The sequence below is a fragment of the Aquarana catesbeiana genome, linkage group LG13 (genome assembly GCF_042186555.1).
Source record: "Aquarana catesbeiana isolate 2022-GZ linkage group LG13, ASM4218655v1, whole genome shotgun sequence".
Classification (NCBI taxonomy): Eukaryota; Metazoa; Chordata; class Amphibia; order Anura; family Ranidae; genus Aquarana; species Aquarana catesbeiana.
Window position 1 is genome coordinate 119039715 of NC_133336.1, and position 288358 is coordinate 119328072.

At 44.0% G+C, this 288358-nt stretch overlaps 2 protein-coding genes across 3 annotated transcripts; one reads left to right on the top strand and one right to left on the bottom strand.

Annotated features, from left to right (window-relative positions):
• Nucleotides 1–594: 594 nt before the first annotated feature.
• On the bottom strand, nucleotides 595–24264 carry DTD2 (D-aminoacyl-tRNA deacylase 2). Of its 2 annotated transcripts, none has more exons than XM_073609892.1 (4): nucleotides 23967–24264; nucleotides 5817–5927; nucleotides 2713–2782; nucleotides 595–1136 (listed from the first exon to the last, which is right to left on the bottom strand). In XM_073609892.1, the coding sequence occupies exons 2-4, from the start codon at nucleotides 5925–5927 to the stop codon at nucleotides 811–813; spliced, it is 507 nt and encodes a 168-aa protein (XP_073465993.1). In that variant the 5' UTR covers nucleotides 23967–24264; the 3' UTR covers nucleotides 595–810. The 2 variants fall into 2 exon arrangements, with proteins under 2 accessions (XP_073465993.1, XP_073465992.1); XM_073609891.1 differs by having other exon boundaries at nucleotides 602–1136; nucleotides 24020–24224.
• Nucleotides 24057–130085, top strand: NUBPL (NUBP iron-sulfur cluster assembly factor, mitochondrial). Its single transcript, XM_073609890.1, has 11 exons — nucleotides 24057–24265; nucleotides 60803–60950; nucleotides 63658–63692; nucleotides 72057–72147; nucleotides 72265–72304; nucleotides 100914–101004; nucleotides 101100–101193; nucleotides 107191–107276; nucleotides 122897–123017; nucleotides 125141–125223; nucleotides 128459–130085. The coding sequence occupies exons 1-11, from the start codon at nucleotides 24161–24163 to the stop codon at nucleotides 128507–128509; spliced, it is 945 nt and encodes a 314-aa protein (XP_073465991.1). The 5' UTR covers nucleotides 24057–24160; the 3' UTR covers nucleotides 128510–130085.
• The last annotated feature ends 158273 nt before the right edge of the window (nucleotides 130086–288358 follow it).

Below are 288358 nucleotides of genomic sequence, written 5' to 3' on the forward strand. Positions count from 1 at the left end.
TATTTTTGTTTGCCCTTTAATATATCTATTTTCGTCTTTTTTTTCTTTCTGGATGAATTTTATTACATAATGGTGCAAGGTGCACTTTATAAACATATCAAGAGTTTTACTAAATCTCAGATGTTTCTTCTGTGAGCTACAGACAGAAATTAGAGCCACTTGGAGGTTCATACTTGTTACAAGAGCATCCAGACTGGGAGAGGGAGGATAAGCTCTAGATACCAACCATGAGCTGGAAAAAAATATACTCACAGGAAGAAGAGCAGAGAGAATGGCAGGAGCTCCTATAGTTCTGCTGGTGCTGTGCCTTCACCTGTCCAGTTACAAGCTGGCGGAAAGAATCAGGATATGGAAGCAAATCAATTTTACATGTACACAGCATCAAAAGAGTTTAGTAGTTGTAGGTAATTTCCTATGATGCATTCATATTAAATGATATAATACAATAGAGTGCTCGTTTGTACTGAGTCAAATGTCCCAGTCACATCAATGCCCACCATGCACCCTGTTTAACATTGGGTCATTTGTACTGTATTTACACGTATGACCCTTAGCAAATCATATATTAGAGTTGTCAAGATCTGGAAGTATGAAAGGTAAATTAGTGCTTTGTTATTAACCACTGTAAATCCAGGAATTGGAGCTTAGTGAGTATCACAGATAAATGTGCATGTTTGCTTATTGTACCAGATAATAAACTCAGAGAAAGTATTTTTTTTTTTTATAAATATATTTACTTTTACACTTAACACATGAGGTAATCAGAAGGAGGACTGCAACCCTTTTCCCAATTTAAGAAGCCAGAAGAGTTCAGAATTCCAGTAAGTGTGTGTAAGGTCCATTAGTGTCGAGCTGCAAAACTTGTCTGTTTCCGTATGTTCCGTGACACATCACGGCACCAGCTTCCACCCACCTAGGGTGAGATTCCAATTCTTGCTGACACTGAGAAATGAACTGTGCGTATAATTCCATACCAAGCTCCTTGTCTGCATTTGAATGGTACTGCATGCAACGGCCCTTTGACTTTCCTCCAAGAGTTGCCTGTGGGACAATCAGAATGTCTCCTGGAAGTTCAATGACTGATACACGCTTCCCAGTATCCGTTTCACTCAATCTTACATTCAGCACCGAGTTCACTGAAAAACAGACAAGTCTTAAACTTTACTAAAAAAATAAACATTTTTCATATACAAAACAATGTACATGGTTCCACTCCTCAAATACCTGAGGGGATCTTGGTTTTACCTTTGGCATATGTGACATGAGAGGTAGCATCAATTTGTCTTAAAGTAACATGATCAGTTTAAGGCTATGCTATGTCATTTGTATATAAAAGGGACACTGATGGAAGCAGCTATTGCCAAACTCATGTACCAAATACTATGTATTGCAAGTGTCTCTTCACTTCCTCAAAATTAACATGCGCCATCAGCCAGTATATGGCTGCTTCCTTTTGAGGCTTATCACATAGGTAATTTGCTGTTAGACAAGATCTCTTTAATTAAAAGTAGCCACACAGAAGCAAGCTATCTACAAATGAAAAAGGGAAATATGTCATAATTAGTTCAACCAAATATCCTAGCAGTGGAGTGGCCTCACTTGGTATATGAGGCTGTATGGAAGCTGAGCTCCATTATTACCCAGTGACCTCAAAGGATCCTGCTATACCCTATACTGACTGCGCCATGGTTTGCCATAGATGTGCTGACTAGATCCGAATGCCTCTGGCATATACAGCATGTTAGCCACCAGTCCCTAAATACAAATGGTCCGATCGTACAACTGTTCGTGTTTAGGCTATGTAGAAAGGTGGATGGAATGCTCTGCACATATTGCCAGCATTGGTCTACTGAGGGAGGGGAGGCCTTTAGTATCCAGACATGGTTTTCCAACCTCAACACTACCCCTACTTTGGCTGGTAAAATCTGAAGATGCCTTATATACATTAAATTGTATGTATAGCCAATTTTTTTTGTCTTAGATAAAATAGGAAATGATTAATACATGTCAGTCTCTTTTTTGTTGTCCACAACCCATTGGGAAGATTTCCCCTTCGCTTCCCGTCCAACAAGTGACTCTAACAATTGTCCCTGTTGCATACCTCCCAACTTTTTGAGATGGAACTGAGGGACACCTATCAGCAAAAGTATGCAGGCATAGGACACACCCCTTTCCACGCCCCCTTAAAGGAGAATTGTACAAAAAAAGATTGGTTAAACTCACAAGTGCTTTTTTTACCACTACTACTTCTTTATACTGGCTTTTGGAATTTACAAATGCAGCAATTTAGAAATCGGATGAAAGGCTTAGCACTGGGAAACACTTTTTGCTAGATAAAAAGTGCATTTTTTTTATACAGCTATATAGATCAGACCAAAATGAGAGACAAATGAGGAGGAATGAGGGACAGAGGGACATTGTTCCAAATCAGGGACAGTCCCTCGAAATCAGGGACAGTTGGGAGCTATGCCGTTGGAAGCTTTCCTCTTTGTTTCTGTTCCGGTGAAAACTCAAAACTTTAGATATTCTCTCACTTATAGTCCTTGTGACAATAGTGACTCTAACTAATTGAAAGTGTGACTATTCCCAACAGGGACAAAAACAGTAATAGAAACATGAAAAGTTAATTTAGAACTATATAGAAACTAAAACGGGTCAACAAAAAAATCTTTTTTTTTTGCTCCTAAATAAAACAACTCTGGGTTTACATACCTATTTTTGGAATGACATCTTTGCTTGATCCTTTAAAAAAGCATAGGTAGATTACCATACCCCTTTGAATCTGCAAAAGATACAAGTAGAGGTTTTCTAATAATTAGCTATGCAGTCTAGCCTCATTAAAGTGGAACTACAAGCATGAATACTCACCTATGCTCCAATGGTTCGGTGCTTGCAAGGTCCCTCCCCAGCGACCGCATCTTCTCCCTGTCAGTCTTTGGCCGTCTTGATTGGCTGGTGCAGGATGATGTTATTTATCACGGCAAACTGCCGCTGTGCCAGATATATAAACAGAGCTGTATATGCACAGCTCAGTGTACATTCTGCAGAGAACTAAGAAAAAACGGGCATGTTTATTTTATTGCAGAAGAGACATTTCATGTCTTTTCTGCAATAAAGAGCATGCCTGTTGACAAATTTGTAATTTTTGCATTAAGTTCTGCTTTAAAGACAAAAGTAATTTTAAAATATTTCAAAATCTGCAGCTTTAAAAAAATATTATGTGATCCTACCATGAAGGTACTTGTTCAACCACTTCGTGTCATAGAATGACAACACTCAGTCCCTGTTTTTTTGCAATTGCTCTCCTGCATTGTCACCCTGTCAAAGGCACTTTCAGTGGAGACTATAAGAAGCCATGTCGATGTTCAACATTCCACTATTGGGAACTTTGACCTGGGCGATTTCATGCATCTAATACTGGAGTAGGCACATATACAAAGTAACTAGCTGCAAAAAGGCCACAGGAGATCAGCAGCGCTATGATCTAAAATTATGGTGAAAACAATATAACTAAAAATAGTTCATGGTACACAGCACTTTAGCAAACAGTAAGGATTTATATATACTTAAATTCAAGAGAGACTCAGATCCCCTGCTGTTATCAGTAACACTTCTTTTTCTTTCCTACAGTTTTGATAAACAATCTCCATAGTGATAACTGTAAGCTAAAATCAACTTTCTAGTTGTTTAGTGTGAAATAATGTAACTATTAAACAATACACACACACACCAGTATGCTCTAGGGTACAGAAAGTTCTGCATTAGATAACAGAAATGGACTTTCTACTCTTCCTGTACAATTGGGAACTATGCAATTATTTTTAAAGCGTAACCGAAGTAAAAAAATTAAAAAATTACATACTGTAGTGGCTTCAAGTTTCGATTCTCATTAATTTCATGCTGTTTCTTTAACATTCTGTGTATTATTAAAAAGGAGAAGTATGGCCAAAGCTTTTTTGGCTATACTTCTCCTAAGGATCACAGATGTGCAGTTCATTCTGCACTCCTGTGACCCATCTTCAGCCAACAAAAGGCTAATGCACACTGCCAGCTGATCGGTCAGGATCCACCCAGATGCCTGGACCAGCAGCTGGCTCAGCCTCTCAGTGAGACGCTGAGAGTCTGAGCCAGCTGCTCCCACCCCTCCACAGCCTAGCACTCCAGTGAGAGCTGGAGGGGCCGAGCAGAGAGCCATTGACTTATAGTCACCATCTCTCTGCAGCCTGGAGTCAGAGAGCTGAGGCAACAGCAGGTTTTGATCGCTCAGTTCTTGGTCTTAGAGCTGGTGGGGGACTGATGCTGCATCCACCTAGGTTAGTATAAATTCCATTTTTGTGAAACTCATACTTTCCTTTAAATCCCCATAAATACCTTAGAATCATTTCAGAGATCCCCATCTGCATTTATTTTCTTTATGCCAGTGTCTACATTTTATTTTGCTCACTTAGGCGTGGTTCACACCCACTGAAGCCTATGGAACCAAAAACCAGAATAAAGTCCCTGACCCTTTCCATAAAATGCACAGATGTGAACTACATCCATAAGAAACCATGTTAAATGGACTGTAGTGTGTTTCTGCAAAACTGAAAATGCACTAAAAAATGCATAGGAGCGAACCAGACCTTAAAGCAGAACCTAAATCCTTATAACAACATTTTTTCTTTTTTTGTCCTCCCCATCTCTCTTCCAAAAATGTTAAAGAAATGTATTAAAATGTGTACTGTCAGGTGTTTTTTTTTGTGCTGCACTTCCCGCTTTCTGGCCTAGGCCAGGCCCCACTGCCTCCTGGGATCGCCAAGTCCCTGCATTTTCTGCGTATGTGTACAAGTGATTCTGGTAAATAAAGTGCCCATACAATAGAACTGATTTCGCTACCTGCATGCACAGATGCGTCGGTCTTTGTCAGGTATTTGGCCTGCCAGAGACCAGCAGCGTATCTGCCCATGCAACCGAACTTTCAAGATGAAGGTGCAGAAGAGAGATGGGGGAGGGAATGGATACGTCTGTGAAGTTCTGATTTAATATCTATAAGTGAGCATGTTCCTCCCTGCTGGCCACTTGATGCTTCAAGATTTAGTTGCAGATCAGATGCTTGATTGCTGTACCAGAAACAGGTCTAATAGAATGTAATCAAGCAATTGATGGACAGACTGCATAGCTAAACATTCCAATATCCTGTGGCCAGCTCCCTCGCTGGAACATACATGTCTAAAGGGTGTGCAGCGATCTGCTCTTTCACTTTTGCAATCATCAGGAAGCTAATGCATTGCTCCCCCTGCTGCCTGTTATGAAAAGCAGGACATACTAAAAAAAAAAAGCTACTGTAGCTACAGGGATGGTCTGAGGATGTGTACACATTTTCAAAGTAAGAAAAAAAAACATTTCAAGTATACTAATGCAGTGTTTTGAGTAAGTGATTAATGCTCTTTATTCCAATATGATGTAATTAACGTGAATTAAGTACTCTTATTGATTCAAGTGTTGCTGTCGTTTTCTATTGGAGTTAACTTGACATCATCCTAATTGTAAAATATATATTAAAAAGACAGGTTTGTAGGAAGGGGTGATTCTGCAGCTGGTGACCGCCTTCCAAGACAATGTTTTTGTAATCTTGAGAAAACTTCAATGTCAGGATTTTATTTCATTCTGTGACCTTTTTGGAAAGATTTTCCCTCTCTTCTCCCGTTTTTAGGGAAATCTCCCAAACATGGACACAGATGACAATAAAAACCCAACAGAGGCTATAACCCCTTACTGCTCCTAAACTAAGACATTTTATTTTGAGCTGGGCTTTAATACATACACAGGCTTCTTACCTCTGCCCATTCTGCTTCAGAGTCTTTATCTGGAGGTTTAACCTGCAGCTTAGCATGTAAACACTGTTGGAGGACAACACGAGCAGTTACCTCCCTGTCGATCGTTGCCATCTGCAACAAAACAACACATTGAAATTAGATAAAATACACTGGGCTCAATTCACAAAGCTTTGAAGTATAGATGAAGCCATTACGAATCATCTAGATAATTTATATTCCATTTCTTAGAATAGGTCCACCTTTTTTATTTCTTTTTCATTTTGAAGTGTGCAAATATTTTTTTGAAGAGATTAATGTAGAGCAATCATGTGAAGTAACGGTTTCATAGTATCTATGCTAAAATGAGCAGGGGGTGGGTCCGTTCTGCAGAATGTGGCCAAGTGCAAATGCCGTAATTGTCTTGATGTTTACCACGAGGTCCCATCACCCCTTACAAGCTCTGCAAACAATCTCACATTGAAATAAACTTGTATGTGGACTTAAATATTACAGTATGGAGCTTCAAATGAAAATTTACTTGTACCCATTACAACCCAAGGTGATTGTGGAAGCCCTCCATTGTGCAGAAGTTGTCAGCCCAATTCTCTACAATCACACTACTGCCATATTGTTTGAGGACTACGATAATATAAAAATAAAATCTAAAGAAATCCCAAGGTGCCAGCGCACCCCCATCCACCTTCCCAAAGATCACCCCCTATCCTTGTCCTTCTGTTCATGTCTATCCTCGCTAAAGCAGGCCTGAAGCTCAGAGAAGTATGGCCAGTAAAGAAGAGGAAAGAGGGCAGAACTCTAGAGACTGGCAAGTTTGAGGTTGATTTTTTGTTGGCAGCCACATTAGATAAAACACACATACAGTATCTCACAAACATGAGTACACCCCACACATTTTTGCAAATATTATATCTTTTCATGTGACAACACTGAAGAAATTACACTTTGCTACAATGTAAAGTAGTGAGTGTACAGCTTGTATAACAGTGTAAATTTGCTGTCCCCTCAAAATAACTCAACACACAGCCATTAATGTCTAAACTGCTGGCAACAAAATGAGTACACCCCTAAGTGAAAATGCCCAAATTGGGCCAAATTAGCCATTTGCCCTCCCTGGTGTCATGTGATTTATCAGTGTTACAAGGTCTCAGATGTGAATGGGGAGCAAGTGTGTTAAATTTGGTGTTATCGCTCTTACCCTCTCATACTGGTCACTGGAAGTTCAACATGGCACCTCATGGAAAAGAACTCTCAAAGGATCTTAAAAAAAGAATTGTTGCTCTACATAAAGATGGCCTAGGCTATAAGAAGATTGCTAAGACCCTGAAACTGAGCTGCAGCACGGTGGCCAAGACCATACAGTGGTTTAACAGAACAGGTTCCACTCAGAATAGGCCTCGCCATGGTCAACCAAAGAAGTTGAGTGCACATGTTCAGCATCATATCCAGATGTTGTCTTTGGGAAATAGACGTATGAGTGCTGCCAGCATTGCTGCAGAGGTTGAAGGGGTGGGGGATCAGCCTGTCAGTGGTCAGACCATACGCCGCACACTGCATCAAATTGGTCTGCATGGCTGTCGTCCCAGAAGGAAGCCTCTTCTAAAGATGATGCTCAAGAAAGCCTGCAAACAGTTTGCTCAAGCAGACTAAGGACATGGATTACTGGAACCATGTCCTGTGGTCTGATGAGACCAAGATAAACTTATTTGGTTCAGATGGTGTTAAGCATGTGTGGTGGCAGCCAGGTAAGGAGTACAAAGACAAGTGTGTCTTGCCTACAGTCAAGCATGGTGGTGGGAGTGTCATGGTCTGGCTGCATGAGTGCTGCCAGGACTGGAGAGCTACAGTTCATTGAGGGACCCATGAATGCCAACATGTACTGTGATATACTGAAGCAGAGCATGATCCCCTCCCTTCGGAGACTGGGCCGCAGGGCAGTATTCCAACATGATAACGACCCCAAACACACCTCCAAGACTACCACTTCCTTGCTAAAGAAGCTGAGGGTAAAGGTGATGGACTGGCCAAGCATGTCTCCAGACCTAAACCCTATTGAACATCTGTGGGGCATCCTCAAGTGGAAGGTGGAGAACAAGGTCTCTAACATCCACCAGCTCTGTGATATTGTCATGGAGGAGTGGAAGAGCACTCCAGTGGCAACCTGTGAAGCTCTGGTGAACTCCATGCTCAAGAGGGTTAAGGCAGTGCTGGAAAATAATGGTGGCCACACAAAATATTGACACTTTGGGGTTGATTTACTCAAACTGGAAAGTGCACATTCTGGTGCAGCTCTGCATTGAAACCAATCAGCTTCCAGGTTTTATTGTCAAAGCTTAATTGAACAAGCTGAAGTTAGAAGCTGATTGGCTACCATGCAAAGCTGCACCAGATTTTGCACTTTCCAATTTTAGTAAATCAACCCCACTGGGCCCAATATGGACATTTTCACTTAGGGGTGTGCTAATTTTTTGTTGCCAGCGGTTTAGACATTAATGGCTGTGTGTTGAGTTATTTTGATTGGACAGCAAATGTACACTGTTATACAAGCTGTACACTCACTACTTTACATTGTAGCAAAGTGTCATTTCTTCAGTGTTGTCACATGAAAGGATATACGGTAATAAAATATTTACAAAAATGTGAGGGGTGTACTCACTTTTGTGAGATACTGTATAATTAAGAATGAATAAGATGAGAAAGGAGTTAACAATTCATTTATTATTATTATACAGAATTTATATAGTGCCGACAGCTTGCACAGTGCTTTACAATGTAGAGGGGGGGACAGAACATTTCAATACAGAAGGGACAGGAGGGCCCTGCTCGTGGAGCTTACAATCTAAATCTAAAGGGGAGGTGGTACAAGAGGTAATAGCTGCGGGGGATGATCTGATGGAGGTGGCTCGGGTTCAGTTCTTAGGTGGATGTGGGATAGGCTTCCCTGAATAAATTCGTTTTCAGGGATCGCCTAAAGGCAGACAGGGTAGCTGTTAACCAGACATACTGGGGCAGGGAGTTCCAGAGGATGGGAGTGGCTCTGGAGAAGTCCTGGAGGAGAGCATGGGAGGAGGTAACAAGGGAGCTAGAGAGCAGGAGGTCTTGGGAGGAGCAGAGAGGATGATTTGGGCGATATATGCAGATGAGATTGGTGATGTAGCTGGGGGCGATGTTGTAGGTGGCCTTGTATGAGTGGTTAGTATTTTGAAGTTTATACGGTGGGGTAGTGGAAGCCAGTGAAGGGATTGGCAGAAAGGGGCAGCAGTCACGGATTGGTTAGTAAGGTGTATGAGTCTAGCAGCAGCATTCATAATAGACTGAAGGAGGGATAACCTTTGTAAAGGTAGGCCGGTGAGGAGAGAGTTGCAATAGTCGAGGTGGGAAATAACCAAGGAGTGAAAAGGTTGTTTTGTGGTGTCGTTAGTCAGGAAGGGGCGAATTCTGGAAATGTTGCAGAGTTTAAGGCGGCGAGATGTAGCCAGCGATTGGATGTGGGGGCTGAAGGAGAGGTCAGAGTTGTGCCGTTGATCTTAATGGTAAAGTCACGGGGAGGGGATCAGGGAGGGGGAAATATTACAAGCTCAGTTTTAGAAAGATTGAGTTTGAGGAAGTGGAGTGACATCCATACTATGTCATTCAGCAAGTTTTTGATACGTGAGGAGATCGAGGGGGTGAGTTGACGAGTGGAGAGATAGATCTGGGTGTCATCAGCATGGAGGTGGTATTGGAATCCATGGGAGGTTATCAATTGGCCCAGGCAAAAGGTATAGGGAGAGAATAGGAGGGGCCCAAGGATGGAGCCTTGGGGTACCCAACAGAAAGAGGAAGAGGAGCGGAGGAGATGGTGTTGTATGTGACACTGAAAGTGTGCTGAGAGGTAGGAGGAGAACCAGGAAAAAGCAGAATTACAGAGGCCAAGAGAGTGGAGATTGTTGAGAAGGAGCAGGTCAGCTATGTCGAAGGCAGCAGAATGGTCAGAGAGTATGAGTATGAAGTATAGATTTAATTTGAAATTTATGTAAAAAATTTAAGTGTGTCCAGACAGGCATTTTATTGCAGAAGAATGTCCCCTCTGCAATAAATATTTTTTGCCTGCCTGTTCGCATGCACAGTTCAGGACACAATTTATGAATACCCATGCATGCTCAAGAGTTATATAATCTCGGCACAACAAACCAAGGTGGCTGAAGATCCCAAACCAAGAAGAAGAGGTTAGCGCTGACAAGGGAGCCTGCATCAACGGAGGGGAGGAGAGTATAGTTCTGCTCTAAGTTTCCGATAAGATTCCGATAAGCTCCCCGCCCGCAGATCCCGGCAACCAACGGCCAGGGTTGTCGGGAAGAGGCCCTTGTCCTCATCAACATGGGGACAAGGTGCTTTGTGGTGGTGGTGGTGGGGGGGGGGAGCGCAGGGCCACCCTGCCTCCAAACCCTCATGTTGATGGCATGCGGCCTGGTACGGTTCAAGAGGGGGGGTTTGGTCGTCCCCACCCCCTTTCCTGACCTGCTGGGCTGTGTGCTCGGATGACGGTCTGGTATGGATTTTGGGGGGGGGGGACTCATGCCGTTTTTTTTTTTTTTAATTTGGCGTGGAGTTCCCCTTCAAGATCATCAGAGCACAAATCTCATGCCAAAGTCAGATAAGTTAGGACAGCGATCTGACTTTGGTCTGACTTCAGTTATATTCAATGGGCTAAAGTAGGATCAAAGTCGGACCAAAAGTAGTGCAGGGAGCATTTTCAAAGTCGGACCGACATGTGTCGGACCAGTTAGGACGGCTCCCATAGGGAAACATTGATTTTCACATGTAATGCGACATGAGCTCCCAATGTCGGAGTGTTTGTCGTACCAGTGTGAACCCGGCCTAAGGCACTGCCTCATCCTGCTCTGCACAGCCTAAGATGTCCTGTATTCTGGGCATTGTGCCAATAATCAGTGAGTCACCAGAGGCCAAAAGGCTAACAGCATTAAAGGGTGACTCCGCTTTTGCTGAGAAAAAAATATTCCCCTCTGGGTAATCTATATACATTGCAAAAATTTTAACAAACTTTTATGCAAATTCCTACCTTTTGTTAGGCCCTATACGCACATGTTCAGATCAGGTCCGCCTGTCAGTTTTTCAGGGGAACCTTCTCGGAAGGTCTATTCATCCCTATAAAATGGTGGGTGTAAGACGACCTGTGTCCTTTTACACCCGCCTACCTCTAGGTCCAATCAGGTCAACTAAAAAAAAAAAAAATGAGGACGGAGGCAGCCATGTGTAAATGGACAGCAGAGTCCATTAACTCCTGGCTGCCCAAAAAGCAGAGTGGTCTCTGACCTTGTCCACTCTGCAGAAAGTGAGCATGCCTACACAGATGTGTCATCTGCTTTGATCAGCAGGGGATCAGCTCACAGATCCCTGCTGATCACCTGTGTGAAAGGGGCCTTATTCTAAAGGAATAACTTTGTTTGTCTGTATCCACATGCAAAAGGAATGTGAATGGGAGTAATTTTATAATTATCAATCAGCTGCTGCACGGGAGTATTCTAAATGAGAAAAGTGGCAGGATCTGCGTCCCTTTAACCACTTAAGGACCAGCCTCGTTTTGGATTTTAGGTGTTTACATGTTTAAAACAGGTTTTTTGGCTAGAAAATTACTTAGAACCCCCAAACATTATATATGTTTTTTTTCTAACACCCTAGAGAATAAAATGGCGGTCGTTGCAATACTTTTTTTGCACCATATTTGCGCAGAGGTCTTATAAGCGCACTTTTTTTTGGAAAAAATTCACTTTTTTGAATAAAAAAATAAGACAACAGTAAAGTTAGCCCAATTTTTTTTTTTATATTGTGAAATATAATGTTACGCCAAGTAAATTGATACCCAACATGTCACGCTTCAAAATTGCGCCCGCTCGTGGAATGGCGTCAAACTTTTACTCTCAAAAATCTGCATAGGCGACGTTTAAAAAATTCTACAGGTTGCATGTTTTGCGTTATAGAGGAGGTCTAGGGCTAGAATGATTGCTCTCGCTCTACCGGTCGCGGCGATACCTCACGTGTGGTTTGACCACCGTTTTCATATGCGGGCGCTACGCGCGAGCTCGTCGGGACGGGGGGGTTTTTAAGAGAAATTTTTTTATTTTATTTATTTTTACACTGTTTAAAGCGGGGGTCCACCTATCTATCATTTTTTTTTTTTTTAGTTCATTCACAAACTTTTCTTCTCAGCATTACATACTCACATATTGTGTGTAATATGTCCGCCTGTGTCAGATTTCGTCGGAAAGAATAACTTATATTATTCACTGCAGGCGGTTTCCATCTTCATTGTGGGCATTTGAAGCCCACAAGCATTTATTTCCTGGATGTGGTGAATGCTGTGCTCCCAGCATTCAGTGCTCGTTCCCGCACATGCTCAGTGGCATCCTGGGAAGCCTGAGACTAGCTCCCAGGAGTCTGGGAGAGGCTAGAAACACGCCTACTCCCATGGGAGGAGAACCAGGAAGTGCAAAGAAGAATAGAAAAATAAAAGGTAATTACGGCGATTTAAATTTTTTTAACCGGCATGTCAGCATCTAGGCAAGGAAGAGAATACATACAGATATTGTTCAAAATTTAGGTGGAACCCCACTTTAAAAAAAAAAAAAGAGTCACTTTTATTCCTATTACAAGGATTGTAAACATCCCTTGTAATAGAAAAAAGCATGACAGGACCTCTTAAATATGAAATCTGGGGTCAAAAAGACCTCAGATCTCATATTTGCACTAAAATGCAATAAAAAAAAAAAAAAAAAAAAAGTAATTTAAAAAAAATGACATTGAAAAAAATATGCCTTTAACCACTTCAGCCCCAGAAGGATTTACCCCCTTCCTGACCAGAGCACTTTTTACAATTTGGCACTGCGTCGCTTTAACTGCTAATTGCGCGGTCATGCAATGCTGTACCCAAACGAAATTTTCGTCCTTTTCTTCCCACAAATAGAGCTTTCTTTTGATGGTATTTGATCACCTCTGCCGTTTTTATTTTTTGCGCTATAAACGGAAAAAGACCGAAAATTTTGAAAAAAAAATGATATTTTCTACTTTTTTGACACAAGTTGCGGGAAAGTGACAAATTTTTTTTTTTTATTGCACAAAGTTGTCACTAAATGATATATTGCTCACACAGGCCATGGGCATATGTGGAATTGCACCCCAAAATACATTTAGCTGCTTCTCCTGAGTATGGGGATACCACATGTGTGGGACTTTTTGGGAGGCTAGCCGTGTACGGGGCCCCGAAAACCAATCTCTGCCTTCAGGATTTCTAAGGGTGTAAATTTTTGATTTCACTCTTCACTGCCTATCAGTTTCGGAGACCATGGAATGCCCAGGTGGCACAAACCCCCCCCAAATGACCCCATTTTGTAAAGTAGACACCCCAAGCTATTTGCTGAGAGGCATGGTGAGTATTTTGCAGCTCTCATTTGTTTTTGAAAATGAAGAAAGACAAGAAAAAACTTTTTTTTTTTCTTTTTTCAATTTTCAAAACTTTGTGACAAAAAGTGAGGTTTGCAAAATACTCACTATACCTCTCAGCAAATAGCTTGGGGTGTCTACTTTCCAAAATAGGGTCATTTGGGGGGGTTTTGTGCCACCTGGGCATTCCATTGCCTCCGAAACTGTGATAGGCAGTGAAGAGTGAAATCAAAAATTTACGCCTTTAGAAAGCCTGAAGGCGGTGCTTGGTTTTCAGGGTCCCGTACGCGGCTAGGCTCCCAAAAAGTCTCACACATGTGGTATCCCCGTACTCAGGAGAAGCAGCAGAATGTATTTTGGGGTGTAATTTCACATATTCCCATGGCATGTCTGAGCAATATATCATTTAGTGACAACTTTGTGCAAAAAAAAAAAAAAAAAAAAAAGTGTCTCTTTCCCGCAACTTGTGTCACAATATAAAATATTCCATGGACTCGACATGACTCTCAGCAGATAGCTTGGTGTGTCTACTTTCCAAAATGGGGTCATTTGGGGGGGGTTTGAACTGTCCTGGCATTTTATGCACAACATTTAGAAGCTTATGTCACACATCACCCACTCTTCTAACCACTTGAAGACAAAGCCCTTTCTGACACTTTTTGTTCACATGAAAAAATTATTTTTTTTGCAAGAAAATTACTTTGAACCCCCAAACATTATATATTTTTTTAAATCAAATGCCCTACAGATTAAAATGGTGGGTGTTTCATTTTTTTTTCACACAGTATTTGCGCAGCGATTTTTCAAACGCATTTTTTGGGGAAAAAACACACTTTTTTAAATTTTAATGCACTAAAACACACTATATTGCCCAAATGTTTGATTAAATAAAAAAGATGATCTTAGGCCGAGTATATAGATACCAAACATCACATGCTATAAAATTGCGCACAAACGTGCAGTGGCAACAAAATAAATACATTTTTAAAAGCCTTTAAAAGCCTTTACAGGTTACCACTTTAGATTTACAGAGGAGGTCTACTGCTAAAATTACTGCCCTCCATCTGACCTTCGCGGTGATACCTCACATGCATGGTACAATTGCTGTTTACATTTGACGCCAAACCAACGCTTGCGTTCGCCTTAGCGCGAGAGCAGGGGGGGACAGGGGTGCTTTTTTTTTTTTTTTTTTCTTTATTATTTTTTTGCTTTTTTATCTTATTTTTAAACTGTTCCTTTCATTTTTTTTTTTTTTAATCATTTTTATTGTTATCTCAGGGAATGTAAATATCCCCTATGATAGCAATAGGTAGTGACAGGTACTCTTTTTTGAAAAAATTGGGGTCTATTAGACCTTAGATCTCTCCTCTGCCCTCAAAGCATCTGACCACACCAAGATCGGTGTGATAAAATACTTTCCCAATTTCCCAATGGCGCTGTCTACATCCGGCGAAATCTAAGTCATGAAATGCTCGTAGCTTCCGGTTTCTTAGGCCATAGAGATGTTTGGAGCCACTCTGGTCTCTGATCAGCTCTATGGTCAGCTGGCTGAATCACCGGCTGCATTCTCAGGTTCCCTGTTGAGACAGGAGAGCCAGAGAAAAACACAGAAGACGGTTGGGGGGGGTATTCCCTCCCACTGCTTGTAAAAGCAGTCTAGAGGCTAATTAGCCGCTAGGATTGCTTTTACATGAAAGCCGACCACTGGCTGAAAAGAATGATACCAAGATGATACCTAAACCTGCAGGCATCATTCTGGTATAACCACTCAAAGTCGTGAATGCCGTACCTGAAGACAAAAAAATGGTTAACAATAAAACACAGTAAACGGTAAAGTATAAAAAATTGCATACCTGAAAAGCAAAAGTGATAAAACATAATAACAATAAAACATTGCAGAATAGAATACAGTAAAAAAGAGCAGAACAATAGAGAGAGAATAGAGAGAGAGAGAACAATAAAACGACAACTATTTTTTATTTTATATATATATATATATTTTTTTTACACTTTTTTTTGTAACTAACTTTTATAACTGTAACCGGTTCCAGGTTCGGGTCTCTCAAAATGCGATGGCATCTTGGGAGACCCTGTGAAAGTGTGCCTAGCTTGTGCAATGCTGTACCCTACGCTAATACTCAACTAGTGCATGGTAGCGTTCAAAACATTCACCAATGCAAAGACCAGGATGGTCAGGACAGGAGGGACAATAATAGCGGGTGTCACGCCTATATCCACGCTTGCTGCAGACACAACATCTTTTTTGGGGGGGTTCGTTGGGTAGGGGTACTCGGGAGGACATAAAGAAAATGCTTCTCATGCAGCCGACTGCATTTGGTTGGGGATGTGAATGGGGGAAGTACGGGCGCTGCAGAAGTGGTGGGTTCCCAATTAGGATTGGCGAATGCAGCAGGAAGGGCATTATGGGCACGACGGGCTTGTGTTTGTCTTCTTGGTGGCAGCGCGACACTACTTGTGCTTGCCACCTCACCAGCTTGAACTGCACTTATGGGACTTGCCACGTCACCAAGTGTTACTGCAGTGCTGGTTTGACTACGACCGGGGTGTACTAGGCCGCTGGTGCTTACCAGTTCACCAAAACGCTACCAAAAAAACTGTTAGCGATCGCAGGGATCAGGCCTGACTCTGCGAACGCTGCAGTTATGTGTTTAGTGTTTTGTAAGTGACAGTGATCGATCGATACTGCACTTGGGTGGGCTGGGCTGGGCCGGGCGGAGGGGCAAAACGCAGGTGCTAGCAGGTATCTGGGCTGATCCCGCTAACACTGCGTTTTTGGGAACCCTAAACTGCTAGGGATGCTAGTATAGATCTGATCGGATCAGATATTGATCCGATCAGATACTATACCACTAAGGGAGGTGTACGGTGCGTGCGTGGGTGTTAGCGGTACTGGCGCTAACCTGACGCTGCCTGGGGCTGGTGCTTGCCAGTTCACCAAAACGCTACCAGAAAAACTGTTAGCAATCGCAGGGATCAGGCCTGACTCTGCTAACGCTGCAGTTATGCGTTTAGTGTTTTGTAAGTGACAGTGATCGATCGATACTGCACTTGGGTGGGCTGGGCTGGGCGGAGGGGCAAAACGCAGGTGCTAGCAGGTATCTGGGCTGATCCCCCTAACACTGCATTTTTGGGAACCCTAAACTGCTGGGGACGCTAGTATAGATCTGATCGGATCAGATATTGATCTGTTCAGATACTATACCACTAAGGGAGGCGTATGCTGCGTGCGTGGGTGTTAGCGGTACTGGCGCTGCCTGGGGCGACGTATATCACCGCCGGGCGATCAGGGGGCTAAACCTTTATTCGGTAATAAACGGCGGGTTCCCTGACACTATAAAAAATAAACGAACTAACCAGCGTCACCCGTAACAGTTATACGGTGATCAGTGGTGAAAGGGTTAACTAGGGGGCAATCAAGGGGTTAAAACATTAGGTAGTATATGGGGGTCCCTGACAGCGAACCTAAATATTTACCTCCCTAACTAGCATCACCAGTGACACTAATACAGCAATCAGAAAAATGATCGCTTAGCGACACTGGTGACGGGAGGTGATCAAGGGGTTAAAACTTTATTAGGGGGGGTTAGGGGGGTACCCTAGACCTAAAGGGGGCTACCACTAACTGCCCTACCACAGTAACTTTCACAAACTGACACCATGCACTAATCAGAAAAAAAAAAAAACTGCTTGGTGTCAGTGACGGGGGGGGGGAGGGGGGGGGGGGGGGTGGGGGTGATTCGGGGGGGATCGGGGGTGTAATGTATGCCTGGCATGTTCTACTGTATGTGTGTGTGTTGTGCACTCACATTACAGTCTTCTCTCCTCGGAACGGAAAATGCCGAGCCGAGGAGAGATGACATCATTTCCTCTGCCTCTGTGTACAATACAGAGGCAGGGAAATGATCCCAATGGCTGGGAGCGATCGCAAGGGGGGGCCACGAATGGATGGCCTCCCCCTCACATCCGATCGCTGGGGAGGATTTGCCGACCGCCGCAGGCACCGGGGAGGGGGGACGTACCCCCCACCCACGGGCAGGCAAGGACGTACCTGTGCTCGGTCTGGTGCTCGGCCTGGGTGGGGATGCATGCGTTGTGGAGACTGGAGGGATGGATGGCGCTCGGCAAGGGTGTGGATGCGTGCGTTGTGGAGACTGGAGGGATGGATGGTGCTCTGTCTGGGTGGGGATGCGCGCGTTGTGGAGACTGGAGGGATAGATGGTGCTCAGTGTGGGTGGGGATGCGTGCGTTGTGGAGACTGGAGGGATGGATGGTGCTCGGTCTGGGTGGGGATGCGTGCGTTGTGGAGACTGGAGGGATGGATGGTGCTCGGTCTGGGTGGGGATGCGTGTGTTGTGGAGACTGGAGGGATGGATGGTGCTCGGTCTGGGTGGGGATGCGTGTGTTGTGGAGACTGGAGGGATGGATGGTGCTCGGTCTGGGTGGGGATGTGTTGTGGAGACTGGAGGAATGGATGATGCCTGGCGTGGGTGGGGATGTGTGCATTGTGGAGACTGGAGGGATGGATGGTGCTGGGCGTGGGTGGGGATGCATGCGTTGTGGAGACTGGAGGGATGGATGGTGCTCAGCGTGGGTGGGGATGCGTACGTTGTGGAGACTGGAGGGATGGATGGTGCTGGGCGTGGGGATGCGTGCGTTGTGGAGACTGGAGGGATGGATGGTGCTCGGTCTGGGTGGGGATGCGTGCGTTGTGGAGACTGGAGGGATGGATGGTGCTCGGCAAGGGTGGGGATGCGTGCGTTGTGGAGACTGGAGGGATGGATGGTGCTCGGTCTGGGTGGGAATGCGTGCGTTGTGGAGACTGGAGGGATGGATGGTGCTCAGTGTGGGTGGAGATGCGTGCGTTGTGGAGACTGGAGGGATGGATGGCACTCGGCAAGGGTGGGGATGCGTGCGTTGTGGAGACTGGAGGGATGGATGGTGCTCAGTCTGGGTGGGAATGCGTGCGTTGTGGAGACTGGAGGGATGGATGGTGCTCGGTCTGGGTGGGGATGCGTGCGTTGTGGAGACTGGAGGGATGGATGGTGCTCGGGCTGGGTGGGGATGCGTGCGTTGTGGAGACTGGAGGGATGGATGGTGCTCGGTCTGGGTGGGGATGCGTGCGTTGTGGAGACTGGAGGGATGGATGGTGCTCAGTCTGGGTGGGAATGCGTGCGTTGTGGAGACTGGAGGGATGGATGGTGCTCGGTCTGGGTGGGGATGCGTGCGTTGTGGAGACTGGAGGGATGGATGGTGCTTGGTGTGAGTGGGGGATGTGTTGTGGAGACTGGAGGGATGGAGTAGATGCTGGGTGCGGATAAAGATGTTTGAGTTGCATTGTAAAAATGGATGAGGATGACTGTGGATGGGGATGAGAGTTACATAGTGAAGATGCGGGCAGTGGGCTCTCCAAAATGTAACTTATTTGCACCCACAGAGTCATCCATTTTCACAATGCAAATCAATTATATGCAGCTATTCAGCCTCAGGGTGTCCCATCCAAGAAGAAGGAGATAAATAAAGTCCCACTAAAATGTACAGTCAGCAGCACACATTAAATATTTCTGACATACCCTCCATGCTGCACTCTCCAATCTGTTATTGGTGTCTGTGTCCATGATCACTGTCGACTAGCTGGCCACTCCCCCTGTCCTTGTCCTGCACAATCACAGTCCGAGCAAATCCTGCAGCAGCCACCAGGCTCTGCAGGAGTGCAGAGTGCACTGGCCATGGTGAAAGTGTCATCACTTCAAGTCCTCTCCTCCTGCAGCCAGCTGACAGGGGGGAGGGGGGGGGGTTGCTGGCAAAAAAGTGTCAGCCCTTCAGGCGATCTCCTCCTCTGTCCAGCAGCTGCTGATCGGGGGGGGGGGGGCAAGGATAGTGTCACTCTCCTCCTCTCACCAGCAACCAGCAACGCACTGATTATCAGGGGGGGGCGACAGCTGGGCCCCTGGGGACATGCAGGCCCCTTACAGGTGTAATGCCTGTACCACCCTGATGGCGGCCTTGGTCACAGGACAAACTTAGCTGTCAGGGAGACACAAAAGAGGTAAATTTAACTACTACTATGGTTGAATTTTATCTCCCTGATATTCTCTCCTTTCTCCCTGGGCAGTGGCAGCTATGAGCCTCAGCACTATAAAGCTTCTGTCAGCCTTTTTTCTCTAGCTGAGGGAAGACATAAAATCAAGGCTGTAAATGCACACATTTCAATTGCAGTAAGTGACATCGTTTTTGAGATGAAGGAAAAGGAGAGTTCTCACTAAGAAAGTGACTGCTCTTCAACAAAATGGCGTCCTCCAGCCAGATCAAACAGGATCGATGTTAGAGGCATTTTACAGCACACACTAATTTTGGTAGCATAATTATTAATGTGGAATGTATGTTCTTTGTTAAAGAACAATAATTCCCCATACACACGGTCGGACATTGATCGGGCATTCCAACAACAAAATCCATGAATTTTTTCCGACGGATGAGCCTCAAACTTGTCTTGCATACACACGGTCACACAAAGTTGTCGGAAAATCCGATCATTCTGAACGCGGTGACGTATGACACGTACGTCGGGACTATAAATGGGGCAGTAGCCAATAGCTTTCGTCTCTTAATTTTTTCTGAGCATGCGTGGCACTTTCTGCGTCGGAGTTGTGTACACACGATCGGAATTTCCGACAACGGATTTTGTTGTCAGAAAATTTTATAGCAAGCTTTCAAACTTTGTGTGTCGGAAATTCCTATGGAAAATGTGTGATGGAGCCTACACACGGTCGGAATTTCTGATAACAAGGTTCTATCACACATTTTCCATCGGAAAATCCTATTGTGTGTACAGGGCATTACTGTTACCAAACTGTTATGGGTAAAGATTTAAAGATTCTTTTTACATGGAATTTAACGTAGAACCAAGCCCATTGTTTGAACTGTTTCCGTAACAGATTCAATGCATGCTGTGAATGATATATGTCACAGTGTGTTCTCAACCGAACTGTGAAGCCATCAAACTGCAGGCACCAAACATAGTCTAAGATGGCAGCTTCCTTGGCTGTAAAGGATAGGAGGGTTTAGTTCTATTTAAAAGCAGTTTAAAATGATTTAACGCAGGGGTCTCAAACTGGCCGCCCTCCAGCTGTAGCAAAACAAGTCCCATGAGGCATTGCAAGGCTGACAGTTAAAAGCATGACTCCTACAAGCAGAGTCATGATGGGACTTGTAGTTTTGCAACAGCTGGAGGGCCGCCAGTTTGAGACCACTGATTTAACAGTTTTAGATAGCAGTAACATTCCCGGTATGCCGGGATTGGTAACGGTCACATTTGGTTGTGCTGTCAACCAAAATGTCAAACCGTCCAATGGCTGCTGTCATAAATGTTCACATGTGCAGCATCATTGCAGTTGAAGATTAAACAGAGGCCAAGATGGCAGCTTCCTTGGTTGAAAACGATAGGAGGGTTTACATCGACTGTAATGCCCTGTACACACGGTCGGATTTGTTCGGACATTCCAACAACAAAATCCTAGGATTTTTTCCAACGGATGTTGGCTCAAACTTGTCTTGCATACACACGGTCACACAAAGTTGTCGGAAAATCCGATTGTTCTGAACGCGGTGACGTAAAACACGAACGTTGGGACTATAAACGGGGCAGTGGCCAATAGCTTTCATCTCTTTATTTATTCTTAGCATGCGTGGCACTTTGTCCGTTGGATTTGTGTACACACGATCGGAATTTCCGACAACGGAATTTCCGACAACACGCTCCGATCGGACATTTTCCATCGGAAAATCCGACCGTGTGTACGGGGCATAAGTGTTAAAAAAACTGCAAACAGACAGGCTGTTTATCACAGACGAGACATTCTGTAGCTTTTCTGCAAAAAATAAACCTACCTCTCTGTTTATCCTCTTTACAATGTACACTGAACTGTGCGTACACATGTGCAGAGATAAATGACCTGCGTATTCCCACGCCCGCAAATCAAGACAGCTGAAAATCCAGCACCTGTTAGAAGCCAGGGAGAAAATACTGTAGCTGCTGACTTTTAATTTAAGGACACTTAACTGTACAGGGAGCCCGCGGTGTTGGCACCCGAAGCCGACCCATCCTCCGGTTTCGGGTGCAGGCGCCAGCATCCTTATTAAGGGAAACAGGAAGTGAAGCCTTGCGGCTTCACAGCTTGGTTCCTACTGCACGTGCGCGAGTCATGCTGTGCTTTCTGAATGGTCCTGCTGTCTTCTGGGACCTGTGTGTGTCTCCCAGAAGGCAGCGGGGGGGGGGGGGGGGGGGGGGGGGAGGAGGCCGTAAATGACGTGGATCGCTGCGGCGCAGATAAGCAGAGCTTCCACTTTTGGATGAATCTGTTTACTGAGCCTATTCTACTAAAAAAAGAAGAATTACTGAAAAACAGTTGGTTCATTTACACTTCGTTCACACTAGATGCATGGTTGTGCTTTTGCTGCATATTCCAACACAGTCCAAATATTAGGAAATAACAAAATGTATTGTTCCTGTTGGTGCCTAATGCTTTTTAACACCAGTGTGTTTCTCTCAAGTGTATTGGAAAAAAGTTCTATATGCTGATTGGGGTCTCTCAAGACTGCCTTGCTTCTGAAACACCAGGCAATGCACAATAATCCAAAGTACAAGTTTTCAAGTGCATTTACTGCGAACAAACCATGACAATACTTATACAGTACTTTGCAAAAGTCTTAGGCAGTGAAAAAAATGCTGCTAATTAAGAATGCTTTAAGAAATAGAAGTGTTAATAGATCATTTTTATTGATTAACAAAATGCAAAGTAAATGAACAGAGGATAAATCCAAATCAAATCAATATTTGGTGTGACCACCTTTTGCCTTCAAAACAGCATTAATTCTTCTAGATATTAGGGTTGCACCGATACTGGTATCGGTGCAGATACCGAGTATTTGCACAAGTATCGGTACTCGTGCAAATGCACCGATACTTTCAGGCTTGGTTCTTTGAGCTGTCAGTGGGTCTCCCCTGTGTTAAAGAAGTCCGGTAATTGGAGCTGTCAAAAAAAAAAAAAAAAAAAAAAGCAGCCGCAATGTTCATTACCAACATTGCTCAGCCCTGAAACACTAAAATAAAAAGAAACATTGTTTCTTTTTGTATATTTCTGTTTCTTCACCTGCAGATCAAAGGGATGAACAAATGTTCCTCTGTTTAACCCCTTAATAACCCTTAAAGGGGTTGTAAAGGTAAATTTTTTTTTTTTAAAAAATAACAAACATGTTATACTTACCTTCACTGTGCAGCTCGTTCTGCACAGAGTGGCCCCGAACCTGGTCTTCTGGGGTCCCTCGGCAGCTGTTTCAGCTCCTCCCCGCAAGCATTAACCACCTTAATGCGAGCTCCCTCGCATGGTGGTTAGTGCTTGCGGGCGCGCTCCCGTGATACAGCCGGCGGCTGTAGCCGCTCACTGTATCACTCGGCCCCGCCCCCCAGCGCGCCGCGTCATTGGATGTGATTGACAGCAGCGCGAGCCAATGGCTGCGCTGCTTCCAATCCATCCACTGTAGCCAACCAGCGGCCAGGGTGAGCGGAGGAATAGATGTCAGGAACGAGAAGCTGACTTTCGAGGCGTCAGGTAAGTAAAACGGGGGGGCTGGGGGGCGGCGATATTGTCAGAAGTTTTTTCACCTTAATGCATAGAATGCATTAAGGTGAAAAATTTTTTACCTTTACAACCCCTTTAATTTACTCTAATCAGCCTAAATTAACTCCCTATTCTCTTACATTTAATTATTATTTTCCTGATTTTTTTTCTTTTGTTCACGTCTATTTTATAAACGATAAACAATTAAAAGCCACAGCCCGGCGCCCACAGTTGCAATGCCGGCGCCGCTAAACAAAGGGGGAGACGAGCGGGGCTTCGATCCCCCGCATCGCTGGACCCTGGGACAGGTAAGTGTCCAATTTAAAATCAGCAGCTGCAGTATTTGTAGCTGCTGACTTTTAATTATTTTTTTTTTTTTTTTGACTAGACCTCGGGTGGAACTCCTCTTTAAGATGGTAATTAAACTCACTTGGTGCCTTATCTGCATTAAATTAGCCTTAGAACCTGTGTAATTCATATGTGTTCGGGTTTAAAGGGATGAGGCGGCAACTCTATCCCAATCTGATATCTTCATTCAGAGCCGTGCACCAACACAGATGTCAATATGGGAGCAGTATCTGTGCCGCCGCTGCATCCCATACAACATGAATGGGACTGCCTGCACAGGGGTGCACGAGCACGGATGTACGCTGTAGTATGTTCGTGTGAACAAGACCTAAGCATGTATAGAGAAACTGACACTTTTTCCCCCCTCCATGCGCCAATCTTTGTTAATCCCCCTGTCTACCTTCTATGGGCAATACACAATAATTTCCTCTGCCAATCTCAGTGAACAATTCACCATCTGTAGTTAAATCCCTGCTGCCCACTACCAGTCCTCCGATACAAGGCATGGACAGGAGGGCTCGCTCAGCACATAAACATGGATATTTGGCTGTAACAAGCCATCATGTTTATATCACAGAATCATTGCACAGCAGTCAGCTCTCTTCATATCAGTAAAACCTATAGGAGCCAAGTTCTGGACAATAGAAGTAATAATTATTACACATGTTATTTGGACTGCCCCTAGAATACATGCACATGCAGCCAATGGTGGTCCAGGTGTAATACAAACCCTCTCTATGTATAACACAGCTGTAGTATATTTACGTGTCTTCTGCTACTCACCGTCCATGCAAAGCTTGCCAGCGCTTCCACTCTCCGCCCCTCTGATTGGACAGGAAGGAAGGAGGCTTGGGACGCATACTTCCGTCATGTAAACTCAATGGAACGCTTAGTGCACTGCGAACACGTTGCTAAGAGACGGAAATGGCTGCTGTCAAAGGCCTGATACTGGGGACCGGCGCTTTGAGGTCCCGGAAGTTTCTGCAGCTAGGACGGTATGTGGCCGCCGGTGTGGCCTCCCTGTCCTCGGTAGGTAACATTCCAGCAGGCTTGTAATGGCGCCCCAGAGCTGAGCACGTTGCCAGCCGATCCTGATTGTGAAGGACAGAAGATCTGTCTGTGGAAATGTCCTCTTTTCTGTGCTGACCTGCATGACATTGTATGCATGCTGCACTGATATCCGCTAACATGTGATGTTCAACTAGAACTACAGGGAAAGTTTACTCTCTTTGTTTTGGATGGCATGATGATGAGCGGTAAAAAAGTAAAACTAAAGGCAAAGCTTTTTTTTTCTTTTTGGATAGTGTAAGGGAGGGTTATAACCCCTGTCAGATTTTTTTTTTTTTTTGCCCTCTGTCTCATTGCAGAGGTTTCCCTTCACTTCCTGCCCCATAGTCAAACAGGAAGTGAGAGGAAATCCCTGCAAATTAAGGGAATTCCTTGGGGCCCCCCAGATCACTAGAACTAGTGTCCTCATGGGAAGATAATACTTTTCTGGAGATAACCCAAAATTTGGGATTTTCTTTTACTTTCAGTGGTAAACAGATCAAACAGAGAAAGTGAATCTCCTTAAAGCAGAGTTCCACCCAAAAATGGAATTTCCGCTTATCTGCCCGGCAGCAGGGGAAGGAGGAAGAGAGGGCCAAACTTCTGATGTACCTGGCCGATGCAAGATCCGAGAGCAGTGGGGACAGGGTACCTGTTAAAAACAGATGTGGCACCAGACGGGGGAGCGGGTACCTGTTTTTGACAATACCCTGTCCCCACTACTCTCGGATCTCGCATTGGCAAGGTACGTCAGAAGTTTGGCCCCCTCTTCCTCCTTCCCCTGCTGCTGGGCCAGTAAGAGAGCACTGCATGCTTCGTGTATGCACAGTAGTGACCCGGCTGTGAAGCCACAACGCTTCACTGCCAGTTTCCCTTACCGGCAATGGCAGCGGCAGCACCCAAGAGCCGATGCAAATATCTTCTGTGGTGCCGACATCGCTGGATTCCAGGACAGGTAAATGTCCTAATACCGCCCCACGTACATTTACTGCAGCAGGGCGGCCCGGGTGTGAAAAATCACGTATCTGTACGTGATTTCGTGCACGTGGTTTAGGGGGCACATGCTCCGCTCCTGCTGTGCTTGAACACAACGGGAGCCAATCAGCGGGTCTGCCGGCTACAATGGCCGCTGCGACCCGCCTTTCGTTCACAGGAGAGACGGAGCAGCGGCGTGCCGATGTAAACAAAGCACACCACTGATCTGTCAGGTAGGAAAAGTGAGAGATTGTGTTTCAGCTAAGCTGAATCATGATATCTTTTTTACCTCTAGTGAATCTTGGATTTATTTGGATATACCGTATTTATCGGCATATAACACGCACCTTCACTTTAAGAGGGAAGTTTCAGGGAAAAACTTACATTTTAAAAAAAGAACTGTAAGGGTCAGTGTCCATGAATGCAGCCTCACCATTGCCATCGATGGCCATCTGCAGCCTCGGAGGGGACCGAGGGGAAGGGTGGGGGTGCAGGACGAGCTCCGACAGATTACATACAGGAGAATCTCCTGTTTACTTGGTGGCCTCTTTAATACAAAGTCCCACCTCCTATGATAGACAGAACAGTCATCCAATGCCAGCCCAGGAGACGGGACTTCCTATTACAGATGCCGCTGAGTAAACAGGAGATTCTCCTGTATGTAATCTGACGGCACTCGTCCCTCCGAGGCACCGATAAATACAGGTATATATCTTTTGTCGCCACCGCGGCACTCTGGGATTCGTTGGGGGGCCACAAAAGATATAAATATCCAAATTACCAGTGGGGTCGTTTGAAAGCGGAAAGGCGCGTGGGCCGGGCTTTGGACATGCCTGAGCTACAGCATGTGTAGCTGCTGACGTTTTAATTTTTGGAGGGGGAGGCCGGAACACCGCTTTAACAGGGCACAGACCGCATTAATTATGGACAGGGGTTCTAATCCCTCCCCACTCTATCCAAAACTAATAAAAAGTTTTGCCTTTAGTTATACTTTAACCACTTCCAGCCCAAGGACGTCATATGATGTCTTTGACTTTCAGTGGGAATATCTGAATGATGCCTGCAGCTACAGGCATCATTCAGATATCCTCGTCTCCAGCCGGTGATTCTGTGCACCATAAGAATGATCATAGCAGCAGTTCCGCCGCTTGATCGTTCTTACAGGCGACAGGAGGGGATATCCCCCCCTCCTGCCACCATCCGGTGCTTCTCCGGGCCCTCCCGTGCCATCGGGGACCCAGAGAAAGAATTGGCCACCGCTGGATGACGACCATAGAGATTTTTGGTGACCAGATGGTCACCAGTCATCTCTATGACCGTCGGGGGCCCAGGCGCGACGTTATAACGTCGCATCCAGGCCGCGGTTGTAAACAAAGTCGCTATCGTGGCTGGTAAGCATGAGATTGTGGATTTTTTTTTTCTTTTTTTTAGATCTCATGCTTTCCAGCCTGGAGGAGAGATGTGGGGTCTTATTAAACCTGCATCTCTCAATAAAGTTGACCTGTCACTTACCATTCCTATTACAAGGGATGTAAAAGAAAGTGTAAAAATAAAAAAAAAAAGTAAAAAAAAATACATTTTAAACGCCCCTGTCCCCAGTAGCTCGCGCTCAGAGGTGAACACACATGTAAGTCCCACCCACATATGTAAACGCCGTTCAAACCACACATGTGAGGTATTGCCGCGTGCGTTAGAGTGCAAGCAAAAATTCTAGCACTAGACCTCCTCTGTAACTCTAAACTGGTAACCTGTAAAAAAATTTAAAGCGTAGCCTATGCAGATTTTTGAGTACCGAGTTTGGCGCCATTCCATGAGTGTGCGCAGTTTTAAAGTGTGACATGTTGGGTATATATTTACTCGGCGTAACATCATCTTTCACATTATACAAAAAAATTGGGCTAACTTTTCTTTTTTATTATTTTTTAATTCATGAAACTGTTTTTTTCCACAAAAAAGCGTTAAAAAAATTGTTGCACAAATACCGTGCAACACAAAAAGTTTTAACGACCACTATTTTTTTCCCTAGGGTGTCTGCTAAAAAAAACATGTATAATGTTTGGGGGTTCTGAGTAATTTCCTAGCAAAAAAATGATGATTTTTACATGTAGGAGAGGAGTGCCAAATAGGCCTGGTATGGAAGTGGTTAAATCCTCTGTCAATTTTTATCACTGCCTGTGTCCACGTTAAGAAGATTCGTCCCCTCCTAAAGCTGCGTACACACGATCGGATTTTCTGACGGGAATTGTGTGATGACAGGCTGTTGGCGGAAAATCTGACCTGATCTGTACGCTCCATCGGACAATTGTTGTCAAATTTTCTGCGGACAAATGTTGGATGGCAGGCTTTAAAATTTTCCGCGGACAAATGTCTATTGTCGGATTTTCCGAGAATGTGTACACAAGTCCGTCGGACAAAATTCCAAAGTACAAACACGTATGCTTGGAAGCGAGGACGAGCCAGAAGCGGTCTGTCTTCTAAACTAGCATTCGTAATGGAGAATTAACATTTGTGACGTGGCAAATTATGAAATCTTGAAATGCAGCGCACATTCTCTTCTTGTTTAATGGGATAATAATGAAGCTGCTTTGCTGGTGATACTGATGGAGTTATTGCAAACAAATTTTTAAAAGGCTTTTATTTTCTAGTGATATCAAGAATAATATTATTATGCTTTTTTTTTTCTTTTTTTTTTTTTTTTTTTTTTTTTTACGAGCACACCATTATAGTTTTTAAGATCAAAGATACAACTATGTTGTTCTTCATTGTCAATTTTACATTGTATTTTTTTAAATGTAACTGCCTACTCCCAAACTGTCGTTTGAAGTAAAACACAGCCAAGTATTATTCTCCACAATTTTGTGATTGTGCATTAAAAAAGAAAACAAATAAAATTAGGCATGCTATCTGCCAATAGAAATTAACCAAAAAGTGCATTCTATGCATCCAAAAATATAGAAAATATACCAAATCAAATCATTATTCAACCAAAAAATAAAATAAAAGCCTCATGCATGTGTCCTGCTTCTTAACCACTTCAGCCCCGGACCATTTGGCTGCCTAAAGACCAGAGGACTTTTTACAATTTGGCACTGCGCTGCTTTAACTGGTAATTGCGCGGTCATGCAATGCTGTACCCAAATTAAATTTCCGTCCTTTTGTTTACACAAATAGACATTTCTTTTGATTGTATTTGATTAAAAATCCAATGAACTCAATTTTAGTCATACATTTAGGACAAAATGTATTCAGCCACATGTCTTTGGTAAAAAAAAAATATGTCAATAAGCGAATATTTATTGGTTTGAGCAAAAGTTATAGCGTCTACAAACTAGGGTACGTTTTCTGTAATTTACATAGCTTTTAGTTTATGACTGCCTATCTCATTTCTTGAGGTGCTAAAATGTCAGGGCAGTACACCCCCCCCCCAAATGACCCCATTTTGGAAAGTAGACACCCCAAGGAAATTGTTGAGAGGCATGTTGAGCCCATTGAATATTTTATTTTTTTGTCCCAAGTGATTGAATAATGACAAAAAAAAAATGTTTTTTACAAAAAGTTGTAACTAAATGATATATTGCTCACACATGCCATGGTTATATGTGGAATTGCACCCCAAAATACATTTTGCTGCTTCTCCTGAGTACGGGGATACCACATGTGTGGGACTTTTTGGGAGCCTAGCCGCGTACGGGGCCCCGAAAACCAAGTACCACCTTCAGGATTTCTAAGGACGTAAATTTTTGATTTCACTCCTCACTACTTATCACAGTTTTGAAGGCCATAAAATGCCAAGATGGCACAACCCCCCCCCCCCTCAAATGACCCCATTTTGGAAAGTAGACACCCCAAGCTATTTGCTGAAAGGCACGGTGAGTATTTTGCAGCTCTCATTTGTTTTTGAAAATGAAGGAAGAAAAGAAAAATGTATTTATTTATTTTTTTATTTTTTTCAATTTTCAAAACTTTATGACAAAAAGCGAGGTCTGCAAAATACTCACTATACCTCTCAGCAAATAGCTTGGGGTGTCCACTTTCCAAAATGGGGTCATTTGGGGGGTTTGTGCCATCTGGGCATTCCATGGCCTCCGAAACTGTGATAGGCAGTGAGGAGTGAAATCAAAAATTTACTCCCTTAGAAAGCCTGAAGGCGGTGCTTGGTTTTCGGGGGCCCGTACGCAGCTAGGCTCCCAAAAAGTCTCACACATGTGGTACCCCCGTACTCAGGGGAAACAATAGAATGTATTTTGGGGTGTAATTTCACATATGCCCATGGCACGTTTGAGCAATATATCATTTAGTGACAACTTTGTGCAAAAAAAAAAAAAAAATTGTCTTTTTCCTGCAACTTGTGTCAAAATATAAAATATTCCATGGACTTGACATGCCTCTCAGCATATAGCTTGGGGTACCTACTTTCCAAAATGGGGTTATTTGGAGGGTCCTGGCATTTTATGTACAACATTTAGACGCTTATGTCACACATCACCCATTCTTCTAACCACTTGAAGACAAAGCCCTTTCTGACACTTTTTGTTTACATGAAAAAACATTTTTTTACAAGAAAATTACTTTGAACCCCCAAACATTATATATTTTTTTAAAGCAAAGGCCCTACATATTAAAATGGTGGGTGTTTCATTTTTTTTTTCACACAGTATTTGCGCAGCGATTTTTCAAACACTTTTTTTTTCAGAAAAAAATTTTAATGCACTAAAACACACTATATTGCTCAAGTGTTTGATGAAATAAAAAAGATGATCTTAGGCCAAGCACATGGATACCAAACACGACATGCTTTAAAACGTGCATCGGCGACAAACTACATACATTTTTAAAAGCCTTTACACATTACCACTTTAGATTTACAGAGGAGGTCTACTGCTAAAATTACTGCCCTCGATCTGACCTTCGCGGTGATACCTCACATGCATGGTGCAATTGTTGTTTACATATGACGTCAGACTGATGCTTGCGTTCGCCTTTGCGCGAGAGCAGTGGGGGACAGGGTTGCTTTATTTTGCTTTTTTATTTTATTTTTAAACTGTTCCTTTCATTTTTAATTTATCATTTTTATTGTTATCTCAGGGAATGTAAATATCCCCTATAATAGCAATAGATAGTGACAGAAACTCTTTTTTTTAAATTGGGGTCTATTAGACCCTAGATCTCTCCTCTGCCCTCAAAGCATCTGACCACACCAAGATCAGTGTGATAAAATGCTTTCCCAATTTCCCAATGGCGCTTTTTACATCCGGCCCACCATTAGAATACCTCCCTTCATCCACCCACTTCTAATGATGGGCATACATGCACCATTTTGTTTTTAACTGTGGTGGTGAAATCACCTCCTACAGCGCTGGAGTCACAGCTTTATGTATCGTGGGAGCAAACACTGTTGCTGTCAAGATAAATAAATCCACGCTGCAACTGAATGGTGTACCTGAAAACAAAAAAATTGTCAACAATAAAACACAGTAAATAGTAAAGTGTAAAAAAATTATATACCTGAAAAGCAAACATGATAAAACATAATAACAATAAAACATTGCAGAATAGACTACAGTAAAAAAGAGCAGAACAATAGAGAGAGAACAATAAAACGACAACTATTTTTGCTGTAACGGTTGTAACTGTAACGGTTCCAGGTTCGGGTCTCTCAAAATGCGATGGCATCTTGGGAGACCATGTGAAAGTGTGTCCTACTTTGTGCAGTGCTGTACCCTACACTAAAACTCCACTAGTGTATGGTAGTGTTCAAAACATTCACCAATGCAAAGACCAGGATTGTCAGGACAGGAGGGACAATAATAGTGGGTGTCACGCCTATATCCGCGCTTGCTACAGACACAACATCTTCTTTGGGGAGCTCGTTGGGTGGGAGAACTCGGGAGGACATATGGAAAATGCCTCTCATGCAGCCTGCTTACTGCATTTGGATTGGGAAGGTGAGGTGGAGCACCGTCTGGAAACAGAAGGGCTCTGAAGATCTCTTCCTGGAATTTAAAGGGGTTGTAAAGGTAAACATTTTTTCACCTTAATGCATTCTATGCATTAAGGTGAAAAAACTTCTGACAATACCGCCGCCCCCAGCCCCCCCGTTTTACTTACCTGACGCCTCGAAAGTCAGCTTCGCGTTCCCGACATCTATTCCTCCGCTCACCCTGGCCGCTGATTGGCTACAGTGGATGGATTGGAAGCAGCGCAGCCATTGGCTCGCGCTGCTGTCAATCACATCCAATGACGCGGCGCGCTGGGGGGCGGGGCCGAGTGATACAGTGAGCGGCTATAGCCGCCGGCTGTATCACGGGAGCGCGCCCGCAAGCACTAACCACCATGCGAGGGAGCTCGCATTAAGGTGGTTAATGCTTGCGAGGAGGAGCTGAAACAGCCGCCGAGGGACCCCAGAAGACCAGGTTCGGGGCCACTCTGTGCAGAACGAGCTGCACAGTGAAGGTAAGTATAACATGTTTGTTATTTAAAAAAAAAAAAAATTTTACCTTTACAACCCCTTTAAGGAAGGATCCAGTCGATCCTGAAGCTCTGTATAACACATGAGTGTTCAGCAAAGCCAATTGAAATAAAAAACAGACACTTTTTTGTACCATCGCCTGGCCTTACGGGCAACTAGGTACGTCACCAACAACTGGTCGTTGAGGTCCACCCCTCCCATATTTTGGTTATATTCGTGGACACAGGGGGAGGGGTTTTTCCACAACACCAGTCGCCGTAGGAATTTGGAGTGTCGTGTCTGCATGAAGGGAGGAAAGAACAAAAACATTCTTATTATCCCTCCACTTCACAGCCAGCAAGTTATTACACTTCAAGCAGGCTCTCTCCCCCAGCCTAGGACGTGAATCTTCAAGCCGCTGGGGAAAGTCCCGGCGATTAGATCGCACGGTGCCACATGCGCCAATCTGATGATCAAACAAGTGACTAAAAAGTGGCACGATCGTGTAATAATTGTCCACATACAAATGGTACCCCTTTCCGAATAAGGGTGACACCAAGTCCCACGCAATCTTGCCAGCGCTCCCTATGTAATCTGGGCAGTTTGGCGGCTCTACGTGACTATCTCTTCCCTCGTAAACCATAAAACTATATGTATAGCCTGTGGCCCTGTCACAGAGCTTATACATCTTGACCCTGTATCTGGCACGCTTGCTGGGAAGATATTGTTTGAAAGACAAGTGGCCAGAAAACTTAATCAGGAACTCATCAATGCAGACAACTTGATGGGGAGTAAACAGGTCTACAAAACATTGGTTGAAGTGGTTTACGAGGGGCTGAATTTTGTAGAGCCGATTGTATCCAGGGTCTCCACGAGGACGACAGAGTTCTTTTGTTGTTGAAATGCATGAACCGCAAGATCTGGTCATGGGGGCAGAGAACACGGGCATATGGTAAATTGGGTCAGTGGACCAATATGACCGCAACATACTCATTTTAACTATGCCCATGTCGAGGGATAGGCCCAGAAAGGTCTTAAATTCGGAAACCGTTATTGGTTTCCAATCTCTGGTAAGGGAGGACTGGGGATTAGCGGCGATGAATTGACCAGCATACAAATTACTTTGGTCCACAATAGATCTATAGAGATCTTCGGTGAAAAACAGCGAATAAAAATCTAGTGACGTAAAATAAACTGTTTCCACCAGAATGCCGGGTTGGGGGGAGTACGGGTGCTTCAGAAGTGGTGGGCTCCCAATTAGGATTGGCAAATTCTGCAGGAAGGACACTATGGGCACGACAGCCTGTCTTTGTCGTCTTGGTGGCAGCGCGACACTACTTGTGCTGGCCACCTCGCCAGCTTGAATTGCACTTATGGGATTCACCACGTCACCACGTGTTACTGCAGTGCTGGTTTGACGACCAGGGTGTACTAGGCTGCTGGTGCTTGCCAGTTCACCAGAAGGATGAGCGTCACTAGTACTTCTCTGCTCCATACCAGAGCCCTGCTGTTCTTGCACCTCAACAGCAGAAGAAGACCGGGGTCTGGTACGCCTGACCCTGGCAGGGACCACAACTCTATCGTCAGAGCTATCTGTCATGGAGCTGCTGTCGTCTACAGGATCGTATTCTGAGCCTGAATCTGACAGATGAGTGACTTCCTCTTCACTATCTGTCATGCTCAGAAACGTGTAGGCCTCTTCACTAGTGTACCTTCGATTTGTCATTTTGGGCTCTAAATTTACTGGTACACTAGTGAAACTCACAGGTAAAAAAGCTCCTAGGCTGTCAGCAACTGTATCAAGCGCTACCAAAAAAACTGTTAGCGATCGCAGGGATTAGGCCTGATTCTGCGAACGCTGCAGTTATTTGTTTAGTGTTTTGTAAGTGACAGTGATCGATCGATACTGCACTTGGGTGGGCTGGGCGGAGGGGAAAAACACAGGTGCTAGCAGGTATCTGGGCTGATTTCGCTAACACTGCGTTTTTCGGAACCCTAAACTGCTGGGGACGCTAGTATAGATCTGATCAGATGAGATGTCGATCCATTCAGACACTATACCACTAAGGGAGGTGTATGCTGCGTGTGTGGGTGTTAGCGGTGCTGGCACTAATCTTAAGCTGTCTGGGACGACGCAGACCCTATCTGACCCTAAAACCTAACTGAGATCACCTGCCTGGTGATCAGGGGGTTAAACCTTTATTGGTAATAAACGGCGGGTATAAAAAAAACAAACTAACCAGCGTCACCCATAACACTTATACGGTGATCACTGGTGAAAGGGTTAACCAGGGGGTTAAAACCTTTTATTAGGTAGTATATGGGGGTACCTGATGCTATAAAAAGCTGATGGTGAACCTAAATAACTAACAGGCTAACTAGCGCCACCCATGACACTTATACGGCGATCAGAAAAATGATCGATTAGTGACACTGGCGACAGGGGGTGAAAGGGTTAACTGGGGGCGATCAATGAGTTAAACTTTTATTAGGGGAGTACCCTAGACCTAAAGGGGCCTACCTCTAACAGCCCTGACACTTATAACTTTTACAAAATGACACTAATGCAGTGATCAGTAAAAAAATAAAAACTACTATTGGTGTCACTGTGCTTATGTGTACTAGTGTTATGCCGCGTACACACGAGCGGACTTTCTATCCTACTTGGTCCGGCACACTTTCCGACGGACTTTGTCCGCCAGGTGCGCCGGACTTTAAAACGAACGGACTTGCCCACACACGCCGGGATTTTCCGGCGGGCTAAGTCCGCCCGTCTTTCCGACGGACTTTCGCCGGAGTTCCGGCGGACTTTCAGAATGAACGGACTTGCCCACACACGGACAAGTCCGTTCATTTTGAACGTGACTCAGGTGCGACGGGACTAGAAAAGGATGTCAATCTTGCCGCTTTTATCGGCTAGATTGACACCTTGCGAGCCCCGTCGCGGGGCATACCAGGCCCTTAGGTCTGGTATGGATTATAAAGGGGAACCCCGCTACGCCGAAAAAACGGCGTGGGGTCCCCCTAAAATCCATACCAGACCCCGATCCGAGCACGCAGCCTGGCCGGTCAGGAAAGGGGGTGGGGACGAGCGAGCGCCCCCCCCCCCTCCTGAACCGTACCAGGCCGCATGCCCTCAACATGGGGGGTGGGTGCTTTGGGGGACCCACGACCACGCCCCCTAAAACGTCACAGTCCCAGCATGCCCAGGGACTGTGACATCATATGGGGGCGGGGTCTCCGCCTATATAAGTCACAACGCAGCCCTCAGAAACCAGTCCAGCCGGAGAGAGCGTCGTGTCAACATCTGGGGGAAGAGAAGAGAAGAGAAGCCAAGCCAAGCCAAGAAGCCAAGAAGCCAAGAAGCCAAGAAGCCCAGAAGTCCGGACCTCCGCTCGCAATAGAGCTACATGAAGAGAGCGGAGGGGCCGGCCGAAGACCTGCGACACCGGGAGAAGAGGCCGGAGAGCGGAGAAGAACCAACCGGACGCCGGGAGAAGATGAAGCGGAGGGACCCCCGAAGCCGGAAGAAGACCCCCGAAGCCGGAGGAAGATCCCCCCCCCGGAGCTGTTTAATAAAATATTTTAAAAACCTGTGTAGTGTGTTTTATTACTTACACTTTTTTCCTAGGTAAATGGGTAGGGGTACCATGTACCCCATACTCATTTACATAGGGTGGGGGGCCGGGATCTGGGGGCCCCCTTATTAAAGGGGGCTCCCAGATTCCGATAAGCCCCCGCCCGCAGACCCCGACAACCAACGGCCAGGGTTGTCGGGAAGAGGCCCTTGTCCTCATCAACATGGGGACAAGGTGCTTTGGGGGGGGGGGCGCAGGGCGCCCCCCTCCCCCAAAGCACCCACCCCCCATGTTGAGGGCATGCGGCCTGGTACGGTTCAGGAGGGGGGGGGGCGCTCGCTCGTCCCCACCCCCTTTCCTGACCGGCCAGGCTGCGTGCTCGGATCGGGGTCTGGTATGGATTTTAGGGGGACCCCACGCCGTTTTTTCGGCGTAGCGGGGTTCCCCTTTATAATCCATACCAGACCTAAGGGCCTGGTATGCCCCGCGCTCGCCGCAATAGGAAGATTTGTTTTTCCTATTGCAGCGAGCGCGAGATGCAATACCATCCCCTCGTGTCGTATTTGGTCTGTCGGACCAGCCTACACACGAGCGGGCTTTCCGTCGGACCAGCACACACACGAGCGGACTTTCCGCCCGAAACTGAGTCCGACGGAAAGATTTCAAACATGTTTGAAATCTAGGTCCGGCGGGCTTTTGGGAAGAAGTCCGCCGGAAAAGTCCGCCGCCGCCCACACACGGGCGGATTGTCCGGCACACTCTGGTCCGCCGGACCAAGTATGCCGGAAAGTCCGACCGTGTGTACGCGGCATTAGTGTAGTGTTGGTGCAACACACATTGATGTCTTCTCTCCTCAGGAGCCGGAACGAAAAGGCTCCACGAGGAGAAATGACTTAACTTCCTCTGCTTCTGTTTACATTTCAGAAGCAGAGGAAGCTTCTCATTCGTCAGGAGCGATCGTGAGGGAGAGGCCATGAATCAGTGGCCTCCCCCTCAGGATGGATCGCTCCTGAAACGATGCCGACCGTCTCGGGCACCGGGGGGGGGGGGGGCGCAATCGTGCCCGCGGTAGGGGAGTAACATATGGGTACATTACCCTGCCTGCCCGTGCCATTCTGCCGACGTATATCGTTGTGAGGCGGTCGGCAAGTGGTTAATATAGGTGGTCAACAATGCCAAGAGTTGGTGACAGCAGGGAGATAATTCCGAAAATCATCTGGATTATTCTCCTGGAGCTCCCGCAGCAAAGGCATATGACATAATTGGTCACGATTAATAAAGCAACCAATTTTAGGTCCAAGAAATCCTCCTTCTCCTGTTTCTGGACTGGACTTGGGGTAAAAGCAGTAACTCCAAGGCCAATAATAAATAACAGGTTATCTCTTCCGATTCCGCAACATGTTTGTTTGACGAACGGCCTTTCAGAAACTAACTGAAAAGCACAAAATGAAAAGCGCGAATCAACACTCACCAAACTTCTACTAACACGAAATAAGCAGAAGGAACCCAAAGGGTGGCGCTAAAGAGCTGAAAAACCACTTAAGTCACTAAGTTTGTGTTTGTTGGCCGACAATTTCTTGCCTTTTGTATGTAAGAAAAAATCCACGCACACGCCTTCGGACAAAAGTTCCAGGTTTTGTCTGCGGAAAATCCCATTGTGTGTACGAGGCTTCTTTACACGTTTCCTCTGTGTCCTGTTATGTTAACGCATGTTACATGTCTTAGCACATTGCCATACACATGTCAATAAGTGATCATTTTCCTTTCTGATTGATCTCTTCTATAGTTGACAACCCATTAGATCGATCACCCATAAATCAATCAGTTGTTAAAATACAATCATGAGTATTACCCTTTAGTTCTGCGTTAAAATATCTTCTGCTTCTTTGTGCTTATTGTACTTCGTATGATCGCATCTCTATTTTTACCATGTAATCTCATAATTTGATCAAAATACCATCACATTCATGAACCAAATTTTCAGCGCTGTGATAGTTTGATTGACAATTACTTGGTCATGAAATAGTAAACCCAGATAAATTTTATATCATTTTTTGAGACAGAGCTTTGTTTTAGTGGTATTTAACCCCTTCATGATGACAAAGCTGAACACAGTTTTTGCAACTTTAACCTGTGTTAGTAAAACTGAACATATCATCACAACTACTTAGTGTATCCAGGTGGATTACCCCCCCCCCCCCCCCAAGACAAATCAGCCCTTAATTTGTTTGTAAATACTAGTAATAAATATCTCCAGATTTTTCTTATCAAAGGGAGACTTAGGCCTCTTTCACACGGGGCAGATCAGTCATGATCCGCCCCGTGAACACACGCTGGCTCAGCGGGGATCGCTCCGCCGATCCCCGCTGAGCAGGAAGATGACAGGTGCATCGCTGCACGCTGTGCAGCGACGGACCTGTCAGAGCGCCGCTCTCCCCTATGGGGGGATCGGATGATGACGGTCCGTAGTGTCCGTCGTCATCCGATCCGATCCGAAAACGGAGGGAAAAGTAGGTTTTTCCTCCGTTACACTTTTCGGATCGGAGCGGGGTCGGATGTCAGCGGACATGTCACCGCTGACATCCGACGCTCCATAGGGATGACTGTATGTCCGTTTTTCATCCGAAAACGGATGGATGAATAACGGACATACGGATCATCCGTGTGAAAGAGGCCTTACACAAAACCGTAAAAAAAAAACCTTTAGCTGCAGTAGGGCTCTGAGATAATAGTGCACATTTTGCTTTTTTATCCTACCTAAAACACCCTGACACTGATACTAACTTTAAAAAATGTTTTTTTTTTAATCCTACCTAAAATACTCTCTGACTGTGACCTGTGATCCTAACCTTGACACTAACCCTGACCCAGATCAAACCCAGGGGTGGGTTCTACAGTGACTGATTATTGTAATAGCCAATCAGGTGATTAGGAACTTGGCCTCCTGATTCCCGATCATTAGTATGGAACCCGGGGCTTTGGATGGGAGACTAATCTCTGTGCTGGGAGCACGCTGTGCCCCACAGATAAAAACCCACTTGCATGAGGCAGCATTTATGTGTACAGTCGGTGGGAACGGGGTTAATGACCACTGGGTTTGTTGTTTTTTTTTTACTATATAGAAGAAAAAGATGAACATTTTAGACGTTTCCTTTACTCTGTTATCTTACATAGCAAATAAAAATTCCAGAACAGTACAAACACCCCTGAAATGACACCTTTAATAAAATATAGACGATTCAAGTTGATTCTTTTTTGGAAATAAAGCAACATGCTGGAGTTGAGGTAGCTAAAACATGGACTTTGGTAATGTGCACTGGATGCTGCAGAATCATAGGTCATGCACAAAGGAGAAAGTGAAGGGGTTAATGTACAGGTCACATAACTGGGAGGAGGAAGGTAAAGGTTACTATGCAGAGGTTCACGATAAGGGAGTAAGAGTTTGATGTACAAGTCCCGTAAATGCAAAGCAGATGTATGGGGAAGGTGAAGGGGTTAAAACTAAAAAATCCCACAATCAAACCCCCTCCTACCCTGCATCTACTGCTGCTTGTGCCCTGGAACTAATTAATGATCCTCCATCCTTCCGTTGTAAGGGGAATGGATAGGCTCTCCAATGTAAACAGTGCACAGATTGCTGTGATTGGTTATCACATCAGTCATATAGTACAGAGCTGCTCAGATCAATTCTGTACCCTGTATCTGTGAAACGGGGAAGTTACAGGAAGGGGGGGTGGGGTGGGAAGGATACATACACTTGCCCTCTAATTCAGGGGTAGGCAACCCCCGGCACTGGTTCCGCAAGCGGCACTCAAAGCCTCTTTTGTCGACACTCAACTCCCTCCCCATCAGCAGGGAAGTGTCAGTGAGACACTAAGGCCGGGTTCAGACTGGTGTGACACGACAGCCGTCCTACTTTGGATCCGACTTTGCCCTGCAACTTGAAGCCGACATGCGTCCGACTTTCAATGAACGGGGATCCAACTTGGATCCCCGCCAATACCAGGCACTGTGTTTGGTATGAATCTTGAGGGGGAACTCCACGCCAAATTTTAAATAAAAAAAACTGTCATGGGTTCCCCCTCCAAGAGCATACCAGGCCCTTCGGTCTTCGGTATGGATCTTAAGGGGAACCTCCTACGCCAAAAAAATGGCGTGGGGGTCCCCCCAAAATCCATACCAGACCCTTATCCGAGTGCACAGCCTGGCCGGTCAGGAAAAGGGGTGGAGACGAGTGCCCCCCCTTCCTGAACCGTACCAGGCCGCATGCCCTCAACATGGAGGGGGTGGGTGCTTTGGGGCAGGGGGGTGCCCCCCCACCCCAAAGCACCTTGTCCCCATGTTGATGAGGACAAGGGCCTCTTCCCGACAACCCTGGCTGTTGGTTGTCAGGGTCTGCGGGCATGGGGCTTATCGGAATCCAGGAGCCCCCTTTAATAAGGGGGCCCCCAGATCCAGGCCCCCCACCCTATGTGAATGAGAATGGGGTACATCGTACCCCCACCCATTCACCTAGGAAAAAAGTGTCAATAAAAAACACACTAGACAGGTTTTTAAAATTAATTTATTAGGCAGCTCCAGGAGTGTTCTTCTAACTTCGGGGTCTCTTCCTTCTTCTCCGCACTCTCTTCCTCCTTCTCCGCACTCTCTTCCTCCTTCTCCGCACTCTCCGGTTCTTCTCCGGCTCTCTTCTGCCTGGCTCCTCCACTATCTTCTGCTCTTTTGCCGGCTATTTTGCTAGCGGTGGCCCGGTCTTCTCCGCCGTCTTCTTCCCTCTTCTCTTCTTCTACCGATGTTGACACGACGTTCTCTCCCACTGTAATGCCGTGTGCGTGGTCTGTGACAAGCACGGGAGGCTGTGAAGTGGAGGATATCATGTGGAGTCATAGCACCAATATGACATTCGGAAAATTTTTCTGACCGGACCCTGTGAATTTTAATTCAGTACCACTGATCTAGGGGATTGATGTTGTTATCCATAACTACATTCACTCCCTAAGTTGTTCCTTTTTATAATGTAATACAGTGCCTTGAAAAAGTATTCATATCCCTTGAAATTTTCCACATTTTGTCATGTTACAGCAAAAAACTTAAAGCGGAGGTCCGCCCACCACTGCAAAAATTAAGCCAGCCGACTTTTAATAATCGGACACTTGGCTGTCCTGGAGTCCAGCGATGATGGCACTGCATCGGGTGCTGCCGCCTCCATTGGGAGTAAGGGAACCCTACTGCTCATGCACGCAGGGAACATTGCACGCATTGTGAAACATGGTGGTGGCAGGGTCATGTTGTGGGGATGCTTTTCTTCAGCAGGGACAGGGAAGCTGGTCAGAGTTGATGGGAAGATGGATGGAGCCAAATACAGGGCAATCTTAGAAGAAAACCTGTTATGCCGCGTACATGCGATCGGAATTTCGGCCCGCAAAAGACCGATGAGAGTTTTTCGTCGGAAAATGTGACCTGAGTATGCTCCATTGGTCTTTTGCTGGCGAAATTCCAGCCAGCAAAAGATTGAGAGCATGCTCTCAATTTTTCGGTCGGGAAAAGTTCCTATCCGAAAATGCAGTCTGTGGCAATTCCGACGTGCAAAATCCCTACGTGTGCTCAGAAGCATTGAACTTCATTTTCTGGGCTTGTCATAGTGTTGTACGTCACCGTGTTCTTGACGGTTGTAATTTCAGCAAACTTTTGGGTGACCGTGTGTATGCAAGGCAAACTTGAGCGGAATCCCGTCGGTAAAGACTTCATATCTTTTTCCGACGAGAAATCGGCTCGTGTGTACGCATTAGAGTCTGCAAAAGGCTTGAGACTAGGGAGGAGGTTCACCTTCCAGCAGGACAACAAATCTAAAAAAACAGCCAGAGCTAAAAAATAGAATGGTTTAGATCAGGGATCCTCAAACTACGGCCTGCGGGCCGAATCCGGCCCTCCAGCGTTTTTTATCCGGCCCGCGGACTGCCCCTTTAACACTGCAGCACTCCCCCTGCCATCTGCTCCCTCCATCACACAGGACGGGAAACATGACAGGCCCGGACAAAGGACCTTCTGTGCTAAGAAGCAGGTGATTGGTTACTAGGCATCAGGGCAGTCCCAGGAACCAATCACCTGCCCCTCACTTCCAAAGTCCCGCCCTCCGTCCGGACCTACCATGCCTCGCGTCCTGCGTGATACAGGTAAGTGTTGAGTGGGAGTGCTGTGATATTATAGGGGGCGGCAGTGTAATATTGATATGGGGAGTCTGTGATATAGGGGGGAGTCTGTGATATAGGGGGGAGTCTGTGATATAGGGGGGAGTCTGTGATATAGGGGGGAGTCTGTGATATAGGGGGGAGTCTGTGATATAGGGGGGAGTCTGTGATATAGGGGGGAGTCTGTGATATGGTGGGATCTGTGATATGGGCAGGGATCTGTGATATGGGGGGATCTGTGATGGGGAGTCTGTTATGGGGGGATCTGTGATATGGGGAAGTCTGTTATGGGGGAGATCTGTGATATGGGGGGATCTGTGATATGGGAGATCTGTGATATGGGGGGGATCTGTGATGGGGAGTCTGTTATGGGGGGATCTGTGATGGCGGAGTCTGTTATGGGGGATCTGTGATATGGGGGGGATCTGGGATATGGGGGGGATCTGTGATATGGGGGGATCTGTGATATGGGGGAGTCTGTTATGGGGGATCTGTGATGGGGGGATCTGTGATGGCGGAGTCTGTTATGGGGGATCTGTGATGGCGGAGTCTGTTATGGGGGATCTGTGATGGGGGAGTCTGTGCTATGGGGGGGGGGGACTGATATGGGGGGATCTATTATGGGGGAGTCTGTTATGGGGGGATCTGTGATGGCGGAGTCTGTGATGGGGGAAGTATGTGATATGGGGTAGTCTGTTATGGGGGGAATCTGTTACGTGGGGCTTTGTGATGGAGAGTCTGTGAAATACTGATAAGTTCATATTGATTACAATTGTTCTTTATTTTAAATATTGTACTGTTTTTTTCCTGTGTGTTTTTTTTTTTTGCACTACAAATAAGATGTGTGCATAGGAATTAGTTCATATTTTTTTTAAACTATAGTGCGGCCCCCCAACAGTCTGAGGGACCGTGAACTGGCCCCCTGTCTAAAAAGTTTGAGGACCCCTGGTTTAGATGAAAGCATATTCATGTGTTAGAATGACCCAGACCTGAATCCAATTGAGAATCTGTGACAAGACTTGAAAATTGCTGTTTAGATGCTCTCCATACAATCTAACACAGCTTGAGCTATTTTGCAAAGAAGAATGGGCAGAAATGTCACTCTCTAGATGTGCAAAGCTGGTAGAGACATACCCAAAAAGACTTGCAGCTGTAATTGTAGTAAAGGTGGTTCTACAAAGTACTGACTCAGGAGGGCTGAATACAAATGCACGCCACACTTTTCACATATTTATTTGTAAGAAATTTTGATAACCATTTATCCTTGCACTTCACTACTGTTACCTTCCACTTCACAATTATGTGCCACTTTGTGTTGGTCTATTGCAGAGATTTGCAATTAGCGGACCTCCAGCTGTTGCAGAACTACAAGTCCCATGAGGCATAGCAAGACTCTGACAGCCACAAGCATGACACCCAGAGGCATGATGGGACTTTTGCAACAGCTGGAGGTCCGCTAATTGCATATCCCTGGTCTATTGCTTAAAAATCAGAATAAAATATATTTACGTTTTTGGTTGTAACATGACAAAATGTGGAAAATTTCAAGGGGTATGAATACTTTTTCAAGGCACTGTAGGATGTTGCCTTGATAATAAAGCATCAGTGCTTTCCAAAACCAAAGATTTTCTAGTGATTGCACATTTTAGGTTTTCAGTATTTTGTTTAGCTGAGCATAGTAACCAGTCTTAAATGATTTGCACTGTGCTGTGCTTCTTGTTGCTGAAGCTGGTAAAATGCCTTCAGTACAGGATTTATAGTAGATAGTTTGATGCATTATTAAAAATGTTTTGCAGAAGGATATATGGTATTCTGAATCTCCTGGCATTGTGCTTTGATGGTAGGGAACACAAGGGCCATTGTCCCTTTTATTGCTTATACTGTATACCGATCAGCCATAACTTTATGACCACTGACAAGTTAAAGTGGTTCTAAAGGCAAAAGGTTTTTTCTCTTGTTTTTTTTTTTAACCTTAAAGGATAAGTTCATCTTTGGGAACACGTTACATCATGTTCCACCCATTTTTAGGACGGAACATGTTCCCAATGCTACAGCCGCTACCCCCCCCCCCCCCCCCCTTTCCCTGTGGCAGCAGTATGGGAAGAAGTTTCCTGTACTAGCTGTCACTTTTTAAACTCGGGCTCCACCCACGTGGGCTCGTCATTCATTCACACAGCTCTGTGTGTGAATGAACTACAAGCCCAACATCCTTTGCGGTTGTTAACTTGTAGTTCTCAAGTTGGAACGCTATGGAGCGCCGTGGTAGTTTATTGATTTCTTCCTGTCAGTGTATCTGCCTTGATGTACGGGAACATAGACACACTGACAGATCTGAAGGAGACCTGCATGACACCAGCGATCTGCTGATCGCTGATGCTATGCTTTCCAGGCTCCAAAAGAAAAAATAATAAATTCGCATTTTTTTTACCAGCACAAAAAAATGTGCATTGATGATTTTTTTCTAAAAAGTGAACTTCATCCATTCAGATACGGAGCAGCGGCCTGGCCCGCCCCCTCTCTCTCCTCATTGGCTCACTTTGGTGCCAAAAAAAACAAATGGGTTATCCCGCGCTACCTAAAAATGGTGTACAATGCCAATAGCGCTTTGCTGCTGTCTCAGTCAATAAGACAGTCGAGTCTCTGGTGCAACACAACTGAATCTGAGGGAGCTCGGGTAAGTATTAGGGGGGCTGCTGCACACAGAAGACATGCATCCATAAGTATGGAATGCATTAAGATAAAAAAACTTCTGCCTTTACAACCACTTTAATGCCCACATGTGCATTCGTGGGTGGCAGAGCTTTCTGTGCTGAGTGCGCTCCCAGCACAGTAACAGAGCTGTTAAAGATAGATTTCTGTCCGTACTAATGATTGGGAGTCAGTGGAACTGGCTCCTGATCATGTGACCAGTGTGACAGCCAATCATAGTGGTCACGTAATTGGCCGATCCTTCCCAAGCCCCGGGTGTACAGACCCTATTGAAAGGGACACCAGGGCTGGGTGGGAAGGGTTTAACATATTGAAACTAGTTTTAGAGAGGCACACAGTGAAGACTCTTCTACCTTTTAAAGGGCCCGTTTACACCAGCAGCTGCATTACAATGTAGCTTCTAGTGTGCAGTAGGAGGACAGCAGTGCTGATGCACCAATTCCAGCTCATTGCTCTGTATACTTTTTTAGCAACTTAATTGAAACCTCACAAAGTGACATTTCAGAAAGTTCTATTAGCCACAATGTATTGTGATGTGGTGGCTTTGCATTGCACCACGTTGTTCTGAAAAGAAATACTGCACGCTGTACTTTTTTTTTCAGTGCACACCACAGCAATGGTCTGGTGTGAACTGGCTTGATAGGATGCAAGTAGGGCTGAAACAACTAATCGATTCTGAAATTAATCGATTACCATTTTCATAATCGATTAATCAGCCAGCCGATTAGTTGGCCTGCATACCGAATGCATTATTTGTTTACATATATACATGTCAGTAAGTGCCTGAGAACTTGTGAATGTGTGAGGAGCAGTGCCTCATGGGACATGTAGTCCTGGGCAGGAAGTGAGTGATTCTAAAGGCAGAAGTTTTCTTTACCTTGCTGTTGGGGCACTCTATACTGTACTTAACGCACAGCAAAACGCAGTGTAGAAACAGATCAAAAACAAACTGCATAGGTGTGTACCGAGCCTTATGCTGGTCACACAGATCAATTCTCAGACGAGAACATTCATATGAAAAATCTTTGTACATTCGCTGAATGAAAGAATGTTGTTTAAAATTTTCATTTGCTTTTAACATTCTGTTTTAAAATGAATGTAATTTCTGAACGAAAACCACATACACTGTCTGAAAATTCCTTTGACCAAGCAGTTTTCTATTTCTAAAGTTTCCTGTCACAGTGGGGTCAAACCGACATTCGTTTTCAACCACAAATGAAAATCGAACTAACGTTTAAAATGACTTTTTTTTTTTTTTTTTTGAAGGAAGACATTTTTTTTGTATGGCCAGCATATAATATATTACAGTTCTGTTTGAAAATCTGCCAAACAGTCTAACTTTTTTTTTTTCTTTAAATAAAAAAAGATTTGAGTCTAATGATATTTACCAGATTCAACCTCTAATAGTATATACAATATATCTCTTCTGTCTGGTATTCTCAGAGTGGATTAGAGATTTTGCTCTCTAACCATATAGTTGGTTATTTATATTTACCACTATATAGAGATAACATACAAGGCATTTTGCCCTGTTTGTGATGGGACAGTCTCACCACATCTGGTGTGAACCAACCCTAAGGCCCCTTTCACACTGGGGCGGCAGGTGCGTCGGCGGTAAAGTGCCGCTATTTTTAGCTGCGCTTTACCGTCAATTCGCGGCGCTCTTCGGTCGTTAGCAGGACGCTTTTAGCTCCGCACTAGCGAGCGAGAAAGGGTTAAAACCACCGTAAAGCACTGCTGCAGCAGCGCTATGCCGGCGGTATAGCCGCGCTGCCCCACTGATTTGAATGGGCAGGAGCGGTGTATACACCACTCCTTCACTGCTCCAAAGATGCTGCTAGAAGGACTTTTTTTAGCGTCCTGCCAGCGCACCGCTCCAGTGTAAAAGCCCTCGGGGCTTTCACATTGGAGAGACAGCAGCGGCTCTTTCGGGGCACTTTGCAGGCGCTATTTTTAGCACTATAGCGCCCGAAAAGCGCCCCAGTGTGAAAGGGGTCTAAGGCTAGAGCAAGCATTTTGTGTCTATTCTAAGTCAGACACAGATGTGCTCACGTTAAAGACGCACATACTATTTGTGATAGTATAGCTACTTTGTCACACCTATTATTTCCCCGGTTGCCCTCTTAGGCAGGGTTTATACCAAATAGGCTTCTGGTAACACTACAAATTATCATATGGTAGATGTGCACAAAGAATCATTTTGTTTTAACCTCTTGTGTAGAAATGAAGCCCCCTTGTACACCCTGGGCCAATCACATAGGCTCCAGAAGCATGCTTCAGCACTATTTTTAACTTGGTAAAAACTTTGGCCAGGTCAGGTTCACTTTAAATCTGTAAATGTCTCTAGCAGTAGGATCCCCCCTGGAAAAATTCCTGGCTCTCCCCTTTCCCACCTCTTTCCACCTACTGCATTCCACATAAAGATGAAAAGGGAGAACAGGAGCCCCTTCTAATGGCTTCAACATGGGAGGAAAGTTGTAAACAGGAGAGCAGGCCTTTATGTGAGAGTCCTTTAGAAGACAGTAGTAGTATGAAGGCACTGGCATTTGACAAGAACTCAAATATCTTTTGGGTGGGTTGACACTTTAAAAGAACTGGCAGTTTGCAGTACGTTTGTTCCAAAATGATTATTATATCTCCAGCATAGATGTAATGATACACTAAGGTGACCAGATTTTTAAAATGAAATCCGGGGACATATTTTTTTTTTTTTTCTTTTATTGGCAAATAGTAAACTATTTTATAAGCATGTTTTCCTGAAATGATATATGCAGTATATGTGGTATGTGTTTATGTAATGATTGTATGATATATACGTTATTTCTGGAAATCATTTCATACCAGCATTATTATACCAGCCCAACCGCATAACGTCATTATTTTCTTGTTCGTAAAAGGGAAAACCATGCATTTTAAAGCACATTTGAAGAGTGTATTATACTCACCAGTGCTCATCAGTGCAGCCTCATCAGTGCCCATCAGCTTAGCCTCATCAGTGCCCATTAGCGCAGCCTCATCAGTGCCCATCAGTGCAGCTTCACCAGCGCTAATCAATGCAGCCTTACCAGTGCCAATCAATGCAGCCTGATCAGTTCAGTGCCCATCAATGCACCATGATCAGTGCCCACCAATGCAGACTCATCAGTGGTCATCAATGCAGCCTCACCAGTGCCCATCAATGCAGCCTGATCAGTTCAGTGCCCATCAATGTACCATGATCAGTGCCCATCAATGCAGACTCACCAGTGCCCATCAATGCAGCCTCACCAGTGCCCATCAAAGCAGCCTGATCAGTTCAGTGCCCATCAATGCACCATGATCAGTGCCCATCAATGCAGCCTCATCACTGCCCATCAGCTCAGCCTCATCAGAGCCTATCAGTGCCACCTATCAGTCCCACTGCATGAGTGCCGCCTCTCAGTGCCACCTGTCAGTGCCCATCAGTGCCGTCTATCAGTGCCGCCTATCAGTGTCTGTCAGTATCCATCCATGCCACTGCATGAGTGCTCATCAGTGCCGCCTATCAGTGCCCACCAGTGAAGGAAAAAAATTACTTATTATGTTATAATACACACAAACTCGCCTGCTTCTTGTGCTTGTGGCCATTACTGCTCCCTCCTCCAATCACTCTCCCGACAGCATAGGGGAGAGAACAGAGCACAGCTTTCCTCCCCCGTCCCTCCTGTACTGCAAGGAACTATGAATGTTGTAGTCCAAGGGGGCGGGATTGCCTGGAGTTACAGAGTGTAATCATTACACTCTGTAGCTCCAGGCAACCCCGCCCCTCTGCACTACAATGCCCATAGTTCCTTGCAGTACAGGAGGGACGGGGGAGGAATGCTGTGCTCTGTTCTCTCCCCTATGCTGTCGGGAGAGTGATTGGAGGAGGGAGTAGAGGAAGGAGAGGGGCGGGATGCTGGGAGAGGGGGCGGTCATGTGTCCCCGGGATCGCGGCAGATCTTCAACTGACAAATGGGTAGGAGGAGTGGCGGCTAAAGTAGCACACAGCTGCTCCAGCTCCTCCTCTCCAGCTCTGTGAATACTACCGCGACCACGAATCTGACTCCTCTCACAGCCAACGCGGCCCGCATCCACCAGGGGGCTGCCTGCCCAAGTGCCCGTGGCAAAAGAGGGGACAAAACCGGGGACGGACGGGGTCTGGGGACCGTTCCCTCAGTCCGGGGACTGTCCCGGGAAATCGAGGACGCTGGTCACCGTATGATACACCAGAACTATGAAAAGAATGCCACTGAGAGAATGAATGTCAATTGAGCACAATGTAAATAAAAAAAATATATAACATTTCTATAGTATACCAACATACTATTTGGCTTATTCTAGCATGGCTAGCTATAACACCACTTCTCTTTCTTTGTTCATATTTAACTAATATCTAGAAGAATCTTTAAAGAAATATGTAAGTCCAACATTTCATATTCCTGACATATGCCTGCTGTACCATGTACTTGTATGGGAAAGTGTCCTGTTCTCTTTGTAGTGCTTCCTTTGTGGGAAATCCCTGGTGTTCCTGTCAGTCCCTCTGCTTTTTTTTTTTTTTTTATTAAAAACTGACCACACTAAGTGGTTAGTTCTCTAGCTATGCTGGAAGCTCAGCCTGCTCTCCAGTGATCAGACTTGCACCCCCAAGCCATTCACTGGGGTGCTCAGTTTACTGCTATTTCTTCCCCCCCAGCTCTTATGCAGATGAGAACAAAGGGAGTGTGATCACTTATAAAAAGGTGGGGGAAAAAAGGTATTTATAATGTTTTTATATCTATACACACATGTTTTGCCTTAAATTTCTATTTTAAAATGGGTTGCAATTAACCATTTGTACATTAAAGCAGTATGAAACTGTATCAGAGCAACACAAACTGAAAACGCTATTTAATTCATTTTTAATATTCAGAGAAAATGTATCCATCTATCCCTGTCTCCATGCTTTATTATGTTGAGAAATAACTTTTGAAAAGCATTTACTTCCTGGAATCCATCTGCCTTAGCTCAGGCATGCAGGCAGGAGAATGTGCTTAGTTAGCTGAGACAACCCCTCCTACAGATAAAAGAAAAAAATGCCCTTGAAGACTCCTTGGATGTATGACATCATTTTGGCCTAAACCAGAAACCAGGAAGCAACTGAAGCAGAGTTTACAAAAAAATTCTATTACCTTCATATTTATTTACTAATCTAGCAACATAAGTGTAGCACCCTCTACATAGGTTGGTGCTAGAGGTGAGGATTTTTGTAGTACAGGTAAATTTAAGCAGGCCTAGCTGGAAGCTAGGCATGTTTGTTTGGATCTGTGTGGGCTGGGAGTGGCTCAGAGCAGCAGCTGTGACTCACAGATATCATCACTCCACAGTTACCTCCCTCTTGCTTCTAGAGGATTCTAAAAGAAGTGGCGGGAAAGAGAGGTGGGGCTGTCTGGGGTGTCTCAGGGAGCCCTGACCAATCCCCAACTAGGATTGGCAGGGGGCAGGCCTCCTTGAAATGCCCAGCTGGGGAGGAGTTGTCGAGTGGAAGAACTGAGGATGGAGTGCTAGGCTGTCAGGGCATTGGAGGGAGTTCCCCCATCTGGGACTCGGGTGCAGGACGGAGCCCTTCAAGAACCCATGAGGGATCTGAACAGGAGGCACAGAGAGGAGTCAGAGAGGACTGCAGGAGCTAGTACTGCCAGGCAAGTCTTCAGGAGGGAACCAGCAGTTTGTAGCCAGGAGGGCTGGTGAGTGACATGTCGGGCAATCGGGAGGACTGGAGAGGCATGTCAGAGAGGAAACAGTCAGAGCTGGGTGTGGAGCCAGTGAGAATTGCAATGTCACGGGCATTGAGGTCGGGCAGCTGCAGCCAGGAGGGCTGGCAGGGCCTGAAGAGGACTTATTGGGAGCAGTAGTCCACCATAGGACAGCTAGCACTAAAAGACTTCCCATTTCTAATTCTTGCTACATTAAAGGGACCCGCGAGCCCTGCCTGCAAAAGTCAGTTGCTGAGGCCTGACTAAGTCAAAGTTGGGCCTAACCATGTGCTAGCTGTGCCTGGAGTAAAGTGTCCACGTCCTGTCAGGGGAGAGGAGACAGATCGTATGTTCCTAGTATATAGGAACACTGATCGGTTTCCTCACCCAGTCAGTCCCCTCCCCCCACAGTTAGAATCACTCCCTAGGTAACACATTTAACCCCTTGATCGCCCCCTAGTGTTAACTCCTTCCCTGCCAGTGACATTTATAGAATAATTAACGGCTATTTATAGCACTGATTGCTGTATAAATGTCAATGGTCCCAAAATAGTGTCAAAAGTGTCAGATATGTCCGCCGCAATCCTAATGAATATTGCAGATCACCGCCATTACTAGTAAAAAAAAAATAATAATAAAAATGGCATAAATCCAAAAACCTTTTTTGTATAGCTTTTGTACAAAACAATCAATATACGCTTATTGCAATTTCCTTTATTTTTATTTTTTTACCAAAAATATGTAGAAGAATACATATCGGCCTAAACTGAGAAAAAAAATGTTTTTTTGTTTTTTTTTTAAATTGGGGATTTTTATTATAGCAAAAATAAATTTTTTTTTTTTTTTTTTTTTTTGTTTATAGCACAAAAAATAAAAATTGCAGAGGTGTTAAAATACCACCAAAAGAAAGCTCTATTTGTGTGAAAAAAATTATCAAAATTTCATTTGGGTACAGTGTTGCATGACCACGCAATTGTCATTCAAAATGTTACAGTGCTGAAAGCTGAAAATTGGCCTGGGCAGGAAGGGGGTGAAAGTGCCTGGTATTGAAGTGGTTAAGATAATAAACCTTCTGTGTGCAGCAGCCTCCCTAATACTTACCTGAGCCCCATCTCTATCCAGTGATGTGCACGAGTGCCTCAGCCATTAACATGTTTGTTATTTTTAAAGCAAAAAAAAAAAAAAGACTTTCATATTACTTTAATGTTGATTGAGAGTGTTTAGTAACTGGTTTTGGTAAAACCAGATGTAACATTTGTAATGTAATGATAAAGACAGTTGGTATGTTTTGTGACAGTTGGTGGCCCTGCCACTGTGGAAATGTATGTGACATTAAAGTGATACTAAAGTCTCTTGTTTGTTATTCCCCCCCCCCCCCCCCCAAAAAAAATGTTGTGCTTACCTGCTCTGTGTAGTGGTTTTGCACGGAGTAGCCCCGATCCTCCTCTTCTTAGGTCCCTCTTCGGCGCTCCTGGCCCCTCCCTTCAGTTAAGTGGCCCCACAGCAAGCAGCTTGCTATGGGGGCACCTGAGCCGAGCCACAGCTCCGTGTCCATTGGCCCGCCCCCGACCCCTTTCTCTCCTCATTGGCATACTGACTTTGATAGCAGCGGGAGACAATAGCGCCACACTGCTGTCAATGAGTAAGGGAGACCCGGGCAGTCGAGACACTCTTACAACATCGCTGGATCTAGATGGGGCTCAGGTAAGTATTAGGGGGGCTGAGAGGAGCTGCTGCACACAGAAGGCTTTTTATCTTAGTTCAATCTTATTTTATTGAAAGAAGCATACAGGAAAATGTACTTCACATATACATCATTAATAGTAATAGTGTTGATAATAATAAATCCAGTGTATTCGCAAGATACATAGTGTAGTACATTATGTGTGCATGTAACAAGGAAAAACATTGTTTTAAACAACATATTAAGACATAACAAGGATAACCAAAGAGCCCTCACCATATACGAGAGGGGATTACATGTAAACTTCATGTGTTTTTACAATCAAACTTATTCCAGGAACCTGTTATGTTGTACAAGATTAGCTTGTGTGGGTCGTATTCTGCATCTGGATTTTAAGGAGTACATTGATATGAAGAGGAGAAGGATTAGGGGGAAAGTAGAGAAACAGAAAGGTTAGCAACAGGAGTCGCTCCAACATGGTCATGAGGCGGTACCGTCCAGGTTGCCCTCTGCCCAGGGGATGAAGTCCGATGAGTATCGCAACATGGACCACGAAGTCCACGTAAGAGAGAACTGGTTGTCTTTATTAGATTCCTCAGCCAACAGACGTTCAAGGTCTCTGATGCGGTCCACCTCAATAGCCCACTCCCCCAGGGAAGGTACAGTTCTTGACTTCCAATATCTTGGGATCACCATTCTAGCAGCAGCCAAGAAATGGCGTAATACATCTTTTTTAATGGACTTGAGCGTGCCTGGGAGCATGGACAAAAGAGCTATCTCGGATGAAGGAGAGAGAGCAGTCGCCATCAGTTTGCAGTATAGTAGGAAGATCTGTTGCCAGAATTTCTGTATGGGTGGGCATTCCCACCAAATGTGGAGCATGGTGCCCCTGGAGTTTAAACATCGCCAACAAGTATCTGGGTTTGTCAAGTTGAAGTGATGTATTGTCGAAGGGCATCTATACCACCTCGTCACCAGTTTAAACCCCTTTTCTTGAGTTTTAGTGGCTAGGGAGAGCTTGTGTGTTAGGATAAAGCATTTTTGCCAGTCAATGGGGGAGATGGAGTGTTGGAGATCTTTTTCCCAAGCCTTTGTGTAGGGTGGGAGATCAGGGTGAAAAGCATTCAACAAAAGGGAATAAAGCTGTGATACCACGTGCGTTGGAGGATCGGTTTGGAGGAGCATATCCTCGAATCCTGTGGATTCAGCTAGAATATCTGGTATTGATTGGAAGGTTTGGATATAGGAAGTGATTCGGGGGGAGTATCTGGCATTAGAGTGGGGTCTGTACGGAGAACCTGAGAAATCCTCCTATGGTCTTCTTTCCGCCAAGGTCCAAAGCTTGTCACGTGCATAGCTGGTGGGAAGGCTGGGGTCCCAAATAGGGGGGTCATAGGCCCCGAAGGATTGGATATGTTACCTCCAGAGTTTAAGCGATCCCAAATTTGGATCGTTTGGCGGTGAGGTCACAGAGGGGGAGTGAACCCCTACGAATTGCGGGCGTGGTCCATGGGAGAGCTGAGAGATCAATGGAGTTCATATGGCTTTCCAAGTGAACCCAGAACTTAGTCGTATGGTTATGGAACCAGTCCAATATGTGAGTAAGTATTGCTGCCTTATGGTACAATGAAGCCTCCGGGGCTCCAGCTCCCCCTCTCGCTTTCAGAAGAGATAACGTTCTGTATCTAATCTAGGACGGGCTGAATTCCAAATAAATTTAGAGAACAGCTGGCGCAATTTCCGAAAATAGGAGTTAGGTATGTATATAGGGATTGTCTGAAATAGGTACAAAAACCGGGGAAGGACATCCATTTTCAAGGTGTTCACCCTACCAAGCCAGGAGAGCCGTTTAAATGTGTAATTGGACAGATCGGCTTGAGTTCTGAGAAGTAAGGGGGTAAAATTCTTGGAAAAGAGTTGGGATGCATCCTCCGGTATCTGAATACCAAGGTATCGGATGGAGGTGGATCCCGTTTTAAAGGAAAAGGCATTAGAAAGTCCGCGTAGGTCTGACTTTGGCAGAGAAATATTGAGAATTTCCGATTTATTGTAGTTTACCTTAAAGTTACTGACTTCCCCAAATCTCTGGAACTCCTGCATCACCGAGGTTAAAGACAAGTGTAGACGTGTCACAAATAGAAGCAGGTCATCTGCAAACAGAGCAAGTTTAGTTTGAGTGGGTCCGACTGTTATTCCGTGCACAGAGGGATTGTTTCGCAAAGCAATGGCTAAATGTTCCATGGTGAGAACATACAGGAGGGGAGACAGGGGGCATCCCTGTCGTGTCCCGTTAGAGATAGAGAATGCCGACTACAAAGAACCGTTCAGTCTAATCCTAGCGGATGGAGAGGAGTACAGGGACATTATCCTTGAGATCATGTGGGCTCCCAGTCCTATTTGTTGTAAAGATAACCGAAGGAATTGCCAATCAACTCGGTCGAATGCCTTCTCCGCATCGACTGTCAAGAGGCATAAAGGAATATTGTGGGTTCGGGCATAGTTGGATAAAAGAAGGGTTTTCAGGGTGTTATCCCTTGCTTCTCGGCCACTCACATCCTACTTGATCCAAGTGGATCAAACTGGGCAACAATGGTTGTAACCTGTTGGCTAACACTTTAGCGAAAATCTTCAAATCCACCCCAATCAAGGATATTGGCCTATAATTTGTACATAAAGTCGGGTCCTTCTCTGGTTTTGGAATAAGGGAAATATGAGCCTCAAGTGTTTGTGGGGGAAACACTGAGCCCTCTGATACAGAATTGAATACTTTAGTGAGGAAAGGAATAAGGAGGGGAGCAAATCATTTATAAAACTTTGGGGTAAAGCCGTCCGGCCCTGGGCTCTTGCCAGTTGGTGTACTCTTAATGACTTTCGCAACTTCATCTGCTGTTATAGGTGTTTCAAATTCGGTAATGGTGTCCTCATCCAAAGTGGGGAGCGTGGTTTCCCTGATATAAGAGGACTTGTGCTCCTCTGTAGTAGAGGGGGAGCCTGACAATTGGGCCGCAGGTATAGTGTATAGGGATTGATAAAAATCCCTGAATGTCTGCGCAATTTTAGAAGGTGAGGAGATTAATTCTCCATGCGGTCCTTGGATATGGGAGATGAAAGTAGAGGATTTTTTTGGGTGCAGGGAGCGGGCTAGTGACCTGCCACACTTGTCTTGGAATTTATATTGATGGAAAGCGAGTTTGTCCGCAAATGTACGTGCAGATGTCTCATATAGACCTCTGAGATGTAATCGGGCATTGGAAACCTCAGTGAGCGTTTCGGTTGTTGAGGAACGCTTATGGTCAGTTTCCAGGTTTCGGAGCTTCTGGATTGCATTCACTATAGCGGCTGAGCGTTCCTTTTTCAGACGAGATCCTAATTGAATAAAGGTTCCACGTAATACTGCTTTCAGTGCCTCCCATTGGATGGGGAACGACGTGGTATCTTGTGCGTGGTCCCCAAAAAAGTTAGAGATTGTTTCCGAGATACGTGTAATACAGTCCGAGTTAGCTAGCAGTGAATCATTCAAGCGCCATGTCCACTCCCTGATAGGTGAGGAGGGGAGCGAGAATGTCAAGTATATAGGGGAGTGGTCTGACCAGATCATAGAATCTATTTCACACTCAGGAGACCAGTCTAGGCAACTGTGGTCGCTCAATAGATAGTCTATGCGACTGTAGGTCTGATGTACCTGAGAAAAATGTGTGTAGTTACGAGTCTTAGGGTACAGTACCCTCCAAACGACTACAAGGCGTAAGTCGTATAGTGTGCGTTTCAGGGCCCTCAATTTGGGGAATGAGATACGTGACCTTGAAGTAGAGGAATCTAATGTTGGCTCCAGGGGGGTATTAAAATCTCCACCGAGGATGAGCTTGCCCTCGATGAATTCAGATAGGATCTTCAGATACTGCAAAGCTGATGGAACTTGGTTAACATTTGGCAAATATATGTTAGCTATCGTAAATTTAACTCCCCACAGCAAAAATTTCACAAAGACGTACCTTCCCTGAGGGTCGGAGAGATGATCAAGCAATTCAACGGGGAGGCTTTTGTGAAAAGCTACAGATACTCCCTTAGTTTTCTGGGATGGATTAGTACTATGGATCCATCTGTTAAAATATCTGTTAGAGCAAGGGGTGGAGGCTGATTGAAAGTGCGTCTCCTGCAAGAGGAGTACATTAACTTGGCATTTATGCATTTGATATAGAATTTGTCCACGTTTAGAGGCAACATTGAGTCCATTTACATTGTATGAACACAATTTTAGTCGAGGGTGAGACAACACCGTATAGGCCATGGTGGAGCGAGGAAATAGGAAAAAATTTGAAAGTCTAGAAAAAGAGGGGGAGGCGGTTGGGGGAGATACGGAAAAGAGAAGGTAGTTACAAAAGGAGAAGAGGAATGGAGAATGGCTAGTTAGAGGACACCTGGGAAAGGTGTCTCAAAACAAAATCTAATGTGTTCGCAGCAGCAAAACACTCCGTGAAATATCACGTGCTAGGCACAAATCGTGCCAAACCTATTTGGGGAGAGAGGTCTGAGTTGTGAACCCGACAACATAGCAGGCATATATAACGTATATGTATCACACCCGTCTATCATAGTATATTGAATACTTAATATTTTAGGTTATAGAAGAACATGGCATATTTCTAATCGGTGTTTGAAAAAACACTTGAACAGTCAGCTATCATCACAAGCAATAGTATGTATAACAAGCATTTAAATGATGTAACATTGAGGAATTCTACTAGTTCTATGGTGTAGGATCAGTTAGGACCGGGACTGAGAGGAGACCAAGTAGCCCATAACAACAGGTAATAGGGTATCTTCTGGGAGACTCCAAGTCAGTCAGCGGGTCCCCAGGCCCAAAGAACTAGAGAGGCACATTGGCTACAGGTATCACCCCAGAGCTTTAGTGGTGGGCTCCACTCGGGCCAGGCCGCATCCTGAATAAAAGAATCATAGGGTTCTGGAAAATTGGGTAACAGAGGAAGGTTTCTTAAGGAAACGATGCTCATAGCATTCAATTTGGTCTTGGTATGGTCCATGTGTGGATAAGTGTACATTTAAAGATAGGGACGTCCGGTGTCGAATGGAGCCCCCACGTAGCCATAAAAAGCAGTAACATTACCACCGTCTAATCTACACCCTTCTTTAGATGTAACTGTCCCATTAAGGGCAACACAGCACCCCCCCACCCCCTGAGCTTAGTAGACTTCTATACTATCTCTGTAAATGGAGTGGTATAGTTAGTATGAGTTCATAGGAGGGTACAGAGAGAACACAGTACCATTGCAAACCTGGTCCAGTCCCTTAATGAAAATTGTGGAGTGAAAGGTGATCCATTGTAAAACATTGAACAGATAGAACAAGTAACAGTGTTGACTCATGTGGGGAGCCAAATCAGTCTTCCGGGGATGTTGGACGTCTTGCTCTAGGACCAAAAGAAGCAGATCTAGATCTCGGACGTCTGTGACGTTGCGGGAGAGGGCCCTGTAGTCGTTGACGATCCTCTAGAGGGTCTAGCCAGTTCGGGATGCTGATAGGGTCTTGTGCAAGGAAGGTGAAGAAGGCAGGAAGTTGTTCAGGGTCCGACAGAACAAACTTACAGTTGTCGTCTCGGGTTACCTTGATACTGAATGGATGGCCCCAGGTGTAGGAAGCCCCTGCTTGACGGATCAAATCCAAAAGTGGGCGGACCGCCGTCTCATGTATAAGGTGTTGCGGGAGAGGTCCGGGTAGAGGTGTACTGTAGATCCATCGAATTCTACAGGACCTAAGCGCCAGGCCTTACGCATAATCTCTTCCTTGAGGGTATAGTAATGGACCCGGCATAGGACATTGCGGGGGCAGTCGCTGCGGTCTCCCCCCATGCCTCCCATTCTATGCACTCTGTCCAGTTCAATAGGGGATGTAACTTCCCTGCCCAGGACCTGGTTGAGGATAGAAACGACAGTGGGTTTTAGATCAGTGCCTGAGGTTGCTTCCAGCACTCCCTGTATCCTAATATTGTTCCTGCGGCTCCTGTTTTCGCTGTCCTCTATGCGGAGTTGGTGTTGCCGCAAGCGGGATAAATGTGACGTGGTTGCAGATTCAAGGGCCACAATACGAGCCGTATGGTCATCTTGGGTAGTAGCCAGAACGGATACAGCGTTCTCTGTCGCTGAAACCCGATGCTGAAGAGCTTGTATTTCTACATGGAGGGAGGCTTCCATCTTGGATGCCCAGGATTCAAAGTCCACCCTAAAGGCAGAAAGAAGGGCTGTAGTTGCAGAGCCGGCTGATCCGCCCGAAGCCGGAGGAAGTAGCTCCGCGGGGCCATCTTCGGAGGGGATGTCAAGGGGCATAGCGGCCATTGGAGGGGCTGAGGGCTCACCTGTAGTGTCCTTGCGCTTTGAGGAGTCCGTGTGAACCAGAGAAGGAGGTTTAGATTTGCCTGGGGTGCGACTGGCCGCCAGCTTGTCTTTTCCCGTGCGGGAGTCGAGCGAGGATGTACGGAGTAGGTAGCGCTGGATTGAACCTTGCTGCAGCTCAGCGGAGTCAGAGGAGTGAGAGCTTGAAGATGACATAGAGATTCCGGGTGTAGGTAATTTGCAACACAGCCTGATAATGTCGGGAGAGCACAGAGCTCAGTAGCCCATTTCTTCAGCCGTCCATCGTCAGCCAGGAAACATGGTATCTAGTATGGGGGGATAGGACGGTCGCTACCTGCGACTCTGGAGCCAGGACTGCAATCCCTGCTAGTCTTTTGCACCACAGTATGAGATGGAAACGTGTTGCAGAACTATGGCGAGGTAGCAAACTATCAGCCGAGGAGTATTTATTCTGTGAGAAGGGTTACAAGTGGCAGCTGGGTCCTCTGGGCAGTTCTTGTGACAGTGTAGAGACACAGTGATCCAGGAGCAAAGGGGTTAAGGAACAAGTGCATATACTGCAGCAGGGTGGAGCAAGATGGCCACTCCACGTGGCCCCAGGGTTAGTGTTACAATCCACCCCACAAATGGGGGTAAATATTAGTTTAGTCCCTTTCTGAGGTCACAGTCTACTATGTCAGGGCACCCTGGTGTTTAGATTGGCCCTGGATTGAGCACAGAAGAGATGAGGAAGCTACTGAGGTGTAGCAAGATGGCCGCCACTTACTGTGTGTGTGTTGGTAATCCTACAGGCTGGCATGCAGGGGTGGCACAGGGGAGAATGCAGGCTTCGGTCAGTAGGCTGGGCTGCTCTGGTGTCTGTGTAGGAGTAGATCCAGGTGCGGAGTAGCCAGGAAGGCCCGGATATGTAGGCCGGGTGCACCAATATGGCCGCCGCTCCCCCCCGTCAAGGCCGAAGCCACGGCCTGTATTTAAAACGGCCGGAACACGGGATCGCCGTGTCAGCGGTGCCAGGCTAAGCCGTCCCGGTGTCCGTGCAGGGGGAGAGCTAAGTGCAGAGTGACCAGGAAGATCCGGATGCGGCCTGTGCGGGCCGGGTGTACTAATATGGCCGCCGCTCCCCTTGCCAAGACCGAAGCCGCGGCCTGTAGTAGACTCGGCCGGATCTCGGGATCAATGTGTCAGCGGTCCCAGGTGTTACACCTTAGTGTGCAGCGGGACCCTGGGTTTAGTGTAGGTGGTGAGGCAGTCCTGTTAGGGGGAAAAAGATAAAATTATTCCCCAAAATGGCAGGAGCTCTCAATGGGCACGTCTGTTAAGGTCTCCATCCGGCCACGCCCCCCAGGCTTTTTATCTTAATGCATACAATGCATTAAGATAAAAAAACCTTCTGACTTTACAATCCTTTTAAGGCTTGTTGTAAACCCACTAACATAAAAAAAACTGCAAGACAAAGGCATAATGAGCTAGTATGCATAGCATACTAGCTCATTATGAATTACTTACCTTAGATCGAAGCCCCCGCAGCGGTCCTCGTACACCGCTCAAGCCGATGACAATTACTTCCGGGTATTCCGGGCTCCAGCACTGTGATTGGCCAAAGCCGCAATGACGTCACACGCGCGCGGGAGCTGCCCGATAATGGCACACTAACTGAAGCAACGGCACGTACGTGCAATTGCTTCAGTGCCCATGTGCCAATGACGTCGGCACATGCAGATACAGGTGATATCTCTTAAACCATGCAGGTTTAGTAGATATCCGGGGTAGCTACAGGTAAGCCATATTCTAGGCTTACCTGTAGTAAAAAGTGGTTGTAAAGGGTTTACAACTACTTTAATGCAAAGTTTGAGACTATTGCTTCTGAGTGGTGAAAGTTGTGTTTTTTTTGGTTTTCTCAGGAATCTGTAGTTCCAGATTGGGGCCTGGAGCTTGAAGGATACGAAGTGTCTTGGTTGGGATGAACCTTCGATCCTGTCTCCGGATTTTATTGGATGTCTGTAGCCTGTGTGAGTACACAGGTGTGTAGGGTCATTACTGAAGTCTGAGGATAGCTCAGGGATCCCAATTTGGAGACAACTTCCATATTGGATATAGGAGGTCTTGTCCCAGAAGTCAGGTCAGCTTCTATCAGGGTTTCAGGAGAACTCCTATCCAGAGGCCAGGAGTGGGTTGTGCAGCAGGGTGCTGCAACTAAAGGGTGAGTAAGCTTAGAGAACCAGGAGAGCTGGGCAACACAGTCAGAGGGACTGGTAGGAAGAGCAGCGGTGCTTCTGACAATGGAGGCCACAAGCTTTCACACTGGAGAGACAGGAGCGGCTCTTTACAGGCGCTATGCAGGTGCTATTTTTAGCGCTGTAGCGCCTGTAAAGCCTCTCAATGGAAAGGGGTCTAACTCAATGTAAAACGCACCTACCACATGAGCATAATCACCCCAATCCCATAGCTGGTAAACCAGAATGCCCACTGCCTAATTCACACACTGAAGATGCCCTTTGCCCAATACCGTTGATATTGACAGGTTTGGATGACGTAGTACTTTGGGGATAAAGGACTTCTTGTAATACTACACTCACCATTGTTCAAAAGCCGTAAACACATTAACAGCTTTTGTCCAAATCCCAATTACTGACCAATGTCAATATAATCTCTTATTGTTTGTTTTTGCAATCTGAGGCTGTAGAATAGTTCTCATGTTTATGCTAGCCTTGGGGGAATCTTTGGCTTTTAGTTTCTGTTGGCACTCTAATATAGCCAGTATTTGTCAGTAGGCAATGAACCCTATTTGATGTTCATTTGATTTCTAGCCTTTGATTTGTTATTTTCTCTGATTGTAGTCAGCAACATCTCAAGAAGGGAAGCTCAAGGACAGACAGACACAGGTGATGGCTCGGGGTTTGCCAAAGAAGAAGCCAATTTCTGGAGTTAAGCATGTTTTGGTTGTAGCTTCGGGCAAAGGAGGTGTTGGCAAATCCACAACTGCAGGTAAATCATATATCCATATCTCTATGGAGACCTGAAATGTTTGTATTTTACAGAAAGGAGACATTATTATAACTATATACTTACTGTATAATCACATTCAGAGCTAAAGCACTTATAGATCTTGGACAAGTTCACAAAGTATTGAGGATCACATTGTAAATGTCCAGTGTGTGAAGTTCATAAATCCTCAGTGCACAAGGGCCATTGCAGAGGATTCAAAATGGAGAGTGGGAGAAGATCAGGAAATGGGATCTCCTCTAGACTTAAAGTGGAGTACCACCTGTGTTTTAATTTTATTAAAAGTCAGCAGCTACAGTAATAAACAGACACTCACCTGTGCCACAGTCCAGTGATGTGGCTGCCCGAAGCCTCACTCCTCTCCGCGGCGCCGGCATTGCAAGTGTGGGCACCCGGCTGTGACAGCGTGCGGCTTCACAGCCGTATGCGCACTGCGCATTCACAAGGAGCTCTGCACTTTCTTCGTGGCCAGGCAATCTTCTGGGACCTGTGACATGTCCCAGAAGATTGCAGGGGAGAGGAGGAGTCGGCGAGGCGGGGAGACCAGGAAGTGGGAGCTGGGTAAAAAAAAATGACGTGCCCCCCAAAAAAATGACATGCCAAATGTGGCATGTAAGGGGGGGGAGTTCTTAAAGCGGAAGTTCCACTTTTGGGTGGAACTCCACTTTGAGCAGGGTACACACCCTATAAGCTCAGTTTAGTGGTAAAAATTAGTGTGAAATGAAAGGTTTCGGTCTGTGTAAAAAAGATATCCTCTTGGCGACTTCAGACTGTAGGCTTGCAGTGGCAGAGTGCGGGTGTATCAAGATGGCCATGACGGAACGTCGCTTCCGTTACACGATTTTCACGGGTCGCCTAATCTGACGGAAAACAGGAAGATCTGACTGGAATCCATAGACTGGTAAGTACCTGATTTCCAAAAGTCAGCATCTACAGTATTTGTTTTAATTTTTTTTTTGTTATTTATTTAGTGAACTTCCTTATTAAGTATAGACAAGTCAGAGGTAGAAGAATAAACTTTGGGCCATCATTTTAAGATGAACTTTCAGGCCCTGTTCACATATGGGCGATTTGGATTCCAAACTACGGCAAACTGCATGATGTGTATTTGGGTGCCATTTGTCCTGAATAGCACACCAAAAAAATAAAATGTGAGAATCGCGGCAAAAGAGCGACAGTCGCACATATGCTGCACTATGCGCAACATGTTTCCGTGTGAGAATTGCGCAAACAAAATCACGAGCAGGAACGCAAGTTCCTGCTACGTGTAGTGTGAACAGTGCATCAGGCTGGATTCGTATTGCAGTATGTGTGAAAACACCCATGCATAGGTGTGAAGGGGCCAATATACAGTAGTTCCCTTTACCCCTCACACTAAGCTGCAATGCATACATGTGAACCAGCCCTATAGGAAAGAATGGGTTTTCTATTAGATGCACTGCACATATTAACTTGATTAAATCTCTGTATATGTTTAGAAATGTATTTACATTGTGTGGGTGTGAAATATGTGTCCAAGTCCTTTATTTCTTTGTGATTTTACATTACCCTACCTTATTTTTTTTTCTTTAGCAGCCTGCTATTTTTTTTGTCTCATCCAAAATATCTGAAGAGAACAAATACGTTATTTTGCATTGTTTACCCCATACATAAAAATGGTGCGGAGCAAAGCCACTTTGTGTGTCTAAACAATATTGACCTCCATAGAAACAAATCAAAATACATCTCAACACATGCATATGTGGACATGTCATGACACGTAAGCGATTCATGACGGGCATCGTTGCACATTATGATACGCATTGACATCTAGAACAAAGTGCATTGCACTAGGCATTACAAACATGTAGCAATGCTTGTTAATGTGCTGTGATGTGTTTTGATGTATTTCCCTTGATTTCATTAGAAAATGCATCAGAGGGAAAAGACATAGGCCAGAATTCAGTCTAATGCCGCTTACACACGATCGCACATTCCGACAACAAAATCCATGTTTTTTTTCCGACGGATGTTGGCTCAAACTTGTCTTGCATACACAGGGTCACACAGATCTTGTCGGAAATTCCGAACGTCAAGAACGCAGTGACGTACAACACATACGGCGAACTGAGAAAAATGAAGTTCAATAGCCAGTGCGGCTCTTCTGCTTGATTCCGAGCATGTGTGGAACTTTGTGCGTCGGAATTGTGTACACACGATCGTAATTTACGAGAACGGATTTTGTTTGTCGGAAATTCCAGCGGAAAATGTCCGCTGGAGCCTACACACGGTCGGAATTTCCGACAACAAGCTCCCATTGAACATTTCCCGTTGGAAAATCTGACCGCGTATACGCGGCATAACACTCACACGAGCATTTATTGCTTAGGCCTGCATCACACAGGTGCAACTTCTGATTCGACTTGAGTCTCACAGAATTGCATGACAAGGAAAATGTCATTGTTTTCAATGGTGCCTGTTCTAATCATTGCTATTCAAAACTGATTTTGGAAAAGGTTCCTGCACTACTTTGGTGCGATTTACAGTGCAACAAAGTCACATTGAGATCGCATCACATAACTGTACTGTAAAGCGCATCAAAGTTGCATCAAAGTAGTGCCTTAATCACCAGAGTGCACATATACCAATTGTTTACTATAGTGGTGAAGAGTTGAATGCATTCATATATTTTATTTTTTGTTTTTATCAGTTAATCTGGCATTGGGAATTGCAGCTAGTGAACATGTAAGTCAAATATTTTTATTTTTTGTTTATTATATTATATTTGTGAAGGAGTTTAAAATGAAACCCCAGGCAATACAAATTCTATGTAGCCATGTGTGCATTTCGAAGAAAGAGAAAAAATGTTGGAACTTTATATGAGGCCATGACATGTCGTGCATTGGTCTCCATTCCATATTCGTTGAGAAAAAAATAGGAAAAGGGAAATTGGGAAAATAGGACTTTATATGATACACATCACTTAGGTTGAATCAATCAATCAATTAATTGTAGAAATATTTATTGTTAGCCATAATTAGGCACTGTATACCGGTAACATTAATAATAATAAATCAATATGTACAATACAGAATAAAGAAGGACATGATAAGTACATCATATAACAATCCAGGTAATATAATAGAAGTTATTGCACACATGAAATAATGAACCGGCAACACCCCTAATGTGTGCATTTCGTTTTTTGAATGTATTGTTTAAAATCAATGTGTATAGGTAAAACTTTATTTTAGTTTTTTGCACAGTTATCTGAAAGCATGCTACTTCCTACTGGCCCTTTGTGAGTCTGAGTTCCTGTTCAACAGGAGCTACACGGAAAATGGATTAATACAAACTCAATGAACCTTCTGACATAAATTGATACTAAAGTCCCATTTTTTTTTTTTTCTTTTTAACCACTTGAGCCCCGGACCATTATGCTGCCTAAGGACCAGAGGTCTTTTTCCAATTTGGCACTGCGTCGCTTTAACTGCTAATTGCGCGGTCATGCAATGCTGTACCCAAACGAAATTTGCGTCCTTTTCTTCCCACAAATAGAGCTTTCTTTTGATGGTATTTGATCACCTCTGCGGTTTTTATTTTTTGCGCTATAAACGGAAAAAGACCGAACATTTTGAAAAAAAATGATATTTTCTAATTTTTGTTATAAAAAAAATCCAATAAACTAAATTTTAGTCATACATTTAGGCCAAAATGTATTCGGCCACATGTCTTTGGTAAAAAAAATGTCAATAAGCGTATATTTATTGGTTTACGCAAAAGTTATAGCGTCTACAAACTAGGGTACATTTTCTGTAATTTACACAGCTTTTAGTTTATGACTGCCTATGTCATTTCTTGAGGTGCTAAAATGGCAGGGCAGTACAAAACCCCCCCAAGTGACCCCATTTTGGAAAGTAGACACCCCAAGGAAATTGCTGAGAGGCATGTTGAACCCATTGAATATTTATTTTTTTTGTCCCAAGTGATTGAATAATGACAAAAAAAAAAAAAAAATATTTACAAAAAGTTGTCACTAAATGATATATTGCTCACACAGGCCATGGGCCTATGTGGAATTGCACCCCAAAATACATTCAGCTGCTTCTCCTGAGTATGGGGATACCACATGTGTGGGACTTTTTGGGAGCCTAGCCGCGTACGGGGCCCCGAAAACCAATCACCACCTTCAGGGTTTCTAAGGGTGTAAATTTTTGATTTTACTCCTCACTACCTATCACAGTTTCGGAGGCCATGGAATGCCCAGGTGGCACAAAACCCCCCAAAATGACCCCATTTTGGAAAGTAGACACCCCAAGCTATTTGCTGAGAGGCATATTGAGTCCATGGAATATTTTATATTTTGACACAAGTTGTGGGAAAGTGACACTTTTTTTTTTTTTTTTTTTGCATAAAGTTGTCACTAAATGATATATTGCTCACACAGGCCATGGGCATATGTGGAATTGCACCCCAAAATACATTTAGCTGCTTCTCCTGAGTATGGGGATACCACATGTGTGGGACTTTTTGGGAGCCTAGCCGCGTACGGGGCCCCAAAATCCAATCACCGCCTTCAGGATTTCTAAGGGTGAAAATTTTTGATTTCACTCTTCACTGCCTATCACAGTTTCGGAGGCCATGGAATGCCCAGGTGGCACAAAACCCCCCCAAATGACCCCATTTTGGAAAGTAGACACCCCAAGCTATTTGCTGAGAGGCATGGTGAGTATTTTGCAGCTCTCATTTGTTTTTGAAAATGAAGAAAGACAAGAAAAAACATTTTTTTTTTTCTTTTTTCAATTTTCAAAACTTTGTGACAAAAAGTGAGGTCTGCAAAATACTCACTATACCTCTCAGCAAATAGCTTAGGGTGTCTACTTTCCAAAATGGGGTCATTTGGGGGGGGTTTGTGCCACCTGGGCTTTCCATGGCCTCCGAAACTGTGATAGGCAGTGAAGAGTGAAATCAAAAATTCACGCCCTTAGAAAGCCTGAAGGCGGTGCTTGGTTTTCGGGGTCCCGTACGTGGCTAGGCTCCCAAAAAGTCTCACACATGTGGTATCCCCGTACTCAGGAGAAGCAGCAGAATGTATTTTGGGGTGTAATTTCACATATTCCCATGGCATGTTTGAGCAATATATCATTTAGTGACAACTTTGTGCAAAAAAAAAAAAAAAATGTGTCTCTTTCCCGCAACTTGTGTCGCAATATAAAATATTCCATGGACTCGACATGCCTCTCAGCAAATAGCTTGGGGTGTCTACTTTCCAAAATGGGGTCATTTGGGGGGGTTTTGAACTGTCCTGGCATTTTATGCACAACATTTAGAAGCTTATGTCACACATCACCCACTCTTCTAACCACTTGAAGACAAAGCCCTTTCTGACACTTATTGTTTACATGAAAAAGTTTTTTTTTTTTTGCAAAAAAATTACTTTGAACCCCCAAACATTATATATTTTTTTAAAGCAAATGCCCTACAGATTAAAATGGTGGGTGTTTCATTTTTTTTTTCACACAGTATTTGCGCAGCGATTTTTCAAACGCATTTTTTGGGGAAAAAACACACTTTTTTAAATTTTAATGCACTAAAACACACTATATTGCCCAAATGTTTGATGAAATAAAAAAGATGATCTTAGGCCGAGTACATGGATACCAAACATGACATGCTTTAAAATTGCGCACAAACGTGCAGTGGCAACAAAATACATACATTTTTAAAAGCCTTTACAGGTTACCACTTTAGATCTACAGAGGAGGTCTACTGCAAAAATTACTGCCCTCGATCTGACCTTCGCGGTGATACCTCACATGCATGGTGCAATTGCTGTTTACGTTTGACGACAGACCGCCGATTGCGTTCGCCTTAGCACGAGAGCAGGGGGCGACAGGGGTGCTTTTTTTTTTTTTTTTTTTTTTTTCTTTATTATTTTTCTGCTTTTTTTATCTTATTTTTAAACTGTTCCTTTCATATTTTTTTTTTTAATCATTTTTATTGTTATCTCGGAGAATGTAAATATCCCCTATGATAGCAATAGGTAGTGACAGGTACTCTTTTTTGAAAAAATTGGGGTCTATTAGACCCTAGATCTCTCCTCTGCCCTCAAAGCATCTGACCACACCAAGATCGGTGTGATAAAATGCTTCCCCAATTTCCCAATGGCGCTATTTACATCCGGCGAAATCTAAGTCATAAAATGCTCGTAGCTTCCGGTTTCTTAGGCCATAGAGATGTTTGGAGCCACTCTGGTCTCTGATCAGCTCTATGGTCAGCTGGCTGAATCACCGGCTGCATTCTCAGGTTCCCTGTTGAGACAGGAGAGCCAGAGAAAAACACGGAAGACGGTGGGGGGGGCATTCCCTCCCACGGCTTGTAAAAGCAGTCTAGAGGCTAATTAGCCGCTAGGATTGCTTTTACATGAAAGCCGACCGCTGGCTGAAAAGAATGATACCAAGATGATACCTAAATCTGCAGGCATCATTCTGGTATAACCACTCAAAGTCGTGAATGGCGTACCTGAAGACAAAAAAATGGTTAACAATAAAGCACAGTAAACGGTAAAGTATAAAAAATTGCATACCTGAAAAAGCAAACATGATAAAACATAACAACAATAAAACATTGCAGAATAGAATACAGTAAAAAAGAGCAGAACAATAGAGAGAGAATAGAGAGAGAGAGAACAATAAAACGACAATTATTTTTTTTTTATTTTATATATATATTTTTTTTTTGACACTTTTTTTGTAACTAACTTTTCTAACTGTAACCGGTTCCAGGTTCGGGTCTCACAAAATGCGATGGCATCTTGGGAGACCCTGTGAAAGTGTGCCTAGTCTGTGCAATGCTGTACCCTACGCTAATACTCAACTAGTGCATGGTAGCGTTCAAAACATTCACCAATGCAAAGACCAGGATTGTCAGGACAGGAGGGACAATAATAGCGGGTGTCACGCCTATATCCGCGCTTCCTGCAGACACAACATCTTTTTTGGGGGTTCGTTGGGTAGGGGTACTCGGGAGGACATAAAGAAAATGCCTCTCATGCAGCCGACTGCATTTGATTGGGGATGTGAATGGGGGAAGTACGGGCGCTGCAGAAGCGGTGTGTTCCCAATTAGGATTGGCGAATGCAGCAGGAAGGGCACTATGGGCACGACGGGCCTGTGTTTGTCTTTTTGGTGGCAACGGGACACTACTTGTGCTTGCCACCTCACCAGCTTGAACTGCACTTATGGGACTCGCCACGTCACCAAGTGTTGCTGCAGTGGTGGTTTGACTACGACCGGGGTGTACTAGGCCGCTGGTGCTTGCCAGTTCACCAAAACGCTACCAAAAAAACTGTTAGCGATCGCAGGGATCAAGGCCTGACTCTGCGAACGCTGCAGTTATGCGTTTAGTGTTTTGTAAGTGTCAGTGATCGATCGATACTGCACTTGGGTGGGCTGGGCCGGGCGGAGGGGCAAAACGCAGGTGCTAGCAGGTATCTGGGCTGATCCCGCTAACACTGCGTTTTTGGGAACCCTAAACTGCTGGGGACGCCAGTATAGATCTGATCGGATCAGATATTGATCCGATCAGATACTATACCACTAAGGGAGGTGTACGGTGCGTGCGTGGGTGTTAGCGCTACTGGCGCTAACCTGACGCTGCCTGGTGCTTGCTTGCCAGTTCACCAAAATGCTACCAAAAAAACTGTTAGCGATCGCAGGGATCAGGCCTGACTCTGCGAACGCTGCAGTTATGCGTTTAGTGTTTTGTAAGTGACAGCGATCGATCGATACTGCACTTGGGTGGGCCGGGCGGAGGGGCAAAACGCAGGTGCTAGCAGGTATCTGGGCTGATCCCGCTAACACTGCGTTTTTGGGAACCCTAAACTGCTGGGGACGCTAGTATAGATCTGATCGGATCAGATATTGATCCGTACAGATACTATACCACTAAGGGAGGCGTATGCTGCGTGCGTGGGTGTTAGCGGTACTGGCGCTAATCTGACGCTGCCTGGGGCGACGCATATCACCGCCGGGCGATCAGGGGGCTAAACCTTTATTCGGTAATAAACGGCGGGTGCCCTGACACTATAAAAAATAAACGAACTAACCAGCGTCAACCGTAACGTTTATACGGTGATCAGTGGTGAAAGGGTTAACTAGGGGGCAATCAAGGGGTTAAAACATTTATTAGATAGTATATGGGGGTCCCTGACACTATAAAACGCTGACGGCGAACCTAAATATTTACCTCACTAACTAGCGTCACCAGTGACACTAATACAGCGATCAGAAAAATGATCGCTTAGCAACACTGGTGACAGGGGGTGATCAAGGGGTTAAAACTTTATTAGGGGGGGTTAGGGGGGTACCCTAGACCTAAAGGGGGGTAATACTAACTGTCCCAACACTGTAACTGTCACAAACTGACACCATGCAGTAATCAGAAAAAAAAAAAAAAACCTGCTGGTGTCAGTTTGTGACGGGGGGGGGGTGATTGGGGGGGGATCGGGGGGCGATCGGGGGGGGATCGGGGTGTTTTGTGTGCCTGGCATGTTCTACTGTGTGTGTAGTGTGTTGTGCACTTACATTGATGTCTTCTCCCCTCGGCGCTGGAACGGAATACCGAGCCGAGGGGAGATGACATCATTTCCTTTGCTGCTGTTTAGCATACAGCAGCAAAGGAATGTTCCCATTGGCCGGCGGCGATCGCGAGGGGGGGGCCACGAACGGATGGCCTCCCCCTCATCTCGGATCGCCGGGGAACAGAACGGGACCGCCTCGGGCACCGGGGGGGGGTCCGATCGGACCCCCCACCCGCGGAAGGCAAATCACGTACATGTACGTGATTTTGCCTGCCCGTGCCGCTTTGCCGACGTAAATCGGCGTTAGGCGGTCCTTAAGTGGTTAAGTTAAAAATAACGAACATGTTATACTTACCTGCTCTGTGTAGTGGTTTTGCACAGAGCAGCCCAGATCCTCCTCTTCTCAGATCTCTCTTCGGTGCTCTTGGCCCCTCCCTCCTGTTCAGTGCCCCCACAGCAAGCAGCCACAGCTCCCTGTGTCCATTCACACACAGCGCTATGACCCGGGCCCGCCCCCTTTGTCTCTTCATTGGCTAACTGTCTTTGACAGCAGTGGGAGAAAATGGCGCCACGCTGCTGTCTCAGACAATGGGGAGGGAGGGAGGGAGTCCTGGGCAGCTGAGACACTGCAGCAACAAAGCTGGATCTAGATGGACCTCAGGTAAGTATTAGGGGAGCTGAGGGGGGCTGCTGCACACAGAAGGATTTTTTTCTTAATACATAGAATGCATTAAGATAAAAAAAAACCTTCTGCCTTCACAACCACTTTAACGTTTACTTAAAAGTAAATAGCCCACCCTCCCTAGCCCCCTAACTTAAACAAACCTAGAGCTCTCCCATCCAAATGCTTATTTTCCTCTCCATGACAGTGGTGGCCTCCTCCAATGTTTACTCTCTTTGGCCTAAAATCTCCTCCAGTGCTACCCGCACCATCACAGTGACTTTCCATAGATTTTAATGGAGCTGTAATATTAGTATCTGTAGTTAGGAGTATGACCCTGTTCAAGTCTACAGGGAGTCAAGGCGCAGAAGGGGCTAACACAAGGAGCAGGCCACCAATGTAGTGGTAAGTAAGCGTCTAGGTGATGATGGGGTTCAAGGCAAAATTGGGTTAGGGGCAGTAGCGGCTGGTGCTCAAAAATTTTTGGGGGGCCAATGGTGCCCATCATATGCAGCCAACTGTGCTCCATCAATTGCAGCCTTTGTGCCCATAATATGCAGCCACTGTGCCCGCCGTCTGACCGGCACTTACCCCATTGTGGTGGCGTGTCAGGCAGCTGGTCAGACGGCGAGCTGTGGGATGGTAGCACGATGATGGATGTCCTCCGTGCGTGTCTTCTTCCTGTATTTCTTGGCGCCAATGGGATTGCCTCTGCCTTCAGCCAATCAGGTGCCCTGTATTACATCCGGGCCTCCTGATTGGCAGAGGGCAGTTCTGTATTAGCAAAGTAAATATTCATCTGCTTTGCTAACACACCTGGGTGCACTGTGAGTGCAATGGTTTGCGCTCGCAGTGCACCTTTTCTGAAGCCTATTAAAGCCTATGGCTCTAATCGGGTGCTTCAAACATCCCCCCCCACACACACACACACACACACCGCTGTAATTCAGGCGCCCGAAAAGGGTCCAGACGCCTGAATAGGGGGTGTCTACAGCGCCCGTGGATAGATTCATGCAATGCATGAATCTATAGTGCACATAGGGGGTGGCTGGAGAGAGGGGGTGGCGCCCGAGCACCCCTAATGGACGCACCACCACTGGTTAGGGGGCTAAAAAAGTAGGCTTGTGGATTCTTGTTTAAAAGGGGACCTTGCAACTAAAATGCAAGGGCCACCTATTTAATGCTGGACCCATAATAATAATAATGACAGTGACTTCAACCTTTCAAATACAGGAGCTGGGTGTAAGGTAAGTATATTTGTTTAACTTTTTTCACAGTTTTTTTTATAAGGCTCGGTTCACACGGGGGCGACTTGTCAGGCGACCTAGTCGCCTGACAAGTCGCCTCCCGTTCTGTACAATGGAACCATTCTAAGGGGAGCGACGCAAGTCGCTCTGACTTAGAAAAAGGTTCCTGTACGACTTTGGGGGCGACTTGCATAGACTTCTATACAGAAGTCGTTTTGCAAGTTGCCCAGGCAGTCGTGTGCAGGTCGCCTCGGTGAGGCGACCTGCAAGTCGTGCCGCCTCTGGTGTGAACCGAGGCTAAGTGGGAAATGTAAACATTTTGATATGGGTGGTGGTCAACTACTGAATAAACAGATGTTGCATTTTAGTACAAGGTCCAGTTTAAAAGTACAAGTATACTTTTAAACAAAAACCCACTGACCCACCCTAGGTCCACTTGCAGTACAACTGTGTTCACTGTATTTTATTGGCTCCATAAATGCTTTCCTGTGTTTACTGGGTATGCTGTTTTATATACTCGAATGAGAGCATTCTGAGTACTGACAGTGGATAATTTGGTGATAACTGTATATTATAGTAATTCACATTTGAAAAATAAGATATAACGTTATTACATCTAGGTAAAGTCAGTGGGCTTATTGGATGCTGATGTATATGGACCGTCCATTCCCCGAATGATGAATCTGAAGGGAAACCCAGAAGTGAACAGCAGTAAGAACTTTTTCTATCTGTTTCAGTTACATTAGATGCTATAGCTTCCAAATGATGAGCAACATTTCCAAATTGCATTGGAGTAATTCTGATTGCAGTGTATTTCCTTTTTTACAGAAAATTTAATGATCCCTCTTGTCAACTATGGGATTAGATGGTAAGAAATTTGAGATGATTCCACATATCAGTATTGTTAGAATTTTTGTTTAAACATACTTTGTTTAAAAGCAGAGAGGAAAGCATTTGTGAAAAGGATTTACTATAAAAGATTGCAAACTGATTCATCAGTCATTTCCTTGACTGCTTAGAATCAGTACTGTCCTGACTACTTCTAAGCTGTTAGTATGTTTGAAATTGTCAAAATGTTGAGTGGCAGATTACTAATAAATTGTACTAAATGAGGATGTTGATTTACACTTTTATGTGCCTCATTCTGTTGTAAAGTTGATAAATCTCCCTCTGTCTTCACTTATCTTAAAGCGGAACTTCAGTTATTTTTTCAACTTTCCGTCTATTAAATCCTCTGCCCTTGCTGTTTTAACTTTGGATTGTAAAACATTTTTTATTCTGCTAGTAAATACCTTAAAGAGGAAAAAGAAATGGTCGCACACCAGAGCCAACTGGATACTTGCTGAATAATGTTTTTATTGTCATAAGTTAGACAATCATACCAGGGTTACAGTTGACGCGTTTCAGACGAGTGTACCATGCTTGTTCAAATACCTTATACAGCCCACTTCCTGTTTCTTGTCTGGTAAAAAGCCTAGGCTTATGACATCATGCACAGTTCTCTCTCTCTCGTGAGAGTTTGCCATAAAGGGAGGGGAGGTAAGTCATAAGAGGGTCAATGAGAGCTGCAGAGCTGGAGTTATGCCTCTGTGTTACATAGTAGGTGAGGTTGAAAAAAGACACAAGTCCATCAAGTCCAACCTATGTGTGTGATTATGTGTCAGTATTACATTACATATCCCTGTATATTGCGGTCATTCAGGTGATTATCTAATAGTTTCTTGAAGCTATCAATGCTCCCCGCTGAGACCACCGCCTGTGGAAGGGAATTCCACATCCTTGCTGCTCTTACAGTAAAGAACCCTCTACGTAGTTTAAGGTTAAACCTCTTTTCTTCTAATTGTAATGAGTGGCCACGAGTCTTATTAAACTCTCTTCTGCGAAAAAGTTTTATCCCTATTGTGGGGTCACCAGTACAGTATTTGTAAATTGAAATCATATCCCCTCTCAAGCGTCTCTTCTCCAGAGAGATTAAGTTCAGTGCTCGCAACCTTTCCTCATAACTAAGATCCTCCAGACCCTTTATTAGCTTTGTTGCCCTTCTTTGTACTCGCTCCATTTCCAGTACGTCCCTCCTGAGGACTGGTGCCCAGAACTGGACAGCATACTCCAGGTGCGGGCGGACCAGAGTCTTGTAGAGTGGGAGAATTATCGTTTTATCTCTGCAGTTGATCCCCCTTTTAATACATGCCAATATTCTGTTTGCTTTATTAGCAGCAGCTTGGCATTGCATGCCATTGCTGAGCCTATCATCCACTAGGACCCCCAGGTCCTTTTCCATCCTAGATTCCCCCAGAGGTTCTCCCCCCAGTGTATAGATTGCATTCATATTTTTGCCACCCAAATGCATTATTTTACATTTTTCTACATTGAACCTCATTTGCCATGTAGTCGCCCACCCCATTAATTTGTTCAGGTCTTTTTGCAAGATTTCCACATCCTGCGGAGAAGTTATTGCCCTGCTTAGCTTAGTATCGTCTGCAAATACAGAGATTGAACTGTTTATCCCATCCTCCAGGTCGTTTATGAACAAATTAAATAGGATTGGTCCCAGCACAGAACCCTGGGGAACCCCACTACCCACCCCTGACCATTCTGAGTACTCCCCATTAATCACCACCCTCTGAACACGCCCTTGTAGCCAGTTTTCAATCCATGTACTCACCCTATGGTCCATGCCAACGCACCTTATTTTGTACGGTAAACGTTTATGGGGAACTGTGTCAAATGCTTTTGCAAAATCCAGATACACCACGTCTACGGGCCTTCCTTTATCTAGATGGCAACTCACCTCCTCATAGAAGGTTAATAGATTGGTTTGGCAAGAACGATTCTTCATGAATCCATGCTGATTACTGATATCATTCTTATTACTAAAATCTTGTATATAGTCCCTTATCATCCCCTCCAAGAGCTTACATACTATTGATGTTAGGCTAACTGGTCTGTAATTCCCAGGGATGTTTTTTGGGCCCTTTTTAAATATTGGTGCTACATTGGCTTTTCTCCAATCAGCTGGTACCATTCCAGTCAATAGACTGTCTGTAAAAATTAGGAACAACGGTCTGGCAATCACCCGACTGAGTTCCCTAAGTACCCTCGGATGCAAGCCATCTGGTCTCGGTGATTTATTAATGTTAAGTTTCTCAAGTCTAATTTTAATTCCGTCCTCTGTTAACCATGTAGGTGCTTCCTGTGTTGTGTCATGAGGATAAACACTGCAGTTTTGGTTACTGAAGCCCCCCGATTCACTCGTGAAGACTGAGGAGAAGAATAAATTCAATACCTTTGCCATCTCCCCATCCTTTGTAACCAGATGTCCTTCCTCATTCTTTATGGGGCCAATATGGTCTGTCCTCCCTTTTTTACTGTTTACATACTTAAAGAATTTCTTGGGATTTTTTTTGCTCTCTTCCGCTATGTGTCTTTCATGTTCTATCTTAGCCATCCTAATTGCACCCTTACATTTCTTATTGCATTCTTTATAAATTCTGAATGCTGTGGATGATCCCTCAACCTTGTATTTTTTGAAGGCCTTCTCCTTTGCTTTTATATGCATTTTTACATTGGAGTTAAGCCATCCAGGATGTTTGTTCGCTCTTTTAAATTTATTACCCAATGGGATACATTGGCTAATGCCCTTATTTAATATGCTCTTAAAGCAAACCCATCTCTCCTCCGTATTCTTTGTTCCTAATATTTTATCCCAATTTATGCCTTTTAGCAAGGTTTGTAGTTTAGGGAAGTTGGCTCTTTTGAAATTCAGTGTCTTTGTGTTCCCTTCATGTCTCCTATTTGTGTGATTTATACTGAAAATAATTGACCTGTGATCGCTGTTACCTAAATTGCCCCGTATTTCCACATCTGTTATCAGGTCTGTATTGTTGGTAATCAGTAGATCTAGTAATGTTTTATTTCTAGTTGGTGCGTCTACCATCTGACCCATAAAATTGTCCTGCAAGACACTAAGGAACTGGCGAGCCTTAAATGAATGCGCGGTTCCCTCCGCCCAGTCTATGTCTGGATAATTAAAATCCCCCATTATGATAACACTTCCCATCCTTGCTGCTAATCCAATTTGTGATAGGAGATCCGTCTCCACTTCCTCCCTCAGGTTAGGGGGCCTATAGCATACTCCCAGTATTATTTTCCCCTTAGCTTCATCCCTTTGGAGCTCTACCCATAAAGATTCCACCTCCTCCCTAGCCCCCTCAGTGATGTCATCTCTCACATTCACTTGTACATTATTCTTGATATATAGGCATACCCCTCCCCCTTTTTTACCCTATCTGTCCTTGCGGTATAGGGTATACCCTTGAATGTTTGCCAGCCAATCATGAGAGCTGTTGAACCAGGTCTCTGAAATTCCCACAAAATCCAAATCCTCCTTGTACAACAGTATCTCTAGTTCACCCATCTTGTCCGCCAGGCTCCTGGCATTGGTGAACATGCCACATAGTTTAGACCGGTCGCATATTGTCCTCGTATTGGGTGTTTCAAGATTGCAACTTGGACTTGCTACTATACTCACCTTGTGTTTTTGTGCTTTGGTTAACCTACCACTAATGCCCCCAATACTACCCTCTGGAATATCTTCCGCGCTGGCTATCACTGTCTCTGGACCCTCCCCCCCATCGCCTAGTTTAAAAACCCCTCTAACTTTTTGGCCATCTTCATTCCCAGCAGATCTGCACCCTCCTCATTTAGGTGCAGTCCGTCCCTTCTATAGTACCGGTTACCGACTGAGAAGTCGGCCCAGTCCTCCAGGAACCCAAACCCCTCCTTACTACACCAGCTCTTCAGCCACTTGTTTACTTCCCTAATCTCCCTCTGCCTCTCTGGTGTGGCTCGATGTATCGGTAGTATTCCTGAGAACACTACCTTGGAGGTCCTTTTCCTCAATTTAGCTCCTAAGTCCCTAAAATCGTTCTTTAGGACACTCCATCTGCCTCTGACTTTGTCATTGGTGCCAATGTGCACCATGACAGCCGGGTCTTCCCCAGCCCCTCCCAGTAATCTGTCCACAAGATCCGTGATGTGCCGAACCCGAGCGCCCGGTAGACAACATACTGTTCGGCGCTTCAGGTCTTGGTTACAGATTGCCCTCTCTGTCCTTCTAAGAATTGAGTCCCCTACCACTAGAATCTGTCTTTCCTTTCCCTTTGCTGCCCCCCCACTCTCACTGGAGGAGTTCTTCCCCTGGCAGCTAGGAGAGTCCCTCATCTCCAGCAGTGCTGGTCCCTGACTGGTTTCACCAATGTCACTCAATGGAGCGTACTTATTGGGATGCTCCAGTCCTGGATCGGCCTCCCTGGCACTTCCCCCTCTACCCCTCCTGACTGTCACCCATCTACTCTTTGCTAGTGCCTGCACCTCTTTGTCTCCACCCGCCTCTGTGCTGGCCCCTGCCAGCACCTGCCGTGTACGTTCCTGGCTCACCTTTAGTATGGAGGGACTTCTCAGTGCTGACAGTAGCTTCCCCAGATTCAGAACCTGGGCTTCCAGGGAAACAATGTGCTTACATTTTGCACAGCAGTATTCGCCCTCGATCGGATGATCAAGGAACGCATACATGCGGCAAGATGTACAAAGAGTCGCCTCTCCACACCCGCCGGGCATCGTACCTATTAAATTTGGTGAGGATTTGGGGATTTTACCCTGTCCAAATTACCTAACAACTAGCTTCCTGGCACTAATACTCAAGACAATACACAGGTACACGACAAGACAATACACAGGTACACAATACACAAGTACTAACGATCGATGTGTTTGTGTAAATCCAGGAAGTGAACAGGCAGCAGCTTCCGCTGCCCACAGTTAAAATGGTTGCTGCCAGACTTATTGGAGGGAGCTTTCTGCAGCATATTTGGCAAGTACAGAATCACAGTATATATGTAATTAATATGCAGAGTGGTTGAAGGGAAGCTTCAGAATGGCAAAGATGTTTTTATTACAGATTATGTGAGCATACTGCAGTTCCTCTTTAAGGTAATCCAACCACGACCAATCCCACAGATGTTCAGACAAGCTTTCAGTGATACTTGTACATGTTCCTTTTGCTATTCTAATAGGTAGTGACACTAGTGATTGCATCGCTTTTACTGTGATGGATTTGCCATGAAAAAATTTAGAAGTCAATTTATCAGGTAACATATGAAACTTGGCCTGATGCTGCAATGTCTTGGCAAAAATCTGCTCTCTGGGGTTTTTAAAAACTGACTTGGCAGGAGGGTTGCATAATGTACCATCATAAAAAAAAATTAAAGACCGACAAATCTTACTAAGTTTATATTTAAATCAGGGGTGCGCTACCTACTAACCTCAATTGTTAGAAAATATTTTGGGACTCAATATATTCAATATACTTCACATCAAATGCACACATACAGACCTTGACATCTGCATACAGTGTATATACTTAGTTTATATAGAATTTCAGTCTCCACCCAACCCCAGATATTTAATTCTAGTTTTTTTTATCAGGCAGCTGCATATTTGAGAACTCTGAGGTCAGTTTCTGCAGATACATCTGTAATCAGTGTCCCAATTGTACCTAATAAGACGACAAAATTTTTTTTTTTAAACTCTTTTTTTATTGCAAAAGATGCAAAGACAGCATTACAAAAAAATAAATAAAGTAACACCCAACTTGAGCAGAGTAGGATACAATCAACATGGCATAAAACAACATACAGTCTCAGGGCTGTATAGAACAAATATGGCATCTTAAAAAAACTAACATAACAGGACCCGGAATTAATGTCTACCTACATATACATACACAGGGTTACAGCTATAGCAGTTTGAAGTATATTGTCCTGGAAGAGAGAAAAGACTAAAAGCTTGACAAATTACTTGGCATAGTAAGAGTAAAGGAGCAACAGACATCCCAGATTTTCTTGTATTTCTTGGAGCATCCTCTATTCTTAAATATAAGTTTCTCATAGGGTAAAAGTCCATTCACACCTTTTGCAACTTTGAACATCAAAGTTGCATGACAAATCGCACATCATTCTTTTCAATGGTACCTGTTCAACTAACTGAGACAAAGATGCAGCGACTTTGAAAAGGTGCCTGCACTACTTTGGTGTGACTGATCCATACAATGTAAAGTCAATTCAAAATCGCACCAAAAGTCGCACTGGAAATTGTGCAACTTTGGAGAAACGCTAATCTGAAAGGAGCCTCCCTCCCTTCTAGACTGTAAGCCCTACCAAGCAGGGCCCTCTGATCCCTCCTGTATTATTATTATTGTTATTATTTCAGGTACTTTATATAGCGCTGTCAATTTACGCAGCGCTTTACATATATATTATACATTCATATCAGTCCCTACTTTCAAGGAGCTTACAATCTAAGGTCCCTAACTCACATTCATACATACACATACTAGGGCCAATTTTTAGACAGGATATATATAATTTTTTTTTTTTTTTTTTTTTTTTTTAACAAAAATATGTAGAATACATATTGGCCTAAACTGAGGAAGAAATTTGTTTTTTTTTTTATATATTTTTGGGGGATATTTATTCTAGCAAAAAGTAAAAAATATTGCTTTTTTTCTCAAAATTGTTGGTCTTCTTTTTGTTTATAGCGCTAAAAATAAAAACTGCAGAGGTGATCAAATACCACCAAAAGAAAGCTTTATTTGTGAGAAAAAAAGGACATCAATTTTGTTTGGGTAGATAGTCGCACGACCACGCAATTGTCACTTAAAGCGACGCAGTGCCCTATCGCAAAAAATGGCCTGGTCAGGAAGGGGTAAATCCTTCCGGGGCTGAAGTGGTTAAATGTAAGACTTCTTCTTGCTGGTAGTTAAAATCTTTAATATTTGCAAACAAAATGTAAGTTTCCTATTTACAATAATAAGCTGTCAGGTTAGTAGAACCACGATATCAGAACCGATTCATTCATATAGTTTGTAGTGTACATAGATTTGCAAAACAATGGGATAAAGGAATATTCCTGAACTTTGTTTTATCTCATGGTTACTGTGAAATTGTGCGAGTGCATCAATGCAGTGCATGTTATCTCAGCTTGTAGAGCTTGGATTTATTAATTGATTGATTTTACAAAAAATGTTAATGCAGAATATACAGCCTCATGCTACATAACTAAGCTCCATTCCATGCTGAATAAACTAAATTGTTAATGTATCCTAAATAGAAAACTATCTTTAAATATATTTTTTACTCCAAAAGCATTTTATTAAAATAAATTTGATAAAAATCAAAAAAATCTGATTTTAAATAAAATTGTTTTTATTTATTTTTTTAATCTTTATTTTTTTTATCATCGCTTTTAATCCTTCCTATCCCTAGAGACTACCATGTTATCAGAATTTTCTGCCATATTACCAGGGACATCCACATTACCAAAGACCACCATGATACTAGAGACGGTCATGTTACAAGGATCCACCAAGAGCATGGCTGTCCTTTTCCCCATATATAACCTGCTACTCTACTCCTGCTTTGTAAATTAAGCTGACTGATCCATTTCACATGACTGGCATGTAGAACTTATTTTCTTACATCTCTGGGTGCCTTAGGGGTTCCAATTGGAAACGGGAAACAGGCACACAGGAAGCATTCAGACATGTAAGCAAATGAGTCCTATGTGCAGGTCATGAGAAGAGGAGCACTTGGTTTGATCCAGAGGCTGAAACTTGTCTATGTTGATGTAACAGAATTCTAGAGCCACTGTTGTATTAGCAATTTAAAGCTTAAACAAATATGTATGGTATCTGATATTTATTTAGGTAAAATATGGTGTGTGTGGTGTGTGTGGTTTTTTTTGGTCTAAATCTTGATGATGATTTTTCTTCAGGAAGTGATTTGAGATGAATGAGTACTTTTTAATGAGCAGTTATTAGCAGATTCTACTTATGATTCTAACAGCAACATTTTATTGATCTGCAAACCAGAAAACCCTGAATAGAAACAGGTACCTAATACCTGTAATTACGGTGCATGTGTCTGTATTTTAGTCACTATAGTTAGTTGAGCATAAAGAAACTATAATCTCTGTAGCTGTACTATAATCTTTGTTTTTCTGACATATTTTATCATGCAGTACAGCCTGTCTGGTTTGTCGACAGTTTGAAAGCAGAACAAGACACCAAGGTGCAATTAAAAACCTGTTCAACAGCAAATGCTAGCTGGAAAATTGTTTTAGCCCAGGTTCACATTGATGCGATTTGGCATGCAAATGGACATGTCAAATCGCTTGCTGAATTGGTGCGACGCCGACTTTGTGGCGCTGCACCGATTCCCAAAAATAGTTTCTGTACTACTTTTGGTGACTTCGGGTGCAATTTCAATAGACCTCGGTGCAGGAACTCGCACAGATGTCTCTGAAATCTCCCCCGAAGTAGGACTGACATGCAGGTATGAAATCGTACGGGTTCAGCTGAACTCGCACAATTTCATTCCCGCAGCAGTGTAAACCTAGGCTAAAAGCTTTAGGGCTCTTTCACACGGAGGATCCGTATGTCCGTTTTTCATCCTTCCGTTTTCGGATGAAAAACGGACATACATATCCCTATGGAGCGTCGGATGTCAGCGGTGACATATCCGCTGACATCCGACCCACTCCGATCCGAAAAGTGTAACGGAGGAAAACCCTACTTTTCCATCCGTTATCGGATCGGATGACGTCGGACTCTACGGTCCGTCATCATCCGATTCCCCCATAGGGGAGAGCGGTGCTCTGACAGGTCCGTCGTTGCACAGTGTGCAGCGACGGACCTGTCATTTTCCTGCTCAGCGGGGATCGGCGGAGCGATCCCCGCTGAGCAAGCGGGTGTTCACGGGGCGGATCATCACTGATCCGCCCCGTGTGAAAGAGCCCTTATACTTTCTCAACAGTTTTTGTGAACCATAAAGTTATTAAACAGTTAAATTTTTGATACTTCTGGATTAGACCATGGGTAAATTTTTTTTTTTATGAAGCCCCAACTGTCAGCGTAACCTTTTTAGATGGATTCACCATCTATAAGGCCTCAGGTGCGGGTGGATAGTACAGGTTCATTGTTCAGCCTTGCTGCCGGAAGCCTGTTTAAACTCTAATGCCCTGTACACACGGTCGGATTCTCAGACGAAAAATGTGTGATAGGACCTTGTTGTCGGAAATTCCGACCGTGTTTAGGCTCCATCACACATTTTCCATCGGAATTTCCGACACACAAAGTTTGAGAGCAGGCTATAAAATTTTCCGACAACAAAATCCGTTGTCGGAAATTCCGATCGTGTGTACACAAATCCGATGAACAAAGTGCCACGCATGCTCAGAATAAATTAAGAGACGAAAGCTATTGGCTGCTGCCCCGTTTATAGTCCCAACGTACATGTTTTACGTCACCGCGTTCAGAACGATCGGATTTTCCGACAACTTTGTGTGACCGTGTGTATGCAAGACAAGTTTAAGCCAACATCCGTCGGAAAAAAATCCATGGATTTTGTTGTCGGAATGTCCGATCAATGTCCGACCTTGTGTACAGGGCATAAGAGGCTGACCGCTGCTGCGGCTGGACAGTACAGCGAGCTGTACTTATGTCTAGTGCAGTATACATCTTAGGACCAATGCTTGGAGCTCAGTCTGAAGAGTAGCAGCTAAACAGCAACTACAGATTTTGTTGACTCTCAGCCTCTCAACTAATGCTAAAAAAAAGACTGTTGGGTCTCTGAACTGTGAAACCAGGGGAGTACCCAAGAATATGTAACTCACCACAGTAATTTAGCACTGTATACCAACTAATTCTCTCTATACAGAGGGGTTGATTCACTAAAACTGGAGAGTGCTAAATTTGGTGCAGCTGTGAATGGTAGCCAATCAGCTTATAACTTCAGCTTGTTCAATTAAAGTGATTGTAAAGTCTCGTGTTTTTTTATTTTTTTTTAAACAACAAACATGTTCTACTTACCTCCTCTGTGCAGTTGGTTTTGCACAGAGCAGCCCGGATCCTCTTCTTCTCGGGTCCCTCTTTGCTGCTCCTGGCCCCTCCCTCCTATCAAGTGCCCTCACAGTCAGCAGCTTCCTATGGGGGCACTGGAGCAGAGTCACAGCTCTGTGTGTCTATTCAGACATGGAGCCCCGACCCGGCCCTGCCCCCTCTCTCCCCTTATTGGCTGACTGACTTTGATTGACAGCCGCGGGAGCCAATGGTCCCACTGCTGTGTCTCAGCCAATCAGGAGTGTCCCGGGCGGCTTAGACATTCGTGGACACCACCGGAGAGGCTGCTTTTTTCTATCTTAATGCATAGAATGCATTAAAATAAAAAACCTTCTGCCTTTACAATTCCTTTAAGCTTTGACAAAAAAGCCTGGAAGCTGGTTTCTATGCACAACTGCACCAGATTTAGCATGCTCCCCCGTTTAGTAAATCAACCCCTGACTGTCAGCTCTCTAGACTGCTCCAATACACCATGACAAATGGTTGCTGGGAACCCATGCTTTTAGGCCTCATGCAATTTGCACGTTATAAAGAAGCCAGTAGCATTAGCTATAGAAATCTGTAGCTGAAGAATTAGTCTTTTCAGCGTTATTGCAGTAGCGTTTTCAGCTTTTTTTTTTTTAGCTGTAGCGTTTTGACGTTTTTTACAAAAACTATACACCCATAAAAGCTTATGGCTCAAAAATGCTGATAAACGCCAAATAGCCAGTGTTACTTTTTCCAGCAAATTTCAGTTTGGTTTTAGTCTTTTGACTAAAATGGTATTTTAGTTTTAGTCCCATTTTAGTCATCTGCAATTGTTTTAGTCGTATTTAGTTGACTAAATCTCCAGCACGTTTTAGTCGACTAAAATCTAATAGGTTTAGTTAACTTGTAATGCATTATTTAAGCAGTTCTCTAGAATTTCCAAACTCCTGATATACTACGGGAGTGAAAGATCTTATATGTTATTGTTTATGGTATTAAGATTTGAACATGCACTACAGACCAGTGTTAATTTTGACGTCACATTTCAATTTAGTTTTAATCATACTATTTTGACGAAAATGCCATTTTAGTTTTAGTCGACTAAAATAGTAATAATTTAGTAGACGAAAATGTTTTAGTAGATGAAATTAACACTGCGAATAGCCACTTTTTTTGTGTTTACCTTTTAGAGCGTTTTTACAGCTAAAAATCTCCTCTTGAGGCCTTATGCACACTGGACGTTATAAAAACGCCAGTAGCGTTAGCTGTAGAATGAGTTGTTCAGCGTTTTATAGCAAAATTATACTCCCACAAAAGCTTATGGCTCAAAAATGCTGATAAACGTTGAATGGCTGTGTTTTTTTTTTTTTGTTTTTTGTTTTTTTGTTTTTTTTGTTTTTTTTGTTTTTTTTTTTTTTTTTTGCCGTTACAGCTGAAAAACTCCTCTCAAAACCCACTAGTTCTGACCATGCGTGATGTGACGCACTAGAGCTGGGGGAGGGGCCTGACGGCGGTGTTGGGGAAGCGGGTGGCGGAGGTGCTTGAGATGAGGATGGGACCTGCACGGGGAATGGACCAGTGGGGGCCCCCAGTGATTGTTGGATACGTGCGGCGGGTATCGGCGTCCTGGAGCTAGTGGTCAGAGCCAGGCTGAGCCGCATGCAATAACATCTCTAGTGTGGCGCACAGCTGTGGATCTCGGATCGGCCAGAGACTTGCCGTACGTTCCCCTCCTCTCTGCCGCCTTCTCGGCTCTGCACCCGGGTGGAGTCCTCCCCATATCATTCCTCCCTCTGGACTGATTTATTTAAATACAACCACAAAACAGCACCTCCATAGATCCCCTAGAGACCTATGCATGGTTACAAGTGACGGACCAGGACGCACTGGGGAGTGGACTTTGCTAACAGATGTCACCGCGGACTGTGGGAAAACCGTGCAGGGGTCTGAGGTAGACTCCAGAAGATAGCAGCGACATCCAGGTAGGACTGTGTACTGTTGTGTAACATACAACACACCGCGGTAGAGTTCATTATAAGCACCTAGTAAAGTATGCTTCCGCCTTCCTCTCTGTACTACTGTATGGTTGAAATGCTGTGATAACTGTCAAGATATATTCTGTGAAGAATACATTACTGAGGGGAGTGTGATTTACAGAGAAACTGCACTACTGGTGCACTACTGGTGCAGATTTGTGAACTGAACTGTCACTATGCGGCGGGTCTAAAGGGATATTGGTATAGCTGCAGATATCCTGGTCCTTCTCCTTGACTGTTCCTTGCCTTTAAAACGCTTGGTATTACCAGCTTACAAGGAGTGAAGAGCTTGCTTGCTCTGATAATTGTAGAGCATCTAACAAGAAAGCACCTATTGTTGTTTAGCAGACGGGGGAGGTGAAGAGAGAGGAGGAGGAGGTGCAGGGAGAGAAAAAGAAAAGGGGAGCTGTAAGCAAGAAAGAGAAAGTGAAAGTGAGTGGCGGAGAACATGAGAGGTCGCTTTCAAAGAGTTGTGGAACCTAAGAAACCCAGAGAAAGCTTAAACTCAAGCTCTATTCAGAAATACCTTAAAGAAGTGAACCCAAAAAGCCCTGCTCAGGAAAATAAACAGGGAGGAAAGGAAAAGAAGAAAGAATCAGCGAAAAAATAAAGGAGCTCAAGGCGGAATACCTAGAGAAGAAGTGAACGACCTCAGTACAGAGGAAGAGAGTGTCATGGATTCACTTCCAACGAAAAAATTGAAATGTTTGCTAAGCTGGAGAATCTAATTAAATCGGAGATCCTCAATGTCAGATCTGATATGGGCCACCTGTTGAAGCGAGTGGAAATAGTTGAGGAAACATCAGAGAAATAGGCTCAAGAAATTATAGAATTAAAAACACAAATAAGAAAACTACAAATCGACCAACAAGAGGCCCGCTATAAAATAGAAGAGCAAAAGAAAATAAAAGCCGCTGACAACATTTAAGGATTAGAGCCTTACTGGAACAACAAGAAGACCTGACTACTAAAATGAAAGTAATCTTCAACCCATTGTTAGACGGAGGACCTGACGAGGAATTGAAGATTGACCGTGTGCACAGGATAAGAAAACCCCCAAGTGTCAGAGAAGATATACCCAGAGATGTAATTATTACATTTCATCAATATGAAGACAAAGCAAAGATCTGGAGCAAACTTAGAAGAGCTCAACCTGGGAAATACGATAACACAGCAATTCAAATTTTTGCTGATCTCTCAGCAGGGACTTTGTCTAGGAGACGTCAATTAAAACCCCTTTTAGAAATATTGAGGAAAGCAAATATAAAATACAGCTGGGGCTTCCCAACATCCTTAAATGTGGTGAAAGCGGGTAGAACGGTTAGACTGAAACACATAGAGGACTTACAGGATTTTTGTAAGGAATTAGATATCCCAATCCCAACTATTCCCGGTTAGAGATGAGCAGAAAAGGAAATAAGCTGAAAATAGGCGTGGGAGATAGGGGGTATTAAAAGGCTCTGCTTTTTTCTTCTTTTTTTTTTTCTTTTCCCTGACGAAGTGTAATGGTATGACAACCCTTAAAGGGGAAATAAGAGGAATCTGGAGGGGCTGTTGATGCTATCTCTCTGCTGCAGACCTATGGTCAGATATTGGCTGGTGGGAGGGGAGTGGTGGGATTGGGGGGAGGAGGGAGGGACGAGGAAGTGGGGGGAAGGGGCTGGGGGTTAGGTACTGGGTTGGGGTTGGGTGGCAGGGGGGGGATTGGGGGTTGGGATGCGGGGGGGAGATGGGGGGGGGGGACCTATCCTGCAGAGGCATTATAAAGGTATACCAAAAGGTGAGCGTCAGTGTGATGAGGTCCTCTTTTAAGAACAAGAAGGGATGACGGAGATTAATTGTTTGACTTATAACGTAAAAGGGCTTAATTCTCCTTCCAAGAGACATAAAGTGCTTAGAGATTTACATCACTATGGTGCGGATGTGGTGTTCCTTCAGGAGACCCATCTAACATTGGATATAGGTATCAAGTTGTACTCTAGACATTTTCCGTACTGGTTCTATAGCGATTCACCTATTATTAAGCGGGCCAAGGGAGTGGCAATTGGGTTCTCAAAGCGGACCAAATTTGTTCTTCTAGAAAGAAGAGCAGATCTTGTTGGCCGTTACCTATTTTTGAAGATGAGGATTGGAGAAAGGATTTTTACTTTGGCAAACGTGTATTGCCCAAATAGAAACCCGATTAAATTTCTGTCTAAATCCTTAAGTAGGCTGATGGAATTCAAGACAGGTGAGGTGATATTCAAGACTGGATTATTTTTTTTTTTTTTGACAGTAAGAGTTTTTTATTTATTCAGAAATCATAAGAATACAAAACAGCAATAGCATGAACAGTACAGTATTTGCAATCAGATTACATCATTTTATAAGGTATTCATTACCAGGCAGCATTGAGGTCGGGGTACCCAAGGGTGGAAGACAGCCTGTGATGTGAAGTATGTCTACAGCTAGTTACAGGTAAGCAATAAAACAGTACAAAACAAAAAGAGGGATGTATATATTCTATGGAGCAGACAGTAGTCCTGAATAGAGCCAAGATTGATCCCACCATTCCACTGCCAGAAGTATGGAGAATGGAAAGTATTTTCAGCCGGGGGGGGGGGGGGGAGGGGGCGAAAAGCCCACCAGCCTCTCCACATCCACTCCCAGCCTCCTATTAGCTAGTATATACAATACAATCATATTTGTATAAATTAGGAGTTTAATCAAACGTCAGACCAATGTGACCATATTTTCTCAAATTTCGCGGGGCAGTTCCTACTTTCATATGTGATCTTATATAAAGGAAGGACTTTATTAATTGCACTTTTCCATGAGGCTACTGTAGGGAGATCAGTACCCTTCCATCTCAGGAGGATTTCTCTCCTAGCATAGTAGAGGGCAAAAGTCAAACCTAGTTTAGTATAACGGTCACCCTCCACGTCCCCAAGGTGACTGAGCAGAAAGACAAGAGGGTCCAGTGTCAACGGGGCGCCGCAAATGTCTGACAATACGTCCGCTACCCCTCTCCAGTAGGGTTGGATCTTGTTACAAGTCCAGACCATGTGGAAAAAGGAGCCCCTCTCAGTGGAGCATCTCGTGCAAAGTGGGCTGAGAGAGGGATAGATGGAAGCCAACCTTTGTGGGGTATAGTATGCCCTGTGCAGAAATTTCAATTGGATAAAACGGTCTCTAGAGGCTATCATAGAGGAGATAAATGTAGAGACGCACTCCTCCCATGTGTCTTCGTCTAGGTCGGGGATATCTATCTTCCATTTGGCCAGCAGGTGTGAGGTGTCCGTATCAAGAGCTACTGTGAGATACATGTATAGGGTGGAGAGTGGTTTGAGCAGGAGCTCCGAAGTGAGAAGTCGCTCGATAGAATCTGAATTTAAAGTAATTGGGGTAGGGAACTGGGCGGCGAGAGCATGCCGGAGCTGCCAGTATCTAAATTGGAAGGAACGGGGGAATTTAAATGCTTGTCTTAATTCTAGGAATGTTAGAATCTTCCCACCTGGCATTACTTGCTTGAGGGTAACAATACCCCTCGTCGCCCACGCCGCCGGATAAGGCACTGTATTTAAGTGGGGAAGAAGGGGATTGCCCCATAGGGGAGTGTGAGGGGAGACCACCAAAGGATCCCGGAGGGCCACCCGCGAACATTGCCAAGCCCGAATCGTGGTTTTCATAGGGATCGTGACGCCCGGATGTGCCTTACACCCCCTGAAGACTAAGTTAGAAAGGGCTGCATATGAACCAAGTATTGCTGCCTCTAGGGTGACCGCTGGGTTCTGTCTGGGCTGGGAGAACCACCAGCGGACGGTAACCAAGACCGCAGCCCAGTAGTATATAAGGAAGTTCGGAAGGGCCAGACCTCCGCCAGAGAGGGGAAGATAGAGGGTCCGTCTGGCCACTCTCGGAGGCCTCCCAGCCCAGACAAAGTCGCTCACAATACTGTCGAGTCTGCGGAACACTGACCGGGGAATATGGACGGGGGTGTGACGAAAGAAATATAACAATTTGGGTAAGTACACCATTTTGATTAAATTCCCTCTGCCCACTGGCGTAAGCGGAAGTCTACGCCAGGTTGTGCACTGCTTGGTAAGTTTGTCCAACACTGGAATTAGATTACGGTCGAGGTATTTGTCCAGGGACAAGGCTACCCTTATGCCCAAGTATGCGAACTCTTCGACCCATTGGAGAGGTGTTTGGGTGTCAATACGAAGCATGGAAGGGTGAAGTGGAAAGAGGACCGATTTGTCCCAGTTGATACGAACTCCTGAAAAACGGCTGAAAGTATCAAACTGAGACAAGGCAGCCCTCAGGGAGTCAGATGCATCAGCCAAATAAAGGAGGGAGTCATCGGCATAAAGGGACAATTTCTCCTCTAACGGACCTACTCTAATGCCTTTAATAGTTCTGTCTTTCCTAATGTGGGCCGCCAAGGGCTCCAAAGCCAAGGCAAATAATGCCGGGGACAGGGGACATCCCTGCCGGGTTCCCCTCCCTAAAAGGAAGGGCTCCGACAGGGTGCTGCCCGTGCGTATACGAGCCCTAGGCTGCGCATACAACATTTGAATCCATGTGAGGAAGACTGGGCCAAAGCCAAATCTGGAAAGGACCCTCCACAGGTAGCCCCACTCGACCGAGTCGAAGGCTTTCTCCGCGTCGAGTGAGGCCACCACCCCAGGGTTCCCCGGATCAGCCACTGCGATGTGAGTGTGTAGTCTACGTATATTTATATCCGTGCCTCTTCCGGGCATGAATCCCGTTTGATCTGGATGTGTTAGGGCAGTGACAACTTTGTTTAAACGGATGGCTAGGATCTTGGCTAGGACCTTTGCGTCAACATTTAGGAGAGAGATAGGGCGGTAGGATGCGCAGAGGGTAGGGTCCTTCCCCGGCTTAGGGATGAGTACTATAACCGCCTCGCTCATCGAGGCCGGGAGAGTCCCAGTATTTAAAGCTGAGGCAAAAACCGTCTGCAATCTAGGGGTTATCTCTTCCATGTAAGTCTTATAGAATTCCACCGGGAATCCGTCCAGACCCGGGGTCTTCCCTGCCTGCATCATTTTGAGGGCTTTTTGTATCTCCTCTAATTGAATGGGGGCGTCTAGTGTGTTAGCTGCAGATTGTGTGAGAACTGGAATGTCAATTTCTTCCAAGTAGTCAGTAAGGTCTTGTTGATCATATATTACTCGTGAGCTATATAAGTGCTGGTAGAAGTTAGTGAAACATCGATTGATTTCCGCTGGGGAAGAATGAAGTGTCCCATCTCTGTCACGAATCTGCGCTATTGCCGTTACCCCAGATTGTTCCCTGGATAGCCAGGCCAAAAGACGACCTGTCTTTTCCCCCTGCTCGAATATGCGTTGGGACTGGTATAACAGCTTTTTTTGTGTCAGGGAGGTCTGTAGCAGTAGGGATTGTTGGGTAAGAGATTGGAGTGCTATGTAGTCTCGTGGGTCACGGGAACGGACATATAGGGCTTCCTGTCTGATCGCCTCAGTCTCTAGTCTGGTAAGCTCCGCCCTACGAAGTCTCCTCACCTTAGCAATAATGCATTGGTAATGCCCCCTTGATGAGGCCTTAAAGGCTTCCCAAACCACATTATCAGAGGCAGACCCCGGATTGACCTCCCAAAATTGCTGCACCGTTTCCCGAAACTGAGAGTCGACATCTACGTCGGATATCCAGAACCTGGACAACCGCCAGAGTCTATCCGACGGGTCCACCGCCAGTTCCAGGGATAACAACAACGGGGCGTGGTCCAAAATCCCCCGCGGAAGTATGCCTATGTCCCGGACTCTGGGGAGGACAGGCGCCGCGACGTAGGCCAGGTCTATGCGAGAGAAGGATCTATGAGTGGCGGAATGGCAAGTAAAGGCCCTGGCCTGAGGGTTCTTCCACCTCCATACATCCACCAGGCCGTACGTGTCAGACCAGTCTGCCAAGTCACGGCGTGTAGTGTCTCCCACCGTGCTCCTGTCCAATCCAGAGTCCGGAACAAGGTTAAAGTCACCCATCAATACAACGTTATCCGGGGGGAAGCGAGCCAGCACCCCCGAGATCAAATTGAGGATTCTGAAGGAGGCCGGGGGGGGGCAGATATACTCCCACCAACACCCAAGGTGAGTCATAAATCAAGGCATGTATTAATACATATCTCCCATCAGGATCCAGGACTAGATCAAGGAGCTTAAAAGGGAGAGTCTTCAGGACCAAAACACTAACCCCCCTTGCAAAATTGGAGTAAGTAGAGTGGTAGTGATGACCCACCCACGGTTTTTTCAGACTAAGAGTTTTGCTACCAATCAGATGCGTCTCCTGTAACACACAGATATGGGGATTATGCTTCTTTATAAATTGAAACACTAAAGAGCGCTTCAGTGGAGAATTTAAGCCACGTGTGTTCCAGGAGAGGATATCTAGGTTAGTCATGTATACATCTCATTTATAAGAAAAGCAGGATACAACTTATATACTCTTTCTAATTTGCCACAAGCCATCACAGGGAATGCCCGAGGCGAATCAGAGCCTGTCATTACTTTAAGTACAGAGAGCAAATACAGCACTGTCAAAAAATATAAAACAAAATCAAAAACGAAAAACTGGGAGCCAGGAACACGGCTCAATATCCCCAAACCTCCCCCCACCCCACCCGACCCCCAAAACAGGAGGCAGGTCTGTATCCCCAAACTTGCTTCAGCCCGAAGGCTGCTCATGGAGGCAGTGAACTAGAGGCAACCAACCTCTGTAATTCAAAGAAAAATAAGTGTACTTTAAGTTCCGGTAAGGAGAAAAAATGGTGTGGATCACCCGGAGCCCCGGGGGCACAAAACTTGCAATGGTCAATATGAACCCCCGACCCCAGCCGGGGTCGAGGCGATGCTGGAGAAAGTGGCAGGGGAAGTGCGGGGGAGGAGGGGATGCAACAATAGAGGTGTCTATACAGACCGGGACCGGTCTCATTAAGGATAAAGTGTCATGACTGCATCCGAAGTGGCATCGCAGCAAAGATAATGGTTCCCAGCTTATCTTCCTTGATAGACAGCATCAATGAGGGAAGTCCGTTCGGAAGTGAAGATCAGGGTTCAGATCTGATGCCTTGTTTGCTTCCGTGCTGGGAGTTGAAGATGCTAGTGCGCCAATGGGTATGCTCTTAAGGGGGGGGAAGCATGGCTCAGTCCAAAAGGCATGGAATCAGAGGAAGTGTTGAACATCTAGGCCCCGCCATCCATTAATGACATGAGAGGGGTCCGCAGAGGCACCCAAAGAGTCAGACTCTCCCCTCCAGAAACAAAACCCCCCGCAACCCCTCCAGCAGTGTACTCACAGTTTCCCCGAGGATATCATCTTTGGATGGTGTCAGCCCACGCGGCAGCTTCTCTGGGGGAGGTGAAGAAGTGCACTTTTTCGCCGTCCTGCACTCTGAGTTTGGCAGGGAATAGCATGTTATATTTGATCCCTTTCTGTCGGAGCATGGCGCGGACATGATCAAAAGACTTCCGTTGCCTCTGTGTCTCCACAGAGTAATCCGGAAAGATGAGGAGTTTCGTGTTCTCATAATGTAACTCTCCTTGCATGCGGGCAGAGCGGAGCACAGTGTCCCTGTCTCTGTAATGGAGAAGTTTGAAAATGAAAGTGCGCAGCGGCGCTCCCTGTGGGCCTCGGGTGGCAGGCATTCGATGGGCGCGTTCGATAGAGAAGTGTGAGGAAAATTGTGCTTTCGGTAATAGGGTTGGGAGTAGTTTCTCCATGAAGCCGACCGGATCCGTTCCCTCTGCGCCTTCCGGGAGGCCGAGAACTCGGAGATTATTCCTCCGGTTCCGGTTCTCGGCGTCCTCGGCCCTGAATTCAAGTGCTTTAACCTTCGATTTTAGGATCTGAATGTCCTCATGTTGTTCTCTTTGCACATCCTCCGTATTGGAGATCCGCCGTTCCGCCTCACTCACACGCTCTCTAAATCGATCCATGTCGCGTCGGATGAGGGCCGTCTCCTCCTGGACATGATCTATCTTGATGGTGAGAGTGGACTGGCAAGTGGAGATAGCGTGCATCAGAGCCTCGAATGCCTGGGATCCAGCCTGGATCGCGCCATCCGGCGGGGCAGAGGTCTGTGTCTCCATGTTACAGGCCTTAGGAGGGGAAGGCCCAAACCTCGGCGGCGTTCTTGTATGTTCAGGAACTCGCGATTTCTGTGCTCCTTTTTTGTTTCTGCGCATTCCCTGAGCCACCGGGGGTTTCTGGTGATAAATGGCAGGGAATTAAATGCAAAATCCACACCAGGATGTTAGAAGGAAAAAAGTCCGGAGTGGGAGCTCTGGTACTAAACGTCCGCTCCCAGCGTCATCTTGGATATGCCCACCCAAGACTGGATTATTTAATGGTAGACCATAGCTTGTTGGAATCTGTAAGGGATTCGAAGATAGAGATAATCACGCTATCAGATCACTCTCAAGTCTTGATGAAAGTGAGAATTCCAGGACTTCAAAAATACCCATTTTCATGGCGCCTTAATGAAAGTCTCATTGATAATGCCAAGATAGCCAAAAAAAAATTCAGCAAGAAATTGACCTGTTCCTTTCATTAAATGATACGGGGGAGACATCAGGATCAGTCCTGTGGGAGACCCTAAAGGCATATATCAGGGGCATTTTGATATCAATTTGGGCGGGCGTGAAAAAAGAAAGATTAAAAAGAAAGGAGAATCTTATAAGTGAAATACATGGTCTCGAACAAGCACACAAAGCCTACAAAGGAAATCAGAAGACTCTCCTACAGCAATTAATAATTAAAAGAGAAGAACTCAAGGACATGATGGAGACCGAATCAAATTAAATTTTAAACAAACACCTAAAAGATAGATTCGGGGGGGGTAATAAGGTAGGCAAGCTTTTGGCAACAGTGTTGAAGAGGAAAAGAGAGGTAAATTTTATAGACAGGATTCAAAATAAAAAAGGGGAATTTAGACACACATTTAAAGAGATAGGGGAAGAATTTCGGAAATATTTTACAGCTCTGTACTCAGTCAGACAAAGTGTAAGCGGACCCCTGGGAAGAGAGGAGAGGGTGACTGATTTTATAAAAGCCGCTGGACTATCTACTCTGAAAGTGATTCAAGAGAATTAAACCGATTTACTGAGGAAGAAATCCTTCTGGCTCTAAAATTATCTCCCCCTGGAAAAAGTCCTGGTCCAGATGGTTTTACATCCTACTTTTATAAAAATTTTAAAGATTCCCTGGTCCCAAAGCTCTGTCAAGTCTGGAACGGGTTGGGGGGGTGGGCAGGGGGAATTGTGCGGGGGTGCCTTGACAGCGTCAGTGACATTAATCTTAAAGGAAGGAGAAGATAGCTCGCTTTGTTCGAGCTACAGGCCGATAGAGTTACTGAACGCAGATATTAAACTTTACGCCAAAGTTTTGGCAATGCGACTAAAGGAAAAAATGTCATACTTGGTCCACCCAGACCAAGTTGACTTCGTTCCAGGTTGAGAGGGGAGGGACAATGGCGTTAGATCGCTCCTTATCTTGGAATCAATCAAAGTGAGTGGGTCCCCAGGTCTGCTTCTGTTAATTGATGCTGAGAAAGCATTTGACAGAGTAGACTGGGGATTCATGATTAAAACACTGGAAGCTGTGGGACTGGGGCCAACTATGTTGAAATGGATCAAAGTATTGTATAACTATCCTTCGGCATTTGTTAAAGTAAACGGCACATCGTCAGCAGAGTTCAAGATGGAGAACGGGACCAGGCAGGGATACCCGTTGTCTCCTCTTTTGTTCGTTCAGACACTGGAGCCTTTATTGGCCAAGATCCAAAAAAACCCAGATATCGGTGGATGTGTGGTGAGAAGAGAGGAGCACAAGTTGGCGGCGTTCGCCGATGTTGTGCTGTTCTCTATCACCAAACCGAGGATCTCGATCCCTAATCTACTTGATGTCCTGAGGAAATATGGAGAGTTATCAAACTATAAAGTTAACCTTAGTAATCAGAAGCCTTAAACATCAACATAGATAGACAAGAAGTCGCCAGACTCAGGGAAGTGTTCCATTTCCCTTGGAGTAAAAACATCAAATATTTAGGGGTTAAACTAGCCAATTCACTAAGGAAAATCTATTTTATTAAATTACATGCCACTACTCGACGAAATCAAGCAGGAAATTAAAAAAATTTCCAATCGACCGATCTCTTGGATCGGACGTATAAATACAGTTAAAATTACCTTGGCCCCGAAAATCTTTTACAAGATGCAGATGCTCCCAATTCCTTTGGCCCATTAATTTTTTAGAATATTGAATGGCATTATAACTAGATTTGTATGGAGTAATAAGAAACCACGGATTGCCTATAAAGTTCTGAGTAAGGAGAAAGCACAGGGTGGTCTGGCTCTGCCAGACTTTAAAAGATATTATAATGCGATAGTGTTGTCACGGGTGTTAGACTGGGCAAAGGATAGGTCAGATAAAAGATGGGTCAATTTAGAAATGGCCTTGAGTAATTCACAGTTAAAACACACTTTAGGAAGTTAGGCCCAAATACACACAATATAACACGGCATACATTTAAAATCTGGGATCAGATGTATACACAAAACAAATGGGAGTATAATTCACCATTTATTTATTTAAAAGATAATGAGTTTTTCTTACCAGGGATGGTGGTAGTTGGAGGTAATTGGATAAAAAAAGAGATGCACAACTAAAAGATATTACTAAGAAGGGAAAAATGATCACTTTTCAGGAACTATCCTTGCTTATGGATTTAATAAAAATTGATGTGTGGCGGTATAGCCAGATCGCTCACTTTGTTAAAAGCCTCCCAGGGCCTATTAGAGATGAAAAAAACTGTAGGCCAGTGGAGAAACTTTTTCTAAGGGGAAAAATTAAGAAATAAGATATAAGCATTATATAGAATATTGATGAATGGAGGGGAGAGGGAAGTGCTGCCATACATCAAAAAATGGGAATCCGAACTCGGATCAGTATGCAGTAGAGATACATTGGAGGCTATTTTCAAGGCAACACATAGGTCGCCAGTGGATATGAGAATGATAGAGACAAACTATAAGTGCTTGTCTAGGTGGTACGCGACTCCCGACAAAATAAGTAAAATTCAACAGGATAAATCTTCAAACTGCTGGAGAGGGTGTAAGGTCCTAGGAACGATGGCACATCTTTGGTGGGATTGTCCTATTAAAAAAAATTCTGGCAGGAAGTGATAAAGATTATAGAGGAGATATTGGGGAAAACCATCCCGGATGACCCATGGGCCTGTTTGTTCCATGGGTCAGAGGGTCATAATAGAAGGTACAATTCTTCAATAATCCCCATATTACTAAACTCTGCTCAAAGTTTAATACCAAGGAAATGGCAGGAGGTAGAGGGACCAAAAATTCGGGACTGGATAGCAAGGGTTAATGAAACCTATATCTTAGAGGACATGGAGGTAGTAGGTACTATGCTTGGGGAAGGTGAACTAGACAGGGCTAAATGGGCGAATTGGATATCCTTTAAAAAAAAAGAGATTCGCGGAAGTGTCGATGAGATAGGTTTGAGTAACATGGAGTGCAACAGCAGGATGGGGGGGGCGGGGGAAGGGAGGGTAGTGGTCCTTGGGAGGGGTCGCTTGGGAACTAATGAAGTACATTTATGGTTATGATATGATGCATTGTGTGGTTTTTGTACTTTTATAAATATTAAATAAAGAATTAAAAAAAAAAAACACTAGTTCTGGGTTTTTTTTTCCAGCCAGAAAAGGCCCGTTCCAAAAACTGCTGATAACTGCCTATGTGTGCATGGAGAGTTTATTGGCTGACGCCAAAAACAGCAGCTGTAAAAATGTCCAGTGGGCATGAGGCCGTATAGTGAGGGGGGTAGCACATAATGAAGCCCCCATTATTGGCTATTGAATCCCCATTTACCACAATTGAAAGGTTCAAGTAGTGCAATTATGGTTACATAGAATTTTAGCATGGCAAATATTTTACAATATTTCTCTGGGTGTGAGAATTTCAAAACTGCTGGATCTGTAAAGCCGTTTTCACACTGGGGTGGTGGGTTCGTCTGCGGTAAAACGCCGCTATTTTTAGCAGCGCTTTACCTTCGCGCTAGCGGCTGAAAAAGGGTTAAAACCACCCGCAAAGTGCCGTTGCAGCAGCGCTATGCCGGCGATATAGCCACGCTGCCCCATTGATTTCAATGGGCAGGACTGGTGTATACACCGCTCCTTCACCGCTCCAAAGATGCTGCTAGCAGGACTTTTTTCAGTGTCCTGCTAGCACACTGCTCCAGTGTGAAAGCCCTCGTTATGTGTTATGTCATGTTCATTTGCACATTGTATTTCAAATATTTCTATCCTACTCTTATTAATCTGAACAATCTTGAAGTTCATAAACTTATTTTGTGAAGATTTCCACACATTCTGTTTAACATATTTACTATGCCATGTGAGTAGGCACAGCTGTGTCACACATTTCACAGAGCCTGCCTTCTGAACTACAGAGGTGCTGAGTGGAGGAGTTTCAGGAGGTGCTGTCAGTACAGGAATCGCTGCTTGCAGGCAGCACTGGGATATGCAGTCATTAGATGCTGAACGTAAAGGGCAGGAAAAAAAGCTGCAAAGCATGCTGGGAATCCAGGAAGTTGTGAAAACAGATGGCCAGAAGACAAGCAGCATTCACAGCATTAAAAGAGAAGTATGGCTTTTTTTTCCCCAAGATTCATACTTGCCTAGATGGATATAGCATCGGTCCAATGCTGCATCTGTCCCCCGCCGCCTCTTCACTGAGAACCGAGCGATCAAACGCCGCCAATGGCTCAGTTCTCTCAACTCCCAGTGTGGAGAGCTGCTGCCTGTCAATCAGCAGCGCCCCTGCTCTGCTCCTCCACGCTCACTGGAGCGGCTCGCTGAGAGGCTGAGACAGGCATCAGTACAGGCACCTGGCAAATCCAGACTTCCTAATTTGGGATGATGTGCTGCCTGCACTGATTCCAGTGACGTCAGCGGAGAGCGTATTTCAGACCGTTCTCCGCTGAAAACAGGTCACAGGAGTGCAAAATGAATTGCTCTCCTGTGACCCATAGGAGAAGCCCAGCCTAAAAAGCTCAGTCTGGCCTTCTCCTTTTAAAGGAGATTTTTTAAGTGGGCATTTAGTGGTTTGTGAAAAACATCTATTGTTTGTATTGCTATTACAGTAATGATGCTATAAATTGAAGGTGTATGCTAGGAGTATAGAACTCCTTTAAGTTATAAGAGGAGGATACAAAGAGCAGTAGAGTTTACAATCTACAATGGTAAAAGGGAGGATACAGAAGGTGGAAGAGCTAACAGTCCATTGCATTTTGAGGTAGAAGAACGTACGATCTAGATCTATTGGGGTATAAGGCAGGATACAGAAGGTGGAAGAGTTTACAGTTTATTCGGGTTTAAGGATTGGTACAGAACATAGTAGAACTTACAAGCTTTTAGGGTATATGTGGCTATGCAGAAGGTATTCTAATCTATTGGAGTATAAGGGAGGATAGAAAAGGTTTATTGCAATGTGACCTTACTCGACGCAAGCAACACAAAAGTTTTTTCAGTCTATTAGAATATAAAGTTAATAGACTCAAGGGGTATAGTCTATACCTCCTATGGTGGTGCCCTAAACTTAAGATACTGGGCAGAATTTATTACAACTCTGACTCGTGTACTTGGTACCCTACTGGTGGTAGACCCTGTTACCTGTATCCTGGAGAATTTTTGATTCCTCCTCCCTAGATAAATATGAATCTCTGGCACTTCTAGAGCACTCTTTGCTGCATGCAGATTGTTGGCCATCAAATGGGTCTCTACATCTGTCCCCACTATAGAAGAATGGTTAAAGAGAACCAAATCGGTGGAATATGAAAAACACAGTTACTATCTGCAAAATGCCATGAGAAAATGTGACGGTATATGGTCCCGTTGGCTGGATTTCTCTTTCTCTTTATTTAACTGATTTGTGAATCAATGACTGTTCCATGGTTCCAGCCTTACAGGCTCTTTGTTCATCTGTTCTCATTGAACTAACTAATTTTATGGGCTGTATATCCAAGTAGTATTCCTGATGTGACGCTGACCGATTTTTTTTTTTTTTTTTTTTTTTTAGCTGAATTGGATTGTAGCTTTCTTTCTTGTGTCTTGTTTGGCATGTTGTTGTTTTGCCTTTACTTTAAAAATACCAATAAATTAAAATATGATTTAGAGAATTAGAAAATTAAATTTATGTTCTTAAAATAAAAAATATGGAATAAAATTCCACCCAGAAATGGAATTTCGGCTTATCGGATTCCTCCCTACCGCTGGAGCCACATTTGGCACCTTTCAGGTGGGAGGGGGAGTTGATACCTGTCAAATCTAGAAATCTGCTCCCACTTCCGGGGGAAAGATCTCCGCAATCTTCTGCGCCAAACTACGCAATGTCCGGCCCTCCTCCTTCCCTCCACCCCCCCCCTCCAGCTGCCTTCTTGGAGACACACAAGTCCCAGAAGACAGTAGGGACCATTCAGAAAGCGCAACGTGACTCGTTCATGCAAAGTAGGAAACAGGTTGTGAAGCCGCAGGGCTTCACTTCCTGGTTCCCTTACTAAAGATGCCGGTGCCTGCACTCGGAGCCGGGGGACGGGTAGGCTACGGGTGCCCACATCGCGGGCTCCCTGGACAGGTAAGTGTCCTTATATTAAAATTTAGCAGCTACAGTATTTGTAGCTGCTGACTTTTTTAAATTTTTTTTTTTCCCAGGCAGGACTCCGCTTTAAAGTGATTCTAGAGGCAAATTTTTTATTTAAAAAAAAAACAAAAAAAAACAAACATGTTATATTTACCTGCTCTGTGCATTGGTTTTGCACAGAGCAGCCCTGATCGTCCTTCTCTGGTCCCTCACCAGCACTCCTGGCTCATCCTAGCCCGCCCCCTTCTCACGGGCTGTGATTGACGGCAAGGAGCCAATGACTTATGCTGCTGTGTCTGAGCCAATGAGGAGTTAGGGCCAAGAGAGCCTTGGCTATAATTCACAGCACTCGATCAAGATCGGGCTCGGGAATGTATAAGGGGATAGTCTGGGCAGGAATCTGCTTGCAGAGGGTTTTTAACCTTAATGCATAGAATGCACTCAGGTAAAAAACGTCTGCATTTAGAACTACTTTAAGGAAGGGTACAGAAGGCGGAAGCATTTACAATCTGTTTGGGGATAGGGGAGCAGACAGAAGGCGATAGAGCATACTGTCTAATGGGTATGATGGAGGATACAGATTGCACAAGAGCTTACAATCTATTATGGTACAAGGAAGAATACAGTAAATGCTAGAGCTTACTATCTAATAGGATACAACACAGGATGCAGAAAGCAAATAAGCTTACATTCCATTAGGTTATAAGGAAAAGATACGCAAGTTGGAAGAGTTTATAGCCAGGGTTCTGCCAGTGTGTAGTGAAAGTGGCGTGGGAGAAGGTTTCCAAAGCTGTTATTTTGCCTTGGGCCTTGGTGGTCTTGATCCAGCTCTGAGTAAGGTACCCTGATGTGTGCACTCCAACCATTTTTCTACTAGTAGATTTTTGAACAAACGTTCATATGGATATTTTATACGAACATTCAAACAAAAATTCGTACAAAAATTCTTTGTACGTTTGGTGACTGGACGAATGTCATTCAGGTACATACATTTTTAGAAATTTGGACGTTCGAGGAAATCTTTTCCACCCTGCTCCTTCTAATTTTCTCATCACTGCGATCAAACTTGGACATAGATTTGACCCCACTATTGATTAAAAAAATTCCGAGGGGAAATGTTCAATGGGAGCTTGTTGTCGGAAATTCCGACCGTGTGTAGGCTCCATCGGACATTTTCCGTCGGAATTTCTGACAAACAAAATTTGAGATCCCTTGCTGTAAATTACGATCATGTGTACACAATTCTGACGCACAAAGTTCCACGCATGCTCGGAATCAAGCAGAAGAGCCGCACTGGCTATTGAACTTCATTTTTCCCGGCTTTGTCGTTCGTCACTGCGTTCTTGACATTTGGAATTTCCGACAAGATTTGTGTGACCGTGTGTATGCAAGACAAGTTTGAGCCAACATCTGTCGGAAAAAAAACATGGATTTTGTTGTCGGAATGTGCGATCGTGTGTACGTGGCAATAGAGTAAAACATTTTTAATGACTTTCTACTAGTTTTTGGCCTGTTTATGATGTACATTTTTTTTTTTTTGGATTCTTCCTTATTTGCTGAGAGTAATTTCTCACTATTTGTCCAATAAACATAAAAATAAACCTGTTCAGTCGTAGATTAAAAAAACAGATTCATGATCAAGTACAAATTGAAATGTTCCCACATATTTGCTAAACAGATGCACTCAATATGAGCATAGCCAAATCAAATACTGTACAAAATCTGACTCGCCAATGTATTACGATGTATTCACAAGAATGATTCATTAGTGCTGTATCTAAGTATGTGTCAATGGAAGCCCAAAGCTACACAGTCTGATGATTCCTTTGTGTGTGTCCCTGCCAGCATGTCAATGGGATTCCTGGTAGAGGAGACGGCTCCGATCGTGTGGAGAGGCTTGATGGTTATGTCCGCAATAGAGCGGTTACTAAGGCAGGTGAGAATCAATGATCATAAAGTTCTAAAGACCACCAGTTAAAGGTTTCATCGGCAAAATATAGTATTTCATGTATAATTTTTTTCAATTTACAGGTAGACTGGGGGGAATTGGATTACCTGGTTATAGACATGCCACCTGGAACTGGAGATGTACAGCTGTCAATATCTCAGAACATCCCAATCTGTGGTATGAATCAGACAAAATACCTTCACCGTGGTGCATCATATGTATCCCATTAAAATAAATGTAACCCCTGCTAAATAACCTAGCACTATGTATCCTAAACAATTGCCATAAACTTTTTTATAACCTACCAGGGCCGATCCCAGACTGGGTGCATGGGGTGCAGTGCACCCGGGCGCCAGAGAGGTGGGGGCACTGAAGCGCCAGAGTGCTCCCTTGTCCCTTCCCTCCTCCTCCTGTTCGTGTCCGGCGGCGGTTCTCTGCCGGTGTTCTAAGGAGAAAGGCGCCGCTGTGTTTCCTGCTCAAGCCCCTCCCTCCTCCTGTCCGAGAAGGAGAGCGGCTGGTCTCTGTGTGGAGAGAGACCAGCCACGCAGTGATGTCGCGGGGCGGGGTGGTCCGTGCCTGACACGTCCTCCTCCTCTCTGTGTCTCTCACTCCTGCCTGCTGTGAACTCCTCTGCTCTCCACCTGGGCGGTGCGGCTGCACACTGTCCTCTCCTCTCCAGCTGCCGCCCGGTAGTTTTTATGTACCCTGATGGAGGGGGGATGACTGACTGTCCTGGGGGTCTGTCCTGGGGGTCTGTACTAATGGAGGGGGGGGTCTGTCCTGGGGGGGGGTCTGTACTAATGGAGGGGGGGTCAGCCTGGGGGGTCTGTACTAATAGAGGGGGGGTCTGCACTAATGGGGGGGTCTGTCCTGGGGGGTCTGTACTAATGGGTGTCTGTACTAATGAAGGGGGGGCCGGCCTGGGGGGTCTGCACTAATAGAGGGGGGGTTTGTACTAATGGGGGGGTCTGTCCTAATGGAGGGGGGTCTGTCCTGGGGGGTCTGTACTAATGGAGGGGGGGTTTTCCTGGGGGGTCTGTACTAATAGTTGGGGGTCTGTCCTGGGGGGTCTGTACTAATGGGGGGGTCTGTACTAATGGAGGGGGGGTCTGTCCTGTGGGGGTCTGTACTAATGGAGGGGGGGTTTTCCTGGGGGGGGTCTGTACCAATAGAGGGGGGGTCTGTCCTAATGGGGGGTCTGTCCTAATGGGGGGGTCTCTACTAATGGAGGGGTGGTTTGTCCTGTGGGGGTCTGTACTAATGGAGGGGGGTTTTCCTGGGGGGGTCTGTACTAATGGAGAGGGGGTCTGTACTAATGGAGGGGGGGCGGCCTGGGGGATCTGTATTAATGGGGGTGTCTGTCCTAATGGGGTCTGTCCTATTGGGGGGGTCTGTACTAATAGAGGGGTGGTCTGTCCTGTGGGTGTCTGTACCAATAGAGGGGGGGTCTGTACTAATGGGGGGCCTGTCCTAATGGAGGGGGGTCTGTCCTAATGGAGGGGTCTCTACTAATGGAGGGGTGGTTTGTCCTGTGGGGGTCTGTACTAATGGAGAGGGGGTCTGTACTAATGGAGGGGGGGCAGCCTGGGGGGTCTGTATTAATGGGGGGTGTCCTATTGGGGGGGTCTGTACTAATTGAGGGGTGGTTTGTCCTGTAGGGGTCTGTACTAATGGAGGGGGAGGTCTGTCCTGGGGGGGTCTGTACTGAGGAAGGTCTGTACTGAGGGAGGGGTTTATACTTAGTGCGGGTTCTGCACTGACGGAGGGGGGTCTATACTTAGTGGAGGGGGGTCTGTACTGAGGGGTGACTATAGTTGGTGGAAGGGAATGACCCCCAACCCTAGTGATGCCAATGCAGCTACGGGCTCTTCTTTCCCCCTCCCTCTCCCTCTCTCGCGCAAGCTGCTGTACTAGTGAGCAGTGCTTGCCAGCACAGCTGCCCACTATGTATCTTTTCCCGCCTTCATATCAGCAAGGGAAAAAATAGAATAGAAAAAGGAGCAGAGAAGAGGATTGTGGGACATATAGTCCCGAGGACTGGCAGCCCCACTGTAACACAGAAACTACAGCCCACACAGCATGCTCAGCTGAATGGGAAAGAGAGAGAGAGAGAGACAGGAGCCCGGGAAAGCTTTCAGGGTGCTGCCCTGCGCCACCAGAGGGAAAGCCACACAGCCTAGCGCCATCCCTGGCAGAGAAAGGAATGGAGTCATTGCAGGAATACAGATCTGGGCGCTACCCAGCGGAATCGCCACGGGCAATTCAGCATGAGCTAACTCCTTATCAGAGGAACTGTTGCTGTATCGGGGGGTTAGGTGAGGGCCTATCGGCCATTATCTACTAACGTACATAGAAACTGCAGTCTCTGACCATCTCCTGTACTATGTCTGCAGTCTCTGACCATCTCCTGTACTATGTCTGCAGTCTCTGATCATCTCCTGTTCTATGATTGCAGTCTCTGACCATCTCCTGTACTATGTCTGCAGTCTCTGACCATCTCCTGTTCTATGATTGCAGTCTCTGACCATCTCCTGTACTATGTCTGCAGTCTCTGACCATCTCCTGTTCTATGATTGCAGTCTCTGACTGTCTCTTGTATCATAACTACAGTCTCTGGCCATCTCCTGCACTGTGTCTGCAGTCTCTGACCATCTCCTGTACCATGATTGCAGTCTCTGACCATCTCCTGTACTATGTCTGGGGGCTCTTTCTAACAGACTCTCTAACAGAAGCCATCTCTGTGTGCATCAGAGAGACCCCCTCCAGGTCTCATTAGTGTACGCTCTTCCTGTATTTTTTTTATTGTTAAAAGATCATGGGAGGATCATAGGGTAACAAAGACTTCTTAGGGGAGCATCTCTGTGTTTGAGTCGTTGCCATAGAAACATTTGTAAAGGGGAGGAGTTGGTAAGATGACCACGCCCATGTGGGGGTGCCAGAAATATTTCTGCACCCAGGTGACGGTGACCCTAGGATCAGCCCTGATCTTTTCTATGAATCGCTCTATAATTTATGTACAACAACCCCATCCCCCGATCAATTTTTTTAGAATACATATCCTCTTCCCAAATGCCTTTACCGGATGATGCGGGTAAACTCCTGGAGGACCCCATTACATTATCTGAGCTCCAACTAGCCATAGGAAACACTAAACCAAGGAAAGCACCGGGACCCAATGGCTTCACACTCCAATATTACAAAACCCTGCTCCCTTCCCTTGGTAACCACATGGTTAAACTCTTTTAATGCTCTGGGCACAGGGAAACCATTACACGAGACTACACTTCAGACACACATTTCGGTAATCCCAAAAGACGTCAAAGACCCCACTCTCTGCGGGCATTACAGGCCCATATCCCTACTGAATACTGACTTTAAACTTTTCACCAAAATCATTGCAATTAGAATACAGCAACACCTTCCTGACCTGATTCACCTAGATCAGGTTGGATTTGTCCCACTCAGAGAAGCCAGAGACAACACGACCGAAGTCCTCAATTTATTGCATATGGCCAATATCACTAAAACTCCATGTGTTTTTCTGGGGGCAGATGCGGAAAAGGCCTTTGATCGGGTTCATTGGCCTTTCATGTTCTCAGTATTACGACATGTGGGTCTGGGAAGCAATATGCTTAATTGGATCACATCCTTCCACTCTGGCCCGTCAGCTAGGGTCAAGGCCAATGGAGTTTTATAGGACCCCTTCACAATCACTAACGATGCTAGACAGGTATGTCTCCTGCCGCCCCTCCTCTTTGCCCTGTCTTTGGAACTATTTCTGTGTCACATGCGGCTAAACCCTGATATCACTGGAGTTAGTGTGGGAAACTCGCAAAAAAAAGTATCAGCATACACAGATGATATGATGTTTCACTTACGAAACCAGTCATCTCCCTCCCAATCCTGCTACGTGAATTTGAAATTTACGGCGCGGTATCCAATCTAAAAATTTATCTCACCAAATCGGAAGCGATGGGGGTCAGAATACCACAGCCACATCTCTTACACCTCCAAGCGAGCTTTAAATTGAAATGGACAGACACCGCTTTGAAATATCTGGGCACTTTCATTCCTTCAAAGTTTTCCGAACTCTTCGACCTCAACTTCCCCCCTCTTCTAAAAACAGTCCGGACTCTTCTCAATGCATGGAACACTGGCCTCCATTTGTGGTTCAGCCGCTGTAACATACTGAAAATGAGCATCCTCCTTAAATTTTTATATCTCCTCCAGGCCCTACCTATCCATATCCCTGCAAGTTACTTTAAACTGACGCACTCACTGTTCATAGATTTCATCTGGGCCCATAAACGACCATGGCTAAGCAGGACATTGCTTTCACTGCCCAAACAACGTGGTGGCTTGGTGATGCCGGACATACGCACTTACTACCATGCAACACATCTCAGTAGGCTTATAGACTGGTGCCGCCATCACAACGCCAAGCTGTGGCGTTGGAACAGGCACAAAGTGTCCTACCACTCAATAGATTTTTCAGAATCTGATCAGATCAGGCTACTTCCAAGTCTTACACTTGTGGACCACAGGAAGATGGGTGTCCATAGCAGAACTCACAGACCCTGTGGGTCCTTTTCGATTGATTTCCTGAGAACACTCCAGCTAGACACTTCTTACAGTCCATACCACACCCTAGCGAATCCAGCCAACCTATCACAAACATAGAAGAATTTTGCCAAGACTCTGGTGCACTACCACATACGCTCTCGCTTGTCTACAACCCGTTGATTGTGCCCCCGGAAGACTTTCAACCCCCCTGGACTGATCGGCTGGGAATGGTTATTGAATCGCCACTTTAGCCCAAACCAGCGACTCCGTATCCTCTGATTCACTCACAAATCCTCCATCTGCACAAAGACACAGGAGACTAACTTTAAAATTCTGTCGAGGTGGTATAGAACCCCAACACAATTACGTAAATACTTGCCCACAAAATCTGACCTATGCTGGTGGTGCCAGAGCGACAGGGGGACCCTCCTACATAACTTCTGGTCATGCCCCAAACGCGCAGACTTTTGGAAGAAAGTGCATCAAATCGTACAGAAGTTCACGGAACGTCCTATCCCAGAAGATCCAGCTTTCTACTACACGCCTCGGAGACCCCAGCAAAAATTTATAAAAAGTCCATGATCCACTACCTCCTTGACGCTGCAAAGACATGAATCCCCCTCCATTGCAAATCCCGATACCCACCGACCTATGGCTGGGAAAGTTGCAGACATAAACAAAATAGAGGACCTTATCCTCACAGCCAGACATCAGTGGGACCATGGGTCTCTCTACTCTAAAACCTGGACCCTATGGAACTTGTTTGTGTACTCTGACGAGGACCAGGCCGTTCTGGGAAACGACACTGATGCCTGAAATTTACAGCATTCCTCATTTTATATCTCTGATTTGCGACAAATGTACTGAACCCTGCTATACCCCGGCCACTGTGGTCCTATGTTCATGGACCCCCCCCCCCCCCTCTCTTCTCTCTATCTTTTGACATTCCTTCTCTCTCTATTTTGTCTTGTCTACAGCTACTTTTTTCTGTTACTCTCAGTTTTTATTGTGGTTAAATGAGGAAAATAGTAAGAGACGAGACCCATGGAATCTGTATATACTCTATGATCACGTAGTCAGGTATGCTCTCATGGGGAAGTGGAATGTATACTGTACTATGTATAGTGGAATTATGATCCAAGTTTGATGTGATAAAGACTCTGGAGATACACTTAATATCTGTCATCAACCTCTCCTCTCATGTAGTAATACATACTGCTGTGATATGATAGGATATGATGTACCATATGTGTTCATACAATATGTTTTTGTATTTTTTTTTCTTATGTTGGCCCTATGGGTCTTTGTCTTTTTTGACTATATAAAAAAAAAAAAAAAAGGAAAGCAAGATTATCATGTTCAGTATGTGTTTATTTGTTTATCTTCAAAAATTTGTCTGGGCTTATAATGAAGCATTATCAGTGCTGCAATTACATGTAGAAGTTTTTATTGCAGCAGTAGTATTTGTTTAGTTTAATAGCTCAATGTGTCTTCCCCTCCTCTGACCCGGCATGTTGGTCAGTACATGTTCTCAGCAAGAGGCAGTGGGAGCGGGGATCTCATTCCAGGCAGTGAGTGGGAGCAAAGTAACTGAATGATTCATCTTCCCAGGGGCTGTGATAGTCTCCACTCCCCAGGACATTGCACTGCTGGATGCTCGCAGAGGGGCTGAAATGTTTAAGAAAGTCAATGTTCCTGTAAGTTCACTTTTACTTCCTCATCACTACTTTTGTAACAATCCTGTTGTTGTAACGTTGATAGATTTATGTAAATGGAGGGATCAAATCTTACAACATCATACTTTTTTAGCTACTAATTAAAATATATTTTTTTTTGTTGGGGTAAAAGTATGTAACTGAGTCACAGCAGAAAGGAACCTCCACAATTCTAATTATATTGATGCTCTTATCAATATAATTACAGTTTTTACATTCCTTCCTGCTGAGTGAAACACTTCCAATTTTTCTTGTTGAAGTTGTGTTGCTTGGTAATATTCAATGTTTTGTTAAACTATAATGCCCCGTACACACGATCAGATTTTCCAACAACAAATGTTGGATGTGAGCTTGGAGGAAAGTCCGACCATGTGTATGCTCCATCGAACATTTGTTGTCGGAATTTCCGCCAACAAATGTTGGCTAACAGGTTCTCCAATTTTACACCAACAAATGTTTGTTGTCGGACTTTCCGATCATGTGTACACAAGTCCGTCGGTCAAAAGTCCACGCATGCTCGGAATCAAGTACAAGCCGGAGATATAACTAGCATTCGTAATGGAGATATCGCGTACTTCTTGTATGTCACTACGTTCGTAATTGTTGGCCAACATATGTTTGACCGTGTGTATGCAAGAAAAGTTGGAACCAACATCCTTTGAACAAAAATCCACAGTTTTGTTGTCGGAAAGTCAGATCGTGTGTACGGGGCATAAGGATAAATTCATTTTAACCAGGCAAGAAAGTTAATTGACCGTGTCCAAAAAAGCTGCAGGAAAACTGCTTTAACGCAAAGGTAAAATACACATCTGAACTGTCTTATCTGCCAAAGGAATTGTAATTCTGTCTAGCCATTCTGTGATTTATAAATCTCTGCCAGACAGCACAGCCAGGATGGGACACCACTAGTCATACATTCTTAGATTTGTTTTCATTCAACCTTTGGGCTGACGGAAAAAAAAAATCGAACAGACTTCTAAATTCACACTAAAAATAAAAAAGGGCGGGTGCCTCTAAGTGTAGCATCTTGCACAACATTTATCGGAAAGACAAATGGCTAACCACTCACATGATGCAAGGTAAACACAGGTATGTCGGAATGTTGAACATCCACAGTGCTGGCGTCTGTTGGGGTGATATCCTCGCTCTCTACATGCTGTCCAGAGGAGGAGGGGGGCTGGACACTCAGAGCCAGAGAGACGAGGAAGCCGGACTTGTGCCAGGTCATGGGGCACAGCGTGATTTTGGATGGCGTGCAGAGAGCGCAGATATCGCCCCAACAGACGCCAGCACCGTGGATGTTCCTCCACAGTTCTGACATGCCTTTGGTTTACCTCGCATCATGTGCATGGTTAGCGATTTGTCTTTCCAATAAATGTTGTGCAAAATGCTACACATTTAGAGATGCCTGTCCCTTCTTGTTTTTAGCATTTTAAAGAGCCTGCTTCTACTCTTGGACCGGCTGTCCAACTTAGACTATCTCTTTCCATGCACTTTCATAGCAGGGCCGTGCGGTGAGGTCAGTGGCTGGTGAGGCACTGGCTAGTATCAGAGCCAGATACACACAGGTTACATATTCGCAAGCAAGTTGCGTATTTGATTCTCACTGCGCAAATACCGTGTGACATAAAAAGTTGCAGCGTTTTATGCCCTAGGGCAGGGGTCTCAAACTGGCGGCCCTCCAGCTGTTGCAAAACTACAAGTCCCATGAGGCATTGCAAGGCTGATAGTTACAAGCATGACACCCAGAAGCAGAGGCATGATGGGACTTGTAGTTTTGCAACAGCTGGAGGGCCGCCAGTTTGAGACCCCTGCCCTAGGGTGTCTGCTAAAAAAAAATAAAAAATAAAAATGTGTGTATATATGTATGTATGTGTGTGTGTGTATGTATGTATGTATATGTATATATATATATATATATATATATATATATATATATATATATATATATATATACCCTTACATTTTTCACTCTTTGTTATATTGCAGCCATTTGCTAAAATCATATCCCATATTGACAGAAACAAAGAATTGTTGACATTTTTGCAGATTTATTAAAAAAGAAGAACTGAAATGTCATATGGTCCTAAGTATTCAGACCCTTTGTTCTGTATTTAGTAGAAGCACCCTTTTGATCTAATACAGCCATGAGTCTTTTTGGGAAAGATGCAACAAGTTTTTCACACCTGGATTTGGGGATCCTCTGCCATTCCTCCTTGCAGATCCTCTCCAGTTCTGTCAGGTTGGATGGTAAACGTTGGTGGACAGCCATTTTTAGGTCTCTCCAGAGATGCTCAATTGGGTTTAAGTCAGGGCTCAGGCTGGGCCATTGAAGAACAGTCACGAAGTTGTTGTGAAGCCACTCCTTCATTATTTTAGCTATGTGCTTAGGGTCATTGTCTTGTTGGAAGGTAAACCTTCGGCCAAGTCTGAGGTTCTGAGCACTCTGGAGAAGGATTTTGTCCAGGATATCCCTGTACTTGGCCGCATTCATCTTTCCCTCGATTGCAACCAATCATCCTGTCCCTGCAGCTGAAAAACACCCCCACAGCATGATGCTGCCACCACCATGCTTCACTGTTGGGACTGTATTGGTCAGGTGATGAGCAGTGCCTGGTTTTCTCCACACATACCGCATAGAATTAAGGCCAAAAAGTTCTATCTTGGTCTCATCAGACCAGAGAATCTTATTTCTCACCATCTTGGAGTCCTTCAGGTGTTTTTTTTTAGCAAACTCCATGCGGGCTTTCATGTGTCTTGCACTGATGAGAGGCTTCCGTCGGGCCACTCTGCCATAAAGCCCCGACTGGTGAAGAGCTGCTGATGGTTGACCTTCTACAACTTTCTCCCATCCCCCGACTGCATCTCTGGAGCTCAGCCACAGTGATCTTTGGGTTCTTCTTTACCTCTCTCACCAAGGCTCTTCTCACCCGATAGCTCAGTTTGGCCGGATGGCCAGCTTTAGGAAGGGTTCTGGTCGTCCCAAACCTCTTACATTTAAGGATTATGGAGGCCACTGTAAAAATGTCAACAATTCTGTGTTTTTCTGTCAATATGGGATGCTGTGTGTACATTAACCTATTAAGGACCAGCCTCGTTTTGGAATTTAGGCCCCTTTCACACTTATATGCCTTCAAAGTTGCACGATTTTACCGTGATTTCACGACCGCGATTTTGCCGCGATTTGGGAGCAGTACTACTTTGTACAACTTTGCCACAACTTTGGCATTAACAAATGAAAACATACATGGTGTGAGGCTTGTGCTTACAGCTTGTGCTTACAAAGTCGTACTGAAATCGTGTTTATATTATTCAGGTACGATTTGCATGCTACTTGAGGGTTTAACATTGAGGTCTATGGAGTACAACTCGCATGGAAGTTGGACCAAAGTAGTGCAGGGACTACTTTGAAGTTGGCACAACTTAAAGTCGTGCCAATATGAATGGTAGTCATTGAAAATCATGGAGAATGACTTGTCATACGATTTTGCAGTACAAAATCGTGGGACAACTCGTATAAGTGTGAAAGGGGCCTTAGGTGTTTACATGTTTAAAACCATTTTTTTTGCTGGAAAATTACTTAGAACCCCCAAACATTATATATTGTTTTTTTTCTAACACCCTAGAGAATAAAATGGCGGTCATTGCAATACTTTTTTTCACACCGTATTGTGCAGCATTCTTACAAGCGCAATTTTTTGGAAAAAATTCACTTTTTGAATAAAAAAATAAAACAGTAAAGTTTTCTTTACATTGTGAAAGATAATGTTACGCCGAGTAAATTGATACCCAACATGTCACGCTTCAAAATTGCACCCACTCGTGGAATGGCGTCAAACTTTTACCCTCAAAAATCTCCATAGGCGACGTTTAAAAAAATTCTACAGGTTGCATGTTTTGCGTTTACAGAGGAGGTCTAGGGCTAGAATTATTGCTCTCGCTCTAACAATCGCAGCGATACCTCACGCGTGTGGTTTGACCACCATTTTCATATGCGGGAGCTACTCATGTATGTGTGTGTGTATATGTGTATATATATATATATATATATATATATATATATATATATATATATATAAATCTTTGGGGGTTCTGAGTAATTTTCTAGCAAAAAAAAAAAAATATAGGATTTTTACATGTAGAAGAGAAGTGTCAGAATTGGCCTATGTGGCAAATGGTTAATTACCGTAAGTAATATAAATATCCATAAATATTGGGACATCAACACAATTCTAATCTTTTTGGCTCTATACACCACAATGGATTTGAAATGAAATGAATGAGATGTGCTTTAACTGCAGACTTTCAGCTTTAATTTGAGGGTATTTACATCCAAATCAGGTGAACGGTGTAGAAATTACAACAGTTTGTATATGTGCCTCCCACTTTTTAAGGGACCAAAAATGTGACAGATTAACAATCATCCATCAAACTTTCATTTTTAATACTTGGTTGCAAATCCTTTGCAGTCAATTACAGCCTGAAGTCTGGAACGCATAGACGCATAGACAGGGGTTTCATCCCTGGTGATGCTCTGCCAGGCCTCTACTGCAACTTTCTTCAGTTCCTGCTTGTTCTTGGAGCATTTTCCCTTCAGTTTTGTCTTTAGCAAGTGAAATGCATGCTCAATCGGATTCAGGTCAGGTGATTGACTTGGCCATTGCATAACATTCCACTACTTTCCCTTAAAAAACTCTTGCTTTCGCAGTATGCTTCGGGTCATTGTCCATCTGCACTGTGAAGCGCCGTCCAATGAGTTCTGAAGCATTTTGCTGAATATGAGCAGATAATATTGCCCAAAACACTTCAGAATTCATCCTGCTGCTTTTGTCAGCAGTCGCATCATCAATAAATACAAGAGAACCAGTTCCTTTGGCAGCCATACATGCCCACGCCTTGACACTACCACCACCATGCTTCACTGATGAGGTGGTATGCTTTGGATCATGAGCAGTTCCCTTCCTTCTCCATACTCTTCTCTTCCCATCACTCTGGTACAAGTTGATCTTGATCTCATCTGTCCATAGGATGTTGGAGCTTAGCGCGGCATTGGCGTCCTCCAATGTCCAGCGCGGGAAGGTCTATTTTAAAAGCACTATTGTGTTATTACATGCTGCAGGAGGAACACAAGAGCAATGAGGTTTGTGACACAGGCATTTCTTGACACATTTACTGCTGCATCAAGCTGAGCATTAATAGCAGTAACAGAGCTGAACTCAAGCAATGAATGCATTCCTTCTGATAGTACCTCTGCTTTGTGCATCGGGCTATGGTCAGAAGGGGGGTGAAAAACATCTCAATAGGGGGCTCTAGAAAGACTTTTACAGTCACACAGACGCCTAGATCCATCCCAGTAAAGATGGCATCCTCCCCTGAGAGTAATATGGCTGGTCATGGTGAACTGTCAGGAGGGGCAAATGTTGCAGTTGCTCTTAACACTGCAGCCCCTGTGTATTTTACTAAGGGGGGTTTTCTTAAAGTATTTTAAGCTTTAAGTAAAGATTGAAGCTTTAATAGCATCAGAGAGTGGGACTAAGCGTAGCAGCTCCCTGTCCATTGCTCAGGACCCTCATTCTGAGGAACAAGGGGCGAGAGATGACGAATTTCTCTCCAGGACCAGGAAAAGGCTGATGTCTCCTCTTCTGAAGAACCTGATGCGGAGTATCAGGTTCGCAGGAAAGGTTGTTGGTACAGTCGCTCAATGAATTGGTCCACTCAACATTTTTACTGCCAGTAACGCAGTCAGTAGATGAGCCCACGTCTGGTTTGGGTTCACTAAAGCCTCCCAAATCTGTTCATGCTTTTCCTATCCATTCATGGCTAAGAAAGCTTATGTATTCTGAGGGAGAGCACCCAGATAAACAGTTTTTTTCCTCTGAAAAAGTTCTCAATACTTTATTCTATAGAGGAAGGGTTTTATGGGGAGTTCCAGCAATTTACGCTGCTATATCCTCTGTTAATAAAAACATGACTTGTCCAGTAGACAATGCTAATATGCTAAAGGGGTCCAACAGATAAGAGGCTGGAGTTCCTTTTTAAAAGAACTATATTTCACTCGCAGGTTCAGTCATTCATTGTGCGCTGGCAGCGTTCAGAGTATCTCAGGCCTTAAATTACCAGTTTATAGAGGTACTCAAAGTTATTCCTGATCAGCAGGCCCAAGATTTGGCCAGCATATCAGAAGCATTGTGTTTAACAGTTGACGCTATGAAAGATTCTGTTCTCCAGGCCTCACGGCTCATGCTAGGGCTGGTAATTGTGCGTAGAATCCTATGGTTGAAAAATTGGTCAGCCAAAGCACCATGCAAAAGCTCTTGGCCAATTTCCCTTTTTATGGTGAACGGTTATTTGGAGACGATCTGGATAAGTACATCCAAAGGATTTCTAATGGGAAAAGTTCCCTTTTTTAGTTAAGAAGCAGTTTTTATCTTATATGCTTCTTCTCCAGTACCAGGGGCATCAGCCTCCAGGCAGTCACGACGGCCTCCACCGTCAAGTTTCAAGAGGTAAACCTCAGGGTCAGTCCCAGGGTCAAAGAGGACCTGGGTGAGGTAACCCACAAAACAAAATACTAAAGCCTTATGAAGGGGCGCCCCCGCTCGCTTGAGTGGGGGAAAGGCTTCTACAGTTTTCAAGGATCTGGCAGGCACAATGTCAAGACAGATGGGTGGCTTCCTCAATTTCTCTAGGTTACAAACTAGAGTTCCGAGGGTTCCTGTCTCCTCATTTTCTCAGATCAAACGTTCCCAGAGATCCAGTGAAAAGGAGTCTCTTTCTAGCTTGGATCATCTCTTGTCTCAAAGAGATATATTGGTGGTCACCTTGATAGAGCAAGGATTAGGGTTTTTTTCAAACCTTTTTACGGGTTCCAAAACCGTACGGGGATGTCAGACCCATTTTAGATCTCAAAGATCTAAACCCGTTTTAAATAACCGTTCTTGAATAACCGTTCTTTTTGCATGGAGTCAATCCGGTCAGTAGTCTCCATCCTACAAGGGGGAGAACCTCTGGCGTCAATCGACATCAAGGATGCTTTTCCATGTGCCAATTTTTTTTCACCGCTCACAAGAAATTTCTACGCTTCTAGGTAGAAAATCTTCATTTCCAGTTTGTAGCTCTGCCTTCAGTCTAGCTACTGCACCTCAAGTGTTTACAAAGGTCCTGGCACCTTCTTTAGCAGGGCTCAAGGTTTAACGATACTAGTCTACTTAGACGATCTACTCTTAATAGATCAATCGGTAGCCCGCTTAAATCTAAAGTTTGGTCGCCACAGTCCGCTACCTGGAATACCTAGGTTCGATTCTTAACCTAGATAATTGTTGGGAAAGACAGTGGCTTCTTCGAGGCCGTTCCTTGTGCGCAGTTTCATTCAAGACTGCTGCAAAATAGTATCCTGTCAACTTGAATCAAGAAGGTCCAAGCTCTGGACTTCCCAATGCGTTTATCCCTCAAAGTGTGTCAGAGACTCAATGGTTGATATCCAAGAATCTTCAGAAAGGAAAATCCTTACTACCAGTTTCCTGGAAGTTGGTAACAACAGATGCCAGCCTTCTGGGCTGGGGAGCAGTCCTGGAAGAAATGTCCGTCCAAAGGAAATGGTCCAAATCAGAGAGGACCTTGCCCATCAATATTCTAGAGATTCGGGTAGTAAGCCTGGCCCTAGAGGCCTGGACACTCAGACTACGCAATTGTTCTGTCAGGCTCCAATCCGACAATGCCACAGCAGTGGCCTATATCATTCACCAAGGGGGAACGAAAAGTCGTGCAGCCCAGAGAGAGGTGAATCATACTCAATCTTGGGCAGGAAAACAACATTCCTAGCCTATCAGCAATTTTCATTCCAGGAATAGAGAATTGGCAGGCAGACTACTTGAGTTGCCAACAATTGTTTCCGGGAGAATGGTCCCTTCACCCCGACATCTTTCTGTCAATATGTCAAAGAGGAGGAGTTCCGGACGTGGATCTGTTTGTGTCCAGGTTCAACAACAAGATCGACAACTTTGTGTCAAGGACAAGGGATCTGACAGCATTCAGAACAAATTCCTTGTTTTTTTCCGTGGGATCAATTCTTTCATTGATCTATGCGTTCCCTCCTGTTCTGCTGCTTCTCGCAGGATCAAGCAAGAAGGGAAGGAGGTGATTCTTGTGGCTTCAGCGTGGCCCAGGAGATCTTGGTTTGCCAAGATCATAAAGATGGCAGTAGGGGACCCTTGGACCCTACCGCTATGGCCAGACCTTCTCTCGCAAGGTCCGGTATTCGGTTTGACTATTGAGACCCACATTCTGAAAGATCGTGGGCTGTTAGCTTCAGTAGTTTCTATTTTTGTTTAATACTAGGAAGCCGATCTCTAGAGTCCTATTCTATAGAATCTGGAAGGCATATGTCTCCTGGTGTTGGCACCCCAGGTAATATGTCATAGGTAGAATCCTTGTATTTCTATCAAAGGCCAGATGTTGGCCTTAGCGTTTTTTTTTTTTTTTTTTCTACGACCTCTTGTTTCACACTCTCTGGTTCGTAACTTTATTCAGGGGATAACGCAGATTAATCCTCCAGTTAGGTCTCCCCTGAACCCTTGGGACTTAAATTGGTCCTGTTGGCTTTACAGAAGCAGCCTTTTTTTGAGTCAATACAGATATTTCCTTGGTCCTCTTGACAAAGAAAAATAATTTTCTTAGTTGCCATATCTTCTGCAGGAAGAGTATCAGATTTGGCTGCTCTTTCTTGTAAAGAACCATATTGGTTTATTCATAAGGATAAGGTTGTATTGCGTTCTCATCCTGTATTCCTACCAAAGGTAGTATCGGCTTTTCGTTTAAGCCAGGATATTGTTCTGCATTAATTTTTTCCAGAACCTCATTCTATGGAAGAAGGTCACTACATTCTCCTGATGTGGTGAGAGCGATCAGGGTCTATTTGAAAGTGACCGCTTGGATTCACAAAACAGATGTTTCATTTATGTTCCCAGACGGTCCTAAAAAGGGGACAGGCAGCGTTGAAATCTACTATTTCTAAACAGATTAGTCAAGTGATTGTTCAAGCTTATGGTTAAAGAGGAGAATTCCTCCTTTTCCTATTAAAGCACACTTCTCCTGGGCTGTTAGTGCTTCTTGGGCAGTGCATCACCAAGCCTCCATCGCTCAGATCTGCAAGGCCGCAACTTGGTCTTCAGTCCATACATTTACCAGATTCTATCATGTAGCTGCAAACAAATGGCCCCTGCCCCCACCTATAACTGGCCTTCACAGCAAGGAGCACATGGAAGGGCTATCACATGAAAGACAAAAACAGAACATTCCATAGCTCAACTCACCAACCAGTCTGCCAACCGACCAAATTAACCTGTCCAACAGTCTGCGTTAAAAACAGGGGTTTAGTTAGCACGCATTTGCAAACGCATGCATAAGCTGCAAGGCCTCTTCACGGCACCCTGTGTATGCTTGCAGTCCTAACACTACTGAATTTATAAGCGTCTCCACAATGGAAGCACATGCATTAAATGGATAGATGAGGGGCAGGTAGATGTAAAAGACATGAGGATATCACCTTTGGGCGCTATGTACTGAAGGCTGCAGTATGAGTCCTCTAGTCTCTGGGTGCCCTACTTTTGTTGTGTCTCCCTCCCTTTAGTTGGCATTGCTATGGGACATCCCACATAGTAACTACCCTGGCTCTGTGTCCCATGATGTACGATAAGAAAATAGGATTTTTATAACGGCTTACCTGTAAAATCCTTTACTTTGAAGTACATCACGGGACACAGAGGTCCCTCCCTGCTTTGGTATACACGTTGATTGCTTTGCTACAAAATTGAGGTACTCCCACCAGTGTGAGGGGTTATATAGGGAGTGCACTTTTTAATTTAGGGCGTGCCAGTGTCCATCACCTGAAGGTGGCTATTTACCCACATAGTAACTACTATGGCTCTATGTCCCGTGATGTACTTCAAAGAAAAAGATTTTACAGGTAAGCTGTTATAAAAATCTTATTTTTTCAGCAGCATCAGATACTCCCTCTTAACTGTGTGAGAAAAACATGGTATTATGGTTAAACCTTATACCCATAAACCTATGCTTTTTTCCTTGTAGTTAAGAGGTCTGGGCTGGAAGGGAGCGTTTGTTTTTTAGACACATGCCCCCTTTTATGACACTGCAGTGAGAGGAGAGCCTCCACTGCAGCATTTTTATTGATCAGCTTGGACAAATGGTGCTTTACTGTATATTAGTCCAAGGCTCCAAGCTGTCCATTGAGCTCAGTGCCTCTGACAAAAAGTCAGAGGCACTGTGAGCTAATCCTCTCAATATGCTGCAAACAGCGTGTGCCAGCTTGTATTTAAACTGGCTGCACTGTATGTAGCTTTTGACAGGCACAAGAAACCCCAAATCTCAGGAACAATAGGTGGAAACTAATTTTTGACCAGTGGTGGGGTAGGACTTCAGCTACCTACCCCCCAAATTTGGGGTCTATGTGACCCCAGGTCCATGAGCTATGACCCTCAAAGCTCGATCCTCCTTTTTTTTTTTTTTTCTTTTTTATGTTAATGGCAGGTCTGTCTTACCTATCTCCCCTGACTGCATGTTCCTGTTTCATAGTTGGACTCATCATAGACTGTTTGCAGAGACATTTACTGCCTCATATCACTAGGCACAGAACAATTTTCTTTTGCTAAATTCATACTATACTGTGCAGATAGACATATTCCCCGCTGTGACTACTAGCGACGACTGTCAGAGTACCTGAACAGTGGCTGCCTCTGATTGGATTCAGCCACTGCATAGCCAAAAAATGTTCTGTACACTCAATCTAAGGATGTTGCACAGGAGGGGCCACCTATGGAGTGAATTTTAGCAAGTTCCCCAGTAACTGGCCAAAGTTCATAGTGTACGACCAGCTTTAAAGTTAAAGTGGCACTAAAGGGATTATTACTCACTTTTCCAGTGGTCCCTTGTCAGCGCCGACATCTTCTCCGGTGTGCCAGTCTTTGCTTGCGCAGGATGACGTCACTCCTGTGCAAGCGCAGGAGACCGTCATTCCAGTACACAGGGACTGTCCCGCCACTGACAACAAGCAGGCAGGTAGGGGCACTTTGTTGCAGAAGAGACAGTGTATGTGTCTTCTGCAATAAAAGCCTGCCAGCTCTATTTTTTTACAGAACTCCAGTTTCGCTTTAAGGAATACAAGGGAGTCACCTCCCTGTTTGCACCCCTCCGATTGCAGAAAGAAGTGTCAATAGATAAACTGCTTACTCTGTTCTCTCCTGCTTCTCGGCACAGCTGCTGAGTCTTCAGTCCTTCAGTTTTTCACTTCAGAAACCCCAGTCCCCTGTGTCAGTAATTTGGTCACCGGAGAATCTCTGCTTGTGATACAGGAAAGCTACAGTTGTGCTCATAAGTTTATATACCCTGGCAGAATTTATGATTTCTTGGCCATTTTTCAGAGAATATAAATGACACAAAAACTCTTCTTTCACTCATGGTTAGTGTTTGGCTGAAGCCATTTATTATCAGTCAACTGTGTTTACTCTTTTTAAATCATAATGACAACAGAAACTACCCAAATGACCCTGGTCAAAAGTTTACATACCCTGGTGATTTTGGCCTGATAACATGCACACAAGTTGAGCACAACTGTTATGATGACTCCTACTCTGGCTAATTCTTAGTTCTAGTGGTGGCCTGTTCCTAGCTGTAGGTGGTGGTTACATTCAGCCTGTAGGGTTGGATAATACTTTGGTTTAGTGGTGATCAGTCTCTAGTTGTAACTTGGATCAGACCAGATTGGAGACGCTGGATGTGTCAGCTGCTGTGCACCCTATCATCACATGGTCCCTGCAAAGGGCTAAATCTGCTTGCTCGCAAGACCTCGCTAATAGGGGTGTCCACCATCGAGGGTAAGGGTCCACCTTTATCACTTTTTCTTGGATTCACTTCAATTGGAAGTCACATCTATTTATCCTTCTCTTCTTTCTTCAATCACATGGATTACGGTTTGATGGAAAGTGGATGTGTTTCCCTATTTTCATGAACTTTTTCTTGCTGTTTTATTTTATGGACTATGCTCACTACCTTTGGATTATTTTATTATTAACAGATATTTTCATCAGTGTCACACCTTGTCTTGATTGATGTTTAACCGTTGTGACCATTATTGATATTTGAGTTTTTCACATGTGTGTTTTGGCACGATAGTGTACACTTCACATATATATATATATATTTCAATATATAAATTCTTTATTTTTTATTTTATTTTTTTAAATTTTGTTTCATGCAAGTTTAATTTATTCATACACATTTTTTCACTTAATGACTTCACTTGTGCATACTGACTGTAAGCGCACCTTTTAGAAATTATTGAAATATTTTACACGGATATTGGTGTTTTATTGGTGCAGCTACTATCTTGTTCTTTCATTCAAGTTCCCTAGCGCGGTTTTCCTAATTAGTATATCTAGTTGTAATGATGCAGACTTCCTGGCTGTAGAAGTGATTCGTTTCATGGTCTAGTGGTGGCCAATCCCTAGCTGTAGTGGTGAATTCTTCCAGGCTGTAGAATTGATGGAGTCCGGGGTCTAGTGGTGGTCAGTTGCTAGTAGGGATGAGCTTCGAGTTCGAGTCGAACTCATGTTCGACTCGAACATTGGCTGTTCGCAAGTTCGCCGAACAGCGAACAATTTGGGGTGTTCGCGGCAAATTCGAATGCCGCGGAACACCCTTTAAAAGTCTATGGGAGAAATCAAAAGTGCTCATTTTAAAGGCTAATATGCAAGTTATTGTCATAAAAAGTGTTTGGGGACCTGGGTCCTGCCCCAGGGGACATGGATCAATGCAAAAAAAAGTTTTAAAAACGGCCGTTTTTTCAGGAGCAGTGATTTTAATAATGCTTAAAGTCAAACAATAAAAGTGTAATATCCCTTTAAATTTCATACCTGGGGGGTGTCTATAGTATGCCTGTAAAGGGGCGCATGTTTCCTGTGTTTAGAACAGTCTGACAGCAAAATGACATTTTGAAGGAAAAAACTCATTTAAAACTACCCGCGGCTATTGCATTGCCGACAATACACATAGAAGTTCATTGATAAAAACGGCATGGGAATTCCCCAAAGGGGAACCCCGAACCAAAATAAAAAAAAAAAAATGACGTGGGAGTCCCCCTAAATTCCATACCAGGCCCTTCAGGTCTGATATGGATATTAAGGGGAACCCCGGCCAAAATAAAAAAAAAAAAATGACGTGGGGTTCCCCCTAAATTCCATACCAGACCCTTCAGGTCTGGTATAGATTTTAAGGGGAACCCCGCGCCAAAAAAAAAAAAAAAAACCGGCGTGGGGTCCCCCCAAAAATCCATACCAGACCCTTATCCGAGCACGCAACCTGGCAGGCCGCAGGAAAAGAGGGGGGGACGAGAGTGCGGCCCCCCCCCCTCCTGAACCGTACCAGGCCACATGCCCTCAACATTGGGAGGGTGCTTTGGGGTAGCCCCCCAAAACACCTTGTCCCCATGTTGATGAGGACAAGGGCCAACCACCGGCCAGGGTTGTGGGGGTCTGCGGGCGGGGGGCTTAACGGAATCTGGAAGCCCCCTTTAACAAGGGAACCCCCAGATCCCGCCCCCCCTGTGTGAAATGGTAAGGGGGTACAAAAGTACCCCTACCATTTCACTAAAAAACTGTCAAAAATGTTAAAAATGACAAGAGACAGTTTTTGACAATTCCTTTATTTAAATACTTCTTCTTTCTTCTATCTTCCTTCATCTTCTGGTTCTTCTGGTTCTTCTGGCTCTTCTGGTTCTTCCTCCGGCGTTCTCGTCCAGCATCTCCTCCGCGGCGTCTTCTATCTTCTTCTCCTCGGGCCGCTCCGCACCCATGGCATGGGGGGGAGGCTCCCTCTTCTCTTCTTCTTTTCTTCTCTTCTTCATTTTCTTCTCCGGGCCGCTCCTCACACATGCTAGCATGGAGGGAGGCTCCCGCTGTGTGACGGCGCTCCTCGTCTGACAGTTCTTAAATAACGGGGGCGGGGCCACCCGGTGACCCCGCCCCCCTCTGACGCACGGTGACTTGACGGGACTTCCCTGTGACGTCACGGGGAATGCCACAGGGAAGTTCCGTCATGTCCCGTGCGTCAGAGGGGGGCGGGGTCACCGGGTGGCCCCGCCCCCCCCCCCCCATTATTTAAGAACTGTCAGACGAGGAGCGCCGTCACACAGCGGGAGCCTCCCTCCATGCCAGCATGGATGCGGAGCGGCCCGGAGAAGAAAATGAAGAAGAGAAGAAGATGAAGAAGAAGAGAAGAGCGGGAGCCTCCCCCCATGCCATGGGTGCGGAGCGGCCCGAGGAGAAGAAGATAGAAGACGCCGCGGAGGAGATGCTGGACGAGAACGCCGGAGGAAGAACCAGAAGAGCCAGAAGAACCAGAAGAACCAGAAGATGAAGGAAGATAGAAGAAAGAAGAAGTATTTAAATAAAGGAATTGTCAAAAACTGTCTCTTGTCATTTTTAACATTTTTGACAGTTTTTTAGTGAAATGGTAGGGGTACTTTTGTACCCCCTTACCATTTCACACAGGGGGGGGGCCGGGATCTGGGGGTCCCCTTGTTAAAGGGGGCTTCCAGATTCCGATAAGCCCCCCGCCCGCAGACCCCCACAACCACCGGCCAGGGTTGTGGGGATGAGGCCCTTGTCGTCATCAACATGGGGACAAGGTGTTTTGGGGGGCTACCCCAAAGCACCCTCCCAATGTTGAGGGCATGTGGCCTGGTACGGTTCAGGAGGGAGGGGGGCCGCACTCTCGTCCCCCCCTCTTTTCCTGCGGCCTGCCAGGTTGCGTGCTCGGATAAGGGTCTGGTATGGATTTTTGGGGGGACCCCACGCCGTTTTTTTTTTTTTGGGCGCGGGGTTCCCCTTAATATCCATACCAGACCTGAAGGGCCTGGTATGGAATTTAGGGGGACTCCCACGTCATTTTTTTTTTTTAAATTTTGGTTCGGGGTTCCCCTTTGGGGAATTCCCATGCCGTTTTTATCAATGAGCTTCTATGTGTATTGTCGGCAATGCAATAGCCGCGGGTAGTTTTAAATGAGTTTTTTCCTTCAAAATGTCATTTTGCTGTCAGACTGTTCTAAACACAGGAAACATGCGCCCCTTTACAGGCATACTATAGACACCCCCCAGGTACGAAATTTAAAGGGATATTACACTTTTATTGTTTGACTTTAAGCATTATTAAAATCACTGCTCCTGAAAAAACGGCCGTTTTTAAAACTTTTTTTTGCATTGATCCATGTCCCCTGGGGCAGGACCCAGGTCCCCAAACACTTTTTATGACAATAACTTGCATATTAGCCTTTAAAATTAGCACTTTTGATTATTCATGTTCGTGTCCCATAGTCTTTAACGGTGTTCGCGTGTTCGAACGAACTTTTTTCCTGTTCGCATGTTCTGGTGCGAATCGAACAGGGGGGTGTTCGGCTCATCCCTAGTTGCTAGCTATAATATTTTAACAAGAGTCCACTATTTATAGGGTGTTCTTTATGTTATAAATTAACTCCTGCATATTTAGCAATGATAAAAATTAAATATATAAATGATGTTTTTGTCTTCTGACAGGTGCTAGGTCTTGTGCAGAACATGAGTGTTTTTCGATGTCCTAAGTGTAATCACGAAACCCATATCTTTGGAGAAGATGGGGCACGACAACTTGCAGCTTCCATGGGACTGGATATTCTAGGTAGGAGTACTGTTGATGTGATAATCTATCATTGCACATTGTAAATGCAGAAGATAGTTGGGTAATTCTTAAAATTTTACATTTTTGCCTGTAGCATTTCTGACTGCACTCTTTAAAGCATGTCTGGCTTTAAATATGCCTTAAAAGAGAAGTTCACCTTTTAGGAAAAAAAATATACATGCAAATATTTTTGCAGGAAAAAATGTGCATTTAATATTTTTTCCTACATGGGCCAGCGAAGCATTGCACCCACGATCAGTGGATCACAGGTGTGTTGTTACGGTTCTTGCACATTCTCCCTCTAGCTCTCTGCCTGTACCTGTATATGGGCTTTCAGTTCGAATGCTAGAAGAAGAGTGAATGGACTACAAGCACGCTAATCAGCATGCTCATAGTCCATTGAGAACTACAAGTCCATCTGCCATATTGGCAGACGGGACTTGTAGTTTATTCAGTCACAGATCCCTGTGAATAAATGACATGGCTGAGCGGGCAGAGCCTTGCACAACTGTGACAATTTTAAACGTGACAGCGGAGAGGGGGAGAGGATCTCCTGCCTGCTGTCACGGGGAAGGGGGTCAGAGGAAGAGGGGGGCAGGAGCTGAAACGCGCTGCATATTACACCCTAAATACAGGCGTAACATATTCTAAAAGTTACATAGTTAATCTGGTTGAAAAAGGACACAAGGCCATCTAATTCAACCAATAAGGTGTATAAACCCAGATACAAAATGAAAATATTGCAGTTTACCAATCCTTCAATGTGGTGACTGCATTCATGTATTATTTTCACCTGGTGATCAATAACACACTTCCCATCTTAGGATGTCTACACTCTGGATTTAGGAACAACAAAGCCACCTCTGGACAGCATCATTGTCAATCGTGGGGAGGGAAGTTTTAGATGGACTTGATTATCACAGTAATGCCCCGTACACACGGTCGGATTTTCCGATGGAAAATGTCCGATCGGAGCGTGTTGTCGGAAATTCCGACCGTGTGTGGGCTCCATCGGACATTTTCCATTGGATTTTCCGACACACAAAGTTGGAGAGCAGGAGATAAAATTTTCCGACAACAAAATCCGTTGTCGGAAATTCCGATCGTGTGTACACAAATCCGACGGACAAAGTGCCACGCATGCTCATAATAAATAAAGAGATGAAAGCTATTGGCTACTGCCCCGTTTATAGTCTCGACGTACATGTTTTACATCACCGCGTTTAAAACGATCGGATTTTCCGACAACTTTGTGTGACCGTGTGTATGCAAGACAAGTTTGAGCCAACATCCGTCGGAAAAAATCCTAGGATTTTGTTGTCGGAATGTCCGAACAAAGTCCGACCGTGTGTACGGGGCATAAAGCAAAATTCCAACAGTTTTTGAACAATTATGACCGTTTTTTTCCTTTTGGGGTAAAGGTATTAAATAAAAGCATTGTAAGCACTCCTGTCAGTGTTGCATGTCTTGTCTCCAATGATACTTTTGCTGAACAGCTTGGTCTGTTAAAGGAATTTTAAAAATAGAGACTTACTGGCCAGATTACAAGGTGAAAAAGAAAGGAAACAAAAGCCTAAAAAAAGTAAACGAATGCAGCCACCACATCTAAGAATTGGTAAGCTGCAATACATTACAATTTAGTTTTTTTTTTTTTTTCTCTCATTTTGAGCTTTCCTCTCTGTCCCTTAACCAAAGGCAAATTTGGTTTCTGTCAGCCCTAGTCTTACATTTTTTTTGGTTTAGAATTCACATAAGAGGTTTATGAAGACAAATTCCTTAACTGGCCTGGACCTGCCCTATCACAGTAGGTGTTAAAAGCATGTCATGAACTCCCATAGGCACTTTGATGAAGCTAAAAAATATTTTGTGTATTTTCTTGCAGCCTTTGCAGGCAGGCTTCACATATCAAAAAATATGTTTTGAGGTAAAGAAAAAGTTTAACAACTGACCTGATCGGTTATTGGTAATTGGAAGTGGAAATGTATATATCAACAAAATGATTAGAAAATTCCTTTTAAGGAAACACATTTTGAGTCAAAAAAGATGGCACACAGGGAAATAAATAACAGAATATTGCTTCTTTACAATGACTTGCATTGATGACCTATGTTTATTTTGCTTAGGTGACATCCCTCTCCACATTAGCATTCGGGAAACCTGTGACATGGGAAAGCCCGTAGTGGTATCAGCTCCAGAGAGCAGAGAGGTATGCACTTATACAAAACTGTAATTGTATATTGTTGTACTGGTAAAAGCATCTCAAGAATGTGTAAGGCGCTTCTTAATGCTGAACCCCAGGGAAATTTAAAAAGGTACCCTTGCAGTGTTCTCCCAAGGGTTAAATGTGCATTCCTGCTTGGGTACTGCACTTTTACCTTATTGCTTGCTCCCGCAGGCTTTCCCCTCTCCATGCGACCAGTCTCCAGAAGCTGTTTCTCTTTGTCGCTCCACCAGCTGGTAGCACTCTGATGTCATCACGTCCGATGAAGGACCAACAGTCCTGCATTGTAAGTGAGAACTTGGAGAGCCCACCCACAACCTGGAGTGTCAGAGGGAGGAGGAGAGTACTGGCTCCTAGTGGGCAATGGTTAAGATGAGTTAAAGTGTTTTTTTATGGTACCCTAGGGGAAAAAAAACAAGCATTTAGCCCTTGGCAGTGTAGAGGGAGCCACACTGCAAGGATAGATTTTTTAAATTTCCCTGGAATTCAGCTTTAACATGGGTTTTCTAATGAAAAATGAACCCCTCCCCTTTGCTAGTGATTAAATAAAAGTGTTGTCTCTCTCAATAACTCTGATTTTGTGGGCCACAATATACTGTAAGGTTGGTCTTAGACTTAAAGTATTTTTTTTTTGGTTTTGGATGGAGTGCAGAGGGATTAGAATGCTTATCAGTTTTTATTGCTGTCTGTGCCCCCTTTGATGAGATTCACACTCTTTATTTTTCCTGTTTACCATTATAATTGAAAGTGAAAGTAAAAGAAAATCCCAATATTTTGGGTTGTCCCAAGAAAAGCAATAGAGGGGAAATCTTCCAATGGGGACACTAGTTCTTGTGACCTGTGAGTCCCCAAGGAATTCCCTTAATTTGCAGAGATTTCCTCTCCCTTCTTGTTTTGGCTATGGGACAGGAAGTGAAGGAAAATCTCTGAAATGGGACACAGATGGCAAAAAAAAAAAAAAATCTGACGGGGGTTTATAACCCTCCCTCTATAATGAAAAAAAAAGTTTTGCTCATAGTTCTAACTTTAAGAGAGTGATCAGATGCATGGGCATGATCTGATCACCTTTGGGCTAAAGACTCTGAAGAGATGGTGCAGAGTGCTCAGCTGACCATACAAGTTTGAGACTGGGGGAGGATGCTGGTTAATCAGAATTTTTAACCTGTTCAATGAATGATTTCCTCCATTAACGGTTAGTTTGCCAGTCTACACTAATAGTATAACTTTCACATGAGGTTTAAGCCTCTTGCACACAGTAAGCTTAGACTTACAGGAGTTTGCAGCATCAAAATACGGCAAAAAGCTGTTTGTTTGCATGCACATTTTTTTTGCTGCTGGAGTCAATGCATTCCATTGGCCAGAATTCTGGCCATTAGAATGCATTAACGCATGAACGTGCATTAAGGTACCTTTGACCGTTTTTTGTTAAATTCTCAAAACCTTCTCTCCTGAACGCCCAATTTTTTTTTTTCTTCTGCCTGTGATCTCCCATGCCACTTAACTCCTATAGTGTGCATGGACGCATAGGCTAGCATGGAGGTAAGTTTACAGGCAGAGAAAAATAAATAAAAACTCAAATGCCTAAAAAAGCAGCATTTGTGAGCTGCAGTGTCCATGAAGCCTTAGTCTTGGGTCAGCTTGTGTTTTTGTACATGAAAGCCCTTTTCTCCAGCTGCAATTGTTCACAATACAAGCTGACAGTTTCTTCTCTCTTTCCTCTAAATAACAGGCTGCAGACTTGGACTCTGTGTAAAATAAACAGCAGAGATGAGAAGACAGCACAGCAATGTTCTATCTGACAGCTGCTGAGGAGCAAGGTGGGGGCAGTGCGGTCTCACTGTACACTGTCATGCCCCCTTTCCCCCTGAGCTATCACTCAGAACTCTATCTCAGTTTCTCAGTTGGATAGTTATGTGGGTGGGCGGGTCTAGCTATTTGACAAGACAGCTCACAACCCCCAGAACAGATTTACATGGGGACAAGTAGTGCTATGTGCACAGGATCCCCTGGGGCAGGGGTTGGAAAACTGTGGCCCTCCAGCCATTGCAGAACTACAAGGCTCATCACGCCTCTGCCTCTGAAAGTCATGCTTGTAACTGTCAGTCTTGCAATGCCTTATGGAACATGCAGTTCCACAACAGCTGGAATGCCACAATTACCCACCTTTGCTCTGGTTGGGGGTTTAACAAACTTATTTTTTTTTGCCTGTGATAGATTAAAGACTTGCACTTCGTACACATGGGCAAAATATTGGGCGGTATCAGCTGGTTCAATAGAAACTTGCCGACATTTAGCCCGTGTGTATGGCAGCCTTTACAACAGAAGTCGACAGAACGTCTGGTTTCTGTTGGAGGGGCATGATCAAGAAAGGTCTGCAATCGGCATCTGATCAGTGCTCTTAGCCAATGGCTGAGAGTGCTGACTGGTGTGCTCTGGCGGGAAAGGGGGCGGGCAGTCCACCTGTCAGGACACAATAGCTCAGCAGGGTGATTGCTGTACTAACATAGGATTTTTAGTACAGGATCTCCTCCTGAGCTTTCCAGTTTGTTTTTCCCTCAGCCTGTTGGTTTGAGCAAAAAAAAGCTGATGGTGTGTACTAGGCTTATGTAAATCTATTATGAGCATGTTTCAGGTTAAACCAATGTTTGGGGTGTAACATGAAGTATTGTCAGAGTCTGCAGGCCTCCCCACAAACTGCCGTTCCCTCATACAGAAGCTGGGGGTGCATCTCTTTGTTGGCTTCTGTCAAATTCTAAATTGCCTCACAGGAATTCACAGGAATCTGTAAATGAAAAAAACTACAAAGCAGAGGGACACATATTTCTTAATGGAGCATAAGTGTGCGGACAGCATAGCACTTGAAGTCTATTGATGCTTCCTCTACCACTTTAACTAAAGGTCTGTACAGACCTGCAGTTGCAGAAAGAGTTAGCATTGCACCCATGATCTACTGATTGCGGCTACAATTCTTTCCAGGCTCTAATGCAGAAAAAACAATTAAATGGACTTGTAACAGACACAGCAAATCTTATTCACGAGGAATGTTTATCTGCCTAAAAAACGCCATTTATGAATCAAAAAGTGAATATATCATGCAGTGCATGCATTTGAATATATTGGTTGGGTACTACAGCTGAGGGTAGCACTGTTGCTTGGGAAATGTAGATATTTACTAGTTACTCTCTTTAATTTCTTATCCCCTTACCCTTTATTTCTGTAGGCCAAAGCATATTTGAGTATTGCTAAAGAAACAATGAAGAGAATTTCCTAAGATGGTGAAGCCAAATGGAGAGCAAGATAAGAAAACTATCATGCCAGTTCTACAGAACAGAAGGGACTGTTGAGCACTCACTGGCGATTAGCCTGTATGGTGGAATGGACACCGTACAGAAAACTTGAGATGAGGCTACAGGGTTGTTTCAGATGTTCAGTTGCTGTGGTGGTAGCACCTTCCTAACATGACAAATGTTGTTTTGTACAAAAGCCTTATAGGACATTTGCAACTGTAGTTTAAAGTGGTTGTAAACCGCACACATGACATATGAACAAAACCTGTCTGTAACGTGTACTTGTCTCAATTAGAGTGTTTGTTACCCAAAAGAAAAAAATGTATCCTGTTCCCTCAAAGCATGTTATACAGCACAGTTCTTGTGCTGTGTAATTTAGCCCCTTCTATCACCTAAAATACCTGGCTGATCCTGCCTGGTTCTTCCCTCCCCCTGTAAACTGACCATGGTATATCACGGCTGCTGAGCCCTGACACAGTGGTCAGTTTACGTACCTTTGTCATCCACAGCTCTCCTCTGTCCTCTCCCCTTCCTCTCCCCCTTCCCCTCCCTGCCTGTCAGCTCTGTCCACGTCACAATCCTCCCCCCTTGCTGCTCGCATAATACAACAACCTTTCAACAATCCCCTCCGCTATTTTCAACAATGTCCCCAGTGTATTTGTTTTTTTTTTAAAAATGCCGCTGTGTACCTGCTTTCAGAGCGCCGATCAGCGCTCATGTGACCAGCCCCCTCTCTTCTCCTCTCCTCTTCCTGACTGACATCAGCGGGGGTTTCCCAGCCCGCCCGCTGGAGCTGTCAGCTTGAAAGAGGAGAAAGGTGGCCGATCATGTGAGCACTATAAAAGAAGGTACACTGCAGTTTAAAAAAAAAAATTACACTGGGGACATTGTTTAACATAGCAGAGGGGATTGTTGAAAGGTTGTTGCATGGTTTAACAGCCTCTTTAGGATCACTAATTGTAATTTCTGTCTGCTGCTTTGTTCCTCTGCTATCAGCATGAATCACTGACGCCAAAAGAAAAATGGTGCCAGAGGTTAGAGCTCCAGCAAATTGACAGCCTTAGCTTTGTTCCTGTGAGCTGTGTAGAGAAGGAGGGGAGGAAGGGGGGGTGTCTCTTCCGTCCAATCAGTTCTCAGACCTCTCCTTACTGAGTGCTGCAGAGTGTAACTTCAGCTCTTTGCCCCCTTTTTTCTGATCTCTCAGACAAGCTTATAAATTCAGCACTTTGAACGGATGTAAAGAAGAGAGATGGCAAATAGACAGATACAACTTTTGTAGGAAGATTTGTTTAATCTATGTGTATTACCTGAGGGTAGTCCCTTCTCTGGGTATATGTAAGGGTTTACAACCACTTTAACATTTGGTAAAAATGTAATATATACAGTGCCTTGAAAAAGTATTCATACCCCTTGACATTTTCCACATTTTATTATGTTACAACCAAAAACGTAAATGTATTTTATGTGATAGGCCAACAAAAGGGGCACATAATTGTAAAGCGGAAGTAAAATTATAAATGTTTTTTTAAATTTTGTTTACAAATAAATGTGTGAAAAGTGTGGCGTGCATTTGTATTCAGCCCCCTCAATACCTTGTAGAACCACCTTTTGCTGCAATTACAGTTGCAAGTCTTTTTGGGTATGTCTCTACCAGCTTTGCACATCTAGAGAGTAAAATTTGTGCTCATTCTTCTATGCAAAATAGCTCAGACTCTGTCAGATTTGGTTGAGAGCGTCTGTGAACTGCAATTTTCAAGTCTTGTCACAGATTCTCAATTGGATTTAGGTCTGGACTTTGACTGGGCCATTCTAAACACATGAATATGCTCTGATCTAAACCATTCCATTGTCGCTCTGGCTTTATGTTTAGGGTCATTGTCTTGCTGGAAGGTGATCCTCCGCCCCAGTCTCAAGTCTTTTTGCAGACTCTAAGGCCCCTTTCACACGGACGGATAGAATTGTGCTTTTGGCTGCGGATTTTCTAGTTTTCTACCGCAGCTAAAAGCACACAATGCTTTCCTATGGCCCCATTCACGCACTGCGTTTAGCTGCGATTTAGTTAAATGCGGTTTGGTGCAGATAGGAAAAATAGAATTGACTGCATCCAGGAGCGATTTAGCGCAGCTATATGCACATAACCCCAGGTAATCACAGTCTTTTGTGTCAACAATATAAAAAAAACAATATGGGAATGACTACCGCAGCTAAACGCAACCGCATGTAACCACACGTAAACACAGGTAATCGCACTGTACAAATGCAGCTGATCGCAGTGCCTGGAGTCTTGAATTTCATAGAACATATTATATGCTTTTAACTGCAGCAGAACAGCCGTCCGTGTAAAAGGCGCCTAACAGGTTTTCTTCTAAGATTGCCCTGTAGTTGGCTCCATCCACCTTTTCATCAACTCTGATCAGCTTCCCTGTCCCTGCTGAAGAGAAGCATCCCCACAGAATGAAGCTACCACCACCATGTTTCATGGTGGGGATGGTGTGTTCAGGGTGATGTGCAGTGTTAGTTTTCTACCACACATTGTGTTTTGCTTTTAGGCCAAAAAATTTAATTTTGGTCTCATCTGACCAGATCACCTTCTTCCACATGTTTGCTGTGTCCCCCGCATGGCTTCTTGCAACTGCAAACGGGACTTCTTATGGCTTTCTTTCAACAATGGCTTTCTTCTTGCCACTCTTCCATAAAGGCCAGATTTGTAGAGTGCACGACTAATAGTTGTCCTGTGGACAGATTCTCTCACCTGACCTGTGGATCTCTGCAGCTTCTCCAGAGTTACCATGGGCCTCTTGGCTGCTTCTCTGCTTAATGCTCTCCTTGCCCGCCCTCTCAATTTAGGTGAACAGCCATGTCTTGGTAGGTTTGCAGTTGTGCCATACTCTTTCCATTTTTGTATGATGGATTGAACAGTGCTCTGTGAGATGTTCAAAGCTTGGGATATTTTTTTATAACCTAACCCTGCTTTAAACTTCTCCACGGGGGGGGGTGTGGCTTGGAGTCCATGAGTGTGACTGCTTAGATCTGTAGCTCTGGCTCTACACAGACATCCTGCAGGCATCCTGTGTCTGAACCTTTCCCAAAAGGCACCGAATCCTTACTAAAGATGGCGGGATCCTGAGGCAGGCATGATGATGAATAAATATGGGCCTCCCACGCCCCAGTCGGCGGCGGAACAGCGAGCAAAGTATCGCAGGCAAGATGGTGCTGATCCCTCAGCCAAGCCTGAAGCCGCGCTGCAGCCCTCTCCCATCTCAGCACAGCTCTCCACATCAGGGGTGAGTGACTCTCTGCCTGCTGTGTTCCACACTCAGGCTGACCTCCTAACTTCATTAGACTCCCCTACATCATCTGAAGACTAATTCTCCAGACCCTCCTTCAGGGGAGCCTACTCTGGCTGAAATCATGCTAGCTATAAAAGACTACAAGGCCTCCCTTACAGTTCAGATGGAAAGCATCCATATTGATTTTTCCCTATTGAAGCAAGATGTGCAAAACTTGAGGGAGCGAACGGGAGCAGAAGAACGTTTCAGCTCCCAGGAGGACACAGTGCACCCCTTAGCTGCCACTGTGCGTACGGCTACTGATGAGCTGGTGTCCCTTTGGAGCCAAAATGGAAGATTTAGAGAACCACTCACAGGAACAATCTCCGCTTTGTGGGGTTACTTGAGCGTTCAGAGGGGGCCTGCCCTGAAAGGTTCCTTCACTCCTGGCTGCAAGATGTTTTTGGGATGGAGATGTTGTCCCATGCCTTCGTGATTGAGCGTGCACATCGCACCCCCCACGTCGTCCTCCCTCGGGGGCCCCCCAAGATCCCTGATTGCAAAAATCCTAAATTTTCAAGACAAAGTCACCATCCTGCGCCTTGCTAGAAAAAAGGGCCCACTCAAGTTTTAATGGTAATAATATCTCCATATATCCGGATTGCTCGGCTGAAGTTCAACGCCAGCGAATATGCTTTGCTGTGGTGAAAGACCACCTCCGCGCTGAGGGCCTGCCATGTGCGATGTTCTTCCCTGCTAAGCTGCGGATCATCCGTGAGGGTAAAGCTCACTTCTGCACTTGTCCAAAGGATGCTATGGCCTGGATAGACATTAGTTTTGGGAAACAACCTAGACAACAGTAGCTTTTCTTCCTCTCTGCCTCATTACTCATCTCTCCTGAAGCAAGCTTGAGCACCTGTGGGTCACCCTATCCTTCTTTTTGCCTCCTACACTCCATTGCTACAGATGACCTGAGGACTGCACCCACCCCTTCTTTCTTTCCTTCTTTGCTGCTATGTTACCCCTGTGACGGAACTGTCAGATGCCATTGTAGGCTATAACACCTGTCCTAATCGGCGGGTAACCACTGATTGTGCCTTCTTTTACAGATTACTGTTATATCCTGCCAGATGGAGCCTCTCTGGACCCACTACCTCCCCCATTCTAGTAGGTGGCGAGGCCACAGGTTTTTGTTTTCTTGTTTGGGGAACCAAAGCTCGCTATGTTTGGAATGGTTGAGCAGGGTAGGGGGGGAAAGGGATTTAATTTTTTTTTTTTTTTTTCTTTTTTGGCCCCTCTCACGTTTTAGTTGTTGGGACTGGCTGGACTTCAAGGTTTTTTTCTGCTGCTGTTTTTATGCTCCTATTTCAGATTAATTTCTGTTGCTACAGTGCATGTATTCCGGTGTCTCTCTCATTCAATGTTTTATATGTTGTAGTGCATCTCCCCATGATCCTCCATATGTTATTATGCTGTATATGACTGAATATGGCTAATGGTGCTAAAACTGATCTCTTGGAATGTCAGGGTATTGAACTCAGCTCTTAAGCGGTCCTTGGTATTCTCCTTCCTTAAAAAAAATATAAGCCACATATTGTCTGCCTTCAAGAAACTCGCCTCACCAATGCTAAACTGCGGTCCTTTAAACGCCCTTGGCTGGCTAAACAGTACCACACTACACAAATATCAACTACTCCCGTGGGGTTTCTATCCTGCTGGCAAAATCCCTCCCGGCTGAAATCCTGTGGATTAAGGCGGACCCAGAGGGAAGATTCATTATACTTACTATCCGAATTAGCTTTGTAGTATTTACACTAGTGAACATATGTTTCTCCCCCATTTTCCTCAGACCTACTTTGCAATTTATCCCTGATGCTGCTGTGAATCTCCTCCTCCTGCCAAACTCAAGCACTTTTGTCTGGCGGCTGAACTCCCATTGGTTGGAGGATGAGATGGTACAGAATGACTGCAGGAAGAACATTGCGCATTATTGGCGTACGAATCAGGGCACTGTTGAGTCCTCAACTGCCTGAGAGGCTTCTAAGGCTGTGCTATGAAGCATTTTTATGTCCATTACTGGAATTTTGCGCAAGAACACCCAGCAGTGCACTGACGATCTAAAAAATAAGATGGCTACATAGTCATAGAGAATATGAGCTCCACCTCTTGGACCTCACTAAAAAAAGTATGCTCTGTGTCACTCAGAAGTCGTTTGAGCACGGCAAAAAGGCGGTTCGCCTACTTGCATATCTAAGTAGGCCGGACCATACTCCCATCTCTATTTCTAGGCTTCTAACTTCTCAGGATAGGGTTAGCAATGTCCCTCAGGAGATAAGACGCCTTCCTCGCCTTCTATCGTGATTTATACACTACTAGGGCCCACTACTCCAAAGCCCAACTGGATGACTACTTGACCCAGACGGTGCTTCCCCGACTTTCTGACCAAGACTGGCCTGAATTGGCAAACCTTCCTCTGTTGAGGAGCTCTTTCTGGCAATTTCGCGGCTCACGACTCATAAGACGCTGGGCTTGGATGGCTTTCCAGCTGCATGGTATACAGAATTTCGACACCTCTTTAGTCCCATCTTACTCAATATATATATATAATGAGGCCCTGAAAGATGGATTCATCCTTCCTTCTATGAGAGAGGCTTTAATTATTTTAAAACTCAAACCAAGGAAAGATCTGCTCAAATGTGACTCTTTTATAGACCTATCTCTCTCATTAATGTGGATGTTAAAATTCTGGCCAAGATCCTGGCCAATCGTCTGAATAGGGTCGTTGCGAAATTCGTTGGGAGTGATCAAGGGGGATTTATACCAGGCCGTTCAACCAGAATGAATATTCGTAAAATGTTCCCCATGACTGTACCTCCACCCGTGTGATTGTGTCACTAGACACTTGTAAAGCCTTCGATAGTGTAGAGTAGCCTTATCGATTTTGGGTATTGCAACTAAGAGCGGCAAGAATGTGGAATTCACTTCCACAGGCGGTGGTCTCAGCGGGGAGCATTGATAGCTTCAAGAAACTATTAGATAATCACCTGAATGACCGCAACATACAGGGATATACAATGTAATACTGACACATAATCACACACATAGGTTGGACTTGATGGATTTGTGTCTTTTTTCAACCTCACCTACTATGTAACTATATAACTATGTAACTGTATGGGTTTGGCCCTCGATTCATAGCATGGATAAGGCTACTCTACACATCACCGCTTGCCCGACTGAGAATTAACTCTTAGGTCACTGAGCCCTTTCTGATGACTAGAGGCACCAGGCAGGAGTGTCCCTTATTGCCCCTCTTGTTTGCTTTGGCTATGGAGCCCCTTGCTGTAAGGATCCGTAGCTCTCCGATTTATTAAGGGTCTTCCTATAAATTACATTAAAGAGCATATATCTCTCTATGCTGACGATACTCAACTCTATCTAGTGGACCCTCATACAGCTATTGATAACCTCTTGTCTGAAGTTAACATGTTTGGTGACAATTCCGGATTCCGGGTGAACTGGAATAAATCTATCCTATTTCCACTAGATCAAACTGTACTCCCGCTGATTCACTCAAACTCTAAAATTCAAAATGCTAACCACAACTTACAAAGCCATTCACAACTCTGCCCCCAGCTACATCACCAATCTTGTCTCCAAATATCACCCAAATCGTCCTCTCCGCTCTTCTCAAGGCCTCCTACTCTCAAGCTCTCTCATCTCCTCCTCCCATGCTCATCTCCAGGATTTCTCCAGAGCCTCTCCCATCCTCTGGAACTCGCTACCTCCACTGGTCCAGCTATCCCCTACTCTTGCTACCTTCAGGCGATCCCTGAAAACTCATCTCTTCAGGAAAGCCTATCACGTCTCCAACTAATCTATTACGACTTCCATCAGCTCATTCCCCACAGTTACAACCTTTTGTACCACCTGCCACACTCTTTTAGATTGTAAGGTCTTCTAAGCAGGGCCTTCTTAATCCTCTTGTATTTTATTGTATTGTAACTGTATTGTCTCCTTTTATATTGTAAAGTGCTGCGTAAACTGTTGGCGCTATATAAATCCTGTATAATAATAATAAATTGCTACCTCTTTTAGATGTCTAGGGGTTATAGTTCAGTTACCATTATCCTTTTATGTTGCCAATAATCTACGCCCCCTACTGCTACAACTACAGACCAAACAGTGGAAAGATCTGCCCCTGGATCTCATGAGGAGAGCCAGTATCCTAAAATGATTTACTTCCCTAAACTACTGTATGTTATGGCTAATTCGCCTTGCAAAATTCCCAAATCTATTTTTAAAAGCATTGACTCCATCTGTATTGCGTTCCTTTGGAACGGGCAGTCCCCTAGAGTTGCACTAGAAACTCACATATGGCAGGTCTGGCATTCCCTAACTTCTACCTTTACTACCTAGCATCCCAGCTGGTTAACATTCATGATTGGCCCCACCCTAACTCTGGTAATGCCTGCACCACTACTGAGGGAGCCATAGTTTCTTCATTTGAGAACTCCACAACATTGTCTTTAGGGGATGCACACGACCTGGACAGGGAATGTCAATAATCCAAACCTCCCTCTCCCTATTCTGAACGGTAGTTGCGAAAATGTCCACTGATTCATGGCAGACCTCCCCCAACAGTCTCATGTGGTTCAACCCTAACCTTAAGGAGTTATGTTCTATACCTGACCCCATCAGATGGACATCAAAGGGATTGATATGTTGTCATCTATATACCCCCCAGGGTTTTAAATCCTTTTCTCAACTACAGACAGACTTTGACATCCCATCAACATACCTATTTTACCATTACCAACTCAGACATGCTATATGTACATGTTTGCTATATGTATATGTTTGGTTCTCTGCTCAGTCCTTTTAAGACACCTGACCTGGAAAAACTTCTGAGAGACCTTGATCAGACGAAACTTATATCCACGTATTACTCCACTCTCATGACAGGCACTAACCCTAGGTTTCACATGGTTCAAGAGAGGTGGGCCTCCTTTGATATCTCTATCACTGAAGAGGATTGTTCTGAGTTCTGTGATATGTTCAAAACCTCTGTTATCACCTCGAGGGACAGGGTGATTCAACTAAAAATTTTCTATCATTCACACCTCACCCCTGCTAGATTGTATAAAATGGGACTATCCCCCTCTGCTGACTGCTTCCGCGGTTGCGGACAAACTGCTGATTTTCTCCACTCCTTTTGGACTTGTCCACTGGTACATGACTTCTGGGTTGGCATAGGCTCCGTCAAATCTTCTGCACTGGGTTTGCCAAATATAGTGCACCCTAAAAACTGTCTGCTGGGCATATTTGGTGACCTCACTGTCCAGCTTTGGGCTAAGAGACTACTTTGCATCCTCTATTTCTATGAGAAAAAGTCACTCCTGCTGACGTGGAAAGGGTCAGAGACCCCAACGCGGAATATGTGGCTGAAACTTATCAATGATTCCCTGCCTCTATATAAACTTACCTTTGACATCTGTAAGAGGACTAAAGCGTTCCACAAAATATGGGGCAGATGGCTGGCTAGCCCACTGATCCTCTCCCCTGTACTACCATGACAGGGGTTCACCTTGTGAGTGTAGTATTAAACAGGAACTTCTGTTATGCCCAGGATGTTTAAAAAACGTATCTCTTACTCCTCTGTTGATGTTTATATCAACTGGTAGATGTAATATCTAGTTTATTATTCCACACAGCCCGGATTTTCACGATATTCTGGATTAGAAGTATTCTGTTATTGGTGTTGTAGTTTTTGTTTGTGCCTTATGTTTTGTCTGTTTTATGTCGTAAAACTGCAATAAAAATATCTTTAAAAAAAAAAAAAAACTTCTCCACAACTTTATCCCTGACCTGTCTGGTGTGTTCCTTTGCCTTCATTGTGCTGTTTGTTCACTAAGGTTAACTAACAAACCTCTGAGGGCTTCACAGAACAGCTGTATTTATTCTGATATTAAACTACACACTGGTGAACTCTGTTTACTAATTAATTGACTTCTGAAGGCAATTGGTTCCACTAGATTTTAGTTAGTGGTATCAGAGTAAAGGGGGCTGAATACAAATGCACGCCATACATTTTACATATTTATTTGTAAGAAATTTTGAAAACCATATATCATTTTCCTTTCACTTCACAATTATGTGCCACTTTGTGTTGGTCTATCACATGAAATCCCAATAAAATACATTTACGTTTTTGGTTGTAACATGACAAAATGTGAAACATTTCAAGGGGTATGAATACTTTTTCAAGGCAGTGTGTGTGTGTGTGTGTATATATGTATATATATATATATATGTGTGTGTGTGTGTGTGTGTGTATGTATGTATGTATGTGTATATATATATATATATATATATATATATATATATATATATATATATAAAATTACATAATAGTGAAGTGGAAGGAAAATCATAAATGGTTTTCATTTTTTTTACAAATAAATATCTGAAAGTGTGGCGTGCATTTGTATTCAGCGCCCTTTACTCTGATACCCCTAACTAAAATCTAATGGAACAAAATCAGAAAAACTCCACGCTTAGGACACAAAAAGGTGTGCAGCCTCCCCTGATAGACCCCTAGGGGGCTATTAGATGAATGAAGTAAATAGATTGGGATAAATGGCGCTCCCTATGCTTGGGGGAATAATTCTCCCTATTTATCCAAAAAAGTGTGCGCAACACACATTACAATGCTTACATAAGTAAAGAGTGATGATCCACTAGTGATAACCAAATATATAACTGCATTCAATCAAGTCAGTTGGTAATATATATAAAAAATATAAAAAACCAAGAAAAAAGTTAATGATCGTATACAAAGGTTGTGACCAATCAGAACAGTTAATAATATATAATATAAGTGACCACGAAAAAACTAAAAATAGTAATGTGTTAGATCATAGATACTAATCAGTTTACATCAAAGAATACATTAAACATTATCAAAATGTGTGTATCACAAACAAGTCCAATTGATAAAACGTCCCAAAAAATGGTGTTGAAAAAAGAAAAACAAAAATGGGTGAAGCTCCAAAAGGGCAAAAATATTCAAAACAATATAGTGACTCTTGTGCTCGATCAAATCAGGTGACTCTTGTGCTCCCCCTTAGGGGTCCCCACTCACCAGCTCCTCATACCCCTACAGGGGTGGTAGGCATCTATGGGTAATCTCGGATGATCTCCTTTAGTAGTTCTGCCAGTAGCACACACTTGCACCCACTGCACCAAATCGAGGTTTCCAAACCGGTCATTCGTTCAGCACATTTTCCACCACTATATCCAGGAAAAGATCCAGCAACTCCTTAGGGCTGGCAGCCGTGTGTCCTCTCCCCACTGCTCGCCCAGCTCTCTTCTTATACCGAAAACGTAGTGCGTTTGGGGCTTGTTATGTTTTCATTTCACCTAGTGTGTGCGTAGTTTTCCAGAAACACGCTACAGTCCATTTAACATGGTTTCCTATGGGTCACGTTCACATCCGTGCATTTTATAGAAAGGGCTAGGGACTTTTTTCCTGGTTTTTAGTTCCATAGACTTCACTGGATTAAAAACGTGTATTGAAAAACGCAAAATGCACCTAGGATATGCAAACTGCAACCTGCATAGGTGTGAACCAGGCCTAAAAACCTTCAAAACAGATAATCCAATCGTTAATATAGCGTGAATCACTGTTTCTATGAGGTGAGGTGGCATCGCATAACACAGACATTATCCAAAAACAGGATTTCCCTGTTACCTTATAGAAGGTCAAATGTGTCAATGTAATATTTTTACCCTAAGTCCCTACAATATGACATGAAACATTGTGAACAAAGTCACCAAGGCAGTCTATTTTAGTGAAGGCACGAATGCTCACTTTCACTCTGAATACCCAATCGGTTTAAGAGGGGTTTAGGAAAAAATAAATTTCCTGGCCCCAATTAGTTATTTGAAGTAAACAGCCCAGCCTGGAAAGGTTTTCTTTAGTAAATCAGCCACTAAGGCCGTGTACACATGGTCGGACTTGCCATCGGGATAACCTCCGTCGGCATTCCCGACGGAAACATTTAGAACATGTTCTCTATCTAAGTCCGTCAGAAATGCCGACAGTAAAAGTTCGATGGGGCATACACACAGTTGAAATATCCGACCAAAAGCTTCCATCGGACTTTTTGTGTTGAAAATTCCGACCGTGTGTACGGGGCATAAGTCTTTGCTGAAGGTGCTTAGATTGCCATGATCTAAGAAAATGACTGACAATGACTTTTCATTTCTTTGCTGCTTATTGAGCTAGCACCAAATTGTTTGGCACAGCAATTTTAAAATAAATAAAATGCTATTTAATATTGTAATAGACCCATTAGCAAGAGAGATGGCTTTTTTAAACACACAACTTTACACAAGCATTACTGCAGCTTTGCACAGCATTTGGTGTTAATGCTCTAATCTATATTAAAAAGCTTAGTATAGTATATTGAAACTGACAGAAAACTGTTAAGCCAAAGTCCATTAAAGCATTAAAGTAGTTGGCATTAAGGTCCGAAAACAGACTGTCTAGAATTAAATTAGCAGGAAATATGGATGGCTAGTCTATGTTGTTTCTTTCAGTATAGTCTTGTGTGGCTTTGTTCTATGTATAAAATGTCTTAATGGGGTAAGGCCATCCAAAAGTGATTGCTAAATTATAAACAAATTCAAGAGGGCTGGATTATTCCTCCTGAAAAATCTCCTTCAGCCCTTTCACTGGCAAGATCTTCCCATCATACTTCTATCACAAAGCATGCTGGATTCAATCCAGTGACCTCTGTGCCTCCTGTCTTTTGGCCTGTTGTGGTATTTGGTCTACCTCTGTTCTTGTTTGTACTGTGTCTAGTGACTCAGAATGTGTCTCCACCCTTCCCTCACTTCTGTCCAGTCTTTGTGGGTTTATAAGAAAGCCTTAAAGTGATACTAAAGGCTAAATTAAAGGATAAGTTCACCTTTGGGAACATGTTACATGTTCCACCCTATTTTAGGGTCGAACAGGTAATATGTTCCTAGTGCTGCAGCCGCCACCCACTCTCCTCCCCCACCTCTCCATATGGCAGCAGTAGGGGGAGAAGTTCCCAGTACTAGTTATCACTGTTGAAAACAGCCCGCACGGCTGTGTCATTCAGACACACACAGCTCTGTGTGTCTGAATGAACTGCAAGCCCCGACATCCTTAGCAGCTGTCGGCTTGTAGTTCTCAATGAACTACCGCAAGGCTGTGGAGCTCTGTGGTAGTTCATTGAGTCTTCCTGTGAGGGAGTATCGGCTTACCCATATGGAATGTACAGGCAAGCCGGTACACTGACAGTGTGCAAGAGACCTGCTTGGCATTAGCGACCTGCTGATTGCTGGTGCAATACTTTACAGGCTCCTACTACAAAAAAATGATAAATACACATTTTTTACCTGCAACTAAATGTGCATTTATTTATTTATTTCAAGTGAACTTATCCTTTAAAAAAACCTGCTCTGTGCAATGATATTGCACAGAAAGGTCGACTTCCTCATCTTCTGGTAGTCCCCGATGGAGCTGTTGTCTCCTTCCTCCTTTGTGTGCCTCCTGTAGCAAGCTGACTGCGTGATCCTATTGGGTCAGAGCCGGGTTGTGTGTCCATAGCCACACACAGCACCAGTAAGCCTCGCTCCCTCCTCAGAAGAGTTTCACTGATGGCAGTAGAAGCCTTTGATTCCACTGCTGTTGCTGATTGGTGTGCAGTTATCTATTCCCTTTGCTTTGCGTGTCTACGATCATCAGCTGAACCTGTACCCACCAGTAAAACGAGGGCAGAGGAAAGGTGGACCAAATTGGAGTAGTGTTTATTTGTAGGGCCAGGTAGAGTTTTATGTTCTCACCAGCACATGGCACCCATTGAAATAGTCATGCCATAGATGACCATTTCCATCTTTAGCAGGCACCAGTGGTGAGAATTTTTATCTATGACAAGAACAATGCAAGCGGTGAGCACCTAAGGCATAAGCACACTGAGAATTACTTTTGCTGTCTGTAAGGCATGTCCTGTAATTGATGATTTGATGAGAAAGAGGAATTGCTGAGTTAATTTAAAAACATTCTGTAGGGGACTTGAAAACTGGCCAAATCTGAGACAATGTTATTGAATTAAAAGTTAGAGGAGCTGCAGGCTACTTCAGGAATAATTAAAAGTCAGCAGCTCTAAATAATAAAGGTGAAGGTGTATTGCGCTAACCCTACGCAAAATTGAAAAAGGGGGTGCAGCTGCTCGTGTAAGCCCAAAAATACCAAAGACCCAAATGTGTCATAAATTCAAACAAGCGCACATCCACAGGTGATTTCTATAAGTATTAAAATTATTGAATATGAAAAAAAGTGTGATCAAAAAAATTCACAGAAATGTGTTATATCATGTGGGATATGTCAACACCCGTCTTATAACTTATGTTATAAGTCGAAGCCTGTTGAGGGGAAACGCGTCGGGTGGAGCAAGTGGCTGTGACGCCATCACGTTTTTTACCTTTTTTCCTGTGCAGTCATCTGGTTCGATCCTGTGCTGTGGGAAGCTGGCCGTGTGCTAGTTTTTTTATCCGCTACCTTTTCCTATACATTTGCCGTGTGGTTTGGCTTTTTAAGTGTGCAGTTTACAGTTTGTTCAGCGTGTTTTGACAAAGTTGCTGTGATTAATTGCTGTGAATTGAGAAGTGACATTTTTTAATAAAACTTTTTGAAACATATCTGCACTATGAAGTCTCCCTCCCTTCTTATTTACTGAGGGATTAACTCCAAGAAGGTCTGTGGAAAAAGAAAAAAACCTTAATTGAAGGCAATATATTCCCTTCACCTGTGGATCCAACTTGCTGAGTTAAAGAAACATTCACTTTCTGGTCGGGGATCGGATGAGGATATCTCCCTCCTTGGATCGGAGTGTGAGTGAGAACCAGCGCTGCCGGCAGGCTCATACATCAGGCGTATACGATCTCTATAACTTGAGATCCAACATACCCGGTAAGCGGCCCTTTTATATGTATATGCTCAAGCAGGAAGAACATCGATACGTTTTTTTTTCAAGTGTTGAAGATCTGTGACCGTTTTTTTCCTACTATATAATGGGATCATTATCCATGAGACTTTTGTGTTGTTGATGCTAATAGATACATTTGATTTCACTAATCTCAGAGTTACATTGTATCACATATTGCTTCATTTTTTCACTTAATTGCTCATAAATTTAGAGTTATATTGTTTCAATTTCACACCCCACACTTGGAATATATTAGAGCCATATCAATGTATTGAGTTACACCTTTTTTTATATATGCTCTATCACATAAGTTATAAGACGGGTGTTGACATATCCCACATGATATAACACATTTCTGTGATATTTTTTGATCACACTTTTTTCCATATTCAATCATTTTAATACTTATAGAAATCACCTGTGGATGCGCGCTTGTTTGAATTTATGAGCTCTAAATACTGTAGCTGCTGACTTTTAATATTAGGACACTTACCTGTCCAGTAATCCAGCCATGTCCTTAGTCGAGCAGATTTTTCAGTCAGCTATCGGGTGCTGCCGCCGCTATCTCCTCTTAGGGAACCGGCAGTGAAGCCGCCATTCCATGTGTCGTCATCCACAATGTTTCATGGTCGTGGCATATCAAGTGAATGGTGCCATGCCACTACCACCCTGCAACTGCATGCAGTGCATAGGTTACAAAGTAGTGGTGGGGGCTTTTTAGGATTAAATCAGCCACTGAAGAGGCAACATATTTCCTTTCAGCTGTCTGTTTGCTGCCCTTTGAAAGCTATCCAACACAGATCACTTTTCAGAGGGGTAACGAGGGCTGCTACAAGGTAAATGAGACCCTAATGTTACCATGACATTTTGTAATTACAAAATGCAGAAAATGTGTCCTTTGCTGTAAAACAAAGACAAGAAGACATGCTGAATATCATAATGTTTTATTGCAAATTTATAAACCACCATAACCTTTGAGTTTAAAAGAAATAAATGTATCCTTTAAGTGCATACTTTTTTTTATAAAATGATCAACAAAATCCACATGTAACTGAAGTGAATCAATTATGCTAGCATGAAAAATTGTGTGATCACCAACCTCTGCAATGCATTGTCGATTATAATTTTTTTATTCTAGAATAATAAGCTGAAATATTTATTGATTGTCTTTATGGAGACTCTTCTTTTTTTCCCTGTTCTCTATGACTTTGCAGTCTAAAAAATGAATAGTTCTGTTGCTTGTTTAGTGTGGAATCAATATCCATCTACAGTTGTGCACAGCAGAGGTACTACAATAATATGAGAAATGTCTTAGTTCATTAAATTAGAATGAGAACAGTTTATAAATAGATGTTCAGTTTGCTTAGCCATAAAGGAGCTATGTTTTTTGGCAGAAGAAAGATTGATACGCAGGGAAAAGTATATCACCATCCCCCTTTCCATAGGACACCATACTGATCTGCACTGGCACTAATTGGTTCAAAAAATGTTGGTCTATGATCTATTTTAAAGTAGAACTAAACCCACCTAGATGCCATCTTGGCATTTACTTGATCTGCATTTGCCATGGTGCTGCACCTGTGATCAGTAATGACGTTGGGTGACGTTCCAATTTAAGCACAGCAAGACTTGTGTAGCGCTACTCCCGTAGGAGCCGTGAGAATACTGTTCAGGTTTCCCCACAATCTTCGCCCCACAGTCAGGCACACAGGCTCATTCACACGTTTCTTCAATGACTAGTCTGGGCGTGTTTTTATTTTTGGAGTCCTTGGATAGGGTTGAGGGAATTAGGTTTGATACTCCAAAAACACAAACTATGTATTCTTCAAGATAAGCTATTTTATAGTCTATGCTTGTAACAAACAGTAGACTTCAGCTGTGGCAGCAGTAGTTGTAAATTTCTCTCTCAGAGCCACAAGAGCAGAGTTCCTTAAAGTAGGAGATCATCTGGACAAAGGACTTCAGGACACCAGCCAGTCTCCCCTTTACCCACAGCTGACATTCTAGCACCAGAGAGGTGGCTAAAAGCACAAAGGTCCCCAAGATCTCTCATAACGTCTATCATTGCACAAGGCCCAAGGATAGCTGGTTACCTCCTTCCAACTTATAAGCAACACCTTACCCTGCTGATACCAGACTAGGTCTGTGGACAGCTCCCCCCCCCCCCCCCAGCTCTCTTTAGTTCCAGGAACTTAGCATTCAGGCCCTCAGGTCCCCCACCTGAGGCCTCATGACAGCAGACATAGCAGCAGTTGCTGGGAGGGTGGCGTACCCCTCCAGGCTGGATTAATACTCTCCAGGAAAAGACCCAGGGCTCAGTGTGTTGTATATATTCTGTATATACAGAATATATACAGTCTCCCAGCATGCCATCAGAGCCTGCCTCTCTGGGATAGGCCAGGGCTGTATCAATATTCATGCTGCCATCTGCATAGCTCCACATCTATCATCCAGAAACATCTCAAGTTCCCTGGATACAGAGGAAGATATCAGACAGACTGGCAGCAGCTGAGCACACTGAGCAGACCTGACTAGCAGATTGCTGCTTCATTGAGTACAGTGAGCAAACTATGCTTTTACCTAACAAACATTAAGCCCCTGTTCACACTGGTGTGACTTTGAATTTGCGCTACTTCAGTGCGATTTCACAGCCGCACTTCAGTGTGATTTGTACTGCCTATTTCATTTCGGCTTTTTTTAAACAGAAGTCTATACAAGTCACAATGAAATCGTTTCAAAAGTAGTGCAGGAAACTTTTTCATAATCGCTGCGATATGAACGATTCCATTGCCTGGAATAGGATGCGACTTGTCATGTGATTTGGAACTGTCAAATTGCATGACAAGTCGCACCTGTGTGAACGGGGGGCTAAAAGCCACACTGACTACAATGTGGCAACTAAATTTGTCAATTTATCAAAACACAAACTAAATTCTATCTATCTAAACCTAGCACCTAACTAGGAGGGTGCTACACATGCTTATTGTAAATCACCACTGTCATTTCACTGATGCCTACTGATAATTTTTCTGATTATATGACCTGGATCTCCGGAAACATCCAACCAGGAAAGCATTTATGTTTTAATATTATCAGGTTTATCCACTTCAGCCCCGGAAGATTTGGCTGATCGATGACCAGTCCATTTTTTTGCGATTTGGCACTGCGTCATTTTAACTGACAATTGCGTGGTCGTGCAACCTTATACCCAAATAAAATCGATGTCCTTTTTTTCCCCACAAATAGAACTTTCTTTTGGTGGTATTTGATCATCTCTGCAGTTTTTATTTTTTGCGCTATAAACAAAAGAAGAGCGACAATTTTGAAAAAAAAACACAATATTTTGTACTTTTTGCTATAATAAATATCCCTAATTTTTTTCGATATGTATTCTTCTTCTACATATTTTTGGTAACAAAAATCGCAATAAGCGTATATTGATTGGGTTGCGCAAAAGTTGTAGCGTCTACAAAATAGGAGATAGATTTATGGCATTCTTATTCTTTTTTTTTACTAGTAATGACTGCGATTTTTAGCGGGACTGCGACATTATGGCGGACACATCGGACACTTTTGACACATTTTTAAAAGCATTGACAATTATACAGTGATCGGTGCTATAAAAATGCACTGATTACTGTGTAAATGTCACTGGCAGGGAAGGGATTAACACTAGGGCGCGATCAAGGGGTTAACTGTGTGCCCTATGTGTGTTTTTGTGGGGGGAGGGGACTGACTATAGGAGATTACAGATCGTGCTTCCTAGCTATTAGGAACTCACGATCTGCCTCTCCTCTCCTCACAGAACAGGGATTTGTGTGTTTACAGTAAAAAAGGGAGGACAGACCATATTGGCCCCATAAAGAATGAGGAAGGACATCTGGTTACAAAGAATGGGGAGATGGTGAAGGTATTGAATTTATTCTTCTCCTCAGTCTTCACGAGGGAATCGGGGGGCTTCAGTAACCAAAATTGCAGTGTTTATCCTTATGACATATCACAGGAAACACCTCCATGGTTAACAGAGGACATATTTAAAATTAGACTTGGGAAATTTAACATTAATAAATCACTGGGACCAGATGGCTTGCATCCGAGGGTACTTAGGGGAACTCAGTTAAGTAATTGCCAGACCATTGTTCCTAATTTTTACTGACAGTCTACTGACTGGAATGGTACCAGCTGATTGGAGAAAAGCCAATGTAGCACCGATATTTAAAAAGGGCCCAAAATACATCCCTGGGAATTACAGACCAGTTTGCATAACATCAATAGTATTCAAGCTCTTGGAGGGGATGATAAGGGACTATATACAAGATTTTAGTAACGAGAACAGTATCATTAGCAGTAATCAGCATGGATTCATAAAGAATGGTTCTTGCCAAACCAATCTATTAACCTTCTATGAGGAGGTTAGTTGCCATCTAGATAAAGGAAGGCCCGTAGACATAGTGTATCTGGATTTTGCAAAAGCATTTGACACAGTTCCCCATAAATGTTTACTGTACAAAATATGGTCCGTTGCCATGGACCATAGGCTGAGTACATGGATTGAAAACTGGCTACAAGGGCGAGTTCAGAGGGTGGTGATAAATGGGGAGTGCTCGGAATGGTCAGGGGTGGGTAGTGGGGTCCCCCAGGGTTCTGTGCTGGGACCAATCCTATTTATTTTGTTCATAAACAACCTGGAGGATGGGGTAAACAGTTCAATCTCTGTATTTGCGGACGATACTAAGCTAAGCAGGGCAATAACTTCTTCGCAGGATGTGGAAACCTTGCAAAACGATCTGAACAAATTAATGGGGTGGGCAATTACATGGCAAATGAGGTTTAATGTAGAACATTTTAAAATAATGCATTTGGTTGGCAAAAATATGAATGCAATCTATACACTGGGGGGGGGGGGAATCTCTGGGGGAATCTAGGATGGAAAAGGACCTGGGGGTCCTAGTAGATGATAGGCTCAGCAATGGCATGCAATGCCAAGCTGCTGCTAACAAAGCAAACAGAATATTGGCATGCATTAAAAAGGGGATCAACTCTGGAGATAAAACGAGTCTTCTCTACAAGACTCTGGTCCAGCTGCACCTAGAGTATGCTGTCCAGTTCTGGGCAGCAGTCCTCAGGAAGGATGTACTGGAAATGGAGTGAGTACAAAGAAGGGCAACTAAGCTAATAAAGGGTCTGGAGGATATTAGTTATGAGGAAAGGTTGCGAGCACTGAACTTATTCTCTTTGGAGAAGAGATGCTTGAGAGGGGAAATGATTTCAATTTATAAATACCGTAGTGGTGACTGGACAATAGGGATAAAACTTTTTCACGGAAGGGAGTTTAACAAGACACGTGGCCACTCATTAAAATTAGAAGAAAAGAGGTTTAACCTTAAACTACGTAGAGGGTTCTTTACCGTAAGAGCGGCAAGGTTGTGGAATTCCCTTCCACAGGCGGTGGTCTCAGCGGGGGGGCATCGATAGTTTCAAAAAACTATTAGATAAGCACCTGAATGACCGCAACATACAGGGATATACAATGTAATATTGACATATAATCACACACATTGGACTTAATGGATTTGTGTCTTTTTTCAATCTCACCTACTATGTAACTATGTAACATACCTAAATAATAAAATAAACACACAAGCATTGTGGAAAAGTTTGGGCCGCAGCCCCTTTATTGGGTTTAAAATCAGTTTTGGGCACCATCTTACAAAAATTATGTTGTAGAACTAGAAAAAGTGCAGAGCAAGGCAAATAAATTAATAAGTAGCATGGAGGATCTCAGCTATGAGGAAAGGTTAACTGAAATTATTTTATTCTCCCTTTAGAAGCTACGAGATGCTTAAGAGGCCCATATAGTAAATTTGTTGCAACAACGTTCAATTTAAAGTGACACTAAACTCCAGTTTAACCACTTGCCCACTGGGCACTTAAACCCCCTTCCTAACCAGACCAATTTTCAGCTTTCAGTGCTCTCACATTTTAAATGACAATTACTCAGTCATGCAACACTGTACCCATATGACATTTTTGTCCTTATTTTCACACAAATAGAGCTTTCTTTTGGTGGTATTTAATCACCTCTGGGTTCTTTATTTTTTGTGCCGTAAATGAAAAAAGACCGAAAATTTTGTAAAAAAAAAAAAAATTTCTTTGCTTCGGCTATACAATTTAGCAAATTAGTCATTTTTCTTCATAAATTTTGGCCACAATTTATACTGCTACATATCTTTGTTAAAAATAACCCACATAAGTGTATATTATTTGATCTTTGTTAAAGTTATAGAGTGTACAAGCTATGGTGCTAATCACTGAAAATTGATCACACCTGATGTACTGACGGCCTATCTCATTTCTTGAGACCCTAACAAGCCAGGAAGTACAAATACCCCCCAAATGACCTCTTTTTGGAAAGTAGACATTCCAAGGTATTTAGTAAGAGGCATGGTGAGTTGTTGAATTTGTAAACGTTTTACAAAATTGCCATATTAACAGGTTATTTCTCACACACAGCATATGCATACCACAAATTACACCCCAAAATACATTCTATTATTCCTCCTGAGTATGGCGATACCACATGTGTGAGACTTTTACACAGCCTGGCCACATAAAGAGGCCCAACATGCAGGGAGCACCGTCAGGCATTCTAGGAGCATAAATTACACATATAATTTCATGACTACCTCTTACACTTTTGAAGGCCCTGAAACACCAGGACAAAGGAAACGCAGAGAAAATGACCCCATTTTGGAAAGTAAACACCCCAATGTATAATCTATGAGGCATAATGAGTCTTTTGAACATGTCTTTTTTTCCAGTTTTTGGAAAATGTGAAAAGAAAATTAAAACGCATTTTTTTTTTTTACAAAAAGCTGTCCATTTATACAATATTTCTAACACACAGCATGTACATAGCAAAAATTACACCCCAAAATATATTCTGCTACTTCTTCTGAGTATAGCGATACTACATGCAGGGCCGGTGCTACCACTAGGCAAACTAAGCAGCCACCTAGGGCGCCCTGCTGCCTAGGGTGCCCGGCCACTGGCGTTCCTAATCTCTTTTTTCTGCAGCGAGCAACTACGTCTCAGCATCAGCAGGCAGCCATTGCTCCATTCACACATAGTGTCTAAGGTGCAGCGGCAGTGGAGAACTGTGTCTGTGTCCCAACTCCCGAATGAATGGAAGCAAACATTCATTGATGGGCACTGGTAGGCTGCATTTGATGGGCGCTGGTGAGGCTGCATTTGATGGGTGCTGGTGAGGCTGCATTTGATGGGTGCTGGTGAGAATGCATTTGATGGGCGCTGGTGAGGCTGCATTGATGGGCACTGGTGCGCTGCATTTGATGGGTGCTGGTGAGGCTGCATTGATGGGCGCTGGTGAGTCTGCATCTGATGGGCGCTTCATTAAAAAGGTGGTGTTTGCATGGGCAGGGAAAATGGGTGGTGCCAAGAGGGGGCGGCAAAATGAGGTTTCGTCTAGGGTGTCAGAAATCCTTGCACTATCCCTGACCACATGTGTGGGACTTTTAAACAGCCAGGCCAGATATAGAGGCCTATCAGGTGTTCTAGGGGCATACATTTCAAATCTAATTTGACTACCTATTACACTGCAGTGGCACTGATGAGCAGTGTAGTGGCGTGGATGTGGCACGGATGAGAACTCTGAGCCATGGATGGGGATGGATGAGTCATTGATGAGCATGAATGAGCCGTGGATGGGGATGGCTGAGCCGTGAATGTGGATGGATGAGCTGTGGATGGGGATGGCTAAGCTGTGGATGGGGATGGCTGAGCATGGATGGGGATGGCTGAGCATGGATGGGGATGAGCCGTGAATGTGGATGTATGAGCTGTGAATGGGGATGGATGAGCTGTGGATGGGGATGGCTGAGCCATGGATGGGGATGGCTGAGCATGGATGGGGATGAGCTGTGAATGGGGATGGACGAGCCATAGATGGGGATGGATGAGCCGTGGATGGGGATGGCTGAGCATGGATGGGGATGGCTGAGCATGGATTAGGATGGCTGAGCATGTATGGGGATGGCTGAGCATGGATGGGGATGGCTGAGTATGGATGAGGTTGGCTGAGCATGGATGGGGATGACTGAGCATGGATGGGGATGGCTGAGGATGGATGGGTATGGCTGAGCATGGATTAGGATGGCTGAGTATGGATGGGGATGGCTGAGCATGGATGGGGATGGCTGAGCATGGATTAGGATGTCTGAGTATGGATGGGGATGGCTGAGCATGGATGGGGATGCTTGAGTATGGATGAGGATGGCTGAGCATGGATGGGGACGGCTGAGCATGGATGAGGACGGCTAAGTATGGATGGGGATGAGTGCTGGAATGGGCAAAGATCAGCGCTGTGGGCACTACAGATCCCTCCCCTCTCATCTGACACTGTACCGATTGGTACGGAGAGGGGAAGAGCTGAAGCGGGCATGCGCCGGCTTGTTTAAGACTGATCGCTCCATCTAAGGACAAAGCGATCACGTGGTAAAGAACCGCTGTCATCGGCCCTTTTGCAGGATCTGTGATGCATCGCGGATATCCCCAGATTCTGGGAGGACGTCATAGTACACCCTCCCAGAGGTATCTGACCGCGTTGTAGCAAACATTCGGCTATGGCCCAGTCGGTAAGTGGTTAAAAAAAATAAAATGATATTTAGGTATGTATTTATAACTCAAAAAAAAACATACTATTGCTCTCAGCCTCCTCCAAATCTCCAAATTCCTGTTTTTTCTGTTGTGATCCAGCTTCCTGTTAAAGGGAGACTGCAATCGTTCTCCATGATCTCACTGTAAGTAGGAATGTAGGCACCCTCTCTTGCTCACTCCGGAGTGGCTAGGGACAATGGTACTCTAATCCTGGCCATACACATAAAGATACACTTGTTCGATATAACAATCAATGAACAATCATTTTCATCCAAAAAAACAATGTAAAAGATCCAACTGGATTCACCAAATTCATAGTTCTTGGTGTATTGAACAATTGTTTTAGAACACGTCAAGGTTGGAAATTTTGGCAATAATAAGGCCACATATTGTATATGACAATGCAAGTTTAGTAGATTACGGTTACCCTCTGTTACTCATACCTGAACCTTGCAGAGACTTTGATTTACCCAAATTGTCTCAAAGCTAAAGGGGGTTTTTTAACATGGCATGCATCTGTCTGGAGGAAGTATGGAAAATGGCATTCCAAGCCTATTATGGACATTCTGAATAATGTGTTATACTTTTTGGACTTACACCAGCCACCTTTCAACAGTTTATTAACAATGTATTTCAGGACTTGATAACTTGATAAGTATGTTAATATTATGCCATCTAGGTTTTTTCACTATCTCTACTTAAATACCAGAAATAAAGTAAGATGGTACTACAATATCTCAAAGCTCGAAAAGTGTGCACTGGAGAAAGATTCTACCCCATTTCAGGGTCTAATCTATTTCTACTAAGGTAATAGCTTTGGAAGATGATTTGATGGGGGTGTCTCGGGTACAGTTCTTAGGTGGGTGTTGGATAGGCTTCCCTGAATAAATGAGTTTTCAGGGATCTCCTAAAGGTGGACAGGTTAGGGGCTGATTGGACATACTGTGGCAGGGAGTTCCAGAGGTTGGGAGAGGGAGGCTCTGGAGAAGTCCTGCAAGCAAGCATGGGAGGATGTAACAAGGGAGCTAGAGAGCAGGAGGTCCTGGGAGGAGCGGAGTGGATGATTTGGGCGATATCTGCAGATGAGGTTGGTGTTGTAGCTGGGGGCGATGTTGTGCATGGCCTTGTATGTTGTGGTTAGTATTTTGAATTTTATACGGTGGGGTAGGGGAAGCCAGTGAAGGGATTGGCAGAGAGGAGCAGCAGTCACGGATCGGTTAGTGAGGTGTATTAGTCTAGCAGCAGCATTCATAATAGACTGAAGGGGGATAGCCTGTGTAAGGGTAGGCCATTAAGAAGAGAGTTGCAGTAGTCAAGGCGGGAAATAACCAAGGAGTGAATAAGTTGCTTTCTGTTGTCATTAGTCAGGAAGGGTCGAATTCTGGAGATGTTGCGGAGGTTAAGGCGGCAAGATTTAGCCAGTGATTGGATGTGGGGGCTGAAGGAGAGGTCAGAGTCAAGGAGTCAGAGTCAGCACCCTGGCATGTGTGGAGGGACCAATAGTTGTGCTGTTGATGGTAAAGTCATGGGGGGGGGGGGGTGGACTGGGAAGGAAGATATATAACAAGCTCAGTTTTTAAAAGATTGAGTTTGAGAAAGTGGTGTGACATCCATACTGATATGTTATTCAGTAAGTTTGAGATCCATGAGGAGATCGAGGGGGTCAGTTGAGGAGTGGAGAGATAGATCTGGGTGTCGTCGGCATCAATTACATTTCCAAGATTAAATAAACCATTATAGATTTTACATAGAAAACAATTTGCTATGGTCTAAAGCTGACCATACACTGCTCAAATTTTCTCCAATGCCTGCTGAGTCAAATATATTTGCAAATATATGTCAAAGGCTCTGCCATGGCAAGGCACCTCTGTAAAGTGTGGCCCTTACCCTAAGTCTAATGCCCCGTACACACGGTCGGATTTTCTGATGGAAAATGTCCGATCGGAGCGTGTTGTCGGAAATTCCGACCGTGTGTGGGCTCCATCGTACATTTTCCATTGGATTTTCCGACACACAAAGTTGGAGAGCAGGAGATAAAATTTTCCGACAACAAAATCCGATCGCGTCAATTCCGACCGTGTGTGGCCTGTTCCGACGCACAAAGTGCCACGCATGCTCAGAAGAAATTCCGACACGGAACAGCTCGTTCTGGTAAACTTAGCGTTCGCAATGGATACAGCACTTTCGTCACGCTGCAATGTTAAAAATGGTTTAATACAGCGCACTCTCTTCTTCTTTATAATGTGACAAGAATAAAGTAGTTTTGCTGCTCATATTCACACAGACTTCACACCATCTGAACGCAATATCAAACACAGTTCCTAAATACTCATGTCTGATATTGCCTTCAAGTTCTACAGTTTGTAAGTTCAAGATTTGTGTCTTTCTTGTTGGTTTTACACAGGCCTGTTTTATCGTAAATGGACATTTCTATTTTTGATAATGCTACCCCAAAAATTGTTATACAACAAACATGTTGGTTTGTTTGAAAAACCTTTGGTAAATGCACATGTGATTGTGCAGGTATAAAAAAGTTTGTTAATCAAGAATGTGTGGATTATTGTCTCAACGCTACAACACTTTTGGGGTGATGTCATTGCTGTTTTCAGAGAAAATGGGGGTTATTTACTAAGGGCAAATCCTCTTGGCACTACAAGTGCAGTTTCAGTGCAGTTGCAAGTGCACTTGTAGTGAAATGTGTCTTTGCATTTAGTAAATAACAGCCAACAGTGCTTTGTATAAGGTTACACAATCACGCCATTTTCTTGACTCAACACATTTCTGTCAGGGTCAGCTAAAACAAACACAAGCAGTAAATGTCCACAAAGAATGTCTTTTTTTTGTTTTTTTATTATAAAAAGGCTTCACATATTTGCTGGCATATTGATGGCCCCCCTACCCGCAAAGAACTCCAGGTATCGTAACCGGACATCACGGGCACTCAGGGAGGGCAAGCCAGGACGGCCGCTTTCAAGCGCCGTCAGTGTGGTTTCATGTATCATTCCGGCCTCAGGCCCAACTGAGCCAGCATAGTTGGCCGAATGTTTCCTTAAAAAGTTATGGAGAATACAGCACGCCAGTATAATATGGTTCAGTTTATACTCCGCCATATGGATAGGTGTCATAAATAGGCGGAACCGGCTGGCCAGGATTCCAAATGTGTTCTCCACCACTCTTCGGGCTCTGGCCAGCCGGTAATTAAAAACCCTCTGTTCCGGGGTGAGTGTCCTCATCGGGAATGGCCGCATCAGGTGGTCCCCCAGCGCAAACGCTTCATCAGCCACGAACACGAATGGGAGTCCTTCCACATTGTCCTCTGGAGCTGGCAAGTCCAAGCTGCCATTCTGGAGACGCCTGTAGAACTCCCTCTGGGTGATGACTCCACCATCGGACATCCGGCCATTCTTCCCCACGTCCACATACAAGAAGTCTTAATTAGCCGACACCACCGCCAACATCACAATACTATTGAACCCCTTATAGTTAAAATAGTATGACCCCGAGTTGGGTGGTGGGACGATGTGGACGTGTTTCCCATCAATTGCCCCTCCGCAGTTAGGAAAGTCCCACCGCTGAGCAAAGTGGGAGGCCACAGTCTGCCATTCCTGTGGCGTGGAAAGAAACTGTTGAGGGAAAAAAAAAATTACTATTTTTGCTCAGAAACATGGCAAGCAGATTAGGCACAAACATTATGGGGCAACCTCCAGATAGCATTTATTAAGGGGAATTTAACAACGCCAAAGTATAAGGTACACCTATCATATTCCCCCTCCCCCCCTCTCATGGGCCATTTCTAACATTATGGGGTGTGTGGAAATCTTGGACAGGTAACCCTCTTCACTTCATTGAGAGATGAATGCCTAAATACAGGGTATGACTTGGAACAGCCCCTCCTTAGTTACACTATTGGGCAGCCCACTGGACAGGTAAGAAGTGTCATAATACAAAGATATAAATACACATTGCACACATTTGAGGACATTTGGACATTATGCTATTACCTGTCAAGATAATAATAGGATACAAAAACTTTAAACAGTACCATTTGAAAGTATACAGGCAAGCCCTTGCACTACATGCTTTGGGTAATTCATCCATAAATCAGAGCACAAAAGAGATGGGTATAGTGTGTATGGGTTTGGCAAAGTCAGCAGATAGATGATTGAGGATAGATAGAGAATTGGTATCAGCTGACTTGCCAGTTGGGGGGAGGGAGGGTTACTAAAAATGATTTGGGGACACCACAAAAAAAAAAGCCTCTGCCACTCTGCCTGAATTTAAAGGTAAAATAACATTCTAAACATTTTAGGGGGTTTTGGAGGTAAAGTACTACTATGGAGCTGATAAAATACATTGTTAAGTGACTACATGAGGTGAATATAGGGCCAGGAGAGAACATGCTGGGGAGGTTATTGAAGGCCAATCTGTATGAAGGACCTAAAAAAATAATTACATAAAAATCCTGCATGCATAAGAACAAAGGGGACATTCACAGCATATTCCAATCATGGTCATTAGGGAATGAGGAAAGAAATACAATATATTAGCAAACATTAAATACAAAAAAATGTGAGATTAAAGGATAAAAATCTTACCTTCATATACTCCTTCTGCAGGACCTGGATGATGGCAGAACAGGTCTCTGGGATAATGATACCCAGAGCCCGGGGGGAGATGCCTGTCGAGAACTTTAAGTCCTGCAAACTTCTTCCTGTCGCCAAATACCGCAGGGTAGCGACCAGCCTCTGCTCCGGAGTGATGGCTTGCCTCATGCAGGTATCCTGCCTGCTAATATAAGGGGTCAGCGAAGCCAACAGACGGTGAAATACGGGGTCCGTCATCCTGAGAAAGTTCCTGAAATCATCAGGATTATTCTCACGGATCTCACGGAGCAAAGGCATATGAGAGAACTGGTCACGCTGAAGCAACCAATTCTTGGTCCATGAACTCCTCCCCACCCTGTTCATGGACTGGACTTGTGTCAAGGTCAGGACCCCAACACCAAGCCCCCGCACAGCACGAACTCTACGAGGAGTACGCATACGCAACATGGCTAGAAAACGGTCAGCTGCTCAGAACAAGGTAACAGAACGCACTGAAGAACAGCAAGGCCTGTGAAGAGCGACCTGAAAAACGGTAACGAACGAACAAGAATACAATGACTAATTAAAGTCACGCGGAACTTGCTTGCACGCACTGAAGAGCAGATACAAACCCACAAGCACAAACTGAACGGCAGAAAACGATCTGAAAGCCACGAGTCTGAAAAAGCGCGAATCGTCTCTCACCAAACTTTTACTAACACGAGATTAGCAAAAGGAGCCCAAAGGGTGCCGCGCTTGGTTCTGAACTGGCCTTTTCTAGTCTCGTCGTACGTGCTTGACGTCACCGCGTTCTGGGCGATCGGAAATTCCGACAACTTTGTGCGACCGTGTGTACGCAAAACAAGTTTGAGCCAACATCCGTCTGAAAAAATCCTAGGATTTTGTTGTCGGAATGTCCGAACAAAGTCCGACCGTGTGTACAGGGCATTACAGAGCTCCCATTGATTAAAGTATAACCAAAATATTTGTATAGGCTAACTTTTTTTTGGGGGGGGGGGATAACAAATATGTTATTCAGTGGGGAAAATAATTATTTGATCCCCTGCATATTTTGTAAGTTTGCCCACTTACAAAGAAATGAAGAGTCTATATTTTTTATAATAGGTGTATTCTAAATGATAGCGACAGATAACCAAAAATCCCGAAAAATCACGATACAAATGTTATAAATTGAGCTGCAGTAAAATGTAAAATGAGTTGCAGTAAAATTGAGTTGCAGTTCAATGAGTAAAATAAGTATTTGATCCCCAAGCAAAACATGTCTTATTACTTTTTGGAGAAACCCTTGTTGGCAAGCACAGAGGTAATACGTTTCTTGTAGTTGGTTACCAGATTTGCACACATCTCAGTAGGGATTGTGGTCCACTCTTCTTTGCTGATCTTCTCTAAATCCTTGGTTTCTTGGCCGTCACTTGGCAACTTGAAGTTTCAGCTCCGGCCAAAAATTTTCTATAGGATTAAAGTCTGGAGACAGGATAGGCTACTGACCTTAATGTGCTTCTTCTTGAGCCACTCCTTTGTTGCCCTGGCTGTATGTTTTGGGTCATTGTCATGCTGCAAGACCCATCCACGACCCATCTTTAGTGTTCTGGCTGAGGGAAGAAGGTTCTCATCCAAGATATTAAAATACATGGCGCCGTCCATTGGCCTCTCAATGCGGTTGGCCTGTACCTTTAGCAGAGAAACAGACCCAAAGAATAATGTTTCCACCTCCGTGCTTGACTGTAGGGATGTGTTCTTGGGATCATAGTCAGCATTTTTCTTTCTCCAAACACATCAAGTCGAAGTAATGCCAACAAGCTCAATTTTAGTCTCCTCTGACCACAGCACTTTCTCCCAATCCTTCTCTGAATCATTAATTGTTCATTGGCAAACTTCAGACGGGCCTGCACATGTGCCTTCTTGAGGAGGGGGACCTTGCGGGCATTGCAAGATTTCAATCCATAGCGGCGTATTGTGCTACCAAATGTTTGTTTGTCGACTGTGGTGCAAACTGCCTTGAGATCATTCACAAGCTCCACCTATGTAGTTTTGGGCTGATTTCTCATGATCATCCTTACCCCATGAGGCGAAATCATGCATGGTGCTCCAGACCGAGGGCGATTGATGGGTATTTTTTCTTCCATTTGCGAATAATTGCTCCAACAGTCTCCTTCTCATCAAGCTTCTTGCTGGTGGTCTTGTAGCCCATTCCAGCCTTGTGCAGGTCTACGATCTTGTCCCTGATGTCCTTTGACAGCTCTTTGGTCTTGCCCATGATGATGAGGTTTGAATGGAAGGAAGAGATTCTGTGGACAGGTGTCTTTTATACACATAACGAGTTGTCATTAGGAGCACCTTAAATTGACAAGAACCAAAAAAATTAATGTATTGCAGACTTTACTGGTACCAGAGAGAGACGGTCACAATAGTATTTAAAAAAAATATATATTTTTTTATTACAAAATCAAAATCAAAATGTTTTAAAAACATAGAGAGTAATTCTCTATTGCAATGTAGGCCATATTAATGAATTGCCACCAATTATCCTTGCAGTGTGATCCAAGAGGTCAACGCATTTTGCAACCTGCTTACTCAGGACCTCCTTGGCTTAGTAGCAAAGAACTGGCCTACTCAAAAAAGAAAACATACATAAACACCAATTTTTTCATAAGGTCCACCTTGCACATATATCTATTGACTGCAATCTGAATTTGAGATACATCTATGTTTATACCCACAGTGAATGACCTATTGCCATCATAAAGCTATACTCTTAAATGGATGTAAAATCTCACATATACCCAGTGAAGTGAACAGCCTCAGATGATACACAGGGATGAAACAAATCTCCCTATATAAGTTTTACATGTATATCTGCTGTCTTCAGCTTTATATGTTCTTTAGAAAGTGAACATCCTGTTAGAGAGTTTCTCTTCCTGTTCAACACCGAGTGTGAAGTCTGGGCATACAGCCAAGACAGTTGATTGGAGGAAAGGCACACACCCCCACTCCACATTGACAAAGGAAGGAATGTGCAGAGCTCTGCTCTGGCAAGTCAAGTTCTCTGCTAATCTATTTATAGCAACCTCCCAGGACACAAATTTTAGGCTGCTTTTATCTCCTGTGTCTGAGAACTTGTCAGAAGGTATCATGCTGATAACAGAAGAATGGAGCAGGAGAAAGCCTCTGGACTTAGGGCTTTGAAAAGAGATAAGAAAACACTGCAGATACAGTATCTCACAAAAGTGAGTACACCCCTCACATTTTTGTAAATATTTTATTATATCTTTTCATGTGACAACACTGAAGAATTACACTATGCTACAATGTAAAGTAGTGAGTGTACAGCTTGAATAACAGTGTAAATTTGCTGTCCCCTCAAAATAACTCAACACACAGCCATTAATGTCTAAACCGCTGGCAACAAAAGTGAGTACATCCCTAAGAGAAAATGTCCAAATTGGGCCCAATTTGCCTTTTTCTCTCCCCAGCGCCATGTGACCCATTAGTGTTACAAGGTCTCAGGTGTAAATGGGGAGCAGGTGTGTTACAGTTGGTGTTATCGCACTCACTTTTTCATACTGGTCATTGGAAGTTCAACGTGGCACCTCATGGCAAAGAACTCTCTGAGGATCTGAAAAAGGGATTGTTGCTCTACATAAAGATAGCCTAGGCTATAAGAAGATTGCCAAGACCCTGAAACTGAGCTGCAGCACGGTGGCCAAGACAATACAGCAGTTTAACAGGCCAGGTTCCACTCAAAACAGGCCTTGCCATGCTCGACCAAAGAAGTTGAGTGCACATGCTCAGTGTCAAGGTGGAAGAGCGCAAGGTCTCTAATATCCACCAGCTCCATGATGATGTCATGGAGGAGTGGAAGAGGATTCCAGTGGCAACCTGTGAAGCTCTGGTGAACTCCATGCCCAAGAAGGTTACGGTAGTGCTGGAAAATAATGGTGGCCACACAAAATATTGACACTTTGTGCCCAATTTGGACATTTTCACTTAGGGGTGTACTCACTTTTGTTGCCAGTGGTTTAGACAATAATGGCTGTGTGTTGAGTTATTTTGAGGGGACAGCAAATCTACACTGTTATACAAGCTGTACACTCACTACTTTACAATGTAGCAAAGTGTCATTTCTTCACTGCTGTCACATGAAAAGATATAATAAAATATTTGCAAAAATGTGAGGGGTGTACTTCTGTGAGATACTGTATATGTGCCCAGTTCAAATTTCATGAATCAGGTTTACATCCACTTTATTGTGATGCATAAGTTTGACAGAATATGCTTGATATTTTTAAGACTCTGTACTACATGATTTTGAGTTTATGTATGTTTTCTTTTTTAGTAGGCCATTTCCTTGCTACTAAGCTAAGGAGGTCCTATTTATTTTACTCACTGAACTGCAACTCAATTTATAATTTATTTGTATCATGTGTTTTTCTGGATTTTTTGGTTGATATTCTGTCTCTATCATTTAAAATACACCTATGATAACTATTATAGACCCTTCATTTCGTGGGCAAACTTACAAAATCAAATAGGGGATCAAATAATTATTTTCGCCACTGTAAGTACCTGCTCTGCAATGCTATTGCACAGAGCAGCCCTGAACCTCCTGTTTTGGGGTCCCCTGCGGGCACTCTTGGCTCCTCCTCTTCTCAGTGTGCCACCAAAGGAAGCTGCTTCCTATGGGGGCAAACTTGCAGGCTTGATCCTAAGCTGGGCTGTGTGCATCTATTGACACACAAAGTGCGGCTCAGACCCAGGCAGAGCACTAGATCGAGTTAGGTTAAGTATAAACAAGGTGAGGGGGCTATACAATTACTGGAACACTTTGTACCTTAATGCAGAGAATGCATTTAGGTAAAAAATTGGGGCAGTTGCCATTTTTGTTTAGGTTTTCATAATTGTCTGTGCCCCTATTAGGGATATTCATGCTCTGCATATGAGTAAAGGCAAAATAGATTTCCACATTTTGGGATGTCCACAGAAAAGGAATAGTAATAGAGAGGAAATTTTCAAATGGGTACACCCATTTAAAAATAAAAACCCTGCCTTACTGTGTCCAGTAAAAAAAGAAAAACTCAGCCTGTGACTGGACAGTAAAGGCCCAGCAGCACGAATATGTGTTTTTTTTTTCCTCCTTTGAATGTCTTCCTCTATTTCTCCTTCATCTACCCTCTGTATAGCACTTTGATTTTGTTGGGATATATTATTATTTTTTATTTTTTGTTTTTTGGGGGTTATTATAAATTGATCATATTGAATATTATGTGATGTTCTGTTTATTGTATTAATCGTCAGCTACAATATCCTGCTATGAAGACAGGAAAGTGGATCCTGAGGAAGCTCTTTATAAGCGAAAAATGTCAATCCACCATGATTTAAAGCCTGTACATGACTTCACTAACTGGCTGTGGCTGATGGATATGGCTTTTATTGTATATGTGTTTTAATGTATGAATACAATTGTATTTTTTTTTAATATATATATTATTTGTTGTATTGGCACTTAAAAATCCCCCTTTTCTTCATGGTGTTTCCCTTTCCGTTCATGTATTAAGAGAGGGTGCTGTGGTGTTGTGACATCGAGATGGTCCACCTATTAAAAACTGTGCACGCTCCTCTTCTAAAATGTTCCTTGCAAACTCCCATGCACTACAGCACAGCTGATTAGCTTGTATTGTTCCCTCTCACAGTCTGAAATTTGCTTTTCAGGGGATTACCATAAGCTGACACCAAATCAAAATCCTATACCTATACTAGCTACATTTTAAAATGTATTTGCTGTAATTTTTTCATGCACTTTTAACTGCATTCATTAAAAAGTCTTTTCCACTTAAGGACCAAACCTCTTTCTGAGATTTGGTGTTTAACAAATCAGTTAAAAACTGTGTTTTTTTTTCTAGAAAATTACTTAGAACCCCCAAACATTATATATATTTTTTTTCTTTTCAACACCCCAGAGAATAAAATGGCGGTCGTTGCAATACTTTCTGCCATACTGTCTTACAAGTGCACTTTTTTTACAACAGTAAAGTTAGCCCAATTTGTTTATATTGTGAAAGATAATGTTACGCCAAGTAAATTGATACCCAACATGTCACGCTTCAAAATTGCGTCCGCTTGTGGAATGGCAACAAACTTTTACCCTTAAAAATCTCTATAGGCGACGTTTAAAAAATTCTACAGGTTGCATGTTTTGAGTTACAGAGGAGGTCTAGCATTGTTGTTCTCGCTCTACTGATCGCAGCGATACCTCACATGTGTGGTTTGAATATTGTTTTCATATGCGAGCGCTGCTCACGTATGCGTTTGCTTCTGCATGCGAGCTCGGCGGGACGGGCCACGTTTAAAAAAAATTTATTTTACCTTTTACTTTTTATTTTTACACTGTTCTTTTGAGAACAAAAAATGGTGTCACTTTTACTTCTATTACATGAAATGAGTATTACATCTCTTGTAATAGAAAAGAAGCATAACAGGACCTCTTAAATATGAGATCTGGGGTCAAGAAGACCTCAGATCTCATATTTACACTAAAATGCAATAAAAAAAAAATTCAATGTAATTTAAAAAAAAAAAGCTTTCTTTAAGAGCTATGGGCGGCAGTGACGTTTTGACGTCGCTTCCGCCCTGCAATGGTATGGAGATGGGTGGGGGCCCTTCCCCTTACTTGTCTCCATATCAAGCCAAGGAGAGAACTCGATCACCTCCGCCGCTACCGACGGCTCCGGTAAGCGGCGGAGGGCATCGAAGAGCGGCTGGAGGGGGGCCCTCTCCCACCACTGAGAAAAGTGATCTTGCGGCGAATCCGCCGTAGAGACCACTTTTATCTGAAACCGGACCACTCACTGAAGAAGAGGATACTGGGGTTATGGTAGCTAGCTGCTGCCATAACAACGATATCCCTCTTCAAAGTGCCGACGTATATCGGCGTGAGCCGCTCCAGAAGTGGTTAAGTTTTGTTTTCAGGCTCTTGCTTCAAGAGGTGGCACATGTAATACACACAGACTACAAACACTCTGTTTATATTATTTATGAAGCAATTAGAACTTTAACAAGCCAATATGTCCTCTTCTTTTCTCAGAGTTCAGTTTTCACATTATATGCCTTTCAGGCTCAAATAATGCATAGTTGCCAACATTATAAAAAAAATTATAGGGACACTTTTTTGCCTGTAGGCGGAGTGTTAATATAATTAGGGGGCGGGGCATTTGTTTGTAGGCGTGACATAGTGGGGAAAGAAAAATGCGGCACGCTAAGTGCGCCGTGGCGAAAAATGGGTGTGGCTTAAGCAAAATATTGGGTATGGCTTGAAGGGGCGTGGCTCAAAGAGTCTGGGATGAATGAGGGATGGAGGGAAAGAGAGGAGGGAGAGAGAGATGGAGGGACAGCAGGCCCAGATCCTACACCACAATAAAAATATGTGTATTCAATAAAGTTTAACAAACAGCAGATAAAGATACTCCAAAAACCTGGTGTTAGCGCTTCAATCATCCCAACACCATGGTTGTTATGGTGTCAGGATGATTGAAGCACATTATTTCTATTATTACATTGTAATATAAAATAAATCATTCAACTCACCATAATGCAGAATCAGTGGCAGCCCTGAGCGTGTCACCTGCCACGTCGCCTGCCACCAGATGCCATCAGGTGCCCCCAGCAAAGTCCGTCCTTACATCAGGTGCCCCAGCGGAGTCCGTCCTTACATTAGGCGCCCCCAGCGGAGTCCATCCTTACATCATGCGCCCCCAGCGGAGCCCGCCCTTACATCAGGTGTCCCCAGCTGAGCCCTTCCTCACATCTGGTTTCCCCTGCAGTGGAGCCCCTCCTCACATCAAGTGTCCCCAGCAGTGGAGCCCCTCCTCACATTGGGTGTCTCCAGAAGCGGAGCCCTCATCACATCTGGTGTCCCCAGCAGCAGAGCCCCTCCTTACATCTGGTGTCCCAAGCAGCGGAGCCCCCCACACATCTGGTGTCCCCAGCAGTGGACCCCTCCTTACATCTGGTGTCCCCAGCAGCGGAGCCCCTCCTTACATCGGGTGTCCCCAGCAACAGAGCCTCTCCTTACATCTGGTGATCCCAGCAGCAGAGCCCCTCCTTACATCTGGTGTCCCCAGCAGCAGAGCCCTTCCTTACATCTGGTGTCCCCAGTAGCGGAGCCCTCCTCACATCTGGTGTCCCCAGCAGCGGAGCCCCCCTCACATCTGGTGTCCCCAGCAGCGGAGCCCCTCCTTACATTTGGTGTCCCTAGCAGCTGAGCCCTCCTCGCATCTGGTGTCCCTAGGAGCAAAACCCTCCTCACATCTGGTGACCCCAGCAGCTGAGCCCTCCTCACATCTGGTGTCCCCAGCAGCGGAGCCCTCCTCACATCTGGTGTCCCCAGCAGCAGAGCTGGCCTCCTCACATCAACCTCCCCAGCAGCAGCGATCTCCTTCATGTGTATGTCCCCAGCAGTGGCAGCTACAGTTCCCGGCTTTCACGTGTGTTCAATGGAGAGGGGAGGGGCCTCCGATCGATCCGTGCAGCCAATAGGCTTCAGTGTACAAGAGAATTGTCTACTTGTACACTGAAGAGAGAAGCCGATTGGCTGCCCCTCCCCTCTCCACTGAACACAAGGGGAAATGTACTAGCAGAGGCGAAGGCCATCTTTTTGTAGCCCGCTGGCCATGTTTTGCCTAAAACATTCCCTATTTCCCGGGACAAAGGCAAAATCACGGAAAATGAATTGGGACGAGCCGAGCTCCAATTGAGACGAGGGTCCCAAAATCTGGATTGTAGGGGACAATCGGGACTATTGGCAAGTATGATAATGGTGACAAAGATGCTCTCTGCAACATGTATTCCATGTCTGTAGAATCTGACTGGAACACAATTATGTATGACAATCGCTTAATTTGAGAAACCAAGCTAGGATCACAGATCAAAGAGTCCTCTGAACTCAAACCAACAAACCAACTCTCTTTTTACACATTGGTGAATTGTTGTTTCTAAAATCCTTACATTATAAATTACCACTATCACTTAACTGGGCACTTAAAACCATTACCGAAAACCTGTGAGTTTATCTCACTGTGCAGATTTCCTGAAATATCTGTTCTTGACACATGTCACAACCCAAAGGCTTGAGACACATCTTGCACTGTGAGAGATAATAGAGTAAAATTGACATGAACTTTAATATAATTTTCAACAAAACCTTTAAAATGCCATACTTTATTCTAAATGCAGCTATGTTCCTGGACACAAAAATGGGGTGGAGGGTATCTATCCCTTTAATACAATACAGAAAACCCACAGGCTCTTTGGGGGTCTTTATTTACACATATTTCAGCATCATCCAACATGGATTGGGTCTATCTCTAATGTATTGCTATACTGGCACTACTGTGTTTTGTATTTTAATACATTTGTTAAATGTTTTTACTCTTTTGAGGTTTTTTAATATTGCTTGAATACATTTTGTAACTTTTTACTTCTACATCATCTTTACTTTGTTTCACTATTTCTTGGGTATCGTATAGTCCCATACCCTCTCACATTCCTCTCTGAGTTCTCTGTATTGCCATACTTTATTCTGCTCTGGGTTTACCATCTATTTCTGAGCTTTCATAGTTATTAAGGAGGAAGCCTCCACAGTTGCCCCATGAAAAGTTCTTCAGAGATTCCCAGTGTCAGGAATTAGGGATGGGCGAACGGTTCGGACCGAGCATGAGTTAGGGCTGAACATTTGCCTATTCGGCCGTTCGCCGAATATAAGAATTTGCAGGGTGTTCGCCCCGAGGAACACCCTACAATGCACTAAGCACTGCACAGTGCATTCTGCTCCCTGATTGGGTAAAGCTTTGCCCAATCAGGGGGCAGTGGAAACTGGCCGTGGCGTCCTTAACAACCTATGAGTCATTAGCTGTCAATGTGTTTCCCTGCTGACAGTTGAATTAAAAAAAAGCGCTGGTTAAAAAATAAAGAAAAAAATGGTGTTGGGTCCTCCACCCCCAGTCCATACCAGGCCCTTGGGGTTTGGTAAGGATTTGAAGGGGAACCCCACACCAAAATTGAAAAGAAAAAATGGCGTGGGGTCCCCCCAAAATCCGCACCAGACCCATATCCCAGCATGCAGCTCAGCAGGTCAGTGGGGGGACGAGCGAGCACCCCCCCTCCTGAACCATACCAGGCCACATACCCTCAACATGGGGGATGGGTGCTTTGGGGCGGGGTTGCACTAATATGACTACAATCACCTCAAGCATGATGGAAGATACTGCATATAGCCGCATGAAGAAGCAGTTAACCAACCTGATCACAAAGGAAACACAGATCAACAGTGACACCTTCTTTCTCTCAAGATGCAAAAAGAAGAATCTCATACCACAAGGCCTCCTGATTAAAAATCCTGGTGCAAATACACTGAACTCTCCTTATGCAAGAGGACTTTGCAGATGTACCAGCGAAAGGTTAAGGAACAGCCCCATTCACAAACTGTATGGTAAAAGCGAAACACTGGCATACCCAAGACAGGAAGTTTAGCTCCCTATATAACCCCTCCCTTTACTGGGAGTACCTCAGTTTTGTAGCAAAGCAATACACCTGTAATCAGAAAGAGGGGAGGGTCCTCTGTGTCCCGTGATGTACTCCAAGAAAAGGATTTTACAGGTAAGCTGTTATAAAAATCCTATTTTCTTTATCAAACATCACAGGACACAGAGACACAGTAATTACTGTATGGGATGTCCCAGAGCAATGCTATCTGAGGGGAGGGAGACACAAACAAAAGTAGGGCGCGATCAGACCTGAGGACCTATACTGCTGCCTGCAGCACACTGCGCTCAAAGGCGATATCCTCATGTCTTTTTACATCCACCTGATAGAATCTGGTGAATGTATGGACTGAAGACCTGGTTGCTGCCTTGCAGATTTGAGCCATGGAGGCTTGGTGATGCACTGCCCATGAAGCTCTTACAGCCCTGGTGAAGTGCGCTTTGATTTGAAAAGGTGGAACTTTCCTCTTCAAACCATAAGCTTGAATAATTACTTGCCGAATCCACTTAGCAATAGTAGATTTCGACACTGCCTGTCCTTTCCTACGACCTTCAGGCAACACAAACAAAACATCTGTTTTCCGAATCTGAGCAGTCGCCTCCAAATAGATTTTGACTGCTCTCACTACATCCAGAGAATGTAGTGACTTCTCTTACTTAGAACAGGGTTCTGGAAAAAATGAAGGTAGAACAATATCCTGGTTTGAATGAAAACCTGAAACCACCTTCGGCAAAAAACTAGGATGAGGACGCAATACTACTCTATCCTTGTGAATGATTGAATCTGGCTCTTTACAAGAAAGAGCAGCCAATTCTGATACCCTTCTTGCAGAAGATATGGCCACCAGAAAAACTAGCTTCCTTGTCAAAAGGACCAAGGGAATATGTCTTATCAGCTCAAAAGGCTGTTTCTGTAATGCCGACAGAACTAAATTCAAGTCCCAAGGGTTCAGGGGTGACCTAACCGGTGGATTAAGCCGCGTTACCCCCTGTATAAAGCTACGGACCAAAGAATGTGAAGCAAGCGGTCAATGAAACAATACCAATAAGGCCGAGACCTGGCCTTTGATAGTACTCAAGGCCAGCTTCATCTCTAACCCCATTTTCAGAAAGGCAAGGATTCTACCTATAACATACTTTCTAGGATGCCAACCCCTGGATTCACACCAGGAAACATATGCCTTCCAGACTCTATAATAAATGACCCTTGAAGCTGGCTTCCTTGTATTAATTAATGTAGATATCACTGAGCCTGAAAGCCCATGATTCTTCAGAATATGGGTTTCAATAGCCAAACCGATAAATTTGGCGTTTGTAAGGTAGGATGGAACACTGGTCCTTGTGATAGCAGGTTTGGATGTGGCAGTAGGGGCCCATGGGGCCCCTACCGCCATTTTTACGATCTCTGCATACCAAGATCTTATGGGCCACGCTGGGGGCACAAGCACTACCGACTTCCTTTCCTGCTTGACCCTGCAAAGAAGTGAGGGTAGCAGCAGAATAGGAGGGAATGCATAAATCAGTGAGAACTGATCCCACGGGGTCACCAAAGCATCTGTCCTGTATGCGAGCGGATCCCTTATTCTTGACACAAAGTTGTCGACTTTGTTGTTGAACCTGGACGCAAACAGATCTACTTCCGGGATCCCCCACGTTTGGCATATAGCCAGGAAGATGTCGGGGTGAAGAAACCATTCCCCCGGAAACAACTGCTTATGACTTAAGTAGTCCTTCTGCCAATTCTCTACCCCTGGAATGAAGATTGCCGATATGCACGGCACATGCTTTTCTGCCCAGGTTAGGATATGGTTTATCTCTCCCTGGGCTGCAAGACTTCTGGTGCCCCGTTGGTGACTGATATAAGCCACTGCTGTGGCATTGTCGGATTGAATCCTGACAGGACAATTCCGCAACCTGAATGTCCATGCCTTTAGGGCTAGGTACGCTGCCCGAATCTCTAGAATGTTGATGGGCAAGGTCCTTTCGGTTCTGTACCATTTCCTTTGGACAGTCGCCTCTTCCAGGACTGCTCCCCAACCCGAAAGGCTGGCATATGTTGTTATCACCTTCCAGGTAACTGGTAAGAAGAATTTCCCCTTCCGCAGATTCTCAGATATCCTCCACCAACTGAGGCTCTGGTGCACTTTTGGCGACAAATGCATCGGAAAATCTAGCGCCTGGACCTTCTTGTTCCAGGCAGACAGGATACTGTTTTGCAGCAGTCTCGGATAAACTGAGCATAGGGAACGGCTTCGAATGAAGCCACCATCTTTCCCAAAACCTCATGCCAAGACGAATAGAAGGACCCTTCTTCGTCCTGACCACCTGAACCAGCACCTTTATGGTGCTGATCTTTGCCTGGGGTAAAAACACCCTCTTCTGGGCTGTATCTATAACCAGACCCAAGTACTCTAGTCTTCTTAACTATAGGTATTAAAGTAAACTACCGCCCCTTGCTGAAAGTACCACCACTGCGCCACAAATGAACCCAATATGTGAATAATTTGGTAAATACAGCTGCCACTATAAAAAAATATATATAACAGTGTAAAATCCTTCTATTATATCTAAACAGTGCAAAAACATATATATAAAGAAGAGATAAGTGGCGCTATCCCAGACAGCACTGTCCAAATGAAATGGAAAAGGTGTCTGGTAAAGCAATGTGTTTAAACATTCAACACAACATGTGATAAATATGAGTGATTAAATTTAAAAAGCATGTCCATATATGTCACAAGATATGTTTAGACAATCAAAACACCATGTTATGGGTATAAGTGATTAAATCTAAAAAAAGTCCATATGTTGAAAAAAGTATAATAATCTTTAGTTGTAAGTGTCTTCTTAATGTCTTCCACCACACCCAAGTGTTGAGCGATCCGACTCCCTTAAGAAACGCACTTACCGACTCCAAATGCCTGCACTCGCGTGCAAGGCTAAAATGCTTTTATACCACACAAAGGGGTAAAATCAACAGCCCGATATCCAGCAGTGTGTGTGGGAATCGCTCCACAAGTAAAATAATAAAGTGCTCCAATAGTGTAAAACAGCATAACCATTTTATTAAAAAACTGTCACTCTTCAAATGATCCACTCACATTTTACAAAATCCAAACCAGCAATAAAAACAAGTGCAAGTCACAGCAACTCAGCAAATTGGATCACACAATGCAAGGAAACGGTCACGGCGGACCCGAGGTGTGCAGGTGCTATATCCTCAGTTCTCACCCCTTCCTCAGTACTTCGCCACTAGAACGAATCATCACTGACAAGTGCGGCTTCCATCGTCATGCATCACAGCCACGCCCCCGACATGTTTTGTCACAGATTGACTTATTCATGGGATTGGCTGTGCGGGACGACAATCATCCCTTTTATACCCTCCTATCGAATATGCAAAAGAGAATCTTCCAACGCGCCTGCGCACACCTCATGTCCCCGCAGCCGCTAAACAGCGATCATATAAGGCATAGAAATATAACACAAGGAACCAGCAAACAAAAGAAAAAAGGTGATCCGAATTACAGACACCCTTCTCCCATATGACCACCTGCAGGTCGTGTCACTGTAGGGACCCCAGACATGCACACACACCGAGGTGTGTATCCATAACAACGGCTCCCCACCGACATCTCGTCAGTGGTGATTCGATCTAGTGGCGAAGTTTGGATTTTGTAAAATGTGAGTGGATCATTTGAAGAGTGACAGTGTTTTAATAAATTGGTTATGCTGTTTTACACTATTGGAGCACTTTATTATTTTACATGTGGAGCGATTCCCACACACACTGCTGGATATCGGGCTGTTGATTTTACCCCTTTATGTCGTATAAAAGCGTTTTAGCCTTGCAAGCAATTGCAGGCATTTGGAGTCGGTGAGTGCGTTTCTTAAGGGAGTGGGATCACTCAACACTCGGGTGTGGTGGAAGACATTAAGAAGACACTTACAACTAAAGATTATTATACTTTTTTCAACATATGCACTTTTTTAGATTTAATCACTTATACCCATCACATGGTGTTTTGATTGTCTAAACATTTCTTGTGACATATATGGACATGCCGTTTAAATTTAATCACCAGACACCTTTTCAATTTCAATTGGACAGTGCTGTCTGGGATAGCGCCACTTATCTCTTCTTTATGTATATGTTTTTGCACTGTTTAGATATAATAGAAGGATTTTACACTCTAGTCTTCTTACTGGCTTTAGAGAAGATTTCTCTAGGTTGAGGACCCAACCTAGGTATTCCAGGTAGTTGACTGTGGTGACCATGCTTTGGTCTAAGCAGGCTACTGACCGGTCTATCAAGAGCAGATCGTCTAGGTATGCTATAATTGTTATACCTTGAGTCCTTAATCTGGCCAGAAGGGCCAGAAGTTTTGTAAACACCCTAGCTAGACCGAAAGGCAGAGCTACAAACTGAAAATTAAGTTTTTCCACTTCCAAACGCAGATATTTCTGATGAGCGGGGAAAATAGATACATGCAGGTATGTATCCTTGATGTCGACTGACGCCAGAAGTTCTCCTCCTTGTGGGATGGAGACTACTGATCGGATTGATTCCATGTGAAAAGAACGGATTTTCAGGAACCAGTTTAGATTTTTGAGATCTAAAATGGGTCTGACATCTCCATCTGGTTTTGGCACTGTGAAAAGGTTTGAACAAAACCCCAACCCCTGCTCTTCATGGGGACCACCATGATCACTTTTTGCGACAAAAGTCGGTCTAACGCTTGAAGCAGAGACTTCTTTTTCTCTGGATCTTTGGGAACATTTGACCTGAGGAAACGAGGAGACAGGAATTCTCGGAACTCTAGTTTTGTCAGGGCTGGCTCAGCCCTTCCTTTTCTGAGCTGGCCGCTCAGCTGTCGGCTAATTGCCAGCTCTCATCTCTCTCCACAAGTTAACCAGCTGTTGTGGATCTGCTCATCAGTCTCGCCTACTTAAAGATCTCCAGCTCACTTCATTCTTGCCTTCGCCTTGGTCACATCACAAGAAACCATCTCCTGCGTTCCTGTTTAAAGACTGGCTTTGCTGACATCCCTTCTGGCTCCTTATCCTGCTTGTTGTTCCTCTACTTGGATCCCTGACTTCTGGCCTGGCTGATTACCCGATCTGGTTACTGAACTCTGGCTTGGCTGATTACCTGATCTGGTTACTGAACTCTGGCTTGGTTGACTACCCGATCCGGTTACTGGACTCTGGCTATGCTTTGACTACGCTTACTCTATTTACCCTTTTATTTTTATTAATAAACAAGTGTAATTTTACTGTACTTCTGTCTCGGTCTGGTTCATGGTTTCTGACAAGTTTGTAACCTAGAGCTATTGTGGAGACCACCCATCTGTCTTGAAACTCCTCCTGCCAGACCCTTGAGAACTGTAGCAGTCTTCCCCCCACTTGAGCAAGCGGGGGCGCCCCTTCATAAAGAGGTTTTAGCGTTCTGTCTTGTAGGTTTCCTCCCCCAGGATTTCTTTTGTTCCTGGGGTTGACCCTGAGGTTTACCTCTTGAACCTGATTGTGGAGGCCATCGTGACTGCCTGGAGGCTGATGTCTCCGGCAGTGGAGAAAGAGCCCGTTTAAATGAGGGACATTTACTCATTTTCTTAACTGGCAAAAGGGTACTTTTCCCACTTGATATCTTTTGGATATATTTGTCCAAATCATCCCCGAACAGCCTTTCACTGCGGAATGGCAACCCAGCCAGGAGCTTTTTGCATCGCGCTTCGGCTGACCAATTTTTCAACCATAGGATTCTACGCATATGCACCAACCCAAGCGTAAGGCGAGAGGTCTGAAGAATAGAATCTCTGATTGCGTCAATTGCAAAACACAAAGCCCCTGACAGCTCGGCTAAATCCTGGGTCTGCTGTTCAGGGAAAACCTTGAGCACCCGTTTCAAGTGGTCTCTCAAGGATTGACATACCCCAATTGCCGCCACTGCTGGTTGAGCTGCTGAACCTGCCAAAGAAAAGATGTTTTTTAACAGGAATTCCAACTTTTTATCGGTTGGATGCCTAAGCATTTGAGCATTGTCAACAGGACAAGTCAAACTTTTATTCACAGAGGATATAGCAGCGTCAATTGCTGGTATACCCCACATGTTTGTAAATTTTTCCTCCATAGGATAAAGTGTTGAAAACTTTTTAGGAGGGAAGAAATGCTTATCTGGGTAATCCCACTCAGAATACATAAGCTTTTCCAGCAATGAATGGACAGGAAAGGCACGCAAAGCTTGAGGAGGCTTCAGTGAACCCAAACAAGAAGTGAGCTTTTCAACCGACTCAGTTGAGGGTAGCTTAAATGTGGAGTGGACCGTTTCAGTAAGGGATTGCACCAACAATTTCTCAGCCTGTGAAGCTGAAGAAGGTCCTTCCCCACTTGATCCCTCAGAAGAGGAGTCATCAGTCTCTTCACGGTCCCCTGAGGGGAAATCATCTTCCCCCTCCCACTGTTCCTCTGTGGTAGAAGGGGATCTAATGCGTTTTCTTCCACTCTGTGAAGATGCGATTAAAGCCACTAATCTTTTCTCCAGCCACTAATCTTTCCTCCAATCCAATCTTTCCTCCAATCCATATACAGGGGCTGAAATGCCGGAAGCAGTTGCAACCCCTGACAACCCCGATGGCTCACTCTGACCAGCCTCCCTAGGCCTTTCAGGGGGGATGGCTATGCAGAGGGAGTGTCCTCAGAGCCTGAGGGAGATCCCTTTGAGCCTCTGTTTTTTGGGGTATCTGTACCTTCCCTTCTGCCCATAGTGCTAAGCACAAATGCAGAGGTCGACCAGAAAATGCACCCACTGCTGAGCAAATAATTCAGCAACTGCCGCTGCTATCAAGGCTCAGTCTGATGCTTAAGTAAATGTGCCCTGGGAATGCCTGTGTCACCAACACTCACATGCCCCCGTCTGCTTTGTGTCCCTCCATCAGCTGAATGCACCTGCAAAAGGTGTACTTATAGCCTACACAGCCCCTGCATTGTGAACACTGAAGCACGTCAATGCTGCGCTAAGCCCCACCCTCTCCCTCCATCTTCCCACCGCGCGAGCGGGGCTCTGATCCGACCGGATCCGACCATGTAGGGAGGCTGGGGTGGAGGAGAGGAGGAGAGCTGCTGGAAGAGAAGCACCGTGCTATGGCGGTGGCGGCGGAAGTTGCGCGGCATACCGCCGACTGGTCCGCGCTCCCTCGGCCTCCTGGAGAGAAAGAAATACTTTAGTCCAGGTGGGGGGATGTCTAAAAGGAAAGCCCCCCTTCCAACATCTTACCTAAGGCTTGGGACTGGAGGAAGCGTGCAGCTTGTACTGACACAGAGCGAGACTGACAAGCATGGAACAGAATTGTAATTACATGCCATTGTTGAACAGGGGCAGAAAAATTGGGCCTTTGGTGGTGGTGGTAGCTGGTGATCCAAGACTGATTCATTTTTATGAAGGTCAGCCGATCGACCGATTCGGTGGACAGGCGCTCCCTGTGATCGTTTACAAAGCCTCCAGCAGCACTGAATGTGCGTCCCGAAAGAACACTTGATGCAGGACAGGCCAGTAGCTCAATTGCATACTGTGCAAGCTGTGGCCAGTGATCCATCCTCAAGACCCAGTAACCCAGAGGATTTTCGTTAGGAAAGGTGTCCAAGTCTGGTCTTGCCCCTAGGTAATCCTGCACCATGTGAATCAGACGCTGGCGATGGTTGCTGGAACCGATCAGACCTTGGGGCTGCGGACTAAAAAATTGTCTGAACGCATCGGTCAGACGGCCACCTTCTCCACCGTTCCTTCTGTGACTGACCGAAGCCTCAGCAACACATTGTCCAGGAGGACCAGGAAATTGTAACCTCCCAGGAAAGCATTGCACAAACCTTTCTGCAAGGCCTTCTGAAGAGGTTTCATCCTCTGCTCCCTCTGCGATGGCAAGATATGGTCCACAACCTTACCCTTGTAATGTGGAGGGTTGCCAGCCAGTAATCATCCCTCCCCTTGATACCACGAATAAGCACGAATAAGCGGATCCTTCCGCAGGCTTTGCAGGATCAGGGAGGCCATGCAGCGTAGGTTTGCTGAGGCATTCGATCCAGAGTCCTCTGGGTCACTAAGGACGACATGATCCACAGCCACCTCCTCCCAGCCACTTACAAGCCCATAGGTTTCTTCGGACTGTAAATGATCCCTTGAAGATTGCTGCTGATGCTGAGTGCCAGGCTCCACCTCCATGTTGACACAATCCTCTTCCTCCTCGTCCTCTTCCTGTGTGATCGGCGGGCACGCAGGAACACTGTCTGGATAAAGGGGGCCTTGAGAGGTAAGGAATTCCTCCTCTTCCTCCCTCTGCCTCAAGTGCCCTGTCCATTATTCCACGCAGCATGTGCTCCAACAGGTGGACAAGAGGGACAGTGTCACTGATGCATGCACTGTCACTGCTCACCATCCTCGTGGCCTCCTCAAATGGTGACAGGACAGTGCATGCATCCCTGATCATAGCCCACTGGCGTGGGGAAAAAACCCAAGCTCCGCTGACACTGTCCTGGTGCCATAGTCGCATAGGTACTCATTGATGGCCCTCTGCTGTGTGTGCCGCCGCTGCAGCATGGCCAACGTTGAGTTCCACCTGGTGGGCATGTAACAGATTAGGCGGTTCTTGGGCAGGTTAAATTCCCTTTGGAGGTCAGCCAGCTGAGCACTGGCATTATATGACCTGCGGAAATACACACAGACTTTCCTAGCCTGCCCGGGTACCTGCCCAAGAACCGCTGCACCACCAAGTTAAGGACGTGAGCCAAACAGGGCACATGGGTTAGTTGTCCCTGTCGGAGGGCGGAGAGGAGGTTGGTGCCATTGTTGCAAACCACCATACCTGCCTTAAGCTGGCGTGGCATCAACCACCTCTGAGCCAGCCCCTGCAGAGCTGACAGAATCTCTGCCCCAGTGTGGCTCCTGTCCCCCAAGCACACCAGCTCAAGCACCGCATGGCATCTTTTTGCCTGCGTGCTTGCGTAGCCCCTTGAACGCCTACAGAGCACCGCTGGTTCCGAGGACAAATCAGCACAGGAAGAGGCCATGGAGGAAGAAGAAGAGGAGAGGGTGGAGGAGAGAGGTGTGGCAGAATCACCACTAGTAGAATTTTGGAGGTGTGGTGGCGGAACAACCTCCAACACAACCGTACCCTGTCCTGCGTCCTTCCCAGCTGCCAGAAGAGTCACCCAGTGTGCGGTGAAAGATAGGTAACGTCCCTGTCCATGCCTGATGGACCATGAGTCAGCGGTAATATGCACCTTACCGCTGACTGCCCTGTCCAGCGAGACCAAGACATTGTCTTCCACATGCCGGTGGAGAGCCGGAATCGCCTTCTGTCAGAAAAAGTGGCGTTTGGGAACCTGCCACTGAGGAGCCGCACATTCCACAAACTCACGGAAAGGGGCAGAGTCTACCAACTGAAAAGGCAGCAGTTGAAGTGCTAGCAATTTAGCCAAGCTAGCATTCAACCGCTGGGCATGTGGATGGCTGGGAGCAAACTTCTTTCGGCGGTGCAGCAGCTGGAGCAGGGAAATTTGCCTGGTACAATCTGATGTCGGTGTACCGATAGCAGATTGCCCGCAAGTACTTGGCTGTGACACACCTAATTCTACACCTTCATTCCTCTCAGTGCAGGTTTCAGAGAGGACTGAAGGTATAGTGGGGTTGGAGATCCCAGCTGATGAGGAGCAAGGAGAGGTCCACTTTGTTCTTTGGTGTGTGTCTTTTAGGTACGCTTGCCAACGAACTGCATGGCATGTCAACATATGTCTGGTCAAGCATATGGTGCACAAGCGGGTTATGTTTTGGCCACGCGAGATACGCTTGAGACATATGTTCCAAATAGCAGCGGTGGGATCTGATGCACTAGTTTCAAAAAAGGCCCACACCAAAGAACTTTTGGAATAATGCGCAGAAACAGCAGCGCCCTGCACATGCGGAGCTCTGCGGTGTGATGCAGTCGGTGTGCTGCCCTTAAGCTGGCCCCTGGAGGGCATCCTGCCGCATTGGAGATGTGCCTCCTCCTCCTCCTCTCTCCTATCAGGCACCCACGTGGAGTCAGTGACCTCATCATCCCCTCTCTCCTCATCACTGGAGCAAAGCTGACAGTATGCTGCAGCTGGGGGAACATGACTGCCAGATTGCTGTCCTTCTTGGGCACCCCCTCTCTCTGGGCTCACGTTACTGCCTTCCTCTAGCTGGTTACCATCATCGAAGCCTTCAAAAGGCTGGGCATCCTCCTGGAGCATGTACCCAACACTGTGGTCAAACAGTTCGGGGGACTCCTCAGGAGGACATGGTGGGGCTAGGGAAGGAGTGACTGACACCATTGAGCTGAGGGAAGAGGCCGCGTTGGCAGCTGCTTTGCCAGACAAAGTACCCTGAGAGGATAAGGACGATGAGGACGGCTTGGTCATCCACTCTACCAAGTCTTCCTCATGTTGCGGCTCAACACGGCCAGCTGCCGAAAAAAAGGACAAGCGTGTCTCATGGCCACGTGCACCGTCTCCATGACCAGCACTGTTGCCTCTAGACACAGAGCCTGCTTGCCCTCTTTTATTGGCTTGTGACTGTCTGCCTCTCCTTGTTGGCCTTCCAGACATACTAATGGCCTGCAGTGAGATGTAGCTGCACAAAGCTGGGATGTATATATATATATATATATATATATATATATATATATACTGATACTGCAGCTAGCAGAATCAACTGCCTGCCTGCAGTATTATTAGTATGGAAAAACACCAGCAATTGTCTTCAGGTAGCTTTAGGTGCACACTGTGCAGAGGGCACAGTACACTAACTGTAAATACTGCAGCTGCCTGCCTGTGGTATTAATAGGATCAGAACAACAGCAATTGTCTTCAGGTAGCTTTAGGTGCACACTGTGCAGAGGACGCAGTACACTAACTGTAAATACTGCAGCTGCCTGCCTGTGGTACTAATAGGATCAGAAGAACACCACCAATTTTCTTTCAGGTAGCTTTAGGTGCACACTGTGCAGTGGACACAGTACACTAACTGTAAATACTGTAGCTGCCTGCCTGTGGTATTAATAAGATCAGAACAACAGCAATTGTCTTCAGGTAGCTTAAGGTGCACACTGTGCAGAGGACACAGTACACTAACTGTAAATACTGTAGCTGCCTGCCTGTGGTATTAATAGGATCAGAACAACAGCAATTGTCTTCAGGTAGCTTTAGGTGCACACTGTGCAGAGGACGCACTACACTAACTTGTAAATACTGCAGCTGCCTGTGGTACTAATAGGATCAGAAGAACACCACCAATTTTCTTCAGGTAGCTTCAGGTGCACACTGTGCAGAGGACGCACTACACTAACTTGTAAATACTGCAGCTGTCTGCGGTACTAATAGGATCAGAAGAACACCACCAATTTTCTTCAGGTAGCTTTAGTTGCACACTGTGCCGAGGACGCACTACACTAACTTGTAAATACTGCAGATGTCTGCGGTACTAATAGGATCAGAAGAACACCACCAATTTTCTTCAGATAGCTTTAGGTGCACACTGTGCAGAGGACGCACTACATTAACTTGTAAATACTGCAGCTGCCTGCGGTACTAATAGGATCAGAAGAACACCACCAATTTTCTTCAGGTAGCTTTAGTTGCACACTGTGCAGAGGACGCACTACACTAACTTGTAAATACTGCAGCTGCCTGCGGTACTAATAGGATCAGAAGAACACCACCAATTTTCTTCAGGTAGCTTTAGGTGCACACTGTGCCGAGGACGCACTACACTAACTTGTAAATACTGCAGATGTCTGCGGTACTAACAGGATCAGAAGAACACCACCAATTTTCTCCAGATAGCTTTAGGTGCACACTGTGCAGAGGACGCACTACATTAACTTGTAAGTACTGCAGCTGCCTGTGGTACTAATAGGATCAGAAGAACACCACCAATTTTCTTCAGGTAGCTTTAGGTGCACACTGTGCAGAGGACGCACTACACTAACTTGTAAATACTGCAGCTGCCTGCAGTACTAATAGGATCAGAAGAACACCACCAATTTTCTTCAGGTAGCTTTAGGTGCACACTGTGCAGAGGACGCACTACATTAACTTGTAAATACTGCAGCTGCCTGCGGTACTAATAGGATCAGAAGAACACCACCAATTTTCTTCAGGTAGCTTTAGTTGCACACTGTGCAGAGGACGCACTACACTAACTTGTAAATACTGCAGCTGCCTGCGGTACTAATAGGATCAGAAGAACACCACCAATTTTCTTCAGGTAGTTTTAGGTGCACACTGTGCCGAGGACGCACTACACTAACTTGTAAATACTGCAGATGTCTGCGGTACTAACAGGATCAGAAGAACACCACCAATTTTCTCCAGATAGCTTTAGGTGCATACTGTGCAGAGGACGCACTACATTAACTTGTAAATACTGCAGCTGCCTGTGGTACTGATAGGATCAGAAGAACACCACCAATTTTCTTCAGGTAGCTTTAGGTGCACACTGTGCAGAGGACGCACTACACTAACTTGTAAATACTGCAGCTGCCTGCGGTACTAATAGGATCAGAAGACAATTTTCTTCAGGTAGCTTTAGGTGCACACTGTGCCGAGGACGCACTACACTAACTTGTAAATACTGCAGCTGTCTGCGGTACTAATAGGATCAGAAGAACACCACCAATTTTCTTCAGGTAGCTTTAGTTGCACACTGTGCCGAGGACGCACTACACTAACTTGTAAATACTGCAGATGTCTGCGGTACTAATAGGATCAGAAGAACACCACCAATTTTCTTCAGATAGCTTTAGGTGCACACTGTGCAGAGGACGCACTACATTAACTTGTAAATACTGCAGCTGCCTGCGGTACTAATAGGATCAGAAGAACACCACCAATTTTCTTCAGGTAGCTTTAGTTGCACACTGTGCAGAGGACGCACTACACTAACTTGTAAATACTGCAGCTGCCTGCGGTACTAACAGGATCAGAAGAACACCACCAATTTTCTTCAGGTAGCTTTAGGTGCACACTGTGCCGAGGACGCACTACACTAACTTGTAAATACTGCAGATGTCTGCGGTACTAACAGGATCAGAAGAACACCACCAATTTTCTCCAGATAGCTTTAGGTGCACACTGTGCAGAGGACGCACTACATTAACTTGTAAGTACTGCAGCTGCCTGTGGTACTAATAAGATCAGAAGAACACCACCAATTTTCTTCAGGTAGCTTTAGGTGCACACTGTGCAGGGGACGCACTACACTAACTTGTAAATACTGCGGCTGCCTGCAGTACTAATAGGATCAGAAGAACACCACCAATTTTCTTCAGATAGCTTTAGGTGCACACTGTGCAGAGGACGCACTACATTAACTTGTAAATACTGCAGCTGCCTGCAGTACTAATAGGATCAGAAGAACACCACCAATTTTCTTCAGGTAGCTTTAGTTGCACACTGTGCAGAGGACGCACTACACTAACTTGTAAATACTGCAGCTGCCTGCGGTACTAATAGGATCAGAAGAACACCACCAATTTTCTTCAGGTAGCTTTAGGTGCACACTGTGCCGAGGACGCACTACACTAACTTGTAAATACTGCAGATGTCTGCGGTACTAACAGGATCAGAAGAACACCACCAATTTTCTCCAGATAGCTTTAGGTGCATACTGTGCAGAGGACGCACTACATTAACTTGTAAATACTGCAGCTGCCTGTGGTACTAATAGGATCAGAAGAACACCACCAATTTTCTTCAGGTAGCTTTAGGTGCACACTGTGCAGAGGACGCACTACACTAACTTGTAAATACTGCAGCTGCCTGCGGTACTAATAGGATCAGAAGAACACCACCAATTTTCTTCAGGTAGCTTTAGGTGCACACTGTGCCGAGGACGCACTACACTAACTTGTAAATACTGCAGATGTCTGCGGTACTAACAGGATCAGAAGAACACCACCAATTTTCTCCAGATAGCTTTAGGTGCATACTGTGCAGAGGACGCACTACATTAACTTGTAAATACTGCAGCTGCCTGTGGTACTAATAGGATCAGAAGAACACCACCAATTTTCTTCAGGTAGCTTTAGGTGCACACTGTGCAGAGGACGCACTACACTAACTTGTAAATACTGCAGCTGCCTGCAGTACTAATAGGATCAGAAGAACACCACCAATTTTCTTCAGGTAGCTTTAGGTGTACACTGTGCAGAGGACGCACTACACTAACTTGTAAATACTGCAGCTGCCTGCGGTACTAATAGGATCAGAAGAACGCCACCAATTTTCTTCAGGTAGCTTTAGGTGCACACTGTGTAGAGGACGCCCTACACTAACTGTAAATACTGTAGCTAATAGGACTAATAGGATCAGAAGAACACCAGCAATTTTCTTCAGGTAGCTGTGAATACTGTAAAATCACCTGCCTGCCTGTCAGTAGGAAGAAAATAACAGGAACGGATCTAGCCAAACTGAATACAGTGTGTGTATATATATATATATATACACACACACATATACATACACACACATACAACACCTAGGATGCATATATATATATATATATATATATATATATATATATATATATATACACAATACACTGTAAGTGCAGCTAACTACCTTAGATCAAATGACACTGTCTCTCTCTCTATCTCTCTCTCAACACCAGAACACACTACACACTACACAGGGCCGACGTGCAGGTGGCCTTATATAGTGTGGGGCGTGTACTAAACCCCCTGAGCCATAATTGGCCAAAGCCATCCTGGCCTTGGCCAATTACAGCTCTCTGTACAGACGGCGCTGTGATTGGCCAAGCATGCGGGTCATAGTGCATGCTTGGGCAATCATCAGCCAGCAATGCACTGCGATGCCGCAGTGAATTATGGGCTGTGACGCGCCACTCGAATTTGGCGCGAACGGCCCATATCGTTTGCAATTCGGCGGACGGTCGAACATGTGATGTTCGAGTCGAACATGGGTTCGACTCAAACTCGAAGCTCATCCCTAAACAGGAAGCAAAAAAAATTCCAGAAGCTATACCAAGAGCAGACCTTTTGGATACAACCTAAACAACATAAAACAAACACAACATCTATAACTCCTGCTATCAACGACTTGGAATCTGATCCAGAATCCCAAGGTATTCCTTTGTGCTGACCTGACTGAAAATGGGGAAATAACAGAGGAACTTGGAATCATCAATTTTTCAAATCATAAACTTTCAGCACCAGAAATAAAAGTCCTCTCCAAAGGCCTCACATTCTGCCCAACCACCAAATAGGGTAATTTGGTCAGATATGGAGGAATTCTTCAGGAGACTAAGGCTCAAAGAATACAGCAACTTCACACCTCCACAAGGACGCAACCCCAAACTAGACACCTATATTGACAGCTTCAGACTGCGAGTAACATCACTGATATCCACCCAGCAAAAGAAAATATTATACAACCTTTCACCACTGGAGCGAAGAGCTGTACACGATATGCGCCATAATCAGGCCATAACCATCAAACCAGCAGATAAAGGGGGAGCAGTCGTGATGGAGGAAGACAAATATATACAAGAGGAACAGAGGCAGCTGACAAATACTACTTACTATAAAAAATTGGATTATGATTACCCAGGATTTTACTAAGCAATTAAAAGGTCTCATTAAAACAATACCAACCCACCTACATTCAGAACCAGGCAGACGGTCCCATCATAACAGGTATGAATACACCTACCGAACATATCTGACGCCTTGTAGAAAATATTTTAAAACCGTTAGTCATGAATACTGCGAGTTTCCTGCAAGACACAACTAGTTTTCTGAACAAGCTCAACAATATACAACAAATACCACCAAATACACTTCTAGTCAATATAGATGTAGAATCTCTGTACAGTAACATCCCTCACAAGGATGGATTGGCTGCATGTCACAGATTCTTATCATCCTCACCAAACCACAAATACACTGCTGAGGATGTTACACTGTTCATGGAATTCATTCTTACACACAACTACTTCACATTCAACAATGACATCTATATGGGTACTGCTATGGGAAGTGAAATGGCACCCCGATATGCAAACTTATTCATGGCTGACCTGGAGGACAAATTACTGAACAGTAAACAACAAAAGCCATACAGATATTTTCGCTAAATTGATGATATCTTCATCATATGGACAGAAGGTGAAGAAAATCTAAAGCAGTTTTACTCATTGATCAACACTTTTCACCCATCTATCAAACTAAAAATGGATTATTCTAACACACGTCAACTTCCTAGACACCACAGTATACAACAGGGATGACAAGCTTCATACTTCGATATACAGAAAACCGACTGACTGATGCAGCTATCTCCATAGTTCCAGCTTTCACCCCCAACACACTAAACGGGCCATCATACACAGCCAAGCCATCAGATACCAACGAATATGTTCAGACCCAGAAGACAGAGATAAACATCTCAGAACACTAGCAGACTCCTTCCATAAGAAGGGTTACAAAGACAAAACCATCAACAACAGCATAAACATGGCCTTGAAAACCCAAAGAGAAAAATCTCCAATACAAGTGGGGTTCCCCAGGGTTCTGTGCTGGGACCAATCCTATTTAATTTATTCATTAAAGACCTGGAGGATGGGATAAACAGTTCAATCTCTGTATTTGCAGACAATACTAAGCTAAGCAGGGCAATAACTTCTCCGCAGGATGTGGAAACCTTGCAAAAAGACCTGAACAAATTAATGGGGTGGGCGACTACATGGCAAATGAGGTTCAATGTAGAAAAATGTAAAATAATGCATTTGTGTGGCAAAAATATGAATGCAATCTATAAACTGGGGGGAGAACCTCTGGGGGAATCTAGGATGGAAAAGGACCTGGGGTCCTAGTAGATGATAGGCTCAGCAATGGCATGCAATGCCAAGCTGCTGCTAACAAAGCAAACAGAATATTGGCATGCATTAAAAGGGGGATCAACTCCAGAGGTAAAACGATAATTCTCCCACTCTACAAGGCTCTGGTCCGGCCGCACCTGGAGTATGCTGTCCAGTTCTGGGCATAAGTCCTCAGGAAGGATGTACTCGAAATGGAGCGAGTACAAAGAAGGGAACAAAGCTAATAAAGGGTCTGGAGGATCTTAGTTATGAGGAAAGGTTGCGAGCACTGAACTTATTCTCTCTGGAGAAGAGAGGCTTGAGAGGGGATATGATTTCAATTTACAAATACTGTACTGGTGACCCCACAATAGGGATAAAACTTTTTCGCAGAAGAGAGTTTAATAAGACTCGTGGCCACTCATTACAATTAGAAGAAAAGAGGTTTAACCTTAAACTATGTAGAGGGTTCTTTACTGTAAGAGTGGCAAGGATGTGGAATTCCCTTCCACAGGCGGTGGTCTCAGCGGGGAGCATTGATAGCTTCAAGAAACTATTAGATAATCACCTGAATGACCGCAACATACAGGGATATACAATGTAATACTGACACATAATCACACACATAGGTTGGACTTGATGGACTTGTGTCTTTTTTCAACCTCACCTACTATGTAACTATGTAATAAGAAAAAAAACCAAATAACTGTGTACCTCTAGTCACCACATACAACCCAGCACTAGCAGGAAACCCATTATAACTGAGGCTGAAACTCTGAAAGAAATATTCCAACAACCCCCAATACTGGCTTTCAGACAACCACTCAACCTCAGACATAAACTAATCAGTAGGAAACTTCATTCTGATTATGAAGTCACAAATAATGGAAGCAAACCCTGCAATAAAAAATGCTGCAACCAGATCAATCTAAAAGTGTCACACACACACACACAAATGGGACCTTCAATATTATGGGATCATACAGCTGTACCTCTATTAATGCGGTGTACCTAATTGAATTTGCACAGACATACCATCAAGGAACATAAAGAAGATTTTCTGCAGTTTCTGCACACCTGTGGAACATCACTTCTCACAACTGGACCACACTATAGAAGACCTCAATGTTTTAGTTCTTAAAGGGAATTTCAGAACTTTCCAGGAAAGGAAAACTTTTGAACCAGGAATGATACTTTTTTTGACACAAAAAATAACGGCCTAAATTTAGATATAGGCTTCCTCACCAATTATCCTACAGTTTTACGACCCCCTCTGTGACTGTCAACCCCCCCAGTCTATAGCTCTCCCTCTGTCTTATCTCACTAACTAAGCTAGTTTTTTCACCATTGCCATGTACATTTGTATGTGTGTGTTTGCATTACATTCTGCTAAAGCTCTTGTGAATCAGTACTGCTGGGACCTTGAAGAAGGGCACATACCCCAAAAACTTGTCCTGAAAGATTGTATGTTAGTGCACATAAAAAAAGTATCATGGACAGCACTCAATTGTCTCTTGCCTACTGGAGCAAATACTACAGACAAATGGTCAGATGCGCTGCACTACGTGATACTGGAACCACAGAAATATAGAAGTGATGACAGAAATTTCTGTCTGCTCAGTTTTTTTAATATAATGTGACCTATTTGCTGAAATCAAGATAGGCTAGGTGCACAGTACCACCCTGGTACAAAACATGTGTGATACAATCAAAAAATAAAATCAGATTAGTCTGCCATGAACTCCACTCAGTAAAGTCATGCTGCTTTGCATCCAGCAAGTTATATGTTTTTAGGTGACTCATGCAACACTTTCACACAAATAGAGCTTCTTTTGGTGGTATCTAATCACCACTGGGTTTTAATTTTTTTGCAAGTAAAAGTAAAGTAAAAAAAGAGCGGTCATTTTGAACAAAATTTTGGCTAAAATTTATACTGCTACATATCTTTGGTAAAAATAACCCCAATTAGTGGATATTATTAGTCTGCGTAAAAGTTACAGAGTTTACAAACTATGGTGCAAATCATTAAAAATTGATCACACCTGATGTACTGACCGCCTATCTCATTTCTTGAAGCCCTGAAATCCCAGGACAGTACAAATACCCCCCAAATGACCCCTTTTTGGAAAGTAGACAGTCCAAGGTAACTAGTAAGAGGCATGACGAGTTTTTTAAGTTGTAATTTTTTCCCACAATTATTGGGAAAATAAAGAAATTCTTTTTTTTTTTTACAAAAAATTGTCATAATAACAAGTTATTTCTCACACACAGTATGTGCATACTTCCAATTACACCCCAAAATATGTTCTGCTACTCCTCATGAGTATGGCGATACCACATGTGTGAGACTTTTTAACAGCCTGGCCACATACAGAGGCCCAACATGCAGGGAGTACCGTCAGGAGCATAAATTACACATCAAATTTCATTCCTATCCATCATACTTTTGAAGGTCCTGGAGCACCAGGACAGTGGAATTACCCACAAAATGACCCCATTTTGGAAAGCAAACGTGAGTACTCAGATGGGCTGGTGACAGGTACTCGGGTATTCATTTGGGCTGGTGACAGGTACTCAGGTACTCAGATGGCTGGTGACATGTATTTGTGTACTCAGGTGAGCTGGTGACAGGTACTTTGATGGGCTGGTGACAGGTACTCTCATGGACTGGTGACAGGTACTCTGATGAGTTGGTGACAGGTCCCCTTTATTTGGGGGACAATCGGGCACTGTACTGTGTTTTTTTTGCCAGGTCTCCTCCTCACACACTAAGGAGGAGAACCCAGAAATGGCACTACAGCTGTTTGTTGTTATTTGTGACTGGCTGTGATTGGACACAGCTGGTCTCAGGGTAAAGAGCCAATTTCATTGGCTCTTTACCCTGATCGGAGAAGAGCTGTGTCCAAGTGACACGCCTCCTCCCTGATCGCCATGATGTGCGCCCCCGGGGTGCACATATGGGTGGAGAGATCAAGCACAGCTCATTTGACTGCCTGTGATTGGACACAGCTGGTTAACAGGTAAAGAGCCATTTTCATTGGCTCTTTACCCTGATCGAGGATGGTCTGTGTCCTGAGGCACATTCCTCCTCACCGATCGCTGTGTTGCACGCCCCCGGGGGCACGCAGGAGCAGCAAGACCGGGAGGATGTAATATGAGAGACGGAGTGCTCCTGCTGGCGTCATTTTACAATGGTCCGGTATGGAACTGGTTAAAGTGAAGGTAAATTGGTACTAAATAGGGACTCCACAAAAGGAGTATAATCCTGTATGGACAAAGAATAAGCTCTCTCAAATCAAGCTAAAAGGAAGTCTCCAAAACCAAGAGGCTGGCCTGGTACTCACTGTGTCCTGAATACTGTGTAGCTGCCTGCAGTATCAGTCATTTTCTGTACTTGAATTGCCGGCTCTGGATTCTGGATCTGGAGTTCTGGATCCTTAGATGAGCTCTCTGCAATGTTCAGGAAGCTAGGCCAGAGGTCCCCCAACCAAAGCAAGAGCTGGGACCCCCCCAACAAAAATTATTTCAGCTGCAAGTAAACTCCTTAGGCTTACTTCCATAGGAACAAGAGACCTCTGTTCTGGGTCCCAGCCTGTTTATTCCCCTTTCAGCTCCTTGCTGGTCACTCACTCCACTGACCAGGAATTGGATGAAAAGGCCTTAATATGCAGGCCAGGGTCCATGTCCTTCCACCCACTTGAATCCCATAACACAGTGGGATGCAGGGGAAAGTAACCAAGCCATAAGAAATAATGGCACCCCAAACGCAATGCGATTTTGCTGGAATTGTTGTGGGACTAAACACATTAAAAAATCACGGCAAAACATGCAATGCCAAATGTGCTTGGCTCAGTGCCAAAATATAATACATGAGCTTCTTTGGAAGGTTTTTTGGAGCCCATTCAAAATGAATGGTGCCGCTCCAAAAACGCACCACAAAAATGCGCTAAAAAAAAAGCCACGTCGAAGTTTCACTCAGGTGTGAATGGAGCCTTAAAGCGGAGTTCCACACAAAAATGGAACTTCTGCTTTTCGGAACCCTCCCCCCCTCCGGTGTCACATTTGGCACCTTTCAGGGGGGAGGGGGGTGCACATACCTGTCTAAGACAGGTATTTGCACCCACTTCCGGCATAGACTCCCATGGGAGTCTACGCCTCTTCCCGTCCCCACCGCGCTGTCTCCTGGGAAACACACAGCTCCCAGGAGAGAGCGGGGACCACTTGGGACGCGCAGCGCGACTCGCGCATGCGCAGTAGGGAACCGGGAAGTGAAGCCGCAACGCTTCACTTCCTGATTCCCTCACCCAGGATGGCGGCGGCAGCTGCCGAGAACCGAGCGGGTTCTCGGCGTTGCCTGCCGACATCGCTGGACCCTGGGACAGGTAAGTGGCCATGTATTAAAAGTCAGCAGCTGCAGTATTTGTAGCTGCTGGCTTTTAATATTTTTTTTTTTTGGCGGTGTGGGTGGACCCCCGCTTTAATGCTGAGAGAATGTCAAGGAAGGACCAGCTGTGAATGATTATTGTTTTTTCTTGAAAAGACACTGACTAATGAGCAATAAAAAGTAGATTTGGAAGCGTAGTTCGGCACCTTCGTCCTGTGCACCGAATGACCTTGTCCTGGCACTGCCACAGAGACATTGCTATAAAGAGAGAGAGGTTTTTGCAGCTTTCATATTCTGTGTCATATTATTCTGCAGGGTATGCATTATTTTTGCTATCCTGAACCTGTTTTGCATTATTGATTCTGAATTTGAATTTGTTTAGTATACGGCAAGTTTCAGCAATTCTCTAGAAAAAAACAAGGAGAGAGGCGCCTCCAATGCCGTGTACACACGACTGGACTTTGCGTCGGACTGAACTCCGAAGGACTTTGACGGAGTTCCAACGAAACTGACTTGCCTCCACACGATCACACCAAAGTCCGATCGTTTTGAACGTGATGACATACAACCGGACTAGAATAAGGAAGTTCATAGCCAGTAGCCAATAGCTGCCCTTGCGTCCTTTTTTGTCCGTCGGACTAGCTTACAGACGAGCGGATTTTTCGATCGGACTCGAGTCCGTCGGAAAGATTTGAAACATGTTCTATTTCTAAAGTCCGACAGATTTTTCGACAGGTCCGATGAGGCCCACACACGATCAAATTGTCCGACGGATTTGTTCCACTGGACCAGTTCGGTCAAAAAGTCCGGTCGTGTGTACACGGCATTAGAGTAGACATTTGTAACACTTTAATTTAGCATACAGTTTATGCACTCACACTTAGGTGATGTATCATGAGCATATCAGTCCCAACGTGGATAAGTCCAGGTTAAGTCCAACTTTCGGCCAAAAAATGTTGGATGGCAGGCTAGTAAATTTTCGGAGGACAATGGCACCACATCAAATTTTCATATGGTCAGTACCCAAATCCATCACACAAAAGTGGAAAGTACAAGCACGCATGATCGGAAGCAAGGAATGAGCAGCAAGCGGTTGGTCTTGTAAACTAGCGTACGTAATGGAGAAATAACATTCGTGGCAAATTATGAAATTTCGAAATGCAGTGCACATTCTCTTCACCTTTAATGGGATAATAATGAAGCTGCTTTGCTGGTGATACTGATGGAGTTATGGCAAACGTATTTTAAAAGGCATTTTTTTTCTAGTGATATCAAGACTATTATTATAATGCTTGTTGTTTGCTTTTTTGGGCAAGTTACCACAACACCATTATCCCATAGTTTTTAAGATCAAGGATACAACTATGTTGGTGTCCCTTGTTAATTTTACATTGTATTTTTTTAAATGTAACTGCCTACTCCCAAACTGTCATTTGAAGTAAAACACATAGCCAAGTATTATTCTACACAATTTTTTTATTGTGCAGAAAAAAAATAAAACAAATTAAATTAGACATGCTATCTACCATGCAAATACAAAGAACTTAACCAAAAAGTGAATTCTATGCATACAAAAATATAGAAAATATAACAAATAAAATCGATATATATAAAAAAAAGAAATAGAAATTAGTAAGTGGGGAAGGGGTTAAAATCCCCAGTCCAGCGGCCTTGTTGGGGGTCTTATGGCTGGTATTGCCACTGACTGCCATGCTGCTGTGGTGGGTGGGGTGGCTGTGGAGGTGGTGGAGGTGGGGCCACAAAATCCAAAATGTGGGTGCTTCAGAAATTTGGCCCCTCACCCCCTTGTTGAGGAGCTCCAGGATGAGTTCCTCACACCTGCTCCTTTGCTAACCGCCCATCTGCCTTAATTTATTGGCAGTCACACACCCAAATGCCTCAGCCTCATCTGGGTCTGTATGGAGCTCAATAGTGGCCTGGCTGAGAAAGGAAGCTGTGGCCTCCTCCAGATTCCTGCTCTTCCTGGCCCTTTTATCAGGAGGGCATATGGGGAGGGATCTGCGACTCCGTCTGGCTGCTGGCCACTGGCTCCTCCAGACTAACACTTTCCTGTATATGAAAATGGGACATAATTAGAATCTTTTTTTAGGGTTTGGTCATCAATCACACACAATTTTGATCTCCTCACTGTTGCAAATTGAATGTGGAGAAATAGAAAAGACTATCATTCTGACCCCAGCAGCATTCTTGTTTAAATCATTTTTGGTCACTACTGTCTATTGATATTTTACCAATAACGTCTAGTTATCATCATTGTATTTTTGGATACAAATATGTTCAACAATGCTATACCTGGGTCTAGCTGGGCTCCTCCACATCTTCATCCTGTGCATCAGGACCCATGTGGACCTCAGGAGCTGTGGCCTCAGCAGATGTCGAAGGGAGCATAGACAGCGAAGGCCTGGGTCCTGTCTGGTCTGTCAAAAACCGCAGGCTGTTTTAATACCTGGGGACATATAGGTTATCTACTGCTGCTCCTGAACTCTCAGATTCCAGGACCTTGTTCAGCTCCCTTTTAAATGTACTCCTCAGGTTAGCAATCTTTTGCTTTACATAGTTGGTGTCTGCTCTGGGGTACACTGGTTTGACCAACTCAACCAGTTTCTCCAAAGCTGCCTTCCTCAATATTTTATTGGAGTCGTCTCTACTCTTGATCTTCCAGAGACAGGGCAGCTCCCAGTAAAGGTCAATGAATTTGGGTAGAAATTCAGGCAAAGTAAATTTATCCATCATGATAAATGATATGATGCCTGCAAGACAGAACACAAGACAAACCATAATGTCTGGCTTAACCCATAAGCTGGTCCCAATATAGGCCTCAATCTAAGCAGTATAGGCCACTATCCACCTATGCCTAAATTTCCAATTGTACCTTTGTTTTATGCCTCCTTTCTTGCGTTGGCGATTGTTCATCCTCCACTCCAAGATCGTTCTTACGGTGGTTCCATCGACTGTGCATTCTGGCTTTATATACACTGCGCATGCTTCAAACTCCGCTCTCAGTGCATCGTGACGCTGGGGCGTGACCATCTCTCTTCTGCATGTGACACACGGCGGAACATTCGGGAGGGACAACATGGCGGATTCAGAGGATTACAGCCAGCCCCGTGGTGGTGGAGCTCATAGGAGGCACAGAGCAACCCCCATGAGCAAGGGTGAGATGGTCGAGATGGTGCGCATCCTAGAGAAGCACGATTACGACTGCAACCTGCTCAATTACGAAAGACCCAACAGCCGAAAGGACATCATTTTGGATGGATCATCGCTGTTTCGCAGAGCGAATTTTCGGTGAAACAATCAAAGGACCAAATCCAAAAATGATGGTCTGATCTCAAACACTGTGAACCACACTAGATGGAGTACATACATCAGATCATAAAAAAAGTAAGCAATATTTGGATCAAAACAATATGTATATGTATAAATTAGCTGTCTGTATATGTTCTTTCTCGAAGTAGCTCTAGAGAATTCTATATAAGCTTTTCTAAAATCTTTGTATGACTTGGGATTCCAAAGATGAAGGTAAATATAAAGCATATATGAACATTTTTATTTGGTCATGTTTTTTGACATTCCTTTTTTTTGGAACTGGAATTGTTTTTTCTTCTTTCAACAGGGAGGCACCAAAAAAGAAGGCTCCAGCCAAGCCACCACAAGGGATGAAGGGAGGCTACCCTTGCTCAGGCCCCAACAGGGGAGGTAACAAGGCCATCTTCCCCCCAAAAACGTAAGTGCTAACTTCAAACACACTCATTTAGCCATCAACAGGGGTGTTTCTAGGTGGGCCAAAGGCCATGGGCTTAGGGCAGAACTTAAGGGGTAAAGAACACTTTCTGGTTGCTGCCTGGCTCATCAGTGCCCATTAATGCAGCCTTGCCAGTGTAGACATGAGTAGAGGAGAGGCCCCGGGGCTCCCAGTCACACAGAGTGACGCCTGCTAGGATGGTCATCATATATCCCGTATCCCATAGGAGACAAGAGAGGTGGGGGGCAACTGCAGGACTTTTTCAATGTTTGCACTTGTCAAGTGTTTGCCCTCTGGAAAATGCCATCACCTTCCCTTTTCTAGGCATTTTTCACAGTAAAAGAGTGCAGCATGTTGGAGTCCACTAGACAGGAGCAAACATTGACATCAGACCAAGTGCAAGGTTGGTCTACTAATGTAGCAAAATGGATGCTAGAAACAGATGTGACTTGGGTTGGCTTAATGAATGGTGTATTGTTTCTTTTTAGAGGAAAGTACTGTGGTCAGCTCACCCTGGATGTTTCTTTGGAGCCATGGGATCTGACTCCTGGACCCAGCACAGACATTGCCATTGTGGTCGTCAAATCCCCCGACGCGAGTCACAGTGAGGGCCAAAGCAAACCAGAACAGGAAGAAAGTATTCAAGAGCCTCTTGTTTGCGCAAGTAAGTATTCTTGGAATCTTGCTTCAAATGTGTATACATGTCGAGTGTTTAGATGTCCAAACCAAACACCCACTTCACACATTACCAAAGTATGTAGTGCCTTAACTTTAGCATGGAAAAGGAAGAGGTGGAAGGAGCTGGCACTGTTGCTAGGTACCCGGGTTTGGGAGACCCAGGCACCAGGGCCAAGATTACAGAGTAGTTGCAGTGTGTACATTACTAGTAGTGTAGGTGTCTGAAGTGCAAGCAGGTTGCAAGCAACAATAGACTGGGTAGGTACGTATTTCCTGAATTTGACTAGTAACTTGACCATAACTCACTATGTAGGGCCTCAGCCACTTGACCATCGTTCCCTTAATACTTTTTACTCTTCTCACTAGGTCATGATCTTCCACGATGTACTATTGGCAGAATGAGTGCAGATATGTTGCATTGTTTAAAGGACCTGGAGCAAATCAAGGAGGCTGCCACTGCTTTACAGCGAAGAATAAGAGATTTTGTGGACATGTTTGCCAAATTTTAAATTCCTCTTGCCTGGTCTGAAGTTTATTGTTCCACTTGTTGGCTCCTGTTTTCCCTTTTAATAACTACCATGCTTTTATGACTTTTAAATGTGAAAAAAGGGACAGAGCTCAGTGTTACTACACTCCACTCCTCTGGGTGCACCACCAGGTCCTGTTTTCTAGATTTTCCTCAGTCTAAAAATGACTGTGCGAATTACTAACAGTGAAAATGACAACACCTGGGTCAAATTCAAGGAATCTCGAAAACATGACCTGGGTTTGCATCTTGAGGAGAGTTGGGAAACACTGCCCTAACTAATGTGAATTGTAATGTATATGTTTAGAATCTAAAACCCCAAATTTTAAGGTGCCCCCAAATTGGGCCTTAACATTCTTATCCCATGCCTAAAATGTGTTTATGTCACAGTACTACTTACAGTGAGCCCACAGGCGAGCAGGTGACACGGGATCCCCCAGGGCGTGGAGTCTAAGGGCCAGACGGTATTCTGCCAGGGACACCTCACGAGGGTGTGGGCTTAGCTGCATGCTGACCCCAGGTCACGACCCCGCTCGCCAGGAAAGTACCAGAAGACACTGTCGGGCAAGGATGGATGGATGAAGCAAAGGAACGCCGGATAGCGAGCCAAGGTCAGGGCGGGCTGCAGACAACGTAATCAGAACAAGCCAAGTCGGTACACAAGAGATCAGTTCACGAGAGGTCAGGTTAAGGCAGGTTACATGAAGGGAGCTCAGAAACAAATGTTGCTCAAGCAACCAGAACTAGCCTGAGAGGGATTTAAATAGAGAAGCACATGAGGGGCTGGACAGGAAGTAGCAGGAAGGAATAATATATTAAGCAACAGGTGAGGGCGGTGACACCCATAGCTGCAGAGTGCAGTGGAGCTGAACACAAGCTAGTGGAACAACAGGTGCCAGCCGGCCTACAGCAGTAAAGGTGAGATACAGATCAGCTCCGCAGCTGATCTGTGATAGTGTAGTTCCATACATCTATTTTTCAAAAACCCCAAAGCACACAGTGTGTCAACATGTGCTATCTCCCATCACAGGGTATCAATGGACGCGTTTTGGGGGTGCAACCCCTTCCTCATAACTAAAGTAGCTCAGAGGAAGGGGTTGCATCCCCAAAATGTGTCCATTGATACCCCATGATGGGAGATAGCACATGTTGACACACTGTGTATTTTGTGGGTTTAGAAAAATAGATGTTTGTAACTACACACATTTTAGGCATGGTATTATAAGGGACATTTAATTGTTATGCCTCTACGTGTACGCGACTTCAAATTTTGGCTTTTAGAGGGGTGAGATCACCCCATATGAGGAAGGCAACATCCACACAGTCTTGGGATACTGATGTCTTGTTTGGCCCTCTCTTTACCAAACTCAAAGTTACTGAGTTTGGGAAGTGTATCTAATGTTTTAGAACATGCCTGTTTAGCCACAAAAAGGAGAAATAATGCAAAACATACATGTTATACACCAAGATGTTGGTTTGTTTTAAAACCTTAAAATGCACATGTGAATGTGCTTTGAGTAAAATGTTTTTTACTAAACAAAGTGTGGCTTATTATTTCATTGCTCAATACCAGGGTATTTCGTAAGTTGTTGTAGTTACAGTGACAATGTGCTCTTAAATGTGGACAACTCCTGCAATTTTTAGGCCTCCAAAAACTACAAAAAAATATAAGTTATCAGCTACAATTTACTGCCAAGCCACTGCCCCTCTACCCACAAAATATTCCAGGTATTTTTGCTATAAATCTAGGGCAATTTGTGAGGGCAATCCAGCACGGGAATTTTCAATAGCCATCAGCACACCTGCAGCCTCTTCAGCTGGGCCTGCCACTGCAGGGTCCACGTCACTTGGCAGTGAGGCTAGGTAGCTGGTAGCATTCCTCCTTAAAAAATTATGTAGAATACAGCAGCACAGGACCCCATGGTTTATCTTGTAGAGTACCAGGTTGATTGGAGTCAAAAACAGCCTGAAACGACTCGATAGGATGCCAAATGCATTTTTGACCACCCTTCTGGCACAAGAGAGCCTGTAATTGAACATTCCCTGCTCTGGGGTGAGGTTCCCCAGAGGAAACGGCTTCATCAGATGTTCCCCCAGAGCAAAGGCTTCATCTGCCATGAAAACTAAATTGAGGCCCTCAACATTCTCCTCAGCAGGTTGCAAGTGTAAGGTGCCATTCTGTAGCCACTTGTAGAACTCTGTCTGCATAATCACTCCTGTGTCAGAGTTGCGGCCATTCTTCCCAACATCCAAATACAATAACTCGTAGTTGGCAGACACTACAGCTAGCATGACTATGCTGCAAAAGCCCTTATAATGAAAATAATAGGAGCCAGAGTTGGGTGGTGGTACAATCCAGACATGCTTGCCATCAATAGCACCACCACAGTTGGGAAAATCTCACTGATGATGGAACTCGGCTGCAACATCCTGCCATTGCTCTGGGTTGGAAGGAAACTGTGGATTAAAAAAAGAAAAAAGAACTTACTACTTCTGCACATAACATTGCAAGCAGATTTGACACAAACATGCTTAGCCAACATAAGGATACACTTAAATGAGTATTTAAAGACAAAAGTGGAAGGTCAACTTATACTTTGGCCAGCCCCTCCTTACTTACACTATTGGCAGCCCAGTGGACAGGTAAGAAGTGTCATAATCTAAAAAGCTGGATACACACTGTCCAAATTGCAGCACATTTTGACATTATGATTTAACCAATCAATATAATAGGAGACAAAAACTTAATAAGTTTCAATTTGTAGGTAATCAGGCAGGTCCTTGCACTACATGGTTTGGTGAATTTATACAGACATTTTTGCAAAGTCAGCAGATAGAGTATTTGGATCTGTTGACTTAGCATTTTGGGGGGGAGGGAGGGTTTAAAATGAGTTTGGGCCCCAAAAAATGGCCTCTTGAACCTTGCCTGAATTTGAGGACAACAATAACATTTGTACACATTTTAGGGGTTGTTTAGGGTCAGCCCCAAAATGTAGCTGACAAAAAACATTGTTAAGTTACTAGGCTAGGTGTGTATGGGCCCAGGATAGCATGCTGGGGAGGTTAGTGAAGGAAAATATGCATGTAGGCCAAAAAAGGAGCAGGAAAAGCTTACAGCATGCATGAGGACAAAGAGGACATTCACAGCATATTACAATATTGATAATTATGTAATAAACAAATGAATACAATACATTAGCAAACTTTTTTTTGTTTCCTTACATGTGACTGGGTATTCTTTGTAAAGTGAAACTTTATCTCACTAGTAAATCTACCCCTATACATTCTAGTGCTCTAACCGGGACTGATAAAGGGGTTGATTTAGTAAGACTGGAGAGTACAAAATCTGGTGCATCTCTGCATAGAGACCAATCCGCTTCTAGGTTTTTTTTGTCAAAGCTTAATTGAACAACCCGAATTTAGAAGCTGATTGGCTACCATGCACAGCCGCACTAGATTTTGAACTCTCCAGTTTTAGTAAATCATCCCCAAAGTATTTTACACCTAGCCTCTGCAAAAAGAGCAGTATGTTTTTTTATTTCCTAAAACACTAAATAAAGTGCTTGTGTTGATTAGGTGGTACTCATTTCTAAAGTCTTAGCTGTTCCATTAGTCACCATATTTATTTGTGCATCAATTTAAAAGGTTAAAAGAAAAAAATCAATGATTTTAATTACATCTAGCAGATTCATGAGGCCATCAACTATGTTGGCTGCAGTGGTCACTGCTTTTTGTGCTACTGTTGGTGCTTTAGCTGCTTCTGACAATAGTGGTGGAAGGGCCAGGATACAATGGGGGATGGAAAGTTTTGAATCAGAAGTGGTTTTTGTGGGTTGATAACATTTCAATGTATTTAGATGTCTCCAAAAATTCTTTAATTTTGCTTTTGTAGTGAGGGTCCAAAAGCATGGTTACTCAGTAGTCATATTTAAAGGTGATGATGCACATGTCGACCTACAGGCAGCCAAATATATAGCATGTCTCTACCAGTCAAGATACCTGACCCAGAAGGAACATTATCAAAATCCAGGAGCAAAGTATCTTCCTCATTACCATCATCACCCACAGCACTTTTGAGAGATAGGGAAGAAGCCTACCCTCCAAACAGCTGGATGCACAGTACTGTTCTCCTCTTCTTGTTCCTAGCCTGTGGAATGACAGGATGATTTTGGAAGCTTATTTGTTCCCCCTACATTTCTTCTTGCAGGACTAAACCATAGTATTCCATGATAGAAATAAAATTATACTTTGAGTGCTTTCTCTACCAGTGCATGAGGGGGGATACCATCATTAATACTGTGTCCATGCTTACACCGCTAAACCACATGGAGGGTGTTGTTCAACTTGGTTATAGGGTCTCAGATCAGCTATATTGTGAAGGTGGACTGTTCTTTCTTTGCAAGGCTGCTAGCTGAGGTGTAGGATCTTGTGGTGGAAATTTCGCTAAATGCTATACATAATCAATCTCACTTGCGCTAACACGCACCCTTTCAGTCTAATGGTATAATGCATCTTTAAATAACCTATGTCTCCCGCATTTCCCCAGTAAACAGACATGACCATGCTTACATTCTCATCTCAGCATGACTCCCTGCCGAGCAGTGTACTGGCTGTTTTATTCAAACACAACAAAAGCAATCACAAATAGGAAGTCACAAACAGGAAACCCTGGCCCCAACAGCCAATCGCTTCCTCCATAGGATATGACCTCACAGGATATGACTAAACAAGGATATGACCAAACAAGGATATGAGTCTATACAACAACCAATGACTACCGTTCCTGCTGATGGAAGACTATGTGCAGGTGTACGCCATGGCACCTCAAATATGTTGATCAGGCATACAGGGGTGACACGAACGCACATCCGCTAAACCGATAATGTCTTTGCAGAGCGAACACATCGCCCCCAGACGAACGTCTGTGCATCGCACAGGTGCCCTTTCGCTGGCAGACATATCCTCACTCTGCAAACACCTCTCTCCAACCTCAGGAAGTTTTCCACTACCTAACGGATCTCAACCAGCGTCAGTCTGTCCCAGTCAGCTCTTTAGAGCAGGTTGCGGGAGAACTAACACTGGGAGACACTATGACAATACATATTAAAATACTTCTTCATAACATTTCTACAACAATCTGCAGAAGTATAAAGTTAAGCCCTATAGCCATAACCAATACTTTTTGCAGAATTTTATTTTGTGGAATCTTTGCACAATTAAACTTTGAACATGGGCAAAGCAACAAATATGGGTTATGGCCACCAGGGAGGGGACATGAATGCCACTTTCCATGTCACTGATCATTGTGCCCATGCATAGAATACCAGTCGACACTTTACTTTTGGAGAAAGGACAACAGATCAACAGGTATGTGCTTTTCTAATTCTGCAGGTGCATGAAAGGGGTTGTTAGCCACACTAAAGTCTTACTATCAAAAAAATGGACTTGGACCATTATGAAAAAGGGGAGGAGAATAATGTACATCTGCCCACTGAACTCATTCTGGCCCGTAACAGATGTTTTTCTGTGTGCAAATTCTAAATTGGTTAATACACTGGCCCATATAGGTGGCAAAGGACATGTACGACCCCTGGACATGGGCACTGCCCATTGTGTTTACAGTGAGTGAGAGGTGATGGTGATGTACAAAATATTTTACAGCGCACACATACAAGAATGACATTTCCTGCAAGGCTAGTTAAAAACACCTGAACATATTCAAAAAATACGGGGGTTTGGTCACAGTATATGGTCATATAGTGCTAAGCCCACCTACTGCGACAAAGTCCCCTGAATTAGTGGGTCCTACTCTAGTAATAGAATGGAAGATCCTTTGTCTCAACCATGGGAGCTAAACTCCTCTATGTGGGAGAACTGAAGGGGATACATCCTATACACTGGTGGCCACTAAATAAGAGGTAATGAGGAGGGGGAGGGGTGCTCCAGCCCAAAAAAACCTGATCAGGGTCTATTCCAATATACAAGTACATATTTGGGGGGCACACCCTACAATGCATTTAAATTCAAGATGGTGCTGCTATAAGACCTACAAACAGTACAAAATATTTTACAGCGCACACATACAAGAATGACATTTCCTGCAAGGCTGAACATATTCAAAAAATACGGGGATTTGGTCACACTATATGGTCATATAGTGCTAAGCCCACTTACTGCGACAAAGTACCCCGAATTAGTGGGTCCTACTCTAGTAATAGAATGGAAGATCCTTTGTCTCAACCATGGGAGCTAAACTCCTCTATGTGAGAGAACTGAATGGGATACATCCTATACACTGGTGGCCACTAAATAAGAGGTAATGAGGAGGGGGAGGGGTGCTCCAGCCCAAAAAAACCTGGTCAGTGTCTATTCCAATATACAAGTACATATTTGGGGGGCACACCCTACAATGCGTTTAAATTCAAGATGGTGCTGCTATAAGACCTACAAACAGTACAAAATATTTTACAGCGCACACATACAAGAATGACATTTCCTGCAAGGCTAGTTAAAAACACCTGAACATATTCAAAAAATTCGGGGGGTTGGTCACACTATATGGTCATATAGTGCTAAGCCCACTTACTGAGACAAAGTACCCCGAATTAGTGGGTCCTACTCTAGTAATAGAATGGAAGATCCTTTGTCTCAACCATGGGAGCTAAACTCCTCTATGTGGGAGAACTGAAGGGGATACATCCTATACACTGGTGGCCACTAAATAAGAGGTAATGAGGAGGGGGAGGGGTGCTTCAGCCCAAAAAAACCTGGTCAAGGTCTATTCCAATATACAAGTACATATTTGGGGGGCACACCCTACAATGCGTTTAGATTCAAGATGGTGCTGCCATAAGACCTACAAACAGTACAAAATATTTTACAGCGCACACATACAAGAATGACATTTCCTGCAAGGCTAGTTAAAAACACCTGAACATATTCAAAAAACACGGGGGTTTGGTCACACTATATGGTCATATAGTGCTAAGCCCACTTACTGCAACAAGTTTTTTTTTTTTTTTTTTTTTCTGTTTCATCAGTCTATCAATTAAGGGGTGTGGTTAATTGCTCACAGGTGCCCAGGTGCCTATTTAACTTGTTGTAGGACTCAGTCTGAGCGTGCTCAGTTTGAAGCGGTGGAGCTTGGTGTAAGTGGAGCTGGATTAAGTGGGAGTTAAAAACAAGTGTTAGAGTATACAAGTCTTGCTGTCTGTTGGTGTTTGCTGCTGTCTGTTGGTGTGTGTATTGCTGCTGTCTGTTGGTGTGTGTATTGCTGCTGTCTGTTGGTGTTTGCTGGGTTGCATTTTGGGGACTTTTCCTTTTAGTTTTTAATTTGCCTTTTGCTGTCACTTTTTAAATAGCTTTTTTTTTTTTTTTTTCTGTTTCATCAGTCTATCAATTAAGGGGTGTGGTTAATTGCTCACAGGTGCCCAGGTGCCTATTTAACTTGTTGTAGGACTCAGTCTGAGCGTGCTCAGTTTGAAGCGGTGGAGCTTGGTGTAAGTGGGAGTTAAAAACAAGAGTTTAAAACAGGAGGTTATAACAGGGGTCATAGTACCTGTGTAGTGTGAGTATCTGAGTGTTGTCTGAGTAGTGTGTGTGGATCGTTAGTACTTGTGTATTGTGTACCTGTGTATTGTCTTGTCGTGTACCTGTGTATTGTCTTGAGTATTAGTGCCAGGAAGCTAGTTGTTAGGTAATTTGGACAGGGTAAAATCCCCAAATCCTCACTAAATTTAATAGGTACGATGCCCGGCGGGTGTGGAGATGCGACTCTTTGTACATCTTGCCGCATGTATGCGTTCCTTGATCATCCGATCGAGGGCGAATACTGCTGTGCAAAATGTAAGCACATTGTTTCCCTGGAAGCCCAGGTTCTGAATCTGGGGAAGCAACTGTCAGCACTGAGAAGTCCCTCCATACTAAAGGTAAGCCAGGAATGTACACGGCAGGTGCCGGCAGGGGCCAGCACAGAGGCGGGTGGAGACAAAGAGGTGCAGGCACTAGCAAAGAGTAGATGGGTGACAGTCAGGAGGGGTAGAGGGGGAAGTGCCAGGGAGGCCGATCCAGGACTGGAGCATCCCAATAAGTACGCTCCATTGAGTGACATTGGTGTTACCAGTCAGGGACCAGCACTGCTGGAGATGAGGGACTCTCCTAGCTGCCAAGGGAAGAACTCCTCCAGTGAGAGTGGGGGGGCAGCAAAGGGAAAGGAAAGACAGATTCTGGTGGTAGGGGACTCAATTCTTAGAAGGACAGAGAGGGCAATCTGTAACCAAGACCTGAAGCGCCGAACAGTATGTTGTCTACCGGGCGCTCGGGTTCGGCACATCACGGATCTTGTGGACAGATTACTGGGAGGGGCTGGGGAAGACCCGGCTGTCATGGTGCACGTTGGCACCAATGACAAAGTCAGAGGCAGATGGAGTGTCCTAAAGAACGATTTTAGGGACTTAGGAGCTAAATTGAGGAAAAGGACCTCCAAGGTAGTGTTCTCAGGAATACTACCGGTACATCGAGCCACACCAGAGAGGCAGAGGGAGATTAGGGAAGTAAACAAGTGGCTGAAGAGCTGGTGTAGTAAGGAGGGGTTTGGGTTCCTGGAGGACTGGGCCGACTTCTCAGTCGGTAACCGGTACTATAGAAGGGACGGACTGCACCTAAATGAGGAGGGTGCAGATCTGCTGGGAATGAAGATGGCCAAAAAGTTAGAGGGGTTTTTAAACTAGGCGATGGGGGGAGGGTCCAGAGACAGTGATAGCCAGCGCAAAAGATATTCCAGAGGGTAGTATTGGGGGCATTAGTGGTAGGTTAACCAAAGCACAAAAACACAAGGTGAGTATAGTAGCAAGTCCAAGTTGCAATCTTGAAACACCTAATACGAGGACAATATGCGACCGGTCTAAACTATGTGGCATGTTCACCAATGCCAGGAGCCTGGCGGACAAGATGGGTGAACTAGAGATACTGTTGTACAAGGAGGATTTGGATTTTGTGGGAATTTCAGAGACCTGGTTCAACAGCTCTCATGATTGGCTGGCAAACATTCAAGGGTATACCCTATACCGCAAGGATAGAGAGGGTAAAAAAGGGGGAGGGGTATGCCTATATATCAAGAATAATGTACAAGTGAATGTGAGAGATGACATCACTGAGGGGGCTAGGGAGGAGGTGGAATCTTTATAGGTAGAGCTCCAAAGGGATGAAGCTAAGGGGAAAATAATACTGGGAGTATGCTATAGGCCCTCTAACCTGAGGGAGGAAGTGGGGATGGATCTCCTATCACAAATTGGATTAGCAGCAAGGATGGGAAGTGTTATCATAATGGGGGATTTTAATTATCCAGGCATAGACTGGGCGGAGGGAACCGCGCATTCATTTAAGGCTCGCCAGTTCCTTAATGTCTTGCAGGACAATTTTATGGGTCAGATGGTAGACGCACCAACTAGAAATAAAACATTACTAGATCTACTGATTACCAACAATACAGACCTGATAACAGATGTGGAAATACGGGGCAATTTAGGTAACAGCGATCACAGGTCAATTAGTTTCAGTATAAATCACACAAATAGGAGACATGAAGGGAACACAAAGACACTGAATTTCAAAAGAGCCAACTTCCCTAAACTACAAACCTTGCTAAAAGGCATAAATTGGGATAAAATATTAGGAACAAAGAATACGGAGGAGAGATGGGTTTGCTTTAAGAGCATATTAAATAAGGGCATTAGCCAATGTATCCCATTGGGTAATAAATTTAAAAGAGCGAACAAACATCCTGGATGGCTTAACTCCAATGTAAAAATGCATATAAAAGCAAAGGAGAAGGCCTTCAAAAAATACAAGGTTGAGGGATCATCCACAGCATTCAGAATTTATAAAGAATGCAATAAGAAATGTAAGTCTGCAATTAGGATGGCTAAGATAGAACATGAAAGACACATAGCGGAGGAGAGCAAAAAAAATCCCAAGAAATTCTTTAAGTATGTAAACAGTAAAAAAGGGAGGACAGACCATATTGGCCCCATAAAGAATGAGGAAGGACATCTGGTTACAAAGGATGGGGAGATGGCAGAGGTATTGAATTTATTCTTCTCCTCAGTCTTCACGAGTGAATCGGGGGGCTTCAGTAACCAAAACTGCAGTGTTTATCCTCATGACACAACACAGGAAGCACCTACATGGTTAACAGAGGACGGAATTAAAATTAGACTTGAGAAACTTAACATTAATAAATCACCGGGACCAGATGGCTTGCATCCGAGGGTACTTAGGGAACTCAGTCAGGTGATTGCCAGACCGTTGTTCCTAATTTTTACAGACAGTCTATTGACTGGAATGGTACCAGCTGATTGGAGAAAAGCCAATGTAGCACCAATATTTAAAAAGGGCCCAAAAAACATCCCTGGGAATTACAGACCAGTTAGCCTAACATCAATAGTATGTAAACTCTTGGAGGGGATGATAAGGGACTATATACAAGATTTTAGTAATAAGAATGATATCATTAGCAGTAATCAGCATGGATTCATGAAGAATCATTCTTGCCAAACCAATCTATTAACCTTCTATGAGGAGGTGAGTTGCCATCTAGATAAAGGAAGGCCCGTAGACGTGGTGTATCTGGATTTTGCAAAAGCATTTGACACAGTTCCCCATAAACGTTTACTGTACAAAATAAGGTGCGTTGGCATGGACCATAGGGTGAGTACATGGATTGAAAACTGGCTACAAGGGCGTGTTCAGAGGGTGGTGATAAATGGGGAGTACTCAGAATGGTCAGGGGTGGGTAGTGGGGTCCCCCAGGGTTCTGTGCTGGGACCAATCCTATTTAATTTGTTCATAAACGACCTGGAGGATGGGATAAACAGTTCCATCTCTGTATTTGCAGACGATACTAAGCTAAGCAGGGCAATAACTTCTCCGCAGGATGTGGAAATCTTGCAAAAAGACCTGAACAAATTAATGGGGTGGGCGACCACATGGCAAATGAGGTTCAATGTAGAAAAATGTAAAATAATGCATTTGGGTGGCAAAAATATGAATGCAATCTATACACTGGGGGGAGAACCTCTGGGGGAATCTAGCATGGAAAAGGACTTGGGGGTCCTAGTGGATGATAGGCTCAGCAATGGCATGCAATGCCAAGCTGCTGCTAATAAAGCAAACAGAATATTGGCATGCATTAAAAGGGGGATCAACTGCAGAGATAAAACGATAATTCTCCCGCTCTACAAGACTCTGGTCCGGCCGCACCTGGAGTATGCTGTCCAGTTCTGGGCACCAGTCCTCAGGAGGGACGTACTGGAAATGGAGCGAGTACAAAGAAGGGCAACAAAGCTAATAAAGGGTCTGGAGGATCTTAGTTATAAGGAAAGGTTGCGAGCACTGAACTTATTCTCTCTGGAGAAGAGACGCTTGAGAGGGGATATGATTTCAATTTACAAATACTGTACTGGTGACCCCACAATAGGGATAAAACTTTTTCGCAGAAGAGAGTTTAATAAGACTCGTGGCCACTCATTACAATTAGAAGAAAAGAGGTTTAACCTTAAACTACGTAGAGGGTTCTTTACTGTAAGAGCGGCAAGGATGTGGAATTCCCTTCTACAGGCGGTGGTCTCAGCGGGGAGCATTGATAGCTTCAAGAAACTATTAGATAATCACCTGAATGACCGCTATATACTGGGATATGTAATGTAATACTGACACATAATCACACACATAGGTTGGACTTGATGGACTTGTGTCTTTTTTCAACCTCACCTACTATGTAACTATGTAACTATGTAAAGTACCCCGAATTAGTGGGTCCTACTCTAGTAATAGAATGGAAGATCCTTTGTCTCAACCATGGGAGTTAAACTCCTCTATGTGGGAGAACTGAAGGGGATACATCCTATACACTGGTGGCCACTAAATAAGAGGTAATGAGGAGGGGGATGGGTGCTCCAGCCCAAAAAAACCTGGTCAAGGTCTATTCCAATATACAAGTACATATTTGGGGGGCACACCCTACAATGCGTTTAGATTCAAGATGGTGCTGCCATAAGACCTACAAACAGTACAAAATATTTTACAGCGCACACATACAAGAATGACATTTCCTGCAAGGCTAGTTAAAAACACCTGAACATATTCAAAAAACACGGGGGTTTGGTCACACTATATGGTCATATAGTGCTAAGGTCACTTACTGCAACAAAGTACCCCGAATTAGTGGGTCCTACTCTAGTAATAGAATGGAAGATCCTTTGTCTCAACCATGGGAGCTAAACTCCTCTATGTGGGAGAATTGAAGGGCATACATCCTATACACTGGTGGCCACTAAATAAGAGGTAATGAGGAGGGGGAGGGGTGCTCCAGCCCAAAAAAACCTGATCAGGGTCTATTCCAATATACAAGTACATATTTGGGGGGCACACCCTACAATGCGTTTAAATTCAAGATGGTGCTGCTATAAGACCTACAAACAGTACACAATATTACAAGGTGAGTACAAGGTAATGGTGATGGACGGGTGCTCAAGAAGAAATCCCAGGACTCAGACACTTTGATGGGGAACAAAAACATTTTTTGTATATATATATATATCCCACCCAAGGGAAGAAGGGGAGAATCTTGCCACCTTCCCCCAGATGAGTTCAGCAGAAATCAAGGTTCCATCACAGTCAGCATCGGCTGCAATTGAGCCAGAACTCATCACAGCCCTGGGAAATTTGGTGTCCCAATGTCAAAAAGGGAACCCAACATATTCAGGGACTGGGTACCGAAAACTGGGCATTTTCTCGGGCCAACGGCCTGTACCCAAAGGAGAAGACACCTTTGAAGAATGGTTGGAACAGACCACGCAGGTGCTGGATGAGTGGGACATCCCTGAAACACAAAAGAAACAGCGGATTACTAAGAGTCTCAAGGGGCCTGCTTCCGAGGCCATTCGAAATTTAATGCTCAGCAAACAGAACTGTGTAGCCCAAGACTACTTAGATATCCTGCAAGATGTGTTTGGATGTACTGAAAAGGTTTCTGACCTAATTTACCAATTAGAACACACCTATCAGGAAACTGGATTGAAGTTGTCAGAATATATGAGACGCTGGACAAGGTTATTCACCAGATATTACTGAAGAAGGGATTAGATCCTTGTAAGGTGGATGAAATTCGATCCAAACAAGTCTTAAGGGGTGCCCAGCCTTTGGACCCCATCACCCTCCAGTTAAGAACTCGCCAAGATGGAGGCATATTGAAGTACCCAGATCTAATTCGGATTGTAAGGGAGGAAGAAGCTATCCTAGAAAGGAAAAAGGAGAACATTCAAGAACCAAAGCACACTCTTGGAGTCCGAACAGTTAGTGTGATGGAGGATGATCACCAGATTGAGCTTCTTAAGACTCAGGTGGCTCAGTTAATGGAGTTGATGGCTTTGCTGATCATGAGACCCCCAAATCCGCCCAATGGAGGGACAAAAAATTTGAAGAGAGTATCAGACTTCACCTTCAGAAGCCGATCTGGACTTTGTTTCAACTGTGGATGGGTTGGACACTTTGGGAACGTGTGCCCAAGTCCAAGGGCAGCAGTACAACATCAAAAGCCGGCGGAAAACTTCAAAGGGCCCCAGTGAAGGAGTCAGCTGTGCGCCCTGTAACTGTCGTCAACTCCAACGAAACCCAAGTTCCCAAAGTTTTGAGAGTAAGGAGAGGAATGAAGTTGAGTGAGCGCCCATGGAAGCGAGGAGTCAAGATGCGTTCTAGTAGGCAGAAGAAGCTGAATACCCAGGGTGAATTTCCCCGCAACTTAGTGGGACCCTCTCCGATTATCCCAATCCAGGTAGAAGGAATCTACGCTAAGGCACTATTGGATACCGGAGCTCAAGTGACCTTATTATACAAAGATTTCTACATGAAGCATCTCAAGCATCTGCCCCTGCAAAAGTTGGAAGAATTGGAGATATGGGGTCTAGGTACCCAGAACTTTCCTTATGAGGGATATATCCCTATCAAACTCAACTTTGACCCAAGTGTGGCTGGAAAGACTTTCGACACCCTGGCGGTTGTGTGTCCCTGACCCCGTGGGGCTCATAAAAGTTCCCTTATCATCGGAACGAATACTGATCTGGTCAGAAGACTCCTGACACCGCTTGTACAGAAGGAAAGTGCCCCGGCCATGAAGGTGCATCCCATGCTAACCCAAGTGTACAGGAATATAGTACACGAACAGAAGGCCTCACCAAAAGGGGTGGGAAAAGTTTGGCGTTTAGACTGAGGTGAAGAACTGCTACAACCGGGTGAAGTGGTATGCATGAGAGCCTCTGTCAAGTTGAGTTGGAGACAACCTAGTCCTTTCATTGTCTTGGAGACGGACACTCAGGAAGAAGATGTGGGTCTGGAGATACTCCCAAAAATGTTATCTACTAAGGCACTTAAGAGGAGCAGGGGGAGAGTCTCAGTCAGTGTTCGTAACACGACAGCCTTGCCTGTAAAGGTACCAGCAAGAATGCTACTTGGGCAGGCGAATCAAGCAACCCCGGTTTCACCAAGAGATGTGAAAAGGGGGCCAGAGGAGGAGATTCCCATAGAGAATTTTTACCCGAAAAACACCTCCCTTACGCCTGCATGGATGGAGAAGGCCAAAGGCCAGCTCATGAGATGGAAAGAAGTTTTCTCAAAGAGCGAGTTGGATGTGGGGTATGCCAAGAGTGCAGAGCACAAGATCCGCTTGGAAGAAGACAAACCTTTTCGGGAAAGGGTCAGGAGGATCCCACTGGGAGATCTTGAAGACCTCCGAGAACAGCTGGCTGAGCTGAAAAGGACTGGGATTATCAAGGAGTCCAGGAGTCCATACGCCTCTCCGATAGTGGTGGTGAGGAAGAAAAATGGGTCACTCCGGCTGTGTATCGACTACAGGACCATTCCTGATCAATACACTACCCCCCGTATAGAACATGCCCTACAGAGCCTGTCAGGGGCGAACTGGTTCAGTGTATTAGATTTGAAGAGTGGCTATTATCAGATCCCCATGAGTCCTGAGGATAAGGAGAAGACTGCTTTCATCACCCCCGTGGGGTTCTATGAATTCAACCGGATGCCACAAGGTCTATCTGGGGCCCCAGCAACTTTCCAGCGGCTCATGTAGAAGACAGTAGGCGACATGAATTTGATTGAGGTCTTAGTATACTTAGACGCTTAGACGATATCATTGTATTTGGCCGAACTGTTGAAGAACATGAAGAGCGACTGGAAAAGGTTCTAAAGAGGCTACATGAAGAGGGTTTGAAACTTTCAATGGAGAAATGTCAGTTCTATCAATCTTCAGTGAACTATCTGGGGCACATTGTGTCTGAAGAAGGGATAGCAACTGACCCTAAAAAATTGGAAGCTGTTACCTCTTGGCCAAGGCCCACGAATGTGACTGAGCTCAGGTCATTCCTAGGATTCTGCTCCTACTACCGGAGGTTTGTATAGGGGTTCGCAAAGATAGCCTACCCACTTACAAAACTACTGAAGAATCAGGAGGAGGCTGATGTGGATTCGGAGAAACCTGGGAGACAAAAAGAAGGGCCCCGGAAGAAAAGGGAATCTATCCTGGATCAGTGGACTCAAGAATGTGAAGAGACATTCAGTCTACTGAAGAAAAGTCTTACAACTGCTCCAGTGTTAGCTTATGCAGATCCTACCAAGCCTTATGAACTGCATGTGGATGCCAGCCGAGATGAGCTGGGCGGAGTGCTCTATCAAGATCATAATGGACATTTAAGGCCTGTTGCTTATGTGAGCCGGAGCCTGTCTCCTGCTGAGAAGAACTACCCAACTCATAAGCTTGAGTTTCTGGCTTTGAAGTGGGTCGTGGTAGACAAGTTGAGAGATTATCTGTATGGTGCCGAATTTGTAGTTAAAACAGATAACAACCCTCTCACATACTTACTTACCACCGCAAAATTGGATGCCACAGGCCATAGGTGGTTGGCTGCTCTCTCAACATTCTCCTTCAGTCTGAAATACCGACCAGGAGTGGGCAACAGAGATGCAGATTCGCTGTCAAGAAGACCCCACAGTCCCCTGAGCTCCCAAGAGGATTGGACTCAACTTGCCCCCGAAGGGGTAAGAGCCCTTTGTGAAGGAGCAGAAAAGCAGGAGAAAGGTGGAGCCAGAGCTGAAGAGATTGGAGTGACTACAGCAGGGGTACCCAAGTATTACTGTAATGTCTCCCAGATTGCTGCAGAGGGTTTACCTAAGTTATCAAGGAAAGATCTTAGGAAAGATCAACAAGAAGATCCACTCTGCAGCCTGGTATTGGAAGCTCTGGAGGGTAAACACCCTGATTTACTTTTGAGAAGCGCCCGAAAAGAAGCTCTGTTGTTACACAAAGAGTGGGATCGGTTGCAGTTGTTGCAAGGAGTGGTCTACCGAAGGGGCCCCTCTGAAGATCCGGAGGAGAAGTGGCAACTGTTTCTGCCAGAGAAGCACAGAGAGACAGTGTCAGAGAGCGATTAGCTCTACATGATTGTCATGGACATTTGGGGTCAGAAAGAACTTTTCAATTGATAAGAGACAGATTCTACTGGCCTTACATGAGGAAAGAAGTGGAGAGTTACTGTCACTCCTGCCATAGGTGTATCCAGAGAAAGACTCTGCCGCAACGGGCAGCCCCAATGGGACATTTATCAAGCCAAGGTCCATGGATCTCGTTTGCATAGATTTCCTGTGTTTAGAATCTGACTTGAGTGGGCAAGGAAATATCCTGGTAGTCACAGAACATTTTACCAGATATGCTCAAGCTTTCTCTACGAAAGATCAGAAGGCAGTCACAGTGGCAAAGACATTAATGGAGAAGTTCTTCGTCCATTACGGCTTACCACAGAGGATCCACTCAGATCAAGGAAGGGACTTTGAGAGTACACTCATCAGGAGGTTGCTGGATCTATTGGGAATTCAAAAGTCCAGAACTACACGCTATCACCCGCAAGGAGACCCTCAGCCGGAGAGGTTTAACCACTTGCCGACCGCCGCACGACTATATACGTCGGCAGAATGGCACGGGCAGGCAAAAGGACGTGTATGTACGTCCTTGCCTGCCCGCGGGTGGGGGGTCCGATCGGACCCCCCCCGGTGCCTGCGGCGGTCGGCAAATCTTCCCCGGCGATCGGAGGTGAGGGGGAGGCCATCCATTCGTGGCCCCCCCCTCGCGATCGCTCTCAGCCAATGGGATCATTTCCCTGCCTCTGTATTGTACACAGAGGCAGAGGAAATGATGTCATCTCTCCTCGGCTCGGTATTTTCCGTTCCGGGCCGAGGAGAGAAGACTGCAATGTAAGTGCACCAACACACTACACACAGTAGAACATGCCAGGCACACAAAACACCCCGATCCCCCCCCCGATCGCCCCCCGATCCCCCCCCAATCACCCCCCCCCCGTCACAAACTGACACCAAGCAGGTTTTTTTTTTTTTTTTTTTTCTGATTACTGTATTGGTGTCAGTTTGTGACAGTTACAGTGTCAGGGCAGTGAGTGTTAGGCCCCCTGTAGGTCTAGGGTACCCCCCTAACCCCCCCTAATAAAGTTTTAACCCCTTGATCACCCCCTGTCACCAGTGTCGCTAAGCGATCATTTTTCTGATCGCTGTATTAGTGTCGCTGGTGACGCTAGTTAGGGACGTAAATATTTAGGTTCGCCGTCAGCGTTTTATAGCGACAGGGACCCCCATATACTACCTAATAAATGTTTTAACCCCTTGATTGCCCCCTAGTTAACCCTTTCACCACTGATCACCGTATAAGTGTTACGGGTGACGCTGGTTAGTTTGTTTATTTTTTATAGTGTCAGGGCACCCGCCGTTTATTACCGAATAAAGATTTAGCCCCCTGATCACCCGACGGTGATATGCGTCGCCCCAGGCAGCGTCAGATTAGCGCCAGTACCGCTAACACCCACGCACGCAGCATACGCCTCCCTTAGTGGTATAGTATCTGTACAGATCAATATCTGATCCGATCAGATCTATACTAGCGTCCCCAGCAGTTTAGGGTTCCCAAAAACACAGTGTTAGCGGGATCAGCCCAGATACCCGCTAGCACCTGCATTTTGCCCCTCCGCCCAGCTCGGCCCAGCCCACCCAAGTGCAGTATCGATCGATCACTGTCACTTACAAAACACTAAACGCATAACTGCAGCGTTCGCAGAGTCAGGCCTGATCCCTGCGATCGCTAACAGTTTTTTTGGTAGCATTTTGGTGAAATGGCAAGCACCAGCCCCAGGCAGCGTCAGGTTAGTGCCAGTACCGCTAACACCCACGCACCGTACACCTCCCTTAGTGGTATAGTATCTGAACGGATCAATATCTGATCCGATCAGATCTATACTAGCGTCCCCAGCAGTTTAGGGTTCCCAAAAACGCAGTGTTAGCGGGATCAACCCAGATACCTGCTAGCACCTGTGTTTTGCCCCTCCGCCCGGCCCAGCCCAGCCCACCCAAGTGCAGTATCGATCGATCACTGTCACTTACAAAACACTAAACGCATAACTGCAGCGTTCGCAGAGTCAGGCCTGATCCCTGCGATCGCTAACAGTTTTTTTTGGTAGCGTTTTGGTGAACTGGCAAGCACCAGCCCCAGGCAGCGTCAGGTTAGTGCCAGTAGCGCTAACACCCACGCACGCACCGTACACCTCCCTTAGTGGTATAGTATCTGAACTGATCAATATCTGATCCGATCAGATCTATACTGGCGTCCCCAGCAGTTTAGGGTTCCCAAAAACGCAGTGTCAGCGGGATCAGCCCAGATACCTGCTAGCACCTGCGTTTTGCCCCTCCGCCCGGCCCAGCCCAGCCCACCCAAGTGCAGTATCGATCGATCACTGTCACTTACAAAACACTAAATGCATAACTGCAGCGTTCGCAGAGTCAGGCCTGATCCCTGCGATCGTTAACAGTTTTTTTGGTAGCGTTTTGGTGAACTGGCAAGCGCCAGCGGCCTAGTACACCCCGGTCGTAGTCAAACCAGCACTGCAGTAACACTTGGTGACGTGGCGAGTCCCATAAGTGCAGTTCAAGCTGGTGAGGTGGCAAGCACAAATAGTGTCCCGCTGCCACCAAGAAGACAAACACAGGCCCGTCATGCCCATAGTGCCCTTCCTGCTGCATTCGCCAATCCTAATTGGGAACCCACCACTTCTGCAGCGCCCGTACTTCCCCCATTCACATCCCCAACCAAATGCAGTCGGCTGCATGAGAGGCATTTTTATGTCCTCCCGAGTACCCCTACCCAACGAACCCCCCCAAAAAAGATGTTGTGTCTGCAGCAAGCGCGGATATAGGCGTGACACCCGCTATTATTGTCCCTCCTGTCCTGACAATCCTGGTCTTTGCATTGGTGAATGTTTTGAACGCTACCATTCACTAGTTGAGTATTAGCGTAGGGTACAGCATTGCACAGACTAGGACACACTTTCACAGGGTCTCCCAAGATGCCATCGCATTTTGAGAGACCCGAACCTGGAACCGGTTACAGTTATAAAAGTTACAGTTACAAAAAAAGTGTAAAAAAAAAAAAAAAAAAAAAAACACAAACAAAAATATAAAATAAAAAATAATAGTTGTAGTTTTATTGTTCTCTCTCTATTCTCTCTCTCTCTCTCTATTCTCTCTATTGTTCTGCTCTTTTTTACTGTATTCTATTCTGCAATGTTTTATTGTTATTATGTTTTATCATGTTTGCTTTTCAGGTCTGCAATTTTTTATACTTTACCGTTTACTGTGCTTTATTGTTAACCATATTTTTGTCTTCAGGTACAGCATTCACGACTTTGAGTGGTTATACCAGAATGATGCCTGCAGGTTTAGGTATCATCTTGGTATCATTCTTTTCAGCCAGCGGTCAGCTTTCATGTAAAAGCAATCCTAGCGGCTAATTAGCCTCTAGACTGCTTTTACAAGCAGTGGGAGAGAATGCCCCCCCCCCCCACCGTCTTCCGTGTTTTTCTCTGGCTCTCCTGTCTCAACAGGGAACCTGAGAATGCAGCCGGTGATTCAACCAGCTGACCATAGAGCTGATCAGAGACCAGAGTGGCTCCAAACATCTCTATGGCCTAAGAAACCGGAAGCTACGAGCATTTTATGACTTAGATTTCGCCGGATGTAAATAGCGCCATTGGGAAATTGGGAAAGCATTTTATCATACCGATCTTGGTGTGGTCAGATGCTTTGAGGGCAGAGGAGAAATCTAGGGTCTAATAGACCCCAATTTTTTCAAAAAAGAGTACCTGTCACTACCTATTGCTATCATAGGGGATATTTACATTCCCTGAGATAACAATAAAAATGATTAAAAAAAAAAAAAATGAAAGGAACAGTTTTAAAATAAGATAAAAAAGCAAAAAAATAATAAAGAAAAAAAAAAAAAAAAAAAAAGCACCCCTGTCCCCCCTGCTCTCGCGCTAAGGCGAACGCAAGCGTCGGTCTGGCGTCAAATGTAAACAGCAATTGCACCATGCATGTGAGGTATCACCGCGACGGTCAGATCAAGGGCAGTAATTTTAGCAGTAGACCTCCTCTGTAAATCTAAAGTGGTAACCTGTAAAGGCTTTTAAAGGCTTTTAAAAATGTATTTATTTTGTTGTCACTGCACGTTTGTGCGCAATTGTAAAGCATGTCATGTTTGGTATCCATGTACTCGGCCTAAGATCATCTTTTTTATTTCATCAAACATTTGGGCAATATAGTGTGTTTTAGTGCATTAAAATGTAAAAAAGTGTGTTTTTTCCCCAAAAAATGCGTTTGAAAAATCGCTGCGCAAATACTGTGTGAAAAAAAAAAATAAAACACCCACCATTTTAATCTGTAGGGCATTTGCTTTAAAAAAATATATAATGTGTGGGGGTTCAAAGTAATTTTCTTGCAAAAAAAAATAATTTTTTCATGTAATCAAAAAGTGTCAGAAAGGGCTTTGTCTTCAAGTGGTTAGAAGAGTGGGTGATGTGTGACATAAGCTTCTAAATGTTGTGCATAAAATGCCAGGACAGTTCAAACCCCCCCAAATGACCCCATTTTGGAAAGTAGACACCCCAAGCTATTTGCTGAGAGGCATGTCGTGTCCATGGAATATTTTATATTGTGACACAAGTTGCGGGAAAGAGACAAATTATTATTTTTTTTTTTTTTTTGCACAAAGTTGTCACTAAATTATATATTGCTCAAACATGCCATGGGAATATGTGAAATTACACCCCAAAATACATTCTGTTGCTTCTCCTGAGTACGGGGATACCACATGTGTGAGACTTTTTGGGAGCCTAGCCACGTATGGGACCCCGAAAACCAAGCACCGCCTTCAGGCTTTCTAAGGGCGTAAATTTTTGATTTCACTCTTCACTGCCTATCACAGTCTCGGAGGCCATGGAATGCCCAGGTGGCACAAACCCCCCCCCCAAATGACCCCATTTTGGAAAGTAGACACCCCAAGCTATTTGCTGAGAGGTATAGTGAGTATTTTGCAGACCTCACTTTTTGTCACAAAGTTTTGAAAATTAAAAAAAGAAAAAAAAAATTTTTTTTTTTGTCTTTCTTCATTTTCAAAAACAAATGAGAGCTGCAAAATACTCACCATGCCTCTCAGCAAATAGCTTGGGGTGTCTACTTTCCAAAATGGGGTCATTTGGGGGGGGTTTGTGCCACCTGGGCATTCCATGGCCTCCGAAACTGTGATAGGCAGTGAAGAGTGAAATCAAAAATGTACACCCTTAGAAATCCTGAAGGCGGTGATTGGTTTTCGGGGTCCCGTACGCGGCTAGGCTCCTAAAAAGTCCCACACATGTGGTATCCCCGTACTCAAGAGAAGCAGCAGAATGTATTTTGGGGTGCAATTCCACATATGCCCATGACCTGTGTGAGCAATATATCATTTAGTGACAACTTTGTGCAAAAAAAAAAAAAATAAATAAATAAATTGTCACTTTCCCGCAACTTGTGTCAAAATATAAAATATTCCATGGACTCAACATGCCTCTCAGCAAATAGCTTGGGGTGTCTACTTTCCAAAATGGGGTCATTTGGGGGGGGGTTTGTGCCATCTGGGCATTTTATGGCCTTCAAAACTGTGATAGGTAGTGAGGAGTAAAATCAAAAATGTACGCCCTTAGAAATCCTGAAGGCAGTGATTGGTTTTCGGGGCCCCGTATGCGGCTAGGCTCCCAAAAAGTCCCACACATGTGGTATCCCCATACTCAGGAGAAGCAGCTAAATGTATTTTGGGGTGCAATTCCACATATGCCCATGGCCTGTGTGAGCAATATATCATTTAGTGACAACTTTTTGTAATTTTTTTTTTTTTTTTTTTTCATTATTCAATCACTTGGGACAAAAAAAATGAATATTCAATGGGCTCAACATGCCTCTCAGCAATTTCCTTGGGGTGTCTACTTTCCAAAATGGGGTCATTTGTGGGGGTTTTGTACTGCCCTGTCATTTTAGCACCTCAAGAAATGACATAGGCAGTCATAAATTAAAGACTGTGTAAATTCCAGAAAATGTACCCTAGTTTGTAGGTGCTATAACTTTTGCGCAAACCAATAAATATACACTTATTGACATTTTTTTTACCAAAGACATGTGGCCAAATACATTTTGGCCTAAATGTATGACTAAAATTGAGTTTATTGGATTTTTTTTAGAACAAAAAGTAGAAAATATCATTTTTTTCAAAATTTTCGGTCTTTTTCCGTGTATAGCGCAAAAAATAAAAACGGCAGAGGTGATCAAATACCATCAAAAGAAAGCTCTATTTGTGGGAAGAAAAGGACGCAAATTTCGTTTGGTTACAGCATTGCATGACCGCGCAATTAGCAGTTAAAGCGATGCAGTGCCAAATTGTAAAAAGTGCTCTGGTCAGGAAGGGGGTAAATCCTTCCGGGGCTGAAGTGGTTAATAGAACTCTTCTTAATATGTTGGGGACACTAACCTCTGAGCAAAAGCCCAACTGGAGTAAGCATATTGTTGCTTTAGTACATGCATATAAATGCACCAAGAGTGACGTCACAGGATATTCACCTTATCGGCTGATGTTTGGGCGTGAGGCTAAGTTACCAGTGGACCTGGCTTTTGGAACTTCTCTGGACCACACCTCAGAGGCTTCTCACCGAGGATATACAAATAGACTGAGAAAGAGTCTGAAGATTGCTTATGAGAAGGCTCGGACTATGTCAGACAGCAGAGGGAGTAGAAATAAAAGAAACTTTGACCTCAAAGTGAGGATTCAAGATCTACAACCTGGTGACCGAGTCCTATTAAGGAATTTAGGCATTCGTGGAAAACACAAACTGACGAATCACTGGAGGTCACAGCCATACTTTGTTTGTAAACAGCTCCCAGGACTTCCAGTCTTCAAAATCAGACCAAAGGGAAGTACTGGACCACTTAAGACTTGGCATCGGAATCACCTTTTGCCCCTTACTGATGCAGTCAGGATAATCCCAGAGGAGGAGTTATCATCCACATCAGAAGTTGCACAACGGCCTGTAACTAGGTCCCAGTCTGGGCCTTTGACAACTGCAGACAGTGAGGCGAGAGAGATGGACATTAGCTGGTTGTGGTCATCTAATGTACCCGAAGCTGAAGAGAGTGTTTCATCGCCAACAACCAAAGAGGGTAGTGAGGCCAGAAGCTTCAGAGTTCGTACCATTGTCCGAAAGAGTTGAGAAGTGTTTATCTCCCACTGCAGTAGAAGAGAATAGTGTCCATCCAGAAATAGAGGACACACCAAAAGAACAAAGGGAAAAGAGGAACATTCGCCCACCTAAGAGACTAACATATGATACATTGGGCGAGTGTTCTGAGACAACAAAGGTTACCAGCAAAAGAAATGTTGATGCGCCTAGTTCCTCTTCAGTCATTCTGGACAATGAGAGCCCTGTTTCACCCCTTGGCACATCTGTATCTGATACTAAGGTGACAGTTGTGGGTACACAGAATAGCTTTCCAACACCTGAGAATTGGTGGGAGGCTCCTCTGTCAGTCCTGTGCACTCATTTAGAGGCTAAGATGTGTAGCAGGAACAAGGTCTTACATATCTTTGGGGACCAAAGATTTAAAGCAGGGGGAGTATGTAGCGCTGACAACATTTGTTTTCAGCCATATGTGTGTTATGCAATACATAAGTTGTTATAGTGCCATCTTGTGGATAACTGAAAAGGTACAATACTTTTACGTTTCATGATTAAGTGATGTGACATGGAAGTGATTGATTGTTTACTTCGGAACTTTAGCTGTGACCCACCCACAATGCTCCTGGACAAGAGGAGAACTGAACTGCATTGTGGGAGGATATAAAAGGGTAAGGAGCGGCCATCTTAGTCTCTTGTTCCTGGGAAGCGTGGCCTGCCAGCAGGACTCTGTGGGTGTGTGTGTCCCACAGGGTTGCGGCCTACTTTGTGAAGGAACTGAGCAGCTGCAAGGATCCTGCTGTTGTATCACAGTGTGCTGGAGCAGCAGAAGTGATCGTTCCGGAGACCCGTGGGGAGGTAACCGAGGACTCCTGGTCGTTAGTGAACAGAACAGTGTGACGGCGTGGTGGTGCCTCCATACGGACTGAGAACTGCTGAAACGGAGACATCCATCTGCCTGGATCCCGTGTGGTGAGAGGGGTAACACCCGGAAGTTTGTTTAATACTACACACACAATTAGAACTGTTACGGAGTGTTGCTGGGACTGATAGTCCCACAGAACAAGTTAAGTTGGAAAACAGTACATCTGCATAGACTTCAGTATTCAAGAGCGGATGCTAGATGTTTGTCTTCTTCATATGAGAACACTTAGTCAGTCTGCCGGATTATAACTGCCTTAGTGTATTACCTTACACTGCGCAACACCCAAGAGGAACCCCTTGTGGATTACAATTACAAGTTCTTAGCTAGTGAAGACTGAAGACGTCAAGACTATCTTTTTTATTGCAGAGCTCTGTATTTATTTACCAAGTATAGTGACTTTACAGTTTAGAGCAGGGGGAGCTCCCTGGTATAGATATATATTATTAGGTATATTTGTGTATGTTACCAATTGTCATAACTATTTACTATACTATTGCACTATGTTGGTGTGATAGTGTAGTCATTGTAATAATCCTTTATATAAATATACTACTTACTCAAAGAAAGAAGTTATTTCTGGTTATTATTGAAGTTTGTGTGCAGTGTTGTTATTTCTCCTGCACGTGGAGCTACAGACACCCAGGTAGAGGTAACTATAAATATAAGTGTATATTGTGGGTTAAAGTTAATACTCATATCATTACAACACTGCACTACAGCTGTGCCAAGGGGATTGAACAATTTAAGAGGGGTAAAGAGATAAGAGGAAAGGCCCGCTCTAAACCAGCAGCTCCACCGAGAGTTATTGCTACATATATATATATATATATATATATATATATATATATATATATATATATATATATATATATATATATATATATACAGTATACAGTATCTCACAAAAGTGAGTACACCCCTCACATTTTTGTAAATATTTTATTATATCTTTTCATGTGACAGCACTGAGAAAATGATACATTGCTACAATGTAAAGCAGTGAGTGTACAGCTTGTATAACAGTGTAAATTTGCTGTCCCCTCAAAATAACTCAACACACAGCCATTAATGTCTAAACTGCTGGCAACAAAAGTGAGTACGCCCCTAAGTGAAAATGTTCAATTTGGGCATAAAGTGTCAATATTTTGTGTGACCACCATTATTTTCCAGCACTGCCTTAACCTTATTGGGCATGGAGTTCACCAGAGCTTCACAGGTTGCCACTGGAGTCCTCTTCCACTCTTCCATGATGACATTACGGAGCTGGTGGATGTTAGAGACCTTGCGCTCCTCCACCTTCCATTTGAGGATGCCCCACAGATGCTCAATAGGGTTTAGGTCTGGAGACATTCTTGGCCAGTCCATCACCTTTACCCTCAGCTTTTTTAGCAAGGCAGTGGTCATCTTGGAGGTGTGTTTGGGGTCGTTATCATGGTGGAATACTTTGTAACTGGCCCGGCAGCGGAGGAATGAGGTGGGGGGCCGAATTTCTGATGGAAGTTGCCGCAGCACAGTCTCCCAGAAGTGGGGATGGGTACCTGTCAAAAACAGGTACCCATTCCCCCCTCCCTCCTGAAAGGTGTCAAATGTGGCACCAGAGGAGGGAGGAAGCAGATAAGCAGAGCTTTTACTTTTGGTTGGAACTCCGCTTTAAGCACATTGTGTTTGTCTATTGTTGTGACTTAGATGATGATCAGATCACATTTTATGGCAAATTACTGCAGAAAAACAGCTAATTCCAGGGGATTCACATAGTTTTTCTTGTCACTGTACGTAAAGCTCTGTGTAAATAGTTTGCGCTATAAAAATACCTGTAATAAATAGATTTTTTAATAAAGTGACTGGCAAAGATTAATTTTCCCATCCTTTTGTGTGGGTACTGTTATCTAGATCATCTCAAGCCCTTCCCATTATGAAAGTTGTTCATCCTTGGCCGATGCTATGAAGAGTGGAACCCGGCAGCTCAATGTTCAGTACACTTTACTATTAACAAGTTTCTCATCCTTTAGCATGTGTATGTTGATTGATGCAGGCACCAACCACGTGTGGCAAATAAAGAGAATAATTTAATTTATATAAAGTTCAGACACCAACTTACATGTTGTCATGAAAAGGAAATTTTGCAATGTTAATAATTGTATCAGAATATTTCTCCACTAGCATGTTCCTGGTTGTACTGTAATATACAGGACACATCCTAATCTTAAGCCTGTATAGGTTTTAAATGGTTGCCATAGAAACATTGTCTTGAGTAGCTAAGTCTGTGCCAAATCCAAAGATATGACCACATACTGAAATATGCATTGCATGTAAAATAGATCATTGAGGCTTGCAAGTGTGTAAATCCACTATCTAGTTATTGTTCTTTTCAAATGCATATGATAATGGTGAAAGATCACAGCTATAGCCTCTTTGTATATACGTCATATATTAATATATCAGCTGTCTCTAGGTATCTACTGTAGAAGAATGAATATTCATATAAAGTTTTAGACCGCTTATCTTAGTGGATAATTTAGATGCATGGCCATGGAACAGAAACCAAGTACTTTTTCAGGAATTTCAAGTTGTTTCTAGCTGAGATGAGAAATATGATGCTTATAGGATGTCTGCCTGTGGTCTCTCCCATTTCAATAAGGCTGGAACTGCTCCTCCAAGAGTCTCTAGGGGACAGCTGTATGAGAACACCAAACTACCTCAACTGTTTTCTATATACTGCAAAGGAATAGCAAATCTGCTCAAAATCCTGCATCACTGAGCTTCCTGCTCTATCACAGGAGTAAGTTAATCACATCTTTAATACGATATCCTATATGTGCATTCTGGCTTCAAAGTGTATTCAATAAATACTGTTACCTGGAGGTAACAATAGAGATCAGTGACCTCTTTGATGGCATACCGGGCAAACTAAAGGCATGATTGGGTGACCTAAACTGCTTTTTGATGAAGTCAAACACACCTAATAACTGAGAACCCCAGGCAAAGTAAAAAGCACATTTATAGTAATGTATAGTGAAAAAGATATTTAGTGGTATCTGCTTTTTTATTTGGGTTCCATTATTGCTAATAAAAAGAGAAGCCTTTTGGTATTGTAGTAGGGTATGACCCCTTCTTCATGTTCTTGATATGAACTAATCTATACACACTTAGAAGTTTCATCCCACAGTGCTTTCTCTTTCCCACCTGAAAAATAACTCAGTTAGAAATATTCTCACCTTCAGCACATGTACTGCCATAGCTCACATTATAACAGATGCACTGAATGCACATACGGTCCTTTAAAGTCCAACTCCAGCCAGAAATTGTTTTGATTGTTTTGAACTGCATATACATTGATTAGCCAAAATTGAAGACCACTGGCAAGTAAATAACATTTATTATCTTGTTACAATGGCATCTGAAAGTCAGTGGGATATATTATGCAGCAAGTAAACATGTTGTCCCTGAAGTTGATGTGTTGAAAGCAGAAAAAATGAGCATTGCAGTTTGTTGTGTATGGGGCTGCGTAGCTGTAGATCAGTGAGGGTCAGCTGTAGAGCAGTCAGATCTCAATCCAGTCGAGCATCTGTGGGATGTCCTGGAAAAACAAGTCTGATCCAGGAAGGCCTGACCTCACAACTTACAAGACTTAAAGGATCTGCTGCTGACAACTTGGTACCAGATACTACAGCAAACCTTCATAGGCCTAGTTACGTCCATGCCTCAATGAGTAAAGGACTGTTTTGACAGCAAAAGGGGGACCTACTCAATATTAGGTGGGTGGTCATAAAGTTAGATGTAGTGTGAAGCAGGGGGAGCACATGAGTCTGTGTCAGTGGCTACTCCTAAAGGCCTCGTACACACGATACGAAAATCAGATGGGAAAATTTTAAATATGAGCTGTCTGCGGATTTTCGGATCGTTAGTTTGGTGCTTTCGACAGCCGATTTCACTTTTTCGTCAGACAAAAGCTGGGTTGGCAGGCTATAAAATTTTTGTCGGATGTGAACTCAACGTTTGATTTTCGGATGGTCAGTACAGAAATCGTCACACAAAAGTCGAAAGTACAAACACACATGATCGGAATCAAGGAACGATCGGGAAGAATTCTGTCTTGTAAAATACTGTTCGTAATCTAGAATTAACATTTGTGACGCGGCAATTGATTAAATGTCGAAATGCAGCGCACATTCTCATCTTCTTTAATGGGATAATAATGAAGCTGCTTTGCTGGTGATACTGATGTAGTTATGCCAAACATTTTAAAAGGCATTTGTTTTGTAGTGATATAAATAATATTAAACCCCTTCCCGCCGAGTGTACGCAGATGTGCGTACTCGGCTTTCGGGGGTTATACCGGGATGATGCCTGCAGCTGAAAGCATCATCCCGGTACTGTTTTTTAGAGCCAGCGAGCGTTTATCCAGGTATAACAACCGATGCGGCTAAAAGACGCTCGGCTGTTATACCGGAGGAGCGGGAGGGGACACCCAAAAATGGTTTAAGGGAAGGTGACCCCCTTGACATGCCACATTTAGCATGTCATTTTTTTGGGGGGGGTAGCGGAAACCCTCTTTTTAGAGGGTTCCAGCTCCCACTTTCTCCCGGGGCACCGCAAGTAAGTTCGCCTCTCCCTCCTCCCTCTCGGCAATCATCTGGGACACATCACAGCTCCCAGATGATTGCCCAGCCAGTCACAGCATGCAGCATGGCTCGCGCATGCGCAGTGCGCGCCCGGCTGTGAAGCCACAGCCGGGCGCCCACAGTGACAATGCCGGCGCCGCAGACAGGAGTAGGAGACAAGCGGGACTTCGTTTCCCCACATCGCTGGACCCTGGGATAGGTAAGTGTCCGATTATTAAAAGTCAGCAGCTGGCTTTTAATTGTTTTTTTTTGTCGGGACTCTGCTTTAACAAAAAAGTGCGAATTAACGCTCACCAAACTTCTACTAACATAAAATTATCAGAAAGGGCCAAAGGCCCAAAGGGTGGCGTTTGAGAAATGAACTTTCTCTTTATACTCTCATAGTATGTCACTACATTTGTGTTTGTCGAACGACAATTTGCGGATAGTTAGTATGCTACACAAAATGCTGCACACGCGCTTTTGACAAAAATCAGACGCTCGGCCATCCAACAATTGAACCGTATGTACTAGGCTTTAGTCCTGAATCCTGGTTGCCTGTGTTCTTTACTACATTAGAGTATCATGGACAATGGGCCTAAAGTACCGTACACACGATCAGATTTTCGGACGACCGAATGTCTGTTTTTGTGGCATGCTAGTCTCATGTCGAAAGTGAAGCGGTTACTCCAATATGAACATTTTCGTACGACAGAATACAACGTCAGAAGTGACGTAATGTATTGAATAGTTTCGTATGAATTCTTTCATTTCTGAGCATGGGTAGTCTTGCTCTTACGATTTTTTGTGTGCGAAAACCATACCGATTAAACGAAAATCAGACGTTGAGTTCACATCCGACAAAAATGTTATAGCCTGCACATCTAGTTTTTGTCTGATGAAAAAGTGAAATCGGCTGTCAAAAGCACCTAACGATCCGAAAATCTGCAGACAGCTCGTCAGCAGACACACTATTCGATTTTCTGAAGATTTTTGTCTTCAGATTTACCAAAACCATATAATATGAGGTCATACCTTAGGACTTAGGCCCTTGAACTACATGGTTTTCTGTAAATCTGAAGACAAAAATCTGCAGAAAATCTAATCGTGTGTATAAGGTCTAATAATTGATACCATCTGATGATTCTCTAGATCTTTCTCCCTCAAAGCTTCAATCAAGCAACTTTTATATTTTATATTGTATTTTCATGCAACGCTGCCTGTTAGGAATGCTCATCATTTTCCTGAATGGTGTCTAGATGGAGACCTGCACCCTCTATATAGTTGATGACTACAACAAGACTCCCTTTCTTGATGGCTGTATTGGCTTGAGGTTAGACCTAGCAGGGCTAAGATCATAAAGCTCATGCAGTAGCTGTAACCCAAGAAATCCATTAAGCGTACTCACCCAGCTGCTCCTTGCCTTATTTCATCAGAAGGTGAGTTCTGGCTCCTGATATACAGTGGGGATGGAAAGTATTCAGACCACCTTAAATTTGTCACTGTTATATTGCAGCCATTTTCTAAAATCATTTAAGTTCATTTTTTTCCTCATTAATGTACACACAGCACCCCATATTGACAGAAAAACACAGAGTTGTTGACATTTTTGCAAATTTATTAAAAAAGAAAAACTGAAACATCACATAGTCCTAAGTATTCAGAGCCTTTGCTCAGTATTTAGTAGAAGCACCCTTTTGATCTAATACAGCCATGAGTCTTTTTGGGAAAGATGCAACAAGTTTTTCACACCTGGATTTGGGGATCCTCTGCAATTCCTCCTTGCAGATCCTCTCCAGTTCTGTCAGGTTGGATGGTAAACGTTGGTGGACAGCCATTTTTAGGTCTCTCCAGAGATGCTCAATTGGGTTTAAGTCAGGGCTCTGGCTGGGCCATTCAAGAAAAGTTGGAGTTGTTGTGAAGCCAATACTATGTTATTTTAGCTGTGTGCTAAGGTCATTGTCTTGTTGAAAGGTAAACCTTCGGCTATAGTCTGAGGTCCTGAGCACTCTGGAGAAGGTTTTTGTCCAGGATATCCCTGTACTTGGCTGCATTCATCTTTCCCTCGATTGCAATCAGTCGTCCTGTCCCTGCAGCTGAAAAACACCCCCACAGCATGATGCTGCCACCACCATGCTTCACTGTTGGGACTGTATTGGACAGGTGATGAGCAGTGCCTGGTTTTCTCCACACATACCGCTTAGAATTAAGGCCAAAAGGTTATATCTTGGTCTCATCTGACCAGAGAATCTTATTTCTCACCATCTTGGAGTCCTTTAGGTGTTTTTTTAGCAAACTTCATGCGGGCTTTCATGTGTCTTGCACTGAGGAGAGGCTTCTGTCAGGCCACTCTGCCATAAAGCCCCAACTAGTGGAGGGCTGCAATAATAGTTGACTTTTTACAACTTTCTCCCATCTCCCGACTGCATCTCCTCTGGAGCTCAGCCACAGTGATGTTTGGGTTCTTCTTTACCTCTCTCACCAAGGCTCTTCTCCCCCGATAGGTCAGTTTGGCCGGACAACCAGCTCTAGGAAGGGTTCTGGTAATCCCAAAGGTCTTCCATTTAAGGATTATTGAGGCCACTGTGCTCTTAGGAACCTTAAGTGCAGCAGATTTTTTTTATAACCTTGGCCAGATCTGTGCCTTGCCACAATTCTGTCTCTGAGCTCTTCAGTCAGTTCCTTTGACCTCATGATTCTCATTTGCTCTGACATGCACTGTGAGCTGTAAGGTCTTATATAGACAGGTGTGTGGCTTTCCTAATCAAGTCCAATCAGTATAATCAAACACAGCTGGACACAAATGAAGGTGTAGAACCATCTCAAGGATGATCAGAAGAAATGGACAGCACCTCAGTTAAATATATGAGTGTCACAGCAAAGGGTCTGAATACTTAGGACCATGTGATATTTCAGTTTTTCTTTTTTAATAAATCTGCAAAAATGTCAACAATTCTGTGTTTTTCTGTCAATATGGGGTGCTGTGTGTACATTAATGAGGAAAAAATGAACTTAAATGATTTTAGCAAATGGATGCAATATAACAAAGAGTGCAAAATTTAAGGGGGTCTGAATATTTTCCATCCCCACTGTATATATAGAGAAAAGTAGACCTTTGACAAGGTTTTCCGACCATGACACTTACAAGACTGAGACAAAATAGCGTCCAAGGCAGTCAGGCTACTCAATGGCAGTGAACTGCCATACTTTGATGTTGCTGAATTTAAATAGTGCTAAAAAACAATGCCAAATGATGATGTGGCTGCAACACAAGGAACTAGGCCCAAAAAGTGTCCCCAGCTTTCACTAAAATAGTGGCCTTTATTATGTCACTTCCAGTCGAATGCATGTCACAGAAGGAGAACAAAAAAGCAATATAATCATGGGGGGAATCAAACAATTATAGATATATGGTCCTTCGAGAGTATCTGGGAGGTGGAGCTTAACCTGTTAAGCCTCATACACACAATGCGAAATTCAGAAGGGGATTGTCAGTTGACAGGCTGTTATCTGAAATTCTTACCATTAGTATGCTCCTTTCAACAATTGTTTTCCAATTTTCGGACAACAAATGTTGGATGACAGGCTAGTAAATTTTTGGCGAACGATGGCTCCACGTCTGATTTTCGGACGGTCAGTACACAAATCTGTCACACAAAAGTCGAAAGTACAAACGCGCATGATTGGAACCAAGGAACGAGCCGGAAGCGGTCAGTCTTGTAAACTAGCGTTCGTAATCTAGAATTAACATTTGTGACGCAGCAAATGATGAAATGTCAAAATTCTCATCTTCTTTAATGGGATAATAATGAAGCTGCTTTGCATGTAGTTATGCCAAACTTATTTTAAAGGGCATTTGTTTTGTACAATCTGAAAATCGCAAATCAACGCTTACCAAACTTCTACTAACATGAAATTAGTAGAAGGGGCCCAAAGGGTGGCGCTTGAGAAATTAACTTCCTCTTTATGCTCTCAAAGTACGTCACTACGTTCGTGTTTGTCAATTTGCAGGTAGCTAGTATGCTAGACAAAATCCTGCACACGCCCTTTTGACAAAAATCAGACGCTCAGTCGTCCAACAATCAGACCATGTGTACGAGGCTTAAGAGTGATGTTGTTGCAGGTGTCAGCAGAAGATTTTTTTCTGAAGAGTATGGAAAGGTTAAAATAGCCACCGGCTTTTTATTGCTGGCTGTTTCCCTGTTGCAGTTTTTATCTCTATTCTGGTTTAGTGAAACCATTGACACTGTGACAGAAAGTGAGGGAAATCACAGAGCCCTGAATAGCAGTAAATAATAAAAAGTTTTAGATAGACTTTATTTTATCTGGATTACTATATTAGAGCTGGAGTTAGAGGAGCTGACACCTTGTGCATTTCTGAGCTTGGGACAAGCTTGGGTTTGGTCAGAACCAAGAAGCTAGCTGAATTTCTGGCCCAATTAGATGTGGATATGTGGTTCCACCTTTGGGGCCCTTTGAATATGTGCAGCTGCAGAGCAGGGAATCTCCTAATCTCCTATTGGTCCAAAGGGGATGTAATCATGTGGGTTCAAGTGAAGTTTTTTATTTAATCTCAGATCCTCCCTACTTCTTAGCAAAAATTGTATCTGATGTTGTCATTATAATTGCCTGAGTAACTTTATCTCTGCCTGTATAATAATGCTACGTGAAGCACTATTGTATTAGCCCTTTTCCAGATCCCTACCAGTGGGTTAAAACTGTAGAAAACAGGACGGACATAAAACGGCTCCCCGCCATTTTGTGCTCTCAGAGTTAACATGGAAATTCCCTTTTCAGTTGCTTCACCAGTTACATCTTGTTGCTGGTACCACCAACATGAAATGGTTGGGCTTGTTTCAAGGGTTACAAAGCCTAAAACAGAAAAAATACCTCATGTAAAGGGGACACAACCTTTGACTCTACATGCACCAAAAACAATATACAAACCAGGCAAAAATGCAACTGTAACTGTTGTACAAAACATGGGTAGAGCTCAAATCTCCACCCAAAAATTACTATTTATGGAGAACCTAATGCCTCAACTAATCATGAGATTGTTGACAACTACTTCTGCTAAAATCATGTATTACGTTGAGCTAGTTGTTAAAACTAAGTTGGTAAAACTCAGACGCAATTTAAATCTCACATGTATTTGAGCCTTTGGTAATAAAAGGTATCAGCACTGAGACAAAAAAAAAAAAAAAGAGTGACATCTATACAAATAAGATAAAAAGTGACATAGAGACAATGATCATGAACATACTGTATGTGAGCAGCATAATCACAACACGATGCTAGAGACAGAAGAAGGGGAAAGTACAAAGTGAAACTGCTGTTGACCTTATAGTGAAACCCACATAGAACCCAGGGAAAAATTCCTGGAATTCCAGCTAAAGCTTCTATTGCTCACCAGACCCCGCCCTGCTTCAAGTCTGGACAAGAAAAATTCTCTAACAGGTTTAACATTGAGTTGAAAGCCAGAGGGGAGAACATGATGGCACTTCCCTTTATATCACATTGTTAACTTCCTAACAGTTTGATATGTGCTAATAATTAGAGAACTGACCTAAAGAATAATGATCATTAGAAAGCATACATACAATATAGGGTTGGCAGTTGCAGCACAATCCCACAATGCAAAATTACCATTCAGTGATTTAAAAAAAAGCCAAAAAATAAAAAACGCATTAGGAGACAGCAGTCTCCTGAACGCCTGCAAACCTCCTTTCACAATCCTCTGAAAAGTAACCCACTGCCACTAGTGTGAAAGGAGGTTCGATTGTCGTACGACCGAGCGTATGATTTTTTCCTCAGTTTAGGCCGATATGTATTCTTCTATATATTTTTGGTAAAAAAAAACACAATAAGCGTATACTGATTGGTTTGCGCAAAAGTTATAGCATCTACAAAATAGGGGATAGATCTATGGCATTTTTATTATTTTTTTTTTTTACTAGTAATGGCGGCAATCTGCGATTTTTATCGGGACTGCGACATTATGGCAGACACATCGGACACTTTTGACACATTTTTGAAACCATTGACAATTATACAGCCATCAGTGCTATAAAAATGCACTGATTACTGTGTAAATGTCACTGGCAGGGAAGGGGTTAACACTAGGGGGCGATCAAGGGGTTAACTATGTTCCCTATGTGTGTTTCTAACTGTGGGGGGATGGGACTGTCTAGGAGGAGAGAGAGATCGGTGTTCACACATAATATGAACACACGATATGTCTCCTCTCCTCTGAAAGAACCGGGATCTGTGTGTTTACACACACAGATTCCAGTTCTTGCTCTGTCACGAGTGATCGTGGGAGCCCGGCGGTCATTGCGCCCGCTGGGCACTCACATCAGCTCTGGGTGTGCGAGCGCCCCTTGTGGCCAAAAGGCAAAGCAACGTAAGGTAACGTTGTTTTGCCCAGCTGTGCCATTCTGCCGCAGTAAAACTGCGGCAGCAGGTCGGCAAGCAGTTAATATTATTTATATCACTACGAAACAAATGCTTTTTAAAATATGTTTGGCATAATTACATCAGTATCAACAGCAAAGCAGCTTCATTATTATCCCATTAAAGAAGATTAGAATGTGTGCTGCATTTCAACATTTTATCAATTGCCACGTCACGAATGTTAATTCTAGATTATGAACAGTAGTTTACAAGACCGAACTTTTCCCTGTTGTTCCTTGATTCCGATCATGTGTGTTTGTACTTATCACTTTTGTGTGCCGATTTCTGTACTGACCATCCGAAAATCAGACGTTGAGTTTACATCCAATAAAAATTTTATAGCCTGCACATCCAGCTTTTGTCTGACGAAAAAGTGAAATCGGCTGTCGAAAGCACCAAACTAACGATCCGAAAATTGGCAGACAGCTCGTCTTACGAATTTTCCCATCTGATTTTCGTATCATGTGTACAGGCTTTTAAGGTCATGAGTCCTTGTAAAGAGAGCAGGCAAAATAGTTGCCTAGGTAGCTGCTAGAAGCCCCCAAAGTAGTGAGTAGGGTGCATCATAGAAAGCAAAGAGGTTCCAATCCTGACCCTGCCAGTTTGGGGCATCTTGGGTAGAGAGCTTTGTGTAAGTGTAAGTAGTAGTAAATAGTCTGCCTGGTGGTCAGCTGGTTAAGGGAAACAATGCAAGAACCACAACAGTAAAGACATCATTTTTGAGGACCTAGCTTCTGAGAGCTTCCCCTTAGGGGGGAAGCAAGAAAGAAGAGGCGCAAGACTTATGAGACTACTTGCATTCCCTTGGCTCCATTTACTATTTGCATCTCAATATGTGCCACCACTATTGGGATGACTGAAACGATGGAAATATGTAAATTAACTGGTTGGCTTTCTGTTGCTTGGACTCTTCCTTCTTCTACCCTCTAGAAATGAACAGGTGCTGGGTGAAGCTGCTATTGGGGGTCTATTGCCGTAAGGACTGAGGGCAGTATGGGATGGACTATTGGTAGTGCTGGTTAGACCAGGCAAGGGGGACTCCCAGGAGTGCTCCTGCATTGGTGCCCAGTGCTGACTCCCATGCTCAAAGTGCCCCAGTGAGTCTAAGTGGACCAACCTCTGCTGTGCAAGAATGGCTTCAAGGATGCACGTAGTCCCCCACTATATGGCTGTACACACGGCGGACATGCAGCCCAGCAGTCATCTAGGCTGCTATAAAACAGATAGTAAGCTCTAACTGAATTATATTTGTTTGCTAAAGCCCTGTGTATTATAAACATTTGCTGTTTTTTTTTAAATAAAAAATTCTTTCATCCTTTACTGCATCTCAGTGTTGCTGATCTGTAGCAGCCTGTGTCGACTTACATGCACTCCAGTCAGAGTTGGATAATCTACTAGGCAACAGTGGATGACCAAGGGTCCCCGCTACAACCTTCATGCTCCTTTGGGATACCATACATGGCCAAATCTGTGCATCTTTCTTTCACTTCACAGGGGGTTGAACTCGTTGGCAATTGGTGTCTGATGGGTTGTCTTTTTCATTCCTGTTGTAATTCTCAATGCCAATAGAAGAAATGTAGGAGATAAAAAACTGTTACCTTGCCTAAGACCCCACTCTGCTGCAGGAGCACAATTGGGAGACAGGGACAGAGTGTTATCACCCAATAACAGGAAGTGCTGAACAAGGAACTTTGTGGCAAGATCACCAGATATAAAAGCGGACCTTCAGTCATTTTTTTCATCTTTGCATCTATTAAATCTTCTGCCCTTGTTTTAACTTTGGATAGTAAAACATCTTTTTTTCTGCCATTAAATACCTTATACAGCCCACTTCCTGTTTCTTGTCTGGTCATTAGCCTAGGCTTATGACATCATGCACAGCTCTCTCTAACTCTCGTGTTAGGGAGGGGGAATGAGTCATAAGAGGGCCAATGAGAGCTGCAGAACTGGAGGTGTGTGTCTGTGTAGATCCAGGAAGTGAACAGGCAGCGGCTTCAGCTGCCCACAGTTAAAATGGTTGCAGCCAGACTTATTGGAGGGATATTTCTGCAGCATATTTGGCAAGTACAGAATCACAGTATATATAAAATAATATTCAAAGTGGTTGGAGGGATGCTTTAGAATGGCAAAAATGTTTTTATTACAAATTATGTGAGTAGACTGCAGCTCCTCTTTAATACAAAATGCAGATAAAGCAGTGAAACCAACTGTTAAAATTATATTAACACATTCAAGCTTATATGAGAATTTAGTGATTGGGTTTACATCCCAGAAAGCAAGCAGTTGTGCTACAAGTTTGAAAATGACTTGATAAGCTATTGCTAGACTTGCCAGGCTTCACACGTTTTTTGCAAAATTGCAGCCAGCTTGCATTGCTTGACTGCAGGTCAACTTTCTTTACAACATTCTGCAAGTTCTGGTTCAGTTATGTTGTGCAATAGTCATCCCACCACAGGGGTCACTGTGCCTGAATTTTCATGCTGTAAACTTGCAGAGCTCTTGCTGTAGGCTTACCACTGCAACTTTGCTCTTGTTAGAGACTTGCCACGCAAATTTGCTCAAATTGGAAAAGTGTCAACTAGCACTTCAAGTGCTCTGCCAGTGTAAATGTGAAGTAAGTTACTGTAACAGACTTACAATTCAACACTGCCACAAATTGTGGCAAGTTGTTTTTGCTATCTGGAATATACTTTAAAATAAAAACTTATAACTATACAACCAGGTTCACAACGATACAATCTAGGTTCTACCCTTGGCCCCCTCCTTTACTCCCTATGTCATAAGAAGGCCATTAACGTGATAGTAAATCCCAAATTTGTATTTATCCTTACAGGTAAGCCTATAATAAGGCTTGCCTGTAAGTACAGTAAATATCTCCTACGTGCACCTTTTAGGGGATATGCACTTTAGTAGCAGCTGGTGACATTACCAACATATGCACACTGCATGCTGTCCATTGAAAGAGCTGTGCTGCGACTATGACTCCCGCATTGGAATTCGAGTGGCCGGAGTCCGCAAATAGGCGAGCTTATTCAACTAATTGGAGGTGCTCCACAACTGCCTCACAATCAAGTGCAATGCACATGGTTGGGGCATGCTGCTGCAGGGGTTTAAAAGGTTAAAACAAAGTCCAATGCAGATCGCTCCTCAGAGGGAAATGCAGCTGTAAATGAGGCCTTATGTGCATAGTTGGTGACATGCAAGAATATAAATTACTTTGTTATTTGCTATCACACCGACATGTTCTTTGGGTTCTAGTTGAGCCTCCATTCACATATTAACAGAGTGTAAGCAAGAGCGTATTCCTGGGTGATTTTTAAGACTTGGGTCTTTTTTTGACCTCACCTACTATGTAACTATGTAAGTATTTTTCAGGTGATTTACATGGGTCTTATAGACTTGTATATAGATTTAGATGTATCATGCTTCAGGAGGTTGTTTATTGGGCTGGGCAAGGGGAAGCGAGTAGTTCCATAGAAGGAGATGAGTTCTTCAGGTGTAGAAACATGCATTTAAAGGAGCTGCCATTGAAGTCAATAGGACCAAAAACTCTTGAACACGCTCAAAAAGAAAAAAAAACTAAAATTTTTTTAGCATAGGGCACAGAGCGTAGGGCGACTGAATATACAAATATGAACAAGGAAATAAGAAAGAATGAGATTCTGCATGTTGAGCCTAGTTAGGATTAAGGAAATGAGCAGATAAAAGGTTTGAATGTGTGAATGGAGGATAGTAAAAAAAAGATCCAGTTTCATGTGTACGGTGTTAATAATAACTAGGCAAGCAATTTGGTTTTTTTTTCTGTTTGTGTTTGTACGCTGTGTGTATGGAAGAATTGTGGTTAGTCTTTAGCACTTCTAAGAAATTTTTTCTTTTGTAGCTACACCCAGGCTATAGCATCCTAAAATAATTCCCAGCAAAATCTATATGGATTCATAGTCAGCCACTGCAAAAGAGCACTAATCTTAAACAATGAATTTTTACACCACAGCCTTCGTCTCCATGCTTAATGATGTGAAGATATGTTCTTGAGTTGTTGGAGGGTTAATTGGCTGTAGTCCAGCTTAGGTCAGGCAGCTGAAACATCTGAAAGGACTATGCACAGTGGAGAATAAACCCAATGTGGAAATCGTGAGTAGAGTCACAAACAGAGAGGAAGGTTTCAGTAGGCTGCATTGGTTGGGTGAACAGAAGCTAATTTGGAGTCTGGTTCAGCCGATTCAGTTATTGAGCACCTTCCTGACTTTTAGCTAAGCTTTAATGACGAGCACTATATAAAGGGTACACTAAGGAATAAAGCTTGGAAAGTCGCACAGTGACTGGGCAATAATAGAACAATGTGAAGAAATAAGAAGTCTAGTTATGCTGTTTATTAAATACCCCAGGTTAGGTCAATCAGGTAATTTGTGGAAGCACAGCAGCTCCAGAATGGAAAAGAATGCTGTTCTATTGGAGTGTATGGCAAGCAGGTAAACAGCTCTAATTTGTGGTGTCACTGGGGTTTCCTGGACGACATGTCCTAGCAGCCCTTACCGCTCATTAAAATTTTAAAGGATTATGGGCATTTCTTTGACTCCAAGTTGAGGTAGAAACATTTTGCAACAACAGCACTGCCTGTGTAACATGAAACTGCCTAGACCCCCTGTGTCCATTGGTGTGATTTCTTAGTGGTTACAGGGTGTAGCAATGTAGGGGTGGCTGTTCCAACCTTCCAGAAATGCCAGCTAAAGGCTCATACTTATCGTAATGTTTTTTTTATGGGGTGAAAAGTATGCTAAGGTTACCCAATCTCCTATATTTTCCTTTCACCAGGTCTTCCAGAAAAAGTCAATCTAGGGACGTAGGAATGATGTAAAGTATGTGCGAAAATCTGGGCACTGTCCAGGAATTAGGGGATAAGTATGTGTGAAGGGGGGTACTTTTAGAATAGGAAATGTGGGACAGAAGGGAATGGGGGGACCCCTAGTAGTGTGGAATGTGGGTGAAAAAATATGCATCAGGTGCATTGGGAAGAACCCCCTTGGACTTTAGAGGCAGAAAATTATAGTTGAGGGTAAATTTAGTTTAAAAGGCAGTAACACCACTTTTATTGATACATAACAAGATCAAAAGGGCAGACATAGCCTTATACAATTTAAAATATGTACAAAATATTTAGAGAATAGTTGCAGACAGTAAGAATTTGAATAATATAAGCAAACCCAGTGATATCATGTATACCCATATACTGCCAGAGTCATGCTAAGGTCAGTCCATATAGGTTTTTTGAATATCCCAACATGTTTCGGAATTATTAATGTGTATTCCTTCTTCAGGGTAACTTAAATCCTGGGTGATTGTTTTTCTCCTTTCTAAAAAACAAACATAGTTGTCACATTGCAATACATAGTATAAGCAGGACTATAACTTGTGTATGGTAATATATAGTATACTTATAGCTGATTGATTTACTTCAATTAAACAATAAAACATAATAATACGGAACAAGTTCCTCTTAACCCAAAACTTTACCTATTGGGGCTTCTCCCCTCTAAATTATCCGGGTTAGTCAAAAAATTGGCCACCCATATCCTTACGGCAGCTAGATGTCTGGTAGCCCTTAATTGGAAAAAACAGACACCGCTGTCCTTAACCAATCTCTATGCTAGGAGCAGGGCAGCCATCAGAAATTTTGGGGCCCCTTACACAGCTTTAGGCCTGCCCCCCCCCCCCCCCAGCCAGACCACCAACATTAACCAGAGTCCAGAGTTTAAGGCATAGTTCACCTTTACCATAAAACTGCCTATACGGATAAGGGATGTCTGTAAATAAAAACAAACTGTGCATCTCTGGCTAAAGATGAAGAATACCCTTGCTATAGGTGTAGGCTATTTACATACCTCATATATGATTTGGCTCTGAAGAAGAAGGTGCTTCCTTTGAAACGTGCCAGTCAGTTTGGACCCCAGTAGGGTCCCCTCGAACTCTGAAGTGCACTGTGTCTAGCACTGTTGAGCTATGGACGATTAGCTCCATGAGTGTTTATTATTTACACATTTGTGAGCATGTTCTATGACAACTTCTTAGTAAATTAATGCTGTGGGATAATGCACTAGGCTGGTGCGCCCTTTTGCGTTTGTTACTTGTACCTCATGAAGCCTGACTGGAACACTCCCAGGACATTGCAAAGAGATGCCTAGTTGGTACTGCTCACCATCACAGGAGGGCGCTCTTTCTCCGATGCAAACACCCTCACGTGCACATTCCTTTTCCTGATACAGTAGCTCTGAGCTCAGCGTCTGAGAGTTCACTCCTGTGGTGGTGAAGGAGAACAGTAACAACTAGGTGTCTCTTAGCATTGTCCTTAGCCATGTCCTAGAAGTTTTCCAATCAGGCTGCATGAGGTACAGTGGTGTAGTGGTAGCACTCTCGCCTAGCAGTAAGAAGGGTCGCTGGTTCGAATCCCAACCATGACACTACCTGCCTGGAGTTTGCATGTTCTCCCTGTGCCTGCGTGGGTTTCCTCCGGATACTCTGGTTTCCTCCCACACTCTAAAGACATGCTGGTAGGTTAATTGGATCCTGTCTAAATTGTCCCTAGTATGTATGTGAGTTAGGGACCTTAGATTGTAAGCTCCTTGAGGGTAGGGACTGATGTGAATGTACAATGTATATGTAAAGCACTGCGTAAATTGATGGCGCTATATAAGTACCTGAAAAAAATAATAAATAATAAATAAATAAATTGCCTACATCTATAGCAGGGGAACTATTCAGCTTTGGCCAAAGCTTGCAACAGACAAATATAACATTTGTTCACATTTAGTTGGTGAAATTTCAAGCAGAATTTAGTATCCCAGTCCACCTGTTCTTACTTGTCTCCAGAGTCCAGATATGATGTAAGTGAAAGAAGAGGCTGATCCAACAAGCCCAGAATCATTATGTACACTTTGTATTTCAGAACATTTTATTAGGAATTTCCTAATAAAATATTATGAAATTGGAAAAAAACAAAAAATTTTTGTTCTATCACAAAACCCTCAGACTCAATGATCATTTTGTCTGTGATCACATGCCCATCATACCTTCCTACCACAAGAGCAGCCATGGAACCAGAAAGTTTGGAGTTAAAGCAGGACTCTGGGCAAAAATGTTTTCATCCCATGAAGTGGGGCTGTGCCTGCACTGATCGGGTTAACGGGTTAACTGATCATTTTTTGTCTAGGGCTGATAAGAGCGGACTTACCTTATCCACTGATCCTCACAGCGCAAGACCAGTCCCTGGCACTCCTGTCCCCCTACAGTCTACTGGTCTTGTGCAGTGGACTGTTCCTGATGCTGTCATGCCCGTAGACCAGGATATTAGGCTAGATATTAGACTCTGGATATTAGGATGGCAGGAACAGTCCACCATTGGATTGGGGGGGGGGTTGCACTGTTTTCAGGAGGATCAAAGGATTGGGAGAGTATAGGCTCTCTGTTCACCCTTTGACAAAACAAGCAGTCAACCCATGCAGTGCAGGCATAGCCTCACTGCATGGGACACACATTTTTTTCCCCCAGTGTTCTACTTTAAATGGAACCCATTTACTGGTACAATCTTCATAATGTATTATACCCATGACAGTGTGCAGCAGCTGCTGCATTAGCCATTGTGCTGGGTGTACACAAAGAAATCTTATAAAGATTGCACCAGTAAATGGTTTCCCTTTAATCCCAAACTTTGTTTCCATGGCTGGCCTTGTGATAGGAAGGTGTAATGGGATGGGCATGGGTCTGTGATCACAGGCAAAGTGATCATTGATTATCCTGATTGTATACCTGGCCTCAGAGGATCTTCACCCCTAAATGGGGACTGGGGAATCTTACTTTAGTGGACTCCACAAGTCAAGGAGTACTGTGTAAGCTACTGCCTGCTTGTAATCTGTGTGAAAGAGAGACAGAGACTCAGTTTCACAACACTTGGGCTTACCATTGAAAATGTACAAGCCGCCTCCTCCTGCGTGTCTTTGCAGGCTCTGTGTCTCCGCCCCCACCCTGGACAATGCTGGCTGATGATTGGTCCTCTGTCTCCCATGGGGTGGGGATCTCTGCAGCTCTGAAACTCGAGTCTGACTCTAGACTGTGTCCGGCTGTGGGGGGGAGTGAAAGGAGGTAGAGGCTTCTTTCTCTATAGCGGCCAGCCGCTGCGCCGGCGATAGATTAATTTCATGTGCTGCTGTAGGTGGAGTGGGCCCTGGCCAGCCGGGCCCCTTGGGATGCTTGGGCCCCTTACTCAAGTACTGCCTGTACCTCCCTAATGGCGGCCCTGGCTAGGAGTAAGGATGTGGAGATTATGGAATCCATGACAGCCTGATTAGCTGATAGGATCACCACAATGTGATATGGGAACCCTGGTACCTCAGAATAGATCTTTCATGATTTTTTTAAGCCCTCTTTCTGACCGAAAGATGAAGCCCTCTGGCCCAGGAGTGACAAGCCTGATTGACTGATCTAGTATCTCAGTTCTGCCTTTTGTTTTTCTTTCTCAACATACTGGCTTTTTCTTTTATGTATTCACTGGTACACTAATACAAGATGTCGATTCATTGTTAGTATGTTTTTGATTGTGCTTCCCGTATTTTCTCTAATACAATACTACGCAATCATTGTTTGGGTCACATCTTAGATTTGCGTGTGTTGACTTGACTATTTGTATTCTCTCTTGGTTTAATTTTGGAAGCTTGCATACTATCCAGTGAAAATTATTTTAATTTTTTTAGCTCTCTTCTTTTAATTTTTTGTATTGTAAAATATAAAAATCTTAATAAATCTTAATAAAAATTGTCAATTATAAAAAAAAAGAATACAGAACAAGCATATGGTGAGAAGGTTTCCAATGTGGCTGAAGTGATCTGCATTAGCCCACTAGGTGGATAGATGCGCACCCTGAATGAGCCAGGAACACACATCCACAAGAAGCGCCCTGTGAAGCTGCACCAGCAGTCAGGTGACAACGTCTAAACTCAAAAATGATATGATAGAGTAAATATGATGAAAGTTTGTGCTGCAAAAGCATGTGGCATAACATAGTATTTGACACTGAATAAGAGGGGTATGTCCTCTTCCCATGAGTCATTTTACCTTTATACAGCAGTGGTGCATGTATGTCTCCACAGCGGCGGTGCTCGAACTGAGAAAAGCCCTCCAGGTGTGCAAGGTTATGTATGAATATTCCAACTGAGGAAGCCAATCCCCAGATGGAGGAGGTGCTGGACATTTGGCTGGAGCCAAAATCAGGGCGCTTCCCCAAAGCATCAGCACGTGGCGTAGCCCCGCATCTAGGGGCGGGATGATGTCAGCCTCCACCGTGACAACTTGTGGCGTGGTGGGGGCACAGAGAAGCTCCTCCCCATAGGCTGGCCATGGAGACAGCTGGAAGCAACAGCACCAGCATGTCTACCAACCCACATGAAGTTGAAAAAATTGATTTTCCAGGCACCAATTATAGAAAAATAAACAATAATATTTTATTAACAATTAATACATCACAATAAAAAACCTGCAAACTAATTGCAATAACAGCTAAACCTCTCCAATATGGACTATAAATGTCAGAAATAATATAAGACATGTATGACTTAAATAGGTAATAACATTCACTGTAAGCTCATGGGCTCTACATGTTTTGTGAAAACTCACTTCTTCAGGAGCTTGATAAGCGATCTAAGGAGAGAAAGAGGCAATAAATAATTGTAACAGTTATGTAATCATCTAAGTATAGCATAGATATGCAAAATAGGTATGGCAAAGAAGAGGGGCCCCATGGGCAGTGCAGAGGACAGGGGTCAGCAGGGCAGAGGACAGGGGTCAGCAGTGCAGAGGACAGGGGCCAGCAGTGCAGAGGACAAGGGTCAGCAGGATGGAGAATGGGGTCAGCAGAATGGATGATGGGGGTCAGTAGGAAGGAGGACAGGGGTCTGCAGGATGGAGGACGGGGTCAGCACGATGGAGGACAGGGGACAGCAGGATGGAGGACAGGAGTCAGCAGTGCACAGGACAGGAGTTAGCAGGTCAAAAGACAGAGGTCAGCAGGGCAGAGGGCAGGGGTCAGCAGGGCAGGATGCAGGGCGTCAGCAGGCCAGAGGACAGGGGTCAGCAGGGCAGGATGCAGGGGGGGTCAAATCCCCCCAATTCGCCCTCTTAGCCAAAATATCCCCACCCGCTCCTAGCACAAATCCCTCCAATCCCTCCTCCTAGAACATATCCTCCCCATTCCACCTCCTATAGCGAACCCCCCCCCTTCAAATCACCGTTCTTTTACAAAATGATAAATAAATGATTGTTAGCCCCCCCTTAATTGTGTTCAAAGTACAAGTACAATTACCCTACCTGTAAGTTACACCCCCCCTCCCCAAACCTCGGGTGGGAAATCGCTACAGAGAGAGTAAGCTGTGATGTGTCCTCTCCCCCCCATCATAACAGCACTCCTCTACAGGGCAGATGTTACAGGATCACTAGATTGGACTGTACACACACGGTTTGGTTACCCCCCTCCATGTCCTTCAAGGGCTGCATCTACCAGCAGCAGGAAATGTGGGCAGTAAACAAACTGTATACAGTCCAATGTCAGAACGATCCTGTGACATTTGCACTATAGAGGAGCGCTGTTATGACAGGTGGGTGCCGCTGTCACGTCTCTCCAGACATTTAATGCACCATGCTGGTCCCCCCCTCCCCCCTCGAGTTTGGCCAGGCAAGGCAAAGGCAAAAGCAAAATGTCCATGGGGGGTGGCCTTGGGGGGGCAAAACTGAAATCTGGGGGGGCGTAGCCCACCTAGGGTTGCCATCTGTCCAGGATTCACCTGGACAATTCGGGTTTGGAATCATGCGTCTGGGTTTCAGACTAGACACTAGACTATGACTTCCCAGCAGGGTTGCTGGCTGCAGTTGTCTAAGCCGGAAGTTCAAAAATTAAGAAGAAAATTGTGGTCATATAGGATAAGACTGGATCAAATTGAAGAGATATAGTCCTTTATAGCATGAGTAGATATGAAAGACAGCCACCACCGATTGTAAGAAGGCTTAACGGAACAAATGGACCCAAATGAGCATACGCCCAATGAGTTGCAAAAGCTTGTGGCATAAACACCAATGAATGGATCATAAACATGTATAGTTTAAGCCAAGATGGGAGATGCCTCCGCATGCTGAAGAAGGTTACAACCAGGCTCAGCTCAGAAAAACCAATATTCACAAGTTTCGGTGGGATATGTCTTTAACCATATATCGTGCAGTGTAACCGAGAAGGAAACAAAAAACTCCACATAGTTAAACCCCTACGTATAATAAATTTAATTAATACAAATTGGGAACACTCACATTTGGGAAGAGTAAAAACAAGCGCTTGTAAACATCAATATAGGCAACGCAATGACATCAGCAGAGCTCGTCCCGACGCATTTCATCTAAGGAGACATCATCTGGGGTATGAGCCTGCTTCAGTCATTTTGTTTATAAAGGAAATGTGACCCCAAGGTTGAAAATGCCAACCTGCAATTCAATCTCAGCTTTCAAAGTGTATGACTGTGGTCGTTTCCTGTTTCCCAAAATGGCGCTTGTGCGTGCAGGTCAAGCTTCACTATGAAACGTGAGCTGGATCATGCCCGATCAGCATAACACTCAAAGGATAGGGGTGATGTGAGCGGGTCAAGCCTCTCTTTGGACAGCTTGTCGAGCATCCGCATCAACAACGACATCAATCACCCTCACGAAAGTCATGCGCAGATTGAGCATCACTTTAACCAAGCCTCGCCTTGATTCAGCATGAACGTCCTAAGCGCCCATCGCGTCATAAACAGGAAGTGTTGTAACTCAGAGAGTGGCAAATATTTACCACCATACCTGCATTAAAGTGAAATGAATAAATAGATTTGAACACAAAAATGAATAAGTTTAGAATTAAAGCCGAGATTACTCACAAAGTTGTATAACCACATACAGTTATTATTAAAAATTGTTAACTCAATTATTCTGATACCCATATAATAATAATATGACAATATAAAAATTGTAAAAAAAAAAAAAATAGAACAGAAAATGGAAAAGTGCATTGTGGACATCATAAATGACCTCATGCTCTATTGATGAAGGCATTAATGTCCCACTCAATATTTAACCCCAAAGGGGAATGAGGCTGGAGTTCATATATCCAGAAAGTTTCGAGGTGTGACACGCCCCTGGTCACAGCCCCGCCTCTCCATGGGGAAATGTACCTATCAACGATCAAACATTTTGTCCCTCTTGGGTCCCGATTGTGACAATGTCGATAATGTCTGGGTACATTATGCTTGGTGTCACCTTTTTTAATTAGGGCTATGTGTTCATTAACCCTCACTGAGAAAGAGCGGATCGTTCTGCTGGCATATTGCTTGCCGCCAGGGCAGGTAAGCATGTAAACAACGTTCTTTGTGACACATGTGCAAAAATGTTTAATGTCATAAGAACGTTTAGTGATGGCAGATTGAAATTGTAATGTCTTACACCTGCCTCGTGTGTTGTAATGACATACGTTACATTTTTTGCTAGGAAAGTAACCAACGAGACTGTAAAAGAAGGATGTTCTGACAGGGGGATTAATAATATTTGGAGCAATTTTGCTCTGTAATGATGAAACTCCCCTGTATACCACCTGTGGTTGATCGGGCAGTAAAGACCCCAGAACTCTGTCCTGCTTCAAAACGCTCCAATGTTTTTTGATGGACTTAATCTGCCCATGTTGGGTGGAAAATTAGGTTAATAGTGACCATTTAAAGGAGTCATTAGAATCACGATGGGGCCTATCCATCAACAAAGAGCTTCTCTCTATTTCAAGAGTTCTTTGAAGCTCCAAGTCAACTTCAGCCCGATCGTAACCCTTATCTCAAAACAGTGGCCTGTATCATGAAAGTCTCCGTGTCCGTGCAATTCCTCCACAGCCATAGAAATTGGCTGTGTGGGACCGAACGTACCCAAGATCTGTGGTGGCAACTATCAAAGGGTATAAACCCATTATGGTCAGTAGGTTTAAAATGTGTTTTAAATTTAAATTGACGCTCACAGATCTCTGTCTCTAAGTCAAGAAAATTCATTTATCCTGGTCTATTCCATTCAAAAGACATGGCATCAAAAGACCTATATTATGAAAAAAAAATTATATAAAAATATATAAAAAATAAATAAAAAATGAATAAATAATAATAAAAAAAAATCAATGTCAGTATTTCAAAAAAAGCACATACTAATTTTGGAAATCGTGCGAATACAAAGAGGATGCATGCTAACATTCAATAAGGAGAAACTGAAAGGGCTGGTGGAAAATTTGAAAACTATAATATAATATATAAACACGTGCACAGTTATTCCCGATGCATGAATATTCTGAAAAATCGCAGGACTCAATATGAAGAGTTAATTGAGGTCAAACAAAAAAAGTTTACTAGAGACCTAGATGACTATGACAAGGGGCGCATATTCAATTGGAAAAAGCGAAATAATAATTTCCATATAGATGATGACACTGCAGAACCAAACAATAATCACAATATGAATAGAGATATGCATTCCATATCTCGTGACCCGTCCAATCCAAACAGCCAGGATCACCATCCCCATCAATATAAGGCACATAATATGGGGCCTGGAAATAAAAGATCTGAAAATGGACAGATGCCAAATGACAATGGGGGACATGTTCCCAGTAAATATTTCCATCAGATTAAATAATAATGAATAGAAGTAAACATAATGACAAAAAGAAAAAACATATCCACCTAGGAATAATAGAGACAGAAATTCCAATAGTAGTAACACACCAATTGGGGTGGTTCCCCATGTTTCTGGTGGTGATGCAAGCATCAGAAACTTCTGCTCAGGGAGATTTGATGAACCTGACACTAATTAATGCAGCAAAGCTGTTGGAGGTGCTAACCTAATAGCTAAATACAATGTTGCAGTGTCTAATTTCAGATCTTGGAGATGGATATTCCCCACTCCCACCCTCCTGTAGCAATAGCTAGTATTAGTAATGATACTGATCAGAGTTTTTTATTAAAAACTGCCCTCCCAGAAAAAAGAAAAAAGGAAAGTATAGAGGATCCACAGGAGAAAGAAAGCACAGGAACAAAAAGAGGGAAAGCAGGGAGCCAAATTCTACTATAAAGATTGCCAATCTGTCTAACACCACCTTTCTGAGGGAAAGATTAGTCTCCTTCAGAAGGGATTTAATCTTTCACCAAGTTGTAAAGTTAATGTATTTCAGCATTTTAAGGATCTCCACAAATTTGTTAGAGATATTACAGTGAAGCGGTTCTGTTCCTTGAAAGGAAACAATAAATCTACCCTAGTTAATACACAGGAATCTACTGATGTTGTAGAGGACACTCCATTTGAAGTCCCTGAAAATTTTGAGGATGCAGAAATGTTAGCGATCTTGGAGGATCTATTTGAGGAAGGGCAAATACAAGATTTTAGTGAGATGGTGTCTAATTCCTACAACAATCCCATAATGCACACCAATTTTAGACCAAAATCTATTTTTTATCCTCACCATGTGAAGAGTGAGTACATAGAAACCTTTTAATCTATGGTATACACTGATTTCGTGAGACTCAATAACTCACAGTATAGATGTCCACCCAATCAAAGTTTGGAAGAGAAAAAAGCCTTGGAGGGTTTGGAAACCAATATAGAGAGTTATTCGTACTGCTGACAAGGGTGGAGGTGTAGTTAACCTTAATAGGAAGGATTATGTACAGGAAGCCGACAGGTTACTATCAGAAACATTTACCTACCAAAAACGAAATAGAGATCCATGAGGGACATATAAACCCCTTTTGCATAATATGGTGGATGAGGCATACAAAGTGGGTGTGGTAAACAAAGCTGAAAATAATTTTCTAATAAGAGATCACTATAAAACCCTGTACTTTTACCATATTCCTAAAGTAAACAAGAATGCAGGAAATCCCCCGGGACGACCTATTGTTTCGATTATGGGTGGTTTTGTCAGCAACCATAAAAATCAGACCGAGACAGAAGTACAGTTAGATCACACTTGTTTAATAATAAAAGTAAAAAGAACAAACGTAGTAAAAACATAGCCAAATTTCAGAAACTGGAACAGATAGTCAGCCAAGCCATTAGTCAGGGATCAAAGTAGTGGAACAGCAAGCAGGATCTGGAGCCAGAAGGGATGTCATCAAAGCCAGAGTTTAAACGGGAACGCAGGAGATAGTTTCTTGTGATGTGACCAAGGTGAAGACAGAGCTCCTCTGGACCGGACAGCTTAACCACTTCAGCCCCGGAAGGATTTACCCCTTCCTGACCAGTGCACTTTTTACAATTTGGCACTGCATCGCTTTAACTGTTAATTGCGCGGTCATGCAATGCTGTACCCAAACGAAATTTGCGTCCTTTTCTTCCCACAAATATAGCTTTCTTTTGATGTTTTTGCGGTTTTTATTTTTTGCGCTATAAACAGAAAAAGACCGAAAATTTTGAAAAAAAATGACATTTTCTACTTTTTGTTATAAAAAAAATCCAATAAACTCAATTTTAGTCATACATTTAGGCCAAAATGTATTCGGCCACATGTCTTTGGTAAAAAAATGTCAATAAGCCTATATTTATTGGTTTGCGCAAAAGTTATAGCGTCTACAAACTAGGGTACATTTTCTGTAATTTACACAACTTTTAGTTTATGACTGCCTATGTTATTTCTTGAGGTGCTAAAATGGCAGGGCAGTACAAACCCCCCCCAAATGACCCCATTTTGGAAAGTAGACACCCCAAGGAAATTGCTGAGAGGCATGTTGAGCCCATTGAATATTCATTTTTAATTAATATTAATTTTTTTGTCCCAAGTGATTGAACAACAAAAAAAAATTACAAAAAGTTGTCACTTAATGATATATTGCTCACACAGGCCATGGGCCTATGTGGAATTGCACCTCAAAATACATTCATCTGCTTCTCCTAAGTACGGGGATACCACATGTGTGGGACTTTTTGGGAGCCTAGCCGCGTACGGGGCCCCGAAAACCAATCACCGCCTTCAGGATTTCTAAGGGCGTAAATTTTTGATTTCACTCCTCACTACCTATCACAGTTTTGAAGGCCATAAAATGCCCAGATGGCACAAAACCCCCCCAAATGACCCCATTTTGGAAAGTAGACACCTCAAGCTATTTGCTGAGAGGCATGTTGAGTCCATGGAATATTTTATATTTTGACACAAGTTGCGGTAAAGTGACACAATTTTTTTTTTTTTTTTGCACAAAGTTGTCACTAAATGATATATTGCTCACACAGGCCATGGGCATATGTGGAATTGCACCCCAAAATACATTTAGCTGCTTCTCGTGAGTATGGGGATACCACATGTGTGGGACTTTTTGGGAGCCTAACCGCGTACGGGGCCCCGAAAACCAATCACCGCCTTCAGGATTTCTAAGGGTGTAAATTTTTGATTTCACTCTTCACTGCCTATCACAGTTTAGGAGGCCATGGAATGCCCAGGTGGCACACCCCCCCCCCCCCAAATGACCTCATTTTGGAAAGTAGACACCCCAAGCTATTTGCTGAGAGGCATGGTGAGTATTTTGCAGCTCTCATTTGTTTTTGAAAATGAAGACAGACAAGAAAAAAAAATTTTGTTTTTCTTTTTTAATTTTCAAAACTTTGTGACAAAAAGTGAGGTCTGCAAAATACTCACTACTATACCTCTCAGCAAATAGCTTGGGGTGTCTACTTTCCAAAATAGGGTCATTTGGGGGGGTTTTGTGCCACCTGGGCATTCCATGGCCTCCGAAACTGTGATAGGCAGTGAAGAGTGAAATCAAAAATTTACGCCCTTAGAAAGCCTGAAGGCGGTGCTTGTTTTTCGGGGTCCCGTGCGCGGCTAGGCTCCCAAAAAGTCTCACACATGTGGTATCCCCGTACTCAGGAGAAGCAACAGAATGTATTTTGGGGTGTAATTTCACATATTCCCATGGCATGTTTGAGCAATATATCATTTAGTGACAACTTTGTGCAAAAAAAAAAAAAAATGTCTTTTTCCCGCAACTTGTGTCACAATATAAAATATTCCATGGACTCGACATGCCTCTCAGCAAATAGCTTGGGGTGTCTACTTTCCAAAATGGGGTCATTTGGGGGGGGTTTGAACTGTCATGGCATTTTATGCACAACATTTAGAAGCTTATGTCACACATCACCCACTCTTCTAACCACTTGAAGACAAAGCCCTTTTTGTTTACATGAAAATATAAATTTTTTTTGCAAGAAAATTACTTTGAACCCCCAAACATTATATATTTTTTTAAAGCAAATGCCCTACAGATTAAAATGGTGGGTGTTTCATTTTTTTTTCACACAGTATTTGCGCAGCGATTTTTCAAACACATTTTTTGGGGAAAAAACACACTTTTTTAAATTTTAATGCACTAAAACACACTATATTGCCCAAATGTTTGATGAAATAAAAAAGATGATCTTAGGCCAAGTACATGGATACCAAACATGACATGCTTTAAAATTGCGCACAAACGTGCAGTGGCAACAAAATAAATACATTTTTAAAAGCCTTTACAGGTTACCACTTTAGATTTACAGAGGAGGTCTACTGCTAAAATGATTGCCCTCGATCTGACCTTCGTGGTGATACCTCACATGCATGGTGCAATTGCTGTTTACATTTGACGCCAGACCGACGTTTGCGTTCGCCTTAGCGTGAGAGCAGAGGGGGACAGGGGTGCTTTTTTTTTCCTTTATTTTTTTTTTTGCTTTTTTATCTTATTTTTAAACTGTTCCTTTCATTTTTTTTTAATCATTTTTATCATTATCCCAGGGAATGTAAATATCCCCTATGATAGCAATAGGTAGTGACAGGTACTCTTTTTTGAAAAAATCGGGGTCTATTAGACCCTAAATCTCTCCCGTGCCCTCAAAGCATCTGACCACACCAAGATCGGTGTGATAAAATGCTTTCCCAATTTCCCAATGGTGCTGTTTACATCCGGCGAAATCTAAGTCATGAAATGCTCGTAGCTTCCAGTTTCTTAGGCCATAGAGATGTTTGGAGCCACTCTGATCTCTGATCAGCTCTATGGTCAGCTGGCTGAATCACCGGCTGCATTCTCAGATTCCCTGTTGAGACAGGAGAGCCAGAGAAAAACATGGAAGACGGTGGGGGGCATTCCCTCCCACTGCTTGTAAAAGCAGTCTAGAGGCTAATTAGCCGCTAGGATTGCTTTTACATGAAAGCCGACCGCTGGCTGAAAAGAATGATACCAAGATGATACCTAAAGCTGCAGGCATCATTCTGGTATAACCACTCAAAGTCGTGAATTGCGTACCTGAAGACAAAAAAATGGTTAACAATAAAACACAATAAACGGTAAAGTATAAAAAATTGCATACCTGAAAAGCAAACTTGATAAAACATAATAACAATAAAACATTGCAGAATAGAATACAGTAAAAAAGAGCAGAACAATAGAGAGAGAATAGAGAGAGAGAGAACAATGAAATGACAACTATTTTTTTTATTTTATATATTTCTTTGTGTTTTTTTTTTTTTTACACTTTTTTTTGTAACTGTAACTTTTATAACTGTAACCAGTTCCAGGTTCGGGTCTCTCAAAATGCGATGGCATCTTGGGAGACCCTGTGAAAGTGTGCCTAATTTGTGCAATGCTGTACCCTACGCTAATACTCAACTAGTGTATGGTAGCGTTCAAAACATTCACCAATGCAAAGACTAGGATTGTCAGGACAGGAGGGACAATAATAGCGGGTGTCACGCCTATATCCGCGCTTGCTGCAGACACGACATCTTTTTTGGGGGGGTTCGTCGGGTAGGGATACTCGGGAGGACATAAAAATGCCTTTTATGCAGCCAACTGCATTTGGTTGGGGATGTGAATGGGGGAAGTACGGGCGCTGCAGAAGCGGTGGGTTCCCGAATAATTAGAATTGGCGAATGCAGCAGGAAGGGCATTATGGGCACGACGGGCCTGTGTTTGTCTTCTTCTTGGTGGCAGCGGGACACTACTTGTGCTTGCCACCTCACCAGCTTGAACTGCACTTATGGGACTCGCCACGTCACCAAGTGTTACTGCAGTGCTGGTTTGACTACGACCGGGGTGTACTAGGCCGCTGGTGCTTGCCAGTTCACCAAAACGTTACCAAAAAACTGTTAGCGATCACAGGGATCAGGCCTGAATCTGTGAACGTTGCAGTTATGCGTTTAGTGTTTTGTGACAGTGATCGATCGATACTGCACTTGGGTGGGCTGGGCTGGGCCGGACAGAGGGGCAAAACGCAGGTGCTAGCAGGTATCTGGGCTGATCCCGCTAACACTGCGTTTTTGGGAACCCTAAACTGCTGGGGACGCTAGTATAGATCTGATCGGATCAGATATTGATCCGTTCAGAAACTATACCACTAAGGGAGGTATACAGTGCGTGTGTGGGTGTTAGCGGTACTGGCGCTAACCTGACGCTGCTTGGGGCTGGTGCTTGCCAGTTCACCAAAACGCTACCACAAAAACTGTTAGCGATCGCAGGGATCAGGCCTGACTCTGCGAACGCTGCAGTTATGCGTTTAGTGTTTTTGTAAGTGACAGTGATCGATCGATACGGCACTTGGGTGGGCTGGGCCCGACAGAGGGGCAAAACGCAGGTGCTAGCAGGGCTGATCCCGCTAACACTGCGTTTTTGGGAACCCTAAACTGCTGGGGACGCTAGTATAGATCTGATCGGATCAGATATTGATCCGTGCAGATACTATACCACTAAGGGAGGTGTACGGTGCGTGCGTGGGTGTTAGCGGTACTGGCGCTAACCTGACGCTGCCTGGGGCTGGTGCTTGCCAGTTCACCTAAATGCTACCAAAAAAACTGTTAGCGATCGCAGGGATCAGGCCTGACTCTGCGAACGCTGCAGTTATGCGTTTAGTGTTTTGTAAGTGACAGCACTAAGGGAGGCGTATGCTGCGTGCGTGGGTGTTAGCGGTACTGGCGCTAATCTGACGCTGCCTGGGGCGATGCATATCAGGGGGCTAAACCTTTATTCGGTAATAAACGGCGGGTGCCCTGACACTATAAAAAATTAACTAACCAGCGTCACCCGTAACAGTTATACGGTGATCACTGGTGAAAGGGTTAACTAGAGGGCAATCAAGGGGTTAAAACATTTATTAGATAGTATATGGGGGTCCCTAACGCTATAAAACGCTGACGGCGAACCAAAATATTTACCTCCCTAACTAGCGTCACCAGTGACACTAATACAGCGATCAGAAAAATGATCGCTTAGCGACACTGGCGATGGGGGGTGATCAAGGGGTTAAAACTTTATTGGGGGGTTAGGGGGGTACTCTAGACCTAAAGGGGGCTAACACTAACTGCCCTACCACACTAACTGTCACAAACTGACACCATGCAGTAATCAGAAAAAAAAAAAAACTGCTTGGTGTCAGTGTGACGGGGGGGGGGGGGGAGGGGTGATTGGGGGGTGATGGGGGGGATCGGGGGAGAAAAGTGTGCCTGGCATGTTCTACTGTGTGTGTTGGTGCACTCACATTGCAGTCTTCTCTCCTCGGCGCCGGAACGGAAAATACCGAGCCGAGGAGAGATGACATCATTTCCTTTTCCTTTGCTGCTGTTTAGCATACAGCAGCAGTGGAATGATTCTGATTGGCTGAGAGCGATCGCAAGGGGGGCCACGAATGGATGGTCTCCCCCTCGCCTCTCATCGCTCCCAGACCAAAGCCGACCGCCTCGGGTCCGACCCCCCCACCCACGGGATGCAGATCACGTACAGGTACGTGCCATCGGCGTGAGGCGGTCGGCAAGTGGTTAAGTAGGCAGGACTGACGAGCAGGATCATCAACAGCTGAGTAACTGTGAAGAGAGATGGGAGCTGGCAATTAGCCAACAGCTGAGCGGCCAGCTCAGAGAAGGAAGGGCTGAGCCCGGCCCTGACAGGTTTAACATGCTATATTTCCCAATATGTGGATTATTTTTTGCAGCCCATAGTGAGATCCCTTCCAGCTTATGTACGTGATTCATCCCATATTTTGAAACAATTAGAACAGTACAAATGGTCCCCTGAGTACACATGGCTGTTTTTAGGCATGAGTTCTCTATACACATGCATTCCCCATACAGCCGGCATTGAGGCTCTAAAGCACTTTTTGTTCAGCACAGATCAATTTAATCCCCTTCAATCCCAATTTATCAGTGACTGTACAGAATTTGCATTGAAACATTACCATTTTCAGTTCCAGGATACTTACTATGTACAAATATCGGGAACAGCTATGGGAGCCCATTTTGCTCCATGTTATGCCAATTTATTTATGGGCTTATGGGAAGAGGGACACATCTGGAGGAATAACCCCTTTATTAAATATATAATATATTATGGTAGATATATTGATGATATCATTATCATCTGGGGGGGGGGGGGCTCCAGATGTGTTACCTGAATTCTTGGAATATTGTAACCCGTTCAATATCTGCTTCACTTTTGCCGCTGATTCCAAGAGTTTGGTGTTTCTGGACCTTGTGTTATCATGGGATGAAACATTCAATATAATATATAAAACCCATTTTAAAGACACTGCAGGCAACTCTTATTTGCATCACACAGTTGTCATTTAGCTAGTTGGAAACAAAATATTCCTTATAGCCAATTTCTTGGCTGAGAAGAAATTGCACACACACGGCAGACTATCTGGAACAAGGGAAAGTCCTACACAGGAAATTTATGGAAATGGGCTACAGTATTGAGGAACATATTCAAAATGCATCCGATCGATATTTACAGGTACACAGAGGAGATAACACTAATGCCCGGTACACACGACCAGTTTTCCAGTCGGAATAAACTCTGAAGGTTTTTCTGACGGAGTTCCGACGGAATTCCGCTCAAGCTGTCTTGCATACACACGGTCACACCAAATTCCGACCGTCCAGAACACGGTGACGTACAACACGTACAACGGGACTAGAAAAGGAAGTTCAATAGCCAGTAGCCAATAGCTTCCGTCTCGTACTTGCTTCAGAGCATGCGTCGTTTTTGGTACGTCGGAACAGCATACAGACAATCAGTGTTCCCGATAGGAATTGGTTCCATCAGAAAAATTTAGAACATTCTCCTTCTAGGTCCATCAGAATTTTCGACATAAAAAGTCCGATGGGGCATACACAGGATCGGAATATACGATGAAAAGCTCCCGTCTGACTTTTTCTGTCAGACATTCCGCTCGTGTGTACACGGCATAAGTGTAAAGAAGCTAGAGATTTTCCATTAAGTTTATTACCAACTATAACAGTCAATATTGGTCAATTAAAAATGCAATCAAGAAATATTGGCCAATATTGCTACAAGATCCGGGTCTATCTAAGACATTGTCCACTAAGCCCAATATTGTTTTTAGAAGGTCAACTGTATAGCACCGAGTAAAATTAAAAAATCACAGTGTAAAATAAATAATATTTCCTCTATGTCCAACATTCAGGGACATTTGGGTGCAAGAAATTGAGATGTATGGCATGTATATTTATTAAACATGGCCAGAAAGAGTTTCAGGATTCTAATGGGAAACGTTTTAAAATAAAGTAATTTATTACCTGTGGTACACAATATGTGGTATATGCATTAAGGTGTTCTTGTGGTTTGTGCTATGTTGGTCGTACCATGCGTACTATGAGCAACAGGTTCGATAAACATAGGAGGTTCATCGAGAAGGATATTACCAAACACAGTGTGCCACGCCATTTTAGCACTCATCACAACAGGAGTACCAGTGGTTTAGGTTACTTTCACACTGAGGCGCTTTACAGGCGCTATAACGCTAAAAATAGCGCCTGCAAAGCGCCTTGAAAGAGCCTCTCCTCTCACTCCAATGTGAAAGCCCAAGTGCTTTTACACCGGAGCGGTGCACTGGCAGGACGGTAAAAAAAGTCCTGCAAGTCACATCTTTGCAGCGCTCTAGGAGCAGTGTATACACCGCTTCTAAAGCGCCCTTAGAGTTGTTTGGCATTGAAGCCATTTCAATGCAGTTACCCAAAGGTGAGAGATTTTCTCAATTATATCATAGAGAAACTTTTTGGATATTTACTTTGAATTCCAAAAGTCCCGGGGGGCTCAATGAGGAGTTGGAAGTTAGTACCATCATTCGTTTTTTTTAACAACTTTTCTCCCACCCCCTCCCCCACCCCTCCTTCTGCTGTACATCTATTCCTTAATGCTGATGTTGCATTCTGCTTAATTGTTCTGTATGCAGAGTGCGTCTGGTTTGACATCATGCATATTGGTGAATATGTTATGTATTGTGCTCATGGAAATTGATAAATTACATGGTATGCCCTGTTATATACATACGCAATCTGTATGCATTCCATTTTTGACTGTATATAGTTTGGGGCTAGTTTGTTGTTTCATGTCAGCTGAGCAGACTATATTCTCCCTCACATTCCGATATTGATATTTAATAATCTTCTCAATAGGAGTATATATATATATATATATATATATATATATATACAGTGGGGACGGAAAGTATTCAGACCCCCATACATTTTTCACTCTTTGTTATATTGCAGCCTTTTGCTAAAATCATTTAAGTTCATATTTTTTCCTCATTAATGTACACACAGCACCCCATACTGAAAAACACAGAATTGTTGACATCTTTGCAGATTTATTAAAAAAGAAAAACTGAAATATCACATGGTCCTAAGTATTTAGACCCTTTGCTCAGTATTTAGTAGAAGCACCCTTTTGACCTAATACAGCCATGAGTCTTTTTGGGAAAGATGTAACAAGTTTTTCACACCCGGATTTGGGGATTCTCTGCCATTCCTCCTTGCAGATCCTCTCCAGTTCTGTCAGGTTGGATGGTAAACGTTGGTGGACAGCAATTTTTAGTTCTCTCCAGAGATGCTCAATTGGGTTTAAGTCAGGGCTCAGGCTGGGCCATTCAAGAACAGTCACAAAGTTGTTGTGAAGCCACTCCTTTGTTATTTTAGCTGTGTGCTTAGGGTCATTGTCTTGTTGGAAGGTAAACCTTCGGCCCAGTCTGAGGGCCTGAGCACTCTGGAGAAGGTTTTTGTCCAGGATATCCCTGTATTCAGTGGCTGGAATAGCACCCCATCATTATTGTCAATGGTAGGATTAGTGCCCCATCGTTGGTGTCAGTAGGAGGAATAGTGCCCCATCATTGGTGTCAGTGGGAGGAATAGCGGTCCATCATAAGATATGGTTAACAGAGATCAGTTCTCAGTTGTGGCAAGAAATTTTAAGATTGTTGCAAATATTTTTTTTATTATTTTTATTATTTTTTTCATTATTTTTTAATATGTTTTTATATAAGCATGTAAGGGTAAAAAAATCTACATCCACAATTTCAGACCGATGCTTATATTCACCCTTTGTTTCAGATGTCATATACTGTATAAGATATGAAAAGCTGCCAGAAAACTGAATTATATATTATTTAAACATAAGCAGGGAAAATTGAAACTGTGTGGGCAGGTGATAGACATGCTGTCCAAGCCATCGAAGTATTAACATTCATATAAGTATACTAAGACTGGCTGTACATTATAAATGTTTTTTTTTTTTAATCAATTTACCAGCAAGTTAAACGAAAAAAAAAAAAGTGGCAATTCCCTCATCAACACACTTGGTGATGATGAGGGAATCCTCCCACAATGCTATTGGGTTGCCAACGGAGGGCCTTCCCTGTCGCTAGAATACTGATCATTCAGGAAAAAACCCAACAGGCTGATCGTACACGATTTGATTGATAAATAAACTTGTATACAACCAGCTAGCCCATACATGCATCGAAATCCAGCTGGTTTCTGCTGAAGCTGCCAAATTTCGTTCCATGCATGGCTGACTTCACACACACTTACGTAACTCACGTAACTCAGTAACAGTAAGGCTACTTTCACACTGAGGCGCTTTTCAGGCGTTTTAGCGCTAAAAATATCACCCGTAAAGCGCCTAAAAAGCGCCTCTCAAGCCATCCCAGCGTGAAAGCCCGAGTGAATTCACACTGGGGCGTTGCGCTTGCAGGACCGAAAAAAAGTCCTACAAGCAGAGTCTTTGGGGTGGTGCAGGAGTGGTGAATACACCGCTCCGAAACCACCTCTGCCATTGAAAATCAGTGGGCTGAAGCACCTGCAAATTGCTTTCGAAGTTTCAAAGCTGCATACGTAATAATTCCATAAATTTGGTACTCCCAGACCTCCCTTATATGCAGAGGAATATAATACTGTTCTAGGGAATCTGGGGGAGAATCTGCCCATATATAATTTTGTTTAAATCTTTTTGGAAAGAGGTATTGTATGATTTAGTGATTCTAATGGGGAGGGCCCTAAACAGGTATAAGACCCCTTTCACACTGAGCCACCCCGGGCGTCAGCGGTAAAGCAGCGCTATTTTAACGCCGCTTTACCGGCATTTTAGCGGCGCTATTCGGCCGCTAGCGGGGCGGTTTTAACCCGAAAAAGCCGAAAAGGGGTTAAATCCGCCCGCAAAGCACCGCTGCAGTGGCGCTTTGCCGGTGGTATAGCAGTGCTGCCCCATTGTTTTCAATGGGGAGGAGTGGTGTATTCCTGCTGCCAGGACTTTTTGTGACGCCCTGCCAGCGCAGTGCCCCAGTGTGAAAGCACTCGTGCTTTCACACTGGGTTTTCAGCTGAGGCTTTTTCAGGCGCTTTACAGGCGCTATTTTTAGCGCTGTATCACCTGAAAAACGCCTCAGTGTGAAAGGGGTCTAAGAGTTTGGGGAGGATAGTCATTTTCGCTGCTGTAACCCTGCCTAAGAAAGAGATATGATATGACCTCCAGATTTTAATTGATTGTCTGAATTTAGGAATCAAAGGTGAATAACTTTTTTAAAAATAAGCGAAGTTCCACCCAAAAATGGAACTTTCGCTTTAAGGGAAGGTGACCCCCTGACATGGTGGGGGGGGAGCGGAAGCCCTCTTTTTAGAGGGTTTCAGCTCCCACTTCCTCCTAGCGCTCCGCCGTGCTGGAAGGGAGATCACCTCTCCCCCCTCCCTCTCGGCAATCATTTCATCAGTATTTGTAGCTGCTGACTTTTTAAGCGGAACTCCGCTTTAAGGAGTGTTGTAATAGTTGGAATTGTGGATCCGGAATATTAATGGGCATCCCTATCGATTTGGCAATGTTTATAGTGAGACCTGAAAGGGTTAGAGAATTTCTGCAACGTCTGAGCGAGTAACAAACTATGAATACATTTACTGTATATATAACATTTTAGCATCTGTAGGTGCATATATAGTATATGTAATCATCAAAGCAGTTATTTTTGCAAATAAAGTATACTCCTAAGGCCTCATTCACGCCTATGCAGGTTGCAGTTTGCATATTCCAGGTGCATTTTGCGCTTTTCAATACATGCTTTTCATCCATTGAAGTCTATGGAACCAAAAACCAGAAATAAGTCCCTGGCCCTTTCCATAAAATGCACAGATGTGAACTACATCCATAGGAAACCATGTTAAATGGACTGTAGTGTGTTTCTGCAAAACATGCTAAAAAATGCATAGGTGTGAACCAGGCCTTAAATGCTGCAGTTAGCGTTTTTGTAACATTAGATCTGCATGAATAAACCTTTGACATGTCACAACATACAGCAAGTTTTTTTTTTTTGTTTAAGCTGTACCTTTATCTTTAAAAAGCTGTCATTGACTCGAGTTCAAGAATCGTCCTACACATTTTTGTCTAGATGGTATAGGACCCCCTCCTGTTTGGCACGAATGTTCCCTGGGTCAGATTCTAATGCCGCGTACACACGATCGGATATTCAGACAACAAAATCCATGGATTTTTTCCGACAGATGTTGGCTCAAACTTATCTTGCATACACATGGTCACACAAATCTTGTCGGAAATTCCGAACGTCAAGAACGCGGTGACGTACAACACGTAAGACGGCACTAGAAAAGGGAAGTTCAACACTCGTTTCTGAATTTTAGCTCGCTCTTCTCAGGCCTTTCTGTTTTTCAGTGCGTTCTGTTAGTTCGTGACCAGCTGACCGTTTTGAAGCCATGTTGCGGTTACGTAATCCTCGTAGAGTTCGTGCTATGCAGGGGCTTGGTGTTGGGGTTTTTATTACTTTGACCCAAGCCCAGTCCATGAACAGGGTGGGGAGAAGTTCATGGACCAAGGTACTCCAGCGTGACCAATTCTCCCACATGCCTTTGTTGCGGGAGATCCAGGAGAATAATCCTGATGATTTCAGGATTTATCTCCGAATGACGGACCCTGTTTTTCACCGTTTGTTGGCTTTGCTGTCCCCTTATATTATGAAGCAGGACACCTGCATGCGGCAAGCCATCACTCCCGAACAGAGGCTCGTCGCCAGGTTGCGGTACTTGGTGACAGGGAGAAGTCTGCAGGACATCAAGTTCTCAACAGGCATCTCCCCCCAGGCTCTGGGGATCATTATTCCAGAGACCTGTTCTGCCATCATTCAGGTCCTGCAGAAGGACTATATTAAGGTAAGATTTCTCCTTTAACATCACATTATATGTATTTAATGTTTGCTAATGTATTGTATTTATTTCATCATTCCCTAATTACCATGATTGTAATATGCTGTGAAAGTCCTCTTTGTCATCATGCATGCTAGAAGTTTTTAAAGTTCCTTTTTTGTCCTTCATGCATATTTGCCTTCACTAACCTCCCCAGCATGCTATCCTGGGCCCATACACACCTAGCCCAGTCACTTAACAATGTATTTTGTCAGCTCCATTGTAGTGCTTTACCCTAAACACTCCCTAAAATGTGTCCAAAAGTTATTTGTGTCCTTAAATTCATGCAGAGTGCCAGAGGCTTTTTTTGGGGGTCCCAAAATCATTTGGAACCCTCCCTCCCCCCAACCGCTAAGTCACCCCATACCAATCCTCTATCTGCTGACTTTTCCAAACCCATACACACTATACCTACCTCTTTTGTGTTCGTATTTATGGATGAATTCACCAAAGCATGTAGTGAAAGGGCCTGCCTGAATACTTTCAAATGGTACTGTTTAAAGTTTTGTTCTCCCATTATCTTGATAATTGCAAAATGTAAAAAGTGCTTCAATTTGGACAGTGTGTATTATTTTTATTTTATTATAACACTTCTTACCTGTCCAGTGGGCTGCCAATAGTGTAAGTAAGGGAGGCCTGGCCAAACTAACACACATAATTCATGCATTCAGCTCTCAATAAAGTGGAGAGGGTTACCTGTCCAAAACATCTCCCCCCTAAATATTTTACAGTGGGCCAGCAGAGAGGGTGAGGAATCTGATAAGTGGACCTTATCTTTTTGTCTTTAAATACTCCTTAAAATAAATGTTATAATGATGTTGGCCAAGAATGTTTGTGTCTAATCTGCTTGCAATGTTATGTGCTAAATTACTAATTTTATTTTTCTTGTTTGACTCCACAGTTTCCTTCAACGCCACAGGAATGGCAGACTGTGGCTTCCCAATTTGCCCAGAGGTGGGACTTTCCCAACTGCGGAGGGGCAATTGATTGGAAACATGTCCACATAGTCCCACCCCCCAACGCGGGGTCATACTATTACAACTATAAGGGGTTTAATAGTATTGTGATGTTGGCGGTGGTGTTGACGACGTATGAGTTTCTCTATGTGGACGTGGGGAAGAATGGCCGGATGTCGGATGGTGGAGTCATCGCCCAGACCGAATTCTACAGATGGCTCCAGAATGGTGGCTTGGGATTGCCACCTGCTGAAGAGAACGTGGAAGGACTCCCGTTCATCTTTGTCGCTGATGAAGCGTTTCAGCTGGGGGATCACCTGATGCGGTCGTTCCCGATGAGGACCCTCGCCCCAGACCAGAGGGTTTTTAACTACAGGCTGGCCAGAGCCAGAAGAGTGGTGGAGAATGCTTTTGGGATAATGGCCAGCCGGTTCCGCCTATTCCTCACTGCAATAAACATGGTTCTTGCATGCTGCATATTACATAACTTTTTAAGTAAAAATGCATCAAACTATGTGGCCTCAGTTGGGACTGAGGCTGGCTTATTACCGGATCCAACACATCTGACGGCTTATGAAACTGGCCATCCTGGCTTGCCCCCGCAAAGCGCCCGCGAAGTTCGCAAAAAGTATCTAGAGTACTTTGTGGGTAGGGGGGCCATTGATTTGCCAGACAATGTTTAAGAAACATTTTAAAAATATTTTTTTTTGTTAAACTGAAATAATATTTCCTTTGATTTAATGCTTGTGTTTCTTTTAGCTGTCTCCTAGGTTCTCCAATGGGCTTTTCTTTTTGGCCATTTTCTTCAATAGTGCAAACGTAATTTATTAGATACATGAGGTGACAATCTCTTCTTCAGCGAACTATTATGTTGTGGGTCTGCTACACACACACCTTGTTTTTGTTGTTAATGTATGTAATGCATTAATGATAAAAAGAATCATCATTTTCAGCACCATGAATGAATTGTTGGGAGTCAAGAAAATGGCGTGATTGTGGCAAATTATAAAGCACTGTGGGAGTTATTTACTAAAGGAAAATCCACGTTGCACTCCAAGTGCACTACAAAAGTGCACCTAAAACTGCACTGAAAGTGCACTTGTAGTGCAAAGTGGACTTGCCTTTAGAAAATAACCCCCATTGTCACTGTAAACACAAACTTAGTACCAAAACTACTATTGAGCATCGAAAGAAGAAGCCTCACATTGTTGATTTTAAAACTTTTTACTCTGTGCACATTCACATGTGCTTTAGAAAAGGGTTTTTGAACAAACCAACATATTTTTGGAATAACATTTTTGCGTCTGACAGTACAAATAGCCTTTTTTGTGTTAAACAGGCATGTTTAAAACCATAAAACAATACACAACACAGGAACTTACAAAGTTCAACTTTGATAAATTGGAAGCAATTTCAGACATTAGTATGTCCAAACTGTGTTGATCTTGCCTTCATTAGATGGCGTGATGTCACCCCTGTGAAAGTCAAATTTTGAAGATGCACACAAATTGAGAGTCAAAATGGGGATTTTCCTCCTGATCCCATGCCTAATTTCAACATGTGCTCGCTCCCATCATGGGGAATCAATGGACATCTACTTTAGTTGTGAGGAAGGGGTTGCACCCACAAAACGCGTACATTGATATCCCCTGATGGCAGATAGCACATGTTGACATACTGGGGTTGATTTACTAAAGGCAAATCCACTCTGCACTACCAGTGCAGTTGGAAGTGCAGTCGCTGTAAATCTGAGGGGAAGATCTGAAATGAGGGGAAGCTCTGCTGATTTTATCATCCAATCATGTACAAGCAAAAATGCTGTATTTTTATTTTCCTTGCATGTCTCACTCGAATCCACAGCGACTTCTCTTCCAAGTGCACTTGTAGTGCAAAGTGGATTTGCCTTTAGTAAATAACCCCCACTGTGTGCATCTTCAAAATGTGGCTTTCAATACACTTCAAAAAATTTAAAAATATTTAGAAAATATCAACAAATTGAAGAATTTTGGTGTGTTTTAGATTCTCCCTCAATTATGTTTTTGAGTCTTTTTTCAACATGACTTCCTTGATCTTCTGTAAATCCCGATTGCACACCATGATCTCCCGATGAGGATGTGTGCACTGGCACTTGTGAAATTAGTTTCTTCTTCCACAACATCCACATCACCTAAGATTCAAAAAACATACCATGTATTAAAAATATGCAGGCATACACCTATTACCTGAAGCTGTGGTCTCAGACACTCACCTGTTGTGGACGATACCCAAATCGTCCTCTCCGCTCTTCTCAAGACCTCCTGCTCTCAAGCTCTCTCGTCTCCTCCTCCCATGCTCGTCTCCAGGATTTCTCCAGAGCCTCTACCATCCTCTGTAACTCGCTACCTCAACCTGTCCGGCTATCCTCTACTCTTGCTACCTTCAGGCGATCCCTGAAAACTCATCTCTTCAGGAAAGCCTATCACGTCTCCAACGAATCTCCTACCACTTCCAACAGCTCATTCCCCACAGTTACAACCTTTTGTACCACCTGCCCCACCCTATTAGATTGTAAGCTCTTCTGAGCAGGGCCCTCTTACTACTCTTCTATTTTATTGTATTATAACTGTATTGTCTCCCTTTTATATTGTAAAGTGCTGCCTAAACTGTTGGCGCTATATAAATCCTGTATTATAATAATAATAATAATAATAATAATTTCACCCACTTCATAAACCTCTCCTTCCTCCACATCTTCTGGTTGTGGTGTGGGGATTTGCTTTTCTTTCAGAGGTGGGGGGTCCCTGGTGTCCTCAGCTGTCCCGAGTCTTTTCTCCCTTATGTGAAAAAAAAAAAGCTATACTTAGCACACAGATATTTGAGGGCAGAAATAGGAATCTGAAACATTGCTTGGAAGTGTTGTACAATTGTCTTTTTTGGGCAGAGTTCCATGCTGAAGACATTTTTTTTCCCTTTCTAAAGCTGGAATACTTACCTTTTTTGTACAATTTTCACACATGGAGACACCCCTAGTATCTACTGGAGCACCTGTGTGGGACACCCAAAAAGAGTTTGTTCTGGTGTCCCACACCAGTGCTCCTGCGTCCAGATGTGTAAACAGCTGCTGAGTGTCCTCTCCTTACACTGTATCAAGTTTGCATTTCATTCTAGTTACAAACCAAACTAGACAACAATGTACTAAACTTATTTTAATACAAATAGGCATGAACAAATGTCATGGAGCAGCATGCAAGTAATAATAATAATATGAACACACGACAAAAACTTACTTGACAACAACTTACTTTTTTGAAGAACTCTCTTGATCCTTCTGTACTGATCCTGCTCCCTCAATTTCATGTCTGACCATTGTTTCCTCAATTGATCCTTGGATCGTCGTACCCCAAAATTCCGGCGCAGACTCTTCACAACTTTAGCCATGATCTTGACCTTTCTCACATTTGGGTTTAGGTAAGGTATGGACATACTTCCCATCATAGTCGGCCCTCTTCAAGATGTCCACCATCTCCACCATCTCTACAAAGGACATATTTGAGGCCTTAAATCTCCTCCGGGATCGGGACGTTCGTGGCTCCGGCCTTTCGTTGTTGCTGCTGCTGTCTGCATGCACTTACTCTTTCTCCGCCATGTGCTCTCCCACTGCGCCGAAAGACAAGGGGCAGGGAATAGACTAGAAAGAACGTCAGGGGCGGGCGGAGTTTCACGCATGCGCAGTGTATATAAAGCGTAACACACGTGTATTGTACGTATAATCTGCGAGCAGAGGAAGGAGTATCGGAAGCGCCGATCGTTAGAACGAAGGCACAATTTGAACTTGGGGCATCAGTGGTCTATACTGCTTCTAGATTGAGGCCTATATTGGGACAAGTTTTTGAGAGTTTAGCCTGACATTAGATTTTGTCTTGTGTTGTGTCTTGCAGAGAAAATGGATGGCTTCAATGACCACAACTTCCTCCCCATATTCATAGACAAGTACAGGGAGCTGCCCTGTCTGTGGCAGGTGAAACATTCGCATTATAATCATAAACAAAAGAGGCAGGCAGCACTGGAGAAACTGCTGGAGTTGGTGAAGCCGGTGGTCCCCACGCAACCATCCCCTATTTAAAAGCCAATATTGGTGGCCTGAGGAGCACTTATAATAGGGAGTGCAATAAGGTCCAGGATTCCATGAGATCAGGAGCTGCAGCAGATGCCATTTATGTCCCCAGGCTGTGGTACTACGAGAGACTGCAGTTTCTGTCAGACCAGACTGAAGTCAGGCAATCACTCTCCACTCTTCCTTCCACGCTTCCTTCCACCCCAGCTGAGGCTTCCGACATCCAACCTGGGCCTTCCAGCCAGGAAGAAGAAGTGGAGGAGCCCGGCTTGAGTCAGGTATAGCATTGTTCAACATATTTCTGGTCGTAAAATTAATGATGTTAACTAGATGTTATTATTGATCACTAATTGCTGATTTAATAAAGTGTTTTACATATCAATAGACAGTAGTGTTGTCAAGTACCTTATCGGAGTCTGAGGTGACGAGGTCGGCCTCCTTTGTATCTCCAACCTGGGTCCCGCTGAGAATGGAAACAGAAGGACCCAAAGGAAAGGAGGAACACGAGTGCCTGCAGATGTAGCCCTGGAAGCTTGAGGCAGATGATGCAACTTTGGGAATGCAGGAAGTCGCAGCAGATTGCAGGAGCGGAAATGCAGCAACACGGCAGGCAGCTTGGAGCCAAACAGGAGACAGGAGCGAAGTCACAGGAATAGCCGGGTTCGGAAGCAGGCGGGCAGCAAGGTACCAAATCATCAGGCAGGAGCAGAGTCAAATAGGAAGCCGGAATCAGGAACCAGTAATCAAACATGAGGGAGAGTCCAGAAGCAAGGTCAGGGGAAGCCAAGGGTTCAGCAACAGATTTCAGGCAGGAAAGCAGAAGCACAGGGTACTGGTACAGGAACAGCTGAAGATCAGTCAGCATCTGTTACAGTCAGTGCGCCCCTTAAATAGGCTGTCTGGCGCCAAAGGGACACGTGGATGCGCTCCTGTGGCGTGCGCACACTCCTTTGCGCACGCTCATTGGCGCATCTGCGATCCAAAATGTCCCTTATGCACGCATGCGTGCGCGAGTGTGCCCGGAGCACAACAGTTCTCTTACAAATGGCCAAAAATGTTTGGGACAAGAAGGAAAAATGCTGGGGTCAGAATGATAGTCTTTTCTATTTGTTAACATTCAATTTGCAACAGTCATGAGCTGAAAATTGTGTGTGATTGATGACCAAAAAATTAAAACTATGTTCTTTTTTCATACACAGGAAAACCTCGGCCAGGAGGAGGCTGTGGAAAGTGGCAGCCAGGAGGTGACGGGGAAAAGTGGCAGCCAGGAGGTGGCCGGGCCCAGTAGCCTGACAGAATCCCAGGTCCCTCCCCTCCGCCTTCTAACCAAAAGGCCCAGGAAGGGGAGTATTGTGGAGTATTGTGCAGGAGGCTGCCCTCAGAGGGGCCTCTTTGGCCACAAGAGGCCTTTGGCTACATGACTACCAGCAAAATGCAAGAAATGGAGGAGGGCCAGTGGCTCTTGTGTGAGGAAATTATGTATACGACCCTAAAAAAGGGGTTGAGGGGCCAATTCACAACCAAAACACACCTGTGTGAGTTGGACCATCCTCCTCCTCCTCCACCTCCTGCCACACCTCCAACACCACAGCCACAGCCTGGAAGCAAGCGTTTAAGGAAGAGTGGAAATAAGACAAGAAAGTTATGGCCTGGGTTCAGTCTGGTCTGACAAAAGTCGCAGGCTGTTGTATGACCACAACCTGGGGACAGATATGTCATCTGCTGCTGTTCCTGAGCTCTTGTAGTCCTGGACTGGATTGTGCTCACTATTATATGGACTCCTCAGGCTACCAATTTTGGGTGTAAAATAGTTGATGTGCGCCCTGGGGTACAAAGGCTTCCCCAATTTCACCAGTTTCTCCAGCGTTGCCTTCCTCTTTATTTTGTTATGACCCAGAATAAATGGCTATTTTATTTTCACAAATACTTGCCTATGTGTTTTACTTCAAAAAGGACAGTTTGTTTGTGCGTAGGCAGGTACATTTCAAAAATACAATGTCAAATTAACAAGGGACACCAACATCTAACAACCTCCTTGAGGTTAAAAAAATACAAGGTAATAAGGGTGTTGTGGTAACTTGACACACAAACCTAAAAACAATCTTATGGAGAGCACTAGAAAAAAAAAAGGAGATCTTGATAAAAAAAAAAAAATAAACACTATAAACAAAAATAAAATACATTATTATGGAGATCTGACGAAAACCAAAAAAAAAAAATATTCAGGAAATCACAAGAAATAAAGAAATCATTTTTTCTGAACTCTGTGAATATGAGCAGCAAAACAACTTCATTATTCTAGCATTATAAAGAAGAAGAGAATGCGCTGCATTAAAAGATTTAAAAAATTGCAGCGTGACGAATGTGCTATCTTCATTACGAACGCTAGTTTTACCAGACCGAGCGCTTCCGTCTTGTACTTGATTCTGAGCATGTGTGGAACTTTGTGCGTCGGAATTGTGTACACACGATCAGAATTTACAAGAGCAGATTTTGTTGTCGGAAAGTTTGAGATCCAGATCTCAAATTTTGTGTGTTGGAAATTCCGATAGAAAATGTCCGATGGAGCCTACACACGGTCGGAATTTCTGACAACAAGCTCCCATCGAACATTTTCCGTCGGAAAATCCGACCGTGTGTACGCGGCATAAGTGTTGGAGGGACTGTAATCAGAAGAACACATTTCTTCACATATGGTGGTTGTGCCCCAAAATCCAAGGTTTTTGAGATGCTATCACACCCTGGATACAGAAGACCATTCTTAAACTGATCCAATGTACACCATTACAGTTCCTTTGCCACAACACACCTTCCTCCTTTAAATCATATAAAAATAGTGTTAGCCCTCACTTAGTGAATGCAGTGAAAAGCTTATTCCCAGGTACTGCAAGCCAGCTGTTTGCCCCATGGTCTTTGAATGGAAGAGAGAGGTGAACAACATCATGGAGGGCCTCACTGGAGGCTGAGCGCTGGATTTGTGATGTTAAAAATAAATAATGAATTTAAAGGCATTTGGGCTGGCTGGATTTACAATTCACATGAGATAGCGGATGCCTAGTGGTCCCCACTGTACTCATATACCCCCAACCTCATTCACTTGATAGCCTATAGATACAACTATTGATATTCAGATTATATGTTTTGTAATCCTATTGATTGATATATTTGCCTTCTAACACCTGGCATCCAGCTCCCCTTATTGTAGTCCTCTTCTTTTGTAATCCCTCTTTTTATCTTCTCTTTTCTTTTCAGTTTTCTCCTTTTTATACGGCTTTATTTTTATCTGCATTGTTCTGATTATGCACTGCCTACATGCCTTCATATGTTATTTGGAGCGTCTGATTTTGCACTTGGAAAGGCTGCTCTTAATAACTTGTATTTTTGGTTCTGCTTATCTTCTTTGCATGTACCGATTATCTGTTGGTTCATGTCAGTGCATTTCTGCTTCATATTTCTTGTGTCTGTTTACTGAAACCCAATAAATATTAATTATGAAAAAAACTGTCATTGAGCTGTAGTGAAAAAGACTTTGCATGAGCTGAGATGATGACATTCATCTGCCACTGGCAATAGAAAGAACTTCCCTGATCTCTCTTCCCGGATAAATCAGACTGCAACACTGTAACAATGTAGTAAGTTACAAGCAGAAACCTTTGTGAACAAGAACTGCACAGGCACCAGGATTTACAGGATTGTGTCATCTCTGAGCCAGCATCTCAGTCTAGGAAGTACATGGTGACCCTGGATAATGTCTGCAGAATGATAATTCTATAGAGAGGCAAATGCATTATCAGGGGGAGTACTGTGATCTCTATGAAAGGTAATACCTACACCATGGGACCGCAATGATAACAAGCCTCTGAAGCAGCCAACAAAGATCGGCGAAACCGGTCAGGCTAACAGAGTCCATCTCTGGATAACAACCTTTGACCTCATCACACTTTCATCATACTTTGCAAGGTTGGCGTTTCCAATGAGATGGGAGGAATGCACTCTGGGATATTGGATCCATGTGTAATGACACCCCGGAGTATGAAAGGGGTTAAAGCCGTTTAGGACATTCCATACCCGAACACAAAGGCAGCTACCGAACACTTCCATCAGCCGAACAAGGAACCCATACGAAAAACTCTGCCCCAAATACGAGACAAGATGCTCTGTCTTGAGGGTCAAGCATGAAGGAATCTTTATTCAAACACATGTTATACAGATCCCACTTCGAAACATTCCCCCCCCCACCCTTGGAAAATAGGGCGGGTTAAACTGTCCAATAACAATGGACACACAGGCCAGGTGTGCTTAACTTCTCATCAGTAAACAGTCTTAGCAGGGGGGCTGCTGGAGGAATCCCCCCTCCCTCTTTCCTCACAGCAAGACCATAATAGTTGAGGCAGACAGCCACAACAGACAATAGAATACAGTCACACCCCAACCATCACAGCAAAGAGTCCACAACAGGATGAGACAGCACACATTATATATACATATATACAGCATTAAGTCTGACTAGCACAGATCATAGTGGGGATCTCATTCACCCTGTGCCCCTATTAGTGACTCCCGTCACACCATGGATCTGATGAGAACTGATAAGTATATTGATCGTTGATCATTTGGAACGGACTAGTCCCTTGACCTACACCCCTGTTTTATTCAGCATTGTCTGAGATTGGGAGCTTGAGCAAGTCTGTACAGAAAGTTTCTGGTACAGTGAGAGGGAAGCTATGGGGGGCTGTGTCAATATTTCATGTTTTAAGTGATAATTTCACCACCAAATTCTGTCTACACGTCACCCCCCTGTTTATATACCTCCTCTGGACCACTGTTATTGAGTCCTATCCAGTTATTTCTACATATTATCTACCATTCCACAACAACCATCCTTTCTTTTCATAGTTTTCCAGCATGGAACGGAAGACTAATTGAACTCATCCCTTTGACTCTACACTATGGAGTGACATTATCCCCATTTTCCTATCCTTCATTTATTAGTCCAACCCAGCTACTTTAAGGTCATTCACACCCTCTCAATAAACCATTGGAGCCTGGGGATACAACTACTACACATTTTACAGTGTTCCCCATTCCTGTAGTACTGGGTGGTTACATACCAAACCTTCCAGAGATGGACCATGTTTTTATAGCTCTTATGCTATGTATGTATGATGTTTTTTCTACATTTTTAATATCATTAAAATAGTTTTTCTTGCAATCACGGTTGTATGGTGAGTGGAGTCATAGACATCTTCTACCAAAAGGGTTAGTTGAGCTACAACAGGTTTTTATTTTAGAGTTTCTAGGTGTTACACTTACACATTACTTAGCATGTGTGCACATAATAAGAAAAAAGACATCTGCTAATCCTTTCTCACCTGAATTGACTGTGCAGCATGAAATATTTCATAAAAAAATGTGATTTAAAAGCTGTCTGGATGTATTTTTACTACAGGAAATCAGTTACTTCGTCCATTCAAGTTTTCTTGTAGGAAAAATCCCATCCACTAATACTTAACTTTCATGTGCTACCCTGCTAGGAAAGACACAGTCCTTCTGGTATAGAGCATATAATGTGATGCATGCTGCCTTTATTTTTCCCTAAAGTTGATTTACAGTTTGTGTTTTAATCTAATTAATAATAATAATAATAATAATAATAATAATAATTTTGTATTATTATGTTTATTATTATAATTTTTATTAGTAGTATTAGTAGTAATAGAAGAATTTTTATTATTATTTTGTTAGTGGATTGCTGGGCACATTTTTATATCAGTTTTGGTTAGGCTTTAATCTTCCTGAGACTGGAAACAAAGGCTGCTATCTTTGGACCCTGATAGGTAATTTAGTACTCTAAACCAGAGTTTGTTCATGCACTGTCTTAGTATAGAGGGTGAATGTGGCACTAGCTGATATCAGAGGGATGCTTGCAGAGAAAATCTGCACGTCACCTTTGCCTGTTTCTGCATTTTTGGATGCTGTGACAAACCCAATCAGGAAAGGGGCATTTGGAGGGGGTTGCAGGGTAGCCTCTTGCCTACTCATTATGTACCCTGGCATTTGAGGAAACTACAAGCATTTAGGATGATGTCCTGTTATGTAATGCAAGATGATGACATTTTATTACCACATTTAACAGTCAAGGAAACCACGATGGTCTCTGTCAACTTGAAACTCAATTAAGCCCAAAGACCCTCTACTTCTCATCTTTGGCCACTGGGACCCTAAGCTACTACCCTGGTCACTCAACTCTACCCCCTCTGGCAAAGACTGGACCCTGATATGCCTCCTACTCGCCAGAAGATCCATCCTGAAAAACTGGATCTCCAACGTTCGCCCAAACACCTCACAAGTCAAAAGAGATCTCTTACAACTACTTTACAAGGACAAGCTCAACACGGATTTAACGCATGAAAAGACCAAAACACGCTTCTACCACAAATGGCAAGCTTTTGTGATCTCAACACTCACTCCTATGGATATGGAGAATTTTGAGAAACTTTCATTCTCATATCATGGGCCTCCCCCTACACTGTAGGCTAAGCTGCTCTCTCCAGACTAAAAGAACCGCAACATAAGGAACCAAACTCTCGTCGAGTCATGAATCATCGTGCGAGACCACCTCTCACCCACCAACCTCTTCTCTTCTTTCAAACAAAACGACGGAGAATGCTACCCTTGAAACCGCAGTCACAACTTCACTGTCTACCCCCATTCTACCTACATAGCATGAACTTGGTGCTCTTTCTCCCCCCTCTCCTCACCACTCCCTTCCCCACACCTCCTCTTGGAATCATCCAATAGTATCCTCTCTGTAACCCTAGGGACCCTCCTCCTCCTTAGATCCATCCAGATCCATGCAGTTACCTTTTTTTTCAATCTCAAGGTTAATAACCTTGAACTGTTATTACACACATGTTGTTACCCCCACATTTGGGGCCCAACTTTGCCACCCCTAGGTTACAAGACACTTTGTTATTGTTCAAAAATAAAAAGTGAATAACACTGCGCTAACCCATAAACAATAATAAAGCTGCCACATACAATATGACCAGTATTCAAAACGTATAATAAATAAATGTAGCGCTACTGGTGAACAACTGAAAAGTGATAGAATAATCAGTGGAGATGACCCACTGAAACAAAAGAATTGTAGTGGAAAATCAATAAGTAAAGTCCAAAGATTGGGTGGGTGTCAATTAAACCACGGTGAGGTTAAAAATCCCATAATAAAATTAATATAGTGAGTCCAACATGAATGGGGAATCTTCAGGTCTGTAATTCATCAGCAGAAAAAATCTTGAACAGGATGCAATACGCTTACTGGAACAGGTGGATTCGGAAGTGTATGAAGGCTTTCCTTTTCAATCTGCAGCCACTGAAATTTTCTGAGAATGCATTATGGTTACCTGGAGTTGTTCTGTGCAGATTGAAAAGGAAAGCCTTCCTACACTTCCGGGATCCTCACGTGGTTTGGATTTTCTATCCTTCCCCTCGATTTCTCCGGACTGGTGGTCTCGATTAGCGGAAGAGAGGAGGGATTCCCCTTGAGATCCGGAGTTCCTGAGACGATTGCTTCCATCTGGGATCTCTAAGCCTGTTTAATTCGGTGTCACCGGCATCCGAATCCACCTGTTCCAGTAAGCGTATTGCATCTGTTTCCTGTTCAAGATTTTTTCTGCTGATGAATTACAGACCTGAAGATTCCCCATTCATGTTGGACTCACTATATTAATTTTATTATGGTATTTTTAACCTCACCGTGGTTTAATTGACACCCACTCAATCTTTGGACTTTACTTATTGATTTTCCACCACACTTCTTTTGTTTTAGTGGGTCATCTCCACTGATCATTCTATCACTTTTCAGTTGTTCACCAGTAGCGCTACATTTATTTATTATACTTCGTTATTGTTATGTATTTCGTTACTCTCGTCATAACTGCCGTTTTTGTAAAAAATCACTAATACTGTTGATGTTTTATTCTGTATGATGCATCTTTCAATAAAATCTATTTAAAAAAAAAAGAAACTCAGTTAACCCCTTCCTGACCAGCTGCCGCAGTTGTACTGCGGCAGGTTGGCTCCCCTGGGTGAACCGACGTAACTGTACGTCGGTTCACCTTTTGACCACTAGGGGACCGATGCGGGCACCCCTGATCGCTCCACACAGAGACAGAACGGAGATCTGTCAATGTCAATGTAAACTGTCAGGGGGGGAGGAGAGCGATCTGTTGTTCATACTAAGTATGAACAACGATCGCTCTCCTCACCCAGTCAGTCCCCTCCCCCCACAGTTAGAATCATTCCCTAGGGAACACAGTTAAGCCCTTGATCGCCCCTTGTGTTAACCCCTTCCCCACCGGTGACATTTACACAGTAATCACTGCATTTTTATAGAACTGATCGCTGTATAAATGCCAATGGTCCAAAAAATGTGTCAAAAGTGTCTGTCCGCCATAAAGTTGCAGTCCCAATAAATGTTACTGATCACCGCCATTACTAGTAAAAAAAATAAATAAATAAAATTATCATAAATCTTTACCATATTTTGTAGATGCTATAACTTTTGTGCAAACCAATCAATAAAAATAAATATTGTGTTTTTTTCAAAATTGTCGCTATTTTTTTGTTTATAGCGCAAACAAAAAAAACGCACATATGATCAAATACCACCAAAAGAAAGCTCTATTTGTGGGGAAAAAAAGGACGTCAATTTTGTTTGGGTACAACATCGTACGACCGCGCAATTGAGCAGCCAAATCTTCTGGGGCTGAAGTGGTTAAAAGATGGATGTGAAAGGAAAGATAGTTAATGAGACTTGGACAGCCCTGGGTCTTCCTAAATACTGAGGGACTGGTGCCGGACGGTCTGGGGAGGACTCCCTGACTAATCAAGGCTTGTTCAGGTGCCTGGTTGTTGATCAGCTAACTGTTAATTTGATCATTGTTTAATTCGGTTACTCTTATGTAAATGTGTGCTTTATTGTGCCACTTATTATGTGTGCCACCCCCATCAAATCATTCTCTGCAGCTATTACCTTTTGTACCACCACCTCCTCCCTTTAGAATGTAAGCTCTACGAGCAGGGCCCTCCTGTACCTTTTGTATTGTACTGTAATTGTGTTGTCCCCCCTATACATTGTAAAGCGCTGCGTAAACTGTTGGCGCTATATAAATCGCGTATAATAATAATAATAAAAATTTTCCTTATTTACTTCTTTACAAGAAACTGGTCACTGGTATGGTCTGGAGCTGCAATGTTCACTGGTGCAGATGTATTGTAGTGCTGACCGTTGACTCTGTAACTTTATTAAGAAAAAATTTCAATAAAAAAAAGATTTAAAAAAATTGGTTACTGTTAGCTGCTAGCTGTTTATTAGGTGTACTGATCATATTACTATTTGATATATATACATCCGGACGGGCGTCATATGACGTCCTTGGCTTCCCGGCGGGATATAGGGGGTGCGCGCGCAGGCCAGCCGCGTCATTGGGGAGCCAATGTGCGTGCCTGGTGGCCACGATGTCCGCCGGGCACCCGTGGTTGCTGGTGACAGAACAGAAACGTGGATCTGTGTGTAAACACACAGATCCACGTCCTGTCAGGGAAGAGGAGACAGATCGTGTGTTCCTAGTATATAGGAACACCGATCGGTCTCCTCCCCTCATCAGTCCCCTCCCCCCACAGTTAGAATCACTCCCTAGGTAACACAGATAACCCCTTGATTGCCCCCTAGTGCTATAGCACTGATCGCTGTATAAGTGTCACTGGTCCCAAAATAGTGTCAAAGTGTCTGATGTGTCCACCGCAATGTCGCAGTCACAATAAAAATTGCAGATCGCAACCATTACTAGTAAAAAAAAAAAATCATAATAAAAATGCCATAAATCTATCCCCTATTTTGTAGACGCTATAACTTTTGCACAAACCAATCAATATACGCTTATTGCGATTTTTTTTTACCAAAAATGTGTAGAAGAATACATATCAGCCACAATAATTTTTACTTTCTGCTTCAAAACATATCCAATAAAACAACTGAAAAAAAAATCAAATTTCAAATGTATTCTGCTACATGTCTTTGATAAAAAATATCCCAATAAATATATTAACTGGTTTGCATGAAAGTTATAGCGCCCACAAACTATGGTATATATACTGGAATTAATTAATTAATTTTTTATACTACTAATGCTGGTGATCAACAACTTATAATGGGACTGCGATTATGCGGTGGAAATCTGACACTAACTGATGCTGGGGGAACTGACTAACTACCACTGACATCACCAGTGACATTAATACAGTGATCAGTGATAATATTATACACTGTCGCTGTGCTAATGACACTGGGTGGGAAAGGGTTAAAATCTAGGGCGATCAAGGGATTAAATGTGTGCCTAACTATATGTAAATGTGTATACAGTGTGCTGCTTTTACTAATAGATCTCTAAGTTTCTCATTCCTTCAGGGAGATCATTCTCTCTGTACAGAGCCCTATGTTGATTGTCAACACAGAGCTCTGAGTTGTAATTGTACACAGCCGATCAGCATGTTCAAGCCGTGCATCATTGGCCAGGACTTGCTGACAGGTTCTTGCTGTGTACAATCACGGGGGGCGCACATGCGTGTGCCCTAAACCTGAAAGTAGGCAACAACATACAGGTACATCACTTTGGCTACACTGTTCGCCCGTCTGCAGTACATTGCGAGCGGGAAGTGGGTAGACAGAAGGAGGAATAAAGTTTGAGTAAACTTTAAAAAAGCTATTCATTATTATTACTTTCTTAGTTAATGGCTTGCAAGCATGCAGCAAATAAAGTTAGAGTTAAAGTGTATGTCCAGAGATTACCCAATTGAATCTCCAAACCTCCCTCTCCTAGTAGAGTGTGTCTCATCAATATTGTTTTCCTTTAAAATTGTTCCTGCAGTAATAAAATTGTAAAACTTCCTGTGAAATCATCACCAGAAATTCTTTCTGGAGCGAGTGCAAGAAGGTCAGTTACTTTTGATCTTTTGATGTAGGCACACCCATCCGAACTACATACCCCTGGGACCTTTCCCAACACACAACGTATAAACAGACTTTTAGGGGTGAAGACATTATCATTGCTTTGCTGGGAAAAAAATCAATGTATGCATATGGAGTGGGACAGAGAGAGGTGGGTGAAAAGTGGAGCTATTTATTCTGGTTAGCATTTCAGTGTGGAATAGGATGTTAGCACACTAGATTTTTGGCAGATCAGTAGGTCTGTTTATTTATACAGCATTTTGTAGGGCTAAAACATGGAGAAATGTGCAGGTATTGCAGATACACTGTAATTTTGTTGTGTGTGTCTTTCCCTGACACACACTTTGAGTTGAAACCCCTGAAGATGTGCATGCTTTTTCTGAGTCGATGATTAAAAAAAAAGCCACTGGAGTTATTGAATTAGTATGACAGCTAGACAACATGCATTGTCAGAAGGAAGGTCAATGATGATGAACATGTTCCCTGGGTTTCCTTTAAAGTGGCTGTAAACCCTTACATACAGTATACTTATTGGAGTGGCTAGCCCCAGGTGATACACAGAGATGAAACAAATCCTCCTTTATTAGTTGTACCTGTTTACCTGCAGCCCAATGCTTACATAGTTACATAGTAGGCAAGGTTGAAAAAAGACACAAGTCCATCAAGTCCAACCTATGTGTGTGATTATATGTCAGTATTACATTGTATATCCCTGCATGTTGTGTTCATTCAGGTGCCTATCTAATAGTTTTGTAGCGCTGGTAGATTTGCAATCTACCGCACGTTAGGTACATTTAGTAATTTGTTCGTTAGGAAGGTTAAGTTTGCCTCTGTTCCAGCTTGGCTGACGTTGTGTGTGTTTCCATGCTGACCGGTGGGTGTCGCTGTTATCACTGGTTAGTGTTGGAAAGGCAACGTGTTGAAGTGTATGGATGCTCTTCTGTCTCGGAGACAACTCGGTGGAGGTGGTCCTCCAAGTTGCATGCTGGGCGAGGGTATTTATGGGACAGACGCCATATTTTGGGGTACGTCTTTTCTGCCACCCGCTGGCCCTCCTGGCCAACAGGTATGCGTTAAGGAGGCCCACGATACTACCGTGCCCGAGGAATGGTCCTGAGCTGTCGGTCCTGTGTGGCGAAGCTGGACAACCAAGGAGATCCAGGGGAGGACCCATCTTGGAGGGATCACGCAGCGTGCTGGTCTATAGAGGGGCCTGGTGACTCGGTTGGAGGACGTATCTGAAAGTAACTATACAGCATAGTGTTGCAGGGTTGGCTTAAAGGTTCAGGCACTGTGACTGACATTCATTACAGAAAATCTGATGCATCCTATGGCAGAGGATCTTACAGATTTTGTTCCCAAGCAAGTTTGTGGCAGAGACTTTGATTCGTGCTGCGTGCTGGCTGCTAGGCTGGTGAGAGAGGCATATCCAGACGAGCAAGGAGTGTGTCTACGAGGGGAGCGTATTCCATACAATATCTGAATTCTACCCGAACATTTGTTAATAGAACCCTAAAGGAAGATGTTTGAGTTTCTTCTGCAGTTTCCCTTTCGTCTCTTTCCTGCTATTTCCTAAGTCAAGTGTTTAATAAAGCATTGAAAACGTACTCCAGTGTTGGTGCGTGTATCGTCCAGAGGTAAACTCAACGGAACCCTAGACCCGGTGCCGGTGAAACAGAGGGAAGCAGAGTGAAGGTAACAGACCCGTTTAAACCAGCAGCTCCACCGAGAGTTATTGCTACATGTGGGGGCGTCGTCCGGGATTTGTTGACTGTCAATTCTCGCAACCCAGTGGAGTGTTTTACTGGGAGTTTACGGAGAGAGCTGGACTTTAAAAAAAGAAAAGAAGAGAATCTTTCAGGAAAAGGAAAGGTAAAACTGCAGGACTTTATTTCTGAGTGCGTAGACGGTGGGCGCCAGTAAAAGGCCCGAGAGCTACGTGACTAGAAGAACAAGTGGGAGGATTTACCCTACTTGCTACCGCATGGGACGCGGGTATGTGTTTGGCGCCAGAGGAAAAGAGAAGCCTCGTGATCGTGCTAAGAAGATCAGAGTGTGGCCATGTCTTTTCCGGCGATGCAGCCAGTTGTGGGACCGAGAGTGTTCCCTACAAGCACCGTGATGAATACTGTGCTATCTGGAACTCTGCTTATGGATACTGGAGTTCGGTTGAAACCGCAGGGGAGGTTTGTCCTGTATACCTCAGGAGATGTTGAGGGATTGGGCATGATCTGCCATCGATGTGAAGGATTGGCTGTGCATCTTCGTCCATTTGGCCAATGTCCGCAATGTGGAGAGTACCTGTTTGTGGTGGAGCAACCTGCCACGTCGCCCCGTGCTTATTGGATGAATTGGGCAACAGGTATCGCCACAGTAGAAGCTGCTACTGCTACAGAGAGAGAGCGACAGGCCGCTACTTTGCCTGTTGTTACTGACAATGTTCCAGAAGGAGACACTGCTGCTGTTGTCTCATCAGGGGACATTACTTTGGTTTCTGCGTCCACTACGCCTACTCCTGTTGTACCTACTCAAAGGAAGGTGGGCTATGTAAAGGCTTCCCGCGGCCGTGGTCGAGGCCTACCCCAGAGGTTACCTGGACCGGAGCTACCAGAGTCCACTTCAGGAACGGGTAAGCCACTGTTGGGGAATGTGTCCCGGACTGTAAATAAATATTTGCCAGCGGAAGAGTTGGGAGATTCGTAAATAGAATCCATGTCGGATCTTTCCGGTGATGATGACCTATTTGAGACTATGTCACAAGAGTTATTGTGGTCACAAAGTGAGGATGTTGCTTCCGCTATGACTTTCCCTGAATGGACAGCCCTGAGTTCTGGGAAGAGATCACCCTGTGTGGAGCCACACAGTACTATTGATGGGACTTTGCCAAAAGTTGCTAGTTCACTGCAGACACCGGCTGGGTCTATGGTGAGCAAATCATTGGATTCCTATATACCGCCTGATATGGGGAGAGACAGATCTTTGCCAAAACTTGCCCACTTACAGAGGAAATTGAACAAGCGTGTGGCGGCGGAGTATGGTTTGGAGTTCCCCTATGTGCCCCGGGATATCATGCAGGAGATTGAAGCTAATCGGGAACTTTGGTACAGTGAATCTGTTTGGGACTATTTGTCTGTACCTAAGCCCTTCAGAAAGATTGGATGTTCTGTTAAGATGAATGAACGTTTTAACGGATGCTTTGAACATTGGAATTTCGGTTGGCACATCTATGCTGACAAAGTGGTAATTTGCAGGCCGGGAAAGGACAATGTTGTGTATTTTATTACCACAGTGGATAAAGAGGGAAAGACACTGACTTTGCCAGATCCCCGGTTTTACTGGTAACTATGGACAAAAGAACTTTGAAGTTATTTAGCTAGCGTCAGGGTAAAGAGATCTGCGTGGTCAAGATCTACATACTCTGTTCAGTGTTTAAATCCAAGGACTTCCTTTTGCTAGCTGGATTTTGTTTCATAGGAAAAAAAAAAGGAGAAGAAGAATTTTATATAGGGATGGACTCCTAAAGAATTTTTTTGATATAGGTTATAGGAAGAGAGTTTCATTTTTAAATGAGGCTTTGCTCCTAATGTTGTGTAGGATGTACATATGTGTGTTTAACTATGTTTTCTTTTCAGGGATCATCGGATCTTATATTAAGCTGGGAGGCTTTTCAGCTAGTTAGATAGTGAGGTTGTGTACAATCATACTGTGGTTTTGTTTGCGGATGTAAACATAATGTTTTATAGATATAAGTCTTATAGTGTCTTTTACTGTCCTTTTTTCTCTCTCTCTCTATCCAAAGTTATAAGAAACTCAAATGCTTACTCTCAGGCTTGGGAGTTATAGTCACTGTTTTTTTTTTGGACAGACATTGAGGACAACGTCTATTGTAGTGGGGGGAGTATGTAGCACTGGTAGATTTGCAATCTACCGCACGTTAGGTAAATTTAGTAACTTGTTCGTTAGGAAGGTTAAGTTTGCCTCTGTTCCAGCTTGGCTGACGTTGTGTGTGTTTCCATGCTGACCAGTGGGTGTCGCTGTTATCACTGGTTAGTGTTGGAAAGGCAACGTGTTGAAGCATATGGATGCTCTTCTGTCCTGGAGACAACTCGGTGGAGGTGGTCCTCCGAGTTGCATTCTGGGCGAGGGTATTTACGGGACAGACACCATATTTTGGGGTTCGTTTTTTCAGCCACCTGCTGGCCCTCCTGGCCGACAGGTATGCGTTAAGGAGCTACCTGCGTGCTGGCTGCTAGGCTGGTGAGAGAGGCCTATCCAGACGAGCAAAGAGTGTGTCCCACGAGGGGAGCGCATTCCATACAATATCTGAATTCTACCCGAACATTTGTTAAAAGAACCCTAAAGGAAGATGTTCGAGTTTCTTCTGCAGTTTCCCTTTCATCTCTTTCCTGCTATTTCCTAAGTCAAGTGTTTAATAAAGCATTGAAAATGAACTCCAGTGTTGGTGCGTGTATCGTCCAGAGGTAAACTCAACGGAACCCTAGACCCCGTGCCGGTGAAACAGAGGGAAGCAGAGTGAAGGTAACAGACCCGTTTAAACCAGCAGCTCCACCAAGAGTTATTGCTACAGTTTTTTGAAATTATCAATGCTCCCCGTTGAAGCCACTGCCTGTGGAAGAGAATTCCACATCCTAACCGCTCTTACAGTAAAGAACCCTCTACGCAGTTTACGGTTAAACCGCTTTTCTTCTAATTTTAGTGAATGGCCACATGTCTTTTTAAATTCCCTTACACGGAAAAGTTTTATCCCTATCATGGAGTCACCAGTACGGTATTTGTACATTGAAATCATATCCCCTCTTAAGCGTCTCTTCTCCAGAGAAGTTCAGTGCTCATAACTAAGGTCCTCCAGTCCCTTTATTAGTTTTGTTGCCCTTCTCTGGACTCTCTCCAGTTCCAGCACATCCTTCCTGAGAATTGGTGCCCAGAACAGGACAGCATACTCTAGGTGCGGCCAGACCAGAGTCTTTTTCCCCTTATTATTCCCCTTTTCAATGCATGCCAATATTCTGTTTGCTTTGCTTGCAGCTGCTTGGCATTGCGTTCTATTGCTGAGCCTACCATCTACTAGGACCCTCAGGTCCTTCTCCATCCTAGAGTCCCCCAGAGGTTCTCCCCCCAGGGAGTAGATTGCATTCAAATTTTTGCCACCCAAATGCATTATTTTACATTTTTTTACATTGAACCTCATTTGCCATGTAGTCGCCCACCCCATTAATTTGTTCAGGTCTTTTTGCAAGGTTTCCACATCCTGTGGAGAAGTTATCGCCCTGCTTAGCTTAGTATCGTCTGCAAATACAGAGATTGAACTGTTTATCCCATCCTCCAGATCATTTATGAACAAATTAAATAGGATTGGTCCCAGCACAGAACCCTGGGGAACCCCACTACCCACCCCTGACCATTCTGAGTACTCCCCATTTATCACCACCCTCTGAACTCGCCCTTGTAGCCAGTTTTCAATCCATGTACTCACCCTACGGTCCATGCCAACGGACCTTATTTTGTACAGTAAACGTTTATGGGGAACTGTGTCAAATGCTTTTGCAAAATCGATACACCACGTCTACAGGCCTTCCTTTATCTAGATGGCAACTCACCTCCTCATAGAAGGTTAATAGATTGGTTTGGCAAGAACGATTCTTCATGAATCCATGCTGATTACTGCTAATGATATCGTTCTTATTACTAAAATCTTGTATATAGTCCCTTATCATCCCCTCCAAGAGTTTACATACTATTGATGTTAGGCTAACTGGTCTGTAATTCCCAGGGATGTATTTTGGGCCCTTTTTAAATATTGGTGCTACATTGGCTTTTCTCCAATCAGCTGGTACCATTCCAGTTAGTAGACTATCTGTAAAAATTAGGAACAATGGTGTGGCAATCACTTGACTGAGTTCCCTAAGTACCCTCGGATGCAAGCCGTCTGGTCCCGGTGATTTATTAATGTTAAGTTTCTCAAGTCTAATTTTAATTCTGTCCTCTGTTAACCATGGAGGTGCTTCCTGTGTTGTGTCATGAGGATAAACACTGCAGTTTTGGTTACTGAAGCCCCCTGATTCACTCGTGAAGACTGAGGAGAAGAATAAATTCAATACCTTCGCCATCTCCCCATCCTTTGTAACCAGATGTCCTTCCTTATTCTTTATGGGGCCAATATGGTCTGTCCTCCCTATTTTACTGTTTACATACTTAAAGAATTTCTTGGGATTTTTTTTGCTCTCCTCCGCTATGTGTCTTTCATGTTCTATCTTAGCTGTCCTAATTGCACCCTTACATTTCTTGTTGCATTCTTTATAAAGTCTGAATGCTGAGGATGATCCCTCAACCTCGTATTTTTTGAAGGCCTTCTCCTTTGCTTTTATATGCATTTTTACATTGGAGTTAAGCCATCCAGGACTTTTGTTCGCTCTTTTAAATTTATTACCCAATGGGATACATTGGCTAATGCCCTTATTTAATATGCTCTTAAAGCAAACCCATCTCTCCTCCGTATTCTTTGTTCCTAATATTTTATCCCAATTTATGCCTTTTAGCAAGGTTTGTAGTTTAGGGAAGTTGGCTCTTTTGAAATTCAGTGTCTTTGTATTCCCTTTATGTTTCCTATTTGTGTGATTTATACTGAAACTAATTGACCTGTGATCGCTGTTACCTAAATTGCCCCATATTTCCACATTCGTGATCAGGTATGTATTGTTGGTAATCAGTAGATCTAGTAATGTTTTATTTCTAGTTGGTGCGTCTTCCATCTGACCCATAAAATTGTCCTGCAAGACATTAAGCAACTGGCGAGCCTTAAATGAATGCGTGGTTCCCTCCGCCCAGTCTATGTCTGGATAATTCAAATCCCCCATTATGATAACACTTCCCATCCTTGCTGCTAATCCAATTTGTGATAGGAGATCCGTCTCCACTTCCTCCCTCAGGTTAGGGGGCCTATAGCATACTCCCAGTATTATTTTCCCCTTAGCTTCATCCCTTTGGAGCTCTACCCATAAGGATTCCACCTCCTCTCTTTCTCCCTCAGTGATGTCATCTCTCACATTCACTTGTACATTATTCTTGATGTATAGGCATACCCCTCCACCTTTTTTACCATCTCTATCCTTGCGGTATAGGGTATACCCTTGAATGTTTGCCAGCCAATCATGAGAGCTGTTGAACCAGGTCTCTGAAATTCCCACAAAATCCAAATCCTCCTCGGACAACAGTATCTCTAGTTCACCCATCTTGTCCGCCATGCTCCTGGCATTGGTGAACATGCCACATAGTTTAGACCGGTCGCATATTGTCCTCGTATTGGGTGTTTCGAGATTGCAACTAGGACTTGCTACTATACTCACCTTGTGTTTTTGTGCTTTGGTTAACCTACCACTAATGCCCCCAATACTACCCTCTGGAATATCTTCCACGCTGGCTATCTCTGCCTCTGGACCCTCCCCCCCATCGCCTAGTTTAAAAACCCCTATAACTTTTTGGCCATCTTCATTCCCAGCAGATCTGCACCCTCCTCATTTAGGTGCAGTATGTGTAATATCTGTAATTAAAAAATATATATGATCTCTAAATGGTCTAACATATCAACATGGACACTGATGGGGTAAAGAAAATGCCCCAAAAAAGCATGTCTACTCACTAAAAACCCTATGTTGATGGGGGCGTGGCCTGGACCAGCATATGAAAGAACACATCTCTCACAGCTCCAGTGACTGATCCGTTACCGATCCTCCCCCAGCCCAGATACCGACTTTTTCCTGCATATGCAGCTTGCCACTGATCTCTGTGGAACCCCTGCCGGCCCTCTGCACTAGAAGAATGACCCGAAAAAGAAATTGAGAAACAGCGGGTCCCGAAATCCAAGATGGCGCTGCCACGATCACACTGAAGGGGACTCCATGAGGCACTGACAGAATGAACGACCTGGGCCCCAAATCACAAAAGCCACACAGGGTACGGAGGTTCCCAGAGATATGGTGTATTACACCCAGAAGATGAATGAGTTCATGTGGTCTGACAAGGCTGCACACAGAGCCTAGCCTCTCTGGGACACAAGCACAGGCGGCCATCTTAGCTGCGCTCAGTGGGAATGAGGAGACAGATCAGCCTAATTCTATAGCCTCGGCTCAAAACGACCCAGACACAGCTCAGCCCACTTTGGCAGACATCCTCCGGGCAGTAAACATATGTAATGCGTCTGTAAACACTATGAAGGAGCAATTTGGGGGCATGCGGGAAGAAGTGTCGCTGCTGCGACAGGACTTACAAAAAATCCGGGAGCGCACCACGGCCCTGGAAAGCAGAGTCAGTGAAATTGAGGATCAATTACCCCCATAGCAAGGGATACCTCAGGGATCAGGGATAACTCAGCATATCAGCAGAGCAGAAGATTTGGAGAATCGTCTCAGATGAAATAACATTTGCATAGTAGGCCTCCCTGAAAGGGTGGAAGGCAGAGACCCTACAGCATTTGTGGAAAGTTGGTTGCTTGATATATTTGGTAAGAATGTTTTCTCTCCCTTTTTCATGGTGGAACGCGCTCATAGAGTGCCCTCACCTACCCCAACCTGGGGGGCCACCTAGACCCATGTTGGCGAAACTGCTTCACTACCATGACAGAGAATCCGTGCTGCGACAGGCAAGGGAACGGGCTAACATACAGCATAATGGCAGCAGGGTGTCCTTTTATCCTGATTTCTCGGCAGAGGTTCAGAGACACAGGGTCAAATTCTCTGATGTTAAACACTGACTCTGGCTCCTACAATTGTCCTATGCTATGTTATATCCTGCTAAACTCCAGGTTACCATGAGAGGCCAGGCTCAATTTTTTGAGTCGGCCAAGGATGCCTCCAACTGGCTGGATCGCAATGAGCAGGCACTGCAGCAGCGGGGGCAAGAAGGGGAAGAGAATTGAAATCTGATCCTCGGCTCTGTTCTGGAACCCAAGGAAACATAATATTTCAGCAGATCAAGATGAGAGCTATGGAAATGTGGATTTACAATCTTGGACATCGTCTGCGCCTAAGCGCTTGACTGAAGTTGCAATGTCCCACTCTGCCCTGTTGGTGGAGCAAGACGGGCAATGGCTAGTTTGGTTTGCAGTTCTTGAAAAACTTTCTCTTTTCTTCAGCTGGAGTTCTCTCAACACAAAAGAAGATTTCGTTGGACAATATAGAAGCTTCAAGTCGCACTCAGGGCATTGCCTATCCGAGTGGCACTCGGTGCCGCCTTAGACATACCAGCTTGTAACCCAGACTCACCCTAATGAATGGTGGGGATTCCCATAGTGCCCTGGAACGTGAGGGGGCTCACTCTTAAGAGAACCATGATATTTACATGCCTCAAAAAATGTAACCCAGGGGTGTTTTGCTTTCAGGAAACCCACTTGACTGAGGAGACGGTGAGATGTCTACTAAACAAATGGGTGGGAAGGGCACCATATGCTTCCACATTGATCCCATATACAAAAGTGCAGACTCGGTCTGTATATTCAGTGGTATCAATGGGCTTACTGACTGGGGATTCTACCTTGTTGCATCTGAGGCTAAATTACCCACATGTGATCAGAGAGGATGGAAGCTGAAAGTAGGTTAATATTTCCCTCTGTCGGAGGCATGACCATGATGTACTTTGTATGCCAGGTCAGTACGAGGTGGTAAATGCAAAATTTTGGGAAGATGTTTCACTCTGTATTCTGGATGGAGAGATCATAGCTTGGGAAGTAAGCACCTGAGTATTATTTGAGACATAGACAAGTTTGTTTCTTCGTCCTAAACGATACCAATTTAACGTTAGTCATGGAACTAGGGTGTTCCTTGAACCTACAATAGAGGGCATGGTCTCTGAAATCCAGGCACAGGGATGGAATTTTGTGGTTTTGTCATTGTTTCAAGTTGTGATGTGTTGTTGGATTTGACATTTATATAGGAAGGTCTCACATTTATCTATGCAAGTTGAGGGACGAATTGATGGTAAGGTCTCTTTGTACAAGTTAGAGGCTTTACTGCCAATTCAGTGTCCCGAAGTATTGCTGATGTGCCAAAATTGTGGTAGAAAAGGCCATATTGAGCAAGCCTGCCTAATCCTGACCCGCAAATACAATGAAGGGTTATAGGAGGTTGGAGGTGGGGTGCTTAATTTGGTGGGTCGAATGTATATGTATATATTATGATAATGGGTTGATTTATCTGCTAGTATAGTTTGACATATATGTATTAGGTTAGTAATATGGGTGAGTAAGGCCCTCCTCAAGTTTTTGTATCTAAAAGCTGGTTGATATGTGGCTCTGAGTGTGTGTTGGTGAATGGTGAGTGAATGGACACCACTTGCCTGTATTGCACCCCATTGTGAAGATACCGAAAAGGAGAAGACACAGAATGGTGCCCTGGATGCTGTTGCTGAAGAATGGTGGTGGTGTGTCACTCAGGGGCAAGGCAGCACATGTTGGGAAGCACAACATGTTAAGACAGATGTGGATTGTTCCATAGGAGCTGTTTCTGAAGAAGGGTGATGTGCGCCCTTCAGGTGCAAAGCGGTGTGTTGGAAGGCAACATGGTTTTTGTGTTTTAATATCAGATTTTTCTGGTAGGCTGAAACCTGATTACACCTGGTCTGGAATGCCAGCAGAGCAAGTTCATCCAGCAGGGTTTTGATAACGAAGTGTCATGCCCCCTTGCGGGGGGAATATGGAAGCAGAGCTTGGCTCCAAATCACCTGGTGTAATAAAGATTGAAGTGCCTGATTATCATGTCTGCAAACAAAAGCTTCAAAAGCCACTGCTGCCAAGATGACTGATGGACTGAGTTTCAGAGAATCAGACCTTTTCAGGCATTTTTAGATGTTGTTTGGCAAACTCTAATCTGGCCTTCCTGTTTTTAAGGCTCACCAATGGTTTACAACTTGTGGTGAACCCTCTATATTCACTCTCAAGAACACTCTCCAGGAGGTAGGTGTATGTGTGTCAAAGTCAACAATCAAAAGAAGACTTCACCAGAATGAATACAGAGGACTCACCACAAGATGTAAACCATTGGTGAACCTCAAAAACAGGAAGGCCAGATTAGAGTTTGCCAAACAACATCTAAAAAAGCCTTCACAGTTCTGGAACAACATCCTATGGAGAGATGAGACCAAGATCAACTTGTACCAGAGTGATGGGAAGAGAAGAGTATGGGGAAGGAAAGGAACTGCTCATGATCCAAAGCATATCACCTCATCAATGAAGCATGGTGGTGGTAGTGTCATGGCGTGGGCATGTATGGCTGCCAATGGAACTGGTTCTCTTATATTTATTGATGATGTGACTGCTGACAAGAGCAACAGGATGAATTCTGAAGTGTTTTGGGCAATATTATCTGCTCATATTCAGCAAAATGCTTCAGAACTCATTGGACGGCGCTTCACAGTGCAGATGGACAATGACCCGAAGCATACTGCGAAAGCAACCAAATACTTTTTTAAGGGAAAGAAGTGGAATGTTATGCAATGGCCAAGTCAATCACCTGACCTGAATCCGATTGAGCATGCATTTCACTTGCTGAAGACAAGACAAGAGGGAAAATGCCGCAAGAACAAGCAGGAACTGAAGACAGTTGCAGTAGAGGCCTGGCAGAGCATCACCAGGGATGAAACCCAGCATCTGGTGATGTCTATGCATTCCAGACTTCAGGCTGTAATTGACTGTAAAGGATTTGCAACCAAGTATTAAAAAGTGAAAGTTTGATGGATGATTGTTAATCTGCCCCATTACTTTTGGTCCCTTAAAAAGTGGGAAGCACATATACAAACAGTTGTAATTCCTACACCGTTCACTTGATTTGGATGTAAATACCCTCAAATTAAAGTTGAAAGTCTGTAGTTAAAGCACATCTTGTTCGTTTCATTACAAATCCAGTGTGTTGGTTTATAGAGCCAAAAAGATTAGAATTGTGTCAATGTCCCAATATTTATGGACCTGACTGTAATTATAAGAATAGACAAGTTAATACATATTTATAATAAATAGGGTAAATCCATAACCACCCAATATTTATTTTTAAAATTTCAGATGCCTTTCATTTTCAGCTTAGATACTTTTTTAGGTTCGGATTGCAAATAGAAACATTGTATGACAATGAACGCTGCTTTGGTTTAGGCATGTCATTGGTACCACATCTATATATACTGCAGAAATGCGTGCTTGTAACTTCCAACCTCGCTGTCAGCTTCCAGTGTTTGGCAGTTGTATAAATACAAGCCATCAGCCTCTCTTTTGTTTCTAACAAACAGACACAATGGAACTAATAATATGCCAGTTGTTTCTGCCAAGAACCATTCATCAAAGCTAAATTTCACAAGGAGGAAGAGACAACTACAAAGCTCATGGGCACCTGAGACATATCTGTCTTGGAAGTCAAAATAATATAAAAGTGACCTGCAACTGTTCATTCTATACAGTATGTACACCATACAAATACAACCAAATGTTATAAAAGATTTAACGGTAAAGAGGAACACATTCATTTTTACCTAGGACAATTGATACTTTCAAGGAGCTGTTATTAAAAAGCAGTGGTTCACATTTTACTGTAAAAACGAATTGCCCTACATAGCTTCATGTGTTCATTTTCATCTTTATACTGTATATTATCAGGTATGAGTACATTTCTTAGAATGCCCTCTGCCAATTATTAATGTAGCAGTGTAGTTGCCACTAGTAACAAACATCCACCAAATCACCCCGCTGCCAAACCTTAATATATCACCTCAGAGACAATGAACAGTCATTTGCTTTGTTTCGTTTTTGTTTATTAGGGGGGTATAACTTGGTTGGGGAAAAGGGGTATATGGGATGCCCATAGATCAAATGCTTTGCCATCATATTTAAAGATTAGAACTTAATTTGAGCCTGAAGAAATGGTGCGCATATACAGTCAGGTCCATAAATATTGGGACATCGACACAATTCTAATCTTTTTGGCTCTATACACCACCACAATGGATTTGAAATGAAACGAACAAGATGTGCTTTAACTGCAGGCTTCCAGCTTTAATTTGATCCAAATCAGGTGAATGGTGTAGGAATTACAACAGTTTGTATATGTGCCTCCCACTTTTTAAGGGACCAAAAGTAATGGGACAATTGGCTGCTCAGCTGTTCCATGGCCAGGGGTGTGTTATTCCCTCATTATCCCATTTACAAGGAGCAGATAAAAGTTCCAGAGTTCATTTCAAGTGTGCTATTTGCATTTGGAATCTGTTGCTGTCAACTCTCAATATGAGATCCAAAGAGCTGTCACAATCAGTGAAGCAAGCCATCATTAGGCTGAAAAAACAAAACAAACCCATCAGAGAGATAGCAAAAAAATTAGGTGTGGCCAAATCAACTGTTTGGAACATCCTTAAAAAGGAAGAACGCACTGGTGAGCTCAGCAACACCAAAAGACCCGGAAGACCAAAACAACTGTGATGGATGACCAAAGAATTATTTCCCCAGTGAAGACAACACCCTTTACAACAGTTGGCCAAATCAAGAACACTCTCCAGGAGGTAATTGTATGTGTGTCAAAGTCATCAATCAAGAGAAGACTTCACCAGAGTGAATACAGAGGGTTCACCACAAGATGTAAACCATTGGTGAGCTTCAAAAACAGGAAGGCCAGATTAGAGTTTGCCAAACAACATCTAAAAAAGCCTTCACAGTTCTGGAACAACATCCTATGGACAGATGAGACCAAGATCAACTTGTACCAGAGTGATGGGAAGAGAAGAGTATGGAGAAGGAAAGGAACTGCTCATGATCCAAAGCATACCACCTCATCAGTGAAGCATGGTGGTGGTAGTGTCATGGCATGGGCACGTATGGCTGCCAAGGGAACTGGTTCTCTTGTATTTATTGATGATGTGACTGCTGACAAGAGCAGCAGGATGAATTCTGAAGTGTTTCGGGCAATATTATCTGCTCATATTCAGCAAAATGCTTCAGAACTCATTGGATGGCACTTTACAGTGCAGATGGACAATGACCCGACAATGACAATGACCCAAAGCATACTGCAAAAGCAGCAGGATGAATTCTGAAGTGTTTCGGGCAATATTATCTGCTCATATTCAGCAAAATGCTTCAGAACTCATTGGATGGCACTTCACAGTGCAGATGGACAATGACCCGACAATGACAATGACAATGACCCGAAGCATACTGCGAAAGCAACCAAAGAGTTCTTTAAGGGAAAGAAGTGGAATGTTATGCAATGGCCAAGTCAATCACCTGACCTGAATCTGATTGAGCATGCATTTTACTTGCTGAAGACAAAACTGAAGGGAAAATGCCGCAAAAACAAGCAGGAACTGAAGACAGTTGCTGTAGAGGCCTGGCAGAGCATCACCAGGGATGAAACCCAGCATCTGGTGATGTCTATGCGTTCCAGACTTCAGGCTGTAATTGACTGCAAAGGATTTGCAACCAAGTGTTAAAAAGTGAAAGTTTGATGCATGATTGTTAATCTGTCCCATTACTTTTGGTCCCTTAAAAAGTGGGAGGCACATATACAAACTGTTGTAATTCCTACACCATTCACCTGATTTGGATGTAAATACCCTCGAATTAAAGCTGAAAGTCTGCAGTTAAAGCACATCTTGTTTGTTTCATTTCAAACCCATTGTGGTGGTGTATAGAGCCAAAAGTTTAGACGATGTCGATGTCCCAATATTTATGGACCTGACTGTATAACAGCTACAGTCTCTTCCCTGCATCACCATGCAGATTATTGCTCCTCCTTTGTGTTACTCCTTCAGACTATTGCTCCCAGGACTTCCTCATCAATGACCGTGTAAAGACAAGGACTTTACCCATGACCGTGTAAGGGTGAAGTTCCCAGAGTTCCTTCCCTCCTGCACAAAACTTATGCTGAAGCACATTAATTTCCTGTCACATCTTCTTCTATGCGCAAAAGATCCCACTCTGTATAGTCTCTTATGCTGACTCTGATTGGTTGCTGCTACTAGGCCAGAGGCCTGCAGTACCTCTCCCCGGAGGCCTAGTAGTTTAATAGCATGTGTTTAACGGTGCACTACTGTTCCCAGCCAGCCCAGCTTGCAAATCCTGCGCCCTCGGGCCACATCGATTTGACACTATTCCCCACAGTCTCTCCTCTGATCCAGGACTCCTCATCAATGACCGTGTAATGATGAGGACTTCACCAATGACCGTGTAAAGGTGAAGTTCCCTCACAGACTTCCTGGCATGCCTCCACATCCAGCCCTCCACTGTGGTACACTCACCGACCTTTCTCTGCCCTGAGTCCATAATGGAGAATTTAACTGGACCGTATGTTCCGACAGCTTCACCTGCCCCTCTGCTCCAGGATTTCCTCATCAATGACCACATAATGATGAAGACTTCACCAATGACTGTGTAAAGGTGAAGTTCCCTCACAGTTCTCCCCGGGCTTCCTCCTGCGATCGGCGCACCCCCCCCCCCCAGATGGGGGTGTCCTCCTGCTGTTGTCTAGTACTCCATTCTCCACTTCTCCCAGTCGACAACTCCTCCCAGTGGCCTGTTACCTCAGCTTATATAGGAGGCCCGCCCCCTGCTAATTCCAATTGGGGATTGGTCAGGGCTCCCACATGAGCTGCCTGCCATGCCAGTTCTAGGCCCTGCCCCTCTTCCAGAACATTCAACATTCTCCCTGAAAGCAGTAGAGGCGCCTCAGCACTGAAGTACAGGTGGTCACACCCACTGCTACACTAACCATTCCCTGCCCCCAGATCAAAACAAACAAGCCCAGCTTGCAGCATAGACCTGCCTAAATTTACCTGTACTGGCAGTTCTCCTAGCAAAAATCCTATGCTAGCACCTACCTATTGGTAGAGGGTGCTACATCAACCACAAATTCATGTGTTCAGGGAAGCCTATTGTGCCTTTGCCTAAACTGAAGTTTTCTTTCTTCATCAACTCATCACCATATACTGTAGTTATTATCTTCTGTGCCACTTGCCCCTCCTTATTAGATTGCAAGCTCTCACGAGCAGGGCCCATCAAACTATCTTGTATTTAATTGTATTGTAACTGTACTGTCTCCCTTTAAATTATAAAGTGTTGCACAAACTGTTGGTGGTATATAAATTATGTACAATAATAATAATAATAATAATATCTCTTTTGGAGTATCCACAATTTTCTCACTGTGGATGTTAACATATTGTTGAATAAATGTTTG

Bases quoted from the DNA above. Each gene is read 5' to 3' on its own strand.
- NUBPL (XM_073609890.1), top strand. From the start codon at position 24,161: ATGGCTGCTGTCAAAGGCCTGATACTGGGGACCGGCGCTTTGAGGTCC. The intron at 60,951-63,657 runs GTAAATCATATA...TGTTTTTATCAG, and splicing joins TGGCAAATCCACAACTGCAG to TTAATCTGGCATTGGGAATT. The intron at 72,305-100,913 runs GTAAGAAATTTG...TGTCCCTGCCAG, and splicing joins GTCAACTATGGGATTAGATG to CATGTCAATGGGATTCCTGG.
- DTD2 (XM_073609892.1), bottom strand. From the start codon at position 5,927: ATGGCAACGATCGACAGGGAGGTAACTGCTCGTGTTGTCCTCCAACAG. The intron at 2,783-5,816 runs GTAAGAAGCCTG...TATCTTTTGCAG, and splicing joins CTGAAGCAGAATGGGCAGAG to ATTCAAAGGGGTATGGTAAT. The intron at 1,137-2,712 runs GTATGTAAACCC...TCTGTTTTTCAG, and splicing joins AGATGTCATTCCAAAAATAG to TGAACTCGGTGCTGAATGTA.